General features: G+C 38.9%; 8 protein-coding genes across 15 annotated transcripts; 3 read left to right on the forward strand and 5 right to left on the reverse strand.

Moving 5' to 3' along the window:
* Positions 1-36,087: 36,087 nt before the first annotated feature.
* keap1a (kelch-like ECH-associated protein 1a) lies at positions 36,088-62,028 on the reverse strand. Of its 3 annotated transcripts, XR_013816751.1 has the most exons (8): positions 61,592-61,858; positions 50,100-50,738; positions 46,794-47,150; positions 43,663-44,339; positions 39,771-39,976; positions 36,995-37,070; positions 36,723-36,899; positions 36,088-36,615 (listed from the first exon to the last, which is right to left on the reverse strand). XR_013816751.1 is itself a non-coding variant. In XM_079819853.1 (7 exons), the coding sequence occupies exons 2-7, from the start codon at positions 50,307-50,309 to the stop codon at positions 36,443-36,445; spliced, it is 1,800 nt and encodes a 599-aa protein (XP_079675979.1). In that variant the 5' UTR covers positions 50,310-50,738; positions 61,592-62,028; the 3' UTR covers positions 36,088-36,442. The 3 variants fall into 3 exon arrangements, 2 of the variants coding, with proteins under 2 accessions (XP_079675979.1, XP_079675980.1); XM_079819853.1 differs by lacking the exon at positions 36,995-37,070 and having other exon boundaries at positions 61,592-62,028; XM_079819854.1 differs by lacking the exons at positions 36,995-37,070; positions 61,592-61,858 and adding an exon at positions 50,975-51,049.
* crlf1a (cytokine receptor-like factor 1a) lies at positions 61,075-82,959 on the forward strand. Of its 2 annotated transcripts, XM_079819855.1 has the most exons (9): positions 61,075-61,209; positions 68,088-68,608; positions 71,135-71,413; positions 72,959-73,088; positions 73,639-73,808; positions 76,020-76,177; positions 77,523-77,691; positions 80,282-80,463; positions 81,222-82,959. In XM_079819855.1, exons 2-9 carry the CDS (start codon positions 68,551-68,553, stop codon positions 81,243-81,245), a joined length of 1,170 nt encoding a protein of 389 aa, XP_079675981.1. In that variant the 5' UTR covers positions 61,075-61,209; positions 68,088-68,550; the 3' UTR covers positions 81,246-82,959. The 2 variants fall into 2 exon arrangements, with proteins under 2 accessions (XP_079675981.1, XP_079675982.1); XM_079819856.1 differs by lacking the exon at positions 61,075-61,209 and having other exon boundaries at positions 68,236-68,608; positions 80,282-80,467.
* A 3,221-nt stretch (positions 82,960-86,180) lies between these two features.
* Positions 86,181-92,598, forward strand: odf3l2a (outer dense fiber of sperm tails 3-like 2a; the record flags this gene model as incomplete). Its single annotated transcript, XM_079819400.1, has 4 exons — positions 86,181-86,229; positions 88,802-88,912; positions 89,488-89,601; positions 92,111-92,598. 4 exons carry the CDS (start codon positions 86,181-86,183, stop codon positions 92,596-92,598), a joined length of 762 nt encoding a protein of 253 aa, XP_079675526.1.
* Positions 92,599-93,885: 1,287 nt separating this feature from the next.
* ebi3 (Epstein-Barr virus induced 3) lies at positions 93,886-122,239 on the reverse strand. 2 transcript variants are annotated; one of them, XM_079818809.1, is made up of 7 exons: positions 122,142-122,239; positions 104,367-104,413; positions 103,971-104,174; positions 103,744-103,861; positions 95,173-95,351; positions 94,836-94,993; positions 93,898-94,673 (listed from the first exon to the last, which is right to left on the reverse strand). In XM_079818809.1, exons 1-7 carry the CDS (start codon positions 122,183-122,185, stop codon positions 94,524-94,526), a joined length of 900 nt encoding a protein of 299 aa, XP_079674935.1. In that variant the 5' UTR covers positions 122,186-122,239; the 3' UTR covers positions 93,898-94,523. The 2 variants fall into 2 exon arrangements, with proteins under 2 accessions (XP_079674936.1, XP_079674935.1); XM_079818810.1 differs by lacking the exon at positions 122,142-122,239 and having other exon boundaries at positions 93,886-94,673; positions 104,367-104,655.
* Positions 122,240-124,709: 2,470 nt separating this feature from the next.
* Positions 124,710-152,265, reverse strand: helz2b (helicase with zinc finger 2b). Of its 4 annotated transcripts, XR_013816654.1 has the most exons (20): positions 152,112-152,265; positions 147,813-148,400; positions 145,804-145,908; positions 145,171-145,694; positions 141,003-141,656; positions 139,820-140,612; positions 138,813-138,888; positions 134,533-138,631; positions 134,221-134,306; positions 133,592-133,729; positions 133,091-133,246; positions 132,862-133,006; positions 132,616-132,738; positions 132,213-132,405; positions 131,184-131,318; positions 129,452-129,586; positions 129,151-129,372; positions 128,639-128,798; positions 125,631-125,798; positions 125,125-125,460 (listed from the first exon to the last, which is right to left on the reverse strand). XR_013816654.1 is itself a non-coding variant. In XM_079818811.1 (19 exons), exons 2-19 carry the CDS (start codon positions 148,308-148,310, stop codon positions 125,354-125,356), a joined length of 8,382 nt encoding a protein of 2,793 aa, XP_079674937.1. In that variant the 5' UTR covers positions 148,311-148,400; positions 152,112-152,265; the 3' UTR covers positions 124,710-125,353. The 4 variants fall into 4 exon arrangements, 1 of the variants encoding a protein (XP_079674937.1); XM_079818811.1 differs by lacking the exon at positions 131,184-131,318 and having other exon boundaries at positions 124,710-125,460; XR_013816653.1 differs by lacking the exon at positions 132,213-132,405.
* Positions 152,266-161,593: 9,328 nt separating this feature from the next.
* LOC307127540 (guanylate-binding protein 1-like) lies at positions 161,594-175,483 on the reverse strand. The gene is made up of 12 exons (XM_079818813.1): positions 175,426-175,483; positions 174,327-174,401; positions 174,001-174,197; positions 173,328-173,455; positions 172,132-172,241; positions 171,849-172,048; positions 171,124-171,369; positions 170,887-171,035; positions 170,535-170,666; positions 168,903-169,115; positions 165,349-165,451; positions 161,594-165,197 (listed from the first exon to the last, which is right to left on the reverse strand). The coding sequence occupies exons 3-12, from the start codon at positions 174,191-174,193 to the stop codon at positions 164,794-164,796; spliced, it is 1,878 nt and encodes a 625-aa protein (XP_079674939.1). The 5' UTR covers positions 174,194-174,197; positions 174,327-174,401; positions 175,426-175,483; the 3' UTR covers positions 161,594-164,793.
* Positions 175,484-177,947: 2,464 nt separating this feature from the next.
* On the forward strand, positions 177,948-184,870 carry gbp2 (guanylate binding protein 2). Its single transcript, XM_079818828.1, has 11 exons — positions 177,948-178,172; positions 178,284-178,480; positions 179,066-179,193; positions 179,409-179,518; positions 179,632-179,825; positions 180,058-180,300; positions 180,434-180,711; positions 181,881-182,093; positions 182,614-182,716; positions 182,947-183,140; positions 183,707-184,870. The coding sequence occupies exons 2-11, from the start codon at positions 178,288-178,290 to the stop codon at positions 183,926-183,928; spliced, it is 1,878 nt and encodes a 625-aa protein (XP_079674954.1). The 5' UTR covers positions 177,948-178,172; positions 178,284-178,287; the 3' UTR covers positions 183,929-184,870.
* Positions 184,871-186,205: 1,335 nt separating this feature from the next.
* Positions 186,206-189,020, reverse strand: LOC307127546 (guanylate-binding protein 2-like). Its single transcript, XM_079818830.1, has 7 exons — positions 188,828-189,020; positions 188,444-188,686; positions 188,172-188,320; positions 187,706-187,837; positions 187,284-187,496; positions 187,084-187,186; positions 186,206-186,922 (listed from the first exon to the last, which is right to left on the reverse strand). The coding sequence occupies exons 2-7, from the start codon at positions 188,577-188,579 to the stop codon at positions 186,528-186,530; spliced, it is 1,128 nt and encodes a 375-aa protein (XP_079674956.1). The 5' UTR covers positions 188,580-188,686; positions 188,828-189,020; the 3' UTR covers positions 186,206-186,527.
* Positions 189,021-222,358: the final 33,338 nt, after the last annotated feature.

Below are 222,358 nucleotides of genomic sequence, written 5' to 3' on the forward strand. Positions count from 1 at the left end.
ACAATACACTCTTTCCTCTCACACGGGAGTCTTCATCCTTCACACATAAAGCTGTATGTTAAAACAAACAGCGGCGTAAGAGAAATAATAAGAGAAATAATGTCTGCGTGCCTGAGTGGTTTAAACTCACAAACACTCAGGGACTTTTTCATACAGACAAGAAACCCATAGGAATGAAAAATACAAATGAGATCTCTTTATTTTCTCAATTGCTTCCCCTAGATAGCAATGAGATTAAAGAGAGATTAAATATTGCTTCTCATATTTTTCGCCTGAGAAAAAGACCCAAGAAATCTCTATGGAAGACTGTTTCAGCCTCAGAGTAAAAAATAAAACAAGTATTTGTAAGATTAACTTTTAAAAAAGTCACATTATCCCCTGGTTTCACAGACAAGGCTTAAGCCTTAGTCCCAGACTAAAATGCATGTTTGAGCTGTTTTAACTGAAAGTAACTTGCACTGACAGATCTTAAAGGAACACGCCGACTTTTTGGGACTTTATCTTATTCCCCATATCCCCCAGAGTTAGATAAGTCCATACATACCATTCTCATCTCCGTGTGTGCCATAACTCTGTCTGACGCACCCACCACTAGCCTAGCTTAGCACAAAGACTGGAGGTAAATGGCTCCAGCTAGCTTACTGCTCAATAATTGTCAAAATAACGCCAACATTTTCCTATTTACATGTTGTGATGTTACATTGTGTACTAAGACCGACCGTGATTTTCTAGACCGATATGACTAGGAACTATACTATCATTCCTGCGTAATGATCAAGGAATTTTACTGCTGTACCATGAGTTCAGCGGCGCAATGATATTATGCAGCACCTGAAAATAGGCTAACTTCCATCAACATAACCAACGTGTAACAGACTTCATTGTGATTTATCTTATAATTAGTTTTTTTGTGTAAATTTTTGACATTTCTGTGTGTTTAAATAGGTTTAAGGTCTGCATTATCTGTCTTAATAAGTAGGGACTTTTATTTTGACGGATGTTGTAGTCTACGTAAAGATAGTGAGAGCTCGCGGTTCATTGGATTGGTTAGGCAGATTTAAAGTTTGCAGTTTGTTAAGCACCCCCCAAAAAGGCATAAGCTATGTTCTTGTTTACTGTTATCTGTAATGAGTATTTTTGTGTATTTCGCTGTATGTTAATGATAATGCTATGAGGAGAGAGAGTTTGTGTACGAGGTGTTAATGCGCACTTCTTTGCTTTATTTGTTCAGCTCTTACAGTGATTTTTTGGAGATCAAACGGTTTCAATAAACTCCATGAAACATCAGTAAAGTCTGGCCATCATTCGGACAGGGGCCGCTACACAACGTGACAATCTGCTTGCACAGAGAGAGCGTTCTGGGGACTATCATCAGGTGCTACATAATATCATTGCGCCGCTGCATTTATGGTACAGCTCAAAGTTCCTTGATCATTACACAGGAATGAGAGTATAGTTCCTAGCCATATCAGTCTAGAAAATCGCAAATTTTCATTTTCCGTCGGTCTTAGTACACGATGTAACTATACACATCACAGCATGTAAATAGGAAAATGTTGGCGTTATTTTGTCACTTATTGAGCAGTAGGCTAGATGGAGCCGTTTACCTCCAGTCTTTGTGCTGAGCTAGGCTAGCAGTAAGTGTGTCAGACATTCACGGCCGCATTGTCATTCATTCACGGCCTCACAGTCATTCACGGCGCGTGTCCAGTCTGGCGCGTTTTCAGTTCATGCCTATGGAAGCTTAACTTTCATAGGAATTCATTGAGAACACTCTCTTTGCTCCGCACTGCTGCATTATGAATTCCCGAGCGGCCGTGCGCATTTACATTCTGAGAGTGAGATCCCACTCCTATGGGCAGATTGAAAACACACGGAACTAACTCCTACTACTGGCTGTAGTCTCTAGCCACTGGCCAAAAATGCCTCAGATGACGCAAAATGATGATCTCATTGGAGGCTTTTTTCCAGACATAAAATACATAAATCTCTCGTCAAAAGGGGGGGGGGCACGATCATTCGAATATAGGCTACTACCGGCTTTCTACTGATACAAAGCTTAATGCTAATCGCTGAAGTAGCCCTTTAAATGGATAGTTCACCCAAAAATTAAAATTCTGTCATCATTTACTCACCCTCAAGTTGTTCCAAACCTGTATGAAATTTCTTTATTCTGCTGAACACAAAAAAAGTAACCAGTTGATGAGCCCCATTGACTTCCATAGTATGAAAAAAAAATACTATAGAAGTCAATAGCTGTTTCCATCACCCTGTTTTTATGTGCATTTTGAAATATTGCATCATATCGGGGGGAAAAATCACTTAATTCGCAAAACATTTTTTACGCTTGCATGGTTTTTCACTTGCACGAAAAAGAGTTCATGCGAATAATGGGAGATGAAAACACATTTGCCAAATAAATTCTGACATAGCGAATATTAAACCCACGTGACTAATTGGCTATTTCCGCTGATGGTGTTTTATTTACTGTTGGCTATTAGGTTACCAATACCACCGTCATCCGCTCTAACAACTTGATGGAAACTACATTTGTTTGTTTAGTTTTTTTTTCGAACTTTGAAAAGATTTGCTTCACATTTGGATGGAAACCCAGCTGTGGCCCATCGACTGTTCGGTTACCGACATTCTTCAAAATATCTTCTTTTTTATCCCTTTTTTCAGCAGAGGAAAGAGATTCATACAGGTTTGGAACAACTTGAGGGTGAGTAACCTAAATAATGACATAATTTTCTCTCAATTTATTAATTTAAAACCAAATTGCAATCCACATTCATTTTCCAGCCCTATATTTGTACCAAATGTTAAAAAAATCTATATGTTACAACCATGTCTATATTTTTTTCCTCTAAAGGATCTTCAAAGTTGTATTTAAATGATAAGATACTTCAATAATAACTATATCATGAGCTTTGAAAGAGGAAAAAAGACGGGTTTCCTTTCATTATGGTCCACAAAAACATTTGAAAATCTCAAGCAGAACTTAAAACTTGCTGACTGTAAGCTCCCTGCACCTCTGCTGCCATACACCAGTACGTTTTGGGACTTCTTTTGTTCTGCAGCTGTGGAACTTGTCCACTCTAGCAGAGTGCCAAAACTTAACACAGAACTATGCAAACAAACTCAACATGTGTGCATCCCAAAGGCTCTCGTTTTACCGTGCAGGGGTGGCATTTCATTCACAGATTTCTCTGGGAAACACTCACATATTTAGAGTGTTTCTAGTGTGTGTTAAGACACACTCGAGGACACATTCTCAATGGAATGTTGAGAGGAGAGAAGTCTGGGAGAAGTAAAGGAAGCACTCTCAGCGGAGTAACCAATCCCTCTCTTCTTTCAACCGACAGGCAGAGCGCTAACCACAGTGGCAAGTAAGGGTGATCTGTTTTGAGACATACGGATGCATGCGGTGTCAGCCCCAAAGCCGGGCGTGAATAATGAGATTTAACTCAATTAGAAATGTCATGAGGTGCCGAGAGAGCAGAGGAGAGATACAGAGAGGGAAAGAGAGACAGTAATCCACACATGTCCTACTCTTTCGACACTAGATTATAGCCTCAGCCACTGTTTATCCTTTCTGTAAACATTCTGCCCTGGTAGAGACACCCATCATCTCAATGGCATCCATTTGGGAAGATTTGATGAACAACAGGTCTTATTAAAGTCGACATGAAATGGAAGTTGAGATTTTCTTCGCTATATATTGTGACATTTTTTGAGTGAAACGGCTTTTTAAACACAAAAAAACAAATGTAGAGCGGGACTTTATTGATTGGATCGTTGGATTGTTGCTTTGTTCTAAATTGCACACACCCGTTTACTACCGTAAACATGAATTTTGACGCAGTTATGTTCATTTTTGAAAACGTACATTTTTAATAAGTAACTAGATAAGGCAGCTTGGGGTGTGAGTGTGTGCAGTGTACGTTGTAGAACAAAACGTCAAAGTATCGACAAGTTATGTTTACCATAGGCTTTATTTTACTCATAATTTGAAACCCTCCATTATAAAACACCATAGGAACCAGTGATGAATTCTGATGTCATACCTGCACCACTCTACTGCTGTGATCTCATGTGAGTGACAGGTTGTCCCGCCCTCATGCCAGTTAACACGTCATCAGAGAAGTCACTGCAAGAGGGAAGGAAAGTTCTTTAATGATTACAAGGACACATGCAATGTGTTAAGCTGCGTTTCCACCGCAGGAACTTTCTTCAGGAACTATGCACTTTGGGGTGGTACTCTGTGTGTTTCGACGGCAGGGACCAGGCAGGGAAGTTCTCGGTAAATGAAGTTCTGGGTAACAATTTCCCCCTCAGAAAGCCCCTGCTCGTGAGGTAGTACTTTTTCAAAGTTCCGAAACTTTCGAGGGTGGGACTTGGGTGCTGAACATGCTGATTGGTTGAGTTCACGCAGCATTTTCATTGGTTGACTCCACGCAGCATTTTATTTCAACCACCATTTTAAAAGTCTGTCGCAGTGCGTGCAGTAAGAGTTGTTTGCTATTCGAATCAACAATGGAGTTTAAAAAATACATCCGATGGACCGACAACGAGGTTCAGGCTTTTTTAAGCTTATATGTGGAGGAAAGTCACGTGCAGACTACCCCACATGAAAAAATACTATAGTATATTATAGTAAAATTACTCTATTAAATACTAGTGTTTTTGAACCGTACAATAGTAAATATACTACAGTAAATTTACAAAGTATAATATACTAAAATATACTACAATTTACTGTAGTATCTTTATGGTTCAAAAACACTATAGTATTTACTAGAGTAATTTTACTGTAATTTTACTATAATATACTTCACGGGACATGAGACCGCAGACAGCAACAGGTCTGGGGGAAAAAAGTTCCGGGGACAAATTGTTCTGGGTAGGTGGAAACGCAGCTTTAGACTTATATTTTTGAAATCGAACCGGAGCAAGATCATATGCGTTTAATTTAACACATATACTATCGCTGTCACAATATGCTCTGACACAGATGGGTTAAAGATCTAAACGCTGCTTTATTAGAGTAATCCACAATCATAGTTTAAAATACAGGTGAAGGGTCAAAACCACAGGGCAAACAATCCAAACAATAACAGGGCAGAAAACACCGGCAGACAGGGAAATCAAAAACACCATGCAGAAAGTCAGCACCATTACACAGGAAAATCAGAAAGAGCACACAAACAAGACTTTGCAAAGAAACAGTGAAAACATAGGGCTTTTATAAGCAGGGTTTAACAAGCTAATGACACACAGCTGAACCTAATCACAACATAATGAGTCTAGGGAATGGGTTATGGGAATAGAGTGATGCAGGTATGACATCACTTTGTAGGCCAAATGTGGAAACGAGTTAGCATTTTAGCATTCACATTATACCGAAGTCAATGGGTTTTTTGAACGGGATTTTGGTTAAATGGCTGAAATAAGGTCTGTGGTGAACACAAGCTCAAGACACTTTCACGTTTTACTCTACGACATAAAATACATCACCCACTCATGATTTTTAAAAGCTGTTAGGCTATGTGTCTTGAAAAAGGTTGGTTGCTAACAAGTGGCTAAATGGGACTACAGAGGCAGTCGGGGAGATGAAACGTCATAACGTCGAGCAGGTAAACTCCGCTTTTACAGCCTTGTTATTCTTATAATTGTGCTTTTATAAACTATTCTAACTCAAACTGGGAAAATGTTTTGAGATTAAAACTGAAAGAGTTGTCGGAAGCTTAGTGCTGGTGACGTTGAATTCGTGGGAACGTGGTGAAGTTCGTTTATATACCTTTAGCTTTTTACTTTTGGCGACTGCATTTAGGCTTCAAAATTCATAAAAGTTGTGTTCATCTGTGAAAATTATCTTGCTGGACAAAACATGTAAGCCTAAGTATCATACATTTTTGTTGATCACAGAGCTTGTTTATTGTGATTAATCCAAAAGCCTATGGAAAAATCCTATTGGGTTTTTGACGAGGGAACCAGTGTGATGCTAACTGCTGGACGTCATACCTGCACCACTCTATTGAAGTTCATAGTGAGATAGCCCAGGAGTCGGGAGGAGTGCCCTCTAGTGGAGATTATGGGCACTCCAGCTGGCGGATGTGAAAGTCGCCATTTTACAACATTTTAAATTCTGCATAGAGGGCATCAGTAAGGTTACACTGGCCTTATCGCTGCATTTGGAAGAGCATTCTGCCAATTAAAGGCCAATATCTTTAGTGCTTCAGAAAATGCGCAAATACCCTGAGTGCTCACTGCGTTCCTTTGCATGCACTGCTGTACACTATGGAAGAATATCGCGAACAATTTTCAAAAGGTTTTCAATTTGTGGACGCATAAAATGTGACATAATCCAAACGCAATTGCAAATCGCGCATTTCCATTTGCAGTTTCGTTTACGTGAATGCACAACGACTGCCACATTTCAAATGGAAAAGCAAAGTCTGTTTGCAATTGCATTTCCAATGTCTTGCAAGTTATGACCCTGCCATTTTGGAATAGCAATAGAAAATCACCTATTTGCCGTTTCATTTCCTCCGTGTCCTGCCACAACCTGCACAAAATTAAAATGGAATCGCAATCCCCTTTGCGTTTGCATTTCCGATGCCTAACACAGTCAACTGCCAATCAGGCTTGAGGGCGGGGTTTATTGGTGTAGTCTGAAAATAGGCCACGCCCTCAAGTGGTGGAAAACAGGGAATTTGGATATTTAGTTCAAACAAAGTCAAAATGCAGAACTGAGAGTGTGTTCAACTGGCAACCAGAAAAAACAGCAAATAAGAAAACGTCTCGGTTACGTATGGTAACCCTCGTTCCCTGAAGGAGGGAACGGAGACGTACGTCGGTAATAACCGACGAATTGGGATCACTTCAGAGAGCCCCTATCAGCTTCGAGAACTTAAGAACAGGCCAATGAACAATTGGCGTGCGAGATTTGCATCTCGCGCTCCGCGCCGCGGGTATAAACAGGAAGCGAGAGCACCGCACTGACGTTTTTCACTGAGGAGCCGAACCAGTGACTCGGCCAAGCAGTGATGGAAGGAACTGTGGCGACGGGACGTACGTCTCCGTTCCCTCCTTCAGGGAACGAGGGTTACCATACGTAACCGAGACGTTCCCTTTCAGTCGGTCACTACGACGTACGTCGGTAATAACCGACGAATTGGGATCCCTATGGAAAACGCCACAGTTACTACCACTTCCAGCGCCCAGCGAGAGCCCCTCAGACCCCGTTCTGAAGCGGGCGGGAAGATTCACGCTAGAAGAGTCATACTGCTGTTCCGCAAGACCCATTCAGCAGACTTGATTGGATAACGCTGGGAAAGCGTGCCCGAAGGACGCTGCGGGAGCCACATCATGCCCGGAGGGAGTTACCATGTGGAGAACACGTATGGGCTGGCCGTGGGCAGCACAACATACGGAGTCCCAGGGGAGGCCCCGGCCTAATGCAGGCGGGGGACGACACCGTACTGAGACGGCAGAGAACTCTGCCAAGGGAAAGACACGAGCTCGCCGTAGGGAGCTGTACCGTGGAAATACACGTATGGGACCACCGTAGGGGTCACGACATACGGAACCCAGCCTGACACAAGTTCCACCAATGCATACGAGTGCCAGACCTGGCGTCGGACGCTCCGCAACATCCGACTGCCGAGGGGTGCGGAGGACTCAACAGGGTTCGCCTATCCTGGGGAACTCGACTGGAGAAAATAAGCGCACGTATCCGTTCCAGGGGAAGGGAATGGCGCAGCAAGCCGACACTAGAACGGGCACTTCAGTGAAGCTGACTATGGGAAGCGAGCACACGAGAAGCCACCGGCTCTACACGCAGGCTATAAAATCTAGCGAACGTGTTGGGTGTCGCCCAGCCCGCAGCTCTACAAATGTCTGTCAGCGAGGCGCCACGAGCCAGCGCCCAGGAAGAAGCAACACCCCTGGTGGAGTGCGCTCTAACCCCGAGCGGGCAGGGCACGTCTTGGGATTCATACGCCAAGACGATGGCATCCATTATCCAGTGGGCCATCCTCTGCTTGGAGACAGCCTTTCCCTTCTGCTGTCCTCCGTAACAGACGAAGAGCTGCTCTGAGGTCCTGAAGCTTTGCGTTCTGTCCACGTAAGTCCGGAGAGCACGGATGGGACAGAGCAAAGCTAGGGCTGGGTCTGCCTCCTCCGAAGGCAGCGCTTGCAGGCTCACCACTTGGTCCCGGAAGGGAGTAGTGGGAACCTTGGGCACATATCCAGGCCGGGGTCTCAGGGTCACCTGAGAATCACCCGACCCGAATTCCAGGCACGATTCGTCGACCGAAAATGCCTGCAGGTCCCCTACCCTCTTAACTGAGGCCAATGCAATCAGGAGTATTGTCTTTAGAGACAAGAACTTAAGCTCTACTGACTGTAAAGGCTCGAAGGGCGCCCTCTGAAGTGCGGTCAGCACCAGAGTCAAGTCCCAAGAGGGTATAGAAGAAGGGCGAGGAGGATTTAGTCTCCTCGCTCCCCTTAGGAACCTGACGATCAGATCATGCTTGCCTAAGGACTCACCATTAACGAGGTCATGGCTTGCGGCGATGGCGGCAACATATACCTTGAGGGTGGAGGGAGACAGCCTTCTCTCCAACCCGTCTTGAAGAAAAGATAGCACAGATCCGATCGAACATTTCCGGGGGTCTTCTCGGCGAGAAGAGCACCAGTCGACGAACAGGTTCCACTTCAACGCATATAGCCGTCTCGTAGAGGGGGCTCTGGCGGAAGCGATGGTGTCGACTACCGCTTGCGGTAGGTCACCTAGAACCTCCGCGTCCCGTCCAGGGACCAGACATGGAGTTTCCAGAGGTCTGGACGCGGGTGCCATAGGGTGCCCCGTCTCTGAGACAGAAGGTCCTGCCTCAGAGGAATGGGCCAAGGAGGTGCTGTCGCGAGGAGCACTAGTTCCGGGAACCACGTCCTGTTGGGCCAGTACGGAGCTACCAAGAGGAGTTGCTCCTCGTCCTCCCTGACCTTGCACAGAGTCTGTGCAAGAAGGCTCACTGGGGGAAACGCATATTTGCGCAGAGCCCGGGGCCAGCTGTGTGCCAGTGCATCCGTGCCGAGGGTCCCCTCGGACAGGGAATAGAACAACTGGCAGTGGGTCGTGTCGTGGGCGGCAAACAGATCGATCTGTGCGGCCCCAAAGCGACTCCAAATCAGCTGGACCACCTGGGGGTGGAGTCGCCACTCTCCGGGAAGCACTGGCAACCGTGACAGCTCGTCGGCCGCACGATTGAGCAGGCCCGGAATGTGGATAGCACGAAGGGACCTCAGATGCTTCTGACTCCACAGGAGGAGATGGCGGGCGAGGGACAAACGGCGGGAGCGTAGACCACCTTGTTTGTTGATGTACGCAACGGCCGTCGTGCTGTCCGTCCGGACCAGAACGTGCTTGTCTTTGAGCGACCCTTTGAGGCGGCTGAGAGCAAGACGAACTGCCAGCAACTCTAGGCAATTGATATGCCATTGCAGTTGGGGCCCCGTCCACAGACCCGATACTGCAAGCCCGTTGTACGTGGCACCCCAACCCGTGGGTGAGGCATCCGTGGAGACAACATGATGCCTGGACACTTGTTCTAGAGGCACTCCTGCCCGTAGAAACGAAGGGTCCGACCACGGGGTGAGGGTTTGGCGGCATCTCGGCGTCACTTGGACACGGAGGGACCCGCTGTGCCACGCCCATCTCGGGACTCGATCGTGTAGCCAGTGCTGAAGCGGTCTCATATGGAGCAGCCCTAGCGGCGTTACTGCGGCTGCTGCTGCCATATGCCCCAGGAGCCTCTGAAAATGTTTCAGTGGAACCGCTGTACTGCGTTTGAGCGTACTCAAGCAGCTCAGCACCGACTGGACGCGCTCCTCTGTGAGGCGCGCAGTCATGGCGACCGAGTCGATCTCCATCCCGAGAAAAGAGATCCTCTGTACGGGACAGAGTTTGCTCTTCTCCCAGTTGACCTGAAGACCCAACTGGCTGAGGTGCCGGAGCACCATGTCCCTGTGTTCGCACAACTGCTCCCGCGACTGGGCAAGAATCAGCCAGTCGTCGAGATAGTTGAGGATGCGAACACCACGCTCTCTCATGGGAGCAATGGCCGCCTCCGCGACTTTCGTGAAGACACGGGGCGACAGGGACAACCCGAAGGGTAGGACTTTGTACTGGTATGCCCGTCCGTCGAAAGCAAAGCGTAGAAACGGTCTGTGTCGAGGGAGAATCGAGACATGAAAGTACGCGTCCTTCAGGTCGATCGCTGCAAACCAATCCTGGGGACGGATGCATCTGAAGATGCGCTTCTGGGTTAACATTCGGAACGGCATCCTGTGGAGGGAGCGGTTCAGGTAACGCAGGTCCAGGATCGGTCGTAACCCGCCACCTTTCTTGGGTACATTGAAGTACGGGCTGTAGAACCCGGACTTCATATCGGCTGGAGGGACCGGCTCTATCGCGTCCTTCGCCAATAGGACAGCGATCTCCGCCTGAAGCACGGGGGCGCCCTCCTTCGGTATAGAAGTGAAGTGGACACCCCTGAACTTCGGGGGACGCCGGGCGAACTGAATCGCATAGCCGAGTCTGATGGTGCGGATGATCCAGCGAGACGGGCTGGGGAGCGCTAGCCAGGCCCCCAGAGACCGAGCAAGCGGGATCATCGGCACCACGGACGTACCCGGAGCGGGGCAGCGCAGCGGAACGCAGGGGCCCCAGGACGACATGGGAGTGGTCCGTGCAGGGGTCTGGGTCTGACACACGACCTGCATCCGCTGAGGGGACGGGCGAGCGTGGGGAGGCACTTTGTGTGCGTCCGCACAACCGACGCCCCCTGTTGGCGAGGAGAGAGGTGTCTGAGGGGTACGAGGCATGGTAGCGTCGCATACCGTCAGACGCGCTCTCTTGGCACCCAGAGATGTTAGAAACTGCTCTTTTATTGAAAATTTGGGTGCCACTGGCACTGGGGCCAGTGGCGGAACAGAAAATAAAATGGGGTTCCCCCGGCCCTCCACCGGGGGAAGGAGTGGTGCTGCAGCCATCTCCCGAAGAGCAGTTTCCTCCATCTCTGGGCGGCCCGTCTCAGGGTCTCTTCCGACGGCGCTTGCCACCTGGCTTGGCAGCGGCCTGAGCGGGCTGGACGTTCTTCCCGCGACCGGCTCCACGCCCACGACCGGTGGAAGGCTGCTGCTGGGCTGGGGCGGGAGCGGGGGCGGCCGCAGGAGGACGTCCTCGGCGACGGGCAGGCGGAGGTGCTGCATCCGGCGGCTGGGTGGAGGCAGCAGCGGGCCGCCGGTGCAGGATATGTTTGATGGCCTCCGTCTGCTTCTGGGCGGCCGAGAATTGCTGGGCGAAATTCTCGACCGCGTCGCCGAACAACCCGGCCGACGATATGGGGGAGTCCAGGAACCGGTTCTTGTCAGTCTCCCTCATGTCGGCCAGGTTGAGCCAGAGATGCCGTTCCTGGACCACTAAGGTGGACATCGCCTGACCCACGGAACGGGCGGTAACTTTCGTCGCCCGGAGGGCGAGGTCCGTCGCCGCCCGGAGCTCCCGGAGGAGCTCTGGGTCAGACCTACCCTCGTGCATGTCCATGAGTGCCTGGGCCTGGTGCACCTGGAGCAACGCCATGGCATGCAAGGCAGACGCGGCCTGTCCGCAGGACCTGTAGGCCTTCGCAGTCAGACTGGACGAAAACCTACAGGCTTTGGACGGGAGACGAGGATCACCACGCCACTCGGAGGCGGTCGCCGGACGCAGCTGCATCGCGACGGCGCGTTCGACTGGCGGGATCCTCTCGTAACCCTTGGCCTGTCCACCGTCAAGGGTAGTGAGGAGGGAGGAGCCTCCAGGTCTGTTTCTGGCACTGAAGGGTGTCGTCCACGACCTGGAAAGCTCCTCATGCACCTCCGGGAAGAATGGTACTGGGGCGGGACGCTGAGAACCAGCGCGACCCCCCCCAGAAACCAATCATCCAACCTAGAAGGCTCGGGACGTGGTGGAGGGTTCCACACAAGCCCGACCTTTTCGGCGGCCCGGGAAAGCATAGCCGTCAACTCAGGGTCCGACTCGGCCGTTGCCACTCTCCCAGAGGGAGGCAGTACAGCCGAATCTTCATCCTCCGAGGACTGGAACTCCCCCTCCGATGCTGCGATCGACATCTGCTCGTCCGCGGGCGCTCCGAAAGAGACGACTGGGCGCCCGTGGGCGGGACCAGCGATCTCTTCCGGTGGCGCCACCGGCAGCGGTGCTTGTGAGGGTCCAGGGACCTGCGTAGGAACACTAGGCGGGTTTGTCCTGAACGTAATCCTCAAGTCACCCCGGTCATCCGTCGAAGTAGGTCTATCCTGGTTAGGGATAGCTCTAGATCGAGGTATGGGGAGGGGGACTCCGCCTTCCCGAAGGTAGGTGAGTCTTGACCTAAGCACCGCAATAGTCATGTTCCCGCAGTGAGAACACGAGCTATTCAAAAACGCTGCCTCAGCGTGCTGTAAGCCCAGGCACGTGATGCAGTGAGTGTGGCCGTCAGCGGGCGAGAGGGAACGACCGCATCCAGAAACGCACGGGTGGAATGACATCTTGAAAAAGACACAGTGTCACACCCGTGTTGCTCTTTTTGTGAGGAAATCGCTCTTTTAAGAGAGTGCTGAAGCACCCAGGGAAACCGCGGCAACACACAGGGGATAGTGCAGCCTGTGTTGCACTCAAAATAGGAACGCCCACCGATACCAACAGACTGTGTCTTTGCTGTGATAACAGCAGTTGTTCCTTGCAGCTGAGTTCGCGGTCCCGCTGGAAAGCGCCGTCACACCAGCACACGATCCTCTTCTCTGTTCTTGCAATTCTTCTTTCGCTGAAAGACAGGAAAGCAGTCTCTGCAACTTCAAACGCCGGTTCGGCTCCGAAGTGAATGACGTCAGTGCGGTGCTCTCGCTTCCTGTTTATACCCGCGGGGCGGAGCGCGAGATGCAAATCTCGCACGCCAATTGTTCATTGGCCTGTTCTTAAGTTCTCGAAGCTGATAGGGGCTCTCTGAAGTGATCCCAATTCGTCGGTTATTACCGACGTACGTCGTAGTGACCGACTGAAAGAGAACTGACGGTAGGCTATGTATCAGACAGATATCATCATATTCCAGCGGTCCCGGACACAGTAATTAAAATTATAAATAAATAAAATTATCATGAGTTAAAATCAGAGAATCTATAGAAACTTGACATGATGTGAGTGGTGTGTTGTCCATGTGATTCTGTGTTCAAGATCCAAGCGATCAAAAAATAAAATAAAATAAAATTACATTAGTGACATTCAATCGCATATCATGTTCGTTTCGTAGGAGGATGATCTGATTTTCTGTATATTCTGTAGCCTATATATTTATTTTATAATATAGGCCTATATAAAAAGCATACAATAAATAAACACTAAACATTTCTCACTTAGCCTAAATAATTAATACATTAAGATGACAAAACGAAAACATACGAATCCGTTTTAATCTTAATCTCCGGCGTCAGACAATTTTTTTTCGTCAAATAAAAATAGCAGTTTATTCGCTCGCTCATTCCTCTTTAGCGCCGCTCGCTCAAGAATGCCCTTTGTGCATGCTGGCTCGAAAATATGTGATACTGATAAGTGATATGAGAAGTTGGCAAAATCAGTCCCCGATTAAAGTTTTTTTCTACTTAACTAGTTGTTCATTTAAGCCAGGGGTCGGTAACCTTTTTGGACCAAAGAGTGATTTTTCATTTTTGGTTAAAGCAATTTTCCAAAAGAGCCACAGTAAAAAAATATATAAAATTATTATTTTAAAAAAATGTGTTTGTTTTTTTTTTCAAAAAAATTTAAACAGTAGTATGACTAAACAAATATGCAGCAAACAATAAATATGGAATATGGAATAGGCCTGTGCAATATGGAATTAATTGTGCAGGGCTTTCACTGTGAGGTCGAGTTATAAATGTGTGTGTGTGAACGCACACAGTGCTTACATCTAAGCTACAGTTTATGTGAATACTCGACTTGGCATTTTGATATATTTCTGTGTTTATTTGGCCGTTTAGCGTGTTCCGCGACCCGTGTTGCGCTCGGAGCGTGCACACAGCATATCCTGTCAGTAATTCAGTTGTCTTTCGCGACATATTGCTCTTTTATTATTTATTTTTATCAACTGAAATCTGCGCGGATTATCATGAATACAACACATTTATCACAAGGGTCTCTGCGGCAAAAGCGAAAGTACCAGCGGGTGAAATGTCTCTTTGCACCAGTTTCAATAAAAGGATAGGCCTATTTTAAAGATTATATAGGCCTATTATATATTGAACTGAACTTCACACCGTATATCGCAAATTTTGCTTTTACCATGCAGCAAACTAAAAAATAAATAAAAATAATTATAATAATAAAAAATAGGCCTACATTTTAAACCGTTTAACTGTCCTATATTAATCTGTCAAAATTACTTTTGGTAAAAGGTTAAATGGTCAATATAAGCATCCCTAATTTTTTGGCTTCTTTTTGTTTGGTTAGCAGGTGATAAATAGTTATATTTTATATAACTAAAATATATTTAGTTCCAGGTCAAACACAGTATGACTTTTTTGTTGTTGTTGTTGCTGCAAAATAGACACATTTATTGGATATTTCTGCCCCGTTTTCTTCATAGGAATGAATAATGATGAAAAAGTGCTTTGTTTTCCACCACTTGAGGGCGTGCCCTATTTTCTGACTACACCAATAAACCCCGCCCTCAAGCCTGATTGGCAGTTGACTGTGTTAGGCATCGGAAATTCAAACGCAAAGGGGATTGCGATTCCATTTGAATTTTGTGCAGGTTGTGGCAGGACATGGAGGAAATTAAATGGCAAATAGGTGATTTTCTATTGCTATTCCAAAATGGCAGGGTCATAACTTGCAAGACATTGGAAATGCAATTGCAAACAGACTTTGCTTTTCCATTTGAAATGTGGCAGTCGTTGTGCATTCACGTAAACGAAAAGGCAAATGGAAATGCACGATTTGCAGTTGCGTTTGGATTATGTCACATTTTATGCGTCTACAACTTGAAAACGCAATTACAAATACAATTTGCAATTCCTTTTGAAAATTGTCAACGATATCCTTCCATAGTACTCAAGCAAGCGATCGGCAATGCAAAAGGCCTTTTTACATAAAGCCTATCCCATAAATACATTTGTCCAATAAATACCTAAACTCTGCTTGTATTGACAACTGATCCTTTCATAATATTTATCATTTTAGAGGGACTTCTACACGCAGAAACTCACAATTGAATCGTGTAAATTACATTTTGGATGCAAATGGCGAGTTTTGCCAAAAGCTACGCGTTTGCAACCCTGATTATTTTAACCTACAATAATCATCATGGAATGTAAATTATTAAAAGTCAAAAATTTGGAAGCATCTGACATGTTTACCACACAGAAAAGCAACATTGTCTGTGAGAAATGGGTTTTTCAGAGCATTGCAAAACTCTACAAAAAAGATGTTGGTGAACACGACATGTCTGTATGTATGGATTTATGTATTATGAACATTTTTAATTTCTAATAAAACACAATATTAGCATGGTGCTTTAACAAGAGCAGCAACTCAAAAACAAGAAAAGTAAGATATGATGCTGAACTTTGTGTCGCACGCACCTTGAGTGTTTTGTCTCTATGCAAGGAGCCTGGACACATAATGTGGACATTCAAATCCAATTCTGTCTCTTCTTAGTAGCCTCCTCGTTCGAGCACTCACCATTACCGTATCTCACTGGCCGTTACACAGAGAAACCAAAGACTGCGGATGATTCCACTGGGATGATTTGGTGAGAAGCAATAATTATATTAGATTAGGACCCTGCAGCAGACAGCTCATTTTCGACCACCTCGGCACCACAGGTTAGACAACAGAGGAGAAAAAAAGATTAAGTGCAAAGAGGAGGTAGAGGTGCAAAGTCATCAAATCAAATCTCAGCCTTTTAGCCGTTTGGCTGGCCGGGATCCGCTGCTGACAGGGTTTTTCTGCGCGGCCAGAGGTCTTGGATTCTGTCTACACGCTGACTCCACATATGATCCCTATTAGGGCCTTGCGGGACCCCGAGCACCTCACTGTCTAACAGGGCAGGTTTGCACAGACTGAGTGCGATGTAAGTGTTAACAGGTACCGTTCTGGGGACAGTGTTTAGGCATGTATCTATCTGTGAAATGACCACGGTCATTTCTGATGTGCTTTGAGTCATGAAAAATTTGGTATTGTTGATGATCAGCAAAATAGAGTGGTGCACGTATTTTTGTAGGCCAACCCGGAAGTTAACAGCATGACTTATGCTGCCTTCATGTGCTTTATCGGAATTATCGTAAATACTAGTTTCTAAGGTAAAAAAGTTGGACATGAACACCCTCTCAAGTCAAAATTTGAATGAGATGAGCTCGTAGTCACGACTTCAGAAGAAGGAAGAAGGAAATTTCCAAAAGCATGTGAATGCAGCATAAGCTTCTGACAACTCTCAGTCTAAAGCCCTATTCGGACGGGATTAGTTTTACAAGGGTAGATGGAGAAATGTAGTTTTACCACAGGACGGCTGTAATATTAATGGCCAATTCGCACGGGATAAGAAATCTCAGTAAAATTAGCAGAAGTACGCACCGCTGTCCCCTTCCTGTTTTGTCTGGCTATCACCAGACCAAGCTCAATTTAAGATTGAACATTAATCTGGCGAGTGTGTTCTGTATTTTCTACAGCACAAGAGGCGTGATAAACAAGCATAATTCAAATGACTCTGTATGCAATTGGATAGTCCTTCAACCAATCAGACCACAAGAGACGTGATCAACGAACATAATTCAAATGACTCTGTAAAAAATTGGATAGTCCTTCAACCAATCAGACCACAAGAGGCGTGAGCAACGAGCATAATTCAAATGACTCTGTACGCAATTGGATAGTCCTTCAACCAATCAGACCACAAGAGGCGTGATCAACGAGAATCATTCAAATGACTCTGTACGCAATTGGATAGTCCTTCAACCAATCAGACCACAAGAGGCGATCAACGAGCATAATTCAAATGACTCTGTACTAGGGATGGCTCGATACCACAATTTTGTCTTCGGTACGGTACCACAATCTAATACCGAAGTACCGATATTAAATCGATACCATACAGGGTCTGAATTTTGATGCGGGTATTGTGCATAATTTTGCTCACTCTCGCAAGTTTTGGGTTTATGAAGCGGGAAATTACCGCAAATGTTTATTATTAAATTAATCAACAAAGATTGTCACATCAATCAGTCATTTGGAAACTTTTTTGTAAGTAATTTCAGAATTACTGCGCGTCTCCATTGCTTCTGGCTTGAAAAGACATCGCACCTGCACTATAAAAGCAATCTGCGCGCTCAGATTCAACACTTTCGCTTCCGTTGCGGGACAGCTGACGGAAATCACTTGCCCACGTCTTTTTAAACCTCGCCAACTTGAACATGCAAGCGATATTATAGCATTTCGTAATAAATATGGGATGAGAGCTCTTTGAGAGAGAGTTTTCTTTGCGCTCATGCCAACAACAAACACACACACACACACACACACACACACAAGCCTAAAGAGCTCGCGCATTCCAAATTAAGTTGTTTTTCCTCAGTCAAATACACACAAAATTATGTCAAAATGTCAATCTTTAGTGAGTAGTTACATAAACACAGTTGGTTATGTCTTTCGCGGATGTAAATAGTGCAACAGTATACGTGCAAATATTATGAGGTCTAAACGTCACTGGTTGAAACGAATGCTGGAGATTTCTTTATATTTTAACGATACGATCTTATGCATGTGCGTTAATCAGTGTTAAAAGAAAAATGTCTAAATTAGATCGTTAGAATTATGCACTCACCTGTCGATCTCTTAATGTCTTACAAGTCAGGAATTAAGTGGCAGATGCTTGGCAAGGTTTGATGGTTCTTCAGCAGTTTTATAAGCAAAGTAATTCCAAATTTCACGTCTACTCCTGTCTTTATTAATGAGTTTTGTGCGTGTTGAGTGAGATTCAACTGCTGTATTCATCTTGTTCTGTTGCCACATTTGCCGGTTTCGCGTCAGTTTGGGTAGCGCTGCCACCTAGCGGTGAACGTCGGAACAGCAGCATATACCGAAATGAGCAAAATCATGATATCGTACCGTTTGAAATAAAATATATACCGGTATTTTTGCAGTACCGGTATACTGCGCATCCCTACTCTGTACGCAATTGGATAGTCCTTCAACCAATCACACCACAAGAGGCGTGATCAACGAGCATAATTCAAATGACTCTGTAAGCAATTGGATAGTCCTTCAACCAATCAGACCACAAGAGGCGTGATCAACGAGCATAATTCAAATGACTCTGTACGCAATTGAATAGTCCTTCAACCAATCAGACCACAAGAGGCGTGATCAACGAGCATAATTCAAATGACTCTGTACGCAATTGGATAGTCCTTCAACTAATCAGACCACAAGAGGCGATCAATGAGCATAATTCAAATGACTCTGTACGCTAGGGCTGCAACGACGCGTCGACGTCGTCGATGACGTCGACTACAAAAATACGTTGACGTGCGTGAAATGCGTCGACGCGTCGGCGGCACATTATTTACGTTCTAGAATGGAACAGAAGATCTAGAATAATGGCAGCTTCTGCTCCCGGGCATAGTGAAAATGATCATTTATCATATAAAGCCAGACCGCGACATTCAAAAGTGTGGGACAACTTTGAACAGAAGCCGAATAAAACTGTGCTTTGTTCGCTCTGTAATGCCGGTTTCACACTGCGCGCGGTGGCAGAGCAGGAGCTGTGCGCGTGGAGAGCGGGAGCTTTCACACTGCCAATCAGTGTTGCCAAGTCACGTTTTTTTCCGCGGAATTGGGCTACTTCTACACTGTTGCCGCGGGCTGTGTCTCATGTCCGCGGGTTGAAGCGATCCCAACTATGTGATATTTAGCCCCGGGAATGAGAATGCGATTGGGCTTGTTTTGAGCTAGTTCTGAGTAACGAACGGGTGGGTTTTGTTGTGAAAACCTGGCAACCCTGCTGCCAGTGTTCTCTCGCGCAGCTGAACCGTGGCGCGTGTATTGCAACAGACGGTCACATTTTCCGGGGTTCTTCTCCGACCCCAGTACGTCTCGTGCTTTTATTTATTATGGGCTGCATATATCTCCTGTTAATGCGACCTGGTTCCCCTCTGTCCCAAACACATATGCATAATAACATGCTGTATATAGGTAGTTTGCATGATTAAAGTAACATTAAAGTTAAGATATGCCTCTAGCTTTAATCATTTAAATGTGTCTTTGAAGTTTGGGCAAACACTTCTGGCAGCTTTAGTCGTTGTTTATGCACATGTATCTTCAAAATAGACGACTAGTTATACATTAAAACTATGCTGAAAGCTCCTGTATGTGAACCTTTTGCAGATAAATACAAGTGCATTTTCGTTTACTATTGACACAAATCAATAAGTAAATCATACTCAACTACTATAGTAAACAACTTTTCCTAATTAGGCCTACTCTGTATACATTTTATAATGAATAGTATCATTATATATTATGTTTAAAAAGCTTCTTGTGTTTATATATTTCATTATAAAATGGCATACTATGTACACTACCCTTCCTGAAATACAATTAATATTGTCATCATTCATTGATTTCATGTTAAAATAATATACAAATTCACTACCCTCTTTGAAATACAATAATCAGTAAAAAAGAATCATAAGATTAATCCGGAAAAATAATCGTTAGATTAGTCGACTAATCGAAAAAATAATCGTTAGATTAGTCGACAGAAAAAATAATCGTTAGTTGCAGCTCTACTGTACGCAATTAGATAGTCCTTCAACCAATCAGACCACAAGAGGCATGATAAACAAGCAGAATTCAAATGACTCTGTACGCAATTGGATAGTTCTTCAACCAATAAGACCACAAGAGGCGTGATCAACGAGCATAATTCAAATTACTCTGTAAGCAATTGGATAGTCCTTCAACCAATCAGACTACAAGAGGCGTGATTAACGAGCATAATTCAAATGACTCTGTTAGCAATTGGATAGTCCTTCAACCAATCAAACCACAAGAGGCGTGATCAACGAGCATAATTCAAATGACTCTGTACGCAATTGGATAGTCCTTCAACTAATCAGACCACAAGAGGCGATCAACGAGCATAGTTCAAATGATTCTACACAATTGGATAGTCCTTCAACCAATCAGACCACAAGATGCGTGATCAACGAGCATAGTTCAAATGATTCTACGCAATTGGATAGTCCTTCAACCAATCAGACCACAAGATGCGTGATTAACGAGCATAATTAAAATGACTCTGTGCGCAATTGGATAGTCCTTCAACCAATCAGACCACAAGAGGCGTGATAAACGAGCATAATTCAAATGACTCTGTAAGCAATTGGAAAGTCCTTCAACTAATCAGACCACAAGCGGCGTGATCAACAAGCATAATTCAAATGACTCTGTACACAATTGGATAGTCCTTCAACCAATCAGACCACAAGAGGCGTGATCAACGAGCATAATTCAAATGACTCTGTATGCAATTGGATAGTCCTTCAACCAATCAGACCACAAGAGGCGATCAACGAGCATAATTCAAATGACTCTGTACACAATTGGATAGTCCTTCAACCAATCAGACCACAAGAGGCATGATAAACAAGCATAATTCAAATGACTCTGTACGCAATTGGATAGTCCTTCAACCAATCAGACCACAAGAGGCGTGATCAACTAGCATAATTCAAATGACTCTGTACGCAATTGGATAGTCCTTCAACCAATCAGACCACAAGAGGCGTGATCAACGAGCATAATTCAAATGACTCTGTGCGCAATTGGATAGTCCTTCAACCAATCAGACCACAAGAGGCGTGATCAACGAGCATAATTCAAATGACTCTGTACGCAATTGGATAGTCCTTCAACCAATCAGACCACAAGAGGCGTGATCAACGAGCATAATTCAAATGACTCTGTACGCAATTGGATAGTCCTTCAACCAATCAGACCACAAGAGGTGTGATCAACTAGCATAATTCAAATAACTCTGTATGCAATTGGATAGTCCTTCAACCAATCAGACCACAAGAGGCGTGATCAACGAGCATAATTCAAATGACTCTGTACGCAATTGGATAGTCCTTCAACCAATCAGACCACAAGAGGCGTGATCAACGAGCATAATTCAAATGACTCTGTGCGCAATTGGATAGTCCTTCAACCAATCAGACCACAAGAGGCGTGATCAACTAGCATAATTCAAATGACTCTGTATGCAATTGGATAGTCCTTCAACCAATCAGACCACAATAGACGTGATCAACGAGCATAATTCAAATGACTCTGTACGCAATTGGATAGTCCTTCAACCAATCAGACCACAAGAGGCGATCAACGAGCATAATTCAAATGACTCTACACAATTGGATAGTCCTTCAACCAATCAGACCACAAGAGGTGTGATCAACGAGCGTAATTCAAATGACTCTGTACGCAATTGGATAGTCCTTCAACCAATCAGACCACAAGAGGCGATCAACGAGCATAATTCAAATGACTCTGTACGCAATTGGATAGTCCTTCAACCAATCAGACCACAAGAGGCGTGATCAACGAGCATAATTCAAATGACTCTGTACTAGGGCTGGGACGGTATGGATTTTTTCTTACCGCGGTTGAAAAGCAAGAAATTCCCGCGCTTCAGCGGGAAACCGCTTTAAAGGGTACATAAATAATTATATAGGCTATATATATATATATATAATTATTTATATTTGTTATTTATATTACATAAATAATTTTTACATATTATATTATTATATTAGGCATATATTACATATTTATATTAATTTATATATAGGCTATATGCCTCTCGTGTGCGCTTTTGTCTCAGTGGTGCTATTTAACGAAGGCTATTTAATTTAACAAAGTGTCGCTGCTCACACTAGCCTACCGTGATTGTATATTACTTATTATATATATTTATATTATATATGTTTACATATTCATATTAATGTATATATCTCGTGTGCGCTTTTGTCTCAGTGGTTCAAATATTTAACGAAGGCTATTTAATTTAACAAAGTGTCGCACACTACTGTAATTGTAAGCCTGCCAGACGGATATCTTTTTCGATAGCATTTTAATGAAATTGGAATTTCAGAATCACATAGCCAACTTATATTTAATTGCCTACAATAGATGATTTATTGATTATATTGAATGAAATTTCGCAGGCACAGCTTATTTGTAGTCAATCTTTCCCAAACAGAGTTGGAAGAGAGTTAAAACTTACCAGTACTAAGGCAGGTCCAGCTCAGTTTGTTCTTTCTGAAGCCGTGTTTTTTTTTTTCGGCAGCTATGGGAGAAATCGGTCACCAGCGGTCGACGCAAACCCATGCGTTCTTCTTCTGCTTTCATGACTTCTATCTCCCTACCCGCTATTGTTGGCTGCGCAACCATGTGAGAGAATTGTGTTAAGCACGTGCAATTAAAACGTGCACGTCCTGCTTATGCGCCTGTATTTTATGCTTTAGTAAAATGAAATTCAAATTATAGGCTAAAAGACATTACACTGGTACAAATGGAATGTTATAATGGAACATTGCACTCCCCAACTCGCGAAAGGTCGGATTTGCTCCATCTTTTGATTAAGTTTTGTTTAGAAAACCTTGAATCCATATAAGACACACGTCATTAGACACAATCCATGTCATTAGAATCAATGAATCCATGGAATTAGACACAACGTGCACACGTGCAGGCCAATGTTTTTTTTTTGTTTTTTTTTTGCGGTGATGGCGGTGACAATCTCAGACCCGCGATAGGCGTCACGTGACCGCGGTATTGCGGTAATGCGGTAACCGGCCCAGCCCTACTCTGTACGCAATTGGATAGTCCTTCAACCAATCAGACCACAAGAGGCGTGATCAACGAGCATAATTCAAATGACTCTGTATGCAATTGGATAGTCCTTCAACCAATCAGACCACAAGAGGCGTGATCAACGAGCATAATTCAAATGACTCTACACAATTGGATAGTCCTTCAACCAATCAGACCACAAGAGGCGTGATCAACGAGCATAATTCAAATGACTCTGTACGCAATTGGATAGTCCTTCAATCAATCAGACCACAAGAGGCGATCAATGAGCATAATTCAAATGACTCTGTACGCAATTGGATAGTCCTTCAATCAATCAGACCACAAGAGGCGTGATCAACGGGCATCGATTCATCGCTTCTCTAGCCGCCATTGTGTTAAACCTGCCACTAGCGCGCCAGGTGGATAAGCCAGTCTGTGATTGGTTCCCGCAAAAATGTGACAGAAGCAGTATAAATTAATGTACAGGTTTCCAGCCTGAGCTGCAGGGCAAAATCAAATCGCGGGCAGATCAGGCTTGGTTTACCCAGTCTACTTCCTCTCGTCATGTGCGTATTAAATTGCTTCCTGATATCATGTGCGCAAACACATAATCCATATATAACCTATATATAACAGTTAGGTCCAGTCGAACGATTTGTTAATTAAATGAATACAATTCTGATTGAATTCTGTTGGTAATAGGCACTTACCTCAAATAAATGTCATGCCTTGACAAGTGCTTTCAACCTTTTTTTATCTGAATGGTAAGCAGAAAACACATGAGGTTTGCCACAGACTTGTCCCACCGCCTACAACGTAAATGAATGCTTTTTCAAACGCCTCCATATTTGTAAAACTGTGGAAAACTACTTTTAAACAGGAAAAGACGGCATATTTACATACATATTTACAGCGGGTCTATTCGCACAGGATTAGCATTACCTGAGGTAATTTTTCCGGACCTTTTTACAGAAGGTAAAAGGCGCCGCAATCTTTCCTGACATTGTGCGTAATGATTACTGATGGCACATTCGGACGGGACTAAAATCACTGAGAAGCTCTGGTAATAATTACTTTACCCCACCTCTCCATGCTAATCTAGTCCCGTCCGAATAGGGCTTTAGTTTAAAAATATTTTCCCTGAAAGTTTGCGTTATAATAGTTTGCACAACAAGCGCTTATTTCAAACATTTAACCAACAAACTCATTCAAAAAACCCTCTGACTTCAGGACGATGAAACCGGGAGTGCTAAAATGCTAACTCGTTTCCACGTTTTTGGCCTACACAAATACGTCATTCCTGCATCACTAAGTCACTTTTGCAGTTGCAGATACCGTCTTGTTTCTGGTGAAGTGGCTGGTCAAAAAACAAAAGCTTGAAAGATAAAGAGAGATGAGGATTAATTAAAAGATCTCTAAAAGAACATTTTACTGTTTACTGTCATGGGCCGTGGTTCCCAAAAGCATCACAGCCCTGCAGAGTTTATCCCCAACCCCAATTAAACACACCTGAACCAGCCGAGGCAAGTTAGAGCTAAACTCTGCAGGACAGTGGCCCGACAGGACGCATCTGCTTTCTCTGTTCTGATATTTCCAACTCAATTGATCACTTGTAAACAGCAAAGCGAGAAAGTGCAGGAGAGAAGACGTCAACAAGCAGCAGCAGTTATTATCCAGGTTAAATCTTTATCTAAACTAACTCCAATTGACCAATGTCCTCATGTCTGAGGAGATTGCATTATAGTTTTTATCCACTTACGCAGAGTGGGCATCTGCAGCTGTTCCCATGCAGAGACAGTGGCAGGGAGTGAGAGCGAGCGAGAGATAGAATTAGGCATGACTCCTAATTTATTTACAGTAGCATTTGTTTCAATGTGACTCATAATCCTGCTGTATTGTTTATGTAATATCAAATTAATACCTTGGTTTTCCTCATTAATTCGTAAAGTTATTCTCACATTCATATACATCTTTATCCCTCATCCTTTTCAATTAATATGCACTATTCATTTCATTCTCACACATGCCAAACTCAACAGTATCAGCATGCAACAGTGCCTTACAATTCTCACCGCCAACTACTAACTGCACAGATATGCTAATATGCATAAAAATATGCCATCATCTTGACTGAAATATGCATATCTTGTGGTTGGTACTCGCTGCAAGTCCCAGCGGCAAAAGAACTGTAATCTTGCAAGCGGAAGTCATTCCCATCTGAATAATTGATGAGAAATGATTGGCATAAGAGGTGGCATGTGCCCATGGTCATTTCAGCTGAGACGTTCAGCAGTGGTCACTGCATCACAAAATAGCTTTGGCCACGAATTATAAAATATAAACAGTGGCCATTGAATATAAACAGTCCCTCCTTAAGTTTTGTTTTTTTAATAAATTACAAACTATGGCTTAATGAAATATTTTTGTATTAATGATAATTTACAAATATTGACCAATCAGTGAATTCAGGTTAAATATTGTTCATTTGCAATATTGACAATTTATAAAATATAATTCAACATCGCTTTACACATATATGCAAAATAACCCTTCTTGTAATAATTATTATTTTTAGTAGTAATACTATATTTTTCTTTGTATGTTGCATCCCGAAATGTGTATTTACTTTCGCTCGTAAGTTTAAATCTTGGTTATCTAATTTCAAATGTACTAATTTCTTATTCCCGCGGAGGGAGGATGAGACGCTGACTTGAACAGCTGCTTCATGACCCAAAAAACTGTCAGTCTTTCCCTGGAATAAATTGTGGAATGTTCCATTTTTTCAGGCAGGGACGCTTAAGGTTCTAAATCCCATTAATAAGAACGTAAAGTTCTGATTTTATTATGATTGAAGACTAAACTTAACCCGAACAATTATTTAGTGCTCAAACCAAGTATTTATCAATATATTTTGTATATTTGAAAGTGTCAATAGGAACGATGGCTACATTTTCCCCCGGCTCCGGAAGCCCTCTTTCAGGCAGACCCATAGTAGAATCAATTCACACAGTGGGGAGCTTGAAACCGTCCACTCGTGCTTCTCAGCTTAGTTTGGAAAAATAAGTCTTGAACACAGTTTGGATTTTAAAGTTGTACGATGTGGTTTGCGAGAGAAGGTTGCGACGTTCTTGCAGCAATCCAGTCATTCGCTATTTCACACGACATCCACATTAAAACCGTTCAGAGAGGGCATCGTGCATGATGAAACGAGTTACCTACTAGACCGAGTTGACTGATGCTGATCTTGAATCACGTATCGCACGTTGGCAGCAAGATATCCATCTTCCTATGCGCTTATGCAGCTGGTATAAGTTATTGACGTTATGCGACATCGGCCATCCTCAGTTTTGGACAGGCGTCTGTATTATTGCATTCAAATCCATGCTCAGAATTAATGATGATGCTATTAAAATATAGACTATTTTCTTGTCTGATATAATTAATATGCCAAAGAAAAAAGGTTGACCACTTACATAAACCTCATACAAAAACACCCCCCGCCCCTCAGTAGATTTTATCCCAAAGTCAGGGGGTCTTCAACCTATTTCAGGCCAAGGACACAGAGGGATTTACTGTTAAATCGAGTTTTGCATTTTCAGACTGGGATAATTTCAAAAAACGTGATCCTGATTCTGTTGCTTATGTTTAGTGTGCGAGGAGTTTTTCAGTGAGCAACTTTTTCTGAAGGAATGTCTTTGTCTGGGCGAACCCAACTATCTTAAAAATGTGTTAAACGATTTTGTGATATATTTGTGATGTGTAAATCTATAAAAAAAAGTGGAAAATAATTACAGTAATTTGTCGACGCGCTCTCCGACTTGATAGCGATCGAGCAGTAGTTGCTATGGTTACCTTTAAAATTCATACAGGTTTGGAACAAGCGGCAAACTCCCCCTGTTTCTCTTGAAGCCAATACGGAAATGACTTAAACTGCAATTCATCGACTGGCCACTCCAGAAGGGAGCAGAATCTTATTGAGCCCCATGTTAAAATGCCCAACTTTACAGCAGAAAAAATATGTTTACAGCCTGGTACAAATTGTGGTTTTGGTCTATACCATAGACTGTAAAAAAAATATGGACGTAGTGTCCATAACGTCACCATAGGATTCTGATGAGCAGTTTTGAAGCGCAAAGTATGGACGAGATGGCCGTTGCCATCTTGGCAGCGCGTCATCACACGTCACCTCCGGATAACAGAAAATGGGCAAAAAGGCGGGACGTGGGCGGAGCTGAAGTGACGCGATGACTAACAGACAGCAGATAAATGGCTATAAATGGTTACTCGAAGTGGCCACGCCCTTAATTATGCAGAACTTTAATGCTTTATATAATGTAAATGAACCCCCCTTACAGTTGTCATGAAGGGAAAAATTAGCCATATAGACCAAAACCACAATTTGTACCAGGCTGTAAACATGTTTTAATCTGCTGTAAAGTTGGGCATTTTAACAAGGGGCTCAATGAGATTCTGCTCCCTTATGGAGCCTGTCCCTAGCGGCCAGTCGATGAATTGCAGTTTAAGTCACTTCCGTATTGGCTTCAAGAGAAACTGCGGGAGGTTGCCGCTTGGTCTATACAGCTAATTTTGCCCTTCATGACAACAGTGAGGGTGGTGAATTTTTGTATAACTAATTCGTTTATATTATATAAAGCCTTAAAGTTCAGCATAATAAAGGGCATGGCCACTTTGAGTGACAGGTGGATTTCCATTTATCTGCTGTCTGTTAGTCATCACGTTACCTCAGCTCCACCCACGTCCTGCCTCTTTGCCCATTTTCTGTTATCCGTGAGTGACGCATGATGGCGCGCTGCTAAGATGGCAACGGCCAGCTCGTCCCTACTTCAAAACTGCTCTTCAGAATCCAATGGGTGACGTCACGGACACTACGTCCATATTTTTTTACAGTCTATGGTTTGGAACAACATGAAGGTGAGTAAATGATGACAGATTTTTTGGGTGAACTATCTTTAACGTGTACCTCATGTCTTTAGTGACCCGGGACGTCATTCACTACCCTCCTCTTCGTTCATTTTTTAAAATGTAGACATCAACTTTCTTAGTATTCCTTAATCAATTCATTATAAACAATATAACAATTAAAAAATCTAAATAAAAGAATGGCATTTTTCATTTTTTATTAAAAAATGTATATGGTCGCTAACGACCCAAGGCGTGTAATGCTGTGTTCACACCAAACGCGAATAGAGCGTCAGAAGCGAGTGATTTCAATGTTAAGTCAATGGAAAAGCGCGTTGACGTGTGGCCGGAGGTTCTGCGGCGCGATAGACGCGTTTCGTGCGGCGCGATGGACGCGATTCTGCGTCATTCATGCGTCTGGATTGCGCGAATGACGCAAATTGAGCGTCTTGCGCGATACGCGCGAGTTGTGCTTTTTGTGCAATCACGCGTTTGAAGCGAATTTGCGTCTGACACCCAAGTTGAAAAATTTTAATTTTGGCGTCAATTCGCGCCGCGTTAACCAATCAGGAGCCTGCTTGCTGCTGTCACGTGGTAAAGTGACGTGATGAGAAACCCTGCATAATTTAAAAATCCTACTATTGTGTCACAAAATGTAGTTTTAAGACTTTTTCAGGTGAGAATGTATTTGTTTAAAGCTCAAATCTGTGGTTATTTATAAAGAGAGCGCCTATTAAAAAAAATAATCTTGCGTTTTTGGAGTTCCAGGCGATCACCGGGCACTCAGCGCTCATTAACCCAGACGAGAGCAGCCTTTCCTCGGCCAGTCCTTCTGACGTTTGCCGCTGGCTCTAATGTCTCTGTATTGGTTCGTCTTGTGTGGATCTAACGGCCGATCTTTGGTGTCATGAATCTGTAATTTGTTGTCTGCCAAATCGTTTTGACTGAGGGCAAAGAGAAGTTTCATAACTTTATTTTTTAAGGATATTTAAATATACATGCAGTGAAGATAATGTAGGAATTGCCTGGACCACATTTGTGTGGCTATTAATGTTTAATGTATATTTTTAATGAAAATGAAAAGAGGCAGAGTGGTGTTTTATGACATATTTCTCCTGGAGCGCCTTGAACGCGCGTCTATTTCGCTTCAAACGCTCAATTTATATGCATGTCCGATTCAAAATGTTCATGCGTCAAACTAGACGCGGTAGACGTGATTTTGACTCTATTCGTGTTTGGTGTGAACACAGCATAACAGTGTAAGTATATTTTTTCTGCACAATAATTTAATCTTTGATGACTGAATAAGTGCAATTCACATTTATTCCACAAGGTGGCAATGTCTGATATACAATAATGAAGTGACGCTTCACTCATAGTTACTGCAGGCAGAAAACAAAAGAATAGGAAGTATCATCAGCAAAACTTGAAATGGCTCAGTGATTTACTGCAGAGCAAGTACTAATGTCACTGTCACTTGATGGTGGATCTGGTGATCTGGAATATTGATTTTGACGATGTTGAATGAAAATGATAAAAACATGTTTGAGATGGCGAATATGAGCCAGATGCTGAATGTACTGGGAAATGAGCTCTGAAGGTGACAGGGGACATTGATGATGGTATAAAACATCTGCTCGAACTGAACCCTTCCAAACTATATGCTTTATGCTTTATTTTATTCTTCAGTAATTGTTACTCTAATATCAGGAGAGTTTTATATTAGCGCGACAGGTTGAGATCCATCCGTGTTAGATATAGATCCGGGTCGCGAAAGACTAGAATATGTAATAATGATTGTTGAAACATTCATGCATTTAAGGGTTAAACCCCAATTATTCTTCGTACCCGGCTTACATTGCAAAACTGTTGCAATAGGACAATATGAATATCCCGAAAAGAGTGAAAAAATACTGAATTACAGTAGTCAGTGTAAATACCACACTGAGTTACAGATGAATGTGCAGAAATATTATTTTACACTTATGGACTGGCATCTGTCAAGGTCATTTGGATTTGTTGTCCACAACTGAAGATGACATAAAAGTCAAGCCATCAACTAAAAGTACACATTGATAAGGCTTTAGAAAACAAATGCATAACTTACATGTAATACGCAGTTCTATGACAATCTAAAAATGATGTATTGGGCCCCGGCCATATGAGATTTTGAAACAGGGCTGATGTATGTTTTCTCTTTAGTAAACTAGGTTGACATTAATAGCAGTTTTTTCCACACCAAGACACCAAACCACAGTCATTTTGCCATTGCTGTCACCTCAAGAAAGCAATGGATCCTAGCGCCTCCTATGTGTGGATGTGAAGATTAACACATTACTGGACATTTACAATACCTTTAGCACAGGTAAACAAACTGATGCATTTTATATGGAATGTGTTGAATAATTTAAATTAGATTACTAATATAAAAGTTTTAATTTGTATGTATTTTATGTGACAACTGATGATAACTCGCTCAACCGGAGGCATTAAAGTCGGCATGAAACTGTAGTTTTTTTCCCCTATTGTGAGATATATCCGAGTAGCTTCATAATGTGTTGCATCTTTCACACTGACTGCAGGCACTATAAGCTTTCTCTGCTTCGACCAGTCAGGATATTCACATGTTGAGCATTGTGATGCCGTCTCAAGTACCTTACACACCATGGAAGGCAGCTGTGTGTCAACCCAGATCATTCAGGCACTGAGGTTTGGTGAACACATCTCACACACACACACACGCGCGCCTGTGTGTGTGTGTACTGGAGAGTGCGTCATACTTTGCCATGTGAGTCATCATCAGATATATTGTTAGGCTCAGGGAAGAGACAGCTCCGGCTCACCATCCAATCAGAGTTCAGGATGAGCCAAAACAAAGGCCTTGGGTCCTTACTCACACTCTTATGTGTCTCTCAGCATGTGTTTGTGTGTGACAGATCCATTGCCCGCTGATCACACATCTCACATCCTGCCACACGGTGAGGATTTGCCAGCGAGCCGCCCAAGGACTGGAATCTGTTTGCCCAGTATGCCAGTGTTGACATGGCACCTCATGATTTGATATGGATAAAGCCAGGAACCAGCAGAAAAGAAGTGGAGCCCCTGTGTTTGTGGATTAAACAAGCTATCACTAGGTAAACAAACCATCGAGTCTCACCGTGGAAATATAACGAGCCGATCTGTGTAAACCTAACATGGAGACAGTGCAAAAAGCTTGCTCTTATACAGCAACAAACCTACAGTCAAACCTAAATTTATTCAGACACCTTCAACATTGTCACAGTTTATTCACTATGGTTTAGAAAATGGTAATACGATATGACAAGAACTCAGAGTTAAACCGTGTCAGAACAAATTCGTCTTGATAATTTCAGATAACTTTGATAGAAAGGTAGGCCTATGTAATGGACTACAATCAACCAATCAGATGTTACATTTAAGTACACAATTAGATAATACCAATTTAGGTCAACCAATTACCAAGCAATGCTTCATTTTGTTCAGTCTGTGGTGTAAAAGGTCGCATTATAGCAATTCAAGAAAAAACACTTAAGCAAAACATGGTCAGGTCAAAGTGTCTGAATAATTTTGGTCCCAAATTTTTTAATAAATTTTACTGGTGGTACTGTATGAAGATTTTTTGTGTATAATATCATATGTCACACTTTATTTTGCTATCCTCACTTACATAAATGAACTATAGTGTCCTGCACCCACTAGTAAAAAAATATATGTGGTGTCTGAATAGGTTTGATTGTATATTTTGATTTATCCATAACAATTGTACACATGATTATAAAAGTTTCTTGTGACTATGGGCCTGTTAAACAAGCAGCCTCTCTAATTCCGTTGGCTTTCCTGAGACCAATCCAGCAAAAATGCAATGAAACCTGTGGACGAGGCCAAGAAAAAAAAGAGGCTCGGCCAGTTTCTATAAACAAGCCTATGACCCATGATGGATTATTAATATTGTGACATCACAAAAGTAATTGGGTCTTTATTAGTAAAAACACAAGCACACAAACTGCCTTGCCAAGTTGAAAATAACTATCCAAAAACTGAAATGTTTGTTCTAAATTCATCTGTGAAATATTTAATCAACTTAAGTTTTTGAATGATTAAATTGCTCATATGAATTAGTTTATCATTTAAAAAAAGAACTTTGAAAAAGTTGATATAGGACGGTTGTCTCAATACTCACTGTCCCAAGTCTGAATAATGCCAAAACTGCACACTAAATCCACTGTTTCTAAAATTGCCTCAGAGCTATATTTGAGGTTAACCGTATCCCATCATTCATCATGTTCAAATCACCAGATTTCTAGGAAAACATTCCAGTGTAAGTTAATTAGATATTACACATGATTTTATTGGTGCAAAGATGAGTATGTGCATTATGTAAAAAATGTCTGCAACTGCTTTTTACAACTTAATTAAAAGCACCACAGATTGATTTGATTGACACAATGATCTACAGTAAGCGTCCCATTGGGTGATCAAAAGTTCTTACACACACTTGTCACTAGAACACCTGGGCCAAATACAAGAATTGCATCATGTAAGCAGGCAAGTGGTCAAGTCCAAGAACTGCAAGTGCCGGTATTGGGACAGGCTCTAAGAGCTCTCTGGAAGTAGAAGTCCTCCACCTAGTGGTTAAAAGCAAACACGGTAACACTTTTTATGAAGCCTTTTGCCTATATACATTTTCTAATGCTTTATTGAAATCTATGATATCTCTAAATATCATATTTACCTATTCAAAGTTAAACCCTCTGAAGAAATTATATATATATATATATATATATATATATATATATATATATATATATATATATATATATATATATATATATATATATATATATATATATATATATATATATATATATATATATATATATATATATATATATATATATATATAGATGTCTCAATGTTAAGTTGGTCTCTTAATTTTTCCATAGCTGTATATCACTTTACACATACATTGTACTAATATGACTAATACTGATGAATAAATAGGCCTATAAGGTAAGGCTAAAAAGCATTCCTAAACTAGTTTTTGTCAATACAACAAAGCAGCCACCACACTAATTTTAAAATATACAACACAAAGTGGCATTTTGGGGTTATGAAAAAAGTTACCATGGTGATAGGACAGGAAGGCGTTTTTTTGAGGCGAGATTTTTTTTTTTGTAACAAGCTACGAAAATGACAATGTTGCTGGGACTCCAAGGTAGCATTTTGGTAGCTCTTTTTGTCCTGCCACCATGCTGCAACTTGAGAAAATGTAGTGTATGCTTAGTAAATTATATTATTATAATAATATTTAGTAAAAATACAGCTCTTATTAGTTGTTAAAAGTGTACTAATTGCCATTTAATCTAATGTCAAGGAAGAAAAAAAATCGACATGAGAGAATCGCGGTTCGAACCGTGGGTGTCAATTCACAATGCAACATCAAACATGAAAACTGCTCCTGATGAATAGAATGAACCTCATACCTGCATGCAAATCCTTACACACGTCGCACCTGTTACGTGATTTATTGGTGCTTTACTTTTATTTTATGACATACTAATGGACAATGTAAGGTTGTATGCTCCTAGTTTATGAAGTGATGGAGCACATAACAGCTGACTGGGCAGTTAAAGGATTTGTTCACTTCAAAATGAAAAATTCCTGATAATTTACTCACCTCCATCTCATCCAAGATGTTCATGTCTTTCTTTCTTTCTTTCTTTCTTTCTTCAGTTGAAAATAAATTCAGTTTTTTGAGGAAAACATTCCAGGATTTTTCTCCACATAATGCACTTCTATGGCAACCAACAGATTGAAGGTCCAAATCAATGCAGTTTCAAAGGGCTTCGAAGGGCTTCAGAGGGCTCTGTACGATCCCAGACGAGGAATAGGGTCTTATCTAGCGAAACCATCTGCCATTTATATACATATATACACTTTTTAACCTAAATTGCTCATCTTGAGCTGCTCTGTGGCGCGCCACGGATTACGTAATCACGGCGAAAGGTTATATACACTCACCTAAAGGAGTATTAGGAACACCATACTAATACTGTGTTTGACCCCCTTTCACCTTCAGAACTGCCTTCATTCTATGTGGCATTGATTCAACAAGGTGCTGAAAGCATTCTTTAGAAATGTTGGCCCATATTGATAGGACAGCATCTTGCAGTTGATGGAGATTTGTGGGCTGCACATCCAGGGCACGAAGCTCCCGTTCCACCACATCCCAAAGATGCTCGATTGGGTTGAGATCTGGTGACTGTGGGGGCCATTTTAGGACAGTGAACTCATTGTCATGTTCAAGAAACCAAATTGAAATGATTCGAGCTTTGTGACATGGTGCATTATCCTGCTGGAAGTAGCCATCAGAGGATGGGTACATGGTGGTCATAAAGGGATGGACATGGTCAGAAACAATGCTCAAGTAAGCCGTGGCATTTAAACGATGCCCAATTGGCACTAAGGGGCCTAAAGTGTGCCAAGAAAACATCCCCCACACCATTAGACCACCACCACCAGCCTGCACAGTGGTAACAAGGCATGATGGATCCATGTTCTCATTCTGTTTACACCAAATTCTGACTCTACCATCTGAATGTCTCAACAGAAATCGAGACTCATCAGACCAGGCAACATTTTTCCAGTCTTCAACTGTCCAATTTCGGTGACCTCGTGCAAATTGTAGCCTCTTTTTCCTATTTGTAGTGGAGATGAGTGGTACCCGGTGGGGTCTTCTGCTGTTGTAGCCCATCCGCCTCAAGGTTGTGCGTGTTGTGGCTTCACAAATGCTTTGCTGCATACCTCGGTTGTAACGAGTGGTTATTTCAGTCAAAGTTGCTCTTCTATCAGTTTGAATCAGTTGGCCCATTCTCCTCTGACCTCTAGCATCAACAAGGCATTTTCGCCCACAGGACTGCCGCATACTGGATGTTTTTCCCTTTTCACACCATTCTTTGTAAACCCTAGAAATGGCTGTGCGTGAAAATCCCAGTAACTGAGCAGATTGTGAAATACTCAGACCGGCCCGTCTGGCACCAACAACCATGCCACGCTCAAAATTGCTTAAATCACCTTTCTTTCCCATTCAGACATTCAGTTTGGAGTTCAGGAGATTGTCTTGACCAGGACCACACCCCTAAATGCATTGAAGCAACTGCCATGAGATTGGTTGATTAGATAATTGCATTAATGAGAAATTGAACAGGTGTTCCTAATAATCCTTTAGGTGAGTGTATAATAAATATATATATATATATATATATATATATATATATATATATATATATATATATATATATATATCCTAAAAAAGTGCTGCAACTTAATCAGGGGTTCTCAACTTGTTTGGCCATGGGAAAATGTGGGTCCCATGGCCAAACAAGTTGAGAACCCCTGATTAAGTAGCGGCACTTTTTTAGGTTTGGCCATGGGACCCACATTTTCCCATGGCCAAACAAGTTGAGAACCCCTGATTTAGGAGATCATTCACCTGATTTAAAGGTGTATTATAAGACATTACAATTATTTTAAGAATAGTAAGATTAAACCATTATATATACTGGCTTCAAAGAAAGTGTTATTGCAAACGCTTCTGACAAATAGCTATCAGAAACTAGCCTGGATGCCAGCTGAACTTAGCCCCGCCCACAACATTTGAGGTCAGGAAGTTCGGTCCGGACATGATTCGTTGTGGAGCAACTATGCTCGAACCAGAGCTGTTCGGACCAATCAAATTGTCAGGGCGGGCTTTATACGATGATGGACAGATGATCAACAGTAACGTAATCATGCGCGTCACCAAAGAGTGCTTGGGTTGAATTCATTCTAATCCTAAACGTAGAACTTGTTCGTATATGCATTCACCTTTACTATTTCTCTCAAAAATGATGATCGTGTTGGTAAGTACTCCGTGTATCCTTAAATTATTTTTTACAACACCGGCAAAGATCGTTTACACTCATCTTCTTCTACTTCTTCCAGCGTGCGTGCAGTTGAGTTCTGTTGACAGCTATGCGTCGCTCCGTTGCTCTGATTGGTTGTAGGTCTATCCAATTGAGTGCAGAGGCATTTTCTTTCCTGGTTCGGTTGAAACGCGGCCCATAATCACAGCCCAATGGAGCAGTATCCGACTCATATTCTGACTAGAATTGAGTATGACGACTTCAAAAATCAAAACCCAAACCAAACGTTCATCAGATTTCAGTGTTTTATCAGGTGTGCACATTAAACAGTGCATTTACAGACAAGAAAAGCATTATAGAACAAGCTCACAAAATTACATGTTCAGAAGTTCGACAAAAAGATTGTGCGTGTCTCAGTCATATTCATTTAGCCCTGATACAGTGACCAGAGGGTCATTAGGTCAGTGATTAGCAACGTTTCTCTCTCTAAATCACACACACTTAGTAGTGGATGGAGATTTATCAAATTTAAATTAATTAACCTAAATGACAGAAATGTTGTTATTGGCATCACATGCAAGAAGAAGTTTGAAGGAAATCCAGCATGTGCTGTGTTCAACATGGCACAGGTCAAATTTCCACATTACATCTCCTCGCCCTCATCCTCCTCTGGCAGGATTCCAGGACACGGTTCCATGGTTACAGCAACGCCCATTCCACTGCGCCCAACAGGCATATCCGTTACATACGTCCATACATTGCTGCCTGGACAGTAGCACTCCACACTGGACAAGAAACCGCCTTGATTGAATCCACCTGATATGGAATAACATTAAAGATTATTTACGTTTATGCTTTTATCCACTGCATTCAAGGTATACATTTGATCAGTTCACGCATTCCTTTCCACCAATCCAGCTCACCTAACACAAAAATCTTGCATTGGTAGATTGTGACTCCATGTGCACTGCGGCACAGGTTCATAGAGGCCATGGGTTCCCACACATCTCGAGCGACGTTATATCTCTCCATCGTTTTGAGTTGGGTTTGACCATCGTAGCCACCAACTGCATAGAGGTAGTTATCCATACACACCACCCCTACAAACAGAACAAAAATCAGACATGCCAACAAGTGTTTACTTTATTATATGTAAAGTAAATTTGGAGTCTTTTTTTATTCGTAAGTACTGTACTTTCTGGTATGGGACTTCCAGCCATACAATGAAAGTGAATGGTGACCAAGTCTGTCAAGAATTTCTAGAACCCCATCTACATTAATTGTGTGGAAGAAAGCAGTGTGAACATTCTTTAAAACGTCTCCTTTTTTAAAATTTGTATTTATTTATTAAAGAAACATGCAAGTTTGCAACAACATAAGGGTGCATAAATGACAGGGGCGGACAGTAGTGAAGTACTTTTACTCTGCTTAAAGGGATAGTTCACCCAAAAACGAAAATGTACTCACCCTCAAGTTGTTCCAAACCTGTATGAATTTCTTTGTTCTGCTGAACACAAAGGAAGATATTTGGAAGAATGTTTGTAACCAAGCAGATCTCGGAAGTCATTGACTACCATAGTACCCCCCCACACACACACTATCATAGTCAATGGCTGCCGAGATCTGCTTGGTAACAAACATTCTTCCAAATATCTTCCTTTGTGTTCAGCAGAACAAAGAAATTCATACAGGTTTGGAACAGCTTGAGCATGACTATATGATGACAGAATTAACATTTTTGGGTAAACTGTCCCTTTAAAGGAACATGCCGACTTTTTGGGACTTTATCTTATTAACTGTATCCCCCAGAGTTAGATAAGTCCATACATACCATTCTCATCTCTGTGCGTGCCATAACTCTGTATCTAAAATGCACCATATCTGCCTAAAAAAAACTTTTCATTTTCCGTCGGTCTTAATACACGATGTAACTATACACATCACAACATGTAAATAGGAAAATGTTGGCGTTATTTTGTCAGTTATTAAGCAGTAGGCTAGATGGAGCCGTTTACCTCCAGTCTTTGTGCTAAGCTAGGCTAGCGGTGGGTGCGTCAGACAGAGTTATGGCACACACTGAGATGAGAATGGTATGTATGGACTTATCTAACTCTGGGGGATACGGAGAATAAGCTTAAGTCCCAAAAAGCCAGCGTGTTCCTTTAAGTAAATTTTGAAGTGTCTGTTTTCTTTGGAAAACTTTTACTTCACAAAATTTCCAAAGCATAACTGCATTTCATATTGAATATAATTTAATACTTAATTGCATTAAAAATGAATGTAGTACTTTTTTACTTTTACTCAAGTAGAAGTAATTTAAAGTTTTGCTCGAGTACAAGTAAGAAAGTACTATATTTTTAATGTAATTAAAGGGGTACTTCAGTGCTGGGAAGATGAATGTGTATTTAAACTGGGTCATTTATGTAGTAGAAATGTGAAATTATTTTTGAATTTGGTGCCTTCTAGACCGAGAAAAGACAGAAAATGTATTTTTGTCTCATGTGAATGAAAGATAACAACTCCCAGAATGCACTTGCTTCGCTGCCCTACGAGGCCACTCCCAAAGCCACGGCTACTGGTTATCTCTTGCCCACCACGGCACCGCCCCACCGTCGTTTTGATGTTCATAGTAATAAAATCATTTTGTTCAGTTAGAGAATAAACACTACAATTAAAAACCGAACGTGTCTTTTCAATAAAGTGTGAGTGAGCCGAACGAACGTCACGGCACAGATGCAGCAGGAGTCAGATTTCATTCATCACGAGAACGAAGAGCTGAGCAGAGCCGAGGTAAGCGCGGCAGTCATTCACGGCGCGTGTCCAGTCTGGCGCGTTATCAGATCATGCCTATGGAAGCTTAATTTTCATAGGAATTCATTGAAAAGTTGAAACACTCACTTTGCTCCGTACCGCTCCGTTATTATTGCCCGAGCCGAGCGGCCGTGCACATTTACAATCTGTGAGTGAGATCTCGCCCCTACCGGCGGGTTGATAACATGCGTAACTAGCTCCTGTAGTCTCTAGCCTCTGGCCAAAAAAATCCTCAGTTGACACAAAATTACGATATTTGCGTCATCAGAGGATTTTTTTCCAGAAATAAACTGCATAATTCTCTCGTCTCAGGGGGACATGAGGGGGGAAAGTACGATAATTCGAATATACTACCTGGTTTCTACTGTTACAAAGCTTAATGCTAAATCATTGAAGTAATCCTTTAAGTAGTATTAAAGGTAGCATTTATGAAATGTAGTACAGCAAAGAGTACGACATCACGCTTTGGAATGTAGTGAAGTAAAGGTTTTCCAAAGAAAAACAGATAAAGTACATATATGTGATGTATTGAGTAGAAAGTAAAAATACTTCACTACTGTCCACCTCTGAAGACAAAACGTTCCTTCCTAAATGAATCCTACATGCCTTTATGTTGACCGCACAGGTATTTCTTCAACTCTTCTGATATGAATTATTGATGACTATGCCACAGTTTGAGCAATTACAGTACAAACTGTATTGTTGCGCAAGCAACTCTGGGAAGTGGGAATTCCTAGAAGTCCAGTCACCTTCATGGACACACTTAAAATAGCTTTATCTTTTTTTAATATTAACTTATGAACGAAAACCGTGTATTAATTATTTACTTAGAAAGTCTTGTTATTTAGTTTATGTTAGGTTTATTATTACATTTATTTATTTAGCAGACCGTTTTATCCGTACAAAAAGCGATTCATCTCATGGAGGCAATAACAATGCAATACAAAGGTTCAAACACTTTCTAGAATAGTACAGTATTGTGTTTTATTATGTTGTTGATTCGATTTGATGTAGTCATTTGTTCTCTAATTTTCATATTGTTGCCTTTAGTCACTTTTATACAATGGCACGATTCATGCATCACATGACTGTGGTTGACATGTCAGGTAAAAGAAAACAGTTCCAATCCATTAACTTGATAAATGGTGCAGAATATTTACCGAGGCCGCTCCGAACTGTGTTCATAGGTGCCACGTGCTGCCAGGTGTTTGTGTCTGGTTGATAGCGCTCCACTGTGTTCCATCGGTTGTCCCCGTCGAACCCCCCGACCACATACAGACTCCCCCCACACATGACGACACCGGCCCCCAGTCGCGCTACTGACATAGGGGCCACAAATGTCCAGCGGTTTGTCTCCGGGTCATACCTGTGAAAGCAATAAGCAAGAAATCCTTACAAATCAGTTTAGATAATGTATGAATATGACTTCTAGACATAGCAATGTTGAAGTCAATATAAAAGATCCTCTGTAAATATTCCATAGTTTCTCACAATGATATTCAGAGCCCAATACCATAATTGCAAGCAATTCCCATGAGCTGTTATATCACCAACAGACTGTCACAAATTAAAAAGCAGCCTTCAGCAAGAAGAGGTTGTATTTAACCTGCCAACAACGCAACATCTCCATTTAAAAGCTTGTGAAGACGGCTACTGTTACTGACCCGAGAGTTTCTGTCTCCCAGCACAACAGAGGCACATACTGTGTCTTGAATTTCACACACCTTTGAAATTGTAGATGATCTATCGACATTTATTGTTTGAATTTGTGTCTAGCTGTAATTCCTAAATAGAATACACGCACTTTCTCTCCCTGCATTCCTGGACAGATTAACTTTCCGCTTTGAGCTGCTCGCTCAGATATAAATTATCCTCAATAGGACTCACATGCCTCTGTTATGAACTTGACCTGTTGTCTACAAAGAAAGCTTTTCGAAAATTCTATAAGAAATCCACAGCAAAAATAAGAAATAAAAGACAAAGTTAATGAGGTTTATGCCACTTACATTCTCTGCTTGTGGCATAATGCATCTTGTTTTAAAGATGTTCATTTACTGTATACACACACTACAGTTTGGGGTCAGTAAGATTTAAAAAAATATATGTATAAAAAAAAAGTAACAAATTAATCGATTTTTTTCCCAGCAATTAATCGCAAGTTTTTAATATTTTTGTAGTTTTTAATATTTTGATATTGTATTAATTTCAGTTACTCTCCAAATTAATAAAGAAACAATTTAAAGACAGCATATTTTAAATATTTGTTGTAATGGCATCTTTTTATGAATGTAGGCCAGTATCATTGATACTAATGTCTCTATGAAACACTAATGACATTACATTACAGTATACATGAAAGCTACCAATTTCAACATTTATTAGGCTTTAAAAAACAACTTTTAATTTAAGTGAACTTAAAACAATCATTACATAAACCCATTATAATAAATGCCAAAAAATAAATTACCTGTGGCCTTCCCTGTTAACTTAGACATATACAGAAATGTAACAGTTATCAAACACCTTTCTTAACTGCATAAATAATAAATTAAATATAGATTAGATTGGCCGCTGCCGAACATGACGCTGATCTGACATGCTGTCACGCGCATCTTATTTTCGTTCATTTAAGACATTATTTAACTCATTTCAGACTCCTATTATGAGAATACTCGACAAAACTGGCATTTTGGCAACATTCTCTGTGTTGTTGTTATTGTTTGTTCAAGAGCGAAAGAGAACTCGATGTGTGCACGAGACTGACGCAACTAGGGATTGAGACGCAGCCACACAGACAGGACACTGACATACAGCGCGTTCTCTTCTGTCTAGTCCGCGCTTAGATTGTTTAAAAGCATTTACATGAATAAGAGCATGATCATATAATGTAACGCCTCGCAAAAATGTATATAAAAACAAACGCTGCGTTAATTGCGTTAAATATTAAGCAGCACAACCGTTTTCAACATTGATAATAATAAGAAATGTTTATTGAGCATTAAATCAGCCTATTAGAATGATTTCTGAAGGACCATGTGACACTGAAGAGTGGAGTAACAATTATTTTAAATTGTGATATTTTTTCACAATATCGCTGTTTTTACCGTATTTTTGATTAGATAAATGCCATCTTGGTGAGCATAAGAGACTTCTGTCCAATTCGTTTTAAAATAAATATTTCAAAATATTGCTTTTGAAAGGTAGTGTCCATATATATATATATATATATATATATTTATATATATACTACCAGTCAAAAGTTTGGAATCATTAAGATTTTTTAATGTCTTTAAAGAAGTCTCTTCTGCTCACCAAGGCTGCATTTATGTTATTAAAAATACAAAAAAAGCGTAATATTGTGAAATATTAATAAAATGTGAAATAACTCTTTTCTATTTTGAAATATAATTTATTCCTGTGATGCAAAACTGAATTTTGAGCATCACTACTCCAGTCTTCAGTGCCACATGATCCTTCAGAAATCATTCTATATGCTGATTTGCTGCTTAAGAAACATTTATGATTATTATCAATGTTGAAAGCAGTTGTGTACATTTATTTTTTTAGGATTCTTTGATGAATAGAACGTTCAAAAGAACAGCATTTATCTGTAATAGAAAGCTTTTGTAACATTGTACTACCGTTCAAACGTTTTGGGTCGGTAATAATTTATTTATATATTTTTTGGGGAAAGAACTTAAAGAAATTAATACATTTATTCAGCAATGATGCATTAAATTGATCAAGTGACAGTATAGACATGTATAATGTTGCAAAAGCTTTATATTTCAGATAAATACTGTTCTTTTGAACTTTCTGTCCATTAAATAATCCTGGAAAAAATGTTTACACAACTGTTTTCAACATTGATAATAATAATAAATGTTTCTTGAGCAGCAAATCGGCATTAGAATGATTTCTGAAGGATCGTGTGACACTAAAGACTGGAGTAATGATGCTGAAAATTCAGCTTTGAATCACAGAAATAAATTGAATTTAAAAATATAATCAAATTGAAAACAGTTATTTAAAATTGTAAAAACATTATTTCACAATAATACTGTTTTTGCTGTATTTTTGATCAAATAAATGCAGCCTTCTTTCAAAACCATTAAAAAATCTTAATGATTCCAAACTTTTAACTGGTAGTATATATATACACATACATACACACACTACCAGAGAGAGTAGTTTTGTCCTCCATAGTTTAGTTATGTAATTTTGCATTCTGTACAAAATGATAATATCTACATTGTTTTGTAACTTGTGACTCCTTTACAAACAAGACTAATTAAAAATAATTAAGTCTAATTCCTGTATTTATCCTTATAATGTAGTTTAAAGTAGACACTTATGTTTTGACAGTCCCAATAACCCCTTTTTAGGTAAATCACCTTAGTTCTCCCGATATATTGGAGTCCTTCCTTTGAGATTCCGTTGTTAAATTGAGGCACAGTACTCGACAAACAACATGGCACCTTCGTTTCGGGTCGCTGATGAACCTCTACAAAGTTCATGCAGGTTCTTCTTACCTGATCTCTCCCCATTGGCTAATAAATATAAAATATTAATATCATTACATTTACTGTGGAGATGGGTTTCTCCTGAAAGGCCTAACCTGATTCTGTGCCGTGGAATGTACGTTATGAAATTTGCCTGAAGCTTGTTAGTCAAGAGTGACTGCTCTGAAAAGAACAGAGCAAACTCTCTACACCCTGATTGAAGGAGATTGTTCTAGAAGTCAAAAGCCGATGAGGGACGCATCACAAGTGTAGCGTGTATTGTAACCTTTCTGCTAATGTTTAATTTTTGTCTAAGGTTCTGTGTGAATGTTCTTCTGTCGGACAGGTGCGCGACACAGTCTTTGGTGTAATAAAAACGTCGTCAACCATGTTTTAATCTGTCAGTCTGCACTGTGCTAATGTTTTGATTCTGCTAGCGTACGTATAATAGAAAGGAAATATAATATAAAGGGGAAAACCCCCACAGCGTAAAGCAAACCTTGACTACACAAAACCTTTTTGAACTGTTTTCATCCTGTCCCAGCCTCACCTCTCAACGCTGTTGTGATGTGTAGAGGCATGTGAACCCCCTACGGCATAAATGCTTCCGTCAATGACCCCGACACCCACCCGGTTTCTGGGCGTGTTGAGCGGAGCCAGCTCGGTCCACTGGTTAGTCATGGGATTGTAGCAGGACAAAAAGCCAGACTCTGTGTTGTTCTGCAGAGAGAGATTCCGTCCCCCGACCGTATAAAGGAGCCCGAACAACACGCAAGCCCCTAGCCCGCTACAGGGGGATCCCATGTCAGCTAGCTTTAGCCAGACATTCTTCCGTGGGTCGAAGGCTTCCAGAGAGTCCAGAGAGTGTTGCCTGTAACCTCCCGCTATGTAGATGAGTTGCGTCCCACGATGAGGAGGGGGCGGCAGGGATTTTCGAAGAGCCATGTCCTGGAAGATCTTGGACAGGAAGTCCTTGCAGGAGTTGGCTTTGCTGAGGATGGGGCAGGACTGCAGCTGCCTTTTGAGGAATGTGGGCGGCAGGGCGTAGATGTGGACCGCGTTGAGGAGAGCGTGAAAGTACTGTGCGCGGCCCTCCGCATCCCAACGGACCCAGTCGATGCAGGCCTTGTAGACCTCGGATTCGCAGAGCACCTTTAGACTGTCCTGACTGATCAGCTCCAACAGCTGGCAATGGGACAAACTGAAGAACTCCTCTTCTTTGGTTACCTGTGACATGTGCATGGAAAATAGTTAGATCCTGACGAGGCATTTGCATAAATATCAACAATAAACTTGTAAATATGTAAATTACATGTGAGGAAGAATACAAAAGAACAAATTAGAGGAATGTTCACACCAAAAAGGTTTTTGTGCAGTCACATCAATCATTGTTCTGTGAATTTCTGCAGGCTAAATGCAGTCATTTTAATCGGAATCCACTTGATTAGGAATTTCTCATGAGAGCGAAAGATTTTCCCACATCGATTTCGCAACAGGTTCAAGTTGGTCACACGGATTTGCCAAGTGACTTCTGTGTAAACCGTGCTTCATACATCGCTACACTGCTACTTTTTTGCCATGTGACTGCACCTAAATTTAAAGTTAAAAATGAAAATTACTTGACAAATCTCATTCGTGCTAATTTTTTATTAAAAAAAGGATGCCTTTAGACGCATTGTGCAAAGTTTGACATCACTGACATCAAACGTCCTTTTTTTGCAAGAGCAGGATGGTAATAACAAACAATATATTAGCTCTTACGGTGCATTCACACGGGGCGTCGGCGTTAACGCTTCTCATTTACTTTGAATGGGTGACGTCATACGTTGCCAAACTAAACTTCCATTGCATTGTGTCACTTGCATTGCGTCACTTACGTTGCTCACAGCAAAAGTTGAAAAATGTTTAACTTTTCAAGCATCAACGCAGGCATCAGCCAATCAGATCGCCTATGCAAATACCCTAGCAGAAACGCTAGCCAATTACGTTCATGAAACACCGGAAAAGTAATGCGGTCGTGTCAGCACTAGGGATGTGACGGTGAGGAAATTTTCCCACCGGTTAATCGACGTTTGACAACACTGGTAATACCGGTATCACCGGCGGGGGCTTGTAAATCACTAATTCTATCTAACCGAAAGTAACATACACGACCGCAACTGAAAACTGAACTGAAAACGCACCAGTGCGCGCACACACCGTGAATGACAGCTCGTCTGTAAATGCGCGCTCTGTGAGGCCATGAATGAAGTTTGTCCGTAAATGCGCGCTCTGTCAGGCCATGAATGAAGTTCGTCCGTAAATGCGCGCTCTGTCAGGCCATGAATGAAGTTCATCCGTAAATGCGTGCTCTGTGAGGCCATGGGTGCGTCTCAACAGTTCCCTAGTAGTCAGGGCACTGATCACGCATTGATCGGTCTATGTGTGAGACGCACGGCATGAATGAATGACAATTCGTCCGTGAACCCTTGTTTATACTCGACGCGTCCGCACCATGGTCCGAACGAACATGCGCGAGGGTGCGCGCGGCAAAAATTACGTCATCTCAGAGTGTCGGACTCGGAGACGGAGTCACAGACGAAAGGAAACAATGCGCGCTCTGTGCGGCCGTGCACATTTTACTTTTGGTTTTGAATTAGCGCCAATTCGGTGGCGGGTTGCTTGAATTGTGGGTTCATTAGCCTATTATTTTATATGAAAAACACAACAACAAAACAAATCACAAACTCCCTTAAATAAGCGCTTTTACGTTTCGCTTTGAAACCAAATCTTCCGCGAGTCAGCTCCTCACTCTATGATGAATGAAATCTGATGAATGACTCCTGCCGAGACTCACGGTCGGGTCATGCTTTATTAAGCAGACACGTTCAGTTTTAATTTGTATTGTTTGTTCTCTAACTGAACTAAATTATTATATTAGGATAAAAAAAAAAAAACGACGGTGGGGTGGTGCCACGGTGGGCAAGTGATGTAAGCGGTGTTGAGTCTGAACACCGGTAACACCAGCAACACCGACTATCGTAGCAGCAAGCCTAGTCAGCACCAAGCTTCAGACACGCCCTCCGTGTGAATGCAGCATTATCGGCTGGTTCTTCGAATACATGCGACTTTTGAGAGAAGATAATCAGTGAACAAAACATTTAATTTCATGCTTTTTCTATTTTTAGCTATTACCTGGCTTCAGAAGACTTATAGCGCAAGAGTCGCGTGGACAACTTTTATGGTACTTTTGTTATGTAATTACATTTATGCATTTCATTTTTGAACTTGATAGTATAAATCACCATCCACTTTCATTGTATGGAAAAGAGCAGCTTGCACATTCTGCCTAACATCTCTTTTTGAGCTGAAGATCGAAGAAATGAAGAAAGAAAATGCGGTTTGGAGTGACGTGAGCACCTTTGGTTTAATTATAGTTTTTGTGTTAACTATTGCTTTAATGCATGATTCATTTGACAGCTGGATAATTTATACGAATCAATATCCATCTGCAAGACAGACCTGAGCTCCATTGACAAATCAATTAGCTACACAGCGCCGTTCTCTACAGCCTTCATTCATTCACAGACGAACTGTTACAGGTCAATGGCTCAGTACAGTTACTTAAGAGAGCACAGCAGGTGGCAACTATCGATTGCTGCTAACTGACACTTCGGTGAACAGAGTCTGCAGGGCACGCACCTCATTGAAGTGAGTGTTGATGTACTCTCTCGTGCGAATGTGCAGGTCGCTGCAGCCGATCTCCTCTGCAAACCTCGAGATGCCTATGACGTTAGACGGCTCCAGGTTCTTTGTGAGGAAATCGCAGCATGCTTTGGCCACTTCTTCCATCTGATAGCGCATCGCTGTCAAGAGGAGGTGAAGAACGCACTTCTCGCCCACTGTGATGCGGGAGGTGTAGGCAAAGTCAATGAGGCGGCTGATGACCTGAGGACACGCATCTCGCAGGGTGACCTCCGAGGCGTGGCATTCCTTGAAGTTACTGGTAAACATGGCTTTGAAGTAAGGACTGCAGGCAGCCAGCACCAGTTTATGCACCTGGGGAATGTAGACACTTGTTAATGGCTGGTGTAAAAAAAAAAAAAAGCAGCAGGCAGGACACACCTGAAACTAAATCATGAGAGCTGTACAGCATGTGCCATGTCTTTGTAATTACAATTAAATGCCTAAACGTGTACTAACATAATTCTTCACTTGTAATGAGAACAATTTATCTTTGTGCTCTGTAATTTGCAGTGTCAGAGACATATCATATTAAAAAGAAACTATAACACGCTGGACCTGTTTCTTTAAGATTTGCTAGTTGGAACATATTTTTAAGAGTATTTAAGAGAAGTAATAAGTTATACTAAGTACCAGAGAACAACTAATCTATACTATGGATGCACTGGTTATAAAATTCTGAGCAATGCGATAAGGCAATTTTTTGTATTATATGTTAAGGCCAATTGACATAAAATGGATATTGAAATTCTATACTATTTTTGTCTAAATAAAAAAATACTAAAACAAGTAAAACTGCAAGTAAATTTAGGCTTAACAGGCAAATATATTTTTAAAGCTCATTATAAATTACATAAATAAATACACAAAGGCCCTTTTATAACAATGTAATGTTTACGTGTAATATTTTATATTATAATTTAATGTTTGAAAATATACACTACTGGTCAAAGGTTTGGGGTTAGTAACATTTCCTTTCCTTTTTTTTCAAAGAAATTAAAACATTTATTTAGCAAGGAAGGATGCATTAAATTGAGTAAAGGTAGTAGCAAAGACATTTACATTGTTACAAAATATTTCTTTCTTTTTTTTAAATAAATGGTGTTTTGAACCACAATAACATCAAGCAGCACAGTTCACTGTTCAACATTGATATTAAACAATGCTTCATGAGCACCAAATCAGCATATAATGATTTCTGAAGGATCATGTGACTCTAAAGACTGGCGTAATGATGCTGAAAATTCAGCTTTGCCATCACAGGAACATTTTAAAATATATTAAAATTTAAATTGTAATAATATTTTATAAAATTAATGTTTTACTGTATTTTTGATCAAATAAATGAAGCCTTGGCAAGCTTTATTAACATGCAAAATCTTGCCGACCCCACGCTTATGAACTGTACTGTATATGAATGTGTTTTTACTTTTTAATACATTTTGAGAACGCTGATTCACAAATATAAGTAGTTTAATCGATTAACTTAAAAAGAAACCTAGTCTCCCTCTCAATAAATTGAGCCACTTTTACATAGTAAATATTTGTTGCACATTATTTTTAAAACCTGTCAGACTTGTATGAATAATTACGAGACACTGCCTTCTCAGAGGTTCACACAGTCTTATGAATAATTGAGATGCTACTGATGTATACGAACAATATAGTGAATGGAAAAAGTCATGTGATGTTGACTCAAACCCGGGAAACCAAAATAGCCCCAAATAAAACCCTGAAATACCTATAACAACTACTAACACTGTTCTCTATCATAAATTAATTGTTAATTGTGTGAACCTTAAACCAAAAAAACAAACAAACAAACAAAAAAACGTTGGTGAGAACAGACTGCTGAAACATCTCATGACACTTTAAGTAGAATAAGGGTGCGTCTCAATCAACTCCTTAGGTCGTGAATCAGTATATTGTATACACAAATTCGGGCACTGGTAAGGACCCTGGCTCACTACACATTGGGACACTGATGACACTATTTCCTGCGACATAACAACATCCTCATTGTACAACATCATTACTGGTATTTATGAACAGCAGAGCTGATGTCTTTCTGATATAATTTTTTAGTTTTTTTACATTATGACACATATGTTGCTTGTTACATATATGTGCACCATTTCAGCCGTAAATAAATCATAAATGTTAGTCCGATTATGTTCATTACCAGTCGAGCGATGTACAGAAGTGGCCTTATTTGATGGTCAGAGCAACCATCTGCATGTTTCATGAACATTATGAAATTATGGGCCCGCCCACACGGAGACGCATATCACTGTATACGTATACATTTTTTATCATATTGGTGTTTCGTCCACACGTATCAGGCGTTTTGGGAGACTGAAACCGCTATTTTTTGAAACCGGGTCCTAAAGTGGATAAATCTGAAAACGACACCCTTGCGGTTTCGTGTGTACAGCCAATCCGTATATTTTGTGAAACGGTGATGTCATCACACCACGTCCTGCGCGGGGAAGACTAGAAGGTATACAACTACAGGCAATGGGCATGCGCACATCAATACGGCATTGTTTAATTACTGTATTTGCATTATTGTAAGGGTATGTTTAGGGTTGGGGTAGGTGTATGCGTTAATAAAACACATCTGGTAAGTAGCAAATTTATTTATTGTTATTTTATTGTGAGATTTTACCTCACCTCCGACTGTTGCCGTACCCCTTCTAGCCACAACTCTTCTTCTCGGTTTTTAGTGTATTTCTGTGGCAGAATTACAGTGCCACATACTGGCCTGGCCACATCGTTTTGAGTCGTTTTCATGCACTCGTGTGTACGCAGATATTTCTTGAAACGAGGGAAAAAAAAGATCGGATAGGGAAAGTTCTGGCTTCTAAATCATGTTTTGGAGGCTAAAAAAGCTAAATATTTTCAGATCTGTCAGGTGTTCTAATACTTTTGGCCACCACTGTGTGTTAATGCTGAAATATAATAATGGTTTAAAAAACAACAACATCTAATCGCATTATGTGTGGTGAGTTGGCTCTCGTGATTTATGTTTTGAGTTTCAGAACTTCTGTTGAGGTAATAGTGAGCTTCGATGCTCCCTGGTTTTCATAGTGCATTGTGGGACTTTATGTGAATGAACCTTTGAGTGTACCGGCAGGATTTTGCGAATGAGACAGCCCTTAAAATAGCCGACTCCCTGATAAGTGCCCTGACTACTGCACTAAGGAGCTGATTGAGACACACCCTAAGACAGCTGTTTCCCCTACTGACCACTGTAAATCTCACCTTAAAATCCACTATCTTGTCCTTATACGTCACATGTAGAACCAGATCACAGAGCAACTCATGATGCCGGAACTCATCCATGACCTGCATGGCTCTAGAGGGATGACTCTCAACCGTGTAATCCAAGTAACCATGACCCCTCATGGAGGGCACCACGATGGCGGAGAAATCCTCATCTTTAATGGGCCTCTTCTTTCTTGGACATATCATTCTCTGAGACCTAGAATGTCACTGATATAAGTAGGAAATGGATGGTGACTGCAGCAAAAAAATATCTATATCCATCCACGTGTCATGAAGAAAAATAGGCACAACTGATGATCGCTTAGGGACAGAGAGCCATGTTTCTTCTGCCTGGTTAGAAGTCCACCATACCAAGATTCTGTATCAAGCCAAGTTGGCATTGTTGAAAATTCGTCAGTTTATAATTTAAAGATTTTATACCATCACTTCCTTTAAATCAGACAAATGGTGCATTTTTTTTTCATAGAGGAGGTAAAAAGTCATTTTTATCCTTTAGAGGATGTACACGCAAAGTTATCTTAAGTTAAAAAATATTTTAAGCATACGCATTAAAATGCAATATTCTTCTCTTCCAAAAGGTTATTGTCCTCTGAGATGGATTGTGCTCTTTTCACCCTGTAAAACAAACAAACAGATAAAACATGTTTTGTTGAGTGCTTTCATTGTTTATAAAATGCATAATTGAATATAGCCAAAGATGATTGAAGAAGATAGATTGGATATAAAACTAAACAAACACTACATCCAATAGGCAATATAAAAGGAATACAATGGCAGTATTACGCAAATCCTGCAGAGCCAATTTCTATCATAACAATATGTACAAGATTCAAGAAAGTATCTTTAATTACAGTCTATGTTGACAGTTGCACAGACTTGGCTGAATCATGTTTCACTTCCCTATTCTTTGACGGATGTCAAGTAGACTACAAAAAAAAAAAAAAGTAAACAGCAAAGCCACACCCTTGTTCACAGACGAAACATGTGATTTCCTGCATAATGCAGTCAGTACTTCCAAAACCATGATTGTGGCACAACCGAAATAGTTAGTGTATCAAAGACTTTTGTGCACACTAACATGGTTTTCAAGTGAAGGCAAAAGTCTCTGTTGTTTATCAGTCTTGGTGTTGTTGTTCATCAGAAGCTAATTTTTTTTCATGGGTTATGTAACGTCCCACACTTGCAGGTCATCTCTTTTGCTGTTATTGCACAACTCAGGGTCTTAAAGCACAGTTTATCACAAGACAACGCTGCCAGCCACGGCTTCTTTTGGAACTAAGAGAGCTCCTTCAGTCGTGGCCTCCATCCCTCATAAAAGCTCATTGTGTCATGCTCCCACACGCCACACTGCAAAGCCCAACTTTAACATGCTGCGCCGTGCACATTAGCTCCGTGGCTATGGTGGGATTAACCATTAACTCGCTGAGTGTCAGCTTCTCTGAAAAATTATAGAACAGAAAGTGAAAAGCTCTGGAACTTTTCTGGTGGGTGCTGCCAAGTGAACTCTTGTCCTGCTTAACTACCATGATGTGCTGTGTGGAAGATGATGCAATTACAGGAATAGTCATTATTTGCCTACCCTCATGTCATTTGAAGCCTGTATGCTGTATCTGTGAAATATTTATGAAGAACCTTTACGCAGCACTTTCCATTCAATGGCTATGTTTACATGTACACCAATAGTCAGAGTGAGGAATTACTCAGATTAGTATTCATTTACATGGCAAGATTTTTCAGTCCTACTTTGATTATTCGCTATATATACAGTCTTGCTCAAAAGTTCACACACCCCTTGCAGAATCTGTTAAAATGTGAATAATTTTAACCAAATAAGACGGAGCATACAAAATACATGTTTTTTTTTTTTTTTAGTACTGACCTGAATAAGATATTTTACATATAAAATGTTTACATATAGTCCTTAGTGCTGTCCAATCACATCCAGAAAGTTTGTTTACATAATATATGTACGTGTACTGTTTATAATTATTATGCATATATCAATACACACACATGCATGTATATATTTAAGAACAATTGTTATATTTATTTATAAAATATGTATGTATAATATAAATTATATAAATAGAGTATACATGCAAATATTTCTTAAATATATTCATGTATGTGTGTGTGTGTGTGTGTGTGTGTGTGTGTGTATTTATATATATATATATATATATATATATATATATATATATATATATATATATATATATATATATATATATATATATATATATAATTATACACAGTGCACACGCATATATTATGTAAACTCAAACTTTTATTTTGGATGCGATTAATCACGATTACTCGATTTGACAGCACTATCCACAAGACAAAAAAATAGCTGAATTTATGAAAATGTGATGGTTGTTTATGAGTCCCTTGTTTGTCCTGAGTAGTTAAACTGCCCAAAGTTCTTCAGAAAAATCCTGATGCTCCAGAAGAGAACACAATGCATTAAGAGCAGAGGGGTGAACACTTTTGAACAGGGTGAAGATGTCCAATTTTTCTCATTTTGAATATTTGTATGAATATCAATTTTTTTTTTCATTTATTACTGTCCTTCAGAAGCAACAGAAGATACTTATATGTTTCCCGGAAGGCAAAAATATAATTTACCATGATCTTTAAATTCAAAAAGCATTGTGTTTCCTTCCGGAGCATCAGTGAATGTTTGAACCTTTTTTAATAGTTGTGTTTGAACCCCTTAATAGTCCATACAGTCACTGCTGGACAGGTTTCAAATATGCAAAAGATTTTTCTGAAGAACGTTGGGCAGTTTAACTGCTCAAAACAAACAAGGGACTCGTGAACAACCATCACAAAACAAAAAAACAGCCATGGATCATCCATTTAACGACACACAGTATTAAGAATCAAGGGTACATTTTATATTTTTTTTATAAATTCTGCTATTTTTTGTCTTTCAGGACAGTACTAAATAAAAAATAACATGCATTTTGTATGATCCCTCTTATTTTGTTAAAATTATTCACAGATTCTGCAAGGGGTGTGTAAACTTTTGAGCAAAACTGGATACTCAATTCAAATGCATTACGCCTGTTTGTTAGTGCTTTTATTTGCCTAATTCAAATGCAAAATGTTCTAGGGTACCCATCCTCCCTGTTCAACTTTCTCGAATGTTTTGATTGAGGTAGACTCACTTCTCAAATGTTTTTGTTTAACTAGAAATAAAAAAAAGTACAGATTATTGAAACAATAGGAGAATATTTTTACTGATTCTACTGATGCGGTTTAGTTTGCTTTCCCTGCTTATCAGTGCTTCCATTTTATTGGATCTATTTGTTTATTTATTTATTATTTTTCATTGTTTTTAAACTAATATTTATAATCATGTATTTTTTTATTAATTCATTTGTTTATTTTGCTTATGTTTGCCTTTATCTGTGTGTTTTTTCTCTTGTTTGTAACATGTTAAAATATGAGTTTGAATGGTATAAATTCTGTTCCTATAACAAAAAAGCACACTTTGGCTAAACTGCAAGAAATGTGATTAAAGCATATGCACACTTACATGGTGCAATTAAAACATGCATTTTACTGCAGTTATAGTTGGTTAGTCAGATTATATGCATAATCACATTATCATAATTACAGTATCCTGTTTATATGAGCTCCAAATTATTCACAGTACTGCTCTAGATGTATTATAAGAGCCCCGTTCACACAAAACACGCTTTTCCATTGTTTTAAAACGTAAACACATGCTAGAACATTTACATTTTTGTGTATCCATTTGGGGTAAACTATCCCTTTAAAGGGTCATGATGTAACCCTAAAACAGATTTTTGGAGATATATGTAACACTCATTTTGTTTATTATTAAGGGGAAAGTGTTTTGTTCTTGTTTTGAACTGTTTTGTTCTTCCGGTTTAAAAAGTAATGTTGAGCCAACGTCACGAAAAGTGAAGTATATGCATTCATTCGGAGTGGTGATTGGCTGCCGTGGTTGGAGAGTACGTGTCTAAGAGCTTTTCGCCGCATTATTCATGAGAATAAACTCGTTCAACCCAATCACTGCACTGTATTATGTATGAGATCGCATTACAGCAGAGAATTCAAATGCCACAAAAGACCGTTTCAGTGTCAGCGCTGTTCGCTCACTGTTCGCATGTTTAGCTTTGCGTTCGGACACACGAGTCGTGAGTGTATCAATACAGTAGCACAATAGTGTTGTTTGCATTTTCGCCATGTTGCGATCAGAGCTTGAGTTTGACAACCAACACATGGAAAATATGACTAACAATATTTAATATGTAACAACACGTGGAGCGTGCATGAGAGCATATTCTGCACGGAATGCCACGATGAGTTTAACATTAAGTGCTTATCACTTTTCAGATTTCCAGGGAGAGAGAGAGCGAGAGAGAGAGAGAGAGAGATAGAGAAGGGAGGAGGGAGGAGGGAGGAGGGAGGAGGGAGGAGGGAGGAGGGAGGAGGGAGGAGGGAGGAGCGAGAGCGAAGTTCCACTGTGAGTTACATGAGGTTAGTGAGGGCACAGAACACCTGATTGATAAGCACACCATGACACATCTCCATTGCCCTGATAAAGAGCCAGTCTATGAGCAGTCTGGAACGTGTTCATGACTACGAGGAAAACTGTGAATCATAAAGACACCGGGTGCATGGAAGGGTGGTGATCACTGACCTAGAATCAGGCTGATGGGAAAGCCTTTGTTCAGATAAAGTTTCTAACTACATACACTAGGGCTGAACGATTTTGGAAAAAAATCTAATTGCGATTTTTTTAACCAATATTGCGATTGCGATTTAATATGCAATTATTTTTTAAACTCTTTATCTTCTGTATTATTCAACAATACATCATTGTATAGTAATGGTGGAAATCTTTAATTGGTACCTCACGATCCGATTCCGATTCTGGGAGTCACGATCCGATTCCAAAACAATTCTTGAACTTTTTCCTTATTAATTAATCTTATTAATTTATTAAAAACTTAAAATGTTTTTTATTATGATATATGTAATCATAAGCTTTTTAAAATAACTAGGACATTATAACATTTTAATTAAAACAATTGCATGTTAATAATTTTAAATAGATAAACTAATATAGCTGCAAAACATAAGCTAGTAAATCATAAAGAGGAACACAAAACATATTACAAGCAATGAACAAAGAGTGCTTTCAGTATTTAAGAGTGTCTGAACTGTGAGTGATTTTTCTCTTTCTCAGCTTTACTGTTGTTTGATTATTAATGATGACATCATAGACAGCGGGAGACCTGCATTCACACTAATGCACAATCTCTTTTGAAATATAAGATGTTTTTGCCCTGTCTGATTAATTCATTAAGACATTACTGACGGTGTTTACGTTAATTTTGCGTCATAAAAGCATTTTGAGACTCACACAGACGCGTGCTCGCGAGCACTCTTCACAAATCGCCGCGTGAGCATTTGAAATGGAAAGCCTTCTGTAAGTGAGTTACTTATTTTTAATATACAAGCACACTGCATTCCTAACGACATGAATGAAGCCTTCGTTGAGCGTTTGTAAGGAAAATACCGGCGGGCGAGAACACACTCTGTAAGCGTGACATCAAAGCTACGTTTCTCACAGCGCATATCCTGTGCAAAGAAGCCTGCGAATGTCATTGCGATTCGCGCCGTCAACCGTTCCGGACGTTATGAAATATTATTTTATGGTTCGTGTGTGATTGTGTATGTGTGAGAGAGAGAGAGAAAGAGAGAGAGAATGGAAGCAATCAGAATACGGGTGTTTCTAAAACACACGCAGCGCCACCGCGCACCTGCAGTTAAAATCTAAGCTCAGAATCGATCCAGAATCATTGGAGAAGAATCTTTTCTCCCACCTCTATTGTAGCCTATAGTATGAACATCACAATATTAGATAGATCAAACACAAACAGTTTTTTTCCACTTTTAGGCCAGGCATGTGTAACGTGCCAAGTTGCTTCTTCTGCAGACTTTACTCTCGCGTGTCACGTGACCAGACTGTAATCGCAGCCTTTGCGGTTAGGAAATCGTGTTTTATCATATCGCGATATTATCGCAAATGCAATTAATCGTTCAGCCCTAACATACACTGAACTTTTTGCATAATGATTGTAAGCTACACACACACACTTTAGGAATGCACTGCAGTGTGATTCACAGGGATGACTAATGATAGTTTAATTAGCTCAGGGCTCAACAATAAGGATCGCCTGATGGCCCTGGGCCAGTGTGAGAGAGTTTTGGGATAGTCTTATGAAGTCCTGATCATCCTGTCAGAGGTTAATTTTGCATTTATGACCAGCTAGCTGTGCTTGAAAATACTAAAAGTAAAAATACTAAATTACTATTTAGTTGACATAAAGAGGCATAAAAATGCTTTTTTTTTGTGGTGGTGGTTGAGGCTAATATTGGAAAAGAACGTGCAAATCGGAACTACTGCAAAAGATTATGCATAGAGAGAGATAAACCTCAACAAGTCTGTATATGCAATGAAGCACAATCAACCACTGCTTGTCTCTGAGCAACACACTTTAGTTGTTTTGTTTTTGAATAAATCAGTGTTTTGAACGAATTTGTTAAATTACAAAATAAATTATTAAAATGTTAAATTATTAAATAACAATTTAATGATTGGGTCATAAATATAGGCCTTAAAGTTGCACTGTGTAAATTTTAGCGGCATTTAGTGGTGATGTTGCGAATTGCAACCGCCTACTGCTCACCCCTCCCTTTCGCAGCACATAGAGAAGCTACGGTGGCCGACACAGGACAAAGATGTCGTTGGGAGGACACGTAAACACGGAGACGCGTTTAGCTGTATTTGTTGGTATCGTATTGTATATGGTATCTTGGCATGTGCCGGTATCAAATTTTCATGTTGCGATTAATTGCTGAAGCTTTTATCGCGGTATACGGTATTATCACGATATTGAAATTCACTGCAGAAAAAGTGTTGTCATACTATAACAGGTTTAATAACTTACAATATACAATAAAATACAATAAAGCAATACACAAAAATGTATAAAGTAAACAAATATTTAAAATAAAGAACAACACTTAGGTAGGTAACATTTTACAATAAGGTCTCAGTAGTTAATGCATTAACATTTAAAAAAGAGCGAATAGCTACATTTTTACATTTATTATTCTTTGATAACGTTAGTTAAAAAAAGCAACTGTTAGTTAGTGTTAGCCCAGGTCCAATAAATAATAGTTACAACTTTTGATTTTAATAATGTGTTAATCACATTTAACTAAGAAATTTACATTTAACTAAGATTAATAAATGCTTTAGAAGTATTTTTCATTGTCAGTTTGTTAATGAATTAACTAATGTTAATAGAGCCTTATTGTAAAGTGTGTGACTGAACAACAATCAGAACATATTCAAACAATATCTAGGGCATGTAATTTAGTCCAGATTAAAATATAAAATGTTTAAGTTTGAAAATGAATAGCCTTGAGTCTTTAAGTATTAAGTATTTGGTTATGTGATGAGCACCGTATCGTTTTGTTTACGAGGATTGCCGAGGAAACGGCTGCATTTCTGCTGTTCCGTCAGCGCCCGCCGTCAGAGAGTGGATGTGCGTCTCCTTCACTCTGCCATGTGCTCGGCTCAGGCATGTTGGGTTTGTTTACATCAGTGCACATTCCTCTTTGACGTATTGTTCATTTTAAACGGTTGTGGGTAAAGTATTCTTAAAATGCATTCTAAAAATCTGAATAAATCGTAAGAAATAATTATTCACGGTATTTTGAAGTGCCCAAAATAACAATATTGTGCATGTTCATTATTGCTGTATATCGTATTACCTTATACTGGCATGTCTAATGGTATCGTATTGTATATGGTATGGTATCGTATTAGCTGTATATGTTGGTATCGTTGGGAGCCTGAAACCTCTATTTTTTTAAACTGGGTCCCAGAGTGGATAAATCTGAAAACGACATCCTTGCGTTTTCGAATTACAGCACCACATACTGGTCTGGCATGTATACTACATAGTTTTGAGTCTGTGGTTTCGTGTGTATGCAGATATTTCTTGAGATGAGAAAAAAAAAGATTGGATAGGGAAAGCTCTGGCTTCATGTGGATGTGGCCTGAGACAGCAGAGAGTAGCTAGCGCTCTGTAGAGCAGTTTGTCCATTTAGGGCTTCTGTAGAAACATGGCGGTGCAAAATGGTGACTTCACTGTAAGGGCACCCGCGGTGTATGTAGGCTAGATAGAAATGAAAAGGGTTTATTAAGAGTCAACATGGAGTTTGGGTTCCCTGCCACTGTCACATTTTGGCAATGCTTCGATCGAATCGAAGACATTGTGTCTGATGAAGACCTGACAGTTGAAACGTTGCGCTTTCAATGAAATTTGTTTTGGATCTGTCAATTCAGTGTGCGGACATTATGCTTCTTTTTTCTATTATTGTTATGTTTGTTGTCCTGCACCTGAGCCCAATTAGGGTGCGTGGGATGTGCACACCTTTTTTGTATTTTTGGCTTATTCAGAATTGCCATGCTCAAACTAAAATATATATATATATATATATATATATATATATATATATATATATATATATATATATATATATATATATATATATATATATATATTAGTGCTGTCAGTTAAACGCGTTATTAACGCCGTTAACGCAAACCTATTTTAACGGCGTTAATTTTTTTATCGCGAGATTAACGTTCTTTTTGGTCTAACAAACTTTGTAGTTTTTTCACATGCTGTTGCAACAACTAGTAACGTTAGAAAAACTACAACACCACTCCGGGTGTAGCTAGACCGGAAACAAAACATCAGGCACGCTGCGGCTGCCCATACTTGTTTCGGCCATTAAAACAGTAGACGTGGATGGCAAGCGTGAGATGCCGAAATGAGAAACGTATTAAGCCATGGTTTAACTCAGGGGTCTTCAACTAAAAGTGCTTGTCTTGAGCGCTGCTTTCTGCTCTGATGGTGCGTAGCCTACACACCGGACGCGAATGAAGCGTTTTGCGCGAGTGATTTAAGTCAATGCAAAGACGCAAATAGACATTCTGCGGCGCGAATTAAGCGGCGTGCATGTCGCGTCATTCGCGTCCGGTGTGAGCGCACCATCAGTCTCTTCTTCACTGCATGCTTGACCGCGCGTCTGGGTCTGAAGTGAACGTAGTAACAATGAGCATTGCAACGTTAACTGTTTCATTACGTCAAAAGGCTTCGCGGTCCGGATGGACGCATCTCGCGGTCCGGAGTTCACTAGTTGGCGACCCCTGGTTTAACTGCACTATAGGCGGAGTCCTAGTTTACCTTGCATGTGCACTTTGTAATTTTATTTTGTATCACCCTGTTTTGATCCCTTAGAAAGGGCTGTTGAAGGGGCTGTTTGTGCAACAAAGTATTTTTTTCACCCTTTTATTGATGGACAGTGCTACATTGTGTGAGCGATTATTTGCTCCAAGTGTGAATGACTGTTTCAAGTGAGAATGTTGGTGTGAAATCGAACACTACAGTATGCCAATGTTGTTTTCAATAAAACAAACATTTGAACAAAGCAAGCCGATCCACTTTTCTATGTTGATAAGAGCATTAAAATAAGAAAAAATAATGGGACAAAAAGAAATGGGGCATTTAGAATAAATAAAAATGTGCGATTAATTGTGAGTTAACTATGGCATTAATGCGATTAATCGCGATTAAATATTTTAATCGTTTGACAGCACTAATATATATATATATATATATTACATTAAAGGGAACATATCATGAAAATCTGACTTTTTTCCGTGTTTGAGTGCTAAAACGAGAAAAAGGGCAACCCAGTAACTTTGTTTTGGTAAGCCAGATTTCTCTCCCCTTCTGACATAGGAAGGGGATCTTAATATTACCGCCCCTTAATCTGCATGTTTCCACCCACGACGCCGCTATTTTGTTTTTGCAAGGTGAACAAGACCCTTGTGTGTATAGTTTAAACACAACAAAAAATGTGAAAGAGAAGTTACTCACGAGACTTGACGTATGACAGCCAGTCTGTGTGCAAAATCCATTTAATGACTTTTAATGCTTTTTAATGCCCCACGGATATACCCTGAGTATAGGTCATTATAAACCCCGCCCTCTCCATGTAATCTAATGGGATGTGGGACAAAGTAAACAATCATATTACACTTCCAGGGGCCCGTTCTTCGTACCTCGCTAACTCAGTTAGCTGGATTTGATTGTTGACGATTTGGCATGATCTCGGATTGTTTGGTTCTTCGAAGCTCATCCTGGACTTGCTGTCATAGCAACAGGTCCGTAAACTTAAACATGCTCGGGAGCAGGCTTATTTCAAGTAAACAGGATTAGATCGCATCTTGAGGCAACGTGGGGGTTTTTTGTGTAATTTGTCGAATTTTTTGCCAGGTGGCTTTTTAATTAAATGATGTCATTACGTTGCTGTCTTGACGCCAGCCAATCGCTGCATTGCTGATCGTGGTTTCGAGTATCGATGCATCTGCCCTCTTCAGGGAAAAAAAGAAGCTCAGTTATCTTAGATCATTTAATCCAGATATTTTAATCCAATCCGCAAATTCGTTTGAAGAACCAAATTAGCCAGAGATCAGTTATCACGATTAAAAGATCTGGGATCTCTCAAATCATCTTAGATGTATTAAGCGAGGTACGAAGAACGGGCCCCAATACTTTTTGTAAAGCTGTTTTTTTTTCTTCTTTGACACAAGCTTCGGAGTTTCGGTGTCCAACATAACAGACCTACAGAATTGTAGGATTTTGCATGAAGAAAAGAGCGCTTTATAAGTCGTTTTTGTACGATTTTTTTCTCTCGCTTGCTCCACAATCGCTTGGAATGGGTTTCTCGTGCAAGGCGCATGAAATACAAAACCCGAAGTAGACTCTCAGCCCGGGTGATGACAGAACGCTTCGAGCATGGGAGGGGGTCGTTCCTCTTCACTCACATACACTGATCCAGTCCAGCTTTTATCATGTTCGTTGCTTGGTGAGACCCAAAGCTTGATGCTTTGGTTTGTTTCGGAACTATTTTCTTTTGGCTGAGAAGAAATGAGTCGCCAAACTTTGTGTGAAACGTAAGTTCCTCGATATTTTTAACTCATGCATAATATTACACTAGCAATCATAGTGTAGTAGTAAATATGAGTGCCTGCAGTCTCGTGCCAGCCGAACCAGTAATTACAGTAACATGCTCGTGATATTGCTTAAGCGTTATTAAGAACTCAACTAATCTGTCAGCACTTTCCTTTTGGGGGGGAAACATGAAGCAGTCATCCGAAATTGTAACAATTGTGACATTAGCACACCGTGGAGTGACTATCGTAAACCTGATAAAATTGTGCTGAAACGGCGAGAAGCAAAGATGACTTTTAACTTAGTCAAGCACCGTCAAGCGCGGGCTGGTCTCGACACCAATATTAACGCAATCTTCTATCCTACACCCGCTAAAACACTCACCTTGTATCAGGAACCGGCGACAGTTCTCCTGCTGTCAGCATAGATGCATTATTGAAAGAATTATGCTGATAAAAAGAGCAAATTAATAAACGAAGAGGGGACTGCCCTCTGTGCGCATTCACGAACAGAACGTTCCTGTAGTGGGCGCGTAAAACGTCAAAGCAAAGCACACACGAAAAAACGAAAGTTTGCTGTGTCGCGAGGCTCCACCGCCTTCCAGCTGTCAACTGCCTGTGTGAGGTGAAACGCGCGTACACTGTCACACTCGCGCGCCCGCCAGCAGCCTTCCAAACAGCACGACTGGTGAAGGAGGCTCGTGCACACTCTAGCGCGCTCCCGCTGGCTGCGCTCCAAAAAACACACAGAGTGCCATTGACATCAGCATGACTGTGCAACTCCTCTATTCAGCTGAACGCCAGTGAGATCTAATACAGCCTGAATGACAAACCGAAAGCAAAGATATCGGGAACTGTCAGTTGATCTCATTTGTCATTTAAATACATGTCTTAGGTAATCCATCTGAGTGCTTCACGGTCTGGACATTTTTTGCAAGTTCTTTGCCAAAAGTTCTTAAGGTTGTTATGTAAAAAGCAAACAGACACCCACTGGGAAACCCTCTTCCTAATCCTAGATGAAATTTGTATTTGCAGTGTATTTGTTTGGGCTTGTTGGGATTTTTAATTGTCCCTGAGGCTTTAGTGAGTCAGAAGTGGCATTCCACAATAATGAACAAGCTAATCCACATTTTAACCAGGGAACTTCAGCCCCTCAAAAGTAAGGATTAACAATGTTGACAGAAAGCTGCGCAGTAAAATGCCACAAATAAAGTGCGAAAATGTTCAACAGAAATGACTTTCTTATACATGACAACTTTATATTAGCTATTGATACTAATGGCCCTGCATGCTTGTGAGATTGTGTGTAGAATGTAAAATGTTTTACATCCCTCATATTAAGAGTCCATGCTCTGTTGTTTTATATTTAAACACACACACATACACATATATGTGTGTGTATATATATATATATATATATATATCAGATATATCAGATTTTATGGATCTCGGACAGATAGCAGATTGTTTTACAGTAGGTATTCCTGCAAGATTTCCGGACGATCGTATTCCTTGTTGGGTTACACCCAGGCCTTTGACCTCTGCAGAATTTGTTAGGTTTGTTTTGCTGATTCTCGCCTTGTCATGGTCTTAAGGAAGTCATTGAAGCAGGAACAATGTTTTCCATGCAAATTCCACCAAAAGCAGGAGGTGCAAGAGCAAATAATGTTCCAACAAAGGACAGCAAAGTTTACTGTTAGAAAGATCAGGTACATATGCAAAGCATTTTATTATGGCATGTGATAGCATTGAATTCTTCTTTATCAGTTCCTTTAAGTTTTGTTTACATTTAAGCAATTAGCAGTTATTATAATGATTATATTCAATTCAATTCAATCCACATTTTTTTGTATTGCGCTTTTCACAATACATATCATTTCAAAGCAGCTTCACAGAAAATGCATGCGTCTACATTACAATTTAAAGTGATGAGTCGATGTTATGTATTTCAGAAATGCACATATACAAAGCACACAGATTAGCTAACAAGCTATTATTAATCAATATAATAATTAAGGCACAGAAATATATATATTATAATATTATATGATTGCATTGCTATGATAATTATACTGAATAATCCACTCATTTGCCACCTTTTAATGCGTATGGTGCATTAAAGCTTTGGTGACACTGTTTAGAATCCCAATCAACATTTGGCATTGTGGACAGGTGCAATTGTTATTTTGTGTTCTGTCATATTGCACAAGAACTGAAGATACTAGACTTCGTCCTGTATAATAAGCAAACCTCTTTCTTACAATGCGTGCAAGACCTCAGGTGTGCGCTTGCATTGCCAAGAGAATAAAGGAAACGGCACACAGCACAATGACACAGCAGTTCAGAAAAACATGAGATTGACTGATAAGTCTGACCCTGCATGTGCAGCACTTTTCTGGACAGCCCCATCCTGTTATGCAACCCTCCCAACTCGTTTCTTTATGTAATGACGTTATCATATATTATTATATTATCATTAGGCTATATTTAAAACCAATTGCGCTTGATTGCTTCAAAGATTCATTGGTTATGTGTACTTAAGCAATTTGTAGATTGATTATTCAACACACACACACACACACACACACACACACACACACACACACACACACACACACACACACACAAAAACATTAACAATGAACTGAAATGCAATGGCTTTATATTTTACATTTAAAAAAAAAATTTTTTGGAGTAAAAATAGGCTAAATACCATTTTCTTTTACATGTTTTATGTGCTAGTTAAGATGATTTGCATAGCCTGACAACTTTAGAGATTGTATTATCAATTTTTATCATTCTCAATCCTGGATACAATTGTCAAATACACTGTGTTTGTGCTCCCTCTAATGGTTGCCTCTGAATGACACGCAGCTCAATTGTCTAGAGAATCGCTTTATGCAGTGTCACTTGTGCTTTGTTATTCTTTCAGATAGCTCACCGTAATCTTTAAGAAAGTACAAAACAAAAGCATTGAGCATCATCGTGTATAGATAAAAGATTGAACAGCATCTTTTGGCAGAACAATTAGAGCAGTTTTTATATATTAATTAGCCTATATGTGACCCTGCACCACAAAACCAGTCATAACCAGTGGCATTTTTCTTATACATCATACATCATACATACATACATACATCACCTGAAAGCTGAATAAGCTTTCCATTGATGTATGGTTTGTTAGGATAGGACAATATTTGGCCGAGATACAACTATTTGAAAATCTGGAATATGAGGGTGCAAAAAAATCTAAATATTGAGAAAATCGCCTTTAAAGTTGTCCAAATGAAGTCCTTAGCAATGCATATACATTTTTTGACATATTTACGGTAGGAAATGTACTTATTATTCTAATTATTTTTGGTATAAAAGAAAAATCGATCATTTTGACCCATACAATGTATTGTTGGCTATTGCCACAAATATACACGTGCAATTTATGACCGGTTTTGTGGTCCAGGGTCACATATTATGCATTTTCATATAGCTCTATTTTCTTAATCATATCATCAGCCCATAGTGGTGTGTCGAGATATTATTGGCCTTTGAGTCATGTGTTTGAATTGAACAACGATACATTCATTCCACAAATATTTTGACTTTCAATAAAGGTACAGTAGCACAAATATGGCTATAAATATGCCATAAATGCAGGAAATACTACAGGATTTGCATAATCCGTTTGAGTTAGAGGATATAGGGAGTAAGTACGGTATATGGGGATTGAATTAAGAATTGGCAAAAGAAAAGAATGACGGGTGAAATATACATTCTCTACTCATTTCTCTTGTTTTTTTTTGATTGTCGATGCATTTCACCCAGCACATTGAATCCAGATGGAATGACGAGAAAGAGCAAGTTAACAACTCTGCGTCCCATGGGAATTTCGGCTACACATTTGCTAGATCTTGCCATCACCGAGTGTATGGTTGATATACATCTGTCATGCATTATTCGGGGGGGCTGCCAAAGGTGCTTCTCTGGCTTTAGAAACTATTTCAGGGGTATCTGTCAGAGATGATGGTCTGATTTGCATTTTTGGACTGTTCATTCCACGTTAATTCCCATTTATCCGTTCTTAAAAGAAATAATAATACATTATAACATACATTACAATATAAACAAAGCTTAGCCGAGTCTGGAAAGGCTTTGACCCTACTTCAAACAAACATTTTCTCCCAATCAGTGAGGATTGTACCGCTGGGGTCAGTGACTGTCTCTGTGTATTAAGAGGAAATTGCTTGATTTACAGTGATTTCTGCACATGTTTCGCAGAGCTGGAGCCTCTCCCAGCTCTCCAGACATTTTTAAGAGGGTTTCTGTGTCGGCCAAGTTGATTGGACATAAAATGCTGAGGTGTGTTGGACTAAGGTTTACCCCCCCTTGGGTAATCATCATTATATTACTGCATGTCCAATTTGGGCTCCTCTGAGGGCTTCAAAACAAAGCGGCCAATACTTTCACACTCGGCCTGAATGCTGCGAGTCCAAGCCTCTGTCCCAAAGAGAATTCCCCCTGAAATCTTTATGGTGGGATAATTTGTTCCACATGCCAGAGCTCACCCACTAAATCACAGGGTCCCGGTAATCAATGCTTCCCTGTCTCATTATGGTGTGTTGTGCTGTCTCGGAGCAGGCTTCTGGAGGATAAATGTCCTCTTAGATACAGACAATTCCTTGAAGTGTAAGTCATGTTCTGGATAGGCATCACCCAGTATGTGTCCAATCAGATGCAGTCCGAGAGATTGATGTTGTAACTCGTGTGCTTGGAGGAAGTTCTTGTTTGCGTTTCTGTTTCTAACTATCTTTGTTGTTCTGTCTCCAAAGCAGAACTCTTTTAACACATCAGTCAGATACTCTATTACTGGAGGAACTCCTTTTCTTCCTCTCCTGTAGTTGATCTGCATAGCTAATGTTTCGGATTATTTCCCCATCTTTTAGGATTTGGTGAAAAGTGTAATCACTCTCGCCCTTCATGTCGGTCCAAAGTCGTTTAAATGACTGGATTATATTCCCAAAGACGGGAAGATCTGAGGCAGATGATAGTAAGAACGTTTCCTTTGAAATCTGGAGCTTATTTCTGTGTAAAATGACCACATGCATGTCAGTTCCGCTAGTCGTGTCTTTCCCGGCAACACTTCATTCACAGATAATTATACCTTGTTAATCTTTTTGTACGGCTTTCATTTATCTCAAGCCTGCTGAGGAGGTTGTTGTGATTACGTCATCATGCTTTGTAAATGTAATTTCCTCGGTATTTATATGACATAACATTCTTAAGCATGCATTGACTCTTATGCGTCACTCATGGACATGATGCATGAGTAAACTGTTTGGAAGTGTAGAATATATTTAGGAACAAGTGCAGATCTTTTAAATAACTGTTTGGAAGACATATGCATGAAGTTATAGGATAAGGGCAGAATTAATGAATGTGGTGGGAGCTCTCCCTTGTGAGCTCCGGCTCTGTTAGATGAATGGTCTTTGTCCCCATTCACAGAGTTTGGATGACATCCCTCTTGTTAGAGCATTTTATGGTGATAACTGGAAAGGAAGTCCACTCACTCATTTACGAGACAGAACCAGCGTGGAACTATCGGTAAACCCGGCTTTAACAAGCGTTTTTCCTACAATGGAATAAAGCACTGCTTTGTGGCTTGCTGACCCACGGGTGAACTTACTGTCATGGTTATTGTTTCAAAATATACATTGTCACCGAATGAGTGAGTCAATGACTAGGACCACATCTCCAACTGCTCATGAGCACCATTAGTCAAACATTAGTCATGACAACTTTGAGGCGTTGGTATTGAATTGACATGCATTTTCCATTGATTTAAACTTTGTACAGACAAAGAAAAGGAGAGAAAGGCACATTTTTGAATGTTTTTGGAAACGTATTGTCTTAAATCATTCTTTTTATTTCACATTTTCATAGCAGAACGATTGCCCAGATGTTAATGAAATATTGTTTTTTTTTATTGTCATTACACTCTAAAAAAAAAAAAAAAGGTTCTATATGGCACCAAAAATGGTTCTTCGCCGTAATCATAGAGGAACCAGTTTTGGTGCTATATAGCACCATTTCTTAACATGTTCTGTATATGGTAGCGGTGCTATATAGCACCTTAGTCAAAGAACCGGTGAAGAACCTCTGAAGAACCACTGAAGCACCAAAATTGGTGCTATATAGCACTTAAAAAGGTTCCCCTAGGATTACGAGCCAAGAACCATTTTTGGTGCCATATAGAACCTTTTTTTTAGAGTGTATAATTATTTCTCTTTAATTATAAATATCATTACATTTATATCTATCTAATTATATTTACAGAATTGTTATTGCATTTTTTCCATATCAGAACAATTGGCAAAACTCTTTTTTATATATTCCGTAGAACATTCGAGCATATGGAATGTAGAACATAATATGTTTCTGTTGTTTAAGGGTCATATTATCAGTTCTGTTAAAATTACAATATTATATTCAAAAAATTACAGATAGTAGATATGTCAGACAAACATGCATGGTCTGAGAAAAGGGGTGCAAATGGCAAGTTAAGGGGTTAGTATTTTTTTGGGGGGGGTGGACTATCTCTTTAAGTTTCTGCCTTAGACTTTAAAGTACAATCAACTTGCATGTTTAAGTCGTTTCAACTTAAATTACTTTTTAAAAAATGAGCTGGACCTTGTGTATAACTTGAGAGAAAAGTTGAAAATTGCTTCTCTTATTTTGATGAGTTAAAGCAATGTAAAATGTTGTCATAACTTATTGATCATGTAATTTACAGTGCAGTCAATGAACACAGAATGGCTTTAAGTGACTATCCATAAAAAAGGCTGAAGTGGAAAGACTTCCCATTAAGAGATTGTTTTGACCCGCAGGTAGGCTGAAACTTCGGGATTCACGAGGAAAGGGAAACAAGAACTGCTTTATAGACACAAGACCTGCTCGAGACAAGAGGAGGGCACAGACAGAAGGAAGGGAGGAATAAAACGAAAGAGGCAAAAATGACTTGGAACTGTGTGGGAAGACATGGGAGGAGCTTGCAAAGTATAAACTTGGATGTTTCCTAGCAGTGGAGAGCCTCAGCACGGTAAACGATGCCAAAAGTAAATGAAGAGGACGAATGCACCGTCGCATTAACAGAACATTTGGCGGATACTCTTTAAAGTTCAGTCTTCTGGAATATCCGCGAGACGCCAGCAGCTCAGGAACTGACGCTGGGATCAACACTTCGGGTGCACTGGAGCTGGACTCGGTGTGGCATGCGTGGATCAAATATTCCTGCATAGACCAATAAGACTCTCTTGTCCTAAAAGAAAGATAGCGAACATTTCTCGTAAGATGATCTGGTTATTGTTTTTGCTCATCTGTGCTGCCGGCGTGTTGTCGTCTTCCACCCGTGAGTACATTTATAGCTCTCTATATACAGTATGTGTGTGTTACATGTGTTCTTGCGTACCTTCATCATCGAATGGGATTTTTGGGACTTTGTGCGTTCCGTATTGAATTTATATTGGTAAATATAATAGTTTGAATAGAATAGTAACTTTTAAGTTAACTAAAAAAAAAAATTTTTTTTTGGGGGGGGGGGGGGTATCCAGCATCTGCGAAACAATATTTTTGTGTGTGTGTATAGGTTAATAGCAAATGATGTTCCAGGTTCTTGTAATGTACTTTTTATTGTATTGATAAATGTTTTTTTAAAAAGAGAAAAAGGTTTTACCTCAACAAAACAGGGTTTTCTTGTCACATCACAATGAAATTACCCAGCTATTTAAATATTGGTTACAATTTTTACCCCCATTTTTTAACAGAATTCTTCAATTTTTTTACAGTGTTTAGTGTAAAAATGTTCACTACTTTAAAATGTTAAGCCCTACAAATATGTCAAAATGACCGTAATTTTAACCATGTTCATTTTGAACCCTGAAATCGGAAACGTGTTTATTGTAGAAGGTGTTTATTTTTCGTATGAATTGCGTTTTTAACATTTTGAATTCATGTAAAATTATTTATTTACATTGGAAAGCTGCCTGGTTTTACAAATTGGCCAACTGATGGTATCTATATTTGTGCAAAATATTGCACTATATTGAAAAGGTCTGCTAGGGATTTAAATTTCAAAAGGTCAGAACATAATTAATTTAACACATGGAGGGTTGAGTCTTATACACCACAATAAACCCCCTGACATCATGTTTCTTAAGCTTGTTTTTGTAAGACATATGTGACTGCAAGAAAAGGTTCACCTCAAATCAACACTATCACCGAGATGATTAGTTCTCTTCATAGCTAGTTTTGGTGTTAGTGTTAGGTGCTTGTGAAAGTTTAATTTGCTTTTAATGAATCGCAGAGAACAATGCATCAGGATCAAAGGGCATAGTTGAGTTGTAAATAACAAAGAGCTAAATTATTAATAGCTATTGAGAAATGCATTTACAATGCAAGCGTTTAGCACATTCCCCTTACGTGACATTCACAGGTGTTGGTGGAGAAGAAGCTGGAGACTAATTACATCTAATGAAGTATTGCCTCATTCACACCCTCAGTGCCAGGCAGGGAATTAAGAAAAGTGAAGTGCATTACAGCCACTGATGATGGTAGACTACACTTCCTTCTCCTCTTGTTATACAGTTAACATTAAACGCAAAAACGTCAGGCTGACTTTTTCTGGGCCTCAGTGAAATATAAACAGAGTTAAAAGGGAAAAAAATGTGTAGACAGAAGTAACCTTTTAAAAGATCATTGCGGTTTGACAACACGGGCAAGAATGTCCAAAGGGTGGTCCCGCTGTTCCCCGTCTCAGCGGTAAGATGTGCATCCAAGCTTTACTGAGTTTTCCTCGCAATTGCATTCGTGATGACAGGACTACACGCTTACCTCATGAGACCTTCTGATCTGAAACCAAATATACTGCTCATTTCCTATTCAGACACCTGCGATAAATACTTGTAATTGCTACTGTCATTAAACAGTTTGAAGGGAAATGAATTTTGTAATCTACTTGAACGAGACCTTCACCGTGTGAAGACAGTGATATTTGCCCTATAAAGATACTGTTTCATTAGTGTTCTACGATAAAAGAAATGTTTCTTATCTTTCCCCTTTGAGCTTTTACTCTTCCTCCTCGGTCTGAGTGTGTGCTGAATATGTAATCTCTCTTGTAAGGTTAGTCTATCTATCCATCTTGATGTAATTACATGTAATCACACGGCAGTTCCCTCATCACCTCCATTACCCAATTGTGTTGAATTAACACTTTTTTCTTTTCTTTTTTTTTGAGGGATTCCACTGTCGCATTACAAGGGTGATAATGAACTCCAGCGGGGTCTACAAAATTATAATTGTGTGTGAATTTTTACTGTGCTGATCGCTTGGGATCCTTCAGTGCAGAGATAGACATCAAACTTCTGAAACACGCACAAAAAGCGATACGAAATGTACTGTTACACCGCTCTCTGGAATACTTCAATCGCAGCTTTTTATGATAAAAAAATAAGACCTTGAATCTTGCAATAGTCTCGCAATCTAGCAATATTTTTTACACCGCTCGTTTCATATCTTTCATATCAAACCAATGTTTCATGTGAATATTATATATTTAATGTTCATTAATTTATTAATCACTTAGTGAATGGCCATCTAATAGGTGGGATATTGTACAGTCAGATGAAGACGGACCATCTGACTCTAAGTATTCCCTTTCATAGTAAATGGATATTATTTTCTTTTGTGATCATCTTGCATATCCCACATTGCTCTGATTTAAGCTGTCACTATCAACCTTTTTGATGTGTTAGTCATGAGGTCGGTCTGTCTCCTCCTTTAACATCATATATTGTGAGCTCACCCATAACCAGACAGCCCGTAATAACCATGCTGCCTCTTTCCAGCTCTAACCTGCTATATCTCGCCCTCCCTTCAGAGGTGGCTACGATCTACCCTCAAGACCCTGCCCTTCCCATCGGCTCCAGCCTGACAGCCACATGCTCAGTGAATCCAGACCACGGCGTTCATGCAGGCTCACTCTATTGGACGCTAAACGGGAAGCGTCTTCCCAGCAGCACCTACAGCATTTTGAGCCCCACCGTGCTCAGTGTCACCCTCCCGCGGCTCTCCGGGTCCCGCCAGCGCTCCGGAGACAACCTTGTATGCCATAACAGCGGGGGTCATGTGCTGGCCGGCTCCTGCATCTATGTTGGCAGTGAGTCTTGTCTACCATATTGTTCGTATTTACTGCCGAGTGTGTTTAATTGGCGACCGTGAACGCAGTCCAACTTAAATACAATTAAATGGATTTTGTGGGTAAGCTTGCAGCCTTGGGGAATATGGGTCAGACCTCGAAATATTTGACAGTCTTTATGATTTGACCCCCTGCCACTGGGCCACAGTTGTTGCAGTATTTAATGTTTTCTGCCTATCCGCCAATGAACTCGAGAGTTGTTTAAGCCCCTTAAGATAGCTATCTGTTCCACTGTTATGCTTTTAGCACCTGTGTGGTCCATTATAGGCGCTTTTCTCGACTGATGCTTATGACAGAACAAATGTACCACATTTGTCAAGTTACATGGAATGGTGGCAGTATGGAAAATTACAAACACAGACACACACACACACACACGCACACACAAAGGCGGAAATTGAGGGAGCGAGACAAAGTCAAGGAAGCGAGTGTCTGGTCATTTGGAAAAAAGATTGAAAGCAAGAAATGGAGAGACGTGGTTATGATAAGTGTGTGTGTGAAGTGCTGTGTTGACTCAAGCTCTCTATGTCTCTGAGGTCTCCTCTGTAAGGTTTGGTTCATATAATCACAGTCTTACACTTAGACGCAGTGTCTTTTGTTCTCAGCTGAATGGAATCTTGGCTCCATTCCTGAACTTAAATGAGGATGACAGCTGAAGACACTCATCCATTATTGAAAATATTTAAAGTCAACACAAAGTCAAAATTGACCCTATTTACTTTCTTAATGCACACGTTTCTCGTCTTATTGTGAATGATTCATCTGTGCACATTCTTCCAAAAAAGGTAGTATTTATAGTAGTTCATTAAACTTATTTTCTTTTGAAATGACTTATTTTTAAGAGATGTTTTAAAAACAGTAATATTGTGAAATATTATTAAAAGATTTTTATGTATTTTAAAATGTCATATATTTCTTTGATGGCAAAGCTGAATTTTCAGCATCATTACTCCAGTCTTGTCACATGATCCTTCAGAAATCATTCTAAAATGCATAATTGAATATTGTACGTTTAAAATTACATTTAAAATGATCTATGTATAAAATAATAATAATATATAGAATAGATAATATATATATATTATATATATATATATAAAATAGAAAATATTAAATGTAAAAAAATACAATGTAAAATATATTTATATAAAACATAAATGTATATCTTTACAAATGGAATAAAATCATGTTTCGTCCTTGATTTATTTTCTTCTTTTTTTTTGTATTTTATATTGTTTCACTCAGAAATAATATTACAGAAGCGAAACGATTTGCAAACACTCCTCATGGTGACTTTAAACCAACTGACTATTTTTTGAAATTCTGAACGTCAAGCTGTGATTTTCCATACTAATTCTACAGTACAGAATTTGGTGTTATATGTGGTGGAAGTCATTGAATATAATTAGCGTACCTTTTAATTAGGTGTTATGAGAGGCATGAGTCACTTTCCACTAACTCACTTTGACAGCTCAGTGAAAACTCATTGTCCGTGTCTGTTTTTAGTGCCTCCTGAGAAACCTGTGAATCTTACCTGCTGGTCCAGGAACACTAAAGACCTCACCTGTAGATGGGCCCCTGGGGGCCAGGGAGAAACCTTCATCAAGACAAAATACACACTCAAATATAAGCTCAGGTCAGTGCCACAGGTCATTCACACTCATGTTAATGCCTCTTCCCAAATTCACGCCTTATCATGTTTGTATATTTCATGTTCCCACATGCCTATTCACTGGAGGACAGTGGAAGGATGTTCAAGGATGTCTGAAACCAAATTATCTGTGCTAATCCCACCTGATGGGCACATGCCATATACATGTTTTTTTTGTCAGGGGGAAAGTCAGATGAAAACAATTACTTCTAATCACTTTTAACATTAGACAAAAAATGCATTTTGCTTTTAATCATTAAGTTATTTTTAGTTATTTTTATATTTAGTTTTATTTTTGCTTTAGTTTTTTTTAATTAACATTGGCTTTCATGCCCAGCGAGCAGATGGAATGCAGATTCCAGATTTTCATTTCCCCATTCCCAAACCAGAAGTATTTGGCTCTTCCATTGGCTCTTTTCCTAAAAAGCCCTCATATAGGAACCTGCAATAAATACACCCGTATCACTACGAATATACTGTGTCCAAACGGTTATCGGAACATTTTAGAAAATAAACCTTGTTTGCTCGCCTGTAGGTGGTATGGACGAGAAAAGGAGTGTGAGGACTACAACGCGGGAGAGCCGTACACATGCTACATCCCCCGCGACCTCGCCCTCTTCACACCCTACGAGATATGGGTGGAGGCCTCTAACCAACTCGGAACCGCAACATCTGACGTCATCTACTTGGATATCTTAGACGTGGGTGAGTTTGTGTGTGTGACCTTTGACCCCGTTTTAGACACAAGCCCCAGGTGTTCTCCTCATGGGCAGCATGCAATACGAGAGGACCACGTGCAACGTGAGAGGGCCACTCCTTGTAAAACTGGGTGGAGGCATGACGAATTGCAGCGGTCCATCGCAACGTCATCCGTATCCCTTTGCTTCATGCAGTATCTACCCACCTACTCACCAATACCTGCAAAACCTTGCAGCCCCCTCCTTTACAGACGAGTGGAATTTTTATGAAGTTTTGCACTAATCCTAGTACCGTGACCTGCCTGGAGCTACTGTTTAGCAATGTGACTGGAATAGGGTGAAGTCTGTTTTGTTGAATTCTTAAGATCTTATGTGCTTTGAGTGCAGGCCAAGCTTGCACATAATCTATTCAAACAGACATTTTAAACTACAAACATGTTAATAAAAGAGGAATTAGGATTGTTAGGACTTAAGTCGGGGGGCAATGTGTATTGGCAAGACTTTAGAAAGCATTTGAAATTAAACTAAAATACCCTTAACATTGAACTAAAGCCCCCCGTCCTCAAAAAGGAGATGAGAAAGGTTAAAAACTTTTACATCCTGTGTGTATAAATCTGTGTAACTGCACCTGAAGGGGGGAGGCAGGGCAATTTTGAATGGAAAGTGCAGTAAGAGGAAGGTGGGTGCTCCTTGAAACATGCCATAGTTATGACACAGCCACCACGCCTAGTGCCTCCACCTCCTTAGCTACAGAGACAATGCTCATCTATGTTACCAGTTAATTAAACAACAGCTTTGAGATCCAAGCAAGCTACAATTACTTGGAATGTGAAGCATTATCTATGCAATGTGATTTTATAGAAGCTTCACCAAAATGCAAGGGGGAAAATACAAAGCGACTAGTTAACTAGAATAGAATAGAATAAAATAGAGGTATATTTCATCTCATTTGAATAACAAGAACAAAAGTGTCAGCCTGCAGACTGAAGTTCGTTCCTTGACCAGTTGATGCATATTGCACACAAATTGTTATAGCTACCTGACATTACCTGTTCCAATATGATTGCTGGAAGTTAGGCAGGCACACAGGTTTTTTTTTAAAGAAGGTACCGATGCAATGCATTGGATGCAGCAATCACAAGGCAAAATTTGTAAGGTTAGTGGTACCTTTTTTTACATGTCACTTAAGTAGCAAGTAAACATATCCGTGAGACCAGAACTACATATTACAATAATCATTAGTTGCGGACAGACAGAAATTGAGATCACACAACCTATACACATTCCGGGCCCTATCATAAACCCGGCGTAAGTGTTTTTTGCTAGTTTCAGCCCACTGCAGATTATTTTCACATTGTTAAATAGCAAATGCATTCGCGCCCATCTGTTCGCCCATGGGCGTCCTGTTCTGAAAACGAGGTGTGTTCAGGTGCATTGTTGGCGCATTGCTATTTTGAGGCAACTGAAATCGAATGCACCATTGACCAACAAAAACCTAGTCTAAAGTCAATAGCTCTGTATTTTTTGTGTTGTTTAAAGGGCGCGTTAGTAATATGCGCCTATAGGTGGGTACACAATGCATGTACACTCTGCTTATTACACACACAGGGACACAAACATTTTTAAATATAAAACATAAAAGGAGAAGTGTTCAGTCTTTCCACTTGCAAATTCTGCCATTTAAATAGCGAATCCGCCATGGTGCAAGCGCAACTGGCTTTTAAAGGGAATGGGAGACGAGAATGGTTTATTGCACGTTACACCCAAAACACACCCATGATTCATTAAGAGAATAAGAATAACCCTTTTAGACCATGCGCCTGAGGCGCAGACTTTTTTGTTTTTTCCATCGTTAAAGTGCACCTGCGCCATGCGCTTCAGACCATACACTCAGATCGTTAAAGTGGAGCCCTCTGTGTTTCTGTGTTTTCTGTACAATTTAGACTGCTGTCATACTATTTGAATCTGCGCCAGTCTATTAGTGTGTTATATTTCATACAGAGTTCATAAACAGGATGCAGCATTGTAATTTGAAGAAGTACTTAATTAAACTTAATTAAAGAAGTAGAATTAAACTGTATTACAATATAATGGATGAATGGAAGGATGGAAGGAAGGAAGGATAGATGGATGGATGGACAGACAGACAGACAGACAGACTTTTTGTTGCAGAATTTCCAACCTTATCCAATGTTGTTTGTTTGTTTTCCTCTTCCAGTGACAACAGACCCACCGACTGACGTGACAGTGAGCCGAGTGGGTGACCTGGAAGACCAGCTGACAGTGCGCTGGGGGACACCGCCTGCTCTAAAAGACTTCCTCTTTCAGGCCAAATACCAGATCAGATACAGACTAGAGGAAAGCAGCGACTGGAAGGTACAGTAGCACTCTCGACCAGTGAGCACACGTGGTCAGCGTCCACCATACGCACAATTATCCTCATTACTAGTACCCTCTTCCCACTACCACACCCACTTGTTTTTGTAGTGCAAATTGTGCATGCATGCGAGCCAAGTCAGCTAAGTTTCTCGATTTGAAGGCATTTGCAGAGTGGCGCAATGATTAATTAGAGCGGTGCAAAAGATAACAGCCATGTTTCAGTAGAATTTGGGGGTGTTTGTATTACTTGTCTGAAACGTCATTTCCAGCTGTAGCAGAACAGCACATGGTTTCCAGTCCTCTGGCCACGGAAGAGTCCGGGTTAAACTTTAGGGCTTCAAATAAACTTAAGCTTTCGCTGTCCCCATTTCGCTCATATGGATCCAATCAGTTGGCAGGTTTCCTTCTGAAGCTGGGCAGAGTTGGGTTACATAATTTTTGTTCCCCCTTACCCATCACTGTGCTGTCAGTTGCACAGTCCTACATAGTTAACAAAGTCAAAATATGACAGTGACCATCAAAAGCACATCATAGCAGATGATCTGTTGTTTTCAAAGCGCGTTAGAAAGCCGTATTATCACCCAGGCCGCTCTCAACCCCACCGATTGCTTACACAGTCTGTACGAAGGGAAATAATTACCCGGCATGCCTGTTACACGGCAACCTGATGATGTTAACATTCTGCCACTCATCACGTTCCAATAGTAATGATGGTCCTCGGATTACGGAGCTGTGCATATTAACCGTGTTTGTAGCTTTTGAAATGTGAGTCTGGAAATGGACCGCGAAAGGGACTGATTCAGGGGTACCGGGATTGTAAATAATTACAGGGGGCCCAGGCCGCTTCGACATTCCTGCATTTGAATCCTGACTATACCTCTGCTTTAGCACACAGGAAGGAGGAAGCGTCGAGCCTGGCATGGCCCTCACTACATGTTGTTGTTGCTGTCTGCACCCGTGCAATTACTCAATCTGTAATAAGTAATAGATAACAGATTTTCTCTCAGGGTAATGTCGATGCTCACTGTGTATATGTAGAGCCAGAAGGCAGGACAATTATTTATGTGTGTGTGTCCCTGTCATTTACCTCCTGCCTTTGTCTTTGATATATGTTGGTATATTCCCCAGGAGCACAAAAGGGGGAAAGTTCTTTGTTCTTCTTCTTTGTAGATGAGCTTGTGCGAACTTGCTTAAGGATTTTGAAAGTGAATGGCTTTTTTTTCTTCTTATAGAGAACATTAAATATGCCCGTTAGGGTAACAGTGTGTGTGTGTGTGTGTGTGGTATGTGGCCACTGTAGGTGTTTGATGTAACAGACTGTTTTGGGTGTCTTTCTCTGCAGGTGGTGGATGATGTTGGGAACCAGACTTCCTGCAGACTGGCAGGTTTGCGGCCAGGCACAGTGTATTTTGTGCAGGTGCGCTGTAATCCGGTAGGGATTCTGGGATCTAGGAAAGCAGGCATTTGGAGTGACTGGAGTCACCCAACTGCAGCCTCAACACCACACAGTGGTAAGAAAAATATCATTTACGCTATCCTTGGAAAAGCGGTTACTTAGCGGAACCTATTTTTTGGAAGTTTACCATGGTATTTCTTAAAGTAAGAGGTAAATACCATGGGAAATATCAAAGTACAGTGGTATCGCAATGCTTTTTAAAAATAAAACAAACTGTTAAAATTGTTTTATTGATGTAAATTATAAAACAGAATTTGATTGAATGAGCCACATTTCAAAGCCATTGTAAAATGTTGATGTAAATGCACACGTATGATCACACGTGTCATTTTTTGTGTTGCTTGGCAACCACAAAAACCCCCCAGTCAAGTTAATGAAGCATATTACGATAATTTTTAAGGGTGCTATATGTAAGAATCTTCATGAATCGCTTTTTTTATTGCCAATGTGTGAACAGCGTTTAACAAAATGTAAAAAAACAGACTTCCTAGGTTGTCTATGAAAGCCTGTTGACTGATTTTTATGTGAAGGACTCGGGACGTTTATGCCGGAAAAATCAAAAGGATGTGACTTTTACGCACGCTCCCAAGAGCCTCGTATCTATTACACATAAAACAAATGGTTTGTTCAGGATAGTGCCGAAAGAGCTATTCTTTACTGAAATGTAAATGTGTCATGCAAAGAAAATAGATAGTCTCACATAGCCAGATCTATAAAGAGTCTCAAATATAGGCCCACTTTATAATCAAAGTGTAATTTTAGTTAACGTATCTGTCGCCATGATGCCGATGAATTACTGAGCTTATGCAAACATATCCACATCGCTATGATCAAATGTTTACTTAACTGCTGCTTAGTAATCTGTCATTTTTTGTTGTGTTTAAAAAGCACGCAGCACATATTCATCTAAACATTGCTCGAAGCAGCGTGGACGGCGTCGGTATGTTCGTTAACAGTATATCACTGCAAAGCAAAGAACGAAAAAGAACTTTGCCATGACTCTCTTGTGCGTGTGCACAAGCAATAAGTTGTTGGCTGCAGTTCACTTAATGGCCACCGGTGTCGATAATAACAATGGTTTCTGAATTCTACATATAGCACCTTTAATAAAAAACTTAGTTGTCTACATTAGTTAAAGAAAAAATACTTCTAAAGCATGTATTAATCTTAGTTCATGTTATTTTCAACATTTACAAATACATTAAAATAAAAAAGTTGTATCTGTTAACAGTATTCAGTTGACATGAGCTAACGTGCACTAGCAATAAACAGTTTAATAAAGATTAATAAATACTTTAACAAATTTATTTCTCATTGTTATTTGATGTTAGTTAATTCATTACCAACTGTTAACTAATGGAACCTTATTGTAAAGTTATTTCAAGTGATTTCATTACATTTATTTATAAAGCGCAAATAAACACAACAATACTTGACCACTGTGCTGTACAGAGAATACGTCTAAAATATGTATATATAAAATGCAGTGACCTCTCACCTTCAATCTTGTTATTTGGATGAGACAGTATTATTGTTTGTGGATCACAAGCATCTGACCAGCTTATTCATGTTTAGTGAATATAACGCTCTATAACGCACTGGCGACCAATTGAGATGTCTTTCAAATTGGAGTAATATGTTCTCATTTACGGACCCCGGTTAAAAATCTGGCTGCAGCATTTTGAATCATTTGAAGCCGTGACATAGTGGACTGGGATATTCCAACACACAAGATTGATGAATTTATCTTTAAAATGTACCTGTAGTAAAAAGCCACACCAGGTAAGGGGTTTAGGGCACTTAACATCATACCTAGAAGACCCCTTATCAATTGTAAAATCTCTGTTTACACATAAATAGCATTTTTTTAAATAAATAAATAAACATTATGCATTCTGCTTGAAGCTATTATATTTGATTATCCATTCATGTAGATCATGAGGTTATATTAATTGAAAATGACTTGGACTGGTCTAAAGTCATGACCTAGTCCCTAGTGCAATGTGCCTCATGTGGGTAACATGAGTTTGATTCCAGCTCGCCTTGTATACAAATATACAAATACAAATCTCCCAATTATTTCCGGTCTTATTTGACTGTTTTGTTATAAGTAATGAAAGAAATCTCAAAAGCAACACAGAAAATAAATAAATAAAGCCGGCATCTGCAGTTAAATGGTAGCAGCGAGAGTCAGATTGAGATGTTGCCTTCGCCGTCCTTCGTCATATTTTCACATTTTGGATGTGTCGTGCAGTCCATCCTATAATCAGATACATATTTCCGAGACGATGCTCGGTCCAGCAGACACCAACTAGCACATGCAACGCATTACTTTAGTCATACTCTCCCCATTTTGTGGCTTGCCAGAGAGCCACGGGGGGAGTGTTGGATATATTTTTTCAGACGATTGTTTCTGAAGATTAACAGATTAACTCCTCTGCGCATTAACTCTTCTGGAGCGGCCCACATCTGGAGCTCAGAAACCTGCTGTTTATTTAAAATGGAAAAGGATTTATTTTTATCCCAACTTGTGTTTGGTTGGCTGTGTAAACTGTGGCCTGTATCTGTGATAAGCTCGACGCATGCACGATAGGCGCTTGTCTCCCTGGATGGACACGTGTTGATTTTTGTCTTTCACCCTGCAGAGCGGCTGCTGACAGGGTCATGTGACTCAAAGGCAGGGCAGCAGAACTCCACGTTGCGGCGGGACTTGAAGCAGTTCTTTGGCTGGGTGCGCAAACACGCCTACGGTTGCAGCGGCATGAGCATCAAACTTTATGATCAGTGGCGGGTCTGGCTGCAGAAATCTCACAAAACACGCAACCAGGTAGGTAAGGAGATTTTCTTTCGCATTCCACTTGTTTTTCAACCCAATACCCATTAATCACGGTTTAAGTGTCTGGTTTTCTTCAGCTTCAGTTTCTTTAACTGTGTTATGCCAGGAATATTTGCTCTCATAACACTGCGAGACTGGATCCATTGCCTTGAGTTATTGGAGTTACCCGAGTTAATTGAATTAAAGTGCCTCTTGTGTTATTGTACTGGGTTTCCTGTGTTTTGCTCGGTAACCACAGAAGTAAATAACATGAGGCGACTCATATGATTTCAGGTAACTTTTCATAAACCATTGAAGTAAACCGGACTATTTAAATAAACTTGAGTGATGAAGTTCTGCATGGCGAGTATCATTCAACATATGTATTTAGTTCTGGGTTCGCATCTGTCAGATTCCACACTAATCTTGTTTGGGAAATGACAGGGTTTGTCCTTCACTCGAGAAGTGACTATTTGCGCCTTTCATGTGTCTCTAGTGCGCTGTGGTCTGTGTTGTACGAAAAAAAAACACAACCCAAATGCTTGTCAGCATCACAGAAGAGTGTCGGGAAAGATGTGACTGCATCATATTGGATGACGTTACCAACTAAAGATAAACCCGTAGCAGTTACCTAAATGTCTAAACAGCAAATATGCGAAGATAATTTTTCCGTGCAGAAACCAAGATCTCGGATTGTTTTTGAATGGCTATTTGAAGCCTTACATGTTCTGGGGCGTTTATCTGATTACTGTAATATTGTCTGCTTTCAGGTTCTTCAAGGAGATAAATCATAGCACGTCGCTCCTGGCAGGCAGAACATTTAACAACAACAGCACACTGTGGAAGAATTCACATTTTCCAGACCGCTGCTTGGCTCAGTGCAAAAAAGTTTAAAGTAAAGCTGGAATCAAAACGGGATGTTCAAACTACAAAAGGTGATGGGCATTTGGTCCCTTGGACACAGATTGAATTGTGCAGTTCTCTATAATGCCTTATACTATACACGTGGACTATATCCTCGCATCTCGCTATCCGTGGAGACAAGTTCTTGATCGTGTCGGGGAGCAATTCATTACAGGTCATCATTTGCACATTTACCTAGAGGATGGCTATGCACGAGCCACGATTAGCTGACGTGACGCATGGTCTATACGTGGACCCGTGACTTTTTCAGATCTTGCTAACTTTAGCCCGACCTGTATGTTAAGGAGGTTCCTCACGGACAAATGTCTGGATGTTTTTCAGCGAACGTTTTGCGTAACTTCAAGACAACTGGAAGAATTGTAAGACCATCCAGTTTTACCAAAGATAACTTTCGTGAATGTGTGACGGTTGTGACTATTCTACAGCAGTTTACCTAAAACAAATTGACAGGTATACCTCACAGAACATCTTGCCACTTTTAGTCTCCTATTTCTTTACGTAACCGGTGCATTGCCTCTCAGAAGTTGCAATGCAATGCTGAACATATCAATACTTAGAAATAGACCTAATTCCCGCTGCATTTGACTCACTACGACCAAATGAACATGTTGGAAACCCAGAGTGGACTTCTAAAATGGCCATTTAATGAATGGAGAGGAAAGTTTTGGCCAACCAATGTTCTCCCTCGTCTTTTATACATGTGTTGCAGTTACAAAACTGTAACTGTGTTTGTAGCATTGAACTGTTTGAAAATATTTTTATGTATTGAGACATTTTACTGCTTTTATTTTTGTACTGAATTGTATCCGCATATTTAAATTTAAAGTTATGTTTTGACTCTTAAGTTATGTGTAGGTAGATTATATTATTATTGACTGAATTGTTAAACTCTAATATTGTTCATAAAATCCTTCTTTAAGATAAAGCCTATGAACTTTTTAACTTTTTGACAGTAAAAAAAAATCAGTATTTTTGTCTTATAACCTTCAGAAAATTTGTTTTCAGAGAATGTAAGTTCTTCTTACTACATTGGAATCTTTGTTTTTCTTGTTTTAAGCTTTAGCATCAATACATTTTATTAGATGTATGCTTAAACAAGTTAAAACAATTAGGGTAACTACTTTTTATACATTGCAACTTTTAGGGATATACTCTGAAAACAAGACTATCAAGAGGTTATTTATCTTTATGGATGTTTAGATATTTTTACTTCGAAATCAAGACAACAATACTGATTTTGAAATGACTTTTAAAGAAGTACAATACAAGAAAAAAAGGTCCAAACAGATCCAGAAATGGCAAAAATCACAATAGCACAAAGCAGAAGTGTTTTGCCAGAACATGATTCTCTACAGGGAAAAAGATTAATGTGTGTACGAGCAGTTGTCTGGTTAAATTAGTGCTCTTACACTGGCCTCTTCCACGGTCCGTATTTCACTTTTCCCTAAGTGACACCCACAAAGAACAAAAAACGCTTTAGGCCATTGGGTTTAGAGTCCTTAACATTTTAGCCATGTGATTTCAAAACTGACTTCAAATAAAAACGGTCTATGCTCTTCTAACAATGACCCTGACTGTAACCATAATCTCTGTACTTGTTGGAGTATTATTTCACAAATAAGTGTTTGTAAAGTGAGTCCTCAAGCACTTTCATGGTACAGAGATCAATAATATGCTTGGTATCAAGTTGCAGAATGACATTCCCTGCTTTTTATTTAAAGCTCTTAAGGTATCAAACTCTTGGAGTGTATGTTGATGGTGAGTTATTGTACCAGCTATATGCAAACCAGGTGACAGATCTGTTTAGATGCAAATTCAAAAACTCGAAGGTAACTTGACCTGCGCCTCTTTAGTCCTGCATGTCAGAGGTCAGCTGTAGTATTACCTGCTCATAGAGTCTGAAGATAGAGCAGGTTAATGTTTAATGTACGCTCACTGGTCAGGGATGACATCTCGGCTTTCACGAGACCCACTTTCTTAGTGTGATATTAAGTTTTACATTTAGCATTTAATCGGTTTAGAGCTGCCAAAGAGACGCTAGACTGTTTTAAAGCAACGCATCATTTGTTTGCAGTAGCTTCACACTGTTAAATCAGAGTAACGTGATATGGGACATCCTAATGTAAAACTATGCCATAGAAACGAGAGCAGGTTTCCAGAAGTTTTCTGTTTTGAGTACTAGTTGAAGGTGTCCATGGGAACAGATTCTGTCAATGTAACATCCATTTTATGTTTTATTTATCAGAGTTCACCCACTTTACTTTCACCTACTAACCTATTGAACTGTCATTCATTTGTAATGTAAAATATTCAGAAAATGTGCTAAACATATGAATGTGGTGAAAATATTACGGTAACACTTTACAATAAGGTTTCGTTGGTTAAAGGTGCACTATGTAAAACATTTTCGGTAAAATATCCAAAAACCAGTGTTATACATTTTGTTCAGTTGAGTACGTGCAATATCCCAAATGTTTCCAACTATTTGTAAATCGTGAGAAATTGCTATTTTTACCAAGGAACCGGGATGTGTAAGGGAGTCGCCTGTCGATTGCGTCATATCTGCCTTAACCTCGGTTTCCGGTTTTATTCTGCAGAAACGCTTTACTCTCACTGCAGTGTGAACAAGTGTCATAGCAGTCGCCGAGTGAACGTCATAACATCATTTTCAATACACTCAGATGTATCTAATATGATAAACAGAGCTGCGATACCTCATACTCATGACCGGAAAACCGGAAGTGGCGCCGGCGACTGTGTCATAATAAAAGTCCCGCCGCTCTTCTCATTAACAATCGCTCCAGCGGTCTTTCTCAGCTTCACAACACTCGGTCCTGCTCTGCTTCATACTAGTAACGTTAATAATCACATCCATCAACATGATTTCTGCCCGAGTCCTGTCCCAATTCTTTCCCACTGACTGTGAGGTGAAGACCACATGTCCTAAGATTCTGCGCTCTAACATGCCGTCAACAAACTACGCCTTTGTTTTGAACTGGCGACCTCTAGTGGACGGAAAAATTACATAGTGCACCTTTAACATTAGTTAACTACATTAGTGTAAAGGAACACTCCACTTTTTTTGAAAATAGGCTCATTTTCCAACTCCCCTTGAGTTAAACAGTTGAGTTTTACCGTTTTCGAATCCATTCGGCCGATCTCCAGGTCTGGTGGTAGCACTTTTAGCATTGCTTCGCATAGATCATTGAATCTGATTAGACCGTTAGCATCTCACTCAAAAAATGACCAAAGAGTTTAGATATTTTTCCTATTTAAAACTCGACTCTTCTGTAGTTACATCGTGTACTAAGGCCGACGGAAAATGAAAAGTTGCTGCAATGATATGACGCAGCGCCTGAAATTAGTCCCCAGCACTCTCTGTGACCTAGAAAAATTGCAACTTTTCATTTTCCGTCTACCTTAATGAGCTTATTTAAAAAAAAAAAGTGGAGTGTTCCTTTGAAATGAACAAACAATGAGCAATACTTCTACAGCATTTATTAATCTGTTGAGCCGCGTTCCAGGCAACCCGTAACCCCTGTTTTTCCAACCTTCTACCCGTGAAAGTGCACTGGAACGGCAGTCAAACCCGTGACTTCCCACCCGTGAACTCGTACTAGATCGATGTACTCCCAGTTACGCGCTCTGATGTCACATAGCCCGCGAAAAAACAATGGCAGCCCCTACAGATGCGTTGTAATATACGAATAACGTAAAATAAAAGGTATAACAGCTTCTCTTGCCTTATGCACTGTTTTTTCTCCTCCCTTTCCCTCAAATAAGCAAAGAGTAAGCACCTTTGGCGATAGAAAAGATTGCAAATGAGCCATGCTTTGTTTACATCTAGCTACCACTATTCCTTGCGATCAGGCAGTTTGGCGTGACTTTGCGCTACAAAGTCATAAGTCGTGGTTTAAAGTCGAAACTTACGGGCTCAAAAACCTACCTGGAACGCAGCATTAATCTCAACATTTACTAATGCATTTTTTTATGTTTATGGTCCAATTCTCACTAGTAGCTTATTAGCATGCATATTACTAGGATATTGGCTGTTTATTAGTAGTTATAAAGCAGATATTAATGGCATATTCTACAACCCTAATCCTACCCAATACCTAAACTTAACATCTACCTTATTAACTATTAATAAGCAGTAATTAGGAGTTTATTGAGTTCATAGTTAGTTAATAAAGAGAATTGAACCCTAATCTAAAGCGACACATTTTTAGGATCAAAAGTTGACTCTGTTATGTATATAGTTAACGTACTGTAAACTAACAAAACATTTTTTTATTAATAAATGCTGTACAAATACATAGCTAATTGTTAGTTAATGCATTGTTAACAAATCAGACCTTATTGTAAAGTGTCTGTCACCAATATTTTTATATCACAAGTCGATGAATGAAGTAGAGAATATCTATACATTTGAGGCGGCTATTAACACATAATCTTGTTGTTCTATTAGCAATTTCACACAGCTGTTGACTGTCTCGCATTGTGTAATTAGTTCATTAGCTGTCGTTTACACATAAGTTGCCAAGGTGTAACTGTAGGTGTCCTTTGTAGTCTGTGATGGATGTCTGGAAATCTGTTATGCGTAAAGATATTGAGATGGAAGTTCTTGTAGCCTGGACAAGGGTAAGGTTTCTTGTGCTTGTACGATTCATTTATTATTCAGGCCGCAGTTGTATTTCTCCAGTGTGTCTACACTGAAACTTCAACCTTTACCGGACCTCCTTGAGCACTCTTGCTGCTGATTTTGCTGTCAGCTCTTTAAGCTATAGCCAGAAAATATACGCGGCATGGGGGAAGTGGTGAGACGGCGCCCCATCATTGCTGGCAGGGAACGAGGTGAGTTTGTGACCGCTCTTTTCAGTAGATCCATTTGTGCAAATGATTGTGTCGAAAGAATTATTCAGCAAAGCGAGGAGATCTGACGATTTATTTTAGCGCAGGGCTCTGTAAGTAGTTCAAACATGCACTGCATGCTCCTATTTGGCTCTCGAGAGTGGATTGGCAGTTTGATGAAAGAAACTGTCAGTTAGGTCTTTTATTGCAACACCTGCTTGTATCATTCTGAGAATAGAACTTCTTTTGTCTGTTCTTCCTTTTTCTTTTTTCTTCTTTTGGCCAGCGCTTTGAAAAGGTTGTGTGACACTTAACTGTGCAACAAAATTCATACGATTCCAAATGAAAGTTTACAGCCAAGGTTCTCCTGGACTTTAGAAATGTGCACAGCATGTGTGACCTTTTATGTCTCACATGAATCACATTCCATAGTTTTATTTTAGTTTTAATAAAAAGGAAATGACTCTGAGGAACATAGCTAGCAGATGCATAACTTATATTGACTAATGAAATTAATACGCCTATATAGCAGATTTTTTCAAAAAAAATTAGTATTATTTATACACTATTAGCTTTTATTTTTTATATTTCCAGCATTCATTTTCATTGTTGTTTTAATTTTTTATGTTGGTTTTTATTGTTATTATTTAAAATATTACTAGGTTTAATTTATTTTTATTTCAGTTATTTTCCAGTTAGTAATTTGAGTTACTTTTCCAATTTTCATAGTTTGTTTTTCACCTTTATTTCATTTAATAAAAATGTTTTTAATAGTTTTAGTGTAGTGATAATAACCCTGCTTATAAATACAATCATAATTTATTTATTATTTACCTTTATTTTACCATTGGTAATACAAGTTTTCTTTCTTTTTTTTTACCGCATAATGTTAACCAATACAGTTTTTACAGATTATTTTTAACTACCCAACACAATTCAATTAATAAAGGCTAAAAAGCATTTTAGTTAAAAATAAAAATGTTTTTGATACTTCTACTGTAGTGATAATAACCCTGCTTATAAATACAACCATAATTTATTTATTATTTACAGGCTTGGGAAGGTTACTTTTATAATGTATTTCACTACAGATTACATGCTTTAAAAAGTAATTTGTAATGTATTTCGTTAGAGTACACACACGTTTTGTAACTTAATCTAAATACTTTAGAATACTTTGTAATACTAATAAGGGATCTAACACAAAGGGACCACCAAACATAGGACTGGGTTTTTCTCTGCATATTATTTTAAACAACATCAGTTTTCCACAATATTTCTTGGAGCAAAAAATGCTTTTCTTAGAAAAAAAGAAAAGAAAAAAAACTGCTGATGCTTAAGAAGGCAGCACAATGCTTTTTGAATTGGATGAACAGGGTAAATTCTACTTATTTTGTCTTCTGGGAAACTTGTAATTATTAGCTTCTGAAGGGCAGTACTAAATGAAAAAAAAATATGATCTTTAAACAAAATAAGAAAAATGTACACATCATCCTGTTCAAAAGTTTTCACCCCCTGCTCTTAATGCATTGTGTTGTATGGAAGCTTGTTTCCGCCACTATATATATATATATATATATATATATATATATATATATATATATATATATATATATATATATATATATATATATATATATATATATATATATTTAAAAGGTATTTGCGAGTTTTTTATCTCACATTTCTGACTTTTATTTCTCAGATTTGTGAGATTTAAACTCCCTATTGAGTGTTATAACGTGAGAATTGTGAGATAAGTCACAATTCTCAGAAAAACATGTCTCTTTTTTTCCCCTCACAATTGCGAGTTTATATCACAAAATTCTCAGAAAAGAATCATTCAGCATTGTGAGATAAAAAGTCGCAGTTACAAATTACTTCACATGAAACATGAAAACAGTCATGGATCATCCAGGTAATGACAGACATTTAAGCTTCAAGGGGATTTCAATTTTTGAATGTGTACATTTCTATAAATTCAGTCATTTTGTCTTGTGGAGGATATGTAAACATCTATTATGTGAAATGGCATATTCAGGACCGTATGCTACTAAATAAAAGTAACATGCTATTTTTATGATCCCAGATCCCTCTCATTTTGTTAAAATTACAAAAAAAATTGCATATTCTGCAAGGACTATGCAATTTATGTGCAGAACTGTATCTTAGGAAGCTTTTGCAGACTGTCAGAGTCTGAGAATCACCAATTGCTGTTTACATTTAATTGCCCGTTACAGTACATTAATGTTTAAATGACATTAAAATTCAAAGTAATCACTTTTCGGATGTAACTGTAATTTGATTACCACCCATTTAAAATGTAACTCAAATTTAAATTACTCAAATTTTGCATTTTAAATACGTAAGTTACCTAAGTTACATGTATTTAGTTACTCCCCAACTGTGATTATTTACCTTTTATTTTACTATTATTTATGTCCCATTGGTAATACAGCAAGTTTTCTTTTTTTTTACCGCATAATGTTAACCAATACAGGATTTACATATTATTTTCCATGCATTACCCAAAACACATCCAGTAATAAATGCTAAACTTTGTTTATGCCTGCAGGGCCCGGGCCTGGGCGTTATGCTCTTCCGCCCACTATCGGTTACATAAACCATGACTACACCAAACCCAGCAGCCCGGCCTATTCCTTCCACAGCCGCATGAGCAGCAACAGTGAGTGACAAGACATGACATCAAACACTTCTCACACTGACAGATGACATGATCCACTGAACTAATGCTTGGTTTAATCACTTGAGAATGCTTTTAACATGCTTGTTCATGCAGAAAGTACATATATATCAACATGGCACTTATGGACTGATAATTTTATAGATTAATTAGCGTCTACAATGCAGGTGGATTTCCACACAGGCACAAACTAACACGCCTAATTAATGACATGTAACACTTGTTGTTTGGAAGAAATTGGAGAGGATTGAGAACACCCAGTTTGATCAAAGTATTAATACGAGAAAACGTCTCGCACATCTGGACTTTATATCACAAACAACGGCATGCAATAAAATGATAAATGTGATTTCTCTGGCATATTAAGCTAATAAAACCCATATGCTTGATTTTGATCCATATTATTTTAATTCATGTTAAATAGCATTCCTGTGGCTCAAACAGTAGAGCACGGCACTAGTCACAGCAGGGAAGGCTTGAGCCTAAAACTGTTGTTTGCATGTCTACCAAATTCAGTCAATTCTGGTTTGTTTTCTCGTAATGTTGCTTTTGAATAGTGGTGTCTGTGGATTCCAGTCCGGGGCCGCAGTATCATGTAGATGCCAAAATGACGCGCTTCGGGAGAGACGGTACCCCGTCGTATTCCATGCTGGGTAGAAAGAAGAAGACAGGTGGGTTTTCATCTGATCTGATCTGATCTGATGATGTTTTCAGCTTTTTTATTAAACGTATTTATCCAGGACCTTTTCACAACTGAAGTACAGGTCTAGGTAACATTAGACTGTATGAAGTCAATATGTCAACCAGTTTTACTTCTGTAATGTTACATATTTCTGAATGAAACAGTCGGGTTGCGGAAGTAAAAATCACATACATTTTCTCCATCAGGGAATTTTCTTTGATTTTTAAAGAGAACCTTTATTGTGAGCAATGAGGTTGTTAATAGATGGTATATGCTTTTGTTGAAGCCACCAGCCCAAATTATTTCAACTTAATAATCATGTTTAACAGCAGATTCTCTTCATTACCCAATGATTTTGCTCAGAAATATCCACTAACAAGCAAATCACGGCCAATAAATTCTTTAGCACTCTCTAACTCCAATGAAGGACAGCGAATGACGCAATAGAGTCGGTGTCCCTATATGCTCTCAAACTCCTTAAATATTTGTATGTATATGCATATTTTGCAATAAATGTTGTTTCTCTGTGTACATAATCAACATCTTTAAATCAATAATACTGTAAAAAATTATATGACGTGCATTTTCTGTAAAGCTGCTTTGAAACTATATGTACTGTGAAAAGCGCTATACAAATAAATGTGAAGTTATGAAATCAATAATTTATGACAACATTTGTTTTTACATTGCTGTAACTCATCAAAATAAGTTAAGCAATTTTCTTTATACAAAGTTATACAAGATTAAGTCAGCTTAATGCAATTTAAGTTGAAATGACTTAAACATCCAAGTTGATTGTACTTAAAAATGTAGGGCAGCAACTTTTTTTTTTACAGTGTTGTTTTACATGTATCTATTGATTTAGTTTTTCATTCACAAAGTTTCATGGGAATGTAGTTCTTTCCCTCAGTAAAGACACAGACTTTGTCTTTTAGTTCGATTTTCAAATACTTTTTTGTTTCAAATCGAAGTTTGTAATGTTGATTCACGGTAGCTGGACTTTTTGAAATCCCAATGGGAAAAATACTTCCAGAAGCCAGGTTGATGAAAAAGTGGACGGGCACTATTGCACTCTGTGAGAAAAAATAAGGTGGGGCTTGATTTGATTAATATACGATTGGTTGAATCATGAAAATAGGGGTTTAAAAAAAAGGAATTGTTAATGTCAGTTGAAAAATGTAGTTTTTTTTCCCCTTTTGCAATAACATGTACTGATGAATCTTGCACAATACCAATGGTATTGTGTGTTTAGAGAGTAAACATCAGTTTTATGAAATTGACATATTAGTAGGATTTTAATACAATAAACATTCAGATTAAAGTTTTTAGGGTTTTTTTTAAAGCACAGAAGAACTCGTCAGATAAAGGCTGTTGAAGAGTTGGATTCACATGCTAAACAGGGCCAATTTTTTTTTTTTTATGAGTTGGACATATTACGGAGTATTTCTGTGCCAAATACACTCCTTCAGGATATTTTTTAAGTATGGCCCTGTATGACATCATGATCACATCATAAATTCCTTATATGGGCACTTCTACCGTCTGCAGCGCCACAAAATCAACAATGTCACTAAAGAAGTGTGATTTTGGTTGCGAGGGAAAGATAATCTTGTTCAGCTTCCCAAATAACCCAGCGGTAAGGGAACAGTGGAAGCAGTTTGTTTTTCCGGAGCAGCAACAGAGTTCTGCAAGTGTGTTTGTTTGCTCCCAGTCATGAATCGAAACCGCAGGCGGTGAGTGAAACTGCATCAAATATTTGTGTTTCATTGGGGCACGTATAATCGCGCATATATGTAAACAACACGAATGTATAGTGAATCGAAAGTTATCCAGGGATAATGCCATGATGTATTGTGTGTCATAGGTGTGTATGTGCTTGTGACTCTTTAGCCCCGCCCACTGCACACCTTCACAAGCTTGGCTGTTTTCGGAAAGAATCGGTACAGCATATCTGTCTTTTATAAATGTGATAAAACTAAAGACTCTTCTGAGATATGAAGGATGCAATACTACTAGGTACTCAAGATTAACATGAGATTGGCAGAAACTGTGTGTATGTACCCTTTAAGGAACGTTTATGTGCTCTAAATAACTCTCAAACCTTTTAATAGTTAAATAGTAATAATGACTTTTAATAGTCATGCCTTTTGCAAGACATTGCGCCATTTCATGCGTTTCATCTTCAGAAAGATCTTTCTTCCTCCCCATATTGCATGAGAACTGTGACTTGCATTATAATGTCGAGCAACCTCTTTCAGTCGGTTTTCCATTTACCTAAAAGACCTTTAGGTGGATCACTACCAAACAAACCTGTCTGAGATTGATACCAGTTTTCTAAAAATATAGACAAACAGACGCTTTCTTTGAAAAACTTAAATGTTTAATGTACTGAAATCCTACTGATATGTCACTTGCATAATAGTTTGTAACAGTCTAACTGCAGTGAGAAGGCATACACAATCAAATAAAGTAGTTGTTGATTCTCTGTTTCTGATCAGCTGATACATTCCAGACTCCTGGACCAGGAGCCTACAGTCCTGAGAAAGCTCCACCTTTGAACTTTCACCACAGACCTCCGTCTTACACCATGGCCTACCGCACACGCTACCGCAGTGTGGATCCTGTACCAGCCCCCAACAGCTACACCTTACCTAACCTCTTCGGTTCCCACGTCCCCAACAAATCCTCCAGCGCCAGCTTCAGCATGTCAGCACGCAGGAATACAGGCGGTCCATCGGAGGATCTGTCCATGACACCAGGGCCCTGCCGGTACAACAGCACAGACCCGAGTGTCTACTTGAACAGACAGCCTTCTTTCTCCATGCAAAGCCGTCATAACATTCCCATCGATGCCATGCGGAAGCCTGGCCCAGGCACACACAGCCCAGAGAAGGTGACGGCGCACCTGCCTCGTGCACCATCTTTTTCCCTGGGCGTTCGTCATTCGGAGTTTGTAACGCCACTGATTGCTGACATATTAGACTGAATTCATGCAAGTTTTTTGGCACCAAAAACAGGATTTGGCTGATTATATGTCAAGAAATTATGTTTAGGGAAAAACTAAAGTCTGGAACAGTCACAATCTTCACTACCTGACATCTGATTTTGTGTAAGGAGATGTTTGAGTATTTTGTTTCATTTCATTCACATCAGTCGTTTTATTTAGAGGGATAATTCCGCCACAAAATAAAAATAGTCTGTCATCATTTTTCCCCATGCAATTTCAATTAATGCGGATTGCATAATTAATTTTTGTGTGAACTATTCCTTTCATTCTTTTCTGGATGGGGTTTATAATAATTGTTATCGTTAACAAAAAAACCTTTTTATGAATGAAATATAATGAAATATAAATATTAGATGAAAAACCATAACCATAACAAACTTAAATGGAAATTAGATATGTTGCGTTGGTAACTAACTGAAATAAAATAAGTTGAAGAGCTAAAATGACTAAAACTAAAAACTAATTCAAGCTGAATGTAAATATTAAAACAAACAAAAAACTTAGACAAACTAAAATTTTAACTTTAACATAAAAATGAAAATATAAAAATGAAACCTAATTCAAAATATTGCTTAAAAAATATATATATGAAAAAAAACTATTTCCAGGCACATTTTACCAATCCCAAACCACATTAATCTTAATATCTACTATTAATTTTATATATATATATATATATATATATATATATATATAAAAACCTTCATATATTTTACAACACTTCAGCTTGTGATTCTAGGATTCTTTAGCTAACTTAAGTCTCTGAGATCCTGACACCTTCACTTCTGGAGACTCCAGGTAGGTTGCAGTTCTGGAAAATGGTGGAGCTGGAGACTTAAGGGTTCCTGATGGTTTCACACTTAATTCGTCACATTAATTAATAATTCTTTTGCAGTTAACATGTGTCTTTTCTCCGCCACCTGCATGTTTTTGTCTGACCCAATGAGCATTTCACTGTCCAATGGTCATGCCTTAAAAGAACACGTCGACTTTTTGGGACTTTAGCTTATTCATTGTATCCCCCAGAGTTAGATAAGTCCATACACACCATTCTCATCTCAGTGCGTGCCATAACTCTGTCTGACGCACACACCGCTAGCCTAGCTTAGCACAAAGACTGGAGGTAAACGGCTCCATCTAGCCTACTGCTCAATAAATGACAAAATAACACCAACATTTTCCTATTTACATGTTGTGATGTGTATAGTTACATCATGTACTAAGACCGACGGAAAATGAAAAGTTGCAATTTTCTAGACTGAGTTAAATCTCTTTTTTGGCTCATTTTATCTGTAAAAGAAAACATGCCTAATAATTCTGCACACCTGAATATAAGGCGTTTTAATTGTCAGCCTTCATTAACAATTATATATCACTTATAAATGATTAAATACAAAAAATAATAGTATAAAAGATTAATGTGGTTTGGAATTGGTAAAATTTGCCTAGAAAAAAATATGATCAGAAAATCAACGTGCCTAATAATTCTGCACGCAATGTAAATACTATAATAGTGTATAAATAATACTACAACACCATTAGATTGGCAAAACACCAGTATACTTCACAAATTATTTTAAACTCCTTATTTTATATTTAAAAAATCAAGTGATTTCCAAATGAAACCAGCTTAATTAAACTTTTCTGTATAGATTTGTTTGCTGCTTGAAAAAGTGTGATTTTATTGTTTCACAACCCAGTTAAAATCAGTTGGATAAAGTTAAGATAAGAACACTTACATGCTTTGTGATTATTTGCAAGTGGAGCTATCCTGTGTGTTTATGATAATTCTGCACATTGAGCTTGCATATTGGTTAGCATTGCCTTTTTAAACAAAGTTACCCTTTGGTGGCATAATAAACACTGAAACGTAACACGTTTGGTTAATGTAGTGATTCATCATATCAGTTGATAGGTATAGTGGCACTTATCGGCGCACTCCAGTCACTGTTCCGCCCATCATCAAGGAAGTCCTTTGCAGATATTTGGATGTAATAAGTCCTTCCTGCCAACAGTCCACTCAGAACCATTTTGTTAGACTCATAAGGGCCAAGCTAGAAAACAAAGAATGTTAAAGTATGACATGACCATCATATTTCCCTGAGGCATGAGGTAACTTTCCAAATACTGCTTTAATTGTTCTGTTTGGTGCTTTTTAAGTACTTTACAGCAAGCAATGTGGTTGTGTTTAACACCGTAGAACATAGGAAACTCACAGTTCTAGCTGTCTCAGGTTTGCCCCAGTGGAATTTCACTGTGTATTTCAGGAGAAAGTTGACAGGATCCGGCCAAGTGGGTGGTGGACCCCACTGCACAGACAACTTCCTGCCTGGCATTACCATCACACTCACATTCACTGGATGATCAGGTTTCACTACAACACAACCAAGGACAAGAATTAAAACACTCAATAGGAAATCATGGCATATGCATCAAAATGTAAACACTAATAAGACCTTGAAAATATTCCAAAAGCAGATAGAGAGTTGAATAAAGGGAATAAAGATAGACAGTGGAATAAATGGAATGGAAGATGCCAATGGAAAACCTCACCTATCTGCTCAAAAACAAGTGGCCATATATGTGTTGTGCTTCCCAGAGCATTAACAGCTGTGATGTTGATAAGAGTCGGTTCTCTGGCAAAGATCTCCAATTCCTCTAGCGCACATTGCCGGGCTTGTTCTTCCCATTTCTTGCACTGACGGGCACTTGAGAGTGGTTCTGAAAAGCTCCTAAATTGAAATTCAGAAGGAAATATTCTGAACTATTATACTACATTTTTTAAAATATGGTGAATTATAAAGTTATAAATTATAAAGTGCAGCACAATATTCAAAATAAAGCAATAATACACATTATCTAACATATAAGGGAACCGTCCACCCAGGAATTCTGTCATTACTTACTCACTAACGCTCATGTTAATCCAACCCATGAGAAATTATGTCTGATTCGTGAAGTTTGAATCAGTTTATTTGGTTCACGACACCAATCTGAATGATTCGTTCACTTTTTCAGATGATTTGGAATCATATGTACTATTTAATGATATTTCAATCAGGTCCACTTAAGTCAAAAACACCATAGACAAACTTTTAGTCAACTTTTTATTGGCATATTTTGCTAAATTTACATTTGGCGATATGACTCTGTTCTAAATTCCCCATCCTTTAATGAGCTCGATTCTGGGGACAACCTCACATTTTTTAAACTGGGAGGGCAGCGAAATCCCATTGCATCAATGACAACAGAATGACATTGATTAAGGCCTAGTCCACACATACACAGGTATTTTTATAACCAGAGTTTTTCCTCCTCCGTTTTAAAAAACAATCGCGTCCACACAAGCACAGTTTTAAAAAAATCTCTGTCCACATGAAAACGCAAAACCACGTTATGATTGGCTGCCTGATTTCCACATGGGTCCCATCCACGGCACCGATGCACTGAGGGATGCCACATGGGCTCAGTGAAACCCGTCTACAAGTGTACTTTGGACTCAGTGACAGGTAATTGTACACAGGGGCAGGGCCCGAGTGGACTGAAGCTTCACACGCTTGCCTTACTATGTTGTATTATTGCATTCTGGCACCTCTGTTCTGCAATACAATGAGATAACTGCATGTATCTGTATACATGTGATAAGCACTGTTAGCAGTTATTAAAAGCTACGTCCGCCATTGCATAGACTCCACTCATGTAAACAAAAGCGATAACGGCACACAATCTGACGTCAAACAAAGGAGAGAACGGCGCACACTTCGACTTAGCAAGCCGAAATCTCTGATTTCACCATCTACACGACAACGCTGTTTAAGGAGGAGCTGGGGTGGAGGTGGGTTGCAAAGCAGTGTGCAGCCGAAGCAGCCAAGCAGGCAGAGAACTGAAGCTGCGTTTAAGTAAGGCGCGCGCCCTGTTTGAGAGTTGCCAATTGAGTGCATAGGAATCGGATCAGCTGATATGGGCGGGGCTTGATGGGCTTGATTTTTATGGTGTTTTTACATCATTTTTGAAGCATTCATATAGACAATATATAACTCTAAAAATAGATTTGAAACAGATTTGCAGAGGTGTAAAGAGTACCTAAATAACCATACAGATACAGTGAGGAAAATAAGTATTTGAACACCCTGCTATTTTGCAAGTTCTTCCACTTAGAAATCATGGAGGGGTCTGAAATTGTCATCGTAGGTGCATGTCCACTGTGAGAGACATAATCAAAAAAAAAAATCCATAAATCACAATGTATGATTTCTTAACTATTTATTTGTATGATACAGCTGCAAATAAGTATTTGAACACCTGAGAAAATCAATGTTAATATTTGGTACAGTAGCCTTTGTTTGCAATTACAGAGGTCAAACGTTTCCTGTAGTTTTTCACCAGGTTTGCACACACTGCAGGAGGGATTTTGGCCCACTTCTCCACACAGATCTTCTCTGGTTCAGTCAGGTTTCTGGCCTGTCGCTGAGAAACACAGAGTTTGAGCTCCCTCCAAAGATTCTCTATTGGGTTTAGGTCTGGAGACTGGCTAGGCCACGGCAGAACCTTGATATGCTTCTTACACAGCCACTCCTTGGTTATCCTGGCTGTGTGCTTCGGGTCATTGTCATGTTGGAAGACCCAGCCTCGACCCATCTTCAATGCTCTAACTGAGGGAAGGAGGTTGTTCCCCAAAATCTCGCAATACATGGCCCCGGTCATCCTCTCCTTAATACAGTGCAGTCGCCCTGTCCCATGTGCAGAAAAACACCCCCAAAGCATGATGCTACCACCCCCATGCTTACATTTACATTTAGTCATTTGGCAGACGCTTTTATCCAAAGCGACTTACAGTGCCCTTATTACAGGGACAATCCCCCTGGAGCAACGTGGAGTAAAGTGCCTTGCTCAAGGACACACTGGTGGTGACCGCTGGGATCGAACCAGCAACCTTCTGCATATCAGTTCCATGGTTTAACCCACTGGACCACCATCTCACACGTGGTGGTAGTGCTTCACAGTAGGGATGGTGTTCTTGGGATTTTACTCATCATTCTTCTTCCTCCAAACACATTTAGTGGAATTATGACCAAAAAGTTCTATTTTGGTCTCATCTGACCACATGACTTTCTCCCATGACTCCTCTGGATCATCCAAATGGTCATTAGCAAACTTAAGACGGGCCTGGACATGTACTGGTTTAAGCAGGGGAACCTTCTGTGCCATGCATGATTTCAAACCATGACGTCTTAGTGTATTACCAAAAGTAACCTTGGAAACGGTGGTCCCAGCTCTTTTCAGGTCATTGACCAGCTCCTCCCGTGTAGTTCTGGGCTGATTTCTCACCTTTTTTAGGATCATTGAGACCCCACGAGGTGAGATCTTGCATGGAGCCCCAGTCCGAGGGAGATTGACAGTAGGGCTGGGCGATATGGAGCAAAAAATATATCTCAATATATTTTGCTATATCTCGATATACGATATATATCTCGATATCTTTACAGGAAAAATAACCCCCCAAAAACTACTGCAAAAACAAATATGCCAAATACCACAAAGTCTTTTTTTTATTGAAGTGCAAAGAGGTAGGCAGTTGTAGGAACATGTAGGAACAAAGTAGGGATACAACAATACAGTAAGTCCCCGATTCAATACATACCTCGGTTTTTTTACCACGGTTTTCGGTTCGGTTCGGTTCTGATGGCTAGTCGCATCAGATTTTTGCTATTCTATTCTTAGCCGAACAGCAAGAGCTTAAAGAGGAAAAAAATTAAAAAAAATTTATTGCAATACTCTTTCTTTATTTTACTTAAAAGACTTGAAAAACCTTACTTAAACTTAAAACTTTACTTTTAAAAGACCTTGTACACATTCCTAGTGCACTGAATAATATAAAATAAATATATATTTATAAAGATTTACACTGGCAGCTCAGAGCTGTACAGCTGCATTTAAGTATGAAATTGAATTAATAAATGTAAAAATAACACACTACATAGACTTCCCTATAAAATATACATTGATTCTTATTAAAGCTACTGTATTAGTTTTTCAGTCAAGAGCCGTGAGTGATTTTGTCTTTGTCTTTTGTTATTTTATTAACCACTAAAGGAATAGTTCACTCAAAAATGAAAATTCTGTCATTGATTACTCGCGCTCAAGTTGTTTTAAACCTGAATAAAGTTCTTTCTTCTGTTGGACGTAACATATATTTTGAAGAATATTGGAAACCAAACAGTTGCTGGTCCCCATTGTAGGAAATAATAATATGAATGTCAATCGCTACCATCAGCTGTCTGTGTTCAACAGAAGAAATTAATACAGGTTTGGAACAACATTAGAGTGAGTAAATAATTACATCATTTTAGAGGTGAACTGTCCCTTTAAGGACATATCACAGCCTAGTGATATGTTCACTAGGCTGCCCTGCTGTCAATTTAAGACTTTCACGCATCTAATATACAGACACACGCCGATTTTACTTTCACTTTAGACATAACCGACTGTGTTTATGTTAACCTTGTGTGTATTTGACAGTATTAGCGCAGTAAGATTTAGTCCAGTAATCACTTGTTTGACAGGCTTTTAGTGCACGCACTCGGGAAAGCGCATGGTGCCCTACGCGCAAGGCTTTAAAACGCATGCAAATAATGAATTTTCATTCAAAAATAAAACAACTCAAATCAAGGGCATAGTAAGTAACCTTCTCCAGCAAGCAAGCCGCTCTCTCTCCGTAGTGTACAGTCGCGGGAGTTCTTGTCTCGCAAAGTAATGCTGCCTAGGTAAACTGTATCTTGGATCAAGTGTTTGAGAACCAACTGTCGGCATTCATGGCAGTAGACATCTGTCTGCAGTTCGTCTGACGCCTTATAAACCGAAGTATCTCCATATAATAGAGCCAGTTGTTTTTAAGACGAGTTCTGTAGCCTCCGAGCTGGTTGCGGACGCCGCCATAACAACACGCGAGGGGAGGGGGAACAAAATCAAGGAGGCGGGGGGCGAGCGAGCGGGCGCGAGCACAGCACAGAGAAGGCAAACAAGCAAAGTGGCGGAATCAGAATTAAATATAAACAATATATCGATATATACGATATGTCAAAATCCATATCGTGTTTAAAAAATATCTCGATATATTTTAAATATCGAGATATCGCCCACCCCTAATTGACAGTCATGTTTAGCTTCTTCCATTTTCTAATGATTGCTCCAACAGTGGACCTTTTTTCACCAAGCTGCTTGGCAATTTCCCCGTAGCCCTTTCCAGCCATGTGGAGGTGTACAATTTTGTCTCTAGTGTCTTTGGACAGCTCTTTGGTCTTGGCCATGTTAGTAGTTGGATTCTTACTGATTGTATGGGGTGGACAGGTGTCTTTATGCAGCTAACGACCTCAAACAGGTGCATCTAATTTAGGATAATAAATGGAGTGGAGGTGGACATTTTAAAGGCAGACTAACAGGTCTTTGAGGGTCAGAATTCTATCTAGCTGATAGACAGGTGTTCAAATACTTATTTGCAGCTGTATCATACAAATAAATAGTTAAAAAATCATACATTGTGATTTCTGGATTTTTTTTTTTATAGATTATGTCTCTCACAGTGGACATGCACCTACGATGACAATTTCAGACCCCTCCATGATTTCTAAGTGGGAGAACTTGCAAAATAGCAGGGTGTTCAAATACTTATTTTCCTCACTGTACCTTACAGCGAAAATGACAAGTCGCCAGTTTGAGTAAAAGTCTAAGGCCTAGACAGACAGGTCTTAGATTAAGCCAGGATTAGGCCTTAGTTTAAATTAGCTTTTATAAACATGCCTTAGAAAAAACTGTTACTCGAGACAGAACGATGGCACTAACATATTTTAAGATCAGTGCAATTTGCTTTCAGTTAAAACAGCTTAAACATGCATTTTAGTCTGGGACTCGGGGGACCTTGTCTGAGAAACCATGGGGATTTATTTGACAATAAATCAAGGTTGAAACAACAGCCTCTTAAAACATCTACAAAACACTCAATCTCAGTTAAGCTCAAATTCTCAAAAAGGGCATAAGTAAACCAATATTCTTCAAATAGGTTTTTTCAATATAATAATTACATAAAATGTTAAGTAAAATTAAATAGTGAAAGCCTCCTTGCTTCACTCACATTCGAATAAAAAGCCTCGTTGACAAGTTTGGTTTAGTAAAGGCAAAACACACAAGATATAGTTCCTTCAATGCCATGTAGATGGCGATGTCACATAAATAAACTGCTGCAGAAAAAGTTAGGTGCCATGTAAAATGTAACGAGTAAAGCTTTTGTTCTTTTTCTCGAGGTGCCAAGAACAAGAACAAAGTTCGTTCTGGGCAGGACATTCCATACTTCACGAGAAAAGCAGGTGCCGAACATTTCAACTCCCAACTCCCAAACCAGGGCTGCGAGAACAAAATGACGTCATGGCCTTTGTAATGGCCTTAATAGGGTGGTACATGTATGATGTCACTTTGTAGGCCAACCGGCAGTTAGCATCACACTGGTTCCCTAAACAAAAAACCCAATAGGATTTTCCCATAGGCTTTTGGATTTAAAAAAACAAGCTCTGTGATCAACAAAAGTTTATTATATTTGCACATTTGTCCATCAAGATAATTACAGATGAATTTTGAAGCCTAAATGCAGTCGCCAAAAGTAAAAAGCAAAAGGCTATGAACGAACTACACCACAGTCCCACGACTTCAACATCACTAGCACTGCTTCAGTTTTTATCTCAAAACACTTCCCCTGAACGTTTGAGCTAGAATGGTTTATAAGAGCACAATTATATACATAATGAGGTTGTAAAATCGGACTGAGGTTATCTCATTCAGTCCCATTTAGCCACTTGTTAGCAACCTCCTTTTTCAAGACACGTAACAGCTTAAAAAAAAATCACATGTGGGGTAATACTGATGTATTTTACTGTACAGTATGTCGTAGAAAAAAACGTGAAAGTGTTTTGAGCTTGTGTTCCACACAAACCTTATTTCAAAATAACTATTTTTATACAACATCTTGTTCAAAAAACTGATTGACTTCGGGACGATGGAACCGGAGGTGCTAAATTGCTAACTCACTTCTGCATTTTGGCCTACAAAAGTCTGTGGTGAACACAGGCTCAAGACACTTTCACGTTTTATTCTACGACATAAAATACATCAGTATTACCCCACTCATGATTTATTTGAAGCTGTTATGTGTCTTAAAAAAGTTTTTTGCCTACAAGTGGCTAAATGGGACTGCAGAGGCTGTCAAGGAGATTAAACGTCATCACGCTGAACAGGTAAACTCAGTCCGCTTTTACAGCCTCATAATGCTTATATTGTGCTCTTATAAACTATTCTAACTCAAACGTTCTGGGAAAATATTTTTAGATAAAAACTGGAAGAGTTGTCGGGAGCTTAGTAGTTCTGGTGACATTGAATCTGTGGGACTGTGGTGTAGTTAATTTATAGCCTACCTTTAGCATTTTACTCCTGGCAAGTATCGAAAACTTTTGTTGATCACAGAGCTTGTTTTTAACGATAATTTAAAAGCCTATGGGAAAATCCAATAGGGTTTTTCTTAAGGGAACAAGTGCAATGCTAATGGTGCGTTCCAGACAAGGTTTGGACCCATCCCGTCCTTCGGATGAGACGTTAAACCGAGGTCCTGACTCTCTGTGGTCATTAAAAATCCCAGGATGTCCTTCGATAAAGAGTAGGGGTGTAACCCCGGCATCCTGGCCAAATTTGCCCATTGGCCCCTGTCCATCATGGCCTCCTAATCATCCCCATATGCAAATACGATTGGCTTCATCACTCTGTCTCCCCTCCACCTATCAGCTGGTGTGTGGTGGGCGTTCTGGCGCAATATGGCTGCCGTCGCATCATCCAGGTGGATGCTGCACATTGGTGGTGGATGAGGAGATTCCCCCCTTCTATGTAAAGCCTTGAAAAGCGCTCTATAAATGTAACAAATTATTATTATTATTAAGGTTTGACATGGGAATATCCCAAATTAAATGTCCCACTTCAGACCTCAGTGTATTCCAGTCAATCACACGTCACATTCACATGTTGATGATGTGATTTTGCCATGACACAAGGAGGCTTATCGTATTTTGGGGTCAATTATGGCCTAACATAATCGCTTTGAAAATAGCTGAAGAAAAGCAAAAACGAAGGTATCATTACATAAACGTAATGTCTAATGTTAAGGTTTGTTTTTACGTTTATGCTCATTAGAAGCAGGACTTGCTGACATCTTGGAATTGGTGTCAAATGACGCGTCTCGCTGAGGTCGGGCATGCTCAATGTACCCCGAGTTCAGAAGTCGAATGTTCCAATTTGAGTGGCGTTCCAGATGTTATTTTCAAGAAGGAGGTAGGAAAAATCCGAATTCCCATCTGTCTGGAACGCAGCATAACTGTGACGTCATACCTGCACCACTCTATTGCGTGAGTCTCACGCTAAATGGTAGACTGGGTAAACCCAGCCTGATCTGCCGGCGATTTGATTTCGCCCTGCAACTCAGTCTGGAAACCTGTACATACATTTCTACTGCTTCTGTTACACTTTTGCGGGAACCAATCACAGACTGGCTTATCCACCTGGCGCTATTGGCGGGTTTAACACGATGGCGGATAGAGAAGCGGTGGGTCGTCGCCCGTTGATCACACCTCTTGTGGTCTGATTGGTTGAAGGACTATCCAATTGCGTACAGAGTCATTTGAATTTATGCTCGTTTATCACGCCTCTTGTGCAGTAGAAAATACATAGCAGACTCCCCAGACCAATGTTCAATCTTAAATTGAGCTTGGTCTGGTGATAGCCAGATGCTCTGTAGATGGCAACATCACTTATTTTAGCAGAAATAAACTGCTGCGGAAAAAGTAAGGGGCCATGCAAAATGTAACGAGTAATTGCATTACTCCTCACAAATGTATTGGAGTAAAGAGTACGTATTCAAAAATGTAGTCAAGTAGAGAATAAATGTTGCTAATATCTTTGATATCAGTCAAACTACAAAGCAGCCCAAAAGATTAAATACAGTAACACATTACATTTATGCTACTCAAATAATTTACACCACTGCAGATTTACCAATTTACAATTCCTTTTAAAACAATCTTGAACATATGATACCTGTATGTAGTAATATAATGTGTTGGAAGTATTGGGTCTGGAGTCAGTGTCCAAGAACAAATGGCTCTTTTAGGGTAACTTGGAGACCAACAATACACATCCGGAGGAGAAGGGGGATCTAAATAGAGCAAACAGAATGCAATTTCAATTTCAGTTTAAGCTGGGATAGTGAGACATTTTTACCGGACTACGCAGGTTTAAATAAAGGAAAATATGCTTAAACCTACATCCCGGGTTTAGAGATACTGTTTGTATCAGGTTTCCATTTGGTTGGTGGCAGGTGTAGATGCCTTGGTCCGTCAAACTAGTGTTCTGAATGGAGAGAACAGGGCTTGAGACGAGCACTGAGCTGTTAAATCTCCACTCCACCCCTTTTTCCTCTCCGTCAGTGCACGGTATCTTCACAGATGAACCCACTGCTACAAACACTTCTGTTGAGGGAGGTGAGGAGGAAAAGAGACAGGCTTGGACAGATCCAACACGCCGCGTTTGTATGTAGGAGTGTGTGTGTGTGTGTGTGTGTGTGTGTGTGTGTGTGTGTGTGTGTGTGTGTGTGTGTGTGTGTGTGGCGATGTCTGAGCAGGAGAGAGAAAGAGCGTGTTTGCTGAACAAATCAAGCTTACCTCGAACGTCTGGCTGTAAGGTTGTTGAGTCTTGGCTAAAAACTCCACTTGTTATGGTCAGCGCCCCGAAAACATATATCAAGCACATGTTTTGGTGTTTCATACTCAAAAAACGTAAAACGCTGGGTATGTGTGTATAGTCACACGCTCGGATTTAGAGGTTCAAGCGTTCTGTTGTGGAATTTTGTTAATCATTAATGAATAAATATGTTTGCGAAAAAGGCAGGCTACTGTTTACAGACGAGGCTGAATCCAGCTTCTTATTCGCAGCTTCTTATTGACGCTATCCGGTCCACCTTAAAAGACGCGCGTCTTTGGTTTCTTATTCACGCTAAACTTAGGAACCGTGCGGTTGTTCTCGTTTTCAAGCTTTTAAAGGGATTGTGTTGCTTTTGTGTCAATTTTCAGAATAAAATAATAGGCCTAATATATTAGCGAAGATTGACTGTAAAAATATTAAGGCACATACAATATAATTACTGTATGCCTATTTTTTATTGTACACTCTAAAAAATGCTGGGTTAAAAATAACCCAAGTTGGGTTGAAAATGGACTGACCCAACAATTGGGTTGTTTTAACCCAGCTGTTGGGTTAAATATTTGCTTAAAACAACCCAATCGCTGGGTTAAAACAGCCCTGCTAGGTTAAAACAACCCAATTGCTGGGTTAGTCCATTTTCAACCCAACCTGGGTTATTTTTAACCCCGCATTTTTTAGAGTGTACATGCCATGAGCTCAATTTAGGGACCATATGGTTTTTCTCTTATTTACACTTTTGATACTATTGTGTCTATTTTCAGAAACGAATAATAAACTATTTTAAAAGGTAATTAACACAGAAATATCAGTGAAGATGACTGTAAAAAATACAAATGTACATAACATATAATTACATCATTCTTCAATTATTACACTTGAATGCTTTAAATGCATTAATAAATCAATAAAAGGTAAGGTAACTAGAGATTAATGCCAGCTCCAGCTTGGATCCAGCCTCTGAAGACTTCAGATGAACCAACACCAGATGACACCTACCCCTGCAAGATCTCCAGAACATCAAATATGGATGAAATACAAAATGTATAATCATGTTGTCATTGCTTTGAAATGCAAACTAATTTTGCTTAAATCGATATATGATATTTGTCAATACTGTAATTTGTAATATCTTACAACATTTGGGGAAGTAAAACATTTCACAGGTGCTTTATACCCATCGTGCTTGAATGTCATCATTCACATTTTCAAAGATTTTTACTGTAGCGTTATGAATTTATGGACCAACGAATTTGACAAACGACAGTACTGTAAGAAGAGCCTTTACATTAATGGCACCAGTGGCCCATTTGGAGGAGCTATATCTCGGCTGCCTTTATGGGTGCGTTCACAGTTCCACTGGGGCATTATACCCAGTGTGCCCGACTGTCACCATGCAAAATTCCAGACATTTTTACTGTAGCATTTTGAAGTTATGGATCCATGAATTTGACATCTATGACAGTACAGTTAGAAGAGCTATTGGATTATTGGCCCATTTGGAGGAGCTATATCTCAGCTGCCTTTATGGGTGCGTTCAAAGTTCCACTGGGGAATTATACCCAGTGTACCCGACGGTCACCATGCAAAATTCCAGACATTTTTACTGTAGCATTTTGAAGTTATGGATTCATGAATTGAGCGTGAATAAGAAACCAAAGACGCGGAAGCGTCGCGTCTTTTAAGGTGGACCGGATAGCGTCAATAAGAAGCTGCGAATAAGAAGCTGGATTCAGCCTCGTGTTTACAGGCTGCAGTGTGAAAATGAATAGCTACATGAAATTTCACAATTGATGTTCATTTGAATCATTGACAGGAACAACAAACACGTTTTTAGCATGTGCAAAATACAAATTTAATATTTGTGTATTCATGTTGGTTTCAATGTTTTAGATAAGCATGTTTTCCCAGCCAACATGTATATGTGGGCCCCACGTGGTTTATGCTTGGGCTACATGGGAACCAAGTGGGCATGGTCCAAAAATGGGCATCTTATATGGGGCCCACTCGGGTCAGCTAAGTAGGTCCCATATGGGAGAAAACTGGTGGGCTACCAATGTGGGTCCTAGCTGGGTCACAAATGGGAAATGAGTGCATGGGCTTAAAATGGGCAACACAAATGGGCCCCATATGGGTTTACCAAATGGGGTAGACATGGGCAAACACAATCAGTCCCATATGGGCTACCCACATGGGCCCAAGATAGTACCCACATAGGTAACCTCTATATGGGTTCTGAATGGGGAAATACATATTGGGCCCGCTTGGGCAAACCATATGGGTCAGACTTGGGCAAACACAATCAGTCCCATATAGGCTGCCCACATGGGCCCATGGTAGAACCCATATAGGTAACCTCTATATGGGTTCTGAATGGGGAAATACATATTGGGCCCGCTTGGGCAAACCATATGGGTCAGACATGGGTAAACACAATCAGTCCCATATAGGCTACCCACATGGGCCCAAGATAGTACCCACATAGGTAACCTCTATATGGGTTCTGAATGGGGAAATACATATTGGGCCCGCTTGGGCAAACCATATGGGTCAGACATGGGCAAACACAATCAGTCCCACATAGGCTGCCCACATGGGCCCATGGTAGAACCCATATAGGTAACCTCTATATGGGTTCTGAATGGGGAAATACATATTGGGCCCGCTTGGGAAAACCAAATGGGTCAGACATGGGTAAACACAATCAGTCCCATATAGGCTACCCACATGGGCCCAAGATAGTACCCACATAGGTAACCTCAATATGGGTTCTGAATGGGGAAATACATATTGGGCCCGCTTGGGCAAACCATATGGGTCAGACATGGGCAAACACAATCAGTCCCATATAGGCTGTCCACATGGGCCCATGGTAGAACCCATATAGGTAACCTCTATATGGGTTCTGAATGGGGAAATACATATTGGGCCCGCTTGGGCAAACCATATGGGTCAGACATGGGTAAACACAATCAGTCCCATATAGGCTACCCACATGGGCCCAAGATAGTACCCACATAGGTAACCTCTATATGGGTTCTGAATGGGGAAATACATATTGGGCCCGCTTGGGCAAACCATATGGGACAGACATGGGTAAACACAATCAGTCCCATATAGGCTGCCTACATGGGCCCAAGATAGTACCCACATAGGTAACCTCTATATGGGTTCTGAATGGGGAAATACATATTTGGCCCGTTTGGGCAAACCATATGGGTCAGACATGGGCAAACACAATCAGTCCCATATAGGCTACCCACATGGGCCCATGGTAGAACCCATATAGGTAATCTCTTTATGGGTTCTGAATGGGGAAATACATATTGGGCCCGCTTGGGCAAACCATATGGGTCAGACATGGGCAAACACAATCAGTCCCATATAGGCTACCCACATGGGCCCAAGATAGTACCCACATAGGTAATCTCTTTATGGTTTCTGAATGGGGAAATACATATTGGGCCCGCTTGGGCAAACCATATTGGTCAGATATGGGCAAACACAATCAGTCCCATATGGGCTACCCACATGGGCCCAAGATAGTACCCACATAGGTAATCTCTTTATGGTTTCTGAATGGGGAAATACATATGGGGCCCGCTTGGGCAAACCATATGGGTCAGACATGGGCAAACACAATCAGTCCCATATAGGCTACCTACATGGGCCCAAGATAGTACCCACATAGGTAACCTCTATATGGGTTCTGAATGGGCAAACTCATATGGGGCCCGCTTTGATAAACAATATGGGTGAGACATGGGCAAACACAATCAGTCCCATATAGGCTGCCTACATGGGCCCAAGGTAGTACCCACATAGGTAATCTCTATATGGGTTCTGAATGGGCAAACTCATATGGGGCCCGCTTTGATAAACCATATGAGTAGGACACACAATCAGCCCCATATAGGCTGCCTACATGGGTCCAAGGTAGCACCAAGTGGCAACCTTCCAGCTGGCTCCGTCCACTTTGGGCTTTAAAAATGCTCTTCAGAAACCTACTGGAGACGTCATGTTTTATACAGTCTATGGGTAGTACCCACATAGGTAATATTTGGATCAGTGTCAGAATGGAGAAATACATATGGAGCACTTTTGGACAAACCAAATATGGGCAAACAAGCCAAAAATGGGTGGGTTGGGTAAGAGAATAATGGGGTTAGGAGTGCATTATATGTGAGTATAATATATGCCAGGACTGTTCAGCTCCAGTCCTGGAGGGCTGGTGTCCAGCAGACATTAAAACCAACCCCAATCAAACATACCTGTTTTAACTTACAAGTAATTTGGAACATTGTTATTAGCTTGTTTGGCATGTTTGGTTAAAGCTAGAATTAAACTCAGCAAGAAAAACGATCTTAAAGGCTGTTGATGAGTTCAGAAGTCAGGAGTTGAAGAACCCTGGTAGAGGTAAACTAGGTCAAACCCTGGTGGTGTCAGAAATGGCCTGGTACACATATTTTAGTGTCTGAAATTGGGCAAGAGACACAGTCATTAACATTAAATATCAAATGTGTTTAGTGCCTGATTTTGTGAGTTACAGCAAATGCTTATCTCCATACAGTTATTTTAAAATGTATACAAATTGTTCAAAATATTTTGATATGAAGAATATGAAAATGAAGAATGGGTTACAAAAGGCTACTTAATCTATCAAAATAATGGGATTATAATGGCTGTTGCACATGGTTGTTGCTAGTTTTGATTTCTTCTACCTGGGTATATAATTCAGTATATAAATGATGAGGTATATTATCTTGAACATTGAAAGGTAAGGCTCATCAGATGGTGAAATAGCCCAAGTAAAGAAAGATAGAATGGAAATTCATATTTTTGAAGGGAATCCAATGTAAATTACAGTTTTTTTTTATTCGCTTTGGTACTATTTTCACAAGTAAGGTGTACATTTTCAAAACTCTTGGTACAAAAATCCAAACTGCTCACACTTGTAACAGCTCATCATTCTTTCAAAACCTGATCTCATACTTTCATTCAGTTGCACATATTTTCAGCCCACATAATCATTGTTTCAAACACAAGATTATTATAATATGTTGGTTTAATCACCGAAACACAACAATATTATCTTCTTTCAGTTTAGTACTTTAAACAATCAGTTCATCCAACAGCGAACAATGCAAGATACTTGTTTCAAATCTCCCTCGTTGCTGAATTATTTACAGTAACACAGGCTACATATGCCTCATTAGAAAATACACTTACATTACCTAACTTGTGTCATTGAACCCATGATGTTTGTAATAGTATTCAGTGTGTTATCTGGTGTGATAAAGTTATGACACTGCCATGAGGTTCTGTGCTATATCAGAGTTTGCTGCCAATAAATGTTCTCACTGTATATGACTGAATCTACTGTAGTTGAGCTTTATAAGGGTTACAGTTACAGTAATGTGACAGTCTCTACCATGGTAATCGGTTTACAGTATCACATGGCATACATACTGTAATGTAAAATGCTATATTTCATGCCATCTGTCTGATGTTACACCGTCATTGACTATTTCCACTCCCTTATACTCTATTCTGCTCTATTCACAAATTGCAAATATTTCGGTCCAATGAACTGTGAATTAAACATTTATAAAGATGAAACACTTATTTTGTATAGTGAAAAGGATACTTTGTGGTTTTGTGTATTGTATTCACACAATTGAAAATATGCTGAAATGTTTGAAAAAAGTGCACTTTTGATGATCTGTTGTGATATTAGCACTATGAGTTTTGAAAATGTACACCTTGCTTGTGAAAATAGTAACAAAGCGAACAAAAAACTGCAAGAAATCATACTTGCAGCAAACAAACTTTTTTACAGTTTTTTTTATTCGCTTTGGTACTATTTTCACAAGCAAGGTGTGCATTTTCAAAACTCATGGTACTAATATCACAACAGATCATCAAAAGTGCACTTTTTTCAAACATTTAAGCATATTTTCAATTGTGTTAGTACAATACACAAAACTACAAAGTATCCTTTTCACCACAAAAAATAACTGTTTCATCTATATAAATGTTTCATTCACAGTAACGGCCTTTCATAAAGCTCTTTCTATGAAACTTTTGATTTGCATCTCTTCTCGTTCAGTTTAATACATTTGTCTATTATTTAATCCAACAGATCTTAATGGTTAATCAATTAATCATTTGGTTCACCTATAGATTTCTTTTAGATATTGATTCTATATACATAGTTTCTACTTTGTTTGCAATTTCCGATATAGATAACCATATGTAATTAATTATTTTTACATTATAAGCAATTGATCTTAGATTATAACTACTATGTTCAAAGTGCGTGCGCGTGTGTGGCCTGGTAAACTCTACATTATGGGGACAAGATGTCCCTATAAAGATGGCAGTATCCTAATTACTTGTCCTTGCGGGGACTTTTTTTTTTTTTACTGTAATGTAAAAATGTAGAAAGTTTTGTGTGATTGATAGGTTTATGGGTAGGGTTAGTGTAAGGGGAGAGAATATACAGTTTGTAACCATTATGCCTGCTTATACCCAGAAAGATAGTGAACCAGACATGTGTGTGTGAGTGTGTGTGTGTGAGTGAGTGAACAGAGCAGAGTAGAGTATAAAGGAAAGGAAATAGTCAATGACAATGTAACATCAGACTGATCAGAAATGCATCAGAAGAAGGGAGACAGATGGCATCAAATACAGCATTTTACATTACAGTATGTATGCATTTGATACTGTAAACAGATTACCATGGTAGAGACACATTACTGTAACTCACCTTTATAAAGCTCAACTACAGTAGATTCAGTCATATGGTACAGTGAGAGCATTTACTGTATTGGCAGCAAACTCTGTTCTACAGCCCAGAACCTCTTGGCTGTGTTGTAACTTCATCACACCTTTTGATAACACACTGAATAGATAGATACTATTACAAACATTATAGATTAAATAACACAAATTAGGTAATGTAAGCGTATTTTCTTATGTGGCATCTGTAGCCTGTGTTACTGTAGATAATTCAGCAACAAGGGTGATTTGAAACATGTATCTTGCATTGTTTTCTGTTGGATGAACTGATTGTTAAAAGTACTAAACTGACAGAAGATCACACTGTTGTGTTTCAGTGATTAAACCGAATGTTATCATTACATACAGTTTTTTTTATTCGCTTTGGTACTATTTTCACAAGTAAGGTGTACATTTTCAAAGCTCTTAGTGCAAAAATCCAAACTGATCACACTTGTAACACAGCTAGTCATTCTTTCAAAACCTGATCTCATGCTTTCATTCAGTTGCACATATTTTCAGTCCATATAATCATTGTTTCAAACACAAGATTATTATAATATGTAATGAGAACATTTGGTTTAATCACCGAAACACAACAGTGTGATCTTCTTTCAGTTTAGTACTTTTAACAATCAGTTCATCCAACAGAAAACAATGCAAGATACATGTTTCAAATCTCCCTCGTTGCTGAATTATCTACAGTAACAGAGGCTACATTTACCTCATTAGAAAATACACTTACATTACCTAACTTATGTCATTAAATCCATAATGTTTGTAATAGTATTATTCAGTGTTATCAAAAGGTGTGATGAAGTTATGACACAGCCATGGGGCTCTGTGCTATAACAGAGTTTGCTTCCAATACAGTAAATGTTCACTGTACCAGATATGACTGAATCTATAGTTGAGCTTTATAAGGGTGAGTTACAGTAATGTGGCAGACTCTACCATGGTAATCTGTTTACAGTATCACATGGCATACATACTGTAATGTAAAATGCTATATTTGATGCCATCTGTCGCCCTTCTTCTGATTTCTGATCAGTCTGATGTTACACCGTCATTGACTATTTCCTCTCCCTTATACTCTTATAATCTGTCTGGGTATAGCCTACGTAGGCGTAATGGTTACAAGCTATACAAACTGTTTATTCTCTCCCCTTACACTAACACTAACCCTAACCCCTAAACCTACCCATCACACAAAAGTTTCTGCATTTTTACATTTTCAACAAAAAAAAACACATTCTGTATTTATAAGTTTCCTCATGGCCATGGGGACAAAAAAATGTCCCCGCAAGGGCAAGGATTTAGGATATTGCCATTTTTATGGGGACATTTTGTCCCCATAATGTAGAGTTTACCAGGCCACACACACACACACTTTGACAAAGTAGTTATAATCTAAGATAAATCGCTTGTAATGTAAAAATAATTCATTACATATGGTTATCCATATCGGAAATTGCAAACAAAGTAGAAACTATGTCTATATAATCAATATCTATAGAAATCTATAGGTGTACCAAATGATTCATTGATTAACCATTAAGATCAGTTGGATTAAATAATAGACAAATGTTTTAAAGTGAACGAGAAGAGATGCAAATCAAAAGTTTGATAGTAAAAGCTTTATGAAAGGCAGTTACTGTGAATGAAACATTTATAAAGAGGAAACACTTATTTTGTGTAGTGAAAAGGGTACTTTGTGGTTTTGTGTATTGTATTAACACATTTGAAAATATGCTGAAATGTTTGAAAAAAGTCCACTTTTGATGATCTGTTGTGATATTAGCACTATGAGTTTTGAAAATGTACACCTTGGTTGTGAAAATAGTACCAAAGCGAATAAAAAAAACTGTATTACAATAATCTTGTGTTTGAAACAATGATTATGTGGACTGAAGATATGTGCCACTGAATGAAAGCATTACATCAGGTTTTGAAAGAATGACTAGCTGTGTTACAAGTGTGATCAGTTTAGATTTTTGTACTAAGAGTTTTGAAAATGTACACCTTACTAGTGAAAATAGTACCAAAGCAAATAAAAAAAACTGTAATAAAGCAAACGTTACATAATAAAGTGCAGTTTAATTTTCTTTTTCAATCCTCAGCACTTTCCTTCAAAGTTTAAATATGGTTAAAATAATGTAAGTTGTTGTTTCAACGTTGACACAATGTTGATATAACATGTAATGCTAAGCTGTTGAAAAAGGTTAAAAAAAACCTTATAAATCAATATACATTTTTTTTTCCAGATCTGTATGTTGACTCAATGTCATGTCTTCAAGAAATATATGCCTTTCAAATTATTATTTTGTTAGCATTTTATCTATTTCATTCAAAACCATTCAAAAATCTAAATGTATATGTTAAAATATAATTATTATAAGTATCAATAATAATAATAATGGATGTCATTTAATCCTGGAGAGCAGTGCAGCATAAACTTTTTGTGTGATTTTGTGTACAATTTTGTGTGTGAGGCTATAGTTTACCATGCAGTAATGTATTTTATTTATACTTTGTCATGAAAATACTATTCGACCAGCTAATCAAATAATACAGCCTACAAATAACACTAAACACATACATTTCTTTGAAAAATAAAATAATCTTTCCATTACCATGCTGAAACAATTGCTATTGGTTGTTTCACCTTGCTTCTTTGCATCATGATTGGTTAATCGTGCTGTCATCTACGTAACTGGCCAATGACAACTGTGCGCGCCCTTTTACCGGTCGAGTTTCAAAATACGTGGGTTTGAATTGGTAACGAGTCGCGTGCTACTGCTCAGCAAGATTTCTGTCAGTCCCCGATTAATGTGTCTGTTAAGTTATTATTTTTTAACTAATTTGAGTTGTGGCATGTTAACGGAGAACAAAAGCTGGAATGAGAACACAGAGGAAGGGTCAGACTCAGACTGGATCTGTGAGGTACTGCAAACGCAATATCAGGTAAGATAATATTTTTCAGTCATAGTAAAGTTGTGTTGTTTGTTCATGTAACGTTACTTAATGTATGTATCCCAATATCATTTTAGATACACAGATAGATGAATAGCCTAAATAAATATATTTGTTTAAAAGGTATCCAATTAAAATAAGCGGATGAGCGTGTTAATATAGTTAATGAAATATTAAATAATGCAGATAAACAAATCTTGTGTTAATGGTGTTCATTAACTTAAATAAATGCTCTGTGTACACATGAGAGCTTTAGAAATGGGTAACAGACGTAACGTTACAACCTGCAGTGTCTGTGTACTGCTTCATTAAAGATGTTGAAATGAGATGCTAATCGCGATTAGCGTATTTGCACGTATTTCAATGTTTCCTCTCATGTATCATAATGTTGTAACGTTAGTTTAAAACGAGGGACATTGGAATTAGTAAAGTGACTGATAAAAGCATCATTTACACTAGGAAACTCTATGTAGATCACAGCCAACTGCTAATGATAAGATGTCTGTTTACATTTATTTTTGATCAAGCACTGGAAGAAGATCCAGAAACGAATCCATTTATCAACTGCAGTAAGATATTAGTCTGTTTTAACCATTGTTTCTAAACCTTACATTGGGATTAATGTAGTTAAAAGTTATTTTCATCATCAAAATTACATTTGTAAGACATTTCCTTTTCCTCCACTAGTGATAATAAATCTGAGTAACTTTTGTCTTTTCTTCCTCTGAAGTGACATAAAGAAAGAAGAACTTATCACCATCATCATCATCAGTCCTTTATTTAATTCACTGGAGAACATCAAGGGAAAGACCCTCATGACTCTCAGAGATGTCATGACAGGAAAAATGCGGCTGCAGGTAAATTTATTAGATTGATATCTGTGTGCCATTTGGCTTTTTTAAAGCTACAATTTTGTTTACCTTGCTATGATACATCTAGGAAAAGAGACCGTTGTTGTGAATCCAATGTAATTTGGGTATTTCATTTTTTTATATATATATATATATATATATATGAATATAAATATTTTTAAAATTTTAATTGTATACAAACTAAGTCTCAAAGTTCACCATTTGTTCATGTTGTCTGAATGTTTTATAATGGCAAATGTTGTTAGAATTTCAATACATTTTGTTGTATTTTTCAATACATTTCTTTTTAAGGACTTGTCAGCCGACCCCACCCCAGATTGACCGGGGATTCCGCTGATTAATGGCGATTTGGTGGAGGATTGTTCTTCATCTGCTACACTGCATGGAGCACTGCTGCACTATCACTTATGGTATGGAATGGATTCATGAACCTTTTGTGATATGTGAGGTGTTTTGATTTTACTTAATTTAATTAAAGGAACACTCCATCGTTTTTAGAAATGGGGCTTATTCAACATCTTTCCTACATTTAGATATGTGGGCAAATGCATTTTTGTCTCCGTGCATGCATTGTTTTAGTTTGGCAGGGTCGCTGCTAGCTTAGCTTAGCATAATGAATGGAATCCTATGTTGCCAGGTAGCATGTCCCAAGTAAAAGTGATCAAAAAAAACACCTAATTACTTCTTGTGGCCTGCGTATACACAATGAGTACAAATAGCGATGCAGTTTTTTCCAGTTCACTTTATCACACCGGAAAAATCCTCCTCACGTCCTCCGGCTGTTGAGCGATCGCAACTTCCTCCTCTTGTCATTCTATTTCCAAAGCACGCAGGCGTAGCTCCTCTTCTGAAAACTCAAGCTATGGTTCTGGATCTTGACTTTCTAAGTAACCCTCTTCGTCTCTAACAAAATCAGCCATGTTCATTGCCATTCATGTACTGTATGAAAAATAGCCACCTACTATTCACGGAAGTTTGGGGATTTCATGTGTTGTGTGATATCTCTGCGCCCAAGTAGCAGTGCTTCGCCTGTGCTTCCCCATAATATAGTCCCAAGTCAATATCTGGGGTGCGTTTCCCAAAACCATAGTTGCTAACTAAGTTAGCAACTTTGTTGGTTGCAATGCAATTTCCCATTGCCAACGACCTAAGTTGCTAACAGGTTAGCAACTATGGTTTTGGGACACGCACCCCGCCTAGGAAATCGCCTAATCTTAATCTGCATCGCTGTTTGTACTCGTTGTGAATATGCAGGCCACAAGAAGTAATTAGGTTGGGGTTTTTTTTATCATGTTTACTCAGGACATGCTAGCTGGCAACATAGGATTCCATTCATTATGCTAAGCTAAGCTAGCGGCGACCCTGCCAAACTAAAACAATGCATGCACTGAGACAAAAATGCATTTGCCCACATATCTAAATGTAGGAAAGATGTTGAATACCGTAAGCCCTATTTCTAAAAACGGTGGAGTGTTCCTTTAAATGTACTTACTTAATTAGATTTTACACAATTAACATAATACAATGTGTAGTTAGGATTTTGAAATAAGTGTAATAGTTCTACATATCAGAAATGTACAGAGCCACATATATTATCAGAAAATAGAGCTACTGATTAATTGTTAAATTATTGTGATCTCGCTTCAAACACCCACACAATATTTTTTCCGAAATGACAACGATTCGTTGTACAGCTAACATTCATATCTGCGTTTTCACTGCCAGTAGAAATAAACGAAATAAAGTGATCAGGTTGATGTGTGCGTTTATGTCACAAGCGTGTAACGTTACCGAACTGTTTCCGAATGCAATCTTTAACAGTTCACAATCGGCTTGTTTTAAGCGCAGAACACACTTCAATTTCGAGTTTCCACACGAACATATTAAGTATTCAGTCCATTTTACCACGAAATTCAAACGATAAATGCCATTTTGACGCTCGATGTGGTGTGACTGATCACTGACCAATAAACATGAATGCCCATCTTGTCATGTAATGTTAGCATCACATTTACCTCAGGCAGTCATTCAGTGTCCACAGAATTTAATTCACTGGAGAAATCAACTCTTTCAATAAATATATGCACTATATTAGCCTATTTATTCATTATATTCTACTTTACCTGTTAGTGATGTCTTGATTATTTCAAGCATGTTAAATAAACCTGTCATGAAAATGACAGACACTGTATAAATTATTATATTTCAACAATGAATTGGATGAAAAACAATTTTACAATTCGATTTAGAAGTTAATGCAAAAACTGCCTTATGCGAAGTTTACATGTTTGCATACAATGTGTTATTTGAGTGTTGATTATTATACCTAAAAATAAATAGCAACTGAATTTAGGCTAATAGTTTTGGCTCTGTTGTTAACCTTTAAAGGTCCTGTTCTTCGTGATCCCATTTTTCAAACTTTAGTTAGTGTGTAATGTTGCTGTTAGAGCATATATAATACCTGTAAAATTATAAAGCTCAAAGTTCAATGCCAAGCGAGATATTTTATTTAACAGAAGTTCCCTTTCAAAGCCTCCAGCGAACGGCCGGTTTGTTCTACATCCCTGTACATCCTGCTTTAATTACGTCAGTAGAGCAGTTTGTCGACTAACCTCCGCCCACAAGAGTACGCGAAAAAGGGGGCGTGGTCTTGTTGCTCCCGCGTGGAGAAGAGGAAGTGCTGCGTTCGGTTGCGTTTGTATAATGTTTGTCGCCATGTCGTCGAGACGCTGCTATTTTCATCCCGGAGTCAAGTCACCTTTGTTTGGCTTTCCCAGGGACGCTGTACTTAGAGATCATTGAGCGCATGCATCCCCGTTATGGTGAGAGGCGCGACCTTTCCGGTAACGTGCGCTCTGCGTGCCCTAAGCTGCTGTCCAATCACAACACGGGAACCGCTGGCCCGATCAGAACTCGTTACGTGTTTCTGAAGGAGGGACTTCATAGAACAGGGAAATCTTTCAAGCCGTTTTGAGGACAGTGAAAACAGCGGTATACAGATAAGTAAATTGTGTGAAAAATACTGTGTTTTTTTACACGCGAAACATGAACACATGTTATATTGCACACTGTAAACACAATCAAAGCTTAAAAAAAAACACGAAAAACGGGACCTTTAATATTAGTGTGCAAGTAAGGGCTCCCTATATAGTTTACAGAAATGTCTTCAATAAACTTTTAGATATAATTGAATTAATTCAAGGACAGACACTTTTTCTTCTTCAGTAAACCACTGTTAAATATAAAAATAAATAAAAAGCAATTTTGTAAAACTGCTGTACCGAACTCGTACCGAACCGTGATTTCTAAACCAAGGTACCGAACCGTCAGTTTTGTGTACCGTTACACCCCTAATGTCAGTCTTTTCTTTTTATTTGTGTCATGCGTCACAACACTTCCCTGAGTTGCAGGCGTTTCTTTGTTGTAAATAAAATTATTTTTAAAATATTAAATGTCATTCACTTTAAGTCACGCTCAGAAATGTGTAATTTGCATATTAAAATCACAAACAAAAAAAATCGAGCCAGGGGCACGCACCCCCCACCCCCCACTGTCACCTTTTTTACTCTGAGTTTGCAGGTCTGCATACTAACCATCCTCCTTTGTTTTAAAATGCAGACTTAATATTCAGGTCTTTTTAACCACACTATTGTTATTTCTGTGTTACAATTATTCAAATGATCACAGAAGTAAAAAGTTTATGGTTTATATATAAACACTGTCTACAGTAGCAAGTAAATCACCTTTTGAAAGGAACTTGACACTTAAAATAAAAATTGTCACATTGTTACACCCGTAGGTGGCGACAAGAGATTTGATAAAAAAGTAATGAAACATGTATTTTAGTGAGTCATTAAATCATTCATTCAAACTAGGGGTGTCGATTTAACGCGTACATTTTGATTATTTACTTACGGTAAAAAATAACGCGTTAAAATTATTAACGCATTTAGCGCACTTGCCCCGCCCCTACTTAGGTCATGAAAAATATGATGCAGGGCAACAACTGACTGCGTAAAGAACCCTATAGAATGCAATTCTATAAAAGGCCTAAGAAAACGGTGTGCCTAAAATGCAAGATATAGGGCAAAAATGTTTCAGTCTCTGGGCGTTTTTACACTGTCCGTGTCAGAGCGCGATGTTCCTGCCGGTGCTGTGTGCGAATACACATACACTGCAGACTCACTCTCGTATCCAAGGTAAATCATCAACACCATCATCCCTTACATGTGTTTTATTGAATTAAATACAACATCATCTGATAAAACGCATGCGCAGGTTACTTTTCTTGCCCACCCGGGTCTGTGTTGCGTTCACATTTGAGCGAATCGAATGAATGACTCAATGACTTACTCCATTAGACATTTAGTTTATTATTTAGAGTATAATTTCATATTTCAATATGAATAAAAACAAACAGTAAAGTTCACCCAAAAATATTTCTATTTGATTACTTTAAATTATATTTTGGGACTAACTTCTCAGGCAAATTTTATGTGTGATTTAATTAGATTAAAAAATGTAATTGCTTGACAGCCCTAATTCAAACAGTTTTTACATTCAGATTAAACATTTTAAATCGACTGCAGAAAATAACATTTAGTCAGATTTAGCACCATTTTTAATATTACCCTGATTAAACCAAGCAAAAAAGTGAAATTTTTAATGTTATATTGTATAGCTATATCTAAAAAACAAATTGTTTTGCAGAGGCTCTCAAAAAGACTGCACTGGTGATGTCAAAGATCAACCGGCAAGAAGCTGAGTGGGAACTCTCAAAATGGTTCACTGGGACAAGAGACGGAGGAGGACTGAGGGTGTCTAGAATGCACAAATGACTGTCTACAGTGTAAGCAGTACTGAAAAATGTATAGTGGCTGCTGCTTGTAATTGTCCCCACTGTATGTATTTTAGTGTTCTCAAAAGTACCGACTGCGATACCAAGTCGGTACTGAAATGTTAAAAATGCTGCTATGAACGCTGTTGAGCTGTAATCGTAAACACCTGACTGGCCATTGTGCTCACACGCTCATTGGATGTGTCTGTGATTGGATACAATGATCAACGCACAGGAGCGTTTGAAAGCAGAAAGAAGTGTTTGAAAGTGTTTTCAAAGCGGGAGCATTTGAAAGCACAAGCAGGCATCAACCAGCGGACCGGTAGGTTGATAGGCACCTGCATTCAAACACTCCCGTGTGTATCTGTTTAAGCGCTCAGTGAAAAGCATAATTGATTTATATTAACAACATGTTTTTGAAGCGCTGGTCATTGTAGCCAATCACATTTGATGAGCGTGTGAGCACAATGGGCAATCAGAGTTATTTACGATTCTGATCAACAGTGCTCAAAGCGTCAAATTTTTTTTAAATTTCAGTACCGACTTGGTATTGCGGTCTGTACTTTTGACAACACTAATTCACTGTATTTCCTGTTCAAATGCCCAAAGCTTTGAGTAAAGATTGTTTAAATACAGGTTCAAAATGTGTATTAACTTTAATTATTACAATTATTTAAACATTAGGTATATACCTTTAAAAAGATACTCTTCAAACAGCTTAAATATTGTCTCCGCAAATGTCAGAATATAGCATAATGTGATTGGTAGTTTCAATAAAATTGATATTTGAAAAACTTTTAATCTCACTGTGTGCTCTAATGCTTTAAAATGTATTTGTGTGGTGTTGCTACTCATTTAGATGGAACCCAGATGATCCTTAATGGGGCCCCATGCGTATGCCCCACCTAAAGCCCTGTGAAATCCTGCTTAAAACCCACATGAACAAGTTGCTGGGGCCAACATGGAACCCGTGGACAAACCCACTTACAGCCCGTATTTCAGCCCATATAGAAACCATGTAGTACCCGCATAAAACCTAAAGCTGGGACCGAGATGGGTCTTCTGTATGTTGCCCACTTGGGTCCCACCTAGTGGCAAGTGTCATCTTATATGAAATCTATGTGGGCAAGTAATATGGGGCCATTATGGAACCCGCGGACAATCCCATATTGAGCCCATTTTTCAGCCCATTTCAAACCCACATGGGCCCCACATATAAATTTTGTCTGGGTTAAAGCTGGGACCGAGATGGGTCTTCTGTATGTTGCCCACTTGGGTCCCACCTAGTGGCAAGTGTCATCCTATATGAAATCCATGTGGGCAATTGGCATGGGGCCATTATGGAACCCGCGGACAATCCCATATTGAGCCCATTTTTCAGCCCATTTCATACCCACATGGGCCCCATATATAAATTTTGTCTGGGTTAAAGCTGGGACCGAGATGGGTCTTGTGCATGTTGCCCACTTGGGTCCCACCTAGTGGCAAGTGCCATCCTATATGAAATCCATGTGGGCAACTAACATGGGGCCATTATGGAACCCGCGGACAATCCCATATGGGGCCCATTTTTCAGCCCATTTCATACCCATATGGGCCCCACATATAAATGTTGGCTGGGTTAGTTTTGATTTAATGGCTTTAATAATGTAACAAGCAGCCTACCCATGTGGAAGTCTAAAAGTTGTGTAACCATCAAGTAAACAGTAATAATATAACCTATCAACATGACGGTGTTTACATTCTAATCACTAGTTTCATAAATGTGTCCATAAGTATGAATTTTAAATAAAAAAATGTGTATTCAAGTCTGTATGATTTGCATTTTGTATAGATCTCAACATAAAAAAATTAGTTGGTTCAAAAACTAGTGAAAAAAAATGAGATAGGAACCCTCTATTCAACATGATAAATTAATATTAAAATAGTTTATTGGGCCAGTGAAAATAACCACTGATCATTAAAGGGTTAGGAAATATTAAAGTGACATTTTCTTCAAACAGACTATGAACAATGAATGTGTCAACAGGTCATTAGTTTTGTGCTTGCACAACAGAAACAAGACACACTTGCGGTTAATAAAATAGATACGATCATTGTGACATCAATACAGAATCCTAAGCAATATGGTCGATGACATGAACACCCAGCCGAGTCGTCCAATCACTGAATTCATACCTCAAGGTGCACCTTTGGAAAGTGTGTTATGTCTTATAATTCATATAATATATTATCTAGCCCATCAATTATAATTTAAACGGAGGAAAAAAACTCACAGTTTACATACTGCAGGATTCAGTGAGTGGTTTTCAGCTACCATGTGGACTGTGATATAATGAGGTCAGAATCCTTCTGTAAACAGCACAATGTGCTTGTTTATCGAGTGTGTGGGACTGTGCTCATTCTTCCATGTATTTTCACAATCCTGAGTGAAGACTTAATTCACATGAGCCTTGAAAATGCAACAACTTTAAATGAAAACATGTTTTGCATTTGAGCTCTTTGGCTGAGACTGAGATTAGTATCAATGAGAACCAAGGACTCAAGTACATTGACAGATGTTATTAGGGCCATCCTTTAATGTTTGAAGGATTCATTAGGTGAACAGAATAGTTGTTTCACAGCTTTACCACTTTCGGATGTGCTTTGATATTCTCTATACTGTTCAAGAGTGAGGCCTGCAGTAATTTTCTTATGCATTTTGTTGACTAAATGGTGGAAACTAGTGTTTGACGAATTATAAAGTCTAGTTCCCGCTGCCCGAGCAGACACCAAACTTCCAAACAAATTTTATTGATCAGACGTTGAATTTTCATAACTCAAGAGTTGAGTTCTCAGATATGTTTTATTAAATGGGCTAATCATCTTTTATCAAGCCGTTTCTACCTTGCTTGGGAGAAATAAACAGAAACAACTTGATGACTAAAAAAAGGTAATGATACAGGGCTTTAAAATTAATGATAGCTCAGAGCAAAATATTTTGTTCTGGGAAGAATTTAATGAGAAGCGTTCTGAGATTAGTGGAAACTGTGGAATGTGTTTTAAAAGGCTTTATGCTTCTGGCTGTGTCTTTCTTTCTGTCCGAAGGTATGAGGTAATAAGTATCGAAAGCCAGCAAACAAACAATTTCATTTTGATTATTATTGTTGTAAAGGATAAGATGTTATCTATAAGCCTAATGACATTACGACTGAACTTTTAAATGATTAAAAACAGAAGCTTTTGGCTCTTCTGAGGAACGTTTGCTTTAATGACAGCTAGCAGCGCTCAGGCTGCATGAACTCCAGAAGTCTGTGTAAAACCTGATGATCATGTTCTCCAGCATGATGTATGGTTTAAATTACAAAGTCGGCTGAGACCTCTGAACCTCACTGTACATTGGAAGAAAGACAGAAAGAACGAACAAACAAACTGGTGTCATTAGGCGCCATCTAGTGGTTATTGGGCGTTATTGCATTTATTGATAACTTTTTCAGTAGCCCTCCCGACATCTAGTCCACACGATGTGAGAAATTCTTCTGAAGGTAGGTAAGTTATACAATAAAAGCATTGAGGAACACTCTGAATTACTCATGGTGTTAAATCAAGTTAAGTCGATCTCAAATATAATTTGCGGCATGATGCCGGTGTTTGGCATCAATGCTAACGTTATTCCAGTGGCGCCATTTTTAATTTAACATGACCGGTGATGGAAATTTGTGAGTAACTTCAGAGAGGTAAAGACATTTAGTAAATTAATTACATTTCAATTTGCTCCTCAGAATCTTCACACAAAGCTACCGTGTGTCTCTGGAACACTACTAGGCCTACTGTTCGATATTTTGGTCTTTTTTGAGCTTGACATAGGTATCTTCTTTAATTATAGGCTATTGAAATCTAGGCCTAAGACCTTCCTTTTTGTTCCACAGAAGAAAGACAATACCGGAATGGAACGACACGGAGACGGCCGGACGGGGTAATTATAATTTCGCTGTGAACCCCTCTTAATGTTGTTGCTGGAATTACAGGAGTTGTTTAGTGTTAGAAAGCTCAGTGGCTAGGCTACGACCTGTGTCACTGTGTAACTGTTTGTCAAAAAAGGGCGGGATTCTCTTTTCATAGACTCTGATTAGATATCAGATCAAATACTTTCTTAAATACAGAAGAGAGAAGTTTATACACCGTCAGAGTGTAGCCTATTTGAGGAGCATTAGTCTGTCCGTATTAATAATAAAAAATAATGTAAATTTACAGTTAAATATGTGGACAAATGGAAAATAGGTCCAATGAGTTGCCCACTGACTTCCATATAACTGTTAGTCGTTGAAAAAATCAATGGAAGTCAATGGATGCTGTCAACTCAACTGTCTGGTAACCAATTTCTGTGAAAGCATAACAATAATTTCTATAACAATTGCCTGTGCCCCTATGATTTAATCCCACAGTGTTTTAAAAAGTAGTATTATGCTACAAAGTTAAAGTCAGCATGAAAATAAAATGTACTCTATTTTCTAAATCCATGTTATTGCTCTTACTGTGAACAATTAATCTGTGCATTTAAAAAAAAATGATTTGACCTGGAAATGTTTAATAAAAAATGTCATAACTGGACCTTCCTGTGAAAAAGTCTCTCTGCGACACGCAAGACTTCTTTCAAAGCTTTTTCAGTTTTAAGCTCAAGTCAGTCAGATACCTTAATATGTATAATAAGTCTTGTCAAAACCTAGATAATATTTTGAGATATGATACCTGGTATAAGCAGAATAATTAACTTTATTTTATTTTTTACTGTTTGTGCTGGCCTCTGGTGGTTAGTTTAGGAATTATGCAATGGATTTTTTTTTTAAAAACTAGCCTTATATGTTAGTAAATTTAGATTTTTCTTTTATTAAAAAGTACCCATCACAACAGTTACATCAGTGTTTATGTAATGTTCGATAACTTCTACTCATACATGTACAAAATACAAGCTGTTATATTTATTTAGGCAAAATCCATGTACAAGTGAATGTGACATATTGGCACCCTTACAAAAATAGTTGCTACACTTACTTTTACAAAAATTGTTACTACAATAGGACTGCATTGCAGAAAGGTTCAGAAAGTATTTTCACTGTTTAAGAATTGTTTAACTTATCTTGAGTTAACGACAACACACACACAAGGGCAATGATGGCTCATAGATCAAGCATTACTCTGCAAGTCTTTGTGGAAATGTATTCAAAGTAAAGCCCCCCCCCCCTTTTTTTTTCTTTTTTCAAGGTTTTTTTTTTTTTTTTTATACAATTAATTAAAAAGAGTTTGTATAGTTATATGTAGTAAAATATATGTAATTTCTTCTTAAGCTTCCACTGTTTTAAATTAATAGAACATATCAGGAATGGCTAGATTTAAAAAAAAAAAAAAAAAATGTTGAATGATAGAAGAAATTTTGAATGTATAATTAAAAATATAATCTTAAAAAATAAGTATTTACACAGATTTTAAAATAATTCAAGATCAATCCATCTTAACTGTGTATGGTTATCTGGTCTTCAGAAACCACACAACCGTGACTTGAATAATGTTTCAGTAGTTTCCTCCATGCTAAGCTGCAGTTCAGTACCTCCTGATTGCCTACAGCACAGAATTTAAAAAATATTAGTATCCTATATTGGTAATTATATATAAAATATTATTATTTTGTATAAAACATTGTGATTCAGGACACTGGGATATGCATTTAGTAATTTGTTAAGAATATATAATTTAAAATAATTCCTAGGTGAATGCAATGTAGGGCTTACCCAAAATGCATAGCCCATCCTGTGCTCTTGTGATGCCAACATTGATTTGGTTTTCATCACCCACAAAGCCAATGTGTTTGGAGAGCCATTCCCTTGAAGGCTGATATTCAATCTCATCGCTGGGGCAGGAGCGAACCGTCGACAGAATCACATACCGCCACTCACTACCTGCAGTCACATCATTATAACGCAGGGAATTTAGAGAGGGGGGTGGACATTAACACTTTACAATAAAGTTGCATTAGTTAAATACATTAACTAAGACTCAACAATACTTTATTAATCTCAGTTAATGTTAATTTCAACAATTACTAATATGTTATTAAAATCAAAAGTTGTATATATTAACATTAGTTAATGCACCGTGAAATAACATGAACAAACAATGAACGACTATGGTTTTATTAAATAACATTAACAAAGATTAATAAATACTGCAACAAATGTATTACTTATTGTTAGTTCATGTTATTTAAAGGGGTGGTAAAACACATTCTTTTGAAGGCTTGACTGTGTTTGTGGGGTGCACTGTAACATGTGTTCATGCTTCGTTTAAAAAAAAAAAGCCTTATTTTTCATATATTTGACCTTTATTCTACACTGCTCTGTCCCTCCTTGTAAAACGGTCTGATGCTTTCCGGGTTGTATGAAGCCAGTCCCTCAAAAATACGCGATTGGCTCAGATTGGTTAGCTGGCCCAGTGTGTTGTGATTCGCTAACCGCCTAGTGTACGTTTGTCGGAAACATCACGCCCCTTACCTTTACTGGAGGCTGTGCTTTGGTCAGTGTTAGAAACAACGGCGTCAATAAAACCATATGAGCCCGAATCAGACCCAGAACATTTGAGTGAAGATGATCGAGCAGAACCTGTTCAGTCCTCAAGAGTAAAGACTGCGGATCTATAATGATCGCTACTGAATGGCACTTTAACTTTTGTATTTTTAGAACGATTATAGCCAAATATCTGTCGCAAGAACTAACCCAAAACGAACACTAAGCACTGGCTTTAACTAGTAAGTTAGCCAAATCACACACAGAACCATGTTTAGCATGCCTGTAGATAAACAATACATAAAAGCTCTAATCAAAGAATCATTTACACTAATGCCAGGTTCGCTGTTGAGATTTTAACGTTAATGTTTGTAACGTTAGGTGTTCGTCGGATAACGTTAAGTATGAATGAGCATTTAACAGACTGGTTTGCAGAACAGCGCTGTCATCTGTTTACTTCCTTGCTACAACCTATTACAGGAAAACACATCGATGAAATATAAATCAGACTTACAGGTTGTGGCCCGTAAACAGCTTCTGTTTGTAAATCCAGCTTTCAGGACAAGCCGTTGTGCATATCCTGTATTGAACTCGCGAAGTTTGTGGAAGTTTGTAAAGGTTGTTCTCCGTCAAATGTGCAGCGCGCGCGTCGTGCATCCACGCACCGGCAGTGTTTTTTTCACGCAGCTGACGTTGTGCAAATCCGGCATTGAAATCGCGAAGACGGTGGATGTTTTCCTCCGTGAGATGTGCTGCAGGGAGCCCCGCGCGCGCCTGTTCCCCGTCTCAAACACACGTGCATATAACATGCTGTATGTTAAACGCTCTGCAACGCACCCCCGTCCCAAGGAAGGCTGAACAGAGCAAGTACCCCAGACCTGCAATCCGGATGAATATAACAGCGTTTCCTTGGCATCGCGGCAACAACACTCCAGCCTAACTATACCACAACAGCGCCGCGATACAAAATGGCCTCACCCCCCCTTATTTAATATTCTCGGAGGAGGGGTTTATGTAAATATTGAGCCTGTTGATGTCACCAACCCTGGAGGAATGTGTGTAGTCGCCTACTGGCCGTTTGCCGTAGTTCTTAGAAACTGATTTCTTTAAAAGCAAATATCTCCCTTTGCTTTAAACTTTGAACGTTGTAACTTTGCAGATGTTGTTTATGCTCAAGCAGCAACATTACACACTAGCTAAAGTTAGAATAGTGAAATCGTGGTTTACCACCCCTTTAACCAATGTTAACAAATGAGACCCTATTGTAAAGTGACACATGTCACAAACATTTGATAATTCAAAACTATTCAACAGCATTAACCTAACAAGTATCATTATTATCAAGTAAAGGAAACAAAAAAATTAGTGGTGGGCATAGATACATTTTTTAAATCTAGATTAATATCACTGTAATCTTAATCAGATTAAAATGGCTCATTTGAATTCTACCGAAGGCATTCAGAATATGTGTGATCGTATGTGATCGTTTGTCTTTTGTAGTTTGAATAATAAATAACTTCTGTCCCTTTAAGACCTGACGCACGCATGGATCCCACTGTTCCTATGAGTTGGTTACGACTGTGTTTACGTTAAAACTCACCAAGATGGGCATTGAGACCTTTTTGAGTGTATTTGACCATTACTAAGCTGGAAAAGGGAGCTAATTTTTGCACTTGTATGTCAAAGGCGGCTTTATTACGGTATGTGTGTGTGCGCTTCAGACGCGAGCGCGATATCTGCGGGAATTAGTAGAATTAACGTTATGTGCAATCCCTGTGCGAAATTCAGACCGGTCAAACCAATACTAACACGCTGTCATGAGGGAAAATCCAGCAGAACACGCGTTCGCCATGTTCAGAGGGTTAACCGGACTGAATGAGAGGAGGCGGGTGCGTGTCAACTCGCTGTCGGTCGGAGAGGAGAGGAGAGCGCAGCTGATATCGATACTTTAGAAAATGAGTATCGAAATATGGATATTTTTGACAACACTAGTAGGCATACACACAGGTTCGAAGACTCGTTTTCTCTCGCCCCTACAGTGCAATTCGGCTAGGTGTACATCCGCGCTAAAATATCAAGGTGAAATTCATCATAGCTTGCGTAGTATAGACCCAGCTCCCAACCCAACTTTGAGAATAGATTAACGGCAATTATTTTTTTATTGCCCGATAATAGTCTCACGTTAACGCAGCACGTTAACGCCGATTACGGCCCACCACTAAAAAAAATACAATCACCTTGGCTCTTTGTAATGGTGGTGACAGTGATTCTCTTCAGTTGGGTGTAATTGGACAGTCTTTCTCTGATCTGGGCCACCTGTGCGTTATATGGTGACAGAATGGCAATGTCCTCCTGCTTCACACGGCCCACTGATACCAGCTGACTACAAATCTCAACCTGTGGAAAAACACAGATCTAGGCTTGATTTGTGTAGGTGCAAGCTCATTAGCACCAGAACTTGGCATTAATGTGTTATTTGGGTGACAATTTATAGACTAAGACTGAGTTAAGTCCTCAGAATGTGATCAGTGAACAAATTACTGGGTAATAGCTAATACAACATTAGGGAATATATGGTATGCAGGAAGAACATTTTTCAATAAAAGTGCCATATTTTGGTAAATTAAAAATTGTATGTATAAGGTGAGTTCAGTATTGCAAACATGCAGTGGATTCTTTTTAGAGTTTACACATAATTGGGTGTAAATGGAGTCTTTTTTTGTTTGTGTGCATGTTATCTTTCACTTACAGCTTTCGTAACCTCTGCAAGGTTGGCTTTTGAGTTCTCATTTCCCCGTGCAGTTGAAACAACCAAACTAATCTCTTTCCCACGTATATCTCCAAACAGAATGTGTTTTCTTTGTCTTGGTATCTCGGTCTGAGCATGTAGCATGCTGATTCGTTCAGGCACATCAGTTTTCAGCATCCCAAAGTAGTATGCTTCTGAAGGAAATTTGCAGATTTCTTCATGCTAAAGAAAGAGTAATACATGTAATAAACAGTAATACATGTGTGTAAGCGTGCACAGTATGTGAAGCACAAATGTGTACCATTCTGTACTGGGTGTCAAGCATGAATGCTGTATCCATGTAACGTTCAAACAGAGAGCGTGTCATGCCCAGTCTCCGCACATGCTCATTCTTCACGATCGGACGCAACTGCTTGTGATCGCCCAACAGCACGACCTGCAAAATAAGTATATGAGGATCAGAAAACCTTCACAGAAGGTTGTGAATGAAAATGTTTTTACGATCAGAGTAATGTAGCAAGAAGTAGGTCTCTTATTTAGTTTTGCTTATGCTAGTTAAACGTTCATGGTTGAAACTGTTATTATAGATTGTTGCATGGAGAAAACAAACTTGCTGTCACATTTTATCCATTTTGGTTATTATATTATATTATAAAAAATACTCAGATACAAATCTTTTACAATATACTGCTTTTTTTTAAACCTTGAATTTCAATTTATTTTGTCTTTAAATTTTGGTGTCTACATAAAGTTACATTTACTAAAGTGAATATATATACATAAAAATATGGGTGAAATAATGTTCCAAAGGGCAAAATTGTTATTCAGCATAATGGTCTGGACTTTGATTTTACCATTACGACTTTAATTAAACATATAAAATTCCAAGTTAAAAATATATATTTGTTTTCTTGGCATTTTCAAATAAGTGTTGGCTGTGTTATATTAAACGGACTGTGTATTACTGACTTTTTTAAGTATTGAAATAACCTAGGGACTTTTGTCCCGAATATGCAGTTTGTTAGAGATCATTCAGTGTAAAAGAACAAGAAGACATTCTAAATTCATATAATAAAAAAACCAAAAAAAAACGATAGTCATTTAACAGTCTGTGACGTCATCAAATGGCACCCTGAGGACTATGTGGTGCTGCAGCAAAGTGAGTTTATTGCTCTTAAATATTTGATAATTTCACATTTTCATGGTGTGGTAACTTAAGTTATGTCATTCAGTTAAATGCCAAAAACACTTATTGTTCTATTATTTGAAAAATATGTTGTGAATAATTGTGATTACTGGTCAAGCTCACTGTTTGATATATGTGGCCAGTTTATAGCCTGCAATTATAGCCTGCATTTTTGATGTGGCCATTCAAAGTAATGTTTTTATTATTCAGTGTAATGCAAATTCTGATCACTGTATACAGTACATAGCAATTTTAGCATCTTTTACATTCCAGATAAATTAGGGATATTTAGCACTGACAAATATGTGTTTAACTTAATAAATATTACTATTTTAATGCATTTTTGTATTGTTTAATTAGCATTATTGATTTATTTTAGATGCCGATGAACGGAGAGAGTTGCTAGGCAATGTAAAAAGCCAAAAAGCTGACAAGTAAATGCAAACACAATGTAGCATTCTTAAGGCCTGTTCACACCAAGAACGATAAAGATAATCATAATGATCACTATATTAGCATCCAACGAACAACAACGCTGTTTATCCAAGCATGTGCTGAAGGTTTGTCGTCTGCTGCTTTAAATACTGGAGCTGTTTAAAGGAGGATGGATTCTGATTGGCTGTTTTTATCATATATTAGCCGTAAAAAAATCGCTCTGATAGTCATTCCAGCAATATTGTTTCTCTGCCAGTGTGCCATTGTCATTATAGTTATGTGGACTCTGCTATTCTAACAGTTTTTAGAACTATATGATTATCGTTATAGTTATCGTAGCCTACTTGGTGTGAATGGGCCTTTGGCAAGGAAACAAGAATGGTATTGAGCATTGCAACTTTTAATATCTTACCAATATTTCTTGACAGAGAGACCGCCCTCACTATGTCACAAGTTCAAGAGAGGCCATTGAGGGGATTCTCCACCTCAAATACCCATCCTGATAACGTCATTTATGTTGGCAAGCAGAAAGTATTCATAAATATAGCTGCAAGCAAAAAATTTTGGGGGCAAAAGTGGCAGGCTAAGCAAGCATGGCAGGGAGCATCAGAACAGTACAATACAATGCTTATTATTTTTTCAACATCTGCTTCTGCCATCATTTACTCAGGAATATTATTAAAAATCATTTAATGATACAGACTAATACTAAAAAACATTGCAATTATGGAAACAATGACAATATTCTCTCCCTTTTTGGCAAAGCGTAATTCAGAGTAACAAACCATGGACATTCAGCGTAATAGATATATTTATGTAAAAATGAAACAATACTTATTCTGACCTGTACTTATTAAAATATACTAAAGTATATGTTATTATACTAAATTGTATTATATTTTCACTTCTTTACGAAAACTTCTAGCTGACCAATGGGTAAAAACTTTAAAGGATAGTGGCAAAGTATAAAAATTTAAAAAATGACAATTAATTAGTCTTTTAATGTCATCAAATGACAACAAGATGTTTTTTGCTTAGAAAAATATCAAATTAAACAGGACACATTCTAATTCTACAGGAAAAAAAACTAAATTTAAAGCTGTATTACATTTTATTTAGCGTAGGCTATTCTGCTTCTACATTTCTTTCTGCTGTATTGATTTCAATGGTGAGTTAGTAATGAGTTCTTTATGTCCAGCTTCCTGATAATTATTTGTTTAGTGTGCTATAAAGAGCATGTCTTAAGTTTAGCTTTCTTCCTAAACCTAGTATTAATGTTTTAATTATATAGGCTGTGCAGGCTCTTGGTTATTTGGAAGTCTAGGTTATGTGTTAGTGCTTTACAGCAAGTACATTGCTTAACATTTCTGTACAATTTATTTCCATTTTATATTGTTTTGACATAATTGTTTGTTATAGATGGGTCAAGAGTCACTCTGACCTTCTCCGGTTTGAAGCTGACCAATGGGACAAGCGTCTGGGGTTCTGTTGCCATGGCACACTCATCGATGAGGATCTGTCGTGCACTGAGTGTCTTGGTGAGGTTAGGGGACGCGGCAGCCGTGCAGGTGCATAGAATAATATCATGCCTTTCCAATTCATACAAACGTGCAGAATTTAGCAGCTTCTTATATCTGAGGATACACACAATGTAGTGTCATGCAGACATGCATTTAACCATAATCACTAACTTGTAGACACACTCTTAGATGCAGAGATGTGTTTTAGGTAGATTTAGATGATGATGGCAATGGAAATTAAGCCACAGGTATTTATTGTTTATGACAATTTAGCATTTTAAAATGTAAGCAGAAAGCATTAATACAACAGAAACATCTACGTACTCTTCTACGTCCTCATCTGTCAGTGAAGGTTCATTACTGGCAATCCTTATATCAAAGTCCTTTATTGCTTGAGAATGAGGGTTGTGAGGGTTGTCTCGAATTCTATGATGAAGTGTTATGCTCCTAGACAGGAATGTAATGAGTTTGAGTATTGTAAAGATAAAATGATCTGCGATTTTCTTTTCTTGCAATATCATTATGATGAGTGACAAGATGTTAAGGCAATTTTTGGTTCATCTGTAGTACCTGAGCTCAGATTTTGAGTGGTCTTGGCGCAGTGATTTCTGTGAAAACTGGAGGATGCTGCCAGGGTAGGGATACTCCTGCATCTCCATCTGTCTGCTGTACACACGTATTGGCTTCAGCTGCTCTCCAAACTTGAGCAGGTATTCTGTACACACAACACAAGCTCATAAATACATTAGTTTCTTCTTCACACAAATACTAGTTCCCAAGAACACAAAAATGTAGGTACCTGCAACTACATCCACAGACTTGTTTGAGGGTCCACAGTAAAGAATGACATCTTTTTTCTCTTTGTCTTTCAGCCCCTTCAGCTTCCAAGGAGTCTTAGAGTTCAGCTTTGAGAACCAGTACACTATATACGCTCCTACAACTGTTTTCCCTGTTCCTATAAAGGACAAACATACAAAATAATCATTTCAGTTCCATTAAGAAACTTTGAGGAAAAAATGTAAAATCCCTGTGATTATGATAAACTTGATTTAATGCCAATTAACACTGCACCGGCAGATGCTGATCAACGCAGACAATCAGACACTCCATGACCCGGCAAATTGTGATTGAACGTTCAATCTGCACAAAAAAAAAAAACAAACACCAGCATACAGGGCTAACATACTCATCCGACAAAACCTGACAAATGTGTCTGTTGCCGTTGGACAGCATCTGTCTGTGCAGTGTAAATGAGCCTTTAAGGCTAAACTAAAAACTGTATATGCTTAGAATGTGTAACCTGGAGGCCCTTGAATGAGGGTGAATTTGCCATTTACAGCTCGTTCCAAAGCTTTGAACTGGCTTTCATTCAGTTTAGGCAGACCTGCTGGTGGTTCCTCTCTCATAAGTACATATCGGTATACAGCTGGTTCGGAGCCTGTGGATTGATACAGCCAAACATACCTTAAAAACCATCATTAAACTCTAGTGTAAATATATAATTTTAAGCTCACATAATGACTTAATTGACTTAAATGGTGATAAATAAAGAATTAAAAAGAAATAAGAAAATTAAACAAGACACTAATAAGATAACACCCTAGGTATAATATAAATGAATCAATGGAGAATGATTTCTTATAGAATCAAAATGAAAACAAATATGCTCTGCTATAGATTTTTTGGCAGCAATTGCAATTGGCAGCATAGCAATTTTTTGGCAGCAACTTTTACAACATTTATTTTATTTATTTTTTATTCTTTTATTAAGTTGTTTCAATTCACAATACCTTTTTTCAATGTTTTTTTTATACAGTTTTACTTTTATAATACCTTATTTTTGCAACTATATACATCACCATTTTGACTGCATAGTTTCTCAATTCTGTGTAATAAAAAACATTATAATATTATTAATTTATAGCATACTTTCTTTCCCAATCCGGTGTCTTAGTGCAATGTTCTTAACGAGATCATTAGCTCCTGCTAAATTATTCACTGCACTTTCCTTCCGTCTGGATAAATCAAGCAGAAAAAAAAAATCACACATCATTGCAAGTGGTTGTCATGACTTTGCCTCTACACATTGAACCAATATATTTTTATGGTTACATACAATGTAATGAGACGAGTGTGTAACGCAGTATCTTGTAGAATAATGGTATTAGTTGTAGTGTATTGAATATAATAGGGTTGTGATGTAATGTGTAATAATGTGTAAAGTCTGTTGTTTAAGCTTACATGTCTGGAATGAGTTTCGGGATCACCTCCACTGTGAATGTGTCATCCTGCTTGAATTTGGGGATGTTCATGGATGCATATTTTATGCTAAAGTGAATCATTTTGGACTTAATCACACTGTTCTCTGGAGGATCTAAACACTGTGTTGTCACACCATGGGCCACCCAAGTAAAGTATTCTGGATCCAGCTCTGACTGATCTGCTTCGATCGGCTTCGAAACTCTCTTTCGGATACAGAGAAAACACTTGGCCAGGTCAAATTCAATTGCCCATTTTTTGACACATTCTACCGGCAGTGAGAAAGTTCCAGAGAGTGTGGAATTATCAAAGGATGTCCTCCAAGTTATTTGCACTTTCTCTATCACAACACAATCACTGTCATCCACAGCAGTCGCAGCAGACTCCATTTCACAGAGGGGCTTCCATATCTGCACATACTCCTCTACATCCTTATAGTTTCCTTTGGATGGCCGGTTTGCAAGTTTGGAAAAGCACTTTATAGGATTGTCCGTGTGCTCCACACAGATCTCAAAGCTTGAACTCACACTCAATAGCTGTACAGTTGGCGCCCAGTAGCCCCTGTCCCTTTCTGAAGTCAGCTGGACCAGAAGAGTGTCTCCAACTTTCAGATACAGTGTGAAGTCGGTGTAATGATCTTCTTCTGACATATAAGTGTTATCAGGATCCAATCGAGATGTATGCTGCACATCGTTGGTCTCACTGTGATCTCTCACATCTGCTACCGATATGAGGGACTTTGCCTCTTCCCATTGTTCATCTCTCACTGCCTCAACAATGGCGTGCCAGGTGCTTTCTCGTATCTCTGAACAGAATCTCAAGTTCTGCAGTGGGCTCTGGGTCATGCTCATGGAATATATACGTTTTTTCCAAGCCAGTGTCACTTGTTTATTGTTAAATTCTGGTTGATCCTCGAGCTGTAAATTTCTGTACTTAACAGGAAGCCTGTCTGGGAAAGTTCCTTTATCAAACGGAAATGATAATTTGAAACTTTCGCTGTCACGGCGAACAACAGTGACAAAAGCCATTTTGTATGTGCTTTGTGTTTGTAAATTGACTGCCAGGCGAAGTGACTCCGCTTTACTCTCATACTCCTGTGCCCTCTTTTCTCCTCTTTTACACTTGTCACACAACAAATCGATTTCTGTCTGTGAATACTCAACAGGTCGATTGCTGAGAACTGCATGCATGAGCCTCTGAAGAACCACATCTATGTACCGTCGAATGGGAGAGGATGCATGCGTGTATGAGTCCAGATTCAACGAATAGTGCCCAAGTAAAGCTTCTTTGCATGAGAGAGAACGAATGAATAAAGCTTTTTTCATACTGGCCTTTAACTGAACAACTGCAGGAATCAACTGTGGATGAATGTCATCTGTAGAAATGAGGTCAGCCATTTTGTAAAATTTACATGTCGAAGCTGCTAATTCAATCTTTTTCCAGACAGATGTCAGAATGATAAAACTGCCATTGTTCTGCCCATTGTTTGGATCCAGGTGATTCTCCAGTGCTTGTAGGGACTCACATTCCTCCTGGTCTTTCTTCAGTCTCCTCACCAGTTCAGGCGAAGCTTTCACTGGACAGTGACAATCAGCTGACAATTCTTCAATCAGCTGATCAGTAGCTCTTTTAAACATCAACTTCAGCTCCACCATCATTAACCTGCACTTGCTGTCTTCTGGTAATCCAAGATCAGCAGGATTGGAACGGTCCACTTGTCCAGAGAGTCTTTGTTCCCTGTGATTCAGTGCAAAACGACAAGCCACAAGGATGCATCCTTCTAGAGAATCAAACTGCATCGCATTTTCATCTGGCTGGTTAATGATGAGGTCAGTCTCAATGTAGGACAATGCCCTGTTTGACTTTATACTGGAAAGCACCAACTTTTGCTCTACTAGATTGCCAGTTGTCTTTTCCACTTTCAGAATTAAAGAGATTGCACGACGAATTTTGCCTGGCGTCAGACTCCACATGTCTGATTTTGCACCCAAGTTCTGAATATTGTCCCCAGACACATAGCTAAAATAATCTGCTTTGTGAACTCCAATTTCAAAATAATATTGAGAGTCACTGACAGAGATGGCATCTCGTAAGTGGCTTGATAAAGGGTTGTGGTTCGCATCATGGTTAGGATTATTGTTAAGGTGGTCAACTCTAGACCCTAGAGAAAAAATAGTGAAGGTGATTTTGTTATCCAGGTTCAATCGATTTCTGTCAATATGAAGTTTCAGGTGTGAGGACAAAGGGATGAGTTCCTTGTGCTGATCACTGATGTTCTCTAATTGGTCTGCCGTAGGAGGAGCCTGACACCTCAGAGGAGTGCAGAGTTTAGTGTTGGTGTTCTCTGTCAGAAATTTTGACAATTCATGGCTAAACATTATGTTTAACTCTTCAATCATTAGATTTGCCTCTCTCTCTCCAGGCTTCCGGTGTTTATCAGGTTGGGCATAGCTCCAGTCTTCTTTAAGTCGTGCTTTGCGGTGGCCTCTGGCAAAATGGTAAGCCACCCTGACACAGTCCTCTAAAGTATCAAATCTCTGCTCACCATCACACTGACTTATTATATCCTCAGCCTTCTTGTAGGTCAGCTTCTTTTGAGACTTGACCATAGAGAGCTCAAAGGTCCTTTCTGTGATATTGCCTGATTGCTTTTCCACTTTGACAATTAATGAAATGGCTTTACGATCCTCACCTCGGATAAGACTACAAAAGGTGGTGGAAAGATGTTTTGGGAACATGAATGCAGGTTCATTTCCTGGGTTATAAAAAGTTGCTCCCATTTCTTTTGCAAAGAGATCATGTGAACTGTCCTTAGACACGAAACAAGCCACATCTGCAATATGAACTCCTATTTCATAGCAGCTTCCCAGATCGTTAACACTAATGGCATCATCCAAGTCTCTAGTCTTGGGTGGATCAACAGTGAAGGTTTTTAAACCTCTAAAATCTTTTCTTTCCTGGTCATCAATTCCATCAGTTTTCATCTCTGAAAATGCATCCTCTTGCATCAGAGGAGGTGACATTAGTTTGAACTCTGATTTTAAAATCTCAAGTCCCTCCTCTAAAGATGTCCCAATGGGTAGAATATTTGTAACTCTGCCTAGTGGAAAGGAACAGTGTGCTTTCCATCCCAAAATCTGGACAACAAAAACACAGTTCTGTTTTGTTTGTTCATCCAGAAGAACATTTCTTGTCATTGTCCAGTTGCCATTGACAAACTTGAATACTGGAATACAATTGCGAGTCTCTTTCTTCACCAAGACACGTATTTTGGTGGTGTTGTGGTTAAGGGGCACCATCATTTTTGGAACCAAATTGTCAGTGTTTTGTGTTTGTCTGTGGTACTTTCTCTGGTAATCAGCCTCTAATAAACATACAAATTCAGAGGATGTTGGTAGTCTGTTTGTACAACCTAAAACTTTCCCAGTAAGATGGCCAGCGTTATGTTGTCTGGCCTCAACCACAACTTCATCACCAGGGAAAGACATGCCAATGTTTATCCTCCCGTCAATATGAATGTGTTCAGATGGGTTGTCGTAAGGTATTACATAACCTGATTGGTGTCCTTCCATCACCAATTCCCCATGCCTGTACATAGCAGGCTGTTTCCTGACCAACTCCAAGAGGTTTTCCTTTTCAGAGGAAGAGAATAAAGGCCTCTTTTCTTCATTCAATTCATCTGAGTCCTGTACATCACTTTCATAGTCTTCCATCTCTTTCAGTATAGTATCAGTTTCGGCCTGGGGAGGGACATCACTCTCAGAAATGTCTACCTTTTCGGTCTTCTGAAATTTTGAAATTTCCGATACTTCCTGCTGTAAGACATCTCTGGTAAAATTATCTGGTATAGCGCTGCCCTTGCTGATGCAACGTTCTATGTAGCACCTCCAGATTTTTGAACACTTTCCAAAACAACAAAGAGCACCAGCATCTCCAACTACAACCACCAGTGATTGGGCTCTGGTCAAGGCAGTGTTAAGTGCTCGAATGTCATCAAAAAACTCTGGGCGGCTTGACTCTGATTGAAGAAGTCTGTCTCTTGTCTGAACTGTTGTTATGATGATGACCCTGAACTGCTTCCCTAAGGACACAGAATTTTAATGGTTAAGTTGTGATGTAAAAATAATCATAATAAATAATGTTAAAATGGATAATACATATTGACACAAATTGTGCCTGAAATAAAATGTGATTTTTATCTTGATGAATCACACAAGTTCCCTGAACTCCAGTATACAATGATGTTCTGAACCCCCCAGTACCTTGAACGTTTGCTAAATTCTGAACAGACACTCCATAAACTCCTTTCTGACGGAGATGATCTCTGATGACCTCAACCTGAAGAATCGAAAGAGAAAGCATATAAAATTTGTGTAACAGGATTGTGGGTTGCATTTTTGTGACTTTATATCACTATTTGTGGAATTCGAGCCTTCCCGCCATTGGCCTTCTCGTTTCCCGCCATTGGCAAAATGTTCTGTCATTTATGAGACCACGCTAGCTAAACCACGCTAAATTAATTGATTGAATTTACAGGCTTTCCATGTTTTCACTGTTATACGGTAGGCGGCGCTATTACACATTTTCTGAAAGAGTACTGAATTTCCTGTTCAAAATGCAGGCGAAGAAGCAGAAACAAGTGATAGCATATGTAAGCAGAAAAATTTGTAAAATAATGTGATAATCAATATTAAACAGCATATAAATCAAAACCTAATGTTACTGAATGAAATGTTGACCCAGGACGAGCTATAGGACTGTGCAAGCTTTGGGGGTGTTGATGGACTCGATCTACTCCATCTATGTTTTTATCATCATTCTTTATCTGATCTGGACATAGTTTTTCTCAGCTTTTTTCTCAAAATATTGCTTTTTTTATGCAACTTGCCCATATCCAAGTGTTAATAAAAATGCATTCAGCTAGAATCATTTTTTTTAAGCAGAGGCTCTGATCTTTTGATATATTGCATTTTCAGCTATTTATACAACAAAATATTCTGGGGGCCATAAAAAACTGGTGAAAATTATCAAAAATGCTGGCGGTTTTAACTTAAAAAAAAAAAAACACTGACAGGGAAAGAGTTTAAAAAAAATTTGTATATCACTATACTACTACATTATCATTCCACAGTTATCATTCCTAATTCTTGAATATTTTTAGACATTTATAATTATTATAATTCATAGTAATAGTCATATAATTCAAGTTTTAGTAATAACACATTTGTTGTATATCAGTGATAAATGCTTTTTATCACAAAAAAAGTACCTGTCGGCCTTCACTAAGAACACAGATCTGCTTTGGCTCTCTATCACCCCATTCCATTGGCCAGTCAGTCAGAAGCCCTTGCACCATGTTTACCACACTGTTGACCTCAGCCAGATTGAACCAGGACATGGAGGTGGAATTCAGACGGCATTCTCCTCTGACATGCTGAAAGATCAGAGGGTGTAGCCTTGGGTGGGGTGTGACATTCCCTATGGCCTTGATGCCATCACTCACATAGAAGTAAGTGGATACAAAGTCCACTATTTCTGTGGTGGAACGGTAGTTCTCATTAAAGATGACTCTGCTTTTCTTGGCAATGTTGCTGCTGTCATCCTGGTAGTAGTGGAAGAGACGATTGAGCAGGGTGTGCTCTGATCGTTTGTCATCGGTTACAGCGAAAAGTTTTGGAGCCATCTGCATGTGATCCCCTGCTAAAACCACTCTAGTGTGTTTGTCTGCTAAACCCAGAGCCATGAGCGCTTCAGCCTCCAGCATCTGAGATGCTTCATCAATCAGGATATGACTGAAGAAACCTTCAGGAAGCTTCAGCTCACGGAGATGCCGTGCCATCGATGTGGTAGTTATAATGATGCGGTGTGACTCCAGATCAAAGCGTGTTGGGCGAATGAAGGACTGTCTATCTGGAGAGCGGAGACAGTATTTCAGAGTGATGTCATCGGTTGCCCCAATGGAGGCCCCACCCCTGTTTGCCTTTATCCTGAGCAGTTTGAGGTTTGGGTGTCCATTTGTAATGTATGAATGGAAGTGCTCTCTGACATATAAATCTGCAGAGCTATAAGGAACAAAACTCAAAATTAGATTTCTTAAATGGACAGGAGCTTTTATATTAACAGGAGAAGTATTGCAAGGCATCTATATACAGATCAACTTCCCATCTGTTCTGGTTCTTGTTTCAAATAACTGGTAATAACAATTGATAATATTGCATTTTTGGACAGTTGGACACTCAAGTAACTTTATTACACCATTCTTCTGAGTAGTTCTGATATTTTTATATAATGACCACTAAACTATAATTTTTGTATATATATTATTCTAAATTTCTTTAGAAATTCTTTATTTTAAAACAAATACAGTATATATTAATAACAAATGTTTCATGGCAAAACAAAAAAACCCTTTGGTAGATGCATGATCCTGATCCCTCTGTAGGGTAACTTACCTGTTAGTATATGTACAAATGAGCACCTTGTTTTGAGACCGAAAGGCCAGCTGTTTGGCTGCTGATGCGAGACAGAGTGTCTTCCCGGTGCCAAATGGCCCATATATCAGCAAGGGAGCAGCCACTTTGTTGCCCTCGCATTTGCCAAGGATGAAGTTCAAGGCTATTTGCTGCTTGTTGTTCAATTCAGACTGTTTGTTTATGTTCACAGGGACACAACAATTACTGAGGTCAGGTAGAACATTGTGCAATTCTGGTAGATGGTCAATAGCCTGGTGCATCTGACAAAATGACAGTCTGTTCAGCTGAAACTGAACCTCCATTTCACACCTGGTTTCTTTCCTCAGCTGTAGCTCAGACACACACTGTGCAGACAGGTGAAGGCCGATATGACCCTCGCCAGCAGCCTGTTTGAGCACCAATGCCTCATACGTTTGGTTTCTGTGCTCTACTGATACACTGGCTTTTACTGGTTTGCAATTCACCAAAGCCATCTGCACCCCTCGTTTAAGCATCAGCCCTTCAGGAGAGTCTAGTGTAAGTGAGCAAGACACCTTCAGAGTGGCAAAGAGCTTCCCTGGAGCAGAGAAAAATCGTCGTGATAGGCCATCACTCAACTGGTCAGAGAGAGACACACTCCCACTAACATTTAATCTGCAAGTTTGAGGGGGAAAAAGAAAACATTTGTGAATATATAGCAAAGGTAGAGAAAATAGCTTTTTCAATACTGATAAATTAACAAAATCTCTATAATTGACCAAAACTCACTATGCTACAGATATATGGTGTATCCTAGTGATGGCGAAAATGAAGCTTTGCGAAGCACCGATGCTTTCCCCTCAACTGTATCGTAAAAAGGTTCATTACTCGAAGCTTTTCAACATGGTGCACACTAACGATATCTTGTGGTCAAAAGGTGGAAAAGGCTGCCTGTGCGTCCCAGCCATTTGGGACTGTTTCATAATTTGCTATGAAAACCGTATAATGCTAAGAAAATATAAATCTATATAAATAAGTATTTCAAATGTCATTGTACTTACACAATGTATGAATAAATTTGTAAAAAAAATAGGCAAGGCTCATGTAGGCATATATGAGCAAAATAAAAGAAGATCATTATGAAGTGCCTGTGAACCGGGAATTAATACAGAATGAACATGCACAAAACTACACATTTAAATATTTAATAGTAATTTTGTATTATGATTTATTCTTATCAAATAAGCGGATGAAACTTGAAACTGCGCAAGAGGTTTGTGTTTGAATCAGAATACGAAGCAATCACGTGGTTGTGTGTGAAAATGAAGCTTCGGACGTCACATATCACGTGGTATGTCAAAACGAATCATGCTCTGTATTTTCTACTGCACAAGAGGCGTGATCAACGGACATAGTTCAATTGACTCTGTATGCAATTGGATAGTCCTCCAACCAATCAGACCAACGATCCATCGCTTCTCTATCCGTCATTGTGTCAAACCCGCCAATAGCGCGCCAGGTGGATAAGTGGGTTTTTGATTGGTCCCCGCAAATTTGTAACAGAAGCAGGATAAAAATATGTACAGGTTTCCAGCCTGAGCTGCAGGGCAAAATCAAATCGCCGGCAGATCGGGCTGGGTTTACCCAGTCTAGTGCTTCACTGTGAGATGTTTTGTTTTTTTGATACAAGCTGCGAAGCCTCTGTGTCGAATTTTTAATTAAACATATTAACTAACATTTATTTTTCTTGGCCAAAGTTTGTGCGTCTAAATATAACAAAAGACAGCTCTCTAGTTTTGTTATATATATTTTACCTCATTACCCAATAAACAAGCTGAAGTATCAAGGAATTCATACTGTATTTGCTTTTAACTAATAACAGATCATTATACATATGAAGAACCAATCATTTGGAGAAAAATCACCTTTGCTGTGCTCCTATACTATAACTGTTGTACTTTTGTTTTTGTCGGGGGGAATTCTCTGAAATTGGTCCAAGATCCTCCCGGCCGTGATTAAAAAATATTCAATGGCTGGTTATTGCTTCGCAGCAGGTTAGTGGTGATCATCTATTTAAAAATAGTTTTAGTAGTAATAGTTGCTACACACCCAATATGTGTGCCACCTAATTGTTTAACAGACAGTAGCTAGTGTCCTGTCTGGATCAGTCACAAAGTGTTTTGACTGTTCTTTTTGTTCAAAAGAGTGACAACAGTATTGACACTGAGACAAATCAAATGGATGAGAGTATTCATAATACATTCCACCTATTCAGTTTGAACCCGTTCATCCACCTTTCCTTTCAGCCTTATTTTCATCTTTTACTACTAAACTGTCTTAGCTATTCATAAGAACAGTGCTTGCTGATTTTTGAAACTGCCCTGCCCATGTTTCATCCATTCATTCAAACCGCAATTAACTTGTTAGAAAAGAATGTCTTTAATCTTTGCATTCAGTTATGTTTATAATCAATTCGGTGATTATACCTGCCTCGTACTATCAGACTCAAAGCCATTACGTGCTATGATAACAGGGAATGCCTCTGATCCCAGTATGAGTTCAATTTCCAGAGTTAGAGGCATGTGATGAGAAATAGGTAACATTAAAATGCACTATTTTAGGAGTAGAAATTCTATTCAAGATGTAAAATCTCTGACTCATTTATTTAGGCAAAACAATGTTGCCATAGGACCCACACTAAGCCAAAGTCTGTGACATTCGTATGCAGACCATAATAACCTAGGGAGAGAAACTTATCTGCAAGGCAAATATGTCTGGGTGTGGCTGGTATTTTGACATTAGATAAATTATGCAACCTTGATGATGGTGTGGCCATAGACATCAACAAAAGGTTCTTGGACTTAGATCTGCACTTAATACTGTTTACAATTACATATGGGATCTCTACTACCATATTAGGATATAACTTCCCTTAGAACTAAAGAACCAATCATTATAATAGAATCCACCTGTTCAGTGAACCCCAACCCAAACCTGTTTATCCACTTCTTTTTATCTATGTTTTACATAAAGATTTGTTAACTTTATGGCAACTTTTCCCACATTTCATAGTATAATGAGAACAGCTATTGGCTTGAATTTACATTTAAAAACTAGTACATATGTATATTGGTAGCTAAAACATAATGTGTCCTTAGTCGATAATTATAAAAGAATTTGCCGTAATTGCTATAGCAAAATGCAGGACAAATTTCAGAGAGTATATCATGTCAGCTATCTTTGATATTCCCCATTTTTACTTTGTACTGTACTGAATCCACAAAGGACTATGTGATAGATGACTATGTCAGTGTTGGGGAAAGTTAAAAAGGTGAAAGTTCCCCTTAAAAAGGAACTAATTGAGTTACTTTTTAAGAAAAGTAATGTGTTACGTTACTTTTGCGTTAATTTTTCTCACCTGGGCTGGGCTTGTTTTTTTAATAACAAAAAAGTTCTATTTTTGTGCAAACGTAAAGACCTCTTCATACCAAAATTGAAATAATAAGCCTCAGGCTGAGCTCTGCTGTGCTGTGCTGCCATTCTGGATAATGGAAGAATAGGACGCGGGAGAAATTTTTTTTAACAATAAAGCCAAAAATCTAGTCATTTTTGCCCATGGTTTAACTGAATCATCCAAGGTCAGCAGCAAGACATTGGTCAATAAAGGTAGATTAAATGCATACAAATATTTGTTTTATTTAACATTTAATTACAGTATTGTAGGTTTGCATAGTATTCTGATTTTGCATTTGACAGATTTTATTCATTTTGAGGAGTACTGAATATTTTTGTGCAAGTGAGGTTAGTAAATAAATGCTCACATTTAGTCTAGAACTACAATAACCATCATGTTTAAACACAACGCCTCTGCACTTACTCTCGATTTTTCTCAACATGGGGACAGGAGAGCTGTCAGTCAAATAAATGTGAAAAAGTAACTCAGATATTTTGTTGTAAATTTGAAAAGTAATGCGTGACTTTACTAGTTACTTGAAAAAGTAATCTGATTACGTAACTCAAGTTACTTGTAATGTGTTAACCCCAACACTGGACTATGTGATGGTTGACCAATAAAATACGTTTGCGGAACTGGGGGAGAATCACACATTGATATAAATATAGTCAATTAAACAATTTACACCATAGCATTCATTTCAAGTGGTGTACCATTTCTATAAACTATTTGTACCTGCTAATGAGCTTTTCCTCTGCAATTTCCTCTCTGAACAGAAAGTGGTGAGCTCTCTCTCTGTAGTTGTCTCGGTGAAGTGGGGAACTGTAATCTGCTTGGGGACTGAACTGTAGATTGATCTGGGGTGGTTTGTATTTACTAAGCAACTGCTCATCCTCCTCCTTTCTGGCAAAGAAAGGCACAATAACCCTGTTTCCTCTGTTCCAGCGCTCATCCGAAAGAATCTCAGCACATTCACTCTCTTCCGCCTCATCTGGCTGGATATGGAACTGCTGACCGACCCTCACCTTCAGTTTCCGGAGCAGAACCGGTCGTATGTCAAAGTCAAACACCAACCACTGCTCATACACACCAGGGCGGAACGACAGGAAAGACACACTCAGCTGGTAAGTGGAGTCAGAGGAGCGAAAGTGGTGGCCTGAAGTGTGTGTTACTGGGGGGCAGGTGTTCTGCAAACTGTCACTCAAAGAAAAAACAGCACCATTTTCCACTTTCAGTAGAGCCACATGAGCCAAGGACCTCTACACAAACACACATGCACACACACAAGACAAACAAGGAGGTTATCAATAACTAGTGCGCAATAAGGATGAATGTAAGAGGATGCAGGTTATAGTGTGTATTTCTGACCTCAGTGGTGATTGTGAATTTCCATCTGATTTCATCTTCTTGTAAACAGTCTAAACAGAGATTCTCATCATGTGTAACACACACATCGTCCACCTGCTCAGAGATCTGCAAAATACACACACTTGTAAGATGTATATGAAAAACAATTGTGGATTTTGTTACATTTTATGTTAGTAGTTAATTAAAATAATACACAAATACAATACATTTCAAGAACAAAAACATATTTAGCAACTAAAGGAAGAAAACACATACACAACTTTTAAAATTTGAATACATTTTTACACTTGCAGACTTTGTAAATGGTCCCAAAGAAAAACTGGGCATCATACACTAAACAATTGAGGATCACACACTACCAGACTTTCGAGTCTGACCACAAACTTATGAAGAAACATGCACCTCATTGCTAGGAGACGCATGACAAATGAAAACAATATGTGTTCTTAAATCAGGCCAAAATATCAAACATATTTGATATCCTCCGACTGGGAATCAAAAATTGGAGTCTGTGCCCACGATACACTACATACTACAAATTTTCTGTGTAATCTGTCAAATTCAAATGCTCAAAATCTGCAGACTTAAGCCGAGTTCACACTGCATGATTTTAGGCCCGATTTTCACTCGCCAACAGGTTTTGCGAAATCGCCGGCAAATGCCCGAAATCATAGGCAAATCAATACTCGCTTGCGAGAGTGACAATCACGCAGTGTGAATTATCAAAGACGCAATCTCAGAGAATCGCAGACAAGTCGCAAGATATTTGGCAAGCTTAATATCTGGACCTGTTGGCCATTCAAAATCCTGATGTGTGAAATGTGTTCTGACATGGCGATGACCTACAGCCAAAGAGAGAGCTAGATAGAAACAATTTGGATCGCAATCTTCTTGCGGGCTATAATTTTTAATATCAATTCCAGTCTCGCATGAGAACTCCAGTCTCACGCACACATGATCTCGCGTTATTTCTAGGGATGCACCGAATCCAGGATTCGGATTCGGCCGAATATTGGGCTTTTTGACGGGGTTCGGTTTCTGCCGAACCTTAGAATTTTTTTCCACCGAACCGAACCCTAGGCTTGCTGGTTGACGGAATGATGCCGCCATTGATTACGGTAAGGTGTTTACTAGGTGGACCGTTTGAATGCAGTCGGCTGTGAGAAAGTGAAAATGGAACTCATGTGCAGAAAAAGTGTTGTTTGGCAGTACTTTCAGTCAAAAGAAGTTGATTCAAGTCGAGCTACATGTTCAATTTGCAATGCCGATTTGTCTCATTGTGACCAGGACCCTAAACAATAGCCGCTGTTAAAACATATACGTATGAAACATCCGAAAGAATACGAGTTGTGCATGAAGGAATCTACAGACAACAGCCAAAATGCAGCAACGTCAGGTATGGCAGAGGAAGGACAGTCCTCCTGGCATAATGTTGCCTATTCTTTCTTTTTTTTACAGTTAAAATAAAATAATATGAAAAATACACTGCTGTGGACGTTGTTTAGTTCATTAATGTGTTTTCTGTGGTAATGGACTGAGGATGGGAGTGGGAGTAGGATTCGGATTCGGCAGATTCTTAACCAGTGGATTCGGTATTTGGCCGAACCCCATAAATCTGGATTCGGTGCATCCCTAGTTGTTTGTTTATGAAATGTAGTTTGTGCACCGGGCAGAGTTGTCAGCGATTCTTCCTATTGTAAAGTCATGCATTGTGAAACCTCCTGTCGCCGATCCATCGTGCAGTGTGAACACAGCAGCAACTGAATTCTACCCCAGATAGTCATGTGGTGTGAAAAGAGCAGTGATCCGACGAGTTTGAAAATCGTGCAGTGCGAACTCGACATTACTATGACTTTTGAGGAAAAATCTGTGCAATCTTTTGTGTGTGTGTGTGTGTAAACTGTCCCTTTAATTTACATGGTTTCGAAATACCTATAATGATATCATATGATGTCTTTAAAACATTAAAGTTACATAAACAGAGTTGTGCAGGATTTTATTGTACTCACGATAAGAATCTCATTACTGCTGCGTCTGTACTCTTCCAGAAGTTTCTCCTGGTATGAGGAAAGCTCATGAGAGCTCGACTGACCATCTCCCTGCTTGCTCTGTTCAGCCGGTCGTTCTCTTTGAGTGATCAGATGAATTAGACTCTTGTGGTCAAGGTTTGTGCGTTTTTGCAAGTTCCACACCGCAGCTTCTTCTGGACTACTGGCAAAGGTGCAACGGTCATGATGCACAGAGCACCCAACATCCTCCTTGAAATACCAACACACTTCATATCGAATAGGTCGCGGGTAAGAGGGCCGAGACAGCACAGGGCTCCATCTGTGACCTCTGACCTTTGATCTGACAAGCAGTAGATTGTGAGAGCAACGGTGAGGCGTTGCAATGGTGGCGTAGGAAATGCGAGAGTGTTTATGAGTGCAGACATTACAAGCAGCTCTCAGCTCATACATCTGCATGAACTCCTGCAGCTGAGCATCTCTAGCCTGTACCGTAGACATTTCTACAGATTCAAGCCATAACACATATAAAGCCTGACATGAGCACCTTCACCTGGCACCCACAACTTCAAATACTGCTGTAAATCCAACCTAAGGTGAGGAAAGAGAAAGAACACAGCTCATCAGATGACTTGTTTAAATAGGACAGAATGCAAATACCATTCAAAAGAGCATAAAACCCCCACTGAAAACAGAATCACATTACTACTATATTTAGACCTTTGAACAGCTACAGGGAAGCATAAAGGATGAATTATGACTTCCCGCATGACATGTTGCGCATATTATGTGCAGTATCATGTTTTATAAAAGGATCCTTTAATTCAGATGTTGATTCTTAAAATGATATTACTGGTAACTGTCAAATAGGCTTTTTAACTATTTATTCATTTTATCTGAAAAAGGAGAAAAAATAGGAGCATAGTAGTAAACTTAAAGTGCTAAAAGAAATATATAAATAGAAAACTAATTACGGTGTTATGTTCACTTAAAGGGGGGGGGGGGGGGTGAAATGCTGTTTTACGCATACTGAGATTTTTACACTGTTAAAGACTTGGATTCCCATGCTAAACGTGGACAAAGTTTCAAAAAATAAGTTGGACGTTTGATGAGAGTATTTCTGTGCCAAAAATACTCCCTCCGGTTTGTCACAAGTTTCTGAAAGTTTTTTTCGAGTATGGGTCTGCGTGACGTCAACAAGGGCGGAATTTCCATGTACGGGCCAGAGCGAGAGATAGAGCAAATGCACGCCCATTAACGCGCTGTGCTCTGCTTTAGGGAAGCCGGCTGCGCTGCAGTCACAGGACTTCACGAAATCAACCAAAAAAGTGTCACCAAAGAAGTGTGTTTTTGGATGTCAGGGCAAGACAACCCTGTACAGCTTCCCAAAGACCCCAGCGTTGATGGGACAGTGGATTGAGTTTGTTTTACCGGAGCAGCAACGGAGTTGTGCAAGTGTTTTGTTTGTTCCCTGCATTTCGGCGACGATGGTTATAAACAAGGCCCGGTTCAACTCCAGATTTGTAGGTCGTCTAATGCTGAAAGATGGAGCAGTCCCAGTGATTAGGGTTCACGGTCGTGCGTTGAAAGCAGGCGGTGAGTAAAACTGCTTCAAATGTCTTTGTGTTGTTAGCTATCGACACGTTCATTCAAATGCGCTACTATTCCCTTGTTTTTCTATGTAAACACGCACTAGTCTGACGTGCAAAACCGTTCCGCTTGCTTCTGCTATTGTTAAATCGCATACAATAGTCCATATACATATATATATATGTCCTCATAAACCATGAGTAAACACACACAAATGCGTATCTTTCTTTTATAAATATAATAGAACTAAAGACTTTTCGGAGATATGAAGGATGCAATACTACTCTATAGGTACTCAAGATTGACATGAGATTGACTGAAACTGAGTGTTTCACCCCCCTTTAATGAAAACGTACAAGTGTACTCTCAGTATAAAGTTACTAGTTTACAGAATGTAAACTAAAAAATGCCTTACAAGTATTTGACTAAACTATCAGTATACCTATAAGTTTACTTGTAGTATAGTTGCAGTACAAACGAAAAAGGCTACACAAAGTTCACTACTGTTACACATAAATACTTAAAATTAAACCTTTATACACTACACGTGGGCAAATTTAGTCCCAAGTAGTATTGAGTACACTTACAATTACAGGCCTACTTCTAGTACATTGATATTAGTATGCTTACTGCTACTTAAAAATATACTTGAACTTTACTTAGCCTAAGTATACTTAATTACAATACATTTTAAGGAATAGAGTAAAACATTTCTGCTCATTTGCCTATTGTGCATTCCTTTATTTTAATTTACTGGTGGTAACCAAAGATTACATTGTAGAAAGACAAGCTTTCTGTGATTGTTGGCCAGAGCAGTTCTTGAGGTTATATGAGAAAGAAAAGCTGGGGTGTACAATACAAGGTCGGACTTAACATGAACTGAAAACAAAAGACTTATTTTCCTATTTGACAAGTGCTCACAACACCTAGCAACCAGTTTTACACTTGTGTGTGAAAACCACGAAAACAAGGTGTATTAACTCCATGTGAACTGGAGAACAGGAAGTGGCTTTCAGACTGATTAGTCAACCACAAACCTCTTTAAGCTGAAGCCTGGCTTCAGATCATGTAAGGATTATAGTAGGTCAATATGTAATGCTAAGGTCTGTGTAATGAAAACTTTATAAAGTGCCTTTGTAAATATTACACAAATGCATTACACAAAACCGGCACATATACATAAAGATTAATTTCATTGCATGTTTATCTTCTGGTACACATACAGAGGTCAGGTATCAAAGCAAAGAAGCTGTTGCTGGGCAGCCCTGCCTTATTATGAGGTGATTGCTTCAGGCTAGTTGCCAAGAGTAAATACTGACTTTTTTAAAACCAGCAGTTCCCAAAAGTACCGTCATGCCCTCATGTAATGAAGTATGCATACGTTTTTGTAGTGGCACCAGGAAATTTGACCAGTTTGACTGCTTTTGAGCTCTCATATGCCATTTAAATAAATAGTTTATCTCTTTATACATTAAGAATGGCCCCTTATCTTCCCACACATCACATTACACACATTTATACCATGTAGAGTTTATGGGTGAACAGTCAATCATGTGTTCAGATTTGTACAAAGAAAAAAAAACGTGCAATTAAATTTTGAAAATGAAATAGGCTATAGCTTTCATACAATAAAAAAATGTGCTACAAGTATTTGACTAGAAAACTATCAGTATACCTATAATTCACTTGTAGTGGAAAAAAACGTGCAGTTAAATTTTGAAAATGAAATAGACTATAGCTTTCATAAAATAAAAAAATGTGCTACAAGTATTTGACTAGAAAACTATCAGTATACCTATAATTCACTTGTAGTATAGTTGCAGTATAAAATGAAAATCTTAGTTGTAAAAGTTGTGTACTTAAAGTTTTCTACTGTTACACTTAAATACTTAAAAGTATAATTGTATACACTACAAGTGGGCCAATTTAGTAGAGTTTGGTTCCAAAACGCAATAAAAGCCAGTTTATAAAAAATGTGTTCCCGCCAAAATCTGTAGCCTATTGTATCTGGTCGGTTTTGAAAAGTACATTTTTAATTTTATATCCACCATGTTATTCTGTAATGTTTTCTCCCTATCTCCACCCACTCACTGTCGCTCGCTCTCTCTTTAACACATTTTTACTCAACTTTTTTTGGAACCAAACTCTTCAAGTATACTTCTGGTACATTTATATTAGTATTCTTGGTATAAGATACTTTTTCGTGAGGGTTGTTCTTTAACAAGTAGACAGCAGGTGCAGATTTGTTTTCAGCCTAACGTTACTATAATGATCCTCCCTCTGCTGTCAAATGCCGTTAGGACAAAATGGAAAAAAATAATATTTTTATTTTTATTTTAGTATGAATATTGTAAAGGACCTTGTTGTACATTTCTGTTGTAATAGGTTACACTTACATGCAGCTGCATCGTCGCACCCAACGGCCAATGCAAGAATACGACAATATTGCAATATATTGCTACATTAATGAACTTTGGCTTTGAAATAAACCACGGTAAATGAAAAGACTCTTAAACCTATAGGTGTAAAGAAGTAGCCTAATTAAAGACGGTGATATCTTTGAGAACACTAATATTAATTTATATGAATGAAAATGAAAAAAAAAAAAACAAGAACAGCGCGCGCCCTGCGTACTGTAGGCTATGCGGAAAGCGTGAAGCGAAACAATACCAACATTTTCCACTCAAATAAAACATTTACTTTTGAACCCACCTTTACATTTCTGTGGAGGGAACGTGCGGTCACCTGCACTCGAAACCATCTCAATCAGTGCACACAACGCAAACCAAACTTGTTCATGTCCATCTGTAGTAGGCTAACAGCCCAGCCGCTTAGTTGAGTTTCGTTTCCCTTCCCTGGGAGGGGTGACGATGGAAGTCGTTTGTCACGTCCCCTTTTTCTTTCTTTTTTTGCATAGCGACAGAGTGCATGCAAAAATAGTTGTCTAACAATATGTCTGTCTGGGTCTCATTAATTGTATAATTTATTTAACCATATATTTGTTCTTATTTGAATCAAAACGTTTTTGGTGTGAGGTGTTCCAGTCAGTGCTGTAGAAAGCCTCCTCTCTTTCAAAAGAAACCTCTCAAGTCAGGGAGTTCAATTTGAGTGACAAAAACTCCGACTTTATTGGTCAAGACAACAATTAAGCTGATATGCCTGCATAACATCTACCAATCCCAATCGCTCCTTCTATTTTTTTTTATTTTATTAGGCTATTAGGCCTATTATTATTTTACACCAATGACCTCATTGACGTGTTCTCTACCTTATCTTTTTTTGGCTTATGTCCAAACTCTTGCCACAATTATTTCATTATCTTCTTTCTTTTTAATATGATGCATGTACAATTAGTTTATTGTTTAAATACAATTTTGTAATTTCACTGTATAACATAATAATTCAAAGGTTTCTAATATTGATAGAAAATACAAGTTGAAGAATATTATGCAGATGTGATATTCCCATAGAATGATAGACTGCGACATGTTTACGATACCACAAAAGATACTGTATTTCTAATAAAAATTCTATATCAGATGAGTCAAAGATGATTTCAAAGATTAATTTGAATGTTTAGGTAATAAAAATGATAATACAATCTTATAAAAACTTTATTTTATGAACAATAATAAAATCAAAAGATATGACTCAAATGAGTATCAGAATAATAAAGTATAACTATGTATAACTAAATATTGTAATTGACCAGATCTGAGTATAATACCTACAAATTGAAGTCTATAGAAGATAGAGCAGGGCCCTGAGATCTGAAGAATGGCAGAAGCTGATCGATTTAATAACCCCAGTGAAAAGCCGGAACCGAGAACACTTCCTATAACACCCAATGTACTCGTTACATCATAAGAAGAATGGCATCTACTACACTAATATTAGTCTTTCTGTTTATCCTGAGATTTACTGCAGTCAACCGGATCCAAATCAGATGGTGGACCTGTGCCTAGACACAGCGCATCCCTGAAGTGTCAGCAGAGATCGTGTCAAGTAGACTGTCCCCCGTGAAGGCCTCATCGACACGACAGCCAGTGGCACTGATCCTCAACAAACCCGTCTCCATACCGCCGTAATGACTCCAATCTTCAACCAGATGGAACTGGATGAATATTCTGAATGTTCCGATCCAATCTGACTTCTGACCTGTAATGCTGCCTGAATCATAATCATACACTGAGCCTGGTTTCTCCCAAGGTTTTGGGTGTTTTGGTTCCTTGCCACTGTCGCCATTGGCTTTTGGCTTGCTTAGTTGGGGAGTGGGGACACTAAATATTCAGCAATATTATTGACACTATTGTACACTGTAAAAAATACTGTGCCCGTTTTACTCAGTAAAATTGAGGCAACTATTTACATCAGCTTTTTGAGTATTTTAAACTCATTTTATTTGTGTTTATCCTATTAGACTTAGCATGTTTTCAACTTGGACTCTTAAGTAATAGCAACTCAATTTGATCAATTTAGAAAATTATAGTTTTAAGTATATCCAATATAATCTTTTAAGTAATATTTACAAATGTCTCCTTGTAACCCACACATTAAGTTACTTTTTTCCAAGCTACTTTTTTTTATATATATATAAATGTAATTATTTTCTACATTTTTTTAAATTACCATGAAACAGTAAACCAGCATCTCAATACAAAACATTTATTCACTTTAAAATGACAATGCAACAGTGCCAAACACAGTAGCTTATTTTTTCACCTTTACTTAAAGCTGACTTCAAGTAAAAAAACGTTAGGTACTACAAGAGGTAGCAACAGTATTTAATTTTCATATAATGTGTATAACAGTTTTTTCAATGAGCATTGGTCTGTTTAACCCACTGAGAACAGTAATTCAGTCATCTAATTAAACAATTGTTTCGAACAATGTTAAAAACATAAAATTCAGTGTCATTTTTCCCAGTGTATGAGAACTGAACTGAGAGGGACGATGACATCACTGTGTTATAGGGGACAACAGTTTAGGACCTAAGACCAGTTGTGAAGAATGAAGACCAATAGTCAGGAGTAATTAATTAAATAAAAATGTACGAAAGAATAGTTTGAAGTTTCATCAGCAGAAGCCAGCTTCAAGTCTCACAAGGAGTTTGTAGGCCGCACTCTCTCCATACATACATTTTACGCAATCAAAAAAATGAACTTTCACTGTTGTTAGTTGCTCTCAAATAATCCTTGCTCACATTACTTAAAAAACTCATGTAACTAAATGAACTTACGTTTACTGAGTTTCTACTAAAAATGAGTATTGTCAGCTTTACATATGAGATGTGAAATGTGAGATTGTGGGTTCCAGTGGGTTAAACCATGGAACTGATACGCAGAAGGTTGCTGGTTCGATCCCAGCGGTCACCAGTGTGTCCTTGAGCAAGGCACTTTACTCCATGTTGCTCCAGGTGGATTGTCCCTGTAATAAGGGCACTGTAAGTCGCTTTGGATAAAAGCGTCTGCCAAATGCATAAATGTAAAATGTAAATGTACTTAATAAGTGTTTGTTCGGTCAACTTAACATTGCTGAGTGAAACGAACAAACTAGGCATTAGATCTGTTCCTAGCATGCTTTGCAAGGGACTGCATTAGGAGAGTAAATTTAGGGATTCTTTACCTAGGGAAGTGTTACTTTATGTTTTTCAGTAAAGGTAAAGATGTTGTGAGTTTATGTTAGTGTTTAATGTTCAATTATGTTGGACATTTAGGGGAGTTTCTGTAATTTTGTGGTCACTAGGTGCCTGTGTTTAGGATGTCGGCACTCATATACACACTTATTGGATGGACTTCCTGCCTTCAATTAAGTTATTTTTGCATTTTGTTTCTAAAAATATGCTTGTTGTTATTTAATAGTTTTCCACTTACACTGGTAGAGCAAGTAGTTAATTTAATAAGGTAAATTAAATCGATAAATGTTTTTACATAACATAATAAACTTTTATAAATTGAACATATCATTATTAAGTAAACTGCACATATAACTATTATGTAACTGTCAGGGTTGCTGAATGACACAAACAGGTAAGTTGAAAGGATATTTATTTAACACAAACATATAATGGTCACGGCAGACAGGAAGAAGTGATGAGATAAACTGGAGCGGTAACTGATGAAGTGTTCTGAATGAGTCTCTTATCTGATGCAGGATGGAAGTCGGGATGGTGAAAGTTCAAGGCTGGTGATCTGAAGAAGGCAGGCTGGTTGAGGAAGGATCGTCGGATGAAGGAACACAGGTAAGTCTTCTGAAGGTAAGGATCGAGTGAGTGAGTCAGTATGGCGATGTAGTATCGACGAGACCTGACAATGACTGTAGGAACTGAAGGTGCTTATAACAGGAAGTGCAGTGATGGGGAATTAGGGACAGGTGATGAACACAGGTGCGATGAATCAGAACTCGGGTGAAGCGGAGTGTAGAGGTCTGACGCTGATGCATCTGTGACAGTACCCCCTCCTCCACGGCCAGCTCCTGAGGGCCGAAAGACCCGACGACGGGGCCGACCTCGACCTCTCGGCGCCGGACGATTGGGATGAGATGAGTGAAAGTCCTGTAGGAGCATAGGGTCTAGTATGTCATCACGATGAACCCAGCATCTCTCCTCAGGTCCAAAACCCTCCCAGTCCACGAGGTACTCCAGTTGATTGCCCCGTCGTCGGGAATCGAGAATGCCCTGGACCTGGTAGATGTTCTCGTCAGCGGGGTCCACGGGAGGAGGAGGTACCTCATCAGCGCCAGGCTCTGAGGAGTGAGGAAACAAAGGATCAGTATAGGGTTTGAGCAGGGAGACATGAAATGAAGGTGAGATGCGGTAGTGTGCAGGGAGTGATAACCGGTAGGTGACGTCGTTGATCTGCCTCTGTATTGCGAATGGACCTATATATCGGGGACTCAGCTTACGACAGGGCTGACGGAGACGGATGTCCCGGGTGGAGAGCCAGACCTTTTGCCCTGGTTGATACCTCGGAGTCGCAGATCTTCTAGCGTCGGCCTGACTCTTGTGTCTCCGAACAGCCCTTTGGAGATGAACATGAGCTGAGTCCCAGACCCTCTCGCTCTCCTGGAACCAATGATGGACTGCTGGAACATCTGAAGGCTCACCTGACCAGGGAAACAGGGGCGGCTGGAAGCCGAGTATGCACTGAAACGGCGTGAGACCAGTAGTAGACTGTTGAAGGGAATTCTGTGCATACTCGGCCCAGGGTAGATACCTGCTCCAGCAGTCTTGATGGTCATGGCAGTAGGATCGAAGATACCGTCCGACCTCTTGTATCTTCCGCTCAGTCTGGCCATTGGACTGGGGATGGTATCCTGACGTCAAGCTGACTGTGACTCCCAGAAGGTTGAAGAAGGCTCTCCATACCCTGGATATAAACTGAGGTCCGCGATCGGAGACGATATCTTCTGGTAACCCAAAGTGACGAAAGACTTGGTTAAATAATGCTTCTGCCGTTTCGAAGGCAGTGGGTAGACCTGGCATAGGGATGAGTTTACAGGCCTTCGAGAAACGGTCAACAACCACCAGTATACATGTTTGAGATTGAGAAGAAGGGAGATCGGTAACAAAGTCTATCCCCAGATGGGACCACGGCCTGGTTGGAATAGGCAAGGGTACTAATTTACCTTCTGGGAGCCGACGAGGGACCTTGGCCATGGCACAGACTGAGCAGCCCTTAACGTACTGGGACACATCCTGGCTCATACTGGGCCACCAGTACCGACGTTGAAGGAGCGAGAGGGTCTGTTGACTGCCTGGGTGTCCAGAGCCCAGCGAAGTATGGACCGAGTCCATGAGGGACGGACGTAGACGCGTGGGAACATAAGTCCGTCCCACTGGCCCTCCCGGCGGAGCAGGTTCGGTTCGGGTGGCGTCGGCTATATGGTCATCTATACCCCACTGGATGGGACTAACAATCAAGGCTGGAGGGAGGACAGGTTCTGGTTCTGGAGTGAAGGTATCGGGTTGATGTATACGAGATAGTGAATCAGCCTTGACATTTTTGTCCCCTGGACGGTATGTTACCTTGAAGTTGAATCTTGTAAAGAAAAGGGACCAGCGAGCTTGACGAGTGTTGAGTCTTTTGGCCTCTCGAAGGTATTCCAGATTTCGGTGGTCTGTGATGACTATAAAGGGATGTTTCGCTCCCTCCAGCCAGTGTCTCCATTCCTCCAGAGCTAGCTTGATAGCCAGCAGTTCCCGGTTGCCGATATCATAATTCTGCTCCGCCGGGGACATCTTCTTGGAGAAGAAGGCACATGGATGGAGTCGAGGAGGCTTCCCCTGCTGTTGAGAGAGGATCGCTCCTACCCCAGTGTTGGACGCATCCACTTCGACGGTGAAAGGAAGATCTGGATTGGGATGCACAAGGGTAGGAGCGGAACTGAATGATTGCTTCAACACATCAAACGCTTGGGTGGCTTCAGAGGTCCAGGACAGAGACTTGGCCCCTTTTTTCAGGAGTGAGGTGATAGGAGCACTGATTTGACTGTAACCTTGAATGAATCTACGGTAGAAGTTTGCGAAGCCCAGGAATCGTTGCAGCTCTTTGATGGTGATGGGTAATGGCCAGTTGGCAACGGCATCCACCTTCCTCTGGTCCATGGTGACTCCCTGAGGAGTGATCACATACCCTAGGAAGTGGAGGGTTTCTTGATGGAACTCACATTTCTCAAGTTTTAGATACAGCTGATGATCCCGAAGACGTTGGAGAACTGACTTGACATGAAGGCGGTGCTCAGACAGGCTGGTAGAATATATAAGGACATCATCGATGTAGATTATAACGAACTGGTTCAGATAATCTTTAAATATCTCATTCATAAACCCCTGGAAGACCGCTGGAGCATTGGACAGCCCGAAGGGCATGACGCGGTACTCATAGTGGCCTGCAGGAGTGATGAATCCGGTCTTCCACTCATCTCCCTTTCTAATTCTAATTAAATTATAAGCACTACGGAGATCAAGTTTAGTGAATACCTTTGCACCACGAAGCTGTTCCAAGGCGGCTGGGACCAGAGGAAGAGGATACCTATACTTGACGGTGGAATTATTGAGGGTCCGGTAATCTATACAGGGGCGCAAGCCTCCGTCCTTCTTACCGACGAAAAAGAAGCTTGAAGCAGCAGGGGAAGTAGAAGGTCGGATGTATCCTTGGTGAAGTGCCTCCTCGATGTACTCCTCCATGGCCTTCTGTTCTGGGATGGACAGTGGGTAGATTTTACCACGCGGTAGGACCGCCCCAGGCAGTAGGTCAATCGCACAGTCCCATGGCCGATGTGGTGGAAGTTTCGTGGCCAGCTGCTTATCGAAGACATCCTGGAACGCCCGGTAACTGTGAGGAATCTCATGATGGTCGTTAATAGCTGGGCTTTCAATGGAGGTAGTACACATGGAAATCTTTTGGACGGGTAATGAGTGATGGTGAGACACCCTTTTAACCTGAGATAAACAGCGTGAAAAGCAGTTACTTCCCCATTGACGAACCTCTCCCGTAGACCAGTTGATATCTGGAGAATGAAGTTCCAACCACGGGCGTCCCAGGATGATATCTGCCGTAGAACCCTCCAACACCAGAAAAGACAATTCCTCTTGATGAAGACAACCAACTTTCATTGTTACAGAGGGGCTGCGGTGACATATCCTCCCACGACCGAGCGGTCTGCCGAGGATGGAATGCACTTGAAGAGACTGCGGGATGGATTCATGGTGGACTTGTAGCTTTTGAAGAGTGGAACGGGAGATAAAGTTACCAGCGGACCCAGAGTCGATTAGCGCTTGTGCTGGAAGAGAGTGCTGACGATGTGAGATCTGAACAGTAGTGTAATTCAGTTGAGAAATGGGTGATGGAAGATGTACTGTACTCACCGCCGGTCGTGGGGGACGAACTGGACAAGAGACTAGCAGGTGGCCAGCGGATCCACAGTATAGACACAGGTTGTTAGAGATACGTCTCTGGCGTTCAACTGCTGATAAATGTGCAGAACTGAGGTCCATGGGTTCTGGTGTTAGAGGGTTGACTGTGGTGGAAGGACGAGGAGGAGGCAGTGCAGGTTGAGCGAGCAAACAGGCAGTGCGGCGTTGGTCCACTCTGATGGAACGCTGAATGAGACTTTCCAAACCAATGGCATCATCATGAATGGTGAGTTGTAACCGGATCTCATGATCTAACCCTTGCCGGTAGGCGGTGATTAAAGCCGGCTCATTCCATCCACTAGAGGCTGCTAGGGTTCGAAACTGAAGGGCATATGAAGAAACAGATGACTTGCCTTGTCGTAGATGAAATAATTGATCATGAACTGATAAAGCATTAGCGACTGGAGAAAATACAACCCGGAAGTGACTAATAAAGTTGTTCAGGGTCTCAGTCACAGCTCCTTTCGCTTCCCAAAGCGATTGTGCCCAAAGCAATGCTCTTCCAGTGAGAAGGGAAATGAAGAAAGCTACCTTAGATCTCTCGGAGGCGAATTGTGATGCGTTCATCTCCATGAACAGCTCGCACTGCAGGAGAAATCCGCTGCACTCCCCCTCCTCGCCAGAGAAGGGCGCTGGCCGGGCCATGGGACTGACAGAGGCAGACGAAGAAGAATTGATGGCGGGTGATGAAGTGACAGGTGAGGATCCAGTGGTGAAGATCGGCGTGGAAGCTTCTCCGTCGCCGTGACCAGATGGTTCGTGCATGTTTGGTCAGGTCTTCTGTCAGGGTTGCTGAATGACACAAACAGGTAAGTTGAAAGGATATTTATTTAACACAAACATATAATGGTCACGGCAGACAGGAAGAAGTGATGAGATAAACTGGAGCGGTAACTGATGAAGTGTTCTGAATGAGTCTCTTATCTGATGCAGGATGGAAGTCGGGATGGTGAAAGTTCAAGGCTGGTGATCTGAAGAAGGCAGGCTGGTTGAGGAAGGATCGTCGGATGAAGGAACACAGGTAAGTCTTCTGAAGGTAAGGATCGAGTGAGTGAGTCAGTATGGCGATGTAGTATCGACGAGACCTGACAATGACTGTAGGAACTGAAGGTGCTTATAACAGGAAGTGCAGTGATGGGGAATTAGGGACAGGTGATGAACACAGGTGCGATGAATCAGAACTCGGGTGAAGCGGAGCGGATGGGCGGAGTGTAGAGGTCTGACGCTGATGCATCTGTGACAGTAACAGTGACAAATTAAAATGGTTTGTATTTACTTAAAGACATTTTGTCAGCTTTACTTGACTTCCTTTTGTTCATATAACTAAAATTACTCAATATAGTTGCGTGGAACCACTTGATGCTGCTTTTTTGAGTAAATTCAACAAGTCATTTTTTTGAGTGCCCTTTCCTAAGGTCTAGCTTTAGGTTACATTTCAGATTGGCTGACAGAAAATAGACAGACATGATACATTTTCCACACATTGTCAGTTAATCAGATGCACGCCTCCAAAGATCACTTGTTGACGCTTTCACCCCGGAATTAGGAACATAGTGACCTTCCAGGTCTGGAGCAGGTCCCAGCTTGCCCAGAACAACATACTGTCACTTTCCCTAGGATGCCCGTTGTACACCTTCAATACTGATCTGTAACACAGAATATTACGCACATACACAGAAACACAGTCTCTCCAAGGTTGGAGTTGGTTGAGCTCCAGCTCTGACCAGAAAGTTTCCCAAAACATACTGATAACATGTGCTTTCTCTCAGTAAGAGGTACAGACAATATTCACCATTATTCTAGTGACGGAATATGCAAAGAAAAATGAAAGCTTATAAATATATAAAATAAAATATAAAATAAATATAAATAAAAGCATATCAGTAAGTTAAAAGGAATGAAACCAAATACTTTAGAGAACAATCAAACTAGAAGAAATCATTTAAATCATCTTAATATGTAGGAGGATAAATATTAAGGCTTTGATAATAAATTTAATTATATATATTATATATATATATATATATATATATATATATATATATATATATATATATATATATATATATAGAAGGGGTGGATTCTGAAACAAACATACACACAAGCACACACACACACACACATATATATACACTATCACCGCCCTAATACTAACTCAGAATATTACTGTCGCACCCTGAGTGCTATCACAGCCTTGATTATGGTCATCTGAGTTTACAATCTTTAGTGCTTTTTAGTTGCAGCATTCAAGCATTCAAAAACTCTCAAATTATTTTTTCAGGAATAAAGTTTTATTAAGAGCTGGCTGGGAGCACACAACAAAGACTGCCCCCAAAAAAAGCTTGTTACAGAAGTTTTCCTCACGGCAATTGGATACACTGATTTAGGGATTAGCTTATAATGATCTAAGCTAATCAAATGATATATATTATTTATTTATTTTTTCACTCTACTGTACTAAGCATTTTCTAAGTCTAGACTGTCTGATCACATATGCATATTGCAATCAAAAAAGGTGCATGGTCTTTGCTGAGCATCAATATCTGCACGTCTCATGCAGCTTGCTATTTTAAAATACCCCTTTGACCCATTCTTGACCATGTGCGGGCTATAACATTTTTTTTTTTTTTATTGCAACATAAGCACAATTTTTCAAAGCAAAAAAAGGAACTAATGAAAGAATACTAATCAAAGGACACTTCCTTTTACACATTTCCCTTGTTGTTGAAAATAAACATAAACATAAAAAAAATCTCAAGAAAATATCATCAGTGATGAATGCCACCTATATACTGATGTAATGTAACAGTTACCAACAGGTTCAATGACCCTACCTGTATGGTAACTGGCAACCTATGAATGACTTTGAGCCACATTCTTGTATGATCTTTTAGTCTAAAGGGAATCCCTTAGTCCAGAAAATATCACTTTTGAAAACTTTTGAGTCTAGTTCAGGGACACTTCATCATTATGTCGATCCCAACAACTTTCTGCAAATCTTGTTTACAGTCCTAACAAATTCATTTCCCAGTTTAAGCACCCTAACCATTTTCTCCAGAACTAACAGCTGGTGGGAACGAACAAATGGCATTTCCACATTTAAACATTTCTCAAATCACTCTAGCAATGGAGTGAGTTTGGGACAGGACTACCTATTTGTCAGATCAATGGCAAACAGAGGCATGCTTTGGATTCAAACCACCAACTCCAACAAATGCTTTTTTGTGAATGTAATGCTTAATTTCTACACCCCTAGATTGTGTAAGTTTGAGTCGGGAGGGACTACCTGTTTGTCCAAACGATAGAAAGTGAATTGGATAACAAGCCCTTCACATTTTGCAAATTCAACAGGTGTCGCAAATAGTGTAGAAATTACATGCTGCACTTTCAAAGGGTGCATATATTCAGAATTATCAGCTCATTTACTATGTGCCCTATAAAGCGCATGCTTTCCCTTACGAAAAATAAGTTTATAAGTGTTGTATTAGTATACTTCTTTTAAACTAAAAAATAAGAAAGCATACTTTCAGTCTACTTTTTATATACTTCTCAGAAATATACTTTATGTACTTCTCACAAATATACTTAAAATTGCACTTAAAAAGACTATGTAAAAAAAAATATTTAATATGTTACTCAATCAAAAGATTAAACACAATTACAAGCCAAGTATACGTTGAATACTTAATTATACTTTTAAGTTATCTCGATCAAAAGATTGAGTACAAGTATAGGCCAAATATACTTAGACTTTTCTGTCAGTATAAGTCAAGTATACTTAAACTTACATTGTTCGAAAATTTGAATATTGATATAAAATGGATATGTTCCTAATTCTACGTATCTAGATTTTTTTTGTGTGGGCTAGTCCACTGGTAATGTATATAGGAATTTACTAAAAATCACTTTGCTCTTTCCCCACCATTGACTGAATTCTCCAGCTATCCATGTTTTCACTGTTATACGATAGGGGGCGCTATTACACATCTTCTGAAAGAGTACAGAATCTTCAAAACACAGGAGAAGAAGAAGCTGAAACAAGTGATAGAAGATTGCTCACACAAATGTAATATGACGCGATCATCAAACATTAAACAGTAAATCAAAATTGCTTAATGTAACCAAATAAAATGTCAAACCCATGAAGAGGAAACTACTGTGAAGCTTTGGGGTGTTGATGGACTCGATCTACTCCATCTGTGTTTTGATCACCATTCTGAATCTGATCAAGGCGTAGTCTTTGACAAAAATTTTCGTTTAAACTTTTTGTTTAAAATGTTGCCTTTCTTTTAGCTTAGAAATCTAGACGCACCCTAGCGGCAGAACATTTATTTTGCCGCGAGTGTAGTCTAGCAACTCTCGGTAGACCTGAGAGCTGGAAAAACCAAACTCTGGTCAGGCCAATCACAGCGTGTGTAGAGTCGGTGGGCGAGTTTAACATAATGACGGAGCGGAGTTGCAGAGGTTCTTGGTGCTACAGGTAAACAAAGAAGCTGATGATCAGCATCTTTCAAATCGGTTTTGGCCGCTACTCTGGAAGACTTGGAGTTAAGCTTTTCTTTGAGGAAAGAACAAAGAACGGCACTGAAGTCATTCGTAAGAAAGGAAGATGTATTCGGAGTTTAATCTATCAACTGCTCCGCTTCGGTTGGTTGTGGCGCTATCCAAATGCGTGTAGAGGGAATTTGACAGACAACCGTTTATCCCGCCACTCGGACTGAGCCCTGTCAATGGTGAGTTTCCAGACCAAACATCTTGATGTGGGTCTGGCTTGTCAGGCTACCTTTCTTTATGAAACCTACCCACAAGTGTTGATAAAAAGGATGCATAATGCTATAATAAAATGTTTTTTAAAATTAGTCAAAGTACAGTTAAGGTATATTTAAAGTATAAAAAATGTATATCTACATTTGAACCTAGTAGTATACTGAAAGTGCCAAAATAATATACAAATAGTAAATTTAAGTATAATTACGTTATGTTATGATCACTTAAACTGAGAAGTATACTTGCAGTATAAACTATTAAACTAGTAGTAATTTACTAAGAATACACTTCAGTGTACTTCCATAAACTAAAAAATGTCTTACCAGTATTAAAATAGTAAACTACTAGTATACTTATAAGTTCACTTGTAGGACAGATGCAGTACAAATGAGAAACCTAGTTGTGCACTTAAAGTTTACTAATTGTACACTTATAATACACTTTTATATACTAAAAGTGGGCCAATTTAGTCCCAAGCAGTATTGAAATAATACACTTACAAGTTCACTACTAGTACACATTGATATTAGTATACTTAAAACATACAGTATACTTAATTATACTTGAACATTACTTTAGTATAGACCCTACGTCATAAAATGCTTGAATTATACTTCTTTTTTGTAAGGGTTTGCTAGTCTTTGAAGGCTACTGCTAGAATGAAGATGTCAGTGAATGGAAAATACAAGTCAGATATTTGGTTTTTAACATTTAACGTCTAGCTTTGAGGCATTTTATCATTGATCTCTGCATAAGGAGGTTGGGTATCAATTCTACAAGAGGATGGAGAAATGGCATCACATACTCCTTAAAAATGCCACCACCACGTAAGTGTTCCTTTTCGTTATTTAACTTCTTTATTTGTTCTTCAAGATTTGTAGCTCTCTCCTTAAAGCCTTTGTTTAGCATCTCTTCCCGCTCCTTCAGTTTGCTCTCAATGGCTCTGTCCTTCTCCTGCTGCTTCTGCTCCAGCTCCTGTTTGAACTTCTCCTCCATCTGCTTCACCCTGTCCTCATGTCGCTCATTCTCTGCCACCATCATTCGTTCTCTCTCAATAAGTTTCTCCTCTTCCCCTTTATATTTCTGTTCCAGCAGAGCTGCATTCGCTTTCTCTTCTGAACATTAAGTCAAGATAGAAAGAGACAGAAAAATTATACCCTCAACCCTAAGCAAGTTTTGCTCTGTATCTCATTTTCCTCAAAAAGCCACTGATGTTGTGTTAATAGGTTGTGTTGTACTTATAATAAACTTATTAAATAAACTTACCTTTAATTTGTCTCTCATTTTCAGTGAGTTTTGTGTCTGTGCAAAGGATGCTGTTTGCTTCAGGTCCCCGCTCATTCAGACACTCATTCAGTACAGCCTCGGCCTGCATATATAAACATACGTATTTTAGGCCAGAGGGTTTTAAAATCCAGTCCTGAGGACCCACTGGATTGGATCATGACCATATTTGACGATTTAAATGCAAATGTGTTTTCATTAAATACATTTTTCAGTTATACAAGTAATATTCAATGAGGTTACACTGCTAATAATCATATACATCACACAGCAAATTCTGGTTTTTGGAATAAACTCCCTGTTAGTTAAAATCAACTCAATCTGAGTGTACATGCGTGACCATCAAATAAACTCCAGCGCAGAGTTAAAATAACTCTGCTCTTGGAGTTGAATTTTTAACACTTTTTCAGAGTTAAAATTTAACTCTTTCTGGAGTTAAAATACTAATCCTACGGAGAGTAACTGTAACTCTGAAATGTAGTTAATTATAATATAAACTCCTTACCAGTGTTAAAAATTAACACTTGAAACACATTTTATTTAACACTTCTTAGAGTTAACATTTATTTAACACAATATGTTTTATGTGGAAATGACTACACTGAACACCATACTCTTGATTTACTGCCTTTATTTGAGCAAATTCATACATTTGGTTCAGAAATTCATTGCATGGACACACTTTGAAAACAATTGCTGTCATACTGTAAAATCTAACAGCAAAACATATAGGCAGCTAACAGAGTGAATTACGTTACCTCGTCGGCATTAAAGTTAGTGTGGAAGCTGAACAGGTTTCTTGAGCTGAGTCGCCACTTCAATTTGACGGCGTTGCCGTTTGAAAGTGTTGCAAACTAACCCCATGTGTGCACGGGAGTGGCGCTGATAATAAACCCCATGTGAAACGTCAGATAGCCTGCCTACTTGAGTTTTGCTTGCACTTGGCTGAAGCCATTCTATCCGGTTTCTCTGCAAAGCAAATGGAAAGACGGTTAGCTGGTTTACATCGACAAAAAGTCTGCGCAAATAGGCAATTAAAATTTTGAAACAAGTTATCGGCTACGTTCATACGTTGCCATGGTCGTTGACGTTAGTACACAGTATATAACGTAACAGCTATGACAAAACGTGTTTGTCAGAAAATATAGAACATGTTGAAATAGTTTTTTTGTTGTTGTATATATACACTTTTACCTACCTCAGTCACGACGAAGCCGAAAGTCCATTATTTGTGCTGCAGAACCAGGGTCGTGTCGTGACGCACTTCTCAAAATGTAACTCCAGATGTAGTGTTAAAACACGCTCCTGAACACCAATGAATGAACGCCAAAATACAACACAGCCAGGGAGTATCCAATAACACACACGGTAGTCAAAATTAAAAAAATAACTCAACAAATTTAACTCATTCACACTTTTTTGTCTAACTCATGATTTTTCAACTCCTGAAATTTGCTGTGCACGATTAAGTCTGTTGACGTTGATGTTGTTGTTTTTTTTATTTCACAAAAGAAAATGTGAACACTTGACAAAATGTGAAACTTGACACTTGAAATGTGAAAACTTGACAAAAAAAATTCTTATCAGTGCAAAAGAGTCTCAAAATACTCTTTGGTCATTCAGGCAAGTGTTATACATAATTATAATCTGTTAAGTTTCTACTTTTATTTGTGTATACTCACAATATAAACAAAATGTTGTGCTTTTTGCTAAATAAACATGATGCGTGATCTGCAGCCTCTCCATGAAGTCTATTCTGATACACTTTAGAAACTGAACTGTAACTTAGTGAATACTTCTCACACTAACATGAGGCATATGTCTAAAGAAAGGTTGAAATGTCATATTTTAAATAATGTAAACCAAATCAAAAACAAATATTCTCTGTTTATGTAATCTGTTTGAAAAGAGAGAGATGTCAGTCGTTCGCCAGCCATTCTTCATTAGTGTTAATGCAGCCACACCCACAGAGCACGCATTCTTTTGAAAGTCAAATACTGACGCGTTCCATGCAAGTATCCCCGCCTACATCAACTCGAATAAACACATAAAGTTTAGTGCATGTACATAACATCGTTTTGAGACGCGGTGGGGAATAATCCTGGAATAATTTACCTCAGAAGAAAAGATGTTAAATTTCAAGTAGCAACGGATCCAGCTGAGGATTGTGAGGTAAGTTTATTCTGTTAGTGTCTGTGAATATTAAAGGATTAGTTCACCGAAAATTGAAAATTAGCCCATGATTTACTCAAGTCAAGTCATCCTAGGTGTATATGACATTCTTCTTTCAGACTAATAAAATCGGCTAATCTGGCTTATCCAAGCTTTATAATGGCAGCGATTGTTGTTCTGTTTTTGAAGTCCATAAAAATGCATCGGTCCATCAAATTACATGCTCCAGGCTTTCTGAAGCGAATCGATGCGTTTGTGTAAGAAAAATTGTTGAAAGTGCCTCTGCAGTTCAAAATGCTCACGCTACCAGTTACACCTGTCAGACGTAGCGTAAGCATTTTGAACTGCGAGAGGCACTTTCAACACTTTTTCCACGTTTGTATTAGTCTTCGTGCGAGCGCTTGTAAACACGTGGGCGGTACTTCTGCCTACATCTGCCGTGACCTTTCCTACGTGATTACTCCATCCTTAGCACCTCGCAGAGCTGCACAAGATTAACAATTTAGGTTAAAAAGTATATTATTTTTTGTTTTGTTTTGAAAATGACCTGATCGTTTTGCTAGTTAAGACCCTATTCCTCATCTGGGATCACGCAGAGCCTCTGAAGCCCATCAAAGCGCATTGATTTGGACCTTCAGCATTTTGGTTGCAATTGAAAAACATTATATGATGAAAAATCCTGGAATGTTTTCTTCCGAAAACTTAATTTCTTTTTGACTGAAGAAAGAAAGAGATGAACATTTGAGTAAATGATTAGTAAATTATCAGGAAATATTCATTTTGGGGTGAACTAATCCTAAGCAGTTTCCAACATTGATAATAAATCAGCATATAAAAATGATTTCTGAAGGATCATGTGACACTGAAGACTGGAGTAATGGCTGATGAAAATTCAGTATAACATCCCCAAAATAAATTTGATTTTAAAGTATATTAACATAGAAAACCATTATTTTAAATTGTAATAATATTTCACAATATTAAGTTTTTTTGTGTACTTTTGATAAAATGTGATTATAAAATTTAGATTACACTTGGGATCTCGTTTACTACTTTTACTAAGGTAGGGGTTCATAAAGAAAAGAAACGCAAGAAAAAAATTAAAGCACTTTGAATTATCTCTTATCTCTTAAAATTTTAAATTTTAAATGTCATGAAATACATAATACTGATTTGCATTTTACTTAGATAGGCATAATCATATTTCTATCTATCCATACTGGAGATTAATTGGAATGACAGTGTAAAGAGAATACAGATACTATGCGGATACAAAACATATGTTAATGCCAGATGTAAAGAGGCACTAGAGTGTAGATACACAAATGCATACACTCACAAATACACACTGAAAGTGTCCTCACCCCTACACCTTTGTTCGGTTCTCTGCGGTACTGCTCAACGATGGCGTCTCTGTCTCTGCAGTAGAGTTCATATCCTCCAGACTGACTGTACTCTCCATTCTGCAGCCGTTTATTCATGTCAGAGAACAGATTGTTTAGCAGATCTCGGCACTTTCTTTCCGATGTTATCTCATTCTCTTCCAGCAAGTCTACGTAGTATATACTTAGAGCTTCCTATAAACATATAAAACAGAAATAAAATCTCAAACATGCATACATACACTTATACAAAGACTGAATGTATTGGACACTGTGTTTGTGTACACTGCTGTATGAATTAGTTGTATTAATCCAATGGATGTGGGAATTTATGTAGTCACCAAATATTAACAAAACAATCTCCAACCTGACAGTCTATAGCTAACATTACCATTCATTTCAATGCCATGTGAATCTTTCATATACACTGATGAGCCAAATCATTATGAGCGAATAGCGTTGAACATCTTCTAATTAAGGTCTGGGTTGATTAGATAAAGCAAACAATCAGTTCTCGTAATCAATGTATGGGATGCAGGAGAAATGGGCAAGAATAAAGATCAGAGCGACTCTGAAAGGAACCAAATTGTTATGGCAAAGCGACTGGATCTCTGAAAGGCAAAGCTTGTGGGTTTCTCCTGATTAGAAGTGGTGAGAATTTACCAGCAGTGGTCAGAGGAGGGACAAACCACAAACAAGCGAAAGGGTGTTGGGCGCCCATTGATGCACTAGTCTGCAAGAAAAGGCTCTTCCGTCTGGTCCAAGCCAACAGAAGGTCTACTGTGGCACAAATCACAAAAAAATGTAATGATGGTTATGGGGGAATGTGTCATAACATACACTGTAGCGCACACTGCTGTGTATGGGGCTGTGTAGCCGCAAACCAATCAGAGTGCCTAGGATGACCCCTGTCCATTGTCGGAAGTGCCTACAATGGACAGACGCACGTCGGAACTAGACCTGGCCTGGTAAAATGAATCCTGTTTTGTTTTACATCACGTTGACTGATGTGTAAGTTTGTGCAGTTTACCTGGGGAAGTGATGGTATCAGGATGTACTGTGGAACAACGACAAGCCAGTGGAGGGAGTGTGATGCCCTGGGCAATGTTCTGCTGGGAAATCCTGGGTCCAGCCATTCATGTGGATGTAAATTTTGCACATGCCACCTACCTAAACATTGTTGCATGCTTTCATGACAAGGGTGTTCCCTGGTGGAAGTGGCCTCTTTCAAGAGGATAATGCTCCCTACTTCACTGTACACATTGCTCAGCAACGGTTTGAGGGACATGATGAGTGTTGCCCTGGCATCCAAATTCCCCCGATCTCAATCTGATTGAGCATCTGTGGGATATGCTGGACCAACAAGTTCAATCCACGGCAGCTCCACCTCGCAACCTACAGGACTTGAAGGATCTACTGCTAAAGTCTTGGTGCCAGAGACCACAGGACACCTTCAGGTGTCCATGCGTCGGCGGGTCGGTGCTGTTTTGGCAGCACACTGGACCATATTAGGCCGGTGCCCGGTGGTCATAAAGTTTTGGCTCATCTGTGTATATGCTAGTATGCATACATGAGTGTGTAAGTATGAGTGTGTCTTCTATATTTAAAGCTCACCTCCAGATTTTTCAGGTATCCCCCCTTGTCATCTTTGAACGAGCGTTTCATGAACTCAGAAGTGGCCAGACTGCTGAATTTCTGGTGCTCACAGGTAAAATGATCTATACTGATTGGGAATGTATTCTTCACCTGTTAAAACATACTGTTTGTTTACTCGAAGGTCCACTGGATTCAGTTTTTAAGCCGAAATCAGTGGTTCTGATTTCAGAGACATGTTTAAAATGTATACAAAGTTTTAAATATGATTATTAACCTGTATAAAAACACAGATATGCACAGTGAAGGATAAAATAAAAGTCTTTTTGAAACATGACCATAGAAAAAAAAACTCACAATGTGCATGTCTTACCTCTTCCATCCCACTTTTATACACTTTCAAAGCTTCTCGAACAGCTGCCTGGTTCTCTAGATTTGCAAGAGCAACCACTGCATTGTCCAGACAGGGCATTTCACCACTGTTGACTGCATCCACATAAATCTCAGCCAGGTGCCCAAGCACTGACAACACACACAAACAATTGCAGAGGACAGCATTTTAATAGTAAATGCTCCATACTATCTGAAGAACATTTGGTAATACACTCACATTTGCCAGTAACTCTGTGTCCTCCTTTCAATGTTTTCACAGCACTGATGGAAAAAATGTGGTCACAGAAATGACCTGCGGCCTCCAGAAATTCTTGTGCAAGGTCCTGCTCTTGTAAGCTCTCTAGGCGTGTCATGTCTTCCGGGGAGGTAACAGGAAATGGGAACACAAAACACTTCCGGCTAGGGAAATAATGCCGGATACATTCACGAGGCAGATTGTAGTCACTAATTTTCTTACCCACACCTAAAAAGGTCATTTTTGAGAAATAAATATTTTCCCAAATCAGTTTTTCAGGCATTGTTCATTTACACAAAAACAGATTTATTTATGTAATGCAGTATCTGTAACAATTATTCAACATTATATAATGTGTAACATTATGCACAGTATATTCAGTTTGGCTGTGTGTGCAGATAAATATGTGACCAAGTAATGAAAATTAATCGCATCTGTTTAGTGTGTAGTCTAGATGGCATGCATCAGTGGTTATTTCATTGACCTCCCAGAATAAGCATCATGGGTCATTGAGCCTGCTCATGTTTATTTTTACAAATAAACTCTTTTTTAACTTACATTTTAAGTTCAAACATTAGAGCATGGCTCTAGCAATGCTAATATCATGGGTTTGTTTATCAGTGGAAGCAAAAACAGATAAAATGTAGGTAATTTGCTTTGGATAAAAGCATTAGCCAAATGCTTAAATGTAATTCTGTTTAGAATACCTTTCTTCAGCTTGAGGACAAACTCAAGGTACTCATCCTCTGTCGCTCTGTTTCCATTAATTTCCAAAACCAAGGTGAAATCTCTAACCACCCAGATGAATGATGGGAAAAACTGTACAAACTGAGAATCCTCCTCTTCTCCCTCGTCTCCTGCTTCTGCCGATCTGATCTTGATCTGCTCAGCGAGCTCACTAACATAGCTGCAGCACATTGAGAAATAACAGCATCTTGCAAAGGTTGTATAAATGAAAGAGGGTCTTACATGTGGCAGATTAAAAGATACTGCAGATTTTCCACGGCATTGTTATCGATGGTGCCGCGGCTGTTGTACACCAGAGAGCTGCTGAGCAGAACAGCCAGAGAAAAAATCCAGCCGTCATTCTTAGAGTCTCCCTGAAACACACAGATCAGTGTTTTTAGATCAAAACAGTTTCATTCAGTGTGCCATTAAACGTAATACTGTACCTTCCGAGGAAACAAATGGCAACTGATACTGGGAAATTAGTATTAGTAGGGGAGAGCGGGGCACAACGCTTTTTGACTTTCTCAGTTTGTGTAAATCCACTTGGGGTTCAGAGTATTTATTTTTTCCCACATTAATTGCACACACGTCTAGTACAATTATGTGGTTTTGTTTCATTAATGCAGTGTATACTTTTTTCTTGATTTACCCTGAAAGAATGGAAGTGAAATGTGACAACATGTAGGTGGGGTACATTGTAACATGTGGTGGGGCACATTGTAACATGACCAAATGACAGCTTAAAAAAGTGACCTGAAATGATAAAAAAAATATCCAAGACAAACTAAAATATTTTGTCAACAAAATACAATTATTAACTTTTTTAAATAAAATAATGGCATTTTTTAATAATTAAAAATATACTCATTTTTGAGTTTGACAACAAACACATCGCTAAATACAGCTAAACAGCATATTTAAAAACATAATAATAACGAATCATTTCTGAACATTAACTCTCAGTCATTATTCACCTTTTCTCATGGTTTCTCAAAAGAATTCATAAAAGTATAGAATATAATGGCATATTTCTAATAGGGGCTCATTGTAACGCAGTGTCACAACGCACCCCATCTGCGCAACTGGGATTTAAACCGCGGCTCGTGTCTTCTGCTGGTTAGATCAGCATTAAAGAACTATCTCAACTGTTAAATAACAGATATAAGATTACAATAATATCGGATTTTTCTTATTTAAAATAAACACAAAAAAACAGAGATGAAAACTAAACTTAAGTAAGAAATATACTTTTATGGTTAAATAAATGTTCACTAATATCTTCCAGAGATTTTTTAATTTTGGCGCAATTTTTTATCTAAATAATGTTGACATGGCAACTTGTAAATACACTAAGTTTCGTTATTCTGGCATGTGTGGAAAGGGTTAAAACATGCGTGTTACAACTAACCCCGTGTTAGGTTGTGCCCCACGCTCCCCTAGTCAATGACTGTGCTCACCTTGTCCACATCTCCCAGTCCCTCTGTGTCCAGCAGCACCAGAGTGTGTCCTTCTTTTTTGGGGTGAGGGACACACCACATCCAGATGCCTTTGGTCTTTGACTCAACAGTGTTGCCAAGAGCAAAGCCTGGGTCAGTCATATTATTATAATTATAATTTAAATATTCAAACACTTGATGCAGTTACTGTTTTCAGATATTCACAGACATATGGTTCTGTCCTCATTATCATAACAGCATGTTCTGCACTTGAGAAACTTTCAGCAGTTCAGGTTCTTTATTTTATACCAGCAGGGAAATTAGGTTTCAGTGAAGTTCACACAAAAAAATAACACTAAATATCATAATAACCCTATTACTTCATCTTATTACTGTTCATAATGATTAATCACTACAGGGACAAAGCTGTTCTTTTACCATTTTGTTGTACACTGCGGTACTCCAAACCGTCATTAGATGGAAGATGCTGGAAATCATAATACAGGGGATGATGCCTGTCATTTAAAATTGAAACACCCATTCATTGTACCAGCCTGGTATACAGTGAAGCAGGGTTAGGTAGCGGCTCCCCAATCAACTATTTCAAGATAAATTCCTGTACCAGGACACCAAGGAAAAGGACAAAATGGATTCAATAAAAGCACGATAAAACAAAATCAACAGTTTCTCTCACCAGACTGTTGTCCTGCCAGGCGGTTCATAAGGTAGGACTTCCCCGTACGATAGAGTCCCACCACAGACACCACCACCACCGGCTCCTCGATTGCACCCAGAATGTCTTTGGCATCTTTCCTCACACACAGCTTCCCGTTTTCATCATTTTCGATGAGACACACTGGAGCTGACATATATCCACTGCAAGACATGATCCTAGGTAAAACCCGAACACAAAAAAATGACCCACACTTACCATACAATGCACCAATGTCTGAATTTCAGTATAGCTGTGATATGATATTGTAACTCTTGCTCATGTTATATTGCTTTATTATTGGTTACCTTATTGAGAGGCAGGTGAAGTCACAAATCCCTTTGAGTTTAAAGTCCTTGTTGGATGTCTATACATTTGCTGCTCTATTGAAGAAAAATGTAATATCTTTAAGCCTGCATAAACCTTGAAAACAACTGCAACCACATACAAATGAATGAGAAACAACTAAACATATTTTCTGCCTATCAGCTTCCTATCCTCTGCTCTATGCATGGTAGATTGGGAAAAAGATGCACTCTCACTGGCCTATCTGCAATGCAGCAATTGAAAGTGAAAGTACTATGTATGCTGATTCAAAATCTGCTGAAACACAAATGGGCTCTGTAGAATAATACAACGTGTTACTTATTTGTTATATGATTCATTATTTATTTAGAAATTCTATTCCACATAGTTATTCATTTATTTTGTTGTTAGTCAGTCACTAAGTTACATTTCAGCTCTAATTATAGCCTTTATACAGTAGTGTCATTCTTCTGCAGTGGACTAACTGGAGAATATCTGCAATGCTGTGCTGTTCTATGCATTAGCTCCTCACTGGCAAGTATTATTTACAGCTCTCTTTGTTTTCAAAACAGTGACATACATTATGAACATGTATAGTTTGCATTCAAGTTGGTCTGAAATGCCAAAAGAGGTATTCTTTCAAAAGATAATTATTTCTAAAATATTTTTAGGGAAGTAGCCTATTGTAACAAGGATAAAATCCATTCAAACAACTAAACTAAAAATATTGGGTGTTCTATGTCCCAGCGACTGTATTTTATTAAAACTGACAGACTGCAGAATTTTATTTTTATTTTATGAAAGTCATATTAAAAGTCCCTGTACACTTCTTTTTTGTGTGTGTGCAATTTTTCAATAGGTTTTAGTGGCCCTGCAGTGCACTTTCAGTCTTAAAATTTATAAATCAATCTTGAAATATGAAAATTACAAACATTTTTACAAACTTAAAAAAAAAAAAAAAAATTACAAACAAATTACACAAATCAGATTAGGCCTATATGTTTATGTGAGTTAAGCTGAAGTTGAAGAATTGAAGAAATACCCTGTGTCTGCTAAAGTAAATTTTAAAAAGGATTCTTCTTTTTTTAAAATAGAACTTACCTGCTTTCTTCGTGTCTCAGATGGTTCCGACTTAACAGCGTGAATAATATTTAAGGGTGGGGTTTTATAGTGGTCAGCTCCGTCTCAAAAGTGCCATCTCAGTTTTTCCGGGAAATAGTGATGCTGCAGAATTTACCTCAGTGTAGGATCTGCAAAAGAAAAGTAGGCTATAGGACCTGCGTGCGTCCTCGAAAAGAATTTGAGGTGATTATTTGGAAGAATATTTAAATATGATATACTTCAACGTTTTGTCGAACTCTTTTACCATTACCAAATATTATGGATAATACAGCTTGTTCAACGTTTGTTAAAATGTTTTATCTTGTCTTTTATGTATGCTATAGCTTATTTGTCACAGCAGATGAGGCTATTGAGCTTGATATTATGGCAGAGACAGGGCGTTTCCACGTAGGTTCGTTTCTATTTCGATTTCACTTTCTTTCTTTGAAATAGGATGGAGTTTTATCACGTTTCAGTATGTTAAAAGAGCCTTGAAGAGGACTTTTTAAAATATTTTTTTTCTCTAATGAGATTTCATTATTTTGGTGGTTGAAAAACACCTATCAAAACATCTCACTGAATCTGATTCTGATTAGGGAACGCCATCTAGCGTTCAGCATGTATCGCCACAAGTTTGGTTGGGTCGTGTCATGGCCAAAGTTTTATTAGGGCTAGTGACATAAAAAAAAAATTCACATGTTTCTATGGTATCTAGGCTACTGATTAGTAGACAACTGGAAACCAATGATAAGCATTTCATAAGTTTTAATGGTTTTATTGGCAAAAACATTCAACTTGCAAAATATCAGTATATTTACAGTGTTGACCCTTCTTCTTCATAACCTCTGCAATTCTCGTTGATATGCTGGATATCAGTTTATGGGCCAATTCCTGACTGATGGCAGTTCAAGCATGCCAGTGCTCGATCGTAGATTATCACAATTTCTGGACTTCTGCTTGTTCCTTTGCAGCCTTTATCAGATTTATATAACCACGCCAGGAGTGCTGGGTAGATTACTTACAAATTGTAGTCATTTACTGATTACAGATTAGATGACAAAACTTGTAGTTAGTAATTAAATCCGGTTTACTCATTTTAGTTTTACTTTTTGGTTACTTTTTAGATTACTTATGAACTTGTTTATCACATTGATTTGAATAGGATAATCTTGTATCATAGTGATTTAAAAATTCAAAGAGATAGAAAGGTTACACTTTATTTTAAGGTGTCATTGTTACAGTGTAATTATACTGAGTAATATTTAGTAACTATATGTACTATGGTTCGGGTAGGATTAGGGTTTGGTTTACGGTTAGTTGCATTATGCATAATTTACTGTTATTGCTATGTAAACATATGTAACAACGACACTGTAAAATGTAGTGTAAAATATATTCGATTATTTGTTATCAACAACATGAAGTGCATTAAATATTAGCCAGGGTTTACGTCAGGGAACTGCAGATGGTTTGTGACTTTGATGAAAATAAAATAAAAACAATAAAAATAAAACATTTACTAAAAAAGATACCAACATTTTGTTTACCTGCATGTCACATCAGATAACTTATTTTTATGATTATTTATTATTACAATTGACTTAATGTTATTATTGACCTAACTCATTAACTTAATATCGGACTTGTTGTGCTGCATGCTTGGTTACTGTCACAGGGTGTTTTGGTGATGGTTCATGTTCATGTTTCATGTTTTTAGTTTATCATGTTCAATGTCATGTTTACTGTCACGTTTCTAAGTTTGTCATGTTCTGTCAGGTTTCCATGCCCTCATGTGATCTTGTCGTGTTCTGTCATTGGTTCATTGTTTAATCACTGTTCACAGGTGTCACTTGTCTTGTCATTAGTCTCAGTGTATTTAGCCCTCATGTTTGCTGTGTCCTTGACTGTTATTGTATGTGTAACCGCTGATGGTGAGTTTTGTTATAGTTAATGCCAAGTCCTTGTTTTATGTTTTGATTTATGTTAAGATTTATGTTAAAATAAAACTGCACTTGGGTCCAGCAACTTGCCTCTTCAGTGGACATTCGTTACAGTTACACTGCGCCAGAGAAATTTACGTTCATTTAAATTGTGTCAATTCTCACAGTTTTATTCATAATTCATTGTCATGCCCTGGACGAGAGTGACAAACATGACCTTAAATGGAAATGCCCAATTTCACTCAATAGTAGGCCTACAGCAGATTCAACTTTCACAAATGAGATGTCGAAATGCAGTGTCAAAACCCGTTGTTTTAGGGATTCCCTTTTACATTAATAGCCTAAATGCACTCCTACGACTGAATGCAATTGTTTAAGATATATGCTGCCTATCATATTTTTACATGAAAAATAGCCTATAAAATAGACTATACTTTTTCCTGTAGGAACTTATTCCTGCTGGCTACTAAAAAAAAGCGATTGGTTTGTAGGCTATATCAGTGCCAACATGTAGCAACAGAGTGTTTAGCCAACCCTATCTCCGTAATCGAGTGATTTCTGGGAAAACAAGTGGTCCACAGCGCATACTTTCACTTTCACTTTCACTCGACAGTCAGAGATAAGTCTGTTGTTAAGAGAACGTGTGAGAATGACTCAAAAAAACAAATAAAAATTAGTGACGGGAGGAGCCTAGCAGGTTTGTGCAGTTCAGAAATTAAGAACGGTAGGATATATAGGGCTACAGTCGCTTTTTCTGTTGTTAAACATAACGGCTAGCCTCCTTCGCTCCATCTCAATTTCAATAAGGTATTAATTCCGATTTAATCTATATTCCTACATTTTATGTGCACGTGTGAAATCGCGAGAATGGCTTTGTTTTATTTATTTATTTTCTTGTGTTTTATTGCTCTTTTGCAGAGTCATGGCGTGCGGCGGGTTCATGTCCGCTCCGGTGTGCCTCATTGAAAATGATGAAAATGGGAAGCTTTGTGTTGGGAAAGAGGCCAAAGACATACTGGATGGGATCAAGGAGCCGGTGGTGGTGGTGTCTGTGGTGGGACTCTATCGTACGGGGAAGTCCTACCTTATGAACCGCCTGGCAGGACAACAGTCCGGTGAGAAAAAAACATGCAAATCAGATGCTTTAATATATTGTGTTTTTTTTTTTAGATAACTGTTTGGATACATTCATCTACAGAAAATACTAATAATTGTTATATAAACACTACCTTGGTGAAATGTATTCTTGGTTTTAAAAAATATATAGGCCTACATTTCACGAGTTCACACTTACAAATAAATTGTATAGATTAAGTTGGTAAACGTATTTGGCGTGCTGTCCGGGGAGAGGGCTTACCTACACTGCCTATAAGTAGTTTTTTTGGCATCATTTTTTATTATTATTTCAATTTATTATTTATTATCATATTATTGCAAGAGCAATAAATAAAGAAAATATTATTCATATATTCAGAAAACTTTTGTCAGCTTATTGTGTTACCAAAATGCAGGAAACCATTTTGTGACAAGCATAAAACAGGAAGTGGCATCACAAACAGGATATCATCTAAAGCTTTTCTTTGAAATAGTATGTTTTTCAGAAACATATAGAACCAATGTGAATATTAATAGCGCGAGTTCTAGATTGGCGACTAGATTTAAAGATTTGTTTTCATTCATTGTCATTGTGGTTTTCTCAGGCTTTGCTCTCGGCTGCACTATTGAATCAAAGACCAAAGGCATCTGGATGTGGTGTGTCCCTCACCCTAATAAAAAAGGACACACTCTGGTGCTGCTGGACACAGAGGGATTGGGTGATGTGGACAAGGTGAGGAGGAAGACCATACAGCATCCATAGCAACGTTATCTCTATAGTCTACCATCACCTACCATCTTGTGCTTTCACTTTCCATTAACTAGATGAGAAAAGTCACTGCACAGACTTATTTTAGACTTTACACATTATTAAAAAAAAAGAATGGTCTTTTGCAAGTAAAGGTAAATAAGTGTCACTTATTCTGTAGTTGGCTGTTTATGTTTCAGGGGGATGAGAAACATGACACATGGATCTTCTGTCTGGCTGTTCTTCTCAGTAGCACTCTAGTGTACAACAGCTTAGGGGTCATTGACAACACGGCACTGGAAAAGCTGCAGTATCCTTTTTCCATGCACACTAAACAAACAATTAACAGGCACATTTACTATTAAAATATCCACAGTCTCTCTTAGCATTAATGTAATTCTTCCTGAACAGCGCTGAATGTAGCTACGTTACAGAGCTGACGGAGAACATTCGTGTGAAGGCAGAAGTGAGTCAAGACGAGGATGATTCGGCAGATTACATGCGCATTTTCCCGTCGTTTGTCTGGGCCGTTCGTGACTTCACTCTGGAACTGAAAAAGGACGATAAACCAATAACATCAGACGAGTATCTGGAGAGTGCGCTGAAACTCAAATCAGGTCAGAAAAAAAGTTGACATCAAACACATACATTACATACTGTTTTACTAACAGGCAAAACCACCATCACAGACAGTGTTTGTCCTGGTGAAAACATTTTAGACCAATTTGATCTAGATTACAGTAAATTCTACGATGGTCTTAAATCTACAGTGTGCAGCTGGTCATAATTGCAGAAATAATGACAGTCTCCAAAATCTCCTAACACTTATCTTATCTTGTATTATCTTAGGTAATTCACCTCAGATTGAGCGGTTTAACCTGCCCCGCCGCTGTCTGCTCCATTTCTTTGCGGTGAGGAAGTGCTTTGTGTTCCCTCGGCCGGCTAGTACGCAAAACATGCGGAAAATGGAGCAGCTGACCGAGGAAGAACTGGAGTCAGAGTTCCTTGAGCAGGCAAATACTTTTTGCAGTTACATTTATGACAATGCAGAGCCAAAAGTTGTCAGTGGGGGACGTACAATTACTGGAACAGGTGTGTACTGCCTTCCCTTATTTATCATTTATAAAAGTTTTGAATCTCTTTTGAGAACCAATGTTCAATGGACTGTGTACAAAAAAACAGAACCAAAGGACTGACTGAACTATCGCGTTGTGTTTCCTGACAGCTCTGGGGAATCTTGCTGAGGTTTACGTAGAGGCGATCCGCGACGGGAAGGTTCCATGTCTGGAGAACGCTGTCTTGTCTCTGGCTAAGATCCAGAATGTCCGTGCAGTGGATCAGGCCCTGGAGTCCTACATGACCGAGATGCTCTGCATGGCTCAGTTTCCTATGGACCCTGCCGATCTGTCCGACATCCACACAGTCGCAGAGAAGAAGGCCATTGAAAGTTTCATCACCATGTCCTTCAATGACAATGACCAGATCTACCAAAAAGAGCTCATGGTAAATTTGAATTCTTGTTGTGTTCTATTTTCATTTGCATATTAGCGGTAGCATTTAGCTAGATGTAGCTAACATGTCATACATTTGTAGAAAAGTTCCATGTTTAATACAAGAGAAGCTCCATAATGTGGATTACCATAGAAAATAATTGTTACCCTTCAATAAGGGTTATTTTAAACAAAAAATACAAAGGCTGGTAACAAATTCTGTTAACTTGCATTAGTTTTTAAATATTCATTTACAAACTTCTGTGAGTGCTTCTGAACAGAATAGTCAAAAGAGAACCATCACAAACATCACAATCACGAAAAATGCATGCACAAATGCACCTATTAAAAAATGTGCAGTGTGTTTTTAAGATTTACATATTCCAGTTGTGACAAATTGAAATGAGTAATATTTAAATGGTGTACACATTATGAATTCAGAACAAAGGTAGACTTGGAGAAGGTTATTCATGCTTTTATTACCTCACGCTTAGACTACTGTAATTCATTGTATCTGGGTCTTCTTCAGTCATCACTTACGCCTCCAGATGGTGCAAAATGCAGCTGCAAGGCTACTGAACGCGACAAAGAAATTTGATTATGTCAGCCAAATTTTGGCCTCGCTTCATTGGCTCCCGATCTATATTCTCTGGCTTTTTAATATTATTATACTTCTGACTGTTCGTTTGGTCTGGTTTTCACTTTGTTTCTATTGTATCTTATTCTTGTTTTCACTTTGTTTCTATTGTATCTTATTCTTGTTTTTATCGTTTTGATTTTATTTCTCTTTACTCTGTTCAGCACTTTGGATAGTTCTGCTATGTTTAAATGTGCTATAAAAATCAAATTTACTTACTTAGTTACTATTTCAAAGTATGAACCTTTAAAACTTAGTAAACATGTATTTTAAACTACAATTTAGTAAATGGCAAAGCAAATAATTTTCTTTGTCATCATTTGAGCAAATTTTATACTTAAAGTTTAGCAGATTTAAATATTGTGTACTCTGAAGACCTTACAGAAATAGAGCCCCTTTATTCGCAGTGCTACACTTATTTAATATAGTGAATATGTGCACAGATTCAAATAATGGAGATTCAATCCATGTGCAATATTCCTTTTATTTCAAATACAATTATAAACATTTCTTCTCTCTCTCTCTCATTGCTTCTAACAATTTAGGGGAAGATTCATAATGAATATCAAGACTTGTGCCAGCAGAATCATCAAGCGTCTCTCATGCAATGTGAGGAGGTTCTGCGTGATGTGTTTGATAAACTGGAAAAAGGCATTTCTGACGGATTATACCTGAAACCTGGAGGATCCCGTCAGTACAGAGACATGCTTGCACAGCTGGCCGAGGAGTACAGAGCAAAAACACGGTCACAAATAATGGTACAGAACACACATGCATGCTTTGCTTGTGTTTTATTGTTCTAGATGGTCACAAGTACAACAGTACAACTGATAGACACCTTTTAATGCTGATAAAGATTAAAGAAAACATGACAACAGCTAACAGTCATGAAACTAAAACATGAAAAACTCTCAGGTTGTGCTTTAGTTATTTTCCTTGAAGCATAATCGGAATTGTAAAGAATATAGCAGACCTGTCAAACCTGAAACCCCATGACTCATGTGCTATTATTGAAGTTATGCAAGATATGAAAATGGTACACAAGTAATCTGGGCAACTTTTATGGTACTTTAATGATTGTTTTTATTTTGGAGCTTGACAACCATATATTAACCATATATTAACAGCAACAACATTCCTTTAGTACTGTAAATTATAACAATTTTGATATATTTGGGTGAACTATTCCTTTAAATAGGATTTGTTTATACCAAAACAACACCCCCACTTTTAAGAAACAGATATTTTGAATTATTAGAAATGTGTTTTTTTCCGCAGTGTGAGGAAGTGTTGAGCATGTATTTGAAAGCAAAGGAAGAGGTTGGAAATATGATTCTACAAGCCGACCAATCTCTCAGTACAGCGGAACAGGAAAAAGAGGGTACAGTTCAAATCAGCTGCACACTTTTCTGTCAATCAATGCTCTCGTGATACACGAGACTGTACATTGACCTCAATGAGAGCACAGATCAGAAACAAACAGATTTGTGATTAACTTATATCTGCAGTAGCTCACACTTTCATTACCATATACTTCTTGTGTATGTATATTGTCTATGTGTATTGGGTCAGAATGAGTGTACAGACTAAACTTTCACTTTCTCTATACAGTGCAGAGATTAAAGAAGGAGATCTTAGAGCAGCGGCAAAGAGGTCTAGAGGAACAGAATCGGTTACAAGAGCAGGCATTTAAAGACATGCAGAGAACCCATGATGAACATGTCAATCAGATCATTCATCAGATGGAGAGAGAGCAAGAGAGAATGAGGAGAGACAATGAACGGGTCCTGGACGCCAAACTGAGGGTAAGAACAGGACACTCACTCAAAACTCTCACATGTTCAATGTTGTGTTAAAAGGAGAACATTTTGCAAGTAGAATTTTTAAAAATATCAATCACAATACGGTATGCAAAACGATGCAAGAACCACATGAATTTCTTGCATCGGTGAACATTCTTTCAATGGAATATGGGAGATTTTTAAAAAAAAGTCTGTACATTAAGCTGTTTTGTCTGAATGGATTGCAAAGGTGGAATGCTTAAAGTTAGAGGAATATTCAATGTAATGTTTTAGGAATACCAATATATTGCTGCTTACATTCAGCAACATTTCAGCAAATGTATAATAGAAGTCATACTGTCTTTAAATGCATATAAAGAATAAACAAATGTAAGAAATAATGTAGAACATATAAATGTTTATATAAGTATATAGAATATGGGTGATTCTCTGTAACAGCTTGTCTTGATTAGATATATTGGTTGATTTTACAAATTGCTCTACAAACAGTGTTTTCGACGTTTACTGAATGTGCTTATGGTCTAGAATAGGATTAGATGTTCTTTATTCAGGTGCTGTTTGTGTCGCAGGAGAAGGAAACTCTTCTAGAGCAGGGCTTCCAGAAGGAGGCTGCCCGGATGCAGAGCGAGATTGACAGCCTGAAAGCAGACATGAATAAACAGGAGACGTCCCAACCCTCCACGATGAGCAAGGTTTTAGATGGTATCGGCACTGCAGCGACTTTCGTCTTGCCTGGCTTCATCCCTAAAGTAGCTGGTATTGGTCTGTCCTGGCTATCAAAACTGTTTTGAAAATGGATATACATTATTCACACACTCACCTAAACATAGGCTATATATATTATTCTCCAACACAGCTTGAATTGTCCAGCAGTTACTTGTCATTGCTTGTGAAATTGAGTTGCTGTTCACACAGATGCCATTCACGTTTAAAGGCGAGCTTATTAACTGCCCAGCTTGCACCAACATTTGTTATGAACTATAAACTAAGCTGTGCTATCAGAGTGATGGGAACTTTTCCATGTAACTTTAAAGTGATTAACATAATCTGTGAATCCTGATGAAATCTTCCTGGGAACCTTCCAATTTATAGGCAGATATTTGGCCATATTGAGACAGATTGAGACATGACATTGGCCAATATCTGTGTCCAGTTGGCAGATTAACAAAAGCCTTGTCAGTGGTGTAAGGCTGGAAAAACTTGCAAATGCCAGGCTGGAGTCTATGACAAAACAAAGGAAATTAACATCTAAACTCACTCTTATGCATTTAGCGTCCCCATCCGAGACAACGTCATGATATCATTTGAAATGTCTCAGTGTGACTGGTACAAAGGTCTCAGTAAACCAAAAGTAATAAAGGTTTTATTTTGAGATATTTTGCTTATTGAGTGATGGATGTGTCTTCGGCCAAATGTTCTCTACCTCCTGTCGTCAATACAGGTCTACAGGACTTAATTAATGCTAATTCCCATTGTTAACACGTTTCCAATTCAAAGAGTTTTCTGTCTTGGTCTGAGTATTTAAGGAAATGTTGCAGAAGGGTCGGGCACGCACCTTTACATCGGTCAGCCCGTAACGCTGAGTGTCTCCTAGAATTTTCAGAAGTCAGATATCCATATTTTATTCTTTACTTCAGAGTATCTGATCTTATGTATGGATTATCTTTGAATTGATTATGTAATTGGCGTTATACATTTACCTGACTGTTAATAAATTGTTACATTTGGATTTATTCTGACTTACTCTGAAATTATTGATTTTAGTGCATTATGATGTATCCTTTGTTACCTCAAATCTGCGACCAGGGTTAAGTACATACTAGATCTCGGATTGTATGGAGCATGAGGCACATCTGGGGAGATTCTAGATTTCTGACTAACTGCTCGACTTTAAGTTGTTATGCAGTCACATTATAGGGGGCCAGATAAAATACTATTGAAATAATACAGCATTATTTTATGGTACTGACCATAACCTTTGGTTATTGTTTCAACTTTAACTAAGTTGTTATATAGGCGATTGTAGGGGGCTACATGGGTACTTTTTAACAATAATCGCTTTAGCCATGACCTCTGGTTAATGGCGAGTTTGTGATCATGGGCCCGCATAACAGCTGGTGTGAGGACCCTGGGTGCGACTCTGAGAACTTTATGAATAATTTCAATAAGAGTAAAGAGTTAGGGTTGGGGTGAGGGTTAATAATCAGATGTCTAGATAAATGGTCAATAATGAATTGGCATTCTAACCTAAATTCGAGGTCATGATAAAATGGAGTCAGATAAAACTAAATTGGAATCAAACCACTTTGCCCAGCTGAAAAGACAGAACGTGCAAGAGACCTTCACCCACAAATCGTAAGCCTCCATGGGACGAGTGGGTGGGCTTTATTTTTGTTTAAAGTTTTAGTTAACAGACCAAGTGATCTTAAACTGACTTATTCACCTTTTTTAATGTTTTTGTTTGTAATCAGATAGAAAAAACTCTGTTCAAAATTGGTCTGTGAAATATAATAAAATATTTAATTTGATTCAGACTGATTGTCTTTCACAAAACAGCACATTATGACAGGTTAGTTAAGTAATATATATATATATATATATATATATATATATGAGCACATAACTGTATTCCACAGAGCTTAGAAGTCAGCAAGAGCTACTAAGAAGAAATTCCAGTGTAACAGATTTTGACTGAGAAAATTTCTACAACTGAAGTCCAAACACTTTTAATAGAAGACTCCCTTGTGATTGTTCTTTTTTGAGGCTCAGTTTGTAGTTACAAGTAAAATCTCACAGATGGTAATAGTAACAATAAAAAACTTATTGTATTGGTTAAAATACACATAAACAGCTATTCAAAAAAACATTTGGAAAGCCTTGAGAGAACCAATGAAAAATGAGCCTTCTGACTCTGAAACCTCACCCTTATTCATAATTCATAATTGTTTACATCAGTTTTTAAGGCTGGAGTCAGAAGTCAAATTGACTGAAAAAAATGGGAAAAGAGAGAAAAGGAGTTTGAGATGACATCTTCAAGATGAACCTACAAATTAAATCATGATACATTTAAATGTGATGAATTTAATGATTAAAACAGGTTGTTTGAAGAATACAATGGTTACATCCAAACTCACACAGTAAGAAATGAAGGTCTACTAAATACAGGCAAACTTGTGTGTCTTACTACATGTATAAAATAATGGATTTTCCCATCACCAGCAACTCAGTAAATAATTTGTGTACAGTATACTCTAAGAATGTGAATTAGCACACTACTAAATAACAAACTATATAATCTTACAAAATAAAAACCTGCTGGTGATTGTGTTTTATAAGCTTTAACTATAAATGAATCAATTTATAATTTAATTCAGTGATTTGAATGGGTATTTATGGGTTGAGTCTTTTCATCTGGACCCTGTATTCGAGGATGTAAGGAAGGAGGTCTGATACAGCTTTGATAATAGGCATTGCACATTCTTTAAAACTGCCAGAACTTTTCTCCTCCTTTTCTTTTTTAAGATCATTTATGTCTTCATCCAGAAGATCAGCTTTCTCCCTAAAGCCCTTGTTTAGCATCTCCTCCTGCTCCTTCAGTTTGCTCTCAATGGCTCTGTCCACCTCTTGCTTCTGCTGCTCCAGCTCCTTGTTGAACTTCTCCTCCATCTGCCTCATTCGGTCCTCCTGACGCTCTGTTTCTGCCTGCCTCATTCGTTCACTCTCAGTGCGTTTCTCCTGTTCCTCTTTACACTTCTGTTCCAGCAGAGCATTCCTCTCCTTTTCCTCTGTCAGTCAAGATAAAAAATATAGAGAAATTATGTGAAAAATTATGCTAATACTAAACTTCCAGAACCTGAACTCCAAGATGCTCTAGAGTAAGAATTTAGCTTTGGTTTCCATTCAGCCTAATGAATTAAACATATTCATAAGGTTGGTAAAGATTTACCTTGAATCTTTCTGTCGTTTTCAGTGAGTTTTGTGTCTGTGTAGAGGATGCTGTTTGCTTCAGCTCCTCGATAATTCAGAAACTCATTCAGCACGGCCTCAGCCTAAACATAAACATCGTATTGGAGCTCATTTAGAGATACTCATAACCATATGTGTACTCAAAGAACCATTTTGTACAAACACAGGACGTGTCCTCACCGATACACCTTTGTTGGGTTCTCTGCGGTACTGCTCAACGATGGCGTCTCTGTCTCTGCAGTAGAGTTCATATCCTCCAGACTGACTGTACTCTCCATTCTGCAGCCGTTTATTCATGTCAAAGAACAGATTGTTCAGCAGATCTCTGCACTTTCTCTCTGATGCCATCTCATTCTCTTTCAGCAGGCCTATATAGTGTACATCTATGTTTTCCTAAACATACGTACAATATATCACATATACACACAGGAAAAAGGTTGGTTATATTAGCTGAATTAGCTGACAAACAAGGACAATATTTAAATACTTTAGCTAAATATAATTTAAAATAATGCATACTTATTAAATGAACAAACCTTTGCCCATTTAAGAATATAGCTGCATTATCATGAGTGTGCACATAATTGTGATTTGAAACTCACCACCAGTTTTATTAGGTATTCTCCTTTTTCATCTTTAAAGGAGCGTTTCATGAACTCAGAGGTGGCCAGACTGCTGAACTTCCGGTGCTCCGAGGAAATATCATCCACATTTACTGGAAATTTGTTCTTCACCTGCAAAGAACAGCATGCTTTGTCATAGTTTGCCTTTATTTACTGAATATTATCATAAATGCATAACATATCCAAAAATTAATTATTAAAATCAATTAATCCCAAAAACAAACAAACAGCAAAATGAAAGTAAAGTGGCAGCCCCTCACAGACGACTGCTGCACGAACATAAACAAAAAACAACGTAAAGTCTAGGCTTTGTCCTCTTGTCTTGCACTGTCGTAATTCCTCCTTTTATCCTTCCAGAGCTCCTCTGTTATACTCGCTCCGTTCTCACAGCTCTCTGCCCGGCCCTGCTTGCCACAAATATAAATTAAGATTGTGTGTGTCTTACCTCTTCCATCCCACTCTGATACACTTTCAAAGCTTCTTCAAAAGCTGCCTGGTTCTCGAGATTTGCGAGAGCAACCACTGCATTGTCCAGACAGGGCACTTTCCCACTGCTGATTGTGTCCACATAAATCTCAACCAGATGCCCGAGCACTAACAACACACAAACACATCAACATATCTTGACCTTTTTAAATATAGAGGCTTATGTGTCTGAAGTTCACACTCCGAAACACTGAAATGTCCAATTAACTGTTACATTGGTAAAACACTCACATTTGCCAGTAATCCTGTGTCCTCCTTTCAGTGTTTTCACAGCACTCTTGTGAAAGATGTGGTCACAAAAACGATCTGTGACCTTCAGAAAATCTGGTACAAGGTCCCGTTCTTTCAAGTTTTCTAAGCATATCATGTTTTCAGGCTAGGCTGGAGATGGGAACACGAAACAGTTCCGGGATGGGAAATAATTCCGGATACATTGACGGGACAGGTTGTAGTCGCTGATTTTCTTACTCGCACCTAAATTAGTTTTTTAGGGGTAAATAACAAATTGCATTAAGGAAGATTCTGTCAACATTTTGAGTTCTTAATATTTAGTCATTATTAATTTAAATGCACATACTGGTGCATGATGTTTACTGTATGTCGGGTCTAAAATACCTTTCTTCAGCTGGAGGGCAAACTCAAGGTACCCGTCCTCAGTCACTTTCTTTCCATCTATTACCAGTTCCAAGGTGAAATCTCTAACCACCCAGATGAATGATGGGAAAAAAAGCACAAACTGAGAATCCTCCTCTTCCTCCTCGTCTCCTGCTTCTGCTGATCTGATCTTGATCTGCTCAGCGAGCTCACTAACGTATCTGCAGCACACTGAGAAATAACAGCATCTTGCAAAGTGTATATTTGAAAGAGGAAGTGGGTTACGTGGCAGATTAAAAGATACTGCAGATTTTCCACGGCATTGTTATCGATGGTGCCGCGGCTGTTGTACACCAGAGTGCTGCTGAGCAGAACAGCCAGAGAAAAAATCCAGCCGTCATTCTTAGAGTCTCCCTGAAACACAGTGTCTTCAAAATCAAAGCATCGACCATAAAACAATATTAATAAGCCTACAGCTCAATCCTTGTCCTCACCTTGTCCACATCTCCCAGTCCCTCTGTGTCCAGCAGCACCAGAGTGTGTCCTTCTTTCTTGGGGTGAGGGACACACCACATCCAGATGCCTTTGGTTTTCGACTCAATAGTGTTGCCGAGAGCAAAGCCTGAGACAATTAATTTTGTTATTATTATTGGCATGATGTAGCTAATATTCACACTTTAAGTTGCCTTATCTGGACAGTTATTTCACCTGACTGTTGTCCTGCCAGGCGGTTCATAAGGTAGGACTTCCCAGTACGGTAGAGTCCCACCACAGACACCACCACCACTGGCTCCTTGATTCTACTCAGGAGCTCAATGGCATCCTTACAGACGCAGAGAGATCCGTTCACATTCTCCACCAAACAAATGGGCGAAGGCATTAATCTGGCATTAGACATGCTGGCTCTCTCTAGCTCTTCCTGTTTGCTGAAGGTTAAAAAAAATTAAGTTGGTTACTGTAAACAGAATAGTGTGAACAAAATGTATAAAACCTGTAGACACAACATTCATGGACTCTCAAATATACTGTACCATTTACATTCTGTGTTAACCATTAAAAATCTATTTTGTTTATCTATTTAAAAATAGTATGGAATGATTGATCACTGGTATTTTATTGTCATCACAGTCCTTCATACACCACAGACTGTTCATCTAGTTAATCTAGTTTTACGTTCTTAAAACTTGCATGCTTTATTATGTTACAAGAATTAGAAGTGAAGTTCAAAACATGAGTGAACTCATGTAATCTTTCAATTAGCAATGTACACAAACGCAAATACGGGAGGCGTGAACCCATCTAATCTTTCAATCAACTGCTAAGCATATAAGCAGCCTCCTACCTCCTTCAGGCGTTTGCGTCCCTCCACCTCCCCAGCTCCACCTACTTACATTCATGTTTACCTTTCTCTTCTTCCTAGCACTAGTAGTCCCTGGGGGGTAAATCTAAGCTTGAGTGGAAGCGGCTTCCTCGAGCCCCTCCACCGCGGACAGCAAGCCAAATACGCTTAAAACCTTATCAGCTAAAGAGTATATTAAACGAACTCGTGAATTAGAATAGTTGATTTATTTGCATGATCATATATTGATTATAAGGGGCAAATGTCAATGTCTTAGAGTATCTTTGTCTTTCTGGTTTTCAACATCTTAAGGTGGAGAAAGAATAATGCATAATATGGATAATAATACCACCGTATAGGTCTTATTAAATCACAAAACAAACATTTGCTCATTAAATACATATTTGATAATATGCAGTTGCAACCTTACATGGTTTATTAAATTATTATTTAATAATGTAATTAAGTATAGGCAATGTATAGGAACATATTAATGTTATCCTAATAAAATGTTTGGACTGAACTCTCATATAATAGTTTGCAATTATAGTTCTTTTTTAATGTATTTTTTGAATACACACCAAAGAAATAAAGAAAGAAAAGAAAGTTCACTTACATGACCCTCAATGTATAATTGTCTTGGCTACTGTATGACGAGACAGAAGATACTGATGCTCTCTCTTCCCTCCACAATACTTCTCACAGCGCATGAACGGAATCACAGATCTTATTTACCACAACGACTATGGCAAGCCATTTAACTTTTATTTATTTTGAATTCTTGATATCAACAATTACATTTTCATTAGTTAAAATGCTTATTCTTGATATCAGGAATTAAATGTCTAACATTTACTAGTAACATTACTAGTAAGGCAAAACAAATTTATATCAGGAATTACATTTCCACTAGTAAAAACTATCTGTAAGCCAATGGATTTCTTATTAGTTGAAATTCTAATTTCACATATAGGAAATACTAGCCTGGATGCCAGCCGAATTTAGCCCCGCCCACAACATTTGAGTTCGGGAAATTCGGTCTGGACCATCTGGACCTGTGCTGCGTTCCACTCCAGTTTTAGACACGCACTTGTGAACTTCCCTAAGCACTTCCCCTCGGGGGAATCCCAGCCGCCATTTTGAAGTGCGTTCCACTTCGTGAAGTGGACAAGGGAAGTTTATATGGACAGAACCTTGCTCCCTCGATTTTGACAGAGGGAGCGAGTTTACTTCATATGTACACTTCAGGCAGTTTCATATAACACAATGCAATGCAACACGATTGTTACGTCACCACATATCGCGTTTAATTTACCCCACCACAAACAACTCTTTTGGGCTTTGTTATATGGGGCGACCAAATGAGAACGTTTTAATAGAAGGTCACAATGTTAGCGATTTGAAAGCCACAACGCATTATAATGATCACATTACATTAACGGTGAAAGGTTGAAGTATAGCATAGTTTTCTCACCGGCGAGAACCTGGTTTAAGCAAAGTGTCAATCCACGTGCCATCTGCTGACTCTTGGGCTGAGGACAGTGGGTAACATAAGCTGTTGATGTTTTTAGATATCAGAATTAACTCTGATAGGCCTATATTCAAATGCAGCGAAAACTGCAATCAGTATCCCATCTTTGCCTAAATATAAAAATTATTGGCTATGAATTAGTTATATATAGGCTAGTAGGCATAGGCCGCCCCTTTCTGCTGATTGGTCAGCCGAAGATCAAACTATTCCGTCATCAGTTCTCATCAAACAACAAGACTAACGAATGGCTCGACACAACCCGTCCCAGGGCAGAGCCTAGGCAGGGCTTTCTTTTGTGTAGACCAGTGGTTTTAGACCAGCAAAGTGCCAGGTGGTCAAAAACAAAAACTTGTTTTTCTGAAAAAATTCAAAAACGAAAAACGAGCTGTTTTCTCATTTTTCTATTTTCAATATTAAATCAAAAAGCGACTGAACTAATGATACACGGATTGACAAGCTAGCCGTTGCCATCTTCTTATCTAGCATTTTATGACCGTTTACAGAAGCGTCGTGCTGGAATTCGCGTTTTGATTGGTCATCTTAAATATCTTGACTAGTGAGCGTTGACAGACCTCAGATGAGAAGATTGTGGTGCTGTGTATCTTTGCTGCATTAAAGTAGGGGAGAGTGGGGCACAACCTTAAGGCCTGTACACACCGGGACGAATATCGTGAGCGCTTATCACAATGTTTTTCGTGACATTTTTCGTATTCACACCATAGACTGTTAAAAAATTCACACCCAAACGATTTTCACTGGCGATGCGCTGAGTGAACGTGCAAATTCAGTAGATGGCGCTCCCGGTACACAAGGTGGTGCTGCGCCACTTTATGCTTCTGACACTCACTTGTCACACAGAAAAAGAAGAGAGACAGTATTTACGTGCTTGCCAAAACCATAGACATATGTCTATGGCCAAAACCATTCACACACTTTTTGCTAACTGGCAAGAAGCATTAGCAGCTCATCTTCATATTTGTCTACTTACTACTTCTTCGTCGTATCAATGTGTGCTCGGCAAGAACGTTTTGTGCTTGAGGGCCACCAAGTCGTGTTTTACAGTAACTTCGGCAGCTCCATGCACGTGAACAAAACGACCCAAGTCGTTTTTTTTTTTTTTAAATGACGCTTTTACGCCACACTTACATTTGCGCCCTTTGTTTAGTCACGAGGCGTTAAACGTCGGCGATAAACGCGCGCGAAAATTGTCTCGGTGTGAACAGGCCTTAAAGGTCCCATGGCATGGATTTTTTATTTGATTTTATAATGTATTCTGAGGTGTACTTATATTGTTAGTGTGATTTTGACATCATAAAATGTCATAATTTAGATATAAAAGGCATTTTTTCTATACTGATGTTTGCCCTCTGGCTGAATGCCCTGTTTCAAGGGGTGTGTCTGCTGTGAGACTTCAGTAAAAACGCCCACTGTTGTGATTGGCTGACATCTTTGCATTTGAAATGAGTATTAGATCTTGTAGCGGAGGGGGCGTGGTTTAACGAGGTCTACGAGACCTGAGTTCACTTCTCATCAGTTCTCTCAGCACGTCTCAGTTCAGTGAACTGTTGTAGTTACTAGCATATACTTCAGGTTATTAGTTTATTTCGAGTCGGAGGGACTGTCACTCATGTCAGAAAGTTAGTAACTTTAGTGAATTATGGATCAGCGCTGACTAGAGGCGCGAACCGTTTAGAACAATTCAGTCCGAATTGATGAACTAAAAAGAACCGGTTCAAAAGAACGATTAGTTCACGAACCGGACATAACTAGTGGACCAGAGACGGAGCGATTGCTAACAAAGTTATATTGTAACTACTGAGTTGTGAGAGCGCTGTCAGCGCAAGTTTATTTTGTTTGTATCTGAGAGTTCTGAATAAACATGAGTCCCAGTCACGCCGAGCCCGTCTTCCTCCTTATTCTACCAACTTTGTAACACATGTAATGTACCATTACAGCTGTCGAGATGAACGAGTTACGAGTAAGTGTTGATTATAGCATTATTTTTAGATATTTTCCTATCATATGAAAAGCGTCATTGACGCGCATTAAGTACACAGCGCAAACAAAAACACAACAGCGCAGTAATCGAATGTAATCCAGTTTATTGTGGGGATAGCTGGCTGGCTAGCCCGGATACCTCGCGCTTACCCCCCGTCTGCTTAATCTCGCGCCGCGTTTGGTGCCTCCGCTGTGGGCGAGATGCAGTACTGGGGGTCGGTGATGTTGAAGGCCGACCGGTCGGTGCAGCCCGAGCTTCGGCGTGAGTGAGGTTTATCTCTAAAGATGTGGCTCTGCCGATGTTAAGCAGAAACTCATGACTGTATGCACATTTTAGAACAGATAGACGCGACGAGGACGTACAAAAACACTGACTCACAAGATAGAAAATACTGTTCTGTCGAGAGAGAGAGAAGCCGCAGTGTGTGCACGAATAATAAAGTTCTGTGTGAACTTGAATAATTAGCTGCACATCAGAAATCACTGATCACAGATCAGAAGGAACTGAAAAAAGACTTCTGTTTTCATTTGTATATCCAAACACTGAGAAACTGCAAGCATTCACTCATTCACAATGATCTCTTGAGGACAAACAAATATGTCAGCTCGTCTGGGCTGTTATTTTCTCAAAGGCAGAGAAAGACAGCCAGAACTCGGTTTACACCAATCAAAATTTCTAGCCTCTTGGGGACAATATTCAGGCTAGGGGAACTCATATTAATGTTGAAAAACCTCATAAAATGAAAATGTCATGCCATGGGACCTTTAACGCTTTTTGACTTTCTCAGTTTGTGTAAATCCACTTGTGGTTCAGAGTATTTATTTTTACCCACATTAATTAGGTTTTGTTTCATACAGTGTATACTTTTTTCTTAATTTACCCCGAAAGAATGGAAGTGAAATGTGACAACATGCCCCATAGGTTGGGTACATTGTAACATGACCAAATGACAGCTTAAAATGTTACCTGATATAATCAAAACAATATACAAGACAAACTAAAATATTTTGTCAATAAAATACAATTATTAACTTTTTCAAATAAAATAAAAACATTTTTGAGTTTAACAACAAACACACCTCAAAACAGTTTTACAGCATAGTAAACATTTTTTAGCATTTCTGAACATTGACTCTGTCTTTATTCACATTTTTTCCATTGTTTTTTCAATAGAATTCATAAAAGTATGGAATATAATATCATAGTTCTAATAGGGGCACATTGTAACGCAGTGTTACATCATTCTTATTTTAAATAAACACAAAAAACAGAGATGAAAAATTAACTTAAGTAAGAAATGTACTTTTGTTATGGTTAAATAAATGTTCAATAATATCTTACAAAGATTTTTCTCTAAATAATGTTGATATGGCAACTAGTAAATACACTAAGTTTCGTCATCTCGGCATGTGTGGAAAGTATTAAATCATGCGTAAAATCATGTTAAATCATCTCCCCTAGTGTTAATACTATATTAGGCAATTATTTCACAACCTTTATTATATAGCCTACACATCCGAAAAATGCAGAGGTCCGCATTCAAATTATTGGTTTGTAATAAAAATAAAAAAGAACACTTGTTTATTACAAAAAAACTGACTTAAATTCTGGATGTTGTTCTGATGTTGTTGTTGTCATTCTGGACCTTTGGCAGTGAGAACTTGTTCTCTGAATTGTTGTTGTGTTTTTTTAAACTTGTTAAAATGTTTTAACATGTATAGCCTAATTAAAATCTAGCTCTTTTATTACATCGTTATTTGTGTATATTTCCATATGCATAATTGTTCCATAGTTTGAGTTTGTACAATGATATTGTTCAATAAAAAAACCTGAAATATAAGAATTTTTAACACTATTTGAACATAAGAAACAACATTTATGGAACAGTTTGTGTAAGATTTTGTTGCTGATTTAAAGCCACTTGAAGATACTCTTGAAGATTTGAAGATTTAAATGTGAGTGTGGCTAGCAGTTTTTGAGAGGCCTCTCTCACCGTTATTTTTTAATATAGGCTGCAATTGTTAGAATAAAATATATGCCTATAAAACATGACCCAACAAAAAAATCTGTTCTTTTAAAGGGTACATAACACACACAGTTTCTGCCAATCTCATGTTAATCTTGAGTACCTATAGAGAAGTATTGCATCCTTCATATTCCGAAGAGTCTTTAGTTTTATCATATTTATAAAAGACAGATACACTGTACCAATTATTTCCGAAACAACAGCCGAACTAAAGAGTCACAAGAACACACACACAAACACACACACACACACACACACACACAATACACGATGGTATTATCCCTGGATAACTTTCGATTGACTATACGTTCATAGTGTTTACATGATATGCACTTACGCACCGATTGCCAACAGAACACAGACATTTGATGCAGTTTCACTCATGATCGGGAACAAACATACACACTTGCAGAACTTCATTGCTGCTCCGGAAAAACAAACTGCATCCACCGTTTTCTTAACGCTGGGTTATTTGGGAAGCTGAACAAGGTTCTTTTCCTCACAACCAAAACCACACTTCTTTAGTAACATTGTTGATTTCGTGGTCCAAAATGACAGCGCTGCCGACGGCTTTCGTAACCCCAATGAACCTCGTTGATGGACGTGCTCTTGCTCTCGTTCTGGTTGATGTACGCACGCGCTCATCCGGGAGAAGTGCCCATACAAGGAATTCCGCCCTTTATGATGTCATACAGGGCCATACTAAAAAAAAAAACCTGAAGGATTGAAGGTTTGAATTGTGAAGGAGTGTGATTGTTAAATGTCTTCATAAGACAGATGGACCATTGTTTGTTTTTTTAATTGTGTCAGAGAAATTGTATGAGAACGTCAGGTGGTTCAACAAACAAGACATCTGCATGCACCTTTGTTTTCTCTCTAATGAGGAAGCATCAATTAGAATCCAGAGAAGTGCACATAATCTTATGGTCATCAACTATAAATGACTGTTAGTTCAATGTCACTGTCACCACCCATGTGTGCTGTTGGCTTTTATCAAAACTTCAATGTTGATCCAACATATTTTAAACCTTGAAACATCAATCTCAATCAAAATGTTTTTGGATGAAAACTCAACATTTTTGTGTCAGTGTCACCTTGCTATCTGGGAGACTTAGGATCAGAGGTAAAGATGCACCATGTGTCCCAATTTGCATAGTATCCGTCCAAAATTGTAGGCTATTCGAAAATAGAATTAGTACATCCCAAATCGTATATGTTGAAATGAGTATTCCAAAGATACCCGGATGGTGCAATATTTTTTAGAATTCAGTGCTGATCCGTGCACACTCTGACGGCTAATATTGCCCACAACCCATTGCGAGGATTCGATTAGAACTACAAACACGGATAAAAAAAGAGTTAAAAAAACGACGGTTAAGCAGAGAGGTTTAGATAAAGGGGTTTGAGTGAAGATGATGATCATTAAGATGATGAAGTTGTATGTTCCAAAGCTTTCCTACTGCTACACACTCAAATGTATGCACTTTTTCTTCACGAAAATACATACTTTTAGGACGTAGTCTATATAAGCAGGCTAGGCGAATTGGGACTCAGCAGCAGTGAATGTAAATAAATTGCTGTCATGTGATTCCTTTGCAAATATCCTTTTGGCAGTTGGGGCGGTCAGTGGCTCTGGTTAAATCTGCTTATATTTGGTTTCTTATTTTACCCTAATTTAGCAATTTATTTTATTCTGTCTATTGCAATGAATCCATTTAGTCATCAATCAAAACAGAGTGAATGTCCTGAAGGAGTGTATCTGGCAAAGAGATAGCCTACTCCGTCATAGGCCGCATCCAACTCATTTTTTGAAATTTTGGCCATGTTTAGCATGAAAATCCAACTCTTTAACAGTGTAAATAAGTCAAAATGCTTTAATTAGCATTAGACCCCCGATTAAATAAATTGAATTTACAAAATAAATGTAGGCTAATTATTTAATAAAAAAACAGTCCAATTTTATACACCACAAATGCATTTTTCTCCGTCCAACCCAATCAAAGGATGTCCAAGCAGGAACCTGCTCAAACCAGCAACACTATGTAGAACACCACACATTTACATTTTTTTTTTTCAGTCTATGGTCGTGCCCATCGCCCATCATTGTATAAGGACATTTTTAAATGACGTGTTAACTTATATAGATGTAGGCTAATCTACATGGAAGATCATAGCAAATATTATTTTTGCTTTCCAATTTGCCCCAAAAGCAACATAAAAATCAACTGACGCATTTCCACGACTTTCAAAAAGAGGAAAACATTCAGATGAATAACGGCAGGCAGAGAGAGATGGCCTATAGGCTACCTATAGGCTAAATGTGCATTGTTTAAAAGCACCAAATACATGAAAATAAAGTTGATAACATCGCCCAACCCTGAATTAGCCTATTTTTTAGTGTAGGAAAAGATCTTACCACTCCCGAAGTTCTCAGAGAAGTTTGTGTTTGAGATGAAGGTAACTGGTTGAGACACCTGATTTTGTTTCTCTCCAATAAAAAACGAAGACCTATAGGCCTACTTTCACTTTCGTGATGGCATCACTCACCAATGGAGAGCGCATATCTGAATTATCATAAAGGACAATAGCCAGTTAGACCAGAAGAGCCGGAGAGTTTATTACTAAAATATCATTTATTAGCCTACTATAATATAATTTAGGCATTCAACTGCTTTTCAGAAAGGAAATAAACATTCAGATTTAAGTTTTATTATTTTTGTTGGTAGCCTAGGGGAGCGCGGGGCACACCTAACGATGGGTTAATTGTAACGGTTTAAATTAAAACTTTCCACTCATGCCAGGATTACGAAACTACACTCTAAAAAAAAAGGCTCGTAATCATAGGGGAACCTTTTTTTGTGCTATATAGCACCAATTTTGGTGCTTCAGTGGTTCTTCAGCGGTTCTTCAGAGGTGCTATATAGCACCTTAGTCAAAGAACCGGTGAAGAACCTCTGAAGAACTGCAGAAGAACCACTGAAGCACCAAAAATGGTGCTATATAGCACTAAAAAAGGTTCCCCTATGATTACGAGCCAAGAACTAATTTTGGTGCCATATAGAACCTTTTTTTTTTTAGAGTGTAGAGGAACCACTTTTGGTGCTATATAGCACCATATCTTAACATGTTCTGTAAATGGTAGCGGTGCTATATAGCACCTTAGTTAGCTGTGCTATATAGCACCTTAGTCAAAGAACCGGTGAAGAACCTCTGAAGAACCGCTGAAGAACCACTGAAGCACCAAAATTGGTGCTATATAGCACTTAAAAAGGTTCCCCTATGATTACGAGCCAAGAACCATTTTTGGTGCCATACACTCTAAAAAAAAAAAGGTTCTATATTGCACCAAAAATGGTTATTGGCTCGTAATCATAGGGGAACCTTTTTTAGTGCTATATAGCACCAATTTTGGTGCTTCAGTGGTTCTTCAGCGGTTCTTCAGAGGTTCTTCAGCGGTTCTTCAGAGGTTCTTCACCGGTTCTTTGACTAAGGTGCTGTATAGCACCTCTGAAGAACCGCTGAAGAACCACTGAAGCACCAAAATTGGTGCTATATAGCACTAAAAAAGGTTCCCCTATGATTACGAGCCTTTTTTTTAGAGTGTATAGTGTAGGCCCTATTTACTTTATTTGCCATATCAACATTTTTTAGAGAAAAAGCGCCAACATTAAAACATTAAAATATCTTTGCTAAATAAATAGCCGTTTTTAGAGTGTAAAATAAGACAACACAAACCTGATATTATTAGGGGCCAAGCACCGAAGGTGCGAAGGCACCTATTGAAACCGTTCCCGTTCCTATTATTATTAGGGGCCAAGCACCGAAGGTGCGAAGGCACCTATTGAAACCGTTCCCGTTCCTATTATTAGGGGCCAAGCACCGAAGGTGCGAAGGCACCTATTGAAACCGTTCCCGTTCTTATTATTAGGGGCCAAGCACCGAAGGTGCGAAGGCACCTATTGAAACCGTTCCCGTTCCTATTATTATTATTATTCATCTTCTTCTTCTTCTTCTTCTTCTTCTTCTTCCGCCACGAAGTCTATGGTAGCCCATAGAACCGTATGGTAAAAAGTTATGAAATTCGGCACACTTATAGAGGACGGTCTCAAGTGTCTCCATAGCAAGTTTAGAGTCTCTAACTCAATCCCTCTAGCGCCACCATTAGTCCAAAATTTGACTCATGTTTATGCTAATAACTTTTGAACCATTAGGGCTAGAAACAAAATTCTTTTTTCCTCTGATTCCTTGGCTCAAGACCATTCGATTGCACTCTATGACGTCATTTTCCGTCATAAAAATTTTCCCGCCATTTTTAATTTTCCGAAAAACCTACTTTTACGAACTCGTCCTAGACGGTTCATCCGATTTGCACGAAAATTGAACCAGATCATCTTCAGACCATGGTGACAAAAAATCTTGCAAATCAAGTTGATTCGTCAAATCATTTGTGATAAATGCGCAAACAAATTTTACGCAGCGGTTGCAAAAACACACTTAAGGCAATATCTCCGCAATGCTTTATCGTATTCAAACCAAACTTTGTACATGTCATCACAAGCATGACTTGAGGCAACATACAGCGTTTCGGCGCAACGCCACCTACTGGTCCGGAGATACGAAAAATTGCTATTTTTGCTTATAACTTCTGAACTGTTTGTCCAAAAATCATAAAAGTGGTCTCGTTACATTCAGGACGGCATGCCGAGTCGTCTGATATTAAATTTTACCATATCGGCCATTTTGGCTGTCGGCCATTTTGAATTATGTGCTAAAATGCTGTATTTTATGAACACATGAACGGATTGTTACGAAACTCGGTTTGGGTCATCAACACGGTGCCCTGAATGAGCCCAAGAAGTTTCGAAACAGCGCCACCTAGTGGAGAATTTTTTTTTTCAAATGCTTATAACTTTAGGTGAGATTGACTTATTTTCATGAGAGTAACTTTTTTTGTCTCCTGAATCCTCGCCGAGTCCAACGATACCAGACTTGCCAGGTTTCGGCGTATTATTTGTGCAGCGTTGTAATTTAGCACTTTAAAAACATTAGCTGATATCTTCGAAACCGCTAGTCCGATCGAGACGAAACCAGCATCAGAAGTTCGGAAACATAGGTCGATAGCTATACAATAATGCCCAAATGTCAAAATATTGATAGTAAGGGGGTGTAAAATCCAATCAAAGTCAGGTGTCAGTCATTTTTCATGTGTTTTTTCATATAAATGTATATAACTCCAAAACTAAACAAGATATTTTCACCAAAATTGACACAGACATGTATGGGCTCACTCCAAGGACACAAAAAAATGATAGGATTGTGCCACTTGGTGGCGCTATAATAGAACAAAACATGAAATTCCCATTGACTACAATGCAGTTTTATGATATAAAATGCTATGCTTCACAAATGAATTGGTGTATCATTACGAAACTTGAAATTGGCCATCAGCACCATGCCTTTAAGCTGCTTAAACGGTTTCAAAACAGCACCGCCATGTGGTCCATACTTATAATGAAAAGGCCTCTTGAGGCTATATCTCTGCAATGACATATTGACACTATATTGACACTCTGCTTTGATATATTGACACCAATCTTTGCATGTGTCATTGTTCCCTTATTCTGACCACACCACATCAATTGTGTAACTGTGCCACCTATTGGTTGAAAGTGATAAATCATTAAATCATTATTATTGACTGTATTTATCATTTTACAGCTATTTTGCCTAAAATCACCTTAATAGGTCTTTAATTGCTCATTGCTGCAGTTGATCTGACATTGCCAGCATTTTTGGCATGTCTTGTCTTCTTCTTTGCGCTTGGCCCCGGTATTGCTGCTTGCAGCTATATTTATTATTCATCTTCTTCTTCTTCTTCTTCTTCTTCTTCTTCTTCCGCCACGAAGTCTATGGCAGCCCATAGAACCGTATGGTAAAAAGTTGTGAAATTTGGCACACTAATAGAGGACAGTCTGACATGTCACCGTAGCAAATTTGGAGTCTCAAACTCAATCCCTCTAGCGCCACCATCAGTCCAAAATTTGACTCATGTTTATGCTAAGAACTTTTGAACCATAAGGGCTAGAAACAAAATTATTTTTTCCTCTGATTCCTTGGCTCAAGACGATTCCATTGCACCCTATGACGTCATTTTCCGTCATAAAAATTTTCCCGCCATTTTGAATTTTCCGAAAAACCTACTTTTACGAACTCGTCCTAGACGGTTCATCCGATTTGCACGAAAATTGAACCAGATCATCTTCAGACCATGCTGACAAAAAATCTTGCAAATCAAGTTGATTCGTCAAATCATTTGCGATAAACGCGCAAACAAATTTTACGTAGCGGTTGCAAAAACACTCTTAAGGCAATATCTCCGCAACGCTTTATCGTATTCAAACCAAACTTGGTACATGTCATCACAAGCATGACTTGAGGCAACATACAGCGTTTCGGCGCAGCGCCACCTACTGGTCCGGAGATACGAAAAATTGCAATTTTTACTTATAACTTCTGAACTGTTTGTCCAAAAATCATAAAAGTGGTCTCGTTACATTCAGGACGGCATGCCGAGTCGTCTGATATTCAATTTTACCATATCGGCCATTTTGGCTGTCGGCCATTTTGAATTTTGTCAAAAAATGCTATATTTTACAAATGCATTAGTATATTGTTACTAAACTCGGTATGTGACTTCCTTGCTATGCCCTGAAGGTACTCAAAAAGTTTTAGGGCAGTGCCACCTTGTGGTCAAAAGATATAACAAACTTGACAAAAATGCTAATAACTTTTGATTAAATTAGCCTAGTATATTGAAACTGGTCATAATAGAGTCATTGGCTCATGCCGATTCAATTGCAACCTATGATGTCATTTTCGGTCATGATAATTTCCCCGCCATTTTTAATTTTCCAAAAAACCTACTTTTACGAACTCGTCCTAGACGGTTTGTCCGATTTGCACGAAAATTGAACCAGATCATCTTCAGACCATGCTGACAAAAAATCTTGCAAATCAAGTTGATTTGTCAAATCGTTTTCGATAAACGCGCACACAAATTTTGCGTAGCGGTTGCAAAAACACTCATAAGCCTATATCTCCACAACGCTTTATCGTATTCAAACCAATCTTGGTATATGTCATCACAAGCATGACCTGAAGCAACATGCAGCGTTTCGGCGCAGCGCCACCTACTGGTCCGGAGATACAAAAAATGGCTATTTTTGCTTATAACTTTTGAACTGTTTGTCCAAAAATCATGTCTTCCGCACCATGCTTTGAAGGTACTCAAAACGTTTTGGGGCAGTGCCACCTTGTGGTCAGAGGTTATAACAAAATTTACAAACATGCTAATAACTTTTGATTAAATTAGCCTAGTTTAATGAAACTGGTCATAATACAGTCATTGGCTCATGCCGAGAACAGAGATACTAATTTTTCCATATTTGGTCAAACATCCTGTCCTCAATGTTCTTATTTGATCAAAACCTACTTTTTCAAACTCATCCTAGACCGTTTGTCCAATTTCCACCAAAATCGAATCGTATCATCTTCAGACTGTGTCAACAAAAAGTTAGGGATTTTGCATCAATAGATGAAACAGTTTTTGTAAACCGCAGCGACGAAGTTGAGCCATTATGCCAAAATTACTCTTGAGGCTGTATCTCTGCAATGCTTTGACATATTGGCATCAAACTTTGCATGTGTCATTGTTCCCTTATTCTGACCACACCACATCAATTTCTTATCTGTGCCACCTATTGGTCAAAAGTGATAAACCATTAACTTACATTATCAGTGAATCAAAATATGATATTTCAGCCATTTTGCCTAATCTTCTTAAACTGTATAATTGTTAATTGTTGCAGTTGGTCTGACACTCTCAGACTACAATGCATTTTCAGCCTTTTGCTTAAAATCATCTTAAAACGTGATTAATTGCTCATTGCTCCAGTTGATCTGACACTGCCAGCCATTTTGGCATGTCTTGTCTTCTTCTTTGCGCTTGGCCCCGGTATTGCTGCTTGCAGCTATATTTATTAGGGGCCAAGCACCGAAGGTGCGAAGGCACCTATTGAAACCGTTCCCGTTCCTATTATTATTATTATTCATCTTCTTCTTCTTCTTCTTCTTCTTCTTCTTCCGCCACGAAGTCTATGGCAGCCCATAGAACCGTATGGTAAAAAGTTATGAAATTTGGCACACTTATAGAGGACGGTCTGAAGTGTCTCCATAGCAAATTTGGAGTCTCTAATTCAATCCCTCTAGCGCCACCATCAGTCCAAAATTGGACTCATGTTTATGTTAATAACTTTTGAACCATAAGGGCTAGAAACAAAATTCTTTTTTCCTCTGATTCCTTGGCTCAAGACAATTCGATTGCACCCTATGACGTCATTTTCCGCCATGATAATTTTCCCGCCATTTTTAATTAACCGAAAAACCTACTTTTGCGAACTCGTCCTAGACGGTTCATCCGATTTGTACAAAAATTGAACCAGATTATCTTCAGACCATGCTGACAAAAAATCTTGCAAATCAAGTTGATTCGTCCAATCGTTTTTGATAAACGCGCACACAAATTTTACGTAGCGGTTGCAAAAACCCACTTAAGGCAATATCTCCGAAACGCTTTATCGTATTCAAACCAAACTTGGTACATGTCATCACAATCATGACTTGAGGCAACATACAGCGTTTCGGCGCAGCGCCACCTACTGGTCCGGAGATACAAAAAATGGCTGTTTTTGCTTATAACTTCTGAACCGTTTGTCCAAAAATCATAAAAGTGGTCTCGTTAGATTCAGGACGACATGCCGAGTTGTCTGATATTCAATTTTACCATATCGGCCATTTTGGCTGTCGGCCATTTTGAATTATGTGCTAAAATGCTATATTTTACAAATGCATTAGTGTATTGTTACTAAACTTGGTATGTGTCTTCCACTCCATGCCCTGAAGGTACTCAACAAGTTTTGGGGCAGTGCCACCTTGTGGTCAAAAGTTATAACAAACTTGACAAAAATGCTAATAACTTTTGATTTAATTAGCTTAGTATAATGACACTGGTCATAATACATTAATTGGCTCATGCCGATTCAATTGCACCCTATGACGTCATTTTCGGTCATGATAATTTCCCCGCCATATTTAATTTTCCAAAAAACCTACTTTTGCGAACTCGTCCTAGACGGTTTGTCAGATTTGCACGAAAATTGAACCAGATCATCTTCAGACCATGCTGACAAAAAATCTTGCAAATCAAGTTGATTCGTCAAATCATTTGCGATAAACGCACAAACAAATTTTACGTAGCGGTTGCAAAAACACTCATAAGACTATATCTCCGCAACGCTTTATCGTATTCAAACCAAACTTGGTACATGTCATCACAAGCATGACTTGAGGCAACATACAGCGTTTCGGCGCAGCGCCACCTACTGGTCCGGAGATACGAAAAATTGCTATTTTTCCTTATAACTTCTGAACTGTTTGTCCAAAAATCATAAAAGTGGTCTCGTTACATTCAGGACGGCATGCCGAGTCGTCTGATATTCAATTTTACCATGTCGGCCATTTTGGCTGTCGGCCATTTTGAATTTTGTCAAAAAATGCTATATTTTACAAATGCATTAGTATATTGTTACTAAACTCGGTATGTGACTTCCTTGCTATGCCCTGAAGGTACTCAAAAAGTTTTAGGGCAGTGCCACCTTGTGGTCAAAAGATATAACAAACTTGACAAAAATGCTAATAACTTTTGATTAAATTAGCCTAGTATATTGAAACTGGTCATAATAGAGTCATTGGCTCATGCCGATTCAATTGCAACCTATGATGTCATTTTCGGTCATGATAATTTCCCCGCCATTTTTAATTTTCCAAAAAACCTACTTTTACGAACTCGTCCTAGACGGTTTGTCCGATTTGCACGAAAATTGAACCAGATCATCTTCAGACCATGCTGACAAAAAATCTTGCAAATCAAGTTGATTTGTCAAATCGTTTTCGATAAACGCGCACACAAATTTTGCGTAGCGGTTGCAAAAACACTCATAAGCCTATATCTCCACAACGCTTTATCGTATTCAAACCAATCTTGGTATATGTCATCACAAGCATGACCTGAAGCAACATGCAGCGTTTCGGCGCAGTGCCACCTACTGGTCCGGAGATACAAAAAATTGCTATTTTTGCTTATAACTTTTGAACTGTTTGTCCAAAAATCATGTCTTCCGCACCATGCTTTGAAGGTACTCAAAACGTTTTGGGGCAGTGCCACCTTGTGGTCAGAGGTTATAACAAAATTTACAAACATGCTAATAACTTTTGATTAAATTAGCCTAGTTTAATGAAACTGGTCATAATACAGTCATTGGCTCATGCCGAGAACAGAGATACTCATTTTTCCATATTTGGTCAAACATCCTGTCCTCAATGTTCTTATTTGATCAAAACCTACTTTTTCAAACTCATCCTAGACCGTTTGTCCAATTTCCACCAAAATCGAATCGTATCATCTTCAGACTGTGTCAACAAAAAGTTAGGGATTTTGCATCAATAGATGAAACCGTTTTTGTAAACCGCAGTGACGAAGTTGAGCCATGATGCCAAAATTACTCTTGAGGCTGTATCTCTGCAATGCTTTGACATATTGGCATCAAACTTTGCATGTGTCATTGTTCCCTTATTCTGACCACACCACATCAATTTCGTATCTGTGCCACCTATTGGTCAAAAGTGATAAACCATTAACTTACATTATCAGTGACTCAATATATGATATTTCAGCCATTTTGCCTAATCTTCTTAAACTGTATAATTGTTAATTGTTGCAGTTGGTCTGACACTCTCAGACTACAATGCATTTTCAGCCTTTTGCTTAAAATCATCTTAAAACGTGATTAATTGCTCATTGCTCCAGTTGATCTGACACTGCCAGCCATTTTGGCATGTCTTGTCTTCTTCTTTGCGCTTGGCCCCGGTATTGCTGCTTGCAGCTATATTTATTATTCATCTTCTTCTTCTTCCGCCACGAAGTCTATGGCAGCCCATAGAACCGTATGGTAAAAAGTTGTGAAATTTGGCACACTAATAGAGGACAGTCTGAAATGTTACCATAGCAAATTTTGAGTCTCTAACTCAATCCCTCTAGCGCCACCATCAGTCCAAAATTAGACTCATGTTTATGCTAATAACTTTTGAACCATAAGGGCTAGAAACAAAATTCTTTTTTCCTCTGATTCCTTGGCTCAAGACGATTCAATTGCACCCTATGACGTCATTTTCCGTCATAATAATTTTCCCGCCATTTTTAATTAACCGAAAAACCTACTTTTGCGAACTCGTCCTAGACGGTTCATCCGATTTGCACGAAAATTGAACCAGATCATCTTCAGACCATGCTGACAAAAAATCTTGCAAATCAAGTTGATTCGTCAAATCATTTGCGATAAACGCGCAAACAAATTTTACGTAGCGGTTGCAAAAGCACTCTTAAGGCAATATCTCCGCAACGCTTTATCGTATTCAAACCAAACTTGGTACATGTCATCACAAGCATGACTTGAGGCAACATGCAGTGTTTCGGCGCAGCGCCACCTACTGGTCCGGAGATACAAAAAATGGCTGTTTTTGCTTATAACTTTTGAACCGTTTGTCCAAAAATCATAAAAGTGGTCTCGTTAGATTCAAGACGGCATGCCGAGTCGTCTGATATTCAATTTTACCATATCGCCCATTTTGGCTGTCGGCCATTTTGAATTATGTGCTAAAATGCTATATTTTACAAATGCATTAGTGTATTGTTACTAAACTCGGTATGTGACTTCCACTCCATGCCCTGAAGGTACTCAAAAAGTTTTGGGGCAGTGCCACCTTGTGGTCAAAAGTTATAACAAACTTGACAAAAATGCTAATAACTTTTGATTTAATTAGCTTAGTATAATGAAACTGGTCATAATACATTCATTGGCTCATGCCGATTCAATTGCACCCTATGATGTCATTTTCGGTTATGATAATTTCCCCGCCATATTTAATTTTCCAAAAAACCTACTTTTGCGAACTCGTCCTAGACGGTTTGTCCGATTTGCACGAAAATTGAACCAGATCATCTTCAGACCATGCTGACAAAAAATCTTGCAAATCAAGTTGATTCGTCAAATCATTTTTGATAAACGTGCACACAAATTTTACGTAGCGGTTGCAAAAACACTCATAAGGCAATATCTCTACAATGCTTTATCGTATTCAATCCAAACTTGGTACATGTCATCACAAGCATGACTTGAGGCAACATGCAGTGTTTCGGCGCAGCGCCACCTACTGGTCCGGAGATACAAAAAATGGCTGTTTTTGCTTATAACTTTTGAACTGTTTGTCCAAAAATCATAAAAGTTGTCTCGTTAGATTCAGGACGGTATTCAGAGTTGTCTGATATTCAATTTTACCATATCGGCCATTTTGGCTCTCGGCTATTTTGAATTATGTGCTAAAATACTATATTTTACAAACGCATTAGTCTATCGTTACGAAACTTGGTATGGGTCTTCCGCACCATGCTTTGAAGGTACTCAAAAAGTTTTGGGGCAGTGCCACCTTGTGGTCAGAGGTTATAACAAAATTTATAAACATGCTAATAACTTTTGATTATATTAGCCTAGTTTAATGAAACTGGTCATAATACATTTATTGGCTCATGCCGAGAACATAGATACTAATTTTGCCATATTTGGTCAAACATCCTGTCCTCAATGTTCTTATTTGATCAAAACCTACTTTTTCAAACTCATCCTAGACCGTTTATCCAATTTCCACCAAAATCGAATCGTATCATCTTCAGACTGTGTCAACAAAAAGTTAGGGATTTTGCATCAATAGATGAAACCATTTTTGTAAACCGCAGCGACGAAATTGAGCCATGATGCCAAAATGACTCTTGAGGCTGTATCTCTGCAATGCTTTGACATATTGGCATCAAACTTTGCATGTGTCATTGTTCCCTTATTCTGACCACAGCACATCAATTTCGTAACTGTGCCACCTATTGGTCAAAAGTGATAAACCATTAACTTATATTATCAGTGACTCTATATATGATATTTCAGCCATTTTGCCTAATCTTCTTAAACTGTATAATTGTTAATTGTTGCAGTTGGTCTGACACTCTCAGACTACAATGCATTTTTCAGCCTTTTGCCTAAAATCATCTTAAAACGAGATTAATTGCTCATTGCTCCAGTTGATCTGACACTGCCAGCCATTTTGGCATGTCTTGTCTTCTTCTTTGCGCTTGGCCCCGGTATTGCTGCTTGCAGCTATATTTATTATTCATCTTCTTCTTCTTCCGCCACGAAGTCTATGGCAGCCCATAGAACCGTATGGTAAAAAGTTGTGAAATTTGGCACACTAATAGAGGACAGTCTGAATTGTTACCATAGCAAATTTTGAGTCTCTAACTCAATCCCTCTAGCGCCACCATCAGTCCAAAATTAGACTCATGTTTATGCTAATAACTTTTGAACCATAAGGGCTAGAAACAAAATTCTTTTTTCCTCTGATTCCTTGGCTCAAGACGATTCAATTGCACCCTATGACGTCATTTTCCGTCATAATAATTTTCCCGCCATTTTTAATTAACCGAAAAACCTACTTTTGCGAACTCGTCCTAGACGGTTCATCCGATTTGCACGAAAATTGAACCAGATCATCTTCAGACCATGCTGACAAAAAATCTTGCAAATCAAGTTGATTCGTCAAATCATTTGCGATAAACGCGCAAACAAATTTTACGTAGCGGTTGCAAAAGCACTCTTAAGGCAATATCTCCGCAACGCTTTATCGTATTCAAACCAAACTTGGTACATGTCATCACAAGCATGACTTGAGGCAACATGCAGTGTTTCGGCGCAGCGCCACCTACTGGTCCGGAGATACAAAAAATGGCTGTTTTTGCTTATAACTTTTGAACCGTTTGTCCAAAAATCATAAAAGTGGTCTCGTTAGATTCAAGACGGCATGCCGAGTCGTCTGATATTCAATTTTACCATATCGCCCATTTTGGCTGTCGGCCATTTTGAATTATGTGCTAAAATGCTATATTTTACAAATGCATTAGTGTATTGTTACTAAACTCGGTATGTGACTTCCACTCCATGCCCTGAAGGTACTCAAAAAGTTTTGGGGCAGTGCCACCTTGTGGTCAAAAGTTATAACAAACTTGACAAAAATGCTAATAACTTTTGATTTAATTAGCTTAGTATAATGAAACTGGTCATAATACATTCATTGGCTCATGCCGATTCAATTGCACCCTATGATGTCATTTTCGGTTATGATAATTTCCCCGCCATATTTAATTTTCCAAAAAACCTACTTTTGCGAACTCGTCCTAGACGGTTTGTCCGATTTGCACGAAAATTGAACCAGATCATCTTCAGACCATGCTGACAAAAAATCTTGCAAATCAAGTTGATTCGTCAAATCATTTTTGATAAACGTGCACACAAATTTTACGTAGCGGTTGCAAAAACACTCATAAGGCAATATCTCTACAATGCTTTATCGTATTCAATCCAAACTTGGTACATGTCATCACAAGCATGACTTGAGGCAACATGCAGTGTTTCGGCGCAGCGCCACCTACTGGTCCGGAGATACAAAAAATGGCTGTTTTTGCTTATAACTTTTGAACTGTTTGTCCAAAAATCATAAAAGTTGTCTCGTTAGATTCAGGACGGTATTCAGAGTTGTCTGATATTCAATTTTACCATATCGGCCATTTTGGCTCTCGGCTATTTTGAATTATGTGCTAAAATACTATATTTTACAAACGCATTAGTCTATCGTTACGAAACTTGGTATGGGTCTTCCGCACCATGCTTTGAAGGTACTCAAAAAGTTTTGGGGCAGTGCCACCTTGTGGTCAGAGGTTATAACAAAATTTACAAACATGCTAATAACGTTTGATTAAATTAGCCTAGTTTAATGAAACTGGTCATAATACATTTATTGGCTCATGCCGAGAACATAGATACTAATTTTGCCATATTTGGTCAAACATCCTGTCCTCAATGTTCTTATTTGATCAAAACCTACTTTTTCAAACTCATCCTAGACCGTTTATCCAATTTCCACCAAAATCGAATCGTATCATCTTCAGACTATGTCAACAAAAAGTTAGGGATTTTGCATCAATAGATGAAACCGTTTTTGTAAACCGCAGTGACGAAGTTGAGCCATGATGCCAAAATGACTCTTGAGGCTGTATCTCTGCAATGCTTTGACATATTGGCATCAAACTTTGCATGTGTCATTGTTCCCTTATTCTGACTACACCACATCAATTTCGTAACTGTGCCACCTATTGGTCAAAAGTGATAAACCATTAACTTATATTATCAGTGACTCTATATATGATATTTCAGCCATTTTGCCTAATCTTCTTAAACTGTATAATTGTTAATTGTTGCAGTTGGTCTGACACTCTCAGACTACAATGCATTTTTCAGCCTTTTGCCTAAAATCATCTTAAAACGTGATTAATTGCTCATTGCTCCAGTTGATCTGACACTGCCAGCCAGTTTGGCATGTCTTGTCTTCTTCTTTGCGCTTGGCCCCGGTATTGCTGCTTGCAGCTATATTTCATCTTCTTCTTCTTCTTCTTCTTCTTCTTCTTCCGCCACGAAGTCTATGGCAGCCCATAGAACCGTATGGTAAAAAGTTGTGAAATTTGGCACACTAATAGAGGACAGTCTGAAATGTCACCGTAGCAAATTTGGAGTCTCAAACTCAATCCCTCTAGCGCCACCATCAGTCCAAAATTTGACTCATGTTTATGCTAATAACTTTTGAACCATAAGGGCTAGAAACAAAATTCTTTTTTCCTCTGATTCCTTGGCTCAGGACAATTCGATTGCACCCTATGACGTCATTTTCCGCCATGATAATTTTCCCGCCATTTTTAATTAACCGAAAAACCTACTTTTGCGAACTCGTCCTAGACGGTTCATCCGATTTGCACGAAAATTGAACCAGATCATCTTCAGACCATGCTGACAAAAAATCTTGCAAATCAAGTTGATTCGTCAAATCATTTGCGATAAACGCGCAAACAAATTTTACGTAGCGGTTGCAAAAACACTCTTAAGGCAATATCTCCACAACGCTTTATCTTGTTCAAACCAAACTTGGTACATCTCATCACAAGCATAACTTGAGGCAACATACAGTGTTTCGGCGCAGCGCCACCTACTGGTCCGGAGATACGAAAAATTGCAATTTTTGCTTATAACTTCTGAACTGTTTGTCCAAAAATCATAAAAGTGGTCTCGTTACATTCAGGACGGCATGCCGAGTCGTCTGATATTCAATTTTACCATATCGGCCATTTTGCTTGTCGGCCATTTTGAATTTTGTCAAAAAATGCTATATTTTACAAATGCATTAGTGTATTGTTACTAAACTCGGTATGTGACTTCCATGCCATGCCCTGAAGGTACTCAAAAAGTTTTAGGGCAGTGCCACCTTGTGGTCAAAAGATATAACAAACTTGACAAAAATGCTAATAACTTTTGATTAAATTAGCCTAGTATATTGAAATTGGTCATAATAGAGTCATTGGCTCATGCCGATTCAATTGCAACCTATGATGTCATTTTCGGTCATGATAATTTGCCCGCCATTTTTAATTTTCCAAAAAACCTACTTTTACGAACTCGTCCTAGACGGTTTGTCCGATTTGCACGAAAATTGAACCAGATCATCTTCAGACCATGCTGACAAAAAATCTTGCAAATCAAGTTCATTTGTCAAATCGTTTTCGATAAACGCGCACACAAATTTTGCGTAGCGGTTGCAAAAACACTCATAAGCCTATATCTCCACAACGCTTTATCGTATTCAAACCAATCTTGGTATATGTCATCACAAGCATGACCTGAAGCAACATGCAGCGTTTCGGCGCAGCGCCACCTACTGGTCCGGAGATACAAAAAATGGCTATTTTTGCTTATAACTTTTGAACTGTTTTCCCAAAAATCATGTCTTCCGCACCATGCTTTGAAGGTACTCAAAACGTTTTGGGGCAGTGCCACCTTGTGGTCAGAGGTTATAACAAAATTTACAAACATGCTAATAACTTTTGATTAAATTAGCCTAGTTTAATGAAACTGGTCATAATACAGTCATTGGCTCATGCCGAGAACAGAGATACTAATTTTTCCATATTTGGTCAAACATCCTGTCCTCAATGTTCTTATTTGATCAAAACCTACTTTTTCAAACTCATCCTAGACCGTTTGTCCAATTTCCACCAAAATCGAATCGTATCATCTTCAGACTGTGTCAACAAAAAGTTAGGGATTTTGCATCAATAGATGAAACCGTTTTTGTAAACCGCAGTGACGAAGTTGAGCCATTATGCCAAAATTACTCTTGAGGCTGTATCTCTGCAATGCTTTGACATATTGGCATCAAACTTTGCATGTGTCATTGTTCCCTTATTCTGACCACACCACATCAATTTCGTATCTGTGCCACCTATTGGTCAAAAGTGATAAACCATTAACTTACATTATCAGTGACTCAATATATGATATTTCAGCCATTTTGCCTAATCTTCTTAAACTGTATAATTGTTCATTGTTGCAGTTGGTCTGACACTCTCAGACTACAATGCATTTTCAGCCTTTTGCTTAAAATCATCTTAAAACGTGATTAATTGCTCATTGCTCCAGTTGATCTGACACTGCCAGCCATTTTGGCATGTCTTGTCTTCTTCTTTGCGCTTGGCCCCGGTATTGCTGCTTGCAGCTATATTTTTAATCTTATATCTGTTATTTAACAGTTGAGATAGTTATTTAATGCTGATCTAACCAGCAGAAAACACGAACCGTTTTAGATCAGTTGCGCAGATGGTGTGCGTTGTCACTGCATTAATGCTATTCTATTTATAAATTCTTTTGAGAATCCATGAGCAAAGGGTGAATAATGACTGAGAGTCAATGTTTAGAAATTATTCATTATTAGCCTATTATGTTTTTAACTGCTGTATAGCTGTATTTAGCGTTTTGTGTCAATTGTTGCCATTAGCCTATTATATTTTAAAAAGTTAATAGTTGTATTTTATTGACAAAATATTTTAGTCTGTCATGGATATTTTTTTTATTATATCAGATAACATTTTAAGCTGTCATTTGGTCATGTGACAATGTACCCCTCACGTTACATTGTCTACCTATGGGGCATGTTGTCACATTCACTTCCTTCGGGGTAAATTAAGAAAAAAGTATACACTGTATTATGACACAAAACCACATAATTATACTAGACGTGTGAAAATGATGTGGGAAAAAATTTATACTCTGAACCCCAAGTGGATTTAAACAAACTTAGAAAGTCAAAAAGCTTTAGGTTGTGCCCCGCTCTCCCCTAATCACGACAATTACGGTGTATAGAAGTTTATTTTATGTAATTTCTTGTATAATTATGCTTAGTTGAGTCATGGCGTGCGTCACACGGTCATGTCCATTCCCATGTGTCTCACAGAGTACGTTTACATGGACAACAATACTCCGATATTAACCTGATTAAGACAATACTCTGATTAAGAAGCGGTGCTAAGCGTCACTAGCCAATCAATTGGCTTGATAGTATAAGGGCTCCAGACATTCGTCACACCGAAGGTGTTCCCATAGTTGGTAAGTGCAAGGTGTCAGGATCTCAGAGACTTCAGTTAGGTAAAGAATCCTAAAAAATGACCCCCACTAGATAAGAATCACAAGCTGAAGTGTTGTAAAATACATGAAGAAGGTTTTTTTATAGGCTTTATGGACAGATAGGTTGAGAGTGACTCTTGAAGGACCAGCACCACATCCTCTAGTAGGCTACCACTGTTTGAAGAATTCATCTTCCAGAATCTGGCAGTACGTTTTGGGAGTTCATTTTTAGTCCATCTCTGCAAAACGGACTTCAGGATGGACTAAAATGAACTCCCAAAACGAGACTAAAGGGTTCCTGATGGTTTCACCCTTAATTCTTCACCTTAATTCTTAATTCTTTTGCGGTTAATAGGTGTCTTTTCTCCGCCACATGTTTTTGTCTGACCCTGCTGACCCAACGAGCATTTCACTGTCCAATGGTCACGCCTTAACTGCAATGTCTAGTATTGCATTAGTATTGCATCCTTCTCATGGGCATTTAATACTTTTTGACTTTTCAGTCTGAGTTAAATCTCTTTTTTGGCTCAATTTATCTGTAAAAGAAAACATGCCTAATAATTCTGCACACCTGAATATAAGGTGTTTTTCATTTCCAGCCTTCATGAACAATTATATATCACTTATACATTATTAAATACTAAATCAATAGTAGTTATTAGGATTACTGTGGTTTGGAATTGGTCAAATGTGCCTGGAAAAAAAATATGATCAGAAAATCAACGTGCCTAATAATTCTGCACTCCCTGTATTTGAAAGCGAAGGAAGAAGCTGGAAATATGATTCTACAAGCTGACAAGCTGGAACTCGATAAAGAGGGTATTCAAATAATATTTTTAATTATTTATCAGTCAAGGCTCTCAATGATACATGAGAGACAGTACACTTTCATACTTGTCTAATAATACCTGTCGTACTTCATTAGTGGGTGTGTAAACTGCAAGGATAAATGTATGTGGACACACCTTTCTAATGAATGTGTTTTGTTGTTTCAGACTACACCCACTAACAGGTGGACAAAATCAAGCATGCAGCCACACAATTACTTTAGAGATACTATTTTTAGTAGAATGGGGTGTTTCTTTGTGCATTGTCATCTTGAAATAGCAAAGTGTGAGTAATAATAATGAGGGTGTTCAGTAAACTTATTTTGTCTCTGTGCAGTGTTGAAGTTGAAGAATGTAATTCTAGAGCAGCAGAAAAGAAGCATACAAGAACAGGACATCTTACAGATGCAGATGTTTAAAGGCATGCAGAGAACCCATGATGAGCATGTGAATCAGATAATTCATCAGATGGAGAGAGAGCAGGAGAGAATGAGGAGAGACGATGAACGAGTCCTGGAAGCCAAACTGGGAGTAAGAACCGTTTTGACCTGATCTGAGGCCAGTTTCATAAATTAAATTCTTATTAATTTTGGTTTTCTTCTTATTTTCTAACTTGAGAATAAAGTTAAGAATAATTTTGCATTCCCAAAAATATTTATTAAGAATGATCTTGTCTCTTTTTTTAAATAATAATTTTATGACAAAATTTAAGAGCAATTAAACTTTTTTTAAATATGTATATTTTTAAATCACTGGTACATAATTCCTCAAAGTTGGGATAACCAGCTTGTCTAGCCTAGGTAAATTTAATGTATATTTTGTGTTGTTTCAGATATTTATTAGGGCCTACAGCATAACACTATAGCTATACATAACACAGTCATACACCTATCAAGTATAACACATATATGGCCACCTTACTAGTATTGTGTTGGTCCCCCTTTTGCTGCCAAAACAGCCCTGACCCATCAAGGCATGGACTCCACTAGACCCCTGAAGGTGTGCTGTGGTATCTGGCACCAAGATGTTAGCAGCAGATCCTTTAAGTCCTGTAAGTAGCGAGGTGGGGCCTCCATGGATCGGACTTGTTTGTTCAGCACATCCCACAAATGCTTGATTGGATTGAGATCTGGGGAAAGTCAACACTTCAAACTCATTGTTGTGCTGAGTTGTTGTGCATTGTATGCATCAATGCTATAGGTAGGTGGTACGTGTCAAAGTAACATTCACATGGATGGCAGGATCCAAGGTTTCCCAGCAGAACATTGCCCAAAGCATCACTGCCTCCGCTGGCTTGCCTTCTTCCCATAGTGCATCCTGGTTCCATCTGTTCCCCAGGTAAACAATGCACATGCACCCAGCCATCCACGTGATGTAAAATAAAACGTGATTCATCAGACCAGGCCACCTTCTTCCATTGCTCCGTGGTCCAGTTCTGATGCTCACGTGTCCACTGTTGGCACTTTCGGTGGTGGACAGGGGTCAGCATTGGCACCCTGAATGGTCTGCGGCTATGCAGACCCATACGCAACAAACTGCGATGCACTGTGTATTCTGACACCTTTCTATGAGAACCAGCATTAACTTCTTGAGCAATTTGAGCTACAGTAGCTCGCCTGTTTGATCAGACCACACAGGCCAGCCTTCGCTCCCCACATGCAACAATGAGCCTTGGCCGCCTATGACCCACTGGTTCACCACTGTTCCTTCCTTGGACCCCTTTTGATAGATACTGACCACTGCAGACCGTGAACACCCCCAAAAGATCTGCAGTTTTGGAGATGCTCTGATCCAGTTGTCTAGCCATCACAATTTGGCCCTTGTCAAACTCGCTCAAATCCTTACGCTTGCCCATTTTTCCCGCTTCTAACACATCAACTTTGTGGACAAAAAGTTCACTTGCTGCCTAAAATATCCCACCCACTACAAAGCTGTAAGCCCGCTGAAATCGTTCCAATGGAGGTAACGATCACGGGTGAAGGTCGCTGCGCGTTCAGTCTTTTCAGATGACTAAGGGATTTAATTCCAATTCATCTTTTATCTGACTCTATTTATCATAATCTCGAATTTATGTTAGAATGCCAATTGGTTATTTGGTAATTTATATTTAATAGTTAATCACACATTTAATTATTCTGTTTAACCCTTTGTTGAAATTATACCCGTTCATAATCTACTAGAGATAGTTAATAATTCCAGATTAAATCAAAATATATCAAAATGTTACAATTTAATTATTAACAGTCAGGTTGTTATTTTCAGTAAATTATTGTTTGGTCAGAAATTAAAGTGGGCGTGGTTAATGCGGAGAAACGGAAATGTTCGGCACCTGAACAAACTTTGTTCTTGTTCTTGCCACCTCGAGAAAACAAACAAATTTATTTGTTCTTGCAGAGAATGTACCAAGCTTAAGTCGTTCCTTATTTAGTTGTTGTTTGTGTATTACAGGAAATGAAAGCTCTTCTACAGCAGGGCTTCCAGCAGGAGGCTGCCCGGATGCAGAGTGAGATTGACAGCCTGAAAGCAGACATGAATAATGAGAAATCAGCACAACCCTCCACACTTAGCTGGGCTTTGAATTTTATCGGCAATGCAACAACTGGGTTAATGCCAGGCTTCCAACCTAAATTAGTCGGCATCGTCATTTCCACGGCCTCAAATTATGTGTGAACATGTATACATTTACTTACTTATTTACTTACTTACTGCCATTTATGCCAGTGGCATGTAGGGCAGCAACAAAATTCCTCCACTCCTGTTGATTCTGGACCAGCTTCTGGATGGTTCCCCAAGTGTGGTTCAGGCTCTTCAGCTCTCTTTCCACTGTCTGTCGCCAGGTGTTCTTTCATCTGCCTTTCTTGCTTTTGCCTTCTGGTGTCCAGTGAAGGGCTGTGAAGGAGATATTTCCTGTTTCTCCAGCAATTCTCAGGATTCTCCTCAGGTTTTTTGTGTGAAAAACGGAGATCTTATTCAGGTCACTGTCTGTCATCCTCCAACACTCTGAGCTGTATAATAGGCTGGAAAGCACACAGCGCTGGTACAACACAGCATTCTAAAGACATTTCTGGTCTTACTGACTATTGATGTCACTGTCTGCTCTTGCAGCATATCTCGCAATGCTGCACAAGTATGTGAACTCTTTGGTCACTGGGAGATCTTCTCCGTATAACTACACTGGTGAGGGATTCGGGATGTTGAGTGTCATCACCTCTGTCTTCTTCAGGTTTGTCCTCAAGCCTATACTGTTCAGCATACATCAACTTTTTTGATATTGAGAAAGCCTTTGATAGCATCCAAAGAGACAGCCTTTGGCACATCCTCCATGCATATGGAATACCTCAAGACACTGTTCTTCTCATCAACAAGGTAGGAAACAGCAACCATTTGAAGACTGCCATGAGGAAAGGATGTGTAATGACAGCACTCCTTTTCAACATTGCCATGGACTGGATGATGTGGAGAACTACAGAAAACCAGCCAAGAGGCATACGATGGACCCTCTTCTCTACACTTGAGATTTATAGACTTTGCTGATGACCTGGCTCTGGTCTCCCACACACACCTGCACATCCAAGAGAAGACATCTCACCTCAATACATATGCTGAACAAACACACACACACACACACTACACTTTCCTTAGTAATAATTCACATGGCATTGCTGCGCTCACAGAAGCCGTTCATATTAAAAGCCCAGTATATTAACCTTTAAGCAAGATTATTTTTAATCAGTATGTGAAAAGGAGGTCTGTCTATTAAATATTGACATACTTGTATGTCCTACATGCCTCTCTGCCTGCCTCTCTATCTATTCCTTTAGGAGTTAGAGCTGTGAGAAAGTGTAGGGCTGGTGTAGAGCTGGTGAGAAAGTGCTTTGAGTTCCCATGTTCAGTTAGCAAGCAAACCAGGAGAATAGAGCAGCTGGCTCAGGAATAACTAGATTCAGAGTTCCTTGAGCAGACAAAAACTTTTTGCCATTACATTTATGACAATGCAGACTCTTGCAGAGCCAAAAATTGTGGTACTTAAAGTTTTAAAGGTCCTGTTCTTCGTGATCCCATTTTTCAAACTTTAGTTAGTGTGTAATGTTGCTGTTAGAGCATAAATAATACCTGTAAAATTATAAAGCTCAAAGTTCAATGCCAAGCGAGATATTTTATTTAACAGAAGTTCCCTTTCAAAGCCTACAGCGAACGGCCGGTTTGGACTACATCCTGGTATTTCCTGCTTTAATTACGTCAGTAGAGCAGTTTGTTGACTAACCTCCGCCCAAAAGAATACGCGAAAAAGGGGGCGTGGTCTTGTTGCTCCCTCGTGGAGAAGAGGGAGTGTTGCGTTCGGTTCGGTTCGGTTGCGTTTGTCGCCATCAGACGCTGTTATTTTCATCCCGGAGTCAAATCACCTTTGTTTGGCCTTCAGGGGCTGTAATTTGAGTGCGTTCATCTCCCCGTTATGCTAAGAGGCGTGACCTTCCCGGGCAACGTGAGCTAAGCTGCTGTCGAATCACAACACGGGAATCGCTGGCACAATCAGAACTCGATACGTATTTCTGAAGGAGGGACTTCATAGAACAAGGAAATTCTCAGGCCGTTTTGAGGACAGTGAAAACAGCGGTATACAGATAAGTAAATTGTGTGAAAAATACTGTGTTTTTTTACACATGAAACATTAACACATGTTATATTGCACACTGTAAACACAATCAAAGCTTCAAAAAAACACGAAAAACGGGACCTTTAATACAAAGTTATGTCTAATCTGTGCCATAACAACATAAGGACAAGATCTACCACAAACATGCACATAACAACAACAACAACCATTTAAGTTTTTAGTTACATAGCAACTTGTTAGCAAGTTGCATTTAAAAAAAAAACAATGGCTTCAAAATAAATTTAACGGTATGACTGTAGATTTTGTGTAACACTCTCTCCAAGTAATGTTCATCACAGACCTTTATATTACATATATTCAGCCATTCTAAAAATAAAAAAAAGAAGAAATTCTTGATAGAACCCTTAAAAAATGAGTCTTCCTTTTTGGCCATTTCTTGTATTCTGAATCCTCACCCTCGTTCATAATATAAAAAAATTGAAGTCGTTTACATCAGTTTTTAAGGCTGGAGTCAGGAGTCAAATTGACTCCAAAAAATGGGAAATGGGAATGGGAGTTTGAGACGACATGCTTCAACCTACAATTTAAATCATAATAAAATTCAATTTGTTGAATTTAATGATTGAAACAGATTGTTTGAAGAATGGAATGGTCACATCCAAACACAAACGGTATGAAATAATGGTCTACTAAATACAGGCAAACGTGTGTGTCTTAATAGCTACTACATGTATAAAAGAATGGATTAGCAACTAAGTACATATTTTACAGTATAAGAATGTGAATTAGGACATAGCTCAATAACAAACTAAATATAATCTTACTAAATAAAAACCTACACTCTAAATTAAAATGGTGCTAAATAGCACTAAAAGTGGTTCATTGTCTTGTAATCATTGGGGAACCACTTTAAGTGCTATATAGCACCTATCTTTTAAGGGGCAATGCAGAACCTTTGTCAAGTGGTGCTATGAACCATAAGAGGTACATTCAAAGACTACAGCCAATCACCATGTCTTTACTTTCTCTCATCCTCCAAATGTATTCCTCCTTCCACATAATTTAAACTGCAACTGACAGTTCTCAGTATCCAAACTGTCTTGTTGCACCCAACCACCGCCCCATTCTCCTCTCATATAAGACCACTAAATTCGTTCCAAGGACGGTAACGATAGCAGTTTGAAGGTCGCTGCGCGTTCTGTGTTTTCAGATGGGCAGAATGGATTTAATTCTAATTTATCTTTAATCTGACTCCATTTTATCATAATCTCGAATTTAGAATAGAATGCCAATTGGTTGTTTGGTCATTTAGATTTAATAGTTAGTCACACATTTAAGATAGAGAAAAAAAGAGAGATAGAGGAGAGAGAGCCAGAGGATAAAAAGAGACAGAGCTACCGTTGTGATCTTCTTTTATCCTTTTCCCTGATGTCACCAAATTCAAACATGACCCATTCAAATTGACCAATCAGACCAAACGTGAGACGTTCAAACTAACCAATCAGACCAAGCTTCTCCCACTGTTCTAAAGGTGTGACACACATTTGGCCTGCAGGCCTTCAGTATCCTTTGTCTTCAGGAATTCCAAATGGCCCTCTGATAAGGTTAAGATGGGGGTTGGCAACCGTACAGCAAATGTCTTTGATTATTTTCAACCTTACAACAACAATGGCAAAAGCTGTTTTTAATCACTTTTATTATGTTTTTTTTTTTTAGGTTAAAACGTTTTATAAGCTATAGCTATATAAATGAATCAATTTGTATTTTAAAAGTGATTTGCATTGAAGGGGTATGAAGGGAGTCCTTTCATCAGCACCTTGTAATCGAGGATGTAAAGAAGGATGTCTGATACAGCGCTGATAGCATTACATATTCCTTTATAAAACCGGCAGAACTTTTCCTTTACTTTTTTAAGATTATTTTTTATATGTCTCATCCCAATGATCAGCTTTCTCCCTAAAGTCCTTGTTTAGCATCTCCTCCTGCTCCTTCAGTTTGCTCAATAGGTGAACATTCTTTCAATGGAATATGGGAGCTTTTTAAAATAAGGGTCTGAATAGAGTCGGTACATTAAGCTGTTTTGTCTGAATTGATTGCACATGTGTAATGCTCAAAGTTAGAGGAATATTCAATGTAATGTTTTAGGAATGCCAATATATTGCTGCTTGCATTCAGCAGCATTTCAGCAAATGAATAATTGAAGTCATACTGTCTTTAAATGCATATATACAGAATACACAAAAGAAGGAGAACATATAAATGTGTATTTAAGTATATCAAATATGGGTGATTTTTTTGTAATGTTGTGACTTGATAACCTATATTGTCTGAGTTTACAAATTGCTCTACAGACTGTGTTTTGAACGTTTACTGAATGTGCTTTTGGTCTAGATTAGGATTAGACATTCTTTATTCAGGTGCTGTTTGTGTTGCAGGAGAATATAAATTCTAAAAACCAATAGGAAATTCCTGAGAGAACCCATGAGAAATTAGCCT

This window comes from Gobio gobio, assembly GCF_949357685.1.
Source record: "Gobio gobio genome assembly, chromosome: 6".
NCBI classification, from domain to species: Eukaryota; Metazoa; Chordata; class Actinopteri; order Cypriniformes; family Gobionidae; genus Gobio; species Gobio gobio.

What these genes read in the sequence shown, in the direction of transcription:
- keap1a (XM_079819853.1), bottom strand. Translation starts at nt 50,309, where the DNA reads ATGATATGTCCAAGAAAGAAGAGGCCCATTAAAGATGAGGATTTCTCC. An exon ending in CATCACAACAGCGTTGAGAG is followed by an intron (nt 39,977 to 43,662) that starts GTGAGGCTGGGA and finishes TTGCTTTCACAG; the next exon opens with GTATGACCCGGAGACAAACC. An exon ending in CACAGTTCGGAGCGGCCTCG is followed by an intron (nt 36,900 to 39,770) that starts GTAAATATTCTG and finishes TTCTGTTTGTAG; the next exon opens with GGGTGGTGTGTATGGATAAC.
- crlf1a (XM_079819855.1), top strand. Translation starts at nt 68,551, where the DNA reads ATGATCTGGTTATTGTTTTTGCTCATCTGTGCTGCCGGCGTGTTGTCG. An exon ending in AGCCTCAACACCACACAGTG is followed by an intron (nt 77,692 to 80,281) that starts GTAAGAAAAATA and finishes TTCACCCTGCAG; the next exon opens with AGCGGCTGCTGACAGGGTCA. An exon ending in CTCACAAAACACGCAACCAG is followed by an intron (nt 80,464 to 81,221) that starts GTAGGTAAGGAG and finishes GTCTGCTTTCAG; the next exon opens with GTTCTTCAAGGAGATAAATC.
- ebi3 (XM_079818810.1), bottom strand. Translation starts at nt 104,469, where the DNA reads ATGAAACACCAAAACATGTGCTTGATATATGTTTTCGGGGCGCTGACC. An exon ending in AGTATCTCTAAACCCGGGAT is followed by an intron (nt 103,862 to 103,970) that starts GTAGGTTTAAGC and finishes TGCTCTATTTAG; the next exon opens with ATCCCCCTTCTCCTCCGGAT. An exon ending in ACTTGTTTTTGAGCAGATAG is followed by an intron (nt 94,994 to 95,172) that starts GTGAGGTTTTCC and finishes GTTGTGTTGTAG; the next exon opens with TGAAACCTGATCATCCAGTG.
- helz2b (XM_079818811.1), bottom strand. Translation starts at nt 148,310, where the DNA reads ATGTCTACGGTACAGGCTAGAGATGCTCAGCTGCAGGAGTTCATGCAG. An exon ending in ACAGATGAGGACGTAGAAGA is followed by an intron (nt 132,406 to 132,615) that starts GTACGTAGATGT and finishes GTGTATCCTCAG; the next exon opens with ATATAAGAAGCTGCTAAATT. An exon ending in CACCATTACAAAGAGCCAAG is followed by an intron (nt 125,799 to 128,638) that starts GTGATTGTATTT and finishes ATGTGACTGCAG; the next exon opens with GTAGTGAGTGGCGGTATGTG.
- LOC307127540 (XM_079818813.1), bottom strand. Translation starts at nt 174,193, where the DNA reads ATGTCTTGCAGTGGATATATGTCAGCTCCAGTGTGTCTCATCGAAAAT. An exon ending in ACACAGAGTTACTGGCAAAT is followed by an intron (nt 171,036 to 171,123) that starts GTGAGTGTATTA and finishes GTGTGTTGTCAG; the next exon opens with TGCTTGGGCACCTGGCTGAG. An exon ending in AACCGAACAAAGGTGTAGGG is followed by an intron (nt 165,452 to 168,902) that starts GTGAGGACACTT and finishes TTATATATGCAG; the next exon opens with GCCGAGGCTGTACTGAATGA.
- gbp2 (XM_079818828.1), top strand. Translation starts at nt 178,288, where the DNA reads ATGGCGTGCGGCGGGTTCATGTCCGCTCCGGTGTGCCTCATTGAAAAT. An exon ending in TCTACCAAAAAGAGCTCATG is followed by an intron (nt 180,712 to 181,880) that starts GTAAATTTGAAT and finishes CTAACAATTTAG; the next exon opens with GGGAAGATTCATAATGAATA. An exon ending in TCCTGGACGCCAAACTGAGG is followed by an intron (nt 183,141 to 183,706) that starts GTAAGAACAGGA and finishes TTTGTGTCGCAG; the next exon opens with GAGAAGGAAACTCTTCTAGA.
- LOC307127546 (XM_079818830.1), bottom strand. Translation starts at nt 188,579, where the DNA reads ATGATATGCTTAGAAAACTTGAAAGAACGGGACCTTGTACCAGATTTT. An exon ending in ATCAGAGTGGGATGGAAGAG is followed by an intron (nt 187,838 to 188,171) that starts GTAAGACACACA and finishes TGTTCTTTGCAG; the next exon opens with GTGAAGAACAAATTTCCAGT. An exon ending in AAACGACAGAAAGATTCAAG is followed by an intron (nt 186,923 to 187,083) that starts GTAAATCTTTAC and finishes CTTGACTGACAG; the next exon opens with AGGAAAAGGAGAGGAATGCT.